The following is a 288,358-nucleotide window of genomic DNA, read 5'->3' as shown; positions in this document are numbered from 1 at the left end:
TCATGGTTTGTGAGTTGCAGCCCCACATTGCCTTCTCTGCTGTCAGCACGGAGCTCATTTTGGATCCTTTGTCCCCTCTCTCTCAAAAATAGTTTTTAAAAATGAGTATGCATTCACCAAGAAGCAGAGCAATATGAGATGTGATGAGAGTTCTTAGTTTGGATCTCAAATACGAAGACAGATGCTAAATAGGTAGATTTTCAATTATAGCAATCAATGTGAAACGGACAACGGACCTAGAGGCTGTACTGATCGCTCTTCCAAGAAACTTGACTGTACAGGTGAAATGGAAATAGGGTATTCATATTTGTAAAGTATTCATATATACACTGCTATTAACAGTGTATTGAAGCTATCCCAGTCAACATTTAATCAAACATGGAAGATAAAGTATACTGGAAAGACCATGAACTTTAAGAATCAGGTAAAACTGGATTTGAAACCTTGTGCTGTCATTTATTTGTAGCTTTGTGTAAATTGCATGCCTTCTGTGAGCTTGTTTCATCTGTAAATAAAATTCAACTTCATATAGAACAGCTACAGACTACAAATGTGATTTTGAGCATTAATACGAATTATAACAAAATTTCACTTAAATATATCTCAAATGGTCTTTATTAATGGAATAACATCACGGAATTTCTATTTAGTAACGGATACTAATCTCAAAGAGATACTGTATGGTAAAGATTAAAAAGGAGATTGGAATGAAGGTTGTTTTGTTTCCTGATGGCCACATTTCAACACTTCTAATGGACTCTGTTCCATGGGACTTTTGGATGGGTCTTGCAATCTACCAGTAACTGTTAACAGCTCTCTCACTAAATTCTTAAGTATAGCAGACATTTTCACTAAATTCTGTCCAGCAACCTCTATTCTGGGATCTTGCCCCTCGACCCCTCCCCATCTCCACTGCTAGTTACAATGCAGATTTTTAAAGTGAAGGGCAAATATTTAAACTTAGCATCAATTTAAAGAATTTTTCAAGTATCTTAAGCATTCAACCTTTTACTTTATCCCATCTTGCCATGGTAACATAGCCCAAACATAACATTTTCACATGGAAACTGTTTTATAAATTGTGTTATGTCAGAAATAGTAAAGCACCTCTCAATATTGAGATGAAGGCGATCAGAGGATATCAGGCTGTTTTTTCTTTTTACTACAAAACAGTATCTTTCATATCATGTCATAAAAGCATTTCAAATCACTTTATGAAATTTGTAATGAAAGTTAAATTCTCCTCTGTAAAATGCTGACAGATATAGCTTGTTTCAAAATATCAGTGATTGCTTTTTAGCTCCAAATCATCAAATTGGACCAAACTCCAGCCCAACTTGACTTTCTCAACATTTAGAAATGTCTGATATTTATTCCACTCCCTTCCAAAGCAGTATTCCCTGCTGTTATTAGTAATAAGATGCTGTCAGAAGTTGGGAAGATCCCTGTATTTAGTGGCAGGTTAGATGTGGCTACCAAGATCCTTTCAAACCTTCAAGATTCAAGGCTGAGACCTCTTTCATTAGGTACCTTTTGAGATAGATTTATACTTTAAGCCTCAATGTTTCCACATGAAGACTTCGATTGGCTATTTCAGATTTGACTCATTTTTTCTACATATACTTTTCTCAATTTTATGCAAAAATTGAAGTTTATAAAACCATTACTCATGGATTTCCCCTAGACTGAATTACACCTAGACTAGTGTTATAAATGTACACCTAGTAGAGGTAACAAAGTATGACTCCTTAAGTTCCCCTAGAAGATAGCTTTTAGAAATGAATTAAGTGTTTTAAGGGAAGTTACACTTTATGTTATGGATTATAGTAACATAATAGAAGCCCACTGTTAGTGTAAAAGAACAAGTCGTAAATTATTTTATAGTTTCTCTACTGAAGCCTAACTCTAAGCTGTGGAATAAATCCGATATTTGGACATATGCTAACATAGCTGAGAGAAAAAAAGAAACTCAAACCCCAGGAACCAAAAAATGACCTGTGTCCACTAACCCCAAGTTCTAGCATATCCTAAGATACAGTACAGCAGGGAGGGGAGGGATTCGAAGGAATATATGCTTTCAAGTGTTACATTCATTCACAGCTGAAAACCATCCACGGTGTAATTCTGAGCTGTTCTATTACATAATTTATTTATAAAAATAAAATTTCACCAGTATCACAATGGTATTTTATACAACCCTAGTGACTAAAGAACCATTTTTTTGCTCCCTACCTAAGAGTTACAAGGCTGATCAAAAACTGAAATTATTGGTATAATGTATCCTAAAGTGATAAAATAAGACAAAGCATGGTAAAGACTGCTTTATTGGTGGCAGTTAGTAGAAGTCAATAAATATTGTTCCCCGAAGAACTCAGTTAGGTATCAATTATTGGTCCAGAGAGAGCTGAATGAAACTGAACCAACTGCCTGCTGAGATGATAAACTGAAGTCAGTCTTGCTTCTTGGGAAATGAAGCCATAGCTAGCTGATATATGGCATATGCTGTTCCTGAAAAAGAAACAAAAAAAGAACTTACAAGAAATTCTGACATTTACATGTATAGACATAATATTCCAGCTAAAAGTTAACAGTAAGGGAAGTTTGGCATTAAGACTACTTTTATGGAAACACAGAAAAGTATTTTGATAGGTGCTGGTAAAATTTAAAATAACTTCAAAGGAAATTATTAGATACAGCACAATAATTTATTTGTCAAATTGACAACATGTAAAAAGTTTTTAAATAAGAGTAAGAACATATATAAAAGTTATTTCCATACTAAACTAAGATGGCCTGAAAAAATGCTAAGAATGATTCAAAAACCAAAAAAAGAGGTCAAGATATACAAGCACTCCCTAAAGTATATTATAAATATTAAACCAAGAAGAATGATACATCATTTTTAAATTATCAAATTTGATGTAAGAACAGCCAATAAGTGAATATTTTTAAAAACTAATTACCAGAATATCTAAGAAATAGTCACACTGACCAAAAGAATTTAGGACTCTAAAGGTCACTATCTGATTGTTGTCTTCATTCATAAATGCCTCTTCACTGTACTCAACCCAAGGCAAAGAAAGCACGTTGGTATCAGCCCGGGGACTTTGTAATTAGGGTTGAAATTCCAGCTTTTCCACAGAGGCAATATTACCTTGGATAATTAACATAATTTCTTCATCTTTAAAATGAGGACACATTACAGACTTAATAAAAAAGGTTACAGAAATCCATTTATGGGCACTTTTATCAATAAGATGAGCACACAGTAATCAAATAGTTCCCTTCCTCCCCCAGAGAGCAATCATTTAAAATCTTAACTCTGCTCCTAGCCTACCAATTTGTAATATTCCACTGCTAATACTGAACAATGGACCTGCCTAATCCACAGAAAAAACTATCAAAGCATTTTGTGTACAGTAATAGGTACTGTTCTTTCCATAGAGGTTTTGTTTCTGTCATAAACATGTATGTTCAGAGTTTAGATGTAAAGTGTGTTTTTATTATGTATCACAGTAAAAATGTTTAAAAAGCCCCTGTTATAGGAGATGGTGTAGAGAGAGATGTGTAAGGCCACCAGTAGCACACTCTGAAAGCCACCGCTATCATAAATACTCCTATCAAACTTTATTGGTTTAATTTTTTAAGACATTAAAATGCTCTTCTACAATATGTATCAATCATCCTCTTGAGTCCTTATGCAGTAAGATCTCAGATGCTGGAGACAGTCTTTCTAGTTAAAATACTGACATAGTAAAAGGAATGAAGTTGTTAGTAATCCTTATTGTTACCTATCTGTAAGTCAAGCATTCCAAATATCTTACCACCAACTGTAAGCATCATAGTGGCTCTATACAGGAGCGCATCAGCTATTCCACCCTTTAGATGCACTGGAATTCCATTATCCTCCTAGATTAAAAAAATAATAATAATTAATATATGCATCATTTGTTTTCAACTAAGTTCAAAAGACTAATCCATTCATATAAAATTAAGCACCTCCTCAAACCCCTGGAATTAAAATATGTCAATATCAAAATTAAAAGACTACAATTTTCCTGACTCTGTACCTACCACCACTAAAGTATTAAAATAAGAACTCCTAAAAATCAACATTCTTTCTCTCACATTTAATGAGATCCAGTAAAGATTTGCCTTCCAAGGAATATATAAATATTAAAGCTGTGAAAATATACTGATTGAGTTCATCAGCTGAATTATTAAAAAGATCAGGAATCCTCACACTTTTTTATTTCTTTATTTTGAGAGAAATAGAGAGCAAGCAGGAGAGGAGCAGAGACAGGGAGAGATAGAATCCCATGTAGGCTCTGCGCTATCAGGGCAGAGGTGGAGCTCGAACTCACAAATTTTAAGATCATGACCTGAGCCCAAGATCAAGAGTAGGACCCTTAACCAACTGAGCCACCCCGGCACTCCTCTCCTCACACTTTAATCATAAGGTAGATTTGGTTCAACTTACGATTTCTCAACTTCACAAGTGTGTGAAAGCAATACACGTTCAGGAGAAACTGTACTTTAAATTCTGAATTTTCATCTTTTGCCAGGCTAGCAACATGCGGTACGATCCTCTCATGATGCTGGGCAGTGGCAGCCAGCCACAACTCCCAGTCAGCCACACGATCACCAAATTTAACAACCAATGTACTTATCACCATTCTGTACCCATAAAACCATTCACTTCACTTTCAGTGCAGTATTCAAGAAATTACATGAGATATTCAACACTTTTATTATAAAATAGGCTTTGTGTTAGATGATTTTGCCCAGTTCATGTATGTGTTCTAAGCATGTTTAAGGTAGGTTAGGCTAAGCTATATCTGGTAGGTTAAGCATATGAAATGGATTTTCAATTGAACATATTTTCAACTTATGATGGGTTACTATTTTATGACCTAACTCCATCATAAGTCAAGGAAGATCTGTATAGGATACAAAATTTTATTTGGGAAAAAACAGGTATTACCACAGTAAAACAAAAAAAGCACTAATAATGTAACTACTTATAAAGGTAAACAACTCTGTCCCACCATCTTTCCTCATGAGAAAACCATTATTAACAGCATAGCTCATATTCTTAAATATTTTTTAATGCTTACGTTGTCTTACCTTCTAATTTACACACACACTTGTTTAATATACCAAATGAGATTACACTATATAAGGGTATGCTATATTCTATTTTTCACTTAATGCTGTCTTAAAAACTTTTGTTACTCCCTTTAAAACTACCTTATCCCTTTTAATGGCTACATAGAATGCCACTCTGCAAAAATATCAGAACTGAATAAGCCAGTCCTCTATTAATGGGTATTTAGGTTGTTGGAGTTTTAGTGGTATTAAAATCCTATGACAAATAACCTCTATCCTTTTCTTTATATATTTAAGCTACTGTGTCTGCAGAAAAGATTTTTAAAAGTGGTAGTCCCCAGGGGCACCTGGCTGACTCAATCAGTGAAGTATGCAACTCAATCTCAGGGTTGTGACTTCAAACCCCACGTTGGGCATGGAGCCTACCTTTAAAAAAAAAAAAAAAGTGGAAGTCCCTGATAACAGGGTATCTGGTTTATTTTTAATAATACTCTCAAACACTCTTTATAACTTTTATACCAATTATACTACTAACTATTATGTATGAAAGTACTGTGTACAAATATAACTATCTCCCATACGTGGCTTACATAGCCTATTTTAAATCCTTCTATAATTCTAACAATTAAATAGGGGGAAAAACTTGTAATCTGTCATTTTAATTTGCATTTCTTACTGATCTGTAGGAACTTTTTTTTTTTAATTTATTTTTTGAGAGAGACCGAGCATGAGTGGGGGAGGGGCAGAGAGAGAGTCACAAAATCTGAAGCAGGATCCAGGCTCTGAGCTGTCAGTACAGAGCCCGACATGGCCCTCGAACCCACAAACCGCGAGATCATGACCTGAGCCGAAGTCAGAACCTTAATGGACTGAGCCACCCAAGACACCCCTGTAGGACCGCTTTTTATACTGGGGATGTTAATCTTTTGTTATATTTTAAAATTTGCTCTCAATTTGTCACTTGAACTCATAAATGCAATTTTTGTCCTTTACAGCTTCTAGGCTTTGTAAAGACTTCCTTAGGAAGACTTCCCCACCCCTAAGATATAAAAAATACTCTCCTATGGTGACTATAACTAATAGCACTGTATTGTACACTTGAAATTTGCTAACAAAGTAGATCTTAAGTACTCTCACCAAACACACAAAAAGATCAAGTATTTGAGGTAATGGATGTGTTAATTAACTTACTTACAGTAATTATTCATAGACACATTGAACATCACACTGTATGCACCTTTTTAAAAATAAAACCCATCAGGTACAACCTAAATATATACAATTTTTATTTGTCAATTGTACGTCACTAAAACTGGAAAAATATATTTCATTTTAATATTTTTGGCAGAAGAAGCATTTATATCTGCAATTTACCTTTTAATACACAATATAGAGGGACAGAACTTTACTTTCTTTAAAATAGTCAATTTTTCTAATGCCAATTTATCGTATCCTTTCCACACTAAAATGAAATAGCACCTTTAACATATATTAAATTTCTACATACATATTTGTTCTGTTTCTGGGCCCTTTCTATGGTCTATTTGTCTATTCTTATGAAACTACCCATAGAGTGCCAACCCAATGTAACTTCTCCAAACAAAGTGTCTTTGACCTACACCTTTTCCCTCTCATTTCTTCTACTTCCCCAAAGTCCTCCTGGATATAGGCCCAACTAACTATCAATAGGCGGTTTATTATTTTGCTAATACAACAAGATGAGTAACAACCAAACATCTCCAGATTTACTTCCTATCTCCAACTTTTGGTAATTATTATTACAAGTAACAACCTCCTATAAAATATTTCAGTACCTGAAATAGCTTTTGCTTCTCTGGAACCTTATTTTCCAACTGCCTGCGTGAAGCAGTACTTATGGTCCTCTGGGCAATCTGACGAAGAGCCTGAAATAAAAAAATCCATATATACTGAGCAGATTTAGGTCTTAAAGAAACTTTCAAAACCAACTATTTTCAACTTCTACTATTACAGAAGAGGGAAACTGACAGTTAAAAACATACCCGATTTGTCAGTAACAGAGTCCTAACTAAACCAACAGCCAAGTTTTCCAACTTGTTGTCCATCCACTACTCTTTTTTTTTTAAGTTTATTTGGGGGGGGGGGGGGGGGAATATCCCAAGCAGGTTCCGAGCTGTCAGTGCAGAGCCTGATGCAGGGCTCAATCTCATAACCTCATGAACTGTGAGATCATGACCTGAGCAGAAATCAAGAGTTGGACGCTTAACCTAAGTGATTGAGCCACCCAGGTGAACCCATCTACTACTCTTTACATTAAAATTCTACAGTCTCCAAAGACCACATTCAAGGAGCAATTCATACAGTTTCTGAGAAAAAAAAAAAAAAAATCTTTACCTGAATTGAACTAGTAGTATCATATAATCCTTGAGTAAAACATACTGACATACAGATATTATGAGAATAAAGAATGGTTACAAAATACACTAAAAGTTCCAATGTTTTCATTTATAACTTTACCATGTTATTAAAAGATCTATTCGACACTAAAATAAACTGACATGATTCCTACTTAATCAAAATGCTTTCCCCATTGCATTTTTCCTATAAAATAGGGAATAATTAATGGGGTACAATTCTTTTTAAAAAGTGAGTTGCATTATATATCCAGTTGAATTAAATAACGAAACAAATATGCACTCCACATTCCAAAACAAACCATATGTTGAGAGCTAAGTAAAACCTTATTGAATAATTACAAAAGAGAATGGTCACTGTTACATTTTCCTTCTCTTTTTCGAAATTTTGGGAAATTATTTCACATGCTCAAAGCCGATGGATGGGTGAAGGACACTGCAGGACCGCCTGACTGAAGCAACACTACACTTTCAACCATGACGGCTCCTGAAGTCCCAACAGAAACTGAATGACTTGCTTTTTAAACCGCATCCTGATGCTCACAAAGCTCAGAAACGTTGAAACTTTAGGCCTTTCAACGTACCAGTGAACATATTTCTATCTGAAGCTTCCGGGTATCAGAAACGTCCCACTTGGATCTTGAGTTTACTCATATCAAAATTAGCGACTTCATCAATAACCCATAGGGTTAGAGGTGACCATTAAGAAACCAAGGCTGTCTAACCCACCATCCTCTGGTCATTTCCCCAGCCTCTTCATTCCCTGTATCTACTCAGCACAGCCGGGAGCAAGAGGAATAGTTAGAAGGTAAAGTAACGTCAGGCGAAAAGGACACGGACCAAGGTGACCTCAGAAGCCGCCTTCTCCCACCCTTCTTCCCTCTCAGGAGAGGTTTTTCAGTCATCCCTTAGCCTCCGCTCCCAACCTTCCCGCCCCACATCAAGAATGCAAGCCGAGAAGCTCCTTACCAGCAGATTCCGCAGCATCTTGGCTCGGCTACTACCCACCAACCGCAACAACCGAACACCAGGAACGAGAACGGCAACACCGGAACCGGAACTGCCTTCTGGCCTTGCGCAAGCGTCAGGGAACTTAATACTTCGGACGGAGGAGGGGCTTGAGCCTCTAACCATAGAGAGCGAAAGACAAGCGAGAGCGGCCGTACGGCTGTGGCCGCTCTAGCCGACCGGCCGTTTCCGTTCCTTGCTCTCGTTCCTAAGCTGGCCGATGCTATTCAGGGGGCTGGCTCCTGGAGCTAAGGCTTGGAGAAGTAAACAACTTTTGAGACCGGAGAGGCAAGGAGTGAAGTGTTACGTACTTTGTAACTAGCTTAGATGAAATTAATGTGAGACCAGGCTATCATAGAAAATTAGTATATTTTGAACGAGAAGGTATTTTAAAAACTTCTGAGCAAATTTTGAACCATTGTTCAGATGCTGAAAGAACACTGGGTTGGTCTAACTGTAAGCTATGAAGCTGGATGCAATACAAAACAAAAAGGTTAGCTCCTCTTACACGGATACAATCAGTTTTTTTCCGTAGAAGAAACTTTGTGAGGGCGTTATTGTTCCTTGTGCTGAGAATATGCTGTAAAGAGCTGCGTCGGGATATCTTCTTGTACCTTTGGATGCTGCACAACTCCCCATGCAAGAAACGCTTCCAGCGTCCTGAAATTGTGAAAGTTGTTCGCTCGTTTCTCCGTGTCTGGGGAAAATGCTGAAAAGAGGGGAAAATTTTTAATTGTGGGACAAGAAATGGGATGGCACATCGGTATTCTTTACGTCTTGCTGTCCCAGGGCACTTTCCATGATTGGAGTTGCTAGGCAGAGCAAATATTGGATAGGCTGCCAGTGTACCTTGCTTCTAGCAGTCTTGCCTAAATAATGCCACTTACAGAGATCTTTAGTCTTTGTGCCCACCGAGTGTGTATAAATGTAAACATAAAAATACTTATTCTATACTAAAATAAATCTTCCCACCTTTTTTAAACAAATTTTTATAATTATTCCATTGTCATTTCAAATAGAAAGTGGATGATGTATGGGTTCAGCATAGGTGAAATGTGTAGATAAAAATTAGTAATATCAAAATCACTATTCCTTCTAATCTTTTGGGTTAGATCCACCAAGTTATCTGTGCTCAGTCTTCCTCACCAAAGTTTGTAAATACCCAATTCATCCCTTCTCTAAATAGGGACCGAAAGTTTCTGGCTTATTCTCCCTTCTGCATTATGCACTGTGATGGAATCCTTGAGGACAATTACCAGGCACCAATAGCTGGACATACAAATTTTTAAAAAGTGTACTCTGAACTTGTTAAAGCTGTATGTGCTCTCTTACATTTTCTCCATCTAGACAACTAGATTGTAAACCTCTCAAGAACAGAGATTATTGTAATTTTTTACCAATCCCCTGGTACTGCTTAAAGGGTTAAAGGTTAACCAGCAGATGAATTAATGACATATATTGGGTGATTGATAGATCTATATATTGGATAAAGGACATTTATGGCTCTGTCCAAAAAGAACCAAAGATTCACATAAAATAGATTCTGAAATAGATGCAGATCCTTATTTGTATGTTACCTAGTACAATTTTTCTTCCCTCTTTCCTAGATCATTCCATCAGCATATAAGCATATTCCCATATTAAACAAGCCTTTGATTTCAGTTACCATACTATTTCTTTTCAAAAGAAAACAGATTTCTTGGGGCGCCTGGGTGGCGCAGTTGGTTAAGTATCTGACTCTTGATTTTGGCTCAGTTCATGATCTCACGGTCTTGAGATCAAATCCCCCATCAGCACAGAGCCTGCTTGGGATTCTCTTTCCACCTCTCTCTGCCCCGCCCTCTCAAATAAACAAACAAACAAACATTTAAAAAATAAAAATAAAACAGATTCCTTTATATTTGTCTTCTTCTCTTCCTCTCCTAATTTTTTAAATTCCATTTTGGGTAGGCTTTTATGGCTTTTCCTAGGATCCCCAATAGCTTCTACATTATTGAATAAACTGTCAACCTCAATTTTCATTTTTTCCATCTATCAGCAACTAAATTTAACATAATTGATCATTCCTTCACAATATGCTTTGTTTTTAATTTGGAAATAAGCCACAAATGCCATACAGTATAACATACAACATGTATGTACAGTTTCATACATGGTCCTCCATCCACTACTCTTTTGATGGTTTTCCATTTCAGTAGTGTTTTTAGTCTCCTGAAACCTCAAACTCTCAATCTCTAAATTTCAGAGTACCACCTTTACATTCATCCCATCTGTGATTTCATCTGCTGCCATGAAATACCATTTGTGTGCTGGCAAATTCTCTAGCCTGACCTTTCCCTTTGACTCCAGACATCTCCACTTACATGTCTAATGAGCGTCGCAAACTTATGACCAAAACTGAATTCTACTTTCCAGTCCTTTATTTTCAAGGCTTCTCCTCTGCAATTTTCTTCATTTCAAGCCCCAAACTTTGACTGTTTTCTATCATGCCCTATAAACTAATCCATTAGAAAATTCTGTTGAATACATACACCTTCAAAATATAATCTGAATCTGACCGCTTTTCATTTATCTCCACTGCTACCACAACTCCAGGCCAAGCCATCATCATCTCCTGTTTACATTACTGCAAAAGCCTTTTCAATTAGTTTTCCTACTTGTACTTTTACACTCAGTCGATTTTCCACACAGCAATGATCCTTTTAATGATATAAGTTAGATAATGACTGTTTATAACTGTTTTCTTCATTGCTGTACTTGCAGCATCTAGAATAGTAACTGGCAGATAGAAAATATTCAGTAATTATTGGTTAAAGGAACAGTATGCTGCATAAAGAATGAACTTACTGGGAATAAAAATTCAAAACATCTTTGATACTCATTGTGCTACTTTCAAACAGCTTTTAGTCCCAGGATTCCTCACTCATTGTCTCCTTGCTCCTGTTCTATAAATTGTGATTATCCTGACAGAAAAATATACCTGAAATTTGCCTGGATGCCTATCAAACTTTATTGGATCATCTCAAGCACACTTGAAATTTGTTACTAGATTTGTAAACTCATGCTCTGCAGCAGAGCAGAAGAGTTCTTTCCTTTTTTTTTTTTTTTTTTTTTTTTTTTTATTTTGAGAAAGAGAGGGAAAGAGAGCGCATAAGCACAATCGGGGTAGAGGCAGAGAGAAAGTGAAAGAGAGAAACTTAAGCAGGTCCCATGCCCAGGGCAGAGCCTGATGCCAAGCTTGATCTCAAGACTGGGATCATGACCTGAACCAAAATCAAGAGTCAGATGCTTAATCAGCTGAGCCACCCAGATGCCCCAGAAGGGTTATTTTCTAAAGTTTCCTTTCCAAAACATCAGCTTGAGTTTCTTTGTAATATTAGAAAATTATTGTTAGATTATTGGGAATGATTAGGAAGTATTTCCTTCAGAAGGTTTTTGAACACTGTTAACAGAACTGGCAGTACTCTATTTAGATATATAGATGGATAATCTGAGGTAAGTAATGGTTAACTAAAGCCTGAGATAAGTTTGTGTGAAAATAATTCACAATTACTGATGTAAAGTTGCCAAATGACATAGTTACTCCATCTTTCTTTTCCTTTAGAAAACAAACAAGATTACAACCCTTACTTTGATCCTGCCTATAGCATCTATAAATTTAAAAAGGAAAGCCAGAATAGTGTTTTGTGTAATTGGGATGTGTGTTTTAATTCTGGAAGCATGCTTAATCCGTTTCCAGTTTTACAAAAGCAAATATAGTAGAACAGTTTCATGTGAGGTTTAACGTACAAAAATTACTAGTCAGATAAAAGATAGCACATCACTATAATTCCATATGTTCTCTGATTACAGCTAGGAATCATGAAACACTTGGCTATCACTTAATTGCTGTATTTATTATTAAATAATTTATGTAATTGCAAGCCTTGTCTTTTCATCATTAAAGTTAAGGGGTGGCTTGGGACTAATAATCATCTCTGGCTCTAAAATCCTTTTGTATGAAAAAATAATATATACAATATATGAATGAGTTCACTCCTTGTTTAACAATAATTTATTGACCATTTAATATGAATCTAACACTTTGTAAGATGCTCTGGGGAAAACTTTTTAAATCCCTGACCTTCTGGAGCATAAAATCTAATTAGGAAGGTAATAATAAACACATAATAATAAATCATGATGTGGACATGAATGTGAGGTTTCTGACTTAACTCTTAAGATGGTTGACCATACCATTCACTATGTCAAAAAATGTAAGAGAAAGCTAGCTAGAATGGCTTGGTTTCTGTTTGGGCCTTACTAAGCTTGAGAAATCCAAGGACAATCCAAGAGATCCATACTGAACAATCTAGAACTCAGAAGAGATGTCAAGGCACAAGAAAAGATAAAGAAACTAGTGCAAAGATGGTGGTAGAAGTGATTAGGAACTTATGATTGCTCAGAGAGTATAATCTCAAAGAATTCCCAACATTTTATATGGTGAGCATAACCAAAGGATGTATAAAGGAGACTAAAGACAGGTAAGTATGAAGAAAATCAGGAGTTACCCACAAAGCCACATGTTAAGAATGAAGAGGGAAGGATGGTGCCAAATTATCAAATGGAGCAAAAAGTTCAAGGGTGAGTTTACTTCCTGTGACAAAAAAAGGGGGGTGAGAATTGTTCATTGTCATTTTTCTATACTTTCTGTTAAGTATTTGTCATCTATCACTTCCCTTATTCCTCAAAACAAAAATCTGTCAAGAGGGTATTGAAACTCCCATTTTACTGACAGGAAATGATAAATGATTTAGGAGATAAAATAATCTGAAGGTACAGTTTACAGACATAAGAGCCAAGTCAGCCTCCTTCTAAGACCCATACTCTTTCTACTGTATCTTTCAGACAGAGATGATAGTAAACAATACAGTGTGACTGTGAAATAAATCCTTAGCTAAAACTGAAGATGACAAAAAATATAAATTACTCTTTTACAAGCTTTGTTGTGAAAAGGAAAGACAATACACCCCAGGGATTACTTCAGACCATTAATTCAACTGCAATTAACATGTATTTTTTTTAATTTTTTTTTTAATGTTTATTTATTTTTGAGACAGAGAGAGACAGAGCATGAACAGGGGAGGGGCAGAGAAAGAGGGAGACACAGAATCTGAAACAGGCTCCAGGCTCCGAGCTGTCAGCACAGAGCCCGACGTGGGGCTCGAACTCACAGACCGTGAGATCATGACCTGAGCCGAAGTCGGACGCTTAACCGACCAAGCCACCCAGGCGCCCCTAACATGTATTTTTAAAGCCATTCTTTTCTGTATTTCTGTTCCTTAAAATAATGTGACACACAAATCTTGATAGTGAAAGTAATATACAATGAGTTCAATCTTCTTCATTACCCTGGATGAAAAAGCTTGTCACACATCAACAGACAAGCTCCCACTAATATCACTTACAGTAAATAACAAGTTTATCTTTTAATATTTTTAAAAATGCTACAAAAGCACCAAAAGGTACTTCAAGGTGTTTTCTGGTTTTAAAAAAGTGGATGGCCCCGAGTTTATCTCTTCTCCCTTTCACTTTCACTCCAGTAACATGAAAGGGAATTGAAAAAGTAGGAGGTATTGATAGGCATCATTACCTTAGATGAATCTCAAAGGCATGCTAAATGAAAGAAGCCAGATTCAAAAGATTAAATATGGTATAATTCCATGTATGACATTCTAGAAGAAAAACTATGGGGAAGGAAAAGACATCAGTGGTTGCCAGAGAAATAATGAGTATAAAGGAGTAGTGTAAGGGAGTTTTGGGGGGTAGGGGTGATGGTATTGCTCTGTATCCAATGGTGGTTACACAAATCTATGCATAAGTTAAAATGCACAGAACTACACACACACACACACACACACACACACACACACACAAAAAGTAAAGCTTACTTTATGATAATGTTTCTACCTAATTTTTTTTTCAATGTTTATTTATTTTGGAGAGAGAGAGAGGGTGCCACCTGGGGAGGAGCAGAGAGTGAGAGAGGCAGAGAATCTGAAGCAGGCTCCACGCTGTCAGCATAGAGCCCAATGTGGGGCTTGAATTCAGGTGAGATCATGTCCTGACCCAAAGTCAGATGTTTAAATGACTGAGCCACTCAGGCGCCACCTGTTTTATGATAATCCAGAACAATTTTTTAAAATTTACTTACCTCTTTTTGGAGAGAGAGAGAGACAGCACGAGTGAAGGAGTGGCAGAGTGAGTGAGAGAATACCAAACTGGCTCTGTGCCATCAGCACAGAGCCTGATATGGGGCTCAAACTCATGAACTGTAAGATCATGACCTGAGCCAAAACCAAGAGTCAGACGCCTAACCTACTGAGCCATCCAGGCACCCCTAAAACAAATTAAGATATGAGTCAAAAAGGATAGAGAGTTGATAGGGGGGAGAAAACCAGAAAAGCATTTTCAGCAGATTTCTAGAAAACAGAAAGCAGGACAGAGGAAGCTGTAATCTAGAGACACTGTAAGGGGGACACCAGTGAGAAGCACGCTGATTGGCCCACAGCCCCTGAGAAGTTCAGACTTGGATATAAAAATTATAGCAACAAGGAATAGGCCTGAAAATGACTAGTTGAAAATTACATACAACAGAATGGTGAGATCCCAAAACCTCTGCCCTCCCCCTCTCAGCCAAATACAATCTCTCACCTCCTTCACTGTCTCCCATGGGTAGGAGATAATTTTTCTCTCTATAAAGTAATGGAAGACAACCAGGCAGAAGGGATGTGCAGAGGGATAGGTATAAAGAAATATGTATAAAGTAGAAAACAGAAGGTGAGGTGGAGGACAAGGCAGAAGGAGGGAGTTAAAAGCAAAAAAAAAAAAAAAAAAAACCCAGACCCCCCTTGGACCCCTTCCTTCTGAAGAGGACCAGTGAATTCCTTAGAGACTGAACAGTCCCCGTCAAAGAAAAGGCCTCCAGCCAAATGACTGGCTCCCTGACAATCATTCCCTAACGCAGTACTTCTCAACATTCGATCCCCTTACAGTTGCTGACCTGCCAACTCCTTATTACTTGTCTACGCTTCATAATGAATAGGAACAAATAATTCACTGAGTGGCATTTCTGAGTAGCACTGCGCTAGTGAAGCCCATCACTTTTCAAGCACTGGCCACAAACAAAGAACTTTCAATTAGTCTTTTAGGGGCCATCCATATATGACAGATGGTCAAGACTAGCCAGAAACACAAAAAAAGTCACTTAAATGGTCGAGAAAAAAAAAAAAAAAAACCTAAAACTTAAAACAACAACAACAAAAACCGATGCTAACAGAATAGGAAAGAAAAGCATATATACCCTCAAAAAATATTTACTTTTTAACATTTATTCATTTTTTGAGAGACAGAGAGAGGCAGAACATGAGCAGGGGAGGGGCAGAGAGAGAAGGAGACGCTGAATCCAAAGCAGGCTTCATGAAGGCTCTGAGCTGTCAGCACAGAGCCCGAAGCAGGGCTCGAACTCACCAATGGCGAGATCGTGACCTGAGCCAAAGTCGGACACTTAACCGACTGAGCCACCTAGGCACCCCCTCAGAAAAATATTTTATCTGTGAACTAAGATGAATATTTTTTAGAAACAGAATAGAAATAAAGGAAGTCTTAGAAATTAAAATACTTTTTAAATATACATAAAATTCAGTAGACGATAAGGCTGGAAGATCAAAATGAAGAAATCTTTTAGAAAGAACACAGACAATAGTGTTGAAACAACTGGAGAAAAAGAGAAGAAAATTAAGCATCAGTCTAGGAGGTCTAATATCTGATTAGGATAGAAACTGAGTTCTCAAAACCAACAATGAAACCTAGAAGAGGGTGGAGCAATACCTTCAAAACTCTGAGGGGAGGGGTGCCCGGGTGGCTCAGTCGGTTGAGCGTCCGACTTCGGCTCAGGTCATGATCTCACCATTGGTGAGTTCGAGCCCCACTTCCGGCTCTGTGCTGACAGCTCAGGGCATGGAGCCTGCTTTGGATTCTGTCTTCTTGCCCCTCCCCTGCTCATGCTCTGTCTTTCTCAAAAATAAACATTAAAAAAATTTATTAAAAAAAATCTGAGGGTAAATTATTTTAAACTTAATATTGTATATGTAGTCAAACTATCAGTGAGATGTGAAAATTGAAAAAAGACATTTTAGACATGTAAAGGACACAGAAAATTTGCCTCTCAGCTACCACTTCTTAGGAAGCTTTAAGTGCTTTAGGTAGTGCTCCAGTAAACTACAGAATTAGGAAACAGATCCAACATAGAAAGGTGACAAGAGGAGATCATGGGATAATGGCTGTGTAACTGGTCAAGAAAACAACCAGCTCAGATTGGCATAAAAGGACAAATACAGAATAGATCTCCCTAGTAAAAACAGGGAATCAGATTATCTGATATTTGGGGACAAAAACCCTTCAAAACTATTGATGAGAATATGGTGGACCTGACAGAATAACTGGGAAAAGCTTAAGATAGGTTTCTAGAAATTATGTGTTAAAAATGAGGCAATTATTAATTCTAGGAAAAATAAAATGATGTGAAATGTAATCGTGGTGCAATGCTTTGCTCCACAGTCATAAGTAATAATAGCTACTGTGTTTCCCAAATATGATATAACTGTAATAATAATGGGAGAAGGAAAGGTATGTTAAAGAGCTTTAATCAGCAGGTTAACATTATCGAGAAGATATTAATGATGACTACAACCATTAAATCAAGCAATAGCAGACTAGGCATATTGTTTAGATACACTAAAACAAATGCCAAAAGATAACTTTTGGACTCAAAGTGATTATCTCTAAGACTTAAAGAAAGTTGGGACAGGGACTACTGGTTTTCATCATAAGGCTTGTTGATTTTTTTTAACTGTATATACACGTTACTTTGATAAAATATAAATTTATTTATTTACAAAGCTATAAAATCAAATAAGGTCATCGTGGTCGATTTGATTTTAGACATGATATTTATTTTGAAATTTTGAATGACATTAGGGGAAATATGATTTTTATGTTTATTGAATGGAGCATGGGCTAAAAAAAAAGCTCTAAAACACTTCACTAGATCTTCCAAACTCTACAAACATTTATGCATCAAAACTCTTGAAACAGCACTCCTTTACTGCCTCTCCCCTCCTTTCAAAAAACACATGTTTATAAAGAAGACTTTTCACCTTAACCAACAAAGGACGATACAAGAATTCTAAGGCATTGTTTCCATGAAGATAGAAGGTGAGCGTTCATTAACCCTCCAGTCAGCTGTTCTCTTTCCTGGTCTGGCTTTTTGTTTCCTGTATGCCCCACCCTCTTCATTATTTCATCATCCTTACTTCTCTACCACTTCTTCCTTTTCTATTTACTAGACACTTCCTTGATCTAATACCAAATTTAGCCCATCTACCTATAACTCAGGTGACAATATGACCACCTCCTGGTAAGAACAGCTGTTTCTCAGTAATATATACAAACCTTGCAGTTAATGCTGTCAAAATGATTAATATATATCCATAATGGCAATCAAATCTAGACATAGAAATGTTAAAACATGGGATTTATTGACCTTGGGCTAAAATTTAGTGCTTAAACATTAACAACAACACTGAGGCATTATTATTTTAGCAAGACACTTGAACATAGCAAAATTAATTTTGTTCATTTTTATTAATACAGAACATACTAACAGAACATTATCTTTAAATATAATCAAGGTTACAAACAAACTGATACTAACCAATAAACAAAAAATATTCACTTGACTCTCCTCTTGGTTGAATAATTCTCCATTTGGTAGTACAATTATTTTTACCAATTCATTTTTAACTGCCTTATGATTTCAATGAAACTTCTTAGCTTTTACATATTAAATAATTCCTTCAATTGGGAAATTTCATATATCAAAATACTTCCTGTAAGTCAATGCATTCTTCAATGCCTTCTACTTAACCTGAATGCAATAAAATGCAGTATGATTCTCTAAAAGTTGAATATGACATTAATATTTCCAAAAGATGAGCATAAGCCCCATAAAAAAAGAAATGTTTTTCCTTCCCACCAGGCTTCGCAGAGGCCATATGAATGTTCCACATTCTTCATAATTAGTAACAGGAATCCCTTAGCGCTCAAACGGCAGGAGACAGGAAGGAAATTAGGCCATCGATGAACTTGTAAATAGATAAAACTCCAAATATATCTTAAGATTCTGTCTTCACCCCAGATGAGAAAGTGTTGGAAGGGTCTTCAACTTTTCTTTCGTGGCACCTTTGGTCCCCTAATTAGAAAAAGAGACGCAGGACGGCAGTCCTCCTTGAACAAAACAAATTCAATCTGGGAAGACTGGCAAAAACCTTCTCTCCCAGTGATGTGTCCCAGAAAATAAATTGCCATGTGAAAGAGGGTCAATGGTCAGAATAAATAACAATATTCTGAAGGACTGACAAGACAAAGAATATTTTTAGACAAAGAATACCCTATGCACTCAGAAATTTCAGGATAATCATACATTAAGTACCTCATGCAAGTGCTATTCTACCAGTTAAAAGTAATTATGAATTACAAGTTCTTTTAACTAAATTTCATGTTATACAAAACTTAAGAAGTGTGGCACATTTCTATTAACCATTACATTATTTTTTGTTGTTTTTTTTAAAAAAAAAAACATATATTAATCAAAATTGATACATTACCCAGACCTTTTGATTTAAAATATAACTGAACAAAATCATCACAAACTCTGAATAAACAGCCATTCTTCTATACAAATATAGGAGTTATTTTAGTTAAAAAAGAAAAGCCATTTCTATGCAATTAAGCCACCTCTGATTAAGACATACATTTTCATGCATGTTGAAAAAGTAAGTTTACATTCAAGAGTAAGTTCCATAGCAAACAAATTACAGCATTTATTCAATAAGGAATATTAAAATAATTCCAGTTAATAGAAAATAAAGTAACTTCAACCATATATATTATAATTTATCATGTGCATACTGCAAAATCTCCAGAATTTAATTAGGAAATTTAAAGAATTTATTTTTTAAGTGTCTTAGGAAAAACCAACCAAAATAATTGGTACCTTAACCAAAGAGAATGTGCATACATCTCTATATTTGACCTATATGCAAAAATTGAATGAAATATGAAAGTCACTGTTTTCTAAATTTTCTACAATACAACATTAGTACTTAAATCAAAACTTACCTGCAAAATAAAAACAGCCTGAGGTATTTCCAATGCTGAAGCAAATTTCTGAATGTTAAATACCACAAGAATGAAAACAGTTTCCTCTGAACACTTACATCTGGCAGAAGATGAAGGTCTGCCAAGAAATTTTCCCATCTCACCTATATTCTTTTGTCCCTTATGAAGTATAAGCTTCAAGGGAAATGATCACATGTAAAAACATATCAAGTGAGTTGGGGTTCCTGACCGCAACATCTTAATCAAATGGAAAAAGGAATTTTAAATTCTCCCACCTGAGACCCATCTGACCTCTTCAGACATGACCATTAATTCCTATGCTAGACAAGGTAAGCATGTCCTTTGAAATCAAAGCTATACTTGACAAAGAACTGTACTGGATAAATGGAATACTTGAACAACCTCAACAAAGATGGCACTTTAAGCCTTTACACATGACACATGAAAATGATGAAGTGTTTTATTTAGATTTAGATCTTTTTTGTAACTCTGAATCCTGCAAGGTTAGCAAGGTGTTATATTCATACATCTTGTAATCCCTTTCTTCACACAACAGGCACACATATACAGCATCACATGTCAATATAATATTATCAACACAGCATAAATATTTAAGCAATAGATGCATTTCACATAAAAGAGACTATGCATCATATGGCCTGACCCAACAAAAAGCAAACATTAGAATGCCATTTCAGCAGTTACGGTGTTGATATGATCTATATAGTTAATTTGTTTCATACCCGTCATATAGTTCCAGAAGACATCCATAAGGAAGAAGCAAAGGACAAAAACTGTTTTTTTTTTAAAAAAACCAAAGTTATGTGCCAACTTCAAAAATGACATACTAACCAGACATCAGCATTCGAAAGCTAGGTTGAATAGGACTGGCCTTGATGCACATGCAGTAAATCTGTTTTCAGAATATAAAATTAAATGGTAATGTCAGCAGTATTACTACTGTTTCTATATTTATGATTGATTACTAGTAGTACAACTCCTAGAAGGAAGGAGATGGATCCAATAGTGATGTAAGCAATCCCCAAAAATGGATTTTTTCCTCCCATCCATGAAATAGTGCTCAAGATCATCCGTTTTCGTCCATCAAAAGAGTGTACAGGGTAATCTGAAGAATGTATAGGAAGGCTTTTCCATGTCTAGTTACTTGATCTTTAAAACACAACTTAAAAAAAATTTGGCATTTAATTGCTTGTAATTCACTGGTATAATTCTATGATACACAGGCACCTTACTCACATTTTCCGAACCACAAAATAATTACATGACTATTACCTTGAAGCACTGATTTAGCAAGTTAAACATTAGTAGTGAAAACCAATATAGTTTACAAGCAAAAACAACTGAATTTAAGGGTTAAATGGCTTCTCAGGTACTTTTACTCTCATTACACAGAAGGGGCAAAAGACCACAAAGAAATGTAATGTGAAAAAAATATTTCAGATGAACAGCAATAAAACCAACAGAGGAAGAGAAGACTGACAGACCAGAAGAAAAAGGAAGAATGAAGAGGTTGGAGGTCTCTGTGAGCTCAAAGAGCATGTGTAATAAAAGAGTAATTATGAGAATATAAGAGGACTCAGAGCATAAGGTCAAAGAGTATGATATTGAAGTTTTAACTTGTTGATTTGGAGCAATGACAAAACTCATAGTGTGATGCAGAGGTGATGGCTGAAAGAGAGTAGAAATGAAGGGTGAACTGTTAAAGAGATTTAAGAAATGGGACACCAGTATATTCGATGAGCTATCTACATGGACCAATTCTAAGATTTTGGCAAGAATTAGAACAGAGAACACAGAACTAAATCCCTATGTGAAAGGTTTACAACCTTTTCAAAGACATCTTTTGAATCAAGTTTAGGCCCCATTTGTTTCTCTCTGCAATTTCCCATCCCTACGGAAGTGCCCTATTACTCCAAATGGCAGACTCTGCCAGTTTCTTAAATCAACCCTAAACCTGAAGCAGGAGTGATTATAATAAGAGTTCTAACTAATATAACACTCTGGGAGACAAACTATCAAATCACTCATGCTAGCCTCTCTGTATCCCAACCCCCCAAAATGGGCTTCTATCTTAATTCTGGTGTCTGGTTCCCACTTGATACCTCATTTTTATAATTACCCTTGATGCTTCGCAGACCCAAATTCCTGTCTCGTCAGTCTTTGAGAGCCTAAGTTCTTTGATTTCTCTTCTCAGTGCCTTGGATGCAAATAGTCCCTTAACTAAGACAAAGTACTAAGTACTCCAAAGACTTCCCTAAATTATGCTCTAGGCTACAGGGTGGTATCTGCCCTTACTCCTTACTAGATCTTCTGGATGCTGTAACAGAGCTGCCTTCTACTCTGGCACTAGCCTCAGGATAATTGCTCCTATGTGGGCCTCGTTTCCAAAACGTGGCTACTTTTAGTCTGTCATTATCAGGTCATATTCAGTTGCATACTCAGGTGCAAAATTAAGAGGCTAAGGATCCAAGAAGACATTTGTTTTGAAATTAGGTCTATTAACCATTCACTAATACATTATAAAACTAAAACTAGTTTTTCAACGTTTTTTTTTTTTTTTTTTTTTAATTTATTTTTGGGACAGAGAGAGACAGAGCATGAACGGGGGAGGGGCAGAGAGAGAGGGAGACACAGAATCGGAAACAGGCCCCAGGCTCCGAGCCATCAGCCCAGAGCCCGACGCGGGGCTCGAACCCACGGACCGCGAGATCGTGACCTGGCTGAAGTCGGACGCCCAACCGACTGCGCCACCCAGGCGCCCCAAACTAAAACTAGTTTTAATAGCTCATTTGGATTATGAAAAATCAAAAATGCGAAGCATTAGCAAACATTCAAATGCTAATATTTGAGAAAATTTTCATTCATGATATATGTAAGCAATGGGCTACAGATTAAAAGATGTAAGGACTTTGTTTAGAATAAAGGGTAGTGTCCAATTATTGTCAGCTAAGGAAGACTTTGTAACCACGCCAATATGGCTATGGCTTGGTCTGATTACTTGAGTGAACTATCTAGGGATGCGGCCTGTAGTAGTGGCAGATGGTAAAGTCATGGCCTTTGGAGTCAATGGCTTGATTAGGAACCCCAACTCTTCTACTTATTATCTGCATAACCTTGGGTAAGTTACTTAAATGCTCTATGTTCCTATATACATGGCTACGTACATGGAGATGATGATACCCATCTCATAATGCTTTAAATAAAATAAAATAATGCATGAACAGTACTTGGTACAATGTTGACATATAATCAGAATGAAATAAATTATATTTATCAGCACTGAAAAGTACACCTGAATTATTAACGTAAAATAATACAGCTAATGATAAAAGTGTTTTGGTACTATGAACATAATAGTTACAAACAATTATGTTGATGTGAACTAACATTCACTGATTCTTAATATCTAAAGAATATATAAAAGTATATATAGATACATATATCTAAATAAGCTGAATGCTAATTTAGCATCAGTTGTGTTCACTGGCCTTTGCATTAAGCTCATTTACAATTTCCATTGTAGAAATATCTAGCATATTAATAAATCTACCACCAGCATCTTAAATAATTTTATCAAATAATATGCCTGAATCCTAGTACAAAGTTTATAAAAGTTTAAGACTTCTAGAAGATATAAGTGAAAAGATACCCTCTCATATGTATACACACATATTCTTACAAAAATGAGATCAAAACTAAAACACAGAATAGCATGTCACATAAATGAGATAAGACTAAACTATACTCTTTCTCTTTTCAAATTCTATGAATCTGTGCACATGGCCAAAAAAGGATACTGTATGTGATATTCAAATAGTATCGTCCAGCTGGCAATGTTGGATGTAAATCACTTTTCCGCTCTATTAGACGATATAACTTACGAAAAGTAGGTAATGCTGCAGTTCGCATCCAAACAATAAAATCCTCATTTATGAACCCATTATTATCTGGTTCAGAATCCAGCATGTACACTGGTTTAACCCAGTTTACTGGCTTTGTTGTATCTTAAAAAAAGAAGAGAAGGGTGAGGGGACAAAATATTCAATTCTATTAGGAGTTTCACTGAAAATTCACACTCAAATAAAACAAAGATATGCAAGACACAATCTGAATATTTTTCCTATTTTCAAAGGTATAAATATATGCATATTCCAAGAAAGTCTTGAAATCTAGAGGCAAACCAATTCCTCATGTAATAACAAGTAATTACAAAGATTTGATGGCTATCTCCATTATGAAAATACTAAAAGTATGCTATGAGGTACATACCAAAAAGCAGATGATTTAATGCAAAGATATAATGGTAAAAAACATTACATTGCAAAATTTAGGAGGTACAGAATCAAAACTAAATTTAAATTTATAATTATAATAAAAAATTGGGTCTTGTTTAAAAGAAACTTGCCTGCAATTTGTAAAGACAATGGCTGAAATGCTTATAAGAAAATACCAGAAAAATTCAAGATTAAATGTACATGCACATTTCCTTTAGAATTTCAGTACATTAGAACATCCTACATATTTTACCTAACTTGGTATGAAGTTAAGAAAAGTTGCTGTTTGTAAAAAAGCATAAAAGTTTTTAAGATTCCAAAGATAGAAAATTTTAGGTACTTCATTAAAACTCCTTGCTTATATCATATTTGAAAGAAATATTAGTAAATTTTACCTTTAAATCGTTCTTCTAGACTTTCTCCTCCAGGGGGATTTCTGAATTTTACATTTTTATCTGTCCACCAAGCAATACCTTTCTTTTTCAAAGGAATAGGTGTAGGATGAGATTCATTGCCAACCAGAAACAATTCTAATGTATCTAAACACACAAAAAAGAAGAAGTTGCTAAGTATCTATTGAATATCCATAGCATCTACTATACTCTGAGAAATAAGGATCTGGTATCTGCTCCCAAAAGGGGTTATAACAGGGTAAGCAGGCATATGACATATATTTGCTCTTGACTACTTATATGTGAATTATCTATGGTAACTTTATAATCCTAGATGGACTTCTCTTCCCTCAATATAGTTATAGGTCACTTCTCCTATATGGCTAGCTGGTATATGATAAGGCGAAATGTTTTAGTATTAACCCAAATAAAATAATTTGCAGGGTAAATTTGCTTCTCTTCCTTTTCTTTAAAAAATGCACTCCTAAATAGTTTCTGGCTTATCCATTTCTCTACCTGCACTGTGCAATATGGTAGTCACTAGCTACATGGCTACAGAGCCATTGACATTATGGCTGGTCCAAATGAATATGTTTTGTAAGAATATATTATTATACTTTTGAAACAATACATTTCAGAAATTAAAAACTCAGTACAAAAAAATAGAATATAAAGTATCTCCTTAACTTGAATTTAAATTAAAAAAAGAATATAAAATCTCACTCATATTTTATATGCTGAACACAATTTATACAGTAAAAAGGTAGTAATATTTGGGGCATATTGGGTTCAATAAAGTATATTAGTAAAAGTAATTTTACTTGTTTCTATTTAGTGTTTTTTAATGTGCTTATTATAAAATTTTAAATTATGTATACATGTCTCACAATGATGGTTTACATTATATTTGTATCAGACAGTGCTGCCCTAAAAGATCAACTATAGCTCCTTTGTAATGGTATAAATATTTGAAGTTGGTGGAAAAGGCAGCCTGGCTTTTATTTTCCCATATATGAAATGTGAAAGTTAGCAGAATGTCTCCGTTCCTTTCTTCCCAGGGAGAGAATTCATTCTTAAAGTATAAGAATTCTCAAAAAAGTCCCAAATCATTATGACATTCCATTGAATAACTAGTTGATATATTTATTTTAAAGTTGCTGAATTTTTCAATTTCATTCATGTTTACTAGACTACCAAATCAGTATCAATAAATTATACAAAGTTTTGTAATTATATATATTTATAATCCGTATCTTTTGTTTATAACTATATCATACCATTAAACATGCTGTTGGCAATAGCTCCACAAGGAGCAATTGGTTTGTCTTCGTTTCTTCGATAAGGCTCACATTCTTTACTGGGATTCTGATGTTTGAAAGGAAAAGAAGAAAAAATTATTACACAGGCCTCCAGGAGAACTATGAGCTAGCCATAGTTTAATTACTGATTAAAAATTCAATCCCTACATGTGTCTCACCTGCAATGCATACAGAATAGATCTGTATTGTAAAGACTATAAATAACATCACATTTAAATACTCAAATTATTTCTTAACATAATTACCTTACATAAAGGTAATAATTGTATTAACTTTATAATGTAACCCTTCCTTGCATATATTTTGTCATACATGCATATATCAAACTGACTTTTTAAAAATTTTCATATCAACACAAAAATCATACCACAAGGAGTTTTCTGTGCAAGAAAAATTAACAAGCAGTCTGTTGTCAATCTTAAACCAAAAGTGGACTGGAGACTCTAGGTCCAGCTATATACTACTATGTGCCTTTGGGCAAGTTCCTTGGTTTCCCTGGGCCTCACAAAATGAACATGTTCAACTAGATAATCTCAAATTGTATAATTCTAGGTTAATCCCATGGTCTTATGTCAAAGGAAGGAAGGAGGGAAGGAGGGAGGGATGGAAGGGGGCTAAGGTAGATTCATTCCTAGAATATACCGCTCTTCTTTAAATTGTGCATCCAGATACTAGGAAAACAAAAATGTTTTGACTTAGTCCCCACTGAAGATTTCAAGGAGATGTAGCAGTTGCAGGATTAAACCAGAGATTCTACCAAGTCTGAGATTAGGTATATGTCCGGGTTGTTCTGAAACTCCGAAGCTACAGTAAGCCATGTCTCAAAACACATAAAAAAATTAAAAATAAATAAATAATAAAATAAAATAAAACAAAACAAAACAGACTAAGATATTCTTGATTGGAAATTAACTAGACCCTAGTTAGTCCTTTTAGGGCTATTCTATTACCAACCAACACTGGCTTGTATCCAACATTCTGTGTGTCTAGACTGGATAAAGAACTGCCTGCATGGAAAAAAAAGGCTAAAGAAACATGTGGCAGGGATCTCATTAAGTCTCTTTAATATCTGACTTCTCAGCTTTCTGTTCCCTAAGCCATCTAGATTTATAAAGTTAGTACACTGAGACCTTGAAGACAGACAGTATATAACTGGCTTATGACTACTGGAATGTTTTGATGAACACTGCGATTTCAAAAAATAAAAGTTTTAAATATAAATAAACTCTCAGAAGGGAAAATATATCCTAGTCACTAAATTCTTCAGTAAGTTTTAAAAGAAAGGAAAATATTATTTACTACCTATACATCAGGTACTGAATGCTAGATACTTTGCAGTAACTGGCTTCGGAAAGCCATGTAATGAGTACCTAATATATCATGTACCATGCAAGGTGCTAGAAACAAAAAATTTTTTTAAATAATAAAGTCACAGTGTAACAGAGGAAATAGATCCATACACAACCAATTATTATATGAAATAAGAGTCATGATGAAGGTGTCAATATATGTGTCTATATTCGTTCAACATATATTTATTAAATGTCTTCCATGTGCTAAGCTCTGGCAAGGTGTTTGGTATATGGTGGTTAAAGAAAGTCATGCTCCTTGCCCTCATGAGCTTACAGTGTAGCTGAGAAAACAGAAGACAAATAACTAAATATATAATTACAAATTACACTAAGTGTTATGAAAATAGTGTGCAAGTGATTATGGGGGATGGCAAAATAAATTACTTTGGAATCTATGATAAGGAAAAGTTGGCTCTGGAGGTGGTATCATATAAGTTAAGACCTAAAGAATAGGAGACAAGCATGTGAGAAGCAGGCAGAAGAGGGTTTTAAGCAGAGAATAATACATGCCATTGAGAAAAAACTGTGTATTTCTGAGAAGGTAAAAGGTAAATCTAGTTAGAGAATGGGAACAAGGAGAATGACATGATGACACTGGAGAATTATGCATAGTTCAGGTCATCCTGAGATTTACTCCAAGTGCTAGTAGACCACTGAAAATTTTTAAGCAGAAAGTGGCATTTACATTTTTTTTTTTTAAAAGATCACTATAGTGACTATGTAGAAAATGACCTCAAAGTAGGGCCAGAACAAATGATGTGGAGAGAGTTTGGAATGAATGATGTGGAGTTTGTTAAGCAAGGTGTGATGTGACTTGGGATAAGGTATGAATGAACTAAATATGTAAAGAAGTTATTTTGTATCAAAGGGCACTAAAGACAATAGCAGGCCTCCAGATGAGAGGGCCTCCAGGGGAAGAGTTAAACCAGCATCCTAGGCAAATAAAATGTAAAAGGGGCAGATTACTTGGTCCCAGGAATGGTTAGGGAGTGGCTTACATTGCCCAGGGCAGCCAGGTCATAGGTACGTTAAAGACAGAGTATGAGCGGCCGCACCAGGTTCCTCAAAAAATTAAAAATAGAGCTACCCTATGGCCTAGCAATAGCACTGCTAGGAATCTACCCAAGGGATACAGGAGTGCTGATGCATAGGGGCACTTGTACCCCAATGTTTATAGCAGCACTTTCAACAATAGCCAAATTTCAACAAGAGCCTAAATGTCCATCAACTGATGAACGGATAAAGAAGATGTGGTTTATATATACAATGGAATACTACTTGGCAATGAGAAAGAATGAAATCTGGCCATTTGCAGCAAGGTGGATGGAACTGGAGGGTATTATGCTAAATGAAATAAGCCAGGTAGAGAAAGACAGATACCGCATGTTTTCACTCATATGTGGATCTTGAGAAACGTAACAGAAGGCCATGGGGGAGGGGACGGGAAAAAAAAAAAGTTAGAGAGGGAGGGAGGCAAACCATAAGAGACTCTTAAGGACTGAGAACAAACCAAGGGTAGATGGGGGTGGGGGAGAGGGGAAAGTGGGTGATGGGCAGGGAGGAAGGCACTTGTTGGGATGAGCACCAGCTGTTGTATGGAAACCAATTTGACAATAGATTATATTTTTTTAAAAAAAGAGTATGAAACAATGAAGCTAGAATAGCAGGTTGGTAGCAGATTGTGAAGGATTTTACATATAATATTAAGTAACTTGGACTTCAATCTGTCCACTCTTAAAATCTTTAAAATTTTTGAAAGCCACCTGGTTTTAAAATCATGTATTTTGATCTAGCTCAGGGATCAATAAATGATAGACTGCAGGACAAATCCAGCCCAGCACCTGTTTTTACAAATAAAATTTTACTAGAACACAGCTACACTACACCCATTCATTGTAAGTACTATCTATGGCTACTTTCATTCTACAGTGGCAGAAGGGGGTAGCTGTATCAAGAGACTGTAAGACCCACAAAACGCAAAATATTTACTGTCTGGCCCTTTACAGAAAAAAATTCATCAATTCCTAGTGTAGTCTAAAAGCTTTGCTTGAAGCCTGTAAGAAAAGAATCAGTCTCCACTTCTTTTGCCCTCACTAAAGACAAGGTGTATCTAAATTTAAAAAAAACTATAAACTATAAATCAACCCCCATTTTCTAGGTCTCTGAACACACCCAATTCATAATCCCAATCAACAAATTCAGAAAGGACTAGGAACCTGGTGTGTCTCACAGGACACCATCTTCTCTGGATTTGAGTCCTAACCCCACATGGATTGCAGAATATTGCACACTTAACCAGAACCTTTCAATAGATTCACTATTTCTTAAGATCTCAAACATCAGGGACTAACAATAAAACCAGTAAAGATAACCTAGAGCAGCTATACGGTCACAGGACTATTCTGGTTATAATATAGTCTTAAATTGCATTCTAAGAGATTCACTGTTTCTTTTTTTTCTTAATTTTTTTTTCAATGTTTATTTTTTTCTGAGAGACAGAGCGTGGGGGGGGGGGGAGGGCGTGGGGGGGGGGCACAGAGAGAGGGAGACACAGAATCCAAAGCAGGCTCCAGGCTCCGAGCTGTCAGCACAGAGCCTGACGCAGGGCTCAAACCCATGAACCGTGACATCATAACCTGAGCCAAAGTCCGATGCTCAACCGACTGAGCCACCCAGGCACCCTGAGATTCACTGTTTCTAAGAAATCCTCAATAGCTCTGGAACTCTGAAGATTTGCTGCATTAGCAACAATTACATAAAATACTTGGGCACCACCCACCACTATGAAAAGTTGAACAACAGTCAGGAAACTAAGATCCTCTAGCCCAAATAAGGCTGGGCATCAGAAGGAAAGCTTGTTAAAAAGATATTTTAGAGCTTCACCCCTGCAGAGACTGGTTTACTACACTTAGGAGAAGTCTGGAATCTGTATTTTCAAAAAGGTTCTCAGACAATTTTTCGGTAACCCATCCTTTGAACTTTACTACTCAGGCTTACCACAAGTTAAAAAACAGACAGCATACATGTTCAATTCTAAAACATAACCTCAGAAACTAAAAGTAGTTTATTTATACATTCTTACCGAGTATAACAGTAATGAACAAACTCAAAAAAGAACCAATTATATACCCAGAATACTAGACTCATCAAAATTCCATTACAGATTAATAAAGCAAAAATCCAATGACACTACTAGAAAGAAGCAGGTAGTAAGAAATTGTAAGAAATCATTAATCTGTGCAAATTCCAGGCGAAAAAAAATTTTAACTAAAAACCCTCACTAAACAAGTATAAATGACAAGTAACACTTTAATTTCATCCTAACATTATTAAATTTAACATTTGTAACTGAATAATTATTACACATTCTTATTTACATCTATCACATTTTCATATTTCATCATTTTACTTACAAGCAAAGCACTAGCATCTCCATTTAGCTGACTGTCATCTCGAGATTTCACATAACGACGATGGTTTTGATAGAAATTAGACAGTCCATAATACATAAACACATTACCCTAGAGAAAGAGAAGGGAAACAATTTTCATATGAAACTATTAAGTATAAACTTGTTTCATGCATACTTAAAGGCTATGTCATTTGGACTATATTAGTTGAGAATTTGTGGTAACTTAAAATAAGCACTAGAGTGAACCCTACCAATCCTTAACAATCTAAAGCAGTACAAATTGTAAACAAAGTTAAAGAAGGTATGGTACAAAACTCGAAGAGTAAACTTTGAAAATATCCTTAAAGACTTCAAAGAAGCACTATCTGCATTAAAAAAAAATACCTCAGGGAACCTATTAGCCTATTCTCTACTTTCAACTTCAAATTTTTTACAATTCAGATTGGTTTTCACCCAGAGTCAACTTTTCATTTTTTTCTTATACAATTTTTTTAATGTTTATTTATTTTTGAGAGAGACACACACACACAGAGCACAAGAGGGGGAGAGGCAGAGATGGAGGGAGACACAGAATCCGAAGCAGTCTCCAGGCTCTGTACTGTCAGCACAGAGCCCATCGCAGGGCTGGAACCCATGAACCATGAGATCATGACCTGAGCCAAAGTCGGACACTCAACTGACTGAGTCACCCAGGCGCCCCCCAGAGTCAATTTTTCAAAGGGACAATGGTCAACTTTTATTTATTGCCCAAGTAAATTCTGAACTTGAATTGAGACATAATATATTTCTCAACAAGATACTACACGTAATATAAGTAATTAATAAATTAACAATTAGTAAAGTATCTAAGATAATGAGTCAATGTGTAACAATAAAAAAAATACTTTAATATAGCTGGAGGAGCCAATTGGAATAACTTGTGAAAGAAGGGTAATCTATATACACTACAATTGTTGAGAAGGTACCACAAAACCATCTTGAATGACTTAGGGTTATATATAGGAGGTAGCAGAAACAGTAAGCTATTTTCTCATTTCTGGTTGCCACCTCCATAATCTATAATCAAAAGTAACTCAATTAAAAAAAATTCAGTAACATTTCAAGTATGTTTTATTTGATTTGCTATTTTCACATACACAATTATTTATTTAAAATTTGATTTTCAAATGTCAAATTATGCAAACTTTCCCACTCTGTATAGAGAAAATGTTTATATACATAAAAACTTTTTTTTTGGTTATCAAAAATATCACAGAAACAAAGAATATGCTTAAAAATATCTCAACTAAGAAACAGTATAGTAAATTCAACTTATAAACTGAAAAAGAAATCCTTTCAATGAATACTAAGACAAAATAACTTTGAAAAGGCTGTTAATCCAATTCAAAGTTTGGTCTTGTGAAGGGACACAGAGCCCACAAAAGAATGCACTTTTCAGAAAGAGAAGCTCTGAAATAAGTGTTTTTGGATGGGGACAGAAACTACTGAAACTACTAATCATTACAAGTCTGTTTTATCTCCTTAATTCTGTCTGTTTTGACAAAAGCAGAACTTAATGCACCTATCTTTACAGTTTTCTTCATCACAGTGAAAAAGAATAGAATTTTTATGATGTTTTAAATTTATATGGGGGCGCCTGGGTGGCTCAGTTGGTTAAGCGTCTGACTTCGGCTCTGGTCATGATCTCACAGTTCGTGGGTTCGAGCCACACGTCAGGCTCTGTGCAGACACGCTCAATGTCTGGAGCCAGCTTCCGATTCTGTGTCTTCCTCTCTCTCTCTGCCCCTCCCCTGCTCACACTCTCTGTCTCTCTCAAAAATAAAACAAAACATTAAAAAGAAATTAAATTCACATGTTATTTCTGCTGAAACATAGTAAAATAATTAAATTACTGTCTTCTCCCAAATTTATTTTCATGTTTTTTAAGATAGTGTTATTATCCTTTATCTCAGTGCAAGAGCATCTACAACCACTAGATGGCAACCATCTACCAGAGACTATAAAAGTCACCGAGGCCTTTAAAAATATTTTAAGTGTGAAAAAATCTAAAAAGTTGACATGTATTAAAGTAGTTTGGCTCCCTGAAGAATAAAACACTAATTTTTTAAGCTCAATTTTTAGGTAAAGGAAAGCCCAAACTGGTTGTATAATGCCTATTCTATATCTTCATGTCTTTTATAGCATCTGCTCAATTTCCAATGACAGATAAGTATGAAAGCAAAAGACACACTGACAACTACACACACACACACACACACACACACACACACACACACACACACAGTGTTCTAATTGCTTATCAAGACATAAAAGATCAATAAGGTTTCACTAAGTGTTTGCATTTATGGTAATTCATATCAGATAGAAAATAATACAATTAAATGATGAATGAATTAGTAAATGTTCTAAAGTAAAACTTGCTTTAGAATTAAAAGTAGGTTAAACTGTTTGATATAAACATGATAAAACCTTGATTTGTATAGTAATAAAATTTTCCAGTGAAAAGATAAAATATTTTAAATTTAGTTTATAAAGTACTAACTTAACTACTTAAATAAATACATATATTTAATTACCAGAGAGCATAATGCAACAGCCAAACAAAACAATCTTGCTCAAAAGTGTATGTACTTCAAAAATTAAAGTGATTACAAAAAAATGAAATAACTAGTAAAAAATTTTTAATGAAGTATTTTTTAAAGCAGGCTTTTCTAACACATTGGGAATACTGACCTCAAATGACTGTTCCAGTGTGAAGTTAATGGTACAAATACAAGGTGTCACATTTGGAGACAAACATTTATTGCAGGGACTGGAAGGGTCTGTTCCGGTATAATCAATCTGTAAGAGAAAAATGTAAGTAAGCACTCCCTTGAAGAAAGTGGATACACTCTGAAATAAATTGCTATTCAAAGGAAAAATGAGTCCAATGAAACAACTTATAGTACAGAAAAAAGTTGTTTTTAAGGTATCTGTTTATATTGACAAAGTAAGGTAATAAAAACTGGAAAGGGTCCTATATTATTCTACTGGCTCATCTTTCCTAAATTCGTCTCTCCTTTTTACCAAGAGAAATATAGTTCTACATAAAATCAGATATAAAATTCTTTAAAAAAATTTTTTTAATATTTATTTATTTTTGAGAGAGAGAGAGAAAGAGAATGAGTGGAGGAGAGGCAGAGAGAGAAGGAGACACAGAATCTGAAACAGGCTCCAGATGTGGGGTTCGAACTCACAAGAGGAGAGATCATGACCTGAGCCAAAGTCGGACGCTCAACCAACTGAGCCACCCAGGCGTCCCAGATATAAAATTCTAACTACATGATGTATAAAGATTTCAACTGCTATATAAAGTCTAAACAATTAAAATACCAAACTGATAACAGAGATCAATAAACCAATCATTGCTCTCAAATCTTCCCATCTTGAATACTTTTCAGTCACCTCAGCTTTCCATGGTACATTTTCAAAAAAAAAACAAAAAAACTTGGTGTTGTAAAATAAAGAATTTGTGTTGTCTGTGTCCTGGTTTTCTGGCAGGGAGCTTCTAAAACCCTTGGAATTTCCTGAATGACAGGAGTATACTTGTTTTTGATAAGCCTCTTGATTCACACACTAGAGTTTGTGCTAAAGAGATGGCTCAAGATGGGGGCTGGTCACCAGAAAGACTGTATGTGGTTAGGGACTTTGGCCCAGCCCGACCTCTGGGAAGAGGCTTGAGAAGGATAGCAATTTAGTTCAATCATGTGGGCCAATGTTTAATCAATCATGCCTGGCCATGAAATGTCAATAAAAACTCTGGAAATGGAAGCACAGGGGAGCTTCTTGGTTGGTTAACCCATTGATGTGCCAAGAGAGTGTGATGTGCCCTGATTCTATAGAAAGGCAAAAGATTCTTCTTTCAGGATCGTCCCAGACCTCAACCAATGTGTCTTCATTTAGCTAGCCCTAATTTATGTTGTTTACGGTAAGACTGCAATCCTAAGTATAGCACTTTTCTCAAATTGAGTCATTCAGACAAATTATTGAATCTGAGAAGGGTCATAAGAACCCCAGATTTACAGTCAAGTGCAGATGGCCTGGAGACCTCTAAACTTGCAACTGACATCAGAAGGACAGGTGTGTGTGTGTGTGTGTGTGTGTGTGTGTATGTGTGTGTTGGGAGGGGAGGTCTTAGGAAACCCCCGGATTTGTGCTAGTTAACCAGAAGTGTGGGTAGCCTGGGGACCTGACTTGCAGCTGGTGTCTAAAGTGGTGTCGGTTTTGTTGAGAACCATGCCCTTACACCTGTGGAGTTTGACGCTAGCTCACAATGGTTAGTGTCAGAGTTGAATCCTCTGTACTCTACCTATACACCCCTCCCTCCCCTAACCACTGGCAACCGCTGATCTTTTTACTGTCTTCACAGTTTTGCCTTTTCCAGAATGTCGTACAGTTGTAATCACACAGTATGTAACCTTTTCGGATTGGCCCCTTTCACTTAATATGCATTTAAGGTTACTCCATGTCTTTTCATGGCTCAACAGCACATTTCTTCTTAGTTTTGAACATTATTCAATTTTCTGGATGCACCATAGATTATTTATCCATTCACCAACTAAAGGACACCTTGGTTGCTTCCAAGTTTAGGCAATTATGAGTAAATCTACTATAAACATCCTTGTGCAGGTTTTGTGTAAACCTACGTTTTCAGCCAATTTGAGTAAGTAACAGAGTAGGGATGCTGGATTGTAAGGTAAGAGCACACTCCATTTTGTAAGACTGCCAAACTATCTGTATTATTTTGCATTCCCACCAGCTGTGAATGAGTTCCTGTTGCTCCACATTCTTGCCAGCATGTGCTGCTGTCAATTTTTTGGATTTTCACCATTCTAATAGGTGTATAGTGGTATCTCGTTTTAATTTACAATTCCCTAATGATGTTATCTTTCATATACTACTTGCCATCTGTACATTAGGGACAAAATATATCCTCCCATAATTCACATGTTGAGGCACTAATTTTATTTTATTTTTTTTTAATTTTTTTTTAACGTTTTTATTTATTTTTGAGACAGAGAGAGACAGAGCATGAACAGGGGAGGGTCAGAGAGAGGGAGACACAGAATCTGAAACAGGCTCCAGGCTCTGAGCTGTCAGCACAGAGCCCGACGTGGGGCTCGAACTCACGGACCGCGAGATTGTGACCTGAGCCGAAGTCGGCCGCTTAACCGACTGAGCCACCCAGGCGCCCCTAGGCACTAATTTTAAATGTGATTATATTTGGAGGTGGGACCACTGGAAGATAATCAGGTTTAGATGATGTTATGAAAGTAGGGCCCCCATGATGGGATTAGTGTCCTTATAAGCAGAGACCCGAGCTCTCTTTCTCTCTCTGTCCTGTAAGAACAAATTGAAAAGGCAGCATCTGCAAAGTCAGGAAGAGGGTCCTTACCAGGAACTGAATCTACCAGTACCTTGATCTTAGATTCCCCAGACTCCAAAACCATAAGAAATAAATGTCTGTTGGTTAAGCCACCTGGTCTGTGTTTTTTGTTCGTTTTTTGGGGTTTTGGTTTATTTTTATTTGTTTGTTTTTGCAGCAGTCCAAGCTAAAACAGAGTTTGGTACTGAAAGGTGGGGTGCTGCTATAACAAATACCTACAAAGAAAGAAGTGGCTTTGGAACTGTATAAAGGGTAGAGGCTGCAAGAAACTGGAGATCGATGCTAAGAATATAGACATTAAGAGTAATTCTGCTGAGACCTCAGAAAGAAATCTGAAGAGTCAGAAAGAAAGCTACCATCCTCTAAGAGAATGCATAAATAATCATGAACAGAATACTGGTCAAAATAATAGATGGTTAAAGTCATTCTGATGAGGTCTCAGACAGGAACAAGGAACATGTTACTTGGCAATGGAGAAAAAAAAGTGATCCTTATTATGACGTGGCAGAGAACTTGGCTAAACTGTGTTCTAGTGTTTTGTGGAAGGATATTTTGTGAGAGATGAAACTGGATATTTAGTTAGAAGATTTCTAAGCAAAGTGTTGAAGGAGTGGCCTGGTTCCACCTGACTGCGTATAGTTAAATGCAAGAAGGGAGAAATGAATAGAAGCTGAAATAATGTTAAGCAAAAAGGGACCAAAACTTAAAAGATTTGGGAGATTCTCAAGGCTATCCACATTGCAAAAAATGAGAAATGTTGTACTGAAGAGAATACTATGGGTGTGGCTGAACAACCACTAGGTAAAGCTGTTAGTGTGGGTGTGAACCATGGACGTAAACAGCTACGCCAGCAGAAATGATACCAGTTTGAACCAAAGAGGAAAGAGTCGGGACAAAATGAAGAGGGCTGTGGGACTTCTTAGATCCTACCGGACTGATCAATAGAACCAATTCACTGCAAACATGTGCTATTATTCTTCAAAACAAGGGAAGAACTACCCCAAAGATGACTCAGACACCATCAGGACTTCATCCTCAGTTCAAAGATGAAAAAGGGTTCAACAGGCCAGATGGTAGCAGCCAAGAAAGAGCCTTGCAGCAAGACTGACAGCCTGGTGGATCCTGAAGGCAGAGCATCAAACCAGAGGATTACACTTGAGCCTTAAAATCTAATGGTATTTGCCTTGCTAGGTTTTGAAGATGTGCTTAGAACTTGTAACCCCTTTTTTCCTCTCATTTTCTCCCCTTTCATATAAGAATGTCTATGCCCTATCAGTTCCTCTACTGTATTTTGGAAGCACAGACTTCTCATCTGGTTAAATAGGTTCACAGTTGGAGAGAAATTTTGCCTCAGAATGAATGAAACTGAAGTGTCACCCATATCTGACTGAACTGATATTTAGAAGAGACGTTAGAGTTGATGCTGGAATGAGCTGAGACTTTGGGGGACTGTTGGGATGGAATCAAAGTATATTTTGCATACAAGAAAAACATGAACTTGAGGAGCACAAGGGTGGAATGTATGAACTGAATTTATCCCTTCCAAAATTTGTACTGTGAAGTCCTAACCTCCAATTATGATGGCATTTGGAGGTGAGCCTTTGGGAGGTAATTATGTTTAGATGAGGGTTATTAGGGTGGGGTCCCTATGACAGGATTAGTGTCTTTAATAAAAAGAGGAAGAGAGACTAGAACTCTCTCTCTGCCCTTGTAAGGACATAGCAAGAAAGTGACATTCTGCCAGCCAGAATGAGGGTTCTCACCAGAAAATGAACCTACCAGCACCATGATCTAGGACTTCCCTGCTTCAAGGACTGTGAGAAATAATTATCTGTTGTTTCAGCCACCTGGTCTATGGTATCTTGTCATAAGAGCCCAAGTTAAGATATTGTATACTTTTTTGGGTGAGATATCTCTTCAGGTCTTTGCTCATTTTTTAATTGGGTTTTCCATTTTCTTATTGCTAAATATTAAGAGTTCCTTGCATATTTTGGATAATAGTCCTTTGTCAAATATATCTTTAAAAAATTGTTTTCCTAGTCTGTGGCTTGTGTTCTCACTCTTTCGATAAATAAGAATTTAATTTACCTTAGTAAAGTACAAAAATAGCTGTTTAATTTTTATTTCTGAAACTGAACATTTAAACTTTATATATGGATGTTCATTTTTTCTTTATAATTGGAAAAAAGGTTAAAATCAATATATAGAAAATAGAGCCAGCATCTTATTGCAACATCTGACTGCTTTTCAAAAAACACAAAACTGCTTCATCTTGGTTTTGTCAAATTCTGATATTGAAATGTTCTCCATCAAGCTTATTTGTTTACTAATGAAACTTTGTTTAGAGAGAATTTTTTTTAATTAAAAAAAATTTTTTTTTTAACGTTTATTTATTTTTGAGACAGAGAGAGACAGAGCATGAACGGGGAAGGGGCAGAGAGAGAGGGAGACACAGAATCAGAAGCAGGCTCCAGGCGCTGAGCCATCAGCCCAGAGCCCGACGCGGGGCTCGAACCCACGGACCGCGATATCGTGACCTGAGCTGAAGTCGGACGCTTAACCGACTGAGCCACCCAGGCGCCCCAAGAAAATTTTTATTCACTGCAAATATCTAGGAAAAGTTAGGCACATAACTACAACAAGCTAAAAACACAGGTCTCCTAAATGAAAAGACGCAAAGCATATGTAATTTAGCACTAGACCTATTGGGCCACAACCTTTCATTCAGGGCCTCTATATGCACAATATTCCACTGAAAGCCAAGTTTTATGATACTGAAAAGATGAGACCATTTAGAAGACAGAACTATATTTTATTTTATTTTATTTTTTTAATGTTTATTTATTTCTGAGACAGAGAGAGGGAGAGACAAAGCATGAGTGGGGGAGGGGCAGAGAGAGAGGGAGACAGAATCAGAAGCAGGCTCCAGGCTCTGAGCTGTCAGCACAGAGCCCGACGCAGGGCTCGAACTCACAAACCGTGAGATCATGACTTGAGCGGAAGTCGGTCACTCAACTGACTGAGCCACCCAGGTGCCCCAAGACAGAACTATATTTTAAAATCTGTATTAAACTTCATTAATTTTTTTCAAATTTTTATTTTCAAAAATCTCCACACACTATCTCTCTTTTTTAAGACTAATTTAAGGATTTAAAAAAAAAAAGTTGCCAGCTGGGCCTACTACCATTTTGTATGCCTTTGAACAAAATCCTCTCAAATCACTCTTTCAAATTAGTTTCTAGGACAAAGTAGGAAAGAAGGATCATTAGCTGTGACTAATCAAGGGTATACATTATTTATTTATTTGAACAAACATAATATGATAGAATGTTAAATCTAATCAATTATACTACAGTATATTAAAACTGAACATTTTATTGGAACCAAGAATAATTGCTGAATATTAAGTTATACTTCAACAAAATAAAGGGATAGCCAAAACATTTACATTACAATCTTTTGATTACAGTTTTCAAAATATACAAAAAAATTGCATGTCTTTTGAGTTCAGGAAATCTGAAAGGAATTTTTAATTTTTTTTTAATATTTATTTATTTTTGAGAGAGTGCATGCAAGCAGGGGAGGGGCAGAAAGAGAGGGAGACAGAGAATCCGAAGCAGCCTCTAAGCTCTGCACTGACAGATCAGATCATGACCTGAGCCAAAGTTGGATGCTTAACAGACTGAGCCACCCAGATGCCCCTGAAAGGAATTTTTTAAAAATCACTATCATTAACATATTAAGCCTTACTACACACAAGGCATAACATATGGTACAAAGTAGATACAAAAGCAATCGTATCTTATACTTCAATACATTTTACACATTCCTATTATATACATACTGTATATCATCTGATCCTCACCAAAATTCTGTATTGTTATCTCCCTTGTATGCAAAGAGAATACATTGAGAAACCTGCCCAAAGTCATACAAATAGCAATAGCTGGTAGTAGACTAGAACCGAAGATTTCTGACTCCAAACCCAATGTTCCTCCCACTAAATTTTTTCTGAAGACTCATCAGTCCTCTTTGCCTCTAGAAGACTACTTTATCAAAGGTATCACGTGAATACAAAGAAAACTATAAATGCTAAGTGCCAACTGAATGGCAAAGAGGACAGTGAGTACTAGGTGAACCAAAACTTTCTTAGTGAGAAGAAAAAAGAGGGGCACCTGGGTGGCTCAGTCAGTTAAGCATCCAACTTAGGCTCAGGTCATGATCTCACAGTTCGTGGGTTCGAGCCCTACCTTGGGCTCTATGCTGACAGCGCAGAGCCTGGAGTCTGTGCTGGAGTCGGATTCTGTGTCTCCCTCTCTCTCTGTCCCTTCCCTGCTGGCACTCCCTCTCTCTCTCTCAAAAATAAATAAACATTTAAAAAAAAATGAGAGGAAAAAAGAATTTGAACTGAGCCATTAAAAAAAAAAAGTAAAAAGAAAAAAAACATTTGTACAAGTGAAAGAGGGGGAATAGAGAAGCAAGAAAATAGAGAGCACAGACACTATAAACACTTAATACACACTGTCTGTTAAAAACTACAATAGTCCTGGCAAAGTCTGTTTTTATTTTCCTTATTTTAACCTAGGAAACTGTTATTTAGGAAAGTTCAATAATTTTCACAAGATTACCCTGTTAGGAATGATGAGCAAGAATTTGAACCCAGCTCTGCTTTTCTCCAAAATCTATGTTCTTTTCACCCTAGTAGGAAAGTAGGTGGGTCTGCACTGTGTGAGTGAAAGAAGTAACAGGGGTACAATAAGGCAGCAGGGTATCCTTAGAGCAATGAATAATATATTTTCAAGTATTTAAAATGTTTTATTAATAGGTAATATATCACTATAGACAAATTCCTGTCAAAAATACTCACCAGATAAAGGGAGTAAAGGAAAGAAATAAACATCCATATTTAACTTATTTACAGCCTCTTAAAAGCAGTTGAATGATTTTTTTTTAGGTTCAGTCACTCCATTTTAATCTTTTCTCAAGATTACTTTTTAAAAAATCAAAAGCTTAATTCTAAACTTACAGCTACAAAACAATTTAGTCCTTTATATCTTAATCAAACTCTATGGATCATATGAAATCTGTTTTATGTTTCTATAAATTAGAGAACCTAAGTAGGAACCATAGACAAGGATTTTACTACTAATTCAATCAGTAAGTCTCAATCTCACACTTGGAAATGATACATTGATGAAGTAGGTAATAAATAATGTAAATTATGTTTGAAGGACAGCAATATCAAAACTAGCTATTAATTCCCAAATGTCTTCTCCATGCCAATACATTCTTAACCTTTTACAGAAAAATTGAGATTCAGAGGTTAAACAGCTGTTATGTAACTATATTAGTTTCCTAGGGCTGCTGTAACAAACAGCCATAAACTGGGTGTCTTAGAACAAGAGAAATTTACTCTCTCACAATTCTGGAGGCTAGAAGTCTGAATTCAAGGTATCAGCAGGGCAATGCTCCCTCTGGGACTCTGGGTAGATTCCTTCCTTGCCTCCTTCTAGCTTCTGGTGGTGACCATCAATTCTTGGTGTTCTTGGACTTGCAGCTGCATCACTCCACCTCTGCCTCAGTTGCTGCATGATTCTCCCTATGTCTGTGTCTTCACATCACCTTCCCTCTATGCACATCTGTCTGTTCGCATAAGGTCACCAGTCATATTGCATAGGAGCCCACTCAAATGACCTCATGTAACTTGATTACATCTTACTCTATTTCCAAATAAAGTCACATTCACGGGTTCTAGGAGTAGGATTTCAACATGTGTTTTGGGGGGACAAAATTCAATCCACAACAGTGATAGGTTCATATCTGTCCAGCTCCAAAGTTGCTGTTCTTTCCATTACACTGCACTGCTGCTGCCTATAACCTTGAACAGCATGCACCACAGGACAATTTACAAATATGGAAGTCAATTAAAAAAATTTTTTTTAAATATTTATTTATTTTTGAGAGATAGCGAATGAGCGAGGGAGGAGCAGAGGGAGAGGGAGACATGGGATCCCAAGCAGGCTCCAGGCTCTGAGCTGTCAGCACAGAGCCTGATGTGGGGCTCAAACTCACCAATCGTGAGATCGTGACCTGAGCCGAAGTCAGACACTTAACCGACTGAGACACCCAGGCGCCCCGGAAATCAATTCTAAAGTCATTCATTGTATTTTCAAATAAAATTGGTATCAATTGTGAATACACCACTGTTTTAAACAGTGCTACCAAATCTTCATACTTTGCAACTAAAATATAGATTAAAAACAACTTTGCTATGATAAGTAGATATTGTAGGGGCCAAGGGCAGGCAGCCCCAAGATGGGTCACTTTGGCATGAACATTATTTTAAGTTAAAAGCAATCAAAACCCAGCAGATTGAGGAAATGCCCTTCAGTTCCCCCTCAAATGCTTACTTGTACCAGGAAGAGAGCCTTAACAGAGATTCCTCTTACCTAAGAAACTTACCTACACAACAGGGCAACCTTTGCTTTCCCAACACCTCCTTTCACCTTCCTGCTAATGTTTTTTTTTTTCTCCTTTGTATCCTCAGACCCCTATTCCTCTCCTTCGCTCATATATAAACATCATGTTGCTTGACTGCTGAGATTTCGATGACTATATGCATTCCCTGTAGTATATTATCAAATTTTATTTTCTCTTGTTAATCTGTCTCATGTCAATTTGATTCTTAGTCCAACTAGAAGGACCCTGAAGGGTAGCAGAAATTCTTCCTCCCTGACAATATAATCCCAGGACCATCTTAACTTTTAGAGTTTGAAATAGAATTTTATAATACAAAGTTTTTATATATGGCATTTAATCCATTTCTACCAACAAAAAAAAAAAATTAATTTCAACATAACGTTTTAGTCTATACCTTAAAAGTCTTACTAAGGTATCAAGTTACAAAAATTGCCTAGGAAAAACTAATGAAAAGGGCATTGCTAATTATGCTCCAACCTATATAATAGGGTAGATTAAAGGAACAGACAAACTAATATGAATAAAGCAGAGAGCTTTCTATTTTGAGGAAATACATGATCACCTCTATATAAAATACTGTTTTTGTATAGTCATACAACTGATGTCCAAACATTAGTGGCTTTTACCTATGTCTCAAGCGCTATTTTCTGACAATAACCTCATGCTACTTTGTATCATGTGGCATCCATTATACTCCCCTCTCTAAATTGTCACTGGTCTTATCTCCACCCCCAGTCCCATTTTATTGTCCTAGATGTTGAGTTCACTTGGTTGTGTTTCTTCCTTCCTACTTGGAACTCTTAACCATCTCTATTCAAATTTATGGTGATCTTTTGAAAATTAACTCATACATATATGATGTTTTAATCCTTTTTGGTTTACTTCCCTAAAAATTTGACTTAAAAAAAAATCAATACTGATGATTCATTGAATCCCTTAATCTTACACCCGACTGTTTTCGTTTGATGTCTGTAAATGGTACTGAAAAAGGACTTCAACTACCTCCATTCTGACCTCAGTCTGTACTTTCTAATTGATTAAGTTCTTTCCAGCTTATCTCTTAACCCAAGCAAAAGACCCTCTGGGAAAGCACCCCGAGATGGGAACTGAAACTACCCCCCTTTAAGCAATAAGGAGTGCCCTGAGCAAGCAAGAGTCTGTAAGACTGACTCCAAGACAATGACTGCCCAGACCTTTACTGCCCACTGGCATGTACCCACTGACCTTTGTCCCACATTTTCCTTATAAAAATGTTTTTAATGTTTATTTATTTTTGAGAGAGAGAGAAAAACAGAGAGAGAGTGGGGAGGAGCAGAGGGTGGGGGGACATGGAGTCCGAAGCAGGCTCCAGGCTGATAGCACAGAGCCTGATGAGGGGCTTGAACTGAGAAACCCCAAGATCATGACCTGAGCTGAAGTCAGACGTTTAACTGACTGAGACACCCAGGTGCCCCCACATTTTCCTTATATAAACCTAGAAGTATTTTCAGCACTTTTGGAAACTAGTCCACTATCTCCCCAGTGTTGATCACACTAAAATAAATTGCTCTTATTTCACCACCACTCATTTTTCTGTCTTTGGATTTTGTCAGCAGCCACTGGCTGAACCTGATCTATTTGGGACCCCTAGAGCCAGGTGCTCTTGCACCCCTGTGCCCTGGCTAAAGCATCACCATTGTCCCAGGCATCTAAACTCAAAATCTCAACTTTGGCATTAGCTCCCAAGTTCTGCGAATTCTTCCTTAACAATATATTTAGCATCCATGAATTTGACTCTCATTGCTTCCACTACAGATCAAACTTGAGACCTCATGCTAATTTTTTTAAAGGGAGGGGAAAAATTACATTATAGCTTCTAAATAATTAAGTAAAAATAAGTCACAAAATTTTTTTCAAAACTAAATATAATCAGGGGCACCTGTGGCTCAGTCAGTTGAGAGTCCAACTCTTGATTTCAGCTCAAGCCATGATCTCATGAACCATGAGATCAACCCCACCATAGGACTCTGCACTGACACTGTGGAGGCTGCTTGGGATTCGCTCTCTTCCCCTGTCTCTCTGACCCTCCTGCCACCCCTCCCCCTCAAAATAAATAAATAAACTTAAAAAGAAAAAAAAAAAAAACTAAATATAATCGTATATAATGTGAGACCTGAGAGCTGAGAACAACAGCCAACTTAGTGTATTGATGAACAATGTTATTAGATGCTATAATGTCATATAATCATCCTTAAATAAATTTCAATTAATTTTAGAAATCAAACTACAAATCCATGTAACTGGTAGTTGGTCTTCGGCTTCCAAATTTTCAGAACTAATATGTATACAACAGCACTTACTTTTAAAATAACCCCCCCCCAAAAAAATCTATGTTGGTGTGCAGAGCAGTGAGTGTATTTTATGCCATTTTTAAAATCATGCACCCCCCTCCCTCGCTGCAACATTTGCCAATCAACTTGTTTGCTAAATTTTCAGCACTATCTAGATACTGTTCAACAGGCAAATTTGTTTTGCCTTTAGACATAGATGGATGTAGAGAGCAAAACGGAGTTTCTTATGACAAGCAGGAGCCTGTGTCAAGCAATGATGCAAGTAGTTAAAGGTACTGCAGCTAGGAGATATCGCCAGGACCAACATCAGCTGACACCCCAGAACTGATAACAAGCAGAGCCAGAGGAGATATGCAGGGGCCCAAAACTGATTAAATTCCTTTAAAAGGGGGAGGATTTTTGCAGCAAAATGTCACTCTTTAGATTTGACCTCTATGTCTGACCACTTAAAAAAGGCAACTGCCACCGAAGGCTCTGCCTGATTATCTCCGAACAGAACTGAGATCCTTCACTGCTTGAACATAAGCAGCAAGTGCCCAGAGCTGACCTGGACCAGATGAGGTCTTATCTCAACTGCGCATCCACAACTGACTTTTTAACTTCCTATACCCTTCTGTTATCTTGTTTGTTGTATGGTTTATCTTATGTTCTGCTCTGTGTGCTGTGTAAGAAGTCAGGTTTAATCACATGGTGAAATGACACTGAGTTTGGAATCCTGAACCTGCTTTATAATTGTGATTAACTCTGTTCTATTATTGAATAAAGCTGAGATTGTGGAAAGAGACAACTCATGTGTGTGCTGTCACAGGGTGCTCTTGACAATGGGTATCATATCATACAAATTTCATCTTCTACTCTATAACATTTTCCTTGGCTAATTTCAAGAATTCCTTCAGACCCACAGTACCATTCAGATGATCAATAAACTGTTTTAAAATTTCTTGATTGTACTTATTCGGTTTAATTAATTTGTTCATTAAAACATCTTACCCCCTATTAGATGCCAAGCATTGTGCCATAGGATGGAAAAACATAATGGAAAAATACACTATTCATACTACAAAAAAATTTAGACTAGTGAAATAGAAAGTCATGTTAATAATTACAGGATATAATTTGATAATGTTATGTCAGGCCATAAGCTAGTACTTATGGAACCTGAGAAACATATATATCAGGTGGGAAAAGGGAGGAACGAGGCACACTTTCCACAGTGTTGACAGAAATGAAATTTGAAACAAATGGCAGAATAAGAAAAGGAAGGACATTTCAGGTAGACCTGGCAGCATGCCACATTCCAGAAACTACAGTAGTCTGCTATGGCTAGAGCAAAGGGTAGGGGAGTGGTAGGAGGTGAGGTTAGAGAGTAGAGAAGTATTTATGATAGCATAAAGAAAATTACATTCGTTAAGGGGTCTGAACATTAGCCTGAATACTAGAGGGGGCCATAGGAGAAACTTTAAGCAAGAAAATGAAATATTAACTAGTCTTTTAAAAAGTTCACCCTGCTAAAGAAAATACCAGACTAGGGGGCCTGGGTGGTTTAGTCTGCTGAGCCTCTGACTCTTGATTTCAGCTAAGGTCAGAATCTCACAGTTCATGTGATCAAGCCCTGTGTCAGACTCTGCGCTGACAGTGAGGAGCCTGTTTGGGATTCTCTTTCTCCCTTTTCTCTCTCTGTCCTAGTCCCACTCCCCCCTCAAAATAAAGTAAACATTTTTTTAAAACAAGGAAAAGAAAATATCAGACTAGAAGCAAAGAAAACAGAATGTCACTGCAACAATCCAGGTGGGAAATGTTGAGAACACAAACTAAAAAAAGGGCATTGGAAATGAAGAAAAGACAGATTCAAGATATATAAAGTAGAATCTAGAATCTACAGAACTTTAGTACCTAGAGATGGGATGATGACAAAGAAGTTTAGTTTGACTTCCAGGATTTCTGGTGTGGAAAAACCCAGTAGATGGTGATGGCATTCACTGTAAGGAAGGTGCACCATGCTTTTTATGTTGCTAATACAAAGGTCAGCTCTCAACACTCCCTTCATATGAACTAGCAGCAGCAGCACTGGGCATTGCTGTTCACCTACTCTTCCTCAAAACTGTTTTCCAGGACACCACACTTACCTTGTTTTTCTCCTACTTCACTGGCTGCTCCTTTCTAATCCCCTTAGCTGTTCCTCCCCATCGCCCCAACCTCTACATACACTGGAGTGATTCAGGGCTGTCTAGATGCTCTCACTTTTCTTTGACCTATAACCACTCTCTTGACTTCATTTTATCTTGTCTTTACATATCATCTGTGTTAATTAACCTTCAAAATATGTAACCAAAGTATTAACCTTCCCCCTAGACTCTTATATTCAATTGCCTGCTCATTATTTCCAACTTGGATGTCTAAAAGGCATCTCATCCTAGCAAGTCAAAAATGGAACCCTTTTTTTTCAGCCTCTCACACTCACACCCTTAGTACTACACCAAAACTTCCTCTATAGTCTTCCGCCATCTCAATAAACTACAACTCCATTCTTCCAAAGTAGGTCAAAATATCTTAAAGTTATCTTTGATTCTATCATTTCTCTCACCACCACCCCCACAAGTCTACTACCTGAGAAAATTCTATTAACTCTATTTTCATAATATATCCTAAATCTAACTGCTTTTCACTGCAACCATTCTACTGTGGCCACCATCATCTCCTGCTTGAATTATTGCAATAGACCCTTATCTCGTTTCCCTGTGCAGGGGCCAAGGGCAAGCTGCTCCAAGATGGGTCACTTTGGCATAAAGATTACTTGGAGTTAAAAGGCCATCAAAACCCAGCAGATTCAGGAAAAGGTCTTTACTTCCCCCACAACTGCCTAAAAATAATTTAGATAGAGGACCTGCTCCAGGAAGAGAGCTATCATCATAGATAACTACATCATACTATGAACTACATATGGTAGACAGGGAGGAACCTACCAAGGCCTGTTTGATCAAAGTCTTCTATGCCCTATTGTTTCTGAAAGGCCCAGCAAACATTTGTTTACCAAACAATTATGTCCCTGTGAACTACATTTCTTCCCTTTAAAGTTCCAAGCTTCTATCCCTTCTCCTTAGTTTATTATGACACATATATCTCATTTTGCCTGTTTTTGGAATTTCCATATCTGTATGGATTCCTCACATGTACACTGTTAAATTGGATCATCTCATGTCAGTTTGATTCTTAGTCCAGCTAGAAGGACTTTGAAGAAGACAGGACACTCTTGCTTCCCCCAAATCCACTTCTACTCTTATCCCCACAGGTAATATTCTCCATATCATGGCCAGAATGACTCTTTTAACCATAAGTAAGATCATGTCACCAATCTGTGTGAAACTTTTCAATAGCTTCCAAAATCCTTATCCTTACCCATATGATGTGCACCCCATTACTATACCACTCAAACCCTATCTTCTACTATTCTTTCCCACTTCTCACTCTACTCCAGCCACACCGGCCTCTCTGCTGTTCCTCAAACATCCTATTAAACACACTCTTCAAGACTTTTGCTCTTACTATTTCTTCTGCCTGGAACATCCTTCCCTCAGTTATCAATATGGCTCATTCCCTGACTTCTTTCAGATCTTTATTCAAATACCACTTTACTGAGGCCTTCCCAGACTATTCTATTTAAAATTGTCAATCATTCTTCAACCCTTCCTATTCCCTTTCCTTCCTTTATTTTTCTTCATAGCATTTTACATCCAACTATCCAATATACTTCAGATACGATAAATTAAGGAGCAAGTTAATGAAAGATAAGAATGGACATTATCAACAAGTGTGGACCCTTCTTTTCAAACAGACTGTGGAGAAAAAAAAGAATACAGACCAGCAACTACAGGAATGAAAACAAAGGGTAAGAGTGCTAGGATATGAATTCTAGCTATGTGATTAAGCAAACGACTTAATCTCAGAGTTAACATCCCCTTCTTAAAAAAAAAAAAAAAAAAAAAAAAAGTAATAATAACATTACCATGTATCACTATATCAAATGACACATGGATGTAAAATTTTTAGCAGGGTAAACACTCAAAGTTAAGTCATTAATATTTTTATTACTACACAGAATTAAGATAGGACTTTTCATTTTTTAAGAGGTAGAACTAGAACACACTTACATGTTGAACAGAAAAGGAAAAAAGAGAGTCTGAAGAAAATAAGAGGGAGGTAATGATATTCAATATTCCTTCTATTAACTTATTTTTTAAAAATTTATCAACAAAGTGATACACCTGATTTGCATTTCACATATAAAACAACACATAATGGCTTTTACTATGAAATCAAGTTCAACTCACAACTATAATCAATATAAAAATGCAATCTATTTTTCAGTGTCTAAACTACTAGACTCATACAAGATGATTTAGCTCCATCTAGCCAACATATTACTACCAGACAAATCTTCCTATATATAGCCCAATTTTGCAGAGACTTCTAACATCCTCCAACCTCAATCTCTGTGCTACCTTTCTTCCATAGTTGAAAACTCAATTACTAACTATGGAGAACAAACTGATGATTACCAGAGGGAGGGCTGGGTCGGGTGGATGGGTGAAATAGGGGATGGGGATTAAAGAGTATACTTATCATGATGAGCACTGAGTAATATATAGACTTGTTGAATCACTATACTGTACACCTGAAACTAATAAAACACTTTATGTTAACTACACCAAAATTAAAAATCTTAAAACACACACACACACACACACACACACACACACACACACACACAGGGGTGCCTGGATGGCTCAGTCAGCTGAGTATCTGACTCTTGGTTTCAGCTCAGGTCATGATCTCGTGGTTTCATGAGTTTGAGCCCCACATCAGGCTCTGTTCTGGCAGGGCAAAGCCTGCTTGGGATTCTTCTCTGTCCCTCCCCCGGTTGCGTGTGTCTGTCTGTCTCAAAATAAATAAACTTTAAAAAAAAAGAAAAGCAATTTCTCTAAAAACAAAACACACACACACACACACACACACACACACACACACACACACACCCAATCTTGTTATCAAAATAAAGACCACATTTCCAGCCTCTAGCCTCCCTTATAGTCATATGGTCTTGTTACTAAGTGGAGGAGTATGTGGCAGCTTCCATGAACCTTCTTTAAAAGGCCTATCCCTTTGTTCTCTATCCCTTCTTTCATACCTCTGTCTGGAAAAGGATGTGACAACAGAATTTTCTCCTCCATTCTGGCCTGTCAGCACGGGATCCAATCCCTAAGAATGGCAGAGCAGTAAACTAGACAGAATGAGGACCCAGTAAAACAACCTCTACAACTAGCCAGAAACCAAGTTTCTAAGGGATTTTTACATGAGAATGAAAATCTTAATTCCTCATTGTTGAACCCAATCCTAATGGATACACACTGTATCAATCACTGTCACTTCCCTAGTTCAATATACTCATTATCAAATACTCAAGTCTATCCACAACCTAGCACTGGGTTATTTGCCCTTATTCCGATTTTCTCTATACCTTTTGATTTCCTGTCACTACATCTCTGTTCATATTAACCTTCTTTCTTGGAAGGCATCCAACCTCCCATTTAGAAGTGTTATTTATCCTTCCAGTTCCAGCTCAAAGCCCACTTCCACCACAAACCTTTCCATGGTTATTAAAGACAGATGTGATCTTATCTTCCTTTGAAATATTAAGGCATATTCTATTTGTGCCACTCAGCTAGCAATGCTTAGTTTTCCTTTTAGGTGTATAATCTCATCTACCCCCCCCCCCATCCCAAAAGATTCTAGGCTCCTTAAGACAGGCTCTCTGCATGAGCAAAAAAAAAAAAAAAAAAAAAAATTTAAGAGGCCCTGTCCACAAACATTTTTCTAACATGCACTATATCCAGAACAGCACTTTGTGTACAGAATGTGCTCAATATCAATTAAAACTCCTGATAAATTTAATTCAGCCTATAGAGTTTTTACCACCAAAACCCATTATGTCCTTTATCAGCTAAAATTCAAGGGTAGCCTGTCCTAATGTCCAGATTGTAATAAAATCTGTTGGATATAAACACAGTTTGTGAACATGGGAGTGTAGCTATCTCTTTCAGATACTAATTTCATCTCCTTTAGATACATGCTCAGTAGTGGGACTGTGGGATCCTATGGTAGTTCCTTTTTTAATTTTTTGACGATCTTCCATAAAGGTCGTACCGATTTACATTCCACTGAGTTCCTTTTCTCTACACCCTCTCCAACACTTGTCATTTCACATCTTTTTGTTAAGAGAGTGGACCTTAAGTGTTCTCAACAAAGTGTTTACACTAAAAAAAAAAATTTTTTTAAACAGGTAACTGTAGGTGACAGATGTGCTTATCAGCTTAATTATGGTGATCATTTCACAATGCACACATATATATATCAAACCATCACACTGAACACCTTAAAACATACAATTTTTATTTGTCAACTATATACCTCAATAAAGGTAGGGAAAAGGTTTATACTAAAGACAATAGTCCATAACTTATCCTAGAAAGAAAGAGGCTACTGGGGGAAGAGGAACTACATACAGTTCCCCTATTTTAAAAAGTTAATATTAAATGTAAAAAGCATACAAAGCACAGTACAGAATACAATGATAAACTGTAGACCTGCCCATTAGCTTAAATACAAAACACAAAAGAATCAGAGGTAAAACAGAACAACAGATGTAGATGACTAGATTAGTTTAAGAGTTATCATATTTCTCAGCTTTGTTTTGCTACCACTATAATTGTTCCTCTAAATCAAACTTCCACTTCTTCTTAGTAATTCTAAAAATACATCCTATTCCTAAGAAACAAACTGAATTTAATGTGCTGGGAAAGGTGGAATTTGAAGGACATGCAGTATTTACACTATATAAGAAGGACTGGAAAACTTCCATTTTTGAATGTGAATTTGTCTTAAAGGAAATCAATGTTAAGACCTAAACAGGTCACCCAACAAAATGCTGAGTAATAAGGTAAATCATTGTAGGTATTAATTAGATTAATTTTTTTTAATGGCATTTTAAGTACCCCTTTGAACTAATAATTACATGCTAAAGAATTTATCTGAAATCCTTTCTTCAAAGTAAAAATTTCAAAAGCAATTTTTTTTTTACCTTGCTTGAACTTAATCTGACTGTGACAAAAAAAATGAAAAATGATACCACCTGAGTCAAGATTAATGTTAAGTTTAGCTAAGGTATTATACATCTATTAAATGTGTACAAAGAAGACTGAACACAAGCAATTATCAGGGATCATTATACCTACCTTGAAAGATTACTGAGGATTAGAATGTATAAATTAAACACTGCTATTTTTGTAACAAATGCTAAATTTGCCTGTATGTTTCTTTAAAACTTGAAGTCAAGGGCAGGAAATTCTTTTCTGTAAAGGGCCAGAAAGTAAACACTCTGGACTTTGCAAATCAAGAAGCAAGGTCAAGGATATTATGTAGGTTCCTATATAACAAAAGAAAACAACTTTGCACAAATTTTTATTGATGAAATTCAAAATATAATAATAACAATGGCATACAATATTTTGGTAATACAGGTCTACTAATAAAAATGGAATTATTTGGGGGAGGGAGGGGTAACATTTCATGTAAGTGACGTCCAAAATTAGTGTTCCCTATCATCAAATCAATTGCAATTGTTCATCTATAAAACCATTCATTCTCAGTTCTTGAGCTTTACAAAATGGTCTGGGCCAGCCATATTTACTTTGTCATATCTTGCTCTAAGTACTAAAGTTACTTGAGAAACAAATTAAAACACTACAAACTTCTTAATTTCCAAGAGTCAGCTTCTAAGCAGCTGCAATTCATTTGAATATCAAAATTTTAAACTTCTTAACATAAAGTGCCTTATCTTTAACAATCATTTCTACACAGCAACTTATTCCTCCTTGACTCTTAGCTGTAAGTTAAGCATACACAAAGAATAATGCTAAATGCAGAAGAGAAATCTAATCATCTTAAAACTCTTATTATGTAAGAATCCAAGTTACACAGGAGTACAAACAACAGATAGAAAATATTTTTATCAGAAATTAGGGAAACAGAAAATAACCAGAATTAAATAATTGAGGGCAGTAAATGACATAAGATAAAGTAGAAGAGAGGTGGAATTTCTCTATCAAACATGCTGGCAGCAAGGGCGTAGTGGGTGGGAGGGGTCCTATTCCACTAAAAGTTAAAGAAAACATTATCTTGAACCTTTTGGTAATATTAACTTGAAGTAAATATTTAGTTTTTAAATTTACTCTGAATATTACTTTGAAAAATGTCTTCATCTGATTCTAACCATTAATTTAAAACAATATAACTTCACACTGATAAATACCTTTGCAAAAGTTAAGAATACTTCATTACCTTTCTCAAGTTAACTCTATTCAAGAAATATCTCAGCCTCACCAACAAGGTCCCAAGACTAGAAAATCATTATTTTTGCCATAAAAGTATGTGACTGACTCCTACAACTGCCAAATTAAAGGAAATATTCATTCCTTGCTGCTAATATTAAATGAAGATATTAAACCTTAATGTTGAGATATTAAATATTTAAAATATTTTCTTATGAATGATAAAATTAACAACTTTAGTTTTCTAACAACTTCATTGAATTAGATTGTGGAAAATCTAAAACCCAACTAAACAAGATATACAAACCTAACAGGATGGAGCTGGGAAGATAATACTGCCACATAGAAGCATTAAAATTTAAAAATATCTTTTCTATACCCTTTTCAGGGGAGTCCAATGTGCTCTGTAAGAGTAATTTTTTAATATAACATTTCTGGGAGAAGGGTAAAGACCCATCGATTTTTGTGTCTCAAAAATATGGATTTCTGATCTTATCAGCACTTTAAGCTAAATTACAAAAGCATTCTTATTTGACAAGTCTCCTTTGGCCTAGTAATTTGATGTAATACAGCAAAGAAAGTTCTTAAAATTTCAAAATTGAGGGGTGCCTGGGTGGCTTAGTCGGTTAAGTGTCCCACTGCAGCTCAGGTCACGATCTCACGGTTCATGGGTTCAAGGCCCAGGTTGGGCTCTGCACTGACAACTCAGAGCCCAGAGCCTGCCTCGGATTCTTCGTCTCCCTTTCTCTGCCCCTGCCCCACTCACACTTTGTCCCTCGCTCTCAAAAAGAAATAAACATTAAAAAAAATTTTTTTTTAATTTTCAAAATTGAGGAAATAAGCTAAAGAGGTGTGAACAACTTACAGTGTAGAGACTGGCAAGAACTTCTCATTACCCATTTACTTTTAATAACCCTCAACATATTTTAACCTAAACTAGTGGCTAACAAAAGGTGGAGAGCTGGCAGAAACAAGCATGTATGTTTTGGGAATGTTCCCTAGTTTTTCTAATATTTCACATTGGTTCTAGTCCAGAACCAATTTTCTACATATTTAACAGCCAAATTAATTTTTAAAATTCTATTTACACAACTATCAGCATTGGTACAAAATTCCTAATCATTACCAATTTTCATTTCATCTGGTTCTAAAGGTGATACAATTCAAATATGCAGCATTTTTAAAAATCATGTTAAAGCTCGAAGTCATAGATTTTTAGAGTTGAACAGCATTTCAGAGATCACCTAGTCTGAATCTTTTGATTCTTCAAGAAAAAGAAACTGCGACTCAAAAGTATGCCTATGATCACAATCTAGAGAGTAACAGAGCTGAGACCTCAACTCTAATGCCTTGAATCTTCAGTGCCCTTTTCATCAGACCAAGGTGCAGGAGACTCCTCAGCCCCCGTGATTCAGAATCACATATATGAGAGCTAGTTAGTTGAAATTTCCATTTCAACAACTGCTTACTTATTTCAGAACCCAAAAGTTTTAAAGAAAGTAAATATTTATTTTCATAGTATATTAAACATTAACAGAAGTTAAGTTCTGATAATTTAGCAAATACCCATCATATAAAATTCCAAATTATTGCTACTTTCATCTTATTATCTTAAGTTTAAGTAAAATGATCAAATTTCTAACGTTAAATTCTTTTCTTCTACTTAACTATGAACATTGCAGTAGGATTGTAGTGTAGTGTACAAGATCAAGGCTGGGAATCAAGACATCTAGGTTTTTGTCTTAATTTTACAACACTCTGATAGCTTAGTGACAAATATCAATCCCTCTGACTCCATTTCTCATTTCCTGATCAGTGATTATCATATTGAAAGGAACTATTTATTGTAAAAACTTAGTGTCAGGAATATTACCTATATTGTTTCTAATTCTCGTATTTTAGAAGAGAGGCATCATTCACCTATTTTACAGGTGAGGAAACTTAGGCTTGGAGAGATTAAATTTTCCAAGAAACTGAGCTAGTTAGTTAGTAGATGAGCTGGAATTTAACCCACCTCTGCCTAACTCCAACCTAGAGCCCATGGGCCCTTGCATTACACTGTTTTTGCTCAGATCCTAATATGTGTGATCCTACTGTGGTTGGGTGAACAAGTACTATCTACATATGCAGGACACTTAGGGAGGTAAAAAGGATAAAACAAAAATACATGCTGAAGAAACATACTGTAGCACTTTCTCCTGTTACTAAACAAAAATGAATTTTTAGTAAAACATTTAAAAACTATGCTATTGATACTATTCTCAGTATTATTAACATCAAAGTGAGCACTGTACAATTAAAAGACAAACTGATTTTGCTTTAGAAGTAACATCGTAAATTATACCATAAAATAGGTATCTTTGTTCCTATTCCATTAATTGAAATAAAATTACTCTGAAAGACCCATTAAATCACATGCACATATTTAAAGTATTTAATGAAATTAGAAAAAAAAAAATGGCATAACCTAACAGAACAGAAGGAATCATGAGAAGATACCAGTTCTTGCCCTTCCAAACAGATAACTATACCCTTCGATATACAAGAGGATGGGCAGATTTTAATACAGGGCATCTCTACAAAGCATTTACATTCCAGTATCAACCTATCTTCACCACTACAGATAGATGAAGATACTATGATACGGCTCCGACAGTCAAGATGCTTTCCCAAGTTTCTATGTCATGTTTATAACAGTAAAATGTTCAGTAGATAGTGTACAACCAATTCTCTGCGTATAGCCCTTGACTCTTTTCCAAATTTAAATTCGGGGGGGGGGGGGGGACTAGAGCGATGTATTTCACAGTGATTAAGCGTAGTTTAAAAGCAAACCAGAATTGAAGATTCTGGTTACCTTTAACCTATATCATGCCTTACAAGTAAGAGCATTTATTAGCCCCAAATGAAAACTTCTGTGCGCACTTCGGTTACGTGTCCGAATATGTGACCTGATAACACGACAACTTTACATAAAAATCATCAATACCTCTATGACTCTGGCTCCTTTCCTAACAATGGCCAACGTGTTAATTTCTGTAATCCCTACACGAGTAATGACTCTGACCACATCAGTTCTTCCGGAGTTACATCCAGATCTAACTTCTCCCCCCAACCCCCTTTTTTTAAACCTCCGTTGGAGGCGAAAACCCCGACCGAACCACACAAACCGCGCACTGAAGGGGCGGGCGTTCTTCACCTGACCCACTCCCTGCGTTAAACATCCATTCCGTCCGTAACCCTGTAAATCGCAAGAGGAAACTCGGACAAAACTGCAAATATAGAAAGCAACACAGAAAGAAAAAGAAGAAACAGAAGAGAGGGAAGACGCGGGGGAGGGCGGAGCCCGCCTGTCAACCTCCAGGGAGCTGAGGCTGGAGTGGAGCGGACCGGGAGGACCCCGCTCCAGAGCAGCGCCAACTCCCACCGCCGCTCCCTCCCCTCACCTCGATCTCGCGGATGTTGTTGGAGGTGACGAAGATGCCGATGCCAATGGGGATGAAGATGAGGCCGATGATGAAGAAGGTAGGTAGCACCGTGCCAGCCGTAAGAATGGGCTGCCAAGCCGGCAACCGTTGCTGTTTGAAGGCCGTGTTATCCGGCCTCCGGTTCTTAGCGGTGCCCCCAGGAGCACACGGGGGCCCACCATCCACTTCATCCTTCGCGTTATAGTTCATCGCCATCGACCCCCACGGCGCGGCTCCGCGAAGCGCAGGTGGACCACCCAGGGGACCCGCCTGCTGACCCTGACAGAAGACGCGCAGGCGCCGCCGCCGCCGCCACCTCCTCTGTAAAGGCGGAAGAGGCGGGACACCCTTCCGCAGACTGCCGCCGACCGGAAGCGGGAGTCGGCTGGGGACGCCAGAGGGAGGGAGAGAGGAAGGAGGGAGAAGACTGAGGGACAAGGGGAGGGGAAAGGGGAGGAGGGTAGAAGGGAGAGGGAAGAGGCGGACGCACCCTGATCATCTGCCCTGTGACGACAAAGTGAGGGCCTCAATCCCCCAGAGCGTGGACCTACGTTGCGCCTGCGCCGCCCTGGGAGCGAAGAGGTCTCGACGCTTACGCCGTACGCTTGTTTTAGCTCCTCGGGCCGAAGCTTCTGCTCTCACTCACCTGACTGTTGCTGTGGTTATCATGGCGAGGGCCGTTTTGGGACGCAAGTCCAGCCCACTGGGCCCAAATCACCTTCCTCAGCCCTGGAGCTGCTGAAGTCTTTCTGGTGGCTTTGGCGCCAAACAGGTTTTTGTCTTGCCTCGAAGCCCTCTGAGGGGTATCCGAGCATTTGAAAGACCACACCAAGCCTGGTGGGATTGGCAGTATTTGCTTAGGTTATAAAACCGCGACTTTCTCTTAAATATATAAACCTCTACTCAAGGCGCAAACGTAAACGTTAAAGTGAGATGCGTGATGAGTGACCCTATTATACTGTAAGAATAAATCCTACCAGATGGTGAACCCTTTTAGCTTACCTCTAAGCTATTTTCTCCTCCATTAATGGTCTTTATGTTAACTTTTACCTTATTTTCTGTGTCTGCGTTTCTCCTTTGCACTTTAAGAAGTCTCTTGTAATAAACTGTAGCTTTTTATTTTACTGTTAATAAAAAAACCTCAACGAATTATGGCAACACTATAAAATGAGATACTATGTAGACACGTTAAAACTGCTGAGTACTTAATGACCCTCGGAAATATTCCTGATATAAAAAATAACTAAATTACACCTAAATAGTATAAAGCCCAACTAAAAAGTAAATAGTGGTAATATCCATTGACTGGATGGAGGATACTTTTTCGCTGTTTTTTGCACTTTTGTATTTTCCACAATTCCTGCAATAAGCATATATTTGTTTTTGTTTTTGTTTTTGTTTTTTAGTTTATTTATTCTGAGAGAGGAAATCCCAAGCAGGCTCCAAGCTGTCAGCGCAGAGTCCCCATGAGGGGCTCCATCTCAGGAACAGTGAGATCATGCCCTGAGCCAAAATCAAGAATCAGATGCTTACCTGACTGAGCCACCCAGGTGCCCCAATTTTTTTTTTTAATTTTATACAAGTCACATTATATTGGAGTCTTTGAAACCGAAACCAGAAAGTAAATTATAGTATCCGAAAACAAATACCCAAACTTTATTATCTGTCAGGCTTTGTCTGTATTTATGCCTTTTGTAAGGTAAGCCAAGGAAGGGGAAATGAAAAGAGTCTTTGGGCCTCATAATTTAAAATTAAATACATTTTCACAATGACTACAAGTCTCAAGATGTGAGCCAATTAAGATCTGGCAGATAATTGGCTTGCTTGGTTTTGCCCTTATATGACATCCATTATCTCTCAAATTCTTAGCCCTATTGACATAGGTGGGTCTATTTTGTTTTGATCTATGCAAGTTTACTTTTAACCTAAGGCTCAAATGGAAAACATTCATCTATCACAGTTAATGGAGAAGGCATGGAATACCTTTATTTCGCTAAGTTCTGTCAGTTAGTAAAACTGTGTATAACAATATTAGACATACTGCAAAAATATAAAGTATGAGGCACATTTTTTTTCTCCCCGTTTTGGCCTATATTATCACATCCACTAAATGTCATAGTTCCTTAAGAGATTTGCTATTTCAGCATTCTGTGTAAATGGTCAGTTATTTTGCCCTAAGATTTTTGTTGTTCTGTTACGGAACCTGGTCTGGATCACCCCACGGAAGAACCAAGCTACACTTGGATATCTTGGAAGGCAGGAGGTTTATTTTACACCGGTGGGCTCAGAGATCATTCTTCAGAGGTCTGAGTTGAGAGCATCAACAGAGGGGACAGTTGATAGTCTGTTACTTCCACATTCTTCATTAGTAGTAATTTGGCGCCAGCCACGAGCAGGGTGGGAAGAAGAACCCAGAAGGGGAGTCTTCAGGCAGGGACTGCAATTCCCCTATCGGTCCTGTTGGCCATCTTATAACAGGTTTTTCCCTATCAGTTCTAGTGATCTGAATGATGGCAATATGTTTATCTGCTTTTTTTTTTTTCAGTTGTGTTTGTCATAGTAAAGATTAACAACTTGTCTCTTTTTTTTTTTCTTATTAGAAATTCTATTTTGACTGAAACAGTTGTAAAACTGAAAGCTTCCTTAGATTCCTTACATTTTCCTTTTTCAAAATCTCTTGATGATAACCTTAAGAGTTCCTTCCCTCCCCCTTCCTTCCTTCCTTTTTTAATTTAAATTCTAGTTAGTTAACATACAGTGCAATGTTGGTTTCAGGAGTAGAATTCAGTGATTCATCACTTACATACAACACCCAGTGCTCATCACAACAAATGCCCTCCTTAGTACCCATCACCCATCTAGCCCATCTCCCACCCACCTCCCTCTGTCAATGCATAGTTTGTTCTCTATCATTAAGAGTCTCTTGTGATTTGTTTCCCTCTATTCTTTTTTCCTCTCCTTCCTGTATATTCATCTGTTTTGTTAAATTCTACATATGAGTGAAATCATATGTTATTTGTCTTTCTCTGATTGACTTCGGTCAGCATAATACATTCTAGCTCCATCCACATCATGGCAAATGGCAAGATTGCATTTTTTGGATGGCTAATATTCCACTGTGTGTATACACACACACACACACACACACACACACACACACCAACATCATCTTTATCCACTCATCAGTTGATGGACATTTAGGCTCTCTCCATCATTTGGCTGTTGTTGATAATGCTGCTATAAACATTGGGGTGCATGTACCCCTTTGAATCTGTACTTTTGTATCCTTTGCATAAATACCTAATAGTTCAATTGCTGGATTGTAGGATTGTTCTATCTTTAGTTTCTTTAGGAAACTCCATACTGTTTTCCAGAGTGACTGTACCAGTTTTCACTCCCACCAACAGGACAAGAGGGTCACCCTTGCTCTGCATCCTCACCAACACCTGTTGTTTCTTGTGTTGTTAATTTTAGCCATTCTGATAGGTGTGACATATCTCATTGTGGTTTTGATTTGTATTTCCCTGATGACGAGTGATGTTGAGCATCTTTTCATGTGTCTGTTAGCCCCTCTGGATGTCTTCATTGGAAAGGGTCTATTCATGTCTTCTGTCCATTTCTTAACTGGGTTGTTTGTTTTTTGGGTATTGAGTTTAATAAGTTCTTTAGAGATTTTGGATACTAACCCTTTATCAGATATGTCATTTGCGAATATCTTCTCCCATTCCACAGGCTGCCTTTTAGTTTTGTTGATTGTTTCCTTCACTGTGCAGAAGACTTTTTTCTGGATCAAGTCCCAATAGTTCATTTTTACTTTTCTTCACATGTCTAGTAAGAACTTGCTCTGGCCAAGGTCAAAGAGGTTTCTGCTCTTACAGTTCCTTTTCCTCCTTGTACTGTGCCGTCACAATATGCTGCTTTACCGAGCTAACATTTTTTTTATATCCACATCATTATTTTAGGGGACTCAATTTTATAATTTCCGTAGTTACACATTGTTTTATGATACTCCTTACCAGGTAGGTTTTGTTTGTTTGTTTTTGTTTTTTAATTTAATATGATAAAGTAGAAATTTTTTTTTAATTTTTTTTTTAACGTTTTATTTATTTTTGAGACAGAGAGAGACAGAGCATGAACAGGGGAGGGTCAGAGAGAGGGAGACACAGAATCTGAAACAGGCTCCAGGCTCTGAGCTGTCAGCACAGAGACCAATGTGGGGCTCGAACTCACGGACCGCGAGATCATGACCTGAGCCGAAGTCGGCCGCTTAACCGACTGAGCCACCCAGGTGCCGCATAAAGTAGAAATTCTTAAAGGAAAATGTTAGTCAGCATTTCTAGGGTAACAAAAGCCAGTGGTTGTTCTCATAGTGGATTACCAGTATATGCATTTCTCACTGTAGGTATGACTGTGTGTGTGTGTGTGTGTGTGTGTGTGTGTGTGTGTGTGTATTGATACATTTAGATAACATTTGTGTTGTTCAAATGATTGTTCATTTGCTGATTCCTAGTAAAAGAATTTATGTGGCTAAATGATTTTGATTAATGCCAACTACCAGATCATTGTTATAAGTATGCAATGATTGCATAAGCCCAAATATAAAAGTAAATCCAAAACAATAAAGCAGTCAAACCCCATGATCTGAAAAGATGTATGTAAATAGCCTTTGGCAGGGTAGTTTTATAATATTTTTTTTTTTAGCTCAATTGCTCTGTTCAAGTTACTGAACTAGTTAACCAGAAACATTAAGGTAAAAAATATTGAATAATTATTGAGTAATTTAAAGAATTAAGAAGAGGAAACTGAAACTGGGCTTCTTACTGTTTTTAGCCAAAGTGCCAGATTTGCTCATTAGACTCTTTTGAGTATTTGAGTCTGCTTTAGCTCTCTAGCTTCTAGCCATATTTAAGCCATTTCATTCCCATGTGTAGCATAACAATGTTCCAAGACCTCAAGTTAAAGAGACCTAAGAAATGTGCTATAATTTTTACCAGCATGAATTTAAGAGAAAGTTCTTAGAGACTGGAAGTGGTTTGAATTGTTTTTAGTGACTGTGTAGTATTTTTGCTTGTTTATTTTTGAAGCAAAAAAAAATTTTTTCTATTCAGTTAATGGCAGCTTACTTTAGAGAACTTTGGTGGGACTAAATATTCATTCGTAATTGATAAGATTTTTAGGAAAAAGATCATATAGAATTTGTAAAATAAATTAATTTGTTATATTTATTGCATCAGAAATTGATTCCAACTGACACTGAAAAATTACTACTTTTAAAGTTGACTTCTTCCTGCCTTTTTTGTTGTGTATTTATTAAACGTTTTCAGTTAGGCATTTAAGAAAATTCTTTTGTTTTCACACTGAGAGATCTGGTTAGCCTGAGGTCATTGTGCTGAAAGCTTTTGCAAGTTCATGAATAATAATCATAGTAGTCAGAAACACAGTCAAACAAAATATTTTAATGGTTAGTCTCATTAGAAGAAAGAGTAGACAGCCTAAGAACTTTGTTTAGGGAAGGAAATAAGGTTTCATTTCTCATAATTCCACACTTTATTTAAATGAAAAAATATAACCCTAGTAAGATTTTAGACTTTATGACTTCCACTGTATAGACTCTCTCAGTTGATTACATCCCATGGGATATATTTTCCAATAGGTGCCATCAATTATAGATAAGGTCTTTCCTTCAAATATGACATTACCATCTCTCAGTTGGCGGCCAACTGACAGATGTTATATGTATAATAGTGAAATTAGTTTTTAAAGGAGAGAGTCAAAAGAAGGAAGAGACTTATTACTCCATGAGAATAGAAAGATAGGGGGGAAATGTTTAACTTCTTGGGCTGCCTGTGTGGTTCAGTCGCCCTGGAGCCTGCTTCGGATTTTGTCTCTCCCTCTCTCTCTGCCCCTCCCCCACTCGTGCTCTGTCCCTCTCTCAAAAATAAATAAAAAAACCTCTTACAAATCATGTTTGGACTATTTTTAGACATAACTACATTTTTCTGTTTTTCCAGGTTTTAAATTATGGGAAGTCTGAGGGGAGGGAGAATTAGCAGGCATTTCATTATTATTTGTTTTTTTAAACACTTGGGTCACTTCTTTAAAATAGCTCTAACATATTTTTGAAGGATGACTTTCACAAAATTAACTTAAATGTGGAAGTCAACTTCTATTGAGGCTGAGAAGTGAAACAATTTTTTTTTCTCAATGGAACTAAATATTTATGACAACAAATAGCCAAGACTTCCTAGGACCTCCCTCTGACCAGTGCATGGTGAGGGACAAGGTAGGGGTTCAACAGACTGTTCACAACATTTTTTATTTTCACTGAATCTTCTGAGAAGAATCTGTACTCACTGTCTTCAATTCCTAACCTGTCCAACCTATTGCTCCCCCACTTCAGACCCCACTTCTGCTGAAGCAGCCTTGCTAACTAATTCCTACTCATCCTTCAAGATGCAAGATAGTAGCCAATTTGAGGAGTCTTTCTTTGTCCCTATGGCTAAGCTAAGAGTTTCTCTCTGAGTTCAAGGCAACTTGTACATACCTCTATTCTTGCACTTAACTGTAGTACAGAAAAATATGTTTTTGTCTGTCTTTGCTATTAGATAATAAGCTGCTCAAGGTCAGAGACTTTTTATTTGTCTCAATATTTACAGCACCTGGAAAAATGCCAAGGTCTTAAAGGTATTCAGTAAATCCTATTGAACTAACCTGACTTACGCTCAACTCACATTTTAGTGGAAGAGACATCTTGGCAACAAACAACTGAAAAATACAGAGGTCAGTGCCATATAGGATGTATGCACAAGGAGTTACAGGAGATGCCATACCTCATCCTCTTTGTGATGTCAAAAGTTAAACTGTGAGGACTGTTAAACTGTTAAAGTGGGTCCTAAGGCCTGAGTGACATTATGGCTCTCCATGCAGGAAAGAATAGGATCAAAAATAAAAGAACATAGAGAAAGTTGAACCTTATACTACACTCATTATTAATGATTTGCAGGACTCCATACCCTAGCTGATCATGTGCTTTTTCTCAGGGGCTTAGGTTGTTTCCCTGGAAACCAAGATTTCTGGTACCCTCCATTTTGGGGAAATACTCTGTTAGCTTATGTAGTCCATTTGTGCCACTTATCTACTTGCAACGACGCTCCATGTGGGAACGAATGCTTGGCCTCTTTGTGAATTGAAAATGACTGAACACACTTTTCTTGTTAAAATGGCATAGGCCATATGGTAGTCTGATAAGATGAAAGCCCTTTGTCTTTGCAGAGAGCCTATCTTCCCTTAAGATCAGTGATGGAGAGTCTTGTTTAATACTCTGCATCTAAAACCTTCAGTGGGCACAGAGGTTTCTACAAGGGAAGGATCAGCAGGCAGAATAATTTGGTAAGGAAGATCTGGCACAGAATACTTTGGCTAAGGTACTACTCCTAGAGGAGCAACACTTTGGGGTTAAGTAAGTAATTGGGTGCCTACAAAACACCCTGCCACTTTGACTAAATATATCCTGCTGTCAAAGAGGAGAAAGAAATGTGTCCTAGGAGCCAGAAGCTAAAAATGAGAATGATGATGGTCATGGAAAAGGTCTGTGAAGATTGGGGAAAAGGAGATAGAGCATCTGGAAGAAAAGTGGGAAAAGGCCTCTCCCTAGAAGGAATTATATTGCCCTTTGCAAACATTTATACAGTATCTTAGATTCACTATGAGGAATATGCAAGTTCTGTCTTTAAGAAGCTTACAGGCCAACTGGAGAATAACTTTGTACACCAATACCAGTCAATATAAGGCAATATAAGAATGGGAAAATGGACTACTGAAGAGAAAGGAAAAAAATATTTTCTTCTTAGAGATGCTTATCTCTGAAAGAAATGCTGAAGATAATTCCAGGGGAAATTAAAGAAGGACTGATTATCTTTAAAAAAAAAAAAAAAAGTTATCTGGGAACTCCAGGGAACTGGGACCCAACCATTATCTGTGGATCAGGTAGCTATCCCTGGAACTGTGCAGTCAGTGAGGGTTGATCTCAAAGGGAATTGAGGGGAGGTCTCAAAGCTTGACATCTTTTATAGGTTCCGTGGGATACTGTTAAATACAAATTTCAAAAGTAAATTTTAATGATATGCAAAAAAAAGAAAACAAGTATGATGCAATGTACCCTATTTCCAACATGCATGGAGCCCGGGGAACTTGTTCCAGTTTCTGTGTACAGGAGAATAGGCTGGTGCTCATTAAGAGTGACTTTAGTGGCACCTGGGTGGCTCAGTCGGTTGAGCTTCTGACTTTGGCTCAGGTCACAATCTCACTCAAGGTTAATGAGTTAAAGCCCCATGTTGGCTCCTTGCTGTTAGCACGGAGCCCAATTTGGATCCTATGTCTCCCTCCTTCTACCCCTCCCCTGCTCTTGCTTTCTCTCTCTCAAAAATAAACAGTTAAAAACAAAAAAGTAACTCTAGCCCAGGGCTCAAGGGGAACAAATTTATTTAAGCAAATATGGTAGAAAGCTTGAGACCTTCCTTCTCCTGGGAAGTCACGAAATAAACAGACGACGACTTTTGGCCAGTGCTCTTAAACTATGTGCACCAAAGGGCTCCACTCCCCCAAAAAGGGGCCACAGAGCTGCTTTTTGGGTAAGACCCCTAACATCTGCAACTTTCCTATAGAAAGCATCTTTGTTTAGACATCATCCTTGCCTGCTTTTTTGATCTTTAAATAATAAACAGGAGAAAACCATTCCTTTGTTCCAAATAAGGCAAAGATAAGTAGAGATTGGCTACAGACCACCATTTCTGACACAATAAAAGGGGCCGGAGAATAGCCCCACTGTCCCCCTGGCCCACCTTGCTGAAAGCATTACCCAACTGCCTCTCTGGAAGAGGGGCTATGGATTGCTGGCAAAACCTCAGGATCATTTGCTCTACTGAGCAATCTACCTTCAGATTGACAGCAGAAAGTAGTAGAGGAAAATCTGAATACTGACTGGCATTGCATTTGATGAGGATAAAGGGCTGAGGGAAACCCTATAACCAGTTCCATCTCTTGGTGTCTTGCAGTTTTCATCTTACTAAAGAATCAGACTATGATGTAACTCAGAGGAAAAGTATCTCATTTTGGCAGATCTGCTGTACCACTTCTGCTTATTCACAGTGAAAAACATATTTTTAAGAAAACATGAAATGCAGAAGTGAAAACTATCTTAAAGCAAATAATTTTAAATAAAAATAAGGTGAAGGTTGAATCCTCATTTTAAATGATTTTAATTTTACGAATATTATGTTCCAACTCAAAAAAGAATATTGCACAATGTTTTTATATCACAATTATTCTTTTTCTCACTCTCTAGTGAGACTTGGATAAACATGGTTGACTTTGGAAATGACACAAAGAGAACACCTTAGTTGGCTAAATAATTTCAATAACCTTTGAAGAACTGAAAGCAAGATATTACATTCATATAAAAGACAAGTAGATACCCATAAATTCACTTGGCTGGAGTGAAAAATAACAAACTTCTCATGTACTTAATAAAACTTAAAGGATACAAAATTGATAATGCTGTGAAAATATAATGTAACACCAAAATTTTTCAATGTACTTTTTTGCTTTCGTAAATCCATTAATTAAACTGCAAGACTTGTAAGAATATCTGATCACAATGTAAGCCTCTTACAATGGAGAGGCTGACATCTGATATTTTTTAAACAAAATCTAAATAAATACAATCTGCACTGGTAAAAATAACAAAATCTGTGAATGGTAAGGCAAAATTACCTAAACGATATAAATGAAAAAACAACACCAAAAAATAAATGTATTATGTGATGACACCTATAAACATTTCTATTCAAATTTATTAATCTATAACATTTTCCCTATGTATCATATGTTTCCCTATGTTATCATATAGTTATGGAGTAAATGTTGACAATGTAAGACAATAAAATACTAGTGGTCACTAAACACTAATTTCAGGAAAATTTCCTAATTTTTATGAATTTATTACAATAATTTTTATTGTTTTCCTCTTTGCCTTCTAATTAGTATCTTTAGCAGGAGCTTAGCACTGGAGTCCAAGGGGGGTTGTATGCCTCAGGTGCCAGTTGTGGGATTTTTTAAACTTCCATTTTGCATTGTTGTTATTTTAGAATTGTTCCTCATCAGATTCATAACACACCCAACTTTTGCTGTTTTTTATTCACTTCCAGGAAAATTCAACCACAGCAAAAAGAGAAAGAACAAAATATTGTCTGAAATTGTCAAAATATTGACAAAATATTGTCTGATATTATCAAAATATTGTCTGTCATTTTGTCTGATCCAACATTTACTCTTGCTCTACCACTGGTTTTTAGAACCTGTGAATTATTTCAATAGTGCTAGTGTCTTTTTTAATGCTTAAGCTAGGTATTCCACATCATGAATTTTTTTTTTATGGTTGTCCTAAGAGACAATTAATTCTTCACATTTTGTGAACATTCTAGGCATCTATCATCTGGAAAATTTATCCACTGTCTGCAGAACATACCTCAAAAAATCTCTACAGAAGATACCTCAAAAAATGCTCTTATCAAAAAAAAGGGGGTAAAATAATGGGTAGTTCAATTGTTGCACTTTAAACTGGAATCATTTCAGAAAATACAATTCTTCCATTCAAAACTGATTATCTTTCATATTGATGATTGGAGATTTACTTACAATGAAAGATATAGAAATTATGTGAGTCTAGGATGGTTCCAGGGTTGCACGTGGAGGCAATTTTTTCAATTGGATGTGGATATTGGGATAAGACTATTTATGATCTTATTTGTTTATTCATTAGATAAGGATACAACTAGTTGGTGGTTTCACTTTTCTGTTAATTTTTAATATTTTTTTATTTCAGAACAATTTTTGTATTAATTTTTATTAGTTTTACTCATCTGTCACTCAGATTCCATTTAGGTTTGCACAGAGGACTTGATCACAGCATGAGCAGAAAAGGTCTCAGCATCCATCTAAGTGACTCTGATCGCACCACCATACTTTGCATCGCAAATACCAAATTTTATTATAAAGTCAAGAGAAATTAAAACTTCAGATCCAGGTGAATTACTTGTAATATTTTAAATTCCAGAGGTAGTCTCATTCTCTAGCCTTTTCACTGTTAGCTTAATAAAATTCCTGCAAGTTGAGAAAAAGTTATTGCTTCAAATGCTAATTTGTGATATATCAGAATATTTTGCCATCAGAAGTATAACCATGGGCAAATAGGTAACTTAACTGTGTGTCAAAAAAAGATAACAATACAAGATAAAACCCTTTTCTAATTGAAAATGCCTTTACAGTTCAGAAACATTTTCAGAAAACAAAATTCCTAGCAACAGTTTTTAAAATCTTCACACATACACACTCTAGTTTGCTTAATCGTTAATCAAAAGCTCTGAAGGATATGTGATACTTTCACAATCATTCAAGCTAGGACAAGCCTACCATAGCATTTCTTTTACTTACAAAAATCAAACTAATTTTACATAAAATATAATTTAATTTATAATATCTACCAAATATGATTGCTAATTCCACAAAGTATACCTTAAAACCTTCCAAAGGTACCTAGGGGGAAGAAGTCAAATTAATTTTTCTATTCCAGGGACTCATTGTGGACTCACCTCTATGGGCTTATAACCTGGATACAACCTGTCAACCAGAGAAATGAGCCAACAGTGTTGTTTGCGTGGTTTTTAGGTATTCATGTGACACTGGGAAGCATTCTTTCTTTAATCTCAGTAGAGTTACATGATATATGATTTCTACATTCAGAAACTAGTATGTCAATTCTTCATTTACCTTTAAAGTTATCTTTTTAAACACCTTATTGAAAACATATCCACGTTAGCAAAGTCTTTTTTTAAAAACCTTTGTTATTAGGGTTTCAAGTAGACTTTAGATGCACATTTTTCCATAAACCTAAATTCGACAGCAGCTCTGACACTGAGATTTGAGTAAAGCACATTGTGCTTTTATCTTTAAAGAATATATTCTGCAACCTATATGCAGTTATGAAAAAATATCTAAATCCTACCTATCGAGAAGAAAAAATGTTATCTATCATGAGATTTCTCTTACCATTTTTTTAAAAGATGCAGACATTACCTAGGTCATTTTTTATTTTTCGGGCTTTCATTTGGGCAGACTGTGAGAAATATCTTGATATCACAGTCCTTAATATAAGTCTTGTATATATAAGCAAATAATGAAAACAGAAATATAATTGAACTGTCAGTCAAAGCAATTCCCATAACGCTTACTGGTTAAACTTACATATCTCCTTTTATTAATTTGTTCCGTATGAAATTCAATTCATCCAGGGGTTTTGGCACAGAACACTAGAAAGAGCAACTTTTAAAACTGGCTCTAGGTATTTAAAATTAAACTCTTAAATCAGCGTTATTACTGTGGAGCCATGATCAGACACAGTATTGTATGGCAATAATAAAATCTCTTCTAGAATCTCCTGCTTCTATTTTATGTTTTGAATTTACCCCCAGGAAATATATAGAGTGTTGTACTTTCTTTTCCTTCAGAAAAATAACAAATTGATAAAGGAAAATAATTATAGGTTTCCATTTTGAATGCACCAGTACCAATACTTTGAATAACTGACAGTGTATTCTACAGGTATATGTGCCATAGACTACGAAAAAGGAAACACTTTAGGAAAAAAATCACATTACAGAGTATATTATAAAAATAAATTACATAGCATGTGCCCATGGACGTGAAAGCTTTACAAAAGGCAGAGAAATTTATTTTGACACAAAGAGTGAATTGCTCTTGCTACCTATTTTCATATTATCAGCAATGCCATTTTCAGCTTTTACATTATATCTTCAAAAAAAAAATCACTGGAAGTAGAAAATTATTCCCAGTAGTGATCAGTAGCACAGAGGACCTTAGTGATGATGAAGGGCTGTAGAAATACTATTCATTCAACAGGGATTCAGAGGAAGTACACACACCCAGTATGTGCTTGGTTTACCATTTCATCTGGAGTTCATTCGTAACTGGTGAATGACGATGCTTTCTATAAAGAGAAGAAAGACAGTATTTTAAATTAAACTGAAAACTCAGTAGTTTATGTGGGATCAATACTACATTATCTCACTTAAAGACTAGATGTTAAACAACAAAACAAACAAAAACAGATACATGAGCCCAATAGCTTCTCCTGCAGTTCTTTACTAGTCTTGGGTAATTTCTTTATATTGACATATGTGCTTTACCTCCAAAATTCTCAAAGCCTTTTAGAAACTATGTCTAATATTCTAATAATATTAGGTTGATTTTACCGCCAGGAAAGAACTGAACACAAAGATATTAATTACTGCATATAAGCCCCATGCTGGGAAGCTAGACTATTTTCCAGAAATAACTATACTCCTCTAGCCATACGTTTTCTTCTTTTTTTTTTTTTTTTTTGTAATGTTTACTTATTTTTGAGAGGAAGAGAGACAGAGTGTGAGTGGGGGAGGGGCAGAGAGAGAGAGGGAAACACAGAATCTGAAGCAGTCTCCAGGCTCTGAGCTGTAAGGACAGAACCCTACACAGGACTCGAACTCATGAACTGCAAGATCATGAGCTAAAGTTGGACTCTCCACGAACTGAGCCACCCAGGCACCCCCATACTCTTTCTAATCTGAGCAATATTCACATATTTTTTACTTCTTTTTTTTATGTGTGTGGATTTGAGTTTTAATAAGGAAATAGTCATTATCTACTCCTAAGAAGTCACTAAACACAGACAACTCACATTTGTCTTGGACTACTTCTTTTTGCAAAGTTATGTATATGCTTTTAAATCTAGATTCATTCTTATAAGGGTAAAAAAAATAGCTTGAGATAGTACCAGCCATGTTATGGGTGTGTGAGCCGAAGTCAGACGCTCAACCAACTGAGCCACCCAGGTGCCCCCAAGGATTGCTTATTAGGCACTACTATGTGTCCATCGCTGTGCTAAGCATGGAACTATATAAGTGATCAAAATGAGAGAGAGTCCTGCCATTTGCTGAGATTATAAAGAACAGAGTAAAGAAATAACTAAGCTTCAAATGGTTCCTTCACCTGAAATATGTAATACCTCCCTGTCAGCATATGGCAGTGTGGTAAGCTTAGAAACTAATGTCAGGGTTAGTCAATGACAAGGACATTTTCATCTATTATTTTCACTTTAATATCAAATAATTAATATTTACATTTTATTTTTACTTAAGTAGTTAACATCTAAGTAAACATTAATTAAAGCACATTATATCATAGACCTATAGATTTGTGCTAATTATATACAGTGGAGGATCCTTTGTCAAAAAGTTTAATTTGATTTTATTAACTTGACTTCATGCTGACCACTAGATGGAGATATTCCCATTCCTTCCCTCAACCTTTCGATTTGAATTTGGGATAAAACAGATGGGAAAGCAAAGTAGAACGAAATCAATAAAAGTTTTATATATTTAATAATATTTAGCAATGAAGGCTTTGTAATGCTTTTAAGACCCACATATGATTTTTCACAATGAGAAACCCTTAAAAATCATCTCATTTTTCTCATTGGAAAATTGCTCTATCTCTAAATTTTTTCAATGCCTAAAAATATATTGAAATCTTCATCCAAAAACTAAAAGCACTAGTTAAAATACCATGCAGTCAAAAATCAGGATCTAAGGTTCAAATTCTATTTCTCACTCAACACTTTTTCCTTTTTAAAATTTCTGTAGTTTTCAAAGAGTGAAAAGACAGATCTCAAGTCTCCCTAAAAGAATTAAAGTATCTGGCCCATTTTCCTCCCTTAGGAAAGCATGGAGAACTTAAATTTAAAAGAGTGAAATCCAGAATTGTTATTATCCTAGATGTGATTTAGAACGGGCATGTCTTTGTTTCCTCACCACAAAATGAGGGTATTAGAGATCATCACTAAAGTCCTTTGCAGTGTAAATATTTTGTGTTACTAGAATACCTTCTCTCACCTTGAGTGTGCAAACCTCAAAATTCCTAGAGTTGCCTTAATCTTAACATTTTGCAATCCTCATCATAATAATAGCTTTGCAGAATTAGAATTTTCAGAATTCGGAATTTTCAGTAATTGGTGAAAATACATATGGCAAAAGGGTCCATACATAGAAGAAACAATGTCTTGGTTGGACCATTACATTTTATTATTACATTTAAATTAGCAAACTAACAATCCCGCATGATATATATACTAACGCTATTAATCAGTCTGCTTTCTAAAACGACTATCTTAAAAATACTTGACAATGCTAAGTAACAGTTTATTTTATTCTACTTTAATAATAAAAGAGGATATTTTATTTTTATATACATAAGCTTTATTTAAAGGAATACAATCAAGCCCAAGTTATTTTGTTTTATACACATGAAAACAGTTCATCTTGTTTCTAGAGATAGTGAAAAAATATCTATATAATAGAAGCTCTATGAATTGAAATGTACTAAACATATTTATTAAATCTACATCTGCTTATTATCTGTTTTCCCCAAGTCTGTAAACTGACTCAGAAAATAATCACCCTGCCACTACAGCAAATTGTGAGAGATAAAAACATGTTACTTCTCCCTCTCTCTCTCTCTCTTTCTGCCTCTCCCATGTTCTCTCTCTTTCTCTCTCTCAAAATAAATAAATAAACTTTAAAAAGAAATGTTGCTTTAAGCCAGTAGATTTTGAGGTGACTCATTACACAGCAAAACTATCTGGTGCATACAGAGTCCTTGGTTGTCAGCAAAAAAAAAAAAAAAAAAAAATGCTTTAGGGATGATGCCATTATTTATGGTTGTTTTTTTTTTTTAAAGGACAGAGTTTCAAGTCTTTCCTTGGCTTTTTTTATGGTTCAGTACAATAAAATAATGATATAAATTTTACTGAAGTTACAAAGTCAGTGAGCAAATCTTATTCCATTTCCTGCTTGTCTTCATTTCATCTCAGAATTAGACCCAAATACAGGTCATTTGGGGCCTCTGAAGTAACCTGAGTAAAATCAGGTATAATTCTTCAATAAGGTTTCTCTTTTTACAGACACCATTTTTCTGACATTAGTAATTTGTAGAGAATATAATAGACAGGTTGAGACCAAAGGCCATAGTTAATTTCTACTTCTATCGCAAACTCAAAATAGCAAAGTACTTAAATTTAGGGCCTTCTGATGTGCCAACAGTTAATAACATCATTTCCTTTTTCCTAATTGGAAGAAGGAGAAAACTGTAAATCTTAATCAGCATACACACATGGGGACATTGGATTTTTATGTATTTTTGACATTAACAGCTTACCAAAAGCCCTTACAGACACTTTCCTCTGTATGTTTCTTTCAAGTGTTATCTTGATGTGTTCTCAGGTAACACATTAATACATTATTTGTAATTATGATATTATTGTGAAAAGATGTTTCACAATAACATGAATTCATAACATGAACACACCAGCTATTAGATGATGTCCATGGAAAGGAAGTTCAACATATTATCAATTCCTAATTACACTTGATCTTACTCTTCATGCTCCTTGGGTGGTAATCCCAAACTACTGGCCAGCCAAATGACTTGAGATTCAAAGTTATATATGCAAGATGGGATTTGGGGAGAAGTTTGGGGGAGACTCTCTCTTGAGTGCTAGAGTGTGGCAACATGGCAAAAAATTGCAAGTTTGTTTCTTCCCAGGAGAGCTCCTTGGCTGTGGAGTAGGAAAGATGTATTCCCTGGAAAGTCAATGTCTTCCTCCCAAGCAGTACATATGTTTATACTCTGCCAAACTCTCTGCAAGGGGACACTTGAGCTCTGAATTTTAAAAGTCTATTCTAGTAAATGAGACAAGATCGCTTTAATAGATAGCCTCTAAGTTCACACACTAAAGACTAAGATAGAAGTTCAATTTATAGCAGGACTTTCTCTCTGCAAAGGAGAGCTGCTTTATCCACAGGAAACTGCACACCAAATTACTACAGAAAACATTTCCTCTTGGATTTTGCTTCAGTTTGGCTGGCTTATGACCTGTTTCCCTTGTTTCATGGCTCCCTACTCCCTGTGGGCTCTGCCTAAAGGGCAATGCACAGGCTTAGGGCTGTGCTGTTCTTCCTCTCCACTAGGACCCAACACCAGCTTTAACATGCTGTCTGCAGAGTGATTTATTCACCTAAAAAATGTCCTAGAACTTTTAGATATTGTTTTCTAAAGTGCCTAGATATTGTTTTCTTTTAAGGTTCTCATTTTAATAAACTATTTCAGTATTCATTCCTGTTATTATCACATTCAGAAATTAATCAGAGTTCTGAGAAAACATCTGTTTTAAATAGGAAGTCCAATAAACTTCCTCTGTTGACTTGGACTTGTATTCCTTCTTTTCTTTTGGATTCAGCTCAGCTAATTAAAAATACTTCTGCTAATCAGTTCTGTCATTTGCTTGAGGAAACTTTTGAACCAGATGAAATACACTCCCTTGGGGTTTCTCAACCATCTAATAGTTTATTTGCTTCCTTCCAAAACATTTCCCACTCCATCATCAGCCCAAACCATCCCCTTACCTCTCCAGTTGCAGAGTTACCAATATCAGTTATGACTGGTAACTTCTTTTTTAGGCAACTTAATCCTTATCTCTCACATAGTTTACTATTTCTAGATACAAGTAAATTGGAAATAATTATCTCACATATAACATTAACTATAAGTCAAAGTTCAATGGTGGAAAATAAGCATTTGAGTTAAGATTGCTTATGTTCTACCTTTTTGGACACAAATGCTAAATGCCTAGGTTGATCTCAGTCTATAGCTGGTCACAGAATAGCATAGAAAATAATATTATATGTGAAACTTGGGAATGGCCTGTGCTTTTTAGATAAGGACAACAATATTTATCAAAGTACTCTTATGGAAACTTTGACACATACAGCTTCTACGTAGCTATCTCAATATCTCAGAATCCTTTGGCCATATTATTTTGGCCTAGTGAGTGTGGATGTTTTAGTCTATATATGAAAACATACTTCGCTCACCTGAGGTTGTTTCTTGTATGAAATAATGAATAATGCACGGAAAACCTGGCACCATCACTAATAAGATGGTTGGATGCCTCTAAACCTTGGAATTTTTTTGTTTTGTTCTTGGTTTTGATTTTGTTTCCATCTTTAATCATAAAGATAATTATCTTCTTGACCTCTAAAGTCTGGTTCCACTATTACCAGCACTTGATTTTGCAATTCTATCATACATATATAACATTAGCACAAGTAGAAAGGCCAAAACTACATTTACCAGATAAGCAATTATTTATTAGTTCTTAGGAAAAGTGCTATGGTAAAATGTTTTAAGTTGCTTGCTAAATAGTGAAGCCTATCATTTGACTATAAGGAGGAATGCCAGAATCATAAATGGTTATAGCTAAATGTTAAACCATAAGCTAAAGTAAGGCAATTTGCCAAAGGTCACACAACCTTACTCTGATCTCCAGGTTTTCAGGTCTATATCAGGTATCTAGTCCATTGTTCAGCAATCCACTTTCTCTGGGTGTTCACCTTAATATCTATCCTAAATCTAAATCCTGCCTATTGGTAATGTTGTTTGGTCCTTTAAAACAAGAGCCTCTCCTGACCTATTTTAGAAGGTCCTTCATGAACCTGAAGAGCGTGACAAATCACCTGAAAATTTCTCTTCCCAGAAGTGTCTTTCATGTGCCTCTGGGAGAGTTCAAGAGGGTGAGGAAAGAGCAACTTGTAATTCATTCAAGTATCTGTCTATGTGAGAAAGCTCTCAGTGCTCCTAAGTTCTCCACATGTAGTGTGATGGCTTCAGAGATGACAACTCCCCAGTCCAGGATCCCTGGCTGTTCTGCACCCATTATGGGCCTATCATGACTTTGAAGGGAAATAGACATAACTCACACTACCCAGAATGGCAGTACCTGAATTTCCTCTAATTTCACCATCTCTTTATGTCCATGTTCTCACGCATGATTTGTCAGGACCCTCCACATTCTCACAGGTTTGCGTTGCAGACAAAGGCAGGAAGCGAGAACACCTCTTTCTTCTGCAACTTCCAGCCATCCTTCAACTTCTGGTTTTCTTTCTCTACAGTAAAGTGCCAAGTTTTTTACGAAGTGGACAGGCTTTAAAACCCAGGTTAGATTCTGAAATAATGGCTTGTCTTTCTAGTAGAGGCAATGTTTTTAAAAGAAATTTTAAACAGAGATGGCCACAACCACCAGAAGGAAAAGTAGGGAGAAGGGACAAATTGAACAAGTCAAGGAAAGGTGGACTGGCCTGGTATACAAGCCATTCTGTCCAGCTGGGGAACAGGAGTCCAGGCAAGGGAAAGGGAAGGGGAGGGATGCTCAAAGATCAGGGAGGGATAGAGCCGGGTTGCAGAGAGCCTCAAGGGCCATATGGAGTTGTTGGCATTGTGTTCTTTAGGTAATGAGGAGCCTTTGGAGGGTTTTCAAATAGAGGAGTGATATGATCAACTTGAACTTTGGAAAACAAAATGAAAAATGAATCTGAGAGTTTTGAAGCTAGAGATTTTGAGACCAGTTAGGGGCACATTGGAGGAATCCAGATGAGAAGTAATTAAAACCTCAATTTAGGCAGTAGCAGGGGAAATGGAGATGTGAGTCCAGCTGATAGAAGTGATAGGGGATCAGACTGTGAGAGACTTGCTGAATGAGTCTACTTGATGGTTGTGGGAGAAGAAGGCTAGAATGGCTACCAGGTTTCTTGTGTGGGCGACTGAGTGGATCAGGATATCCCTTCTGAAATGCAGAATAGTAAGGAGAAGAAGACTTGGAAGAAGGATGGAGGAGGTGTTGAGAATTGCTTTTTTTTTTTTTTTTTTTTTTTTTTTTTTTAAGCTTTAGTTATTTTTGAGAGAGAGAGAGAGAGCTCAAGCAGGGGAGGAGCAGAAAAAGAGGAGGACAGAGGATCCATAGCAGGTTCCTCACTGAGAGCAGCAAGTCTGATGGGGGGCTTGAATTAATGAACCATGAGATCATGACCTGGACCGAAGATGGACACTCGACCGAATGAGCCACCCAGGTACCCCAAGAATTGTTTCCAAACAAATTAACTTGGAGATATATAGTACAATGTTAGATAAGCATTTGGAGATAGAGGATTGGTAGCCATCAACATATGGGTGATTAACTGAAGCCATGGGAGTGCATAAAATAACCAGAATGAGCATGTATTGTAGGAAATTGGGAGAGATAAGGAAAACAATGATATTTAGATTGTATGCATAAAATAAAGAGCCAGAAAAAGAGACTGAGGTGGAGTGGTCAGAGAGATCAAAGGAAAACCAAAAGAGATTAGATGTCTTAGTCATCTGACCAGAACCCAAGGTTTATTTTTCTAGGAAAAAAACCAAAAACTAACCTAGGAAGTTCTAGACCTACGCATATGAAGAGAAGCATAGACTAAATGCAAGGGAATAAAAATGTTTGCACACTTTACTGTGAGATTCTTCATCTCACCTTCCCTGATCTATTCCCAGAATACATGTAGCCTGCCCCAAGAAGGTTACCGAGGGATTTTTTTTCTTCAAAAACTACTGGAAGATGTACAGTTGACCCTTGATCAATACAAGTTTAAACTGTGCAGGTCCACTTCTATGTGTATTTTTGTTCATAAATACAGTACAATACTATAAATGTATTTGATCTTCCTTATGATTTTCTTAATATTTTCTTGTCTCTTATTGTAAGGATACGATATATAATACATGTAACATATGAAATATGTATTAATTGACTGGTTATGCAATTGGTAAGGCTTCCAGCCAACTGTAGGCTATTAGTAATTAAGTTTCTGGGGAGTCAAAAGTTACACTGCACTAGAGGTCAATGCCATTAACTCCTATATTTTTCAAGGATCAACTGTACTTCAATAGATAGATATGCAGATAGACGTGTAAGCAAAATGCTAAGAAAAAATGCAGGAAACAGGATTCAACTCAGGCAAAAGAACAATAGGACAATAGCATAACCTGGCCTAGAGCATGACCAATCCAAGGCTAAGTAGGGAAGCAGAGAGCTAAACTAGGAAACTAACGGGCTGAACTAGGAAAGCCCCAAGGCAAAATTAAGAAACCTATGTGTTTAAGTGTTTGGAAAAATCATTGATAGGTGTTTGGCAGATCTATAGGAGCATTTTAAAAAAAGATACATAGAAAACAAAGTAGATGAAAAATTAAAATAATTATCCTATTGATGGGTGAAAAGTGGCAAGAGAAAGGAAACACAAGCATAGTATACTATATGCCTCACCAGGGAACAATATTTATTTATTTATTTATTTATTTACAGATTTTATTTTTAGGCAATCTCTACACCCAACATGGGGCTCGAACTCACAACCCTGAGATCAAGAGTCATGAGTTCTGCCAGTCAGTTGCCCCAAAAGGGAACAGTGTTTAAATTTACACTGTAAACATATAAATACATAAACATATAAATGCTGACTGATAATTTATCAAAAAATTCGTGTTGTAATCATACTGGGAGGATGGGGAAAAAGGACAGAGGTGACATACGAGAGCATCCTCAACCATCAAAGTAATAATGGGAAGACAGAAAATAATGTCTAAATTGACAAAGAATACAAGTATATTATTTAGAAATATGTAGATAAACACCAGAAAAACAGCTAAGAGTTAGAAATGATGTTTTCCAGGGAGTAAAACTGAGGGAAAAGGGGAGTGAGATAAGGAAGAATGGTTTTAATTTTCTTTTAGTGCTGATAGTTTAACCTTGTATATGAATTACCTTTTTTTAAATGTTTATTTGTTTTTGAGAGAGAGAGAGAGAGAGAGAGAGAGAGTATGCACTCAAGTGAGTGGAGGAGGTGCAGAGAGAGAAGGAGAGGGAGAATCCCAAGCAGGCTCCTCTCTGTCAGCACAGAGCTGGAACCCATACACTGTGAGATCATGACTTGAGCCGAAATCAAGTCAGATGCTTAACCAACTGAGTAACCCAGGTGCCCCTGTATATGAATTATACTAGTAAAATTTTTAAAAGAGGGACACCTGGGTGGCTCAGTCAGTTAAGCATCAGACTTCAGCTCAGGTCGTGATCTTACAGTTTAGTGAGTTCAAGCCCCATGTTGGGCTCTCCACAGTCAGCACAGAGCCTGCTTTGATCCCTTGTCCCCTTCTCTTTCTGCTCCTCCCCAGCTCATTCTCTCTCTCTCTCTCTCTCTCTCTCTCTCTCTCTCTCTCTCTCTCTCTCAAAATAAATAAATAAACTTTTAAACATTTTTTAAAGGAGTTGGAGCACCTGGTGGCTCTGTCAGTTAAGCGTCCAATGCTTGATTTCAGCCCAGGTCATGATCTCACAGTTCATGAGTTCAAGCCCCACATCAGGCTCTGCGCTGACAGTGCAAAGCCTGCTTGGGATTCTCTCTCTCCCTCTCTCTCTACCCCTCCCCTGCTCTCTCTCTCTCCTCTCTCTCTCTCTCTCTCTCTCTCCCTGTTTCTCAAAATAAATTAATTAATTAAAAAAAAGAGTTAAGGAATAAATGGAAATGTGGAGGTGGAGGCAGAAAAGGTTGAGTGTTTGGTCTATGGCTTAACTGGGCAGAAAGGAGACAGGGCAGCAGCTATAGAGGACTGCATGGCTGAAGGAAGAATTGTGCTCCAATGGAAGAGTCCAGAGCATATTTATATCCTGTGCGGAAGTAGCAGGTAAAAAGGAGAAACTGAAACAGCAGAGGATGAGGACATAACCAACAATGAAACCCTAGAGGAGGTTGTGGAGGGGAAACCCTGAATTCTATCTGGGTTGGGGAAAATTTGGAATTGTGTGCTCCTGTTTACTGGGAAGCCCCCTCTGTGTCCATCCTTCTCTCTGCCCTCCAACCTCCCACATAAGCGCAGTCTTCTTATCTAACATCCCTGGGTTTTTCTGATCAGGGAAGTCTCATGCTTTCCTCAGTGTTCTAAACCTATGAGGAAATGAGAAATTCAAATCTTTGTACATCTTATATTCTTGGATATGTTTTCATTTCCCTGCAACTATACTCTTCCCACATGACACATCAAAGCCATTCTTTCACTTCTTTCTTGAAGACATTCAAGTAAGAGATCTAGTAAGACCGGCTGTTAATGAATACGCTAAAACCTCTGGAGTCTGGTTGCTACCCATTAACTTGCCCTCACTGAAAATGTAACAAAATTACCAGCAGAAACTGAATGAGTCTGTTTAAGCAAGTGACCTAGACAGAAAGGTCATTTTCAAGAAATGATAAATACCCTTAGGGCCATGTCCCATACAGGAACATGTCTTTAAAAAAATTTTTTTTAATGTTTATTTTTGAGAGAGAGAGAGAGAGAGACAGAGCACAAGCAGGGGAGGGTCAGAGAGAGGGAGACACAGAATCTGAAGCAGGTTCCAGGTTCTGCGCTGTCAACATAGAGCCCGACACAGGGCTCGGACCCACGAACTGCAAGATCATGACCTGAGCCGAAGCCTGATGCCCAATGGATTGAACCATGCAGGCGCCCCAGGAACATTTCTTATACCATGCATGCTAAATGGCCACCATCATAGCGTGCTGAAATAGTCAACCCATAAAAACTATTCTCTGGAGGGGAAGACCAGTGCTTCCTGTGTAGCTGTGCAGATTGTGCCCTGCACAACCCCAGGGGGAGCCATCACACTCCCTCCATCCCTAGGGTGGGACCTGCACAGCAGCTGTACACAGCAGCCTTGGTGAGGCCCTGGATCAATACTGTGTTCCAGGACAGGGAAAAGACTCTAACCTTTTAATCCCATTCATTCTTATAAAAGCCCATCAAGTTGCACTGTAAAAACATTATCCTCACAAATGGAAGCTGGAATTGGAGTGCATTTAATCCTCTACTTCCTATTCTCAGTGGATTTCATTTCTAATATGTGGCTTAAAACAAAGCTATCCTGGGGCGCCTGGGTGGTTCAGTCGGTTAAGCGTCCGACTTCAGCTCAGGTCACGATCTCGCGGTCCGTGAGTTCGAACCCCGCGGCGGGCTCTGGGCTGATGGCTCGGAGCCTGGAGCCTGCTTCCAATTCTGTGTCTCCCTCTCTGCCCCTCCCCCATTCATGCTCTGTCTCTCTCTGTCTCAAAAAGAAATAAAACGTTAAAAAAAATTAAAAAAAAAAAACAAAACAAAAAACAAAGCTATCCAATAAATGTAGAATTGGTTCTAAAATAGGGGCGCCTGGGTGACTCAGTCGGTTAAGCGTCTGACTCCGGCTCAGGTCATGGTCTCATGGTTTGTGAGTTCAAGCCCCACGTCAGGCTCCTGGAGCCTGCTTCGGATTCTGTGTCTCCCTGTCTCTCTCTCTCTCTCTCTCTCTCTGCCCCTCCTCTCTCTCTCTCAAAAATAAGTAAACATTAAAAAAATAAATAAATAAAATAAAATTACGAAGAAACACTGCCATGGCTGCTCTTTACCATTTCTTAAAAGTGAATGTGCTGTTCTGCCAAGTTTTCCTAGCAGTTGTACTTTGTAGATGACTCTATTCCAGCATCCAGATGTATAAACATCCTGTACCTGCACTGCTAAGCCTTTCAGGGCACTCTCCCTGCAGATGGCAGGTATGGACTTCCAGGCAGGAATGAAATAGGCAGGAATGAAATAAGCATGGTATGAGTGGGTAAAAGCAAAAAACAGCATCGGTGACAATAGATTATAATAAAAATCATTGGAGAATGACAGGTAGAGTCAGAAGTAATATAATGTCTCAGTTTTCATTTTTGACACCATTTGTTCACAGTAACACTAAATACCCTAAATGCCAAAGAAGCATTTCAAAAAAGAGTGAATATCCTTTTTTTCTTTCCTCAAAGGGGTGGTTGTGCACTTTATAAAAGGGGAAAATTTCCTTTTAAGAAAATACAAGTCAGTATTGGAAATGGAAAGATATCTTGTTTAAACTTGTTAAAAATTACATTAAAAAATTTTTGTTAATGTTTGTTTATTTCTGAGACAGAGAGAGACAGAACATGAGTGGGGGAGGGGCAGAGAAAGAGGGAGACAAAGAATCTGAGGCAGGCTCCAGGCTCTGAACTATCAGCACAGAGCCCGACGCGGGACTCGAACTCACAAACCGCGAGTTCATGACCTGAGCTGAAGTCGGACGCTTAATCGACTGAGCCACCCAGGCGCCCCCCAAAAATCACATTTTTTAAAGTTTATTTATTTACTTTGAGAGAGAAAGAAGGCTTGAGTGTGCAAGCAGGAGAGGGGCAGAGAGAGAGAGAAGTAGAGAGAGAATCATCCCAAGCAAGCTCCACACTGTGCTGTCAGTGTGGAGGCCACCAGGGGCTGGGTCTCAGGAACCATGAGATCATAACCTGAGCAAATATCAAGAGTCAGACCTTTAACCAACCAAGCCACCCAGGTGCCCCTCAAAATCTCATTTTATAAAATCATTTTTCTCAGTCTCTCTCCTGCTACCTTGAAATCCCATTATTATGGCATGTTAGTATGGTTACTCAACATCTTTTAATACATATGCTGAGAACTGATAAGCTACAGGCAATAAGATACCTGATTAAAAAGAATATGGGGGCACCTGGGTGGCTTAGTCAGTTACGCATCCGACTCTTGATTTTGGCTCTGGTCGTGATCCAGGGTTGTGGGATCAAGCCCCATGTTGGGCTCTGTGCTGACAGTGCAGATTCTCTCTCTCTCTCTCCCTCTCTTTCTCTCTGCTCCTCTCCCACTTGTGCTCTCTCTCAAAATAAATAAACATTAAAAAATGTATGAATTCTGTGAGGCATCTACCGCCATCATATACAATTCAAGTCCAAGTTCTGCAAGAGATAGGAAATTGGTATGGAAAGAACTCAAAGAAGAGCCTCTTTATTATGAAGCATGATGATTTAATGATAAAAGCTAATCAAATATCTTTTTTAAAAAAATCTATCTTTCCCCAAATATCAACAGCAGGGATTATACAAATAATTTTGGAACCCTCACAATTCAGAAGTGGAAAAATAACAACCTGTAACTTTATAGTTATTGTATTTTTATAAAGTTCACTCAATTGGCTTAAAAATTTTGGCAAAGGTGCTGCCTACATGAGACCTCAGATGCTAAGCTGCGGATTATTAGCCTTGAGCTCATTTGTGGTTATTTGACCAGGAAGCACAATGTCCACTTTAATAACATGGTTAATCCTCTCACAAAGACACCTGGCATTTTGCATTCACATAGTTTCATGCTTATTAAAACATGCTTGAAATTAATGAAAATAATACAAATATAAGTAAAACTGACAGGAATAATAATTCATTTCATCACACCACACACACACACACACACACACACACACACCACAATCATGAACTGGTTCTATATTTGCAAGTAAAGTCCACATTCAACTGAGGAAAATATTTGAATTCAATTAAGCTGTGCATGATGTCATTTTTTTTTCTTGGCATTAGTGTATCACAATTACTTTCTTCTATTTTCTATCCATTACAACCTCTGTTGAGGTTGTAATGGATAGAAGGGCCATTTGGCAGCTCTATTCAAACTGCTCCACAATTTAAATCAATTGCACACTTGAATAGAGCATGAGTTTGACATTAGTGGTTCTAAAATTATCATTTCTAAAATTCTGGGAATGTTTTGGAGATGGCCAAAACCTCTTTAGTACACACAGACACACACAAATAAGTAAAACTCTGTTTTTAGGATTCCATATTTCATTTTCATTTTATTTCATATTCAAATTATTTCCTGAAATCATCCCAGAGGCTTTAGTTTTGCAAAACTTTAGAGGTCCAGGCCCTGTGAGAGCTAGGAGGTGTTTTTTCCAGCACATGAAGCAAATTCGGATCTGATAGAGGCAAATGACAATTGTTAAACTATTTCCTATTTCATAATAGAATTTCTGAAAAATCAATTATTGTGGAGATAGGCCTATTAAATCTGATTTACAATTAGGAAATATGGGATCTGTCTTTGGAGATGATGAGATCCAGCTCACATATCTTACTGACAAAGAGACTGAGGCTCAGATGGATTAACTGGTGGGTCCACTTTCTAGAAGCAAAAATGGGACTAGAAGTCAGGCCCTGCCTCAGGCCCAGCATCCTCAACAAAGCACACAGCAAACTGTAGTTCTGCTGGTTAGTTCTTTTCTCTAGCATCAAAACAAATTTACAAAATAGGAAACACACATGGCTATTAGTCGATTATTTTATAAACAAGATATTTAAAACTTGTTAGTACATGTAGAGAGTTGGCACAAACAGACGAAGGTCCGTTTTCACGGCAGCAGTAGCATCTGCACAACATACCCCCTCAGCCACTGCCCTCAGCCCTTCCCCCCTCCAAGAGAGGTAGCGCTGCCGGCTGCCGATTTCTTCAGCTCTATTTTCATAGACTGAGTCTCAGCTCGAGGCTCGAATTTGGTCAGATTTCCTGCTCCTGGGGCTGCCACTACTGGCTTTCCTGCTTTCATACCTTTTGACATAGGAATGCGGGTGGGTGTAGGTCGCTGGGATGACCCGTCTTGTCCTGACTGTAAGAGAGAAAATATAGAGACACAGGGAGATACTGGTGAGTTTCCACCTGGATTTGCCGTCAACCTGAGCATTAGCAAGACAGGAATGCCCACAGATGACACACCCCCCCCCCCCAGATAAAATGGTTAGAAATTTGGAGTTGGGGTCTAATCCACTCTGATTGCCTCCCTTTTCCATGTCCTGAAACACCTACGCCAAACTTCCTTCTCTTCTCAAGCCTCTGACCCACTTCCTCTATCTACCCTTCCAGAAGTGACCTTAACTCCTATTTCACAGAGAAAATACAGCCATCTGGCATAAACTCAGGCAACTTTACTCCCACTGTCCCCCAAATTATCTGCACTTTCTTGGAGTGGATGAAGCAGCTCTCCCTCCACCTCTTAATGATGTTGGATTCTCATTTTCTTTAAAGACTTTTTTTAAATTTTTTTTATTCTTTATTTATTTTTTTAATGTTTTATTTATTTTTAAGACAGACAGAGACAGAGCATGAGTGGGGATGGGGCAGAGAGAGAGGGAGACACAGAATCTGAAGCAGGCTCCAGGCTCCGAGCTGTCAGCACAGAGCCCGACACAGGGCTTGAACTCACAAACTGTGAGATCATGACCTGGGCTACAGTCAGACACTCAACCAACTGAGCCACCCGGGTGCCCCTTATTTTTTTATTTGAGAGAGAGAGAGAGAGAGAGAGAGAGTATGTGAGCAGGGGAGGGGGCAGAGGGAAAGAGAGAGAATCTCAAGCAGGCTCCACGCTCAGCACAGAGCCCAACGTGGAGCTCAGTCCCATGACCCTGTGATCATGACCTGAGCCAAAACCAAGAGTCAGACGCTCAACAGACAGAGCCACCCAGGCGCCCCTCTTTTCATTTTTTACGGTTACTGCTGGCCATACCCTTCTTTTTGAAGTTCTTTTAAAACTCTCTTACCCATGATACCTTCTTCCTGGAGTCTCACACATTCACCTCTTGTCTGATGACTCCTATTCAGTCTCTGGTTGGCTCCTTGTCATAGCTTGCCTTTCTTCTAAACGTGGGTGTCACCATGCTTCATTCTCAGCTCTCTTTTAATTTTTCACATTTACCCTGAGAATCACCTCATTTGTCACCCCATGTGTTGATGAGCTCCAGTCCCTTCAATGATCTTCTGGAATACACATCTATATTTCCCACTTGCCAGACATTACCACTGTCTTGCAGGCATCTCAAATATAAGTGCCCCAAACATGACTTATATTGTCCCCAAAGAGTAGCCTTCCTATGTTTTTCATCCTATCTACCCATAGAGCCACACCAGAAACTTCAGAGCCACCCTCTATACTCAGTTTGTCACGAAATCTTCGATCCTATCTTTAACATATCTCTGTCTTCATTTTCACTACCACAGTTCAAGCCTACACCGTCTCTAGCCTGGAAGATTGCAACAGTATCCCTGTCCTCAGTCTTTGTCCCTTCCAATTTATTTTTAAATTGTTTTATAGACATATGTTTCTAAAACATAAGTAATGTAGTTTTTTTTAAATCATCAATACCCCTTCAATGGCTCCCTTTGTCTACTCTATGAGATCAAATGTCAATTTCATAATACGCCACGTACCTCTCTTCAGTATCTGACTCCAGTTTGCCTCTGTATTTTCTGTTCTTGCATTATGTCCCTACACCCAACTGCTGCAGTACAATAGGAATGGTCACCTTTCCTGGAACATGTCAGGCTTCTTCACAGAGCCACACTTTTGCACAGGCTGTTCTCTCTACATACTCTTTCCCTTTTCCTTCTTAAAAAATTTCTCCTTATCTGTGAAAACTTCCTCTTCCAGGAAGTCTTCTCTGGGTTCCTTTGTACATACCTCTATCATAGAACCACTAGGTAGGTTCCAATCCTGCCTTTGGAACTTCTAAAGGTCCTCTTTGCAGTTGGGCACCAAACCCAGTGCCCAGAGTGTAGCTAAACACCCTATAAATGTTGAATAAACACATGCACAAATGAACTAGTCTCACTATTCTATTTCTAAGAGAGGCGTCCCAAACTTTTTGTTATCCTTGATTTTATGGAATCTGACATATCTGAATTAAGTGGGCCATCCTTTAGGCCTATAAATCCTAAACAGTTGTTTTGAAATCTTGTTTGTATATGGGTTTAATCAGTAGCCAACAATGTTGCTAAAGAAAGTAAAGCTATTTTGATCTGACCCTTAAAATGGTACTAAGATGTTTCAGCAGAAAATCTGCTCTGAGCTACAACTTAAACCTCCACTATCTTTTTTATAAAAATTATTAGAGAGAAGTGACCATGCACAAGCAAACTATGCTCTGTGTTGCTTAAAAAGCAATATTATGTTGAACCATTCAAGAAGTGTGAGCAATTCTGAATGCTATTTAGCTCCTATAGAGCCAGTAATGGAAAGCTTTACCAACAAAGCAATTAGTAATTCACACTTTGAAGTCTGTCTTGAATCTGTGTTGGTACACAGAAAATTAAAGTAAATTTAATGGAGGATATGGGACAATAAGCCACAGTTTCTATACTTAAATAATAAGCTTCCTGTCTTTCCTAAGAGTTTCTAATACATGGGACAGAATTTGTTCAGAATCTAGGAATAATAGTTTCTAGTTTATTGGTTTAAATTAAAATCTAAACAGTACATGTTCTTCTATAATTTAATTTACTAATTTGTCCCAAGTAAATGAAGACAATCACTGGAAGTATTTCTAAAAACAGAATTTATTTTTAAGCTCTGGTTTTTATATCTGAGACATGCTTTTTCATAATCACTCATTTAGCCTTCTAGTTATTAAATAAATATTTATCAAGCATCTGCTCTCTGAAAGATACTATTAATAAAATATAGTGCTTAGACATATAAACCCATTTTTTTTTTACTTTTAAAAAAGTTAATATTAAGAACTTTTAATCTTATTTTTGGAAAAAAATATGACTATGGCCATACATAACCATATATTGAATATTTTAGGTTATAGAAATATAACCCAGGAGGCAGTTTTAATTCTTCCTGCATATTGACCATTTCTCTCAGTCTCCATTTTTAAAAGTATTTTTAACAAAAAACTAAACTTTAAACCTGATTATTATCGTATGCTGACATTATAAAGAGGCCATATTTGCAAGAATTTTGGGGGTCTTCATACTTTACATAAAAAAAAGAAATTTTCCTTCAAAATGAGTTCAATTTATTAAAACATTAGGCCACTTTTTATTTTCATGTCTTGGTGTAGCTGGTCCTCTAGGAAACATCTGCTAGTGGGCTCAGGTAGAGCGAGAGGCATGTGCTTTTGTTGTACTTTGGGCACTGGGTGATTCTCACAAGTCACTTCTCCCTCCATCAGCCTCCACTCTGGAGCCTCTTCTACTCACCACTGACTGGGTTCCTCGAGTAGATGAGGTTGTGACCGGTGTTATGGTGATAGTGCTCATCACTTTGCTCGCACCAGGTCTCGATGAGAGATGGTTCCTAGGGGAGCGAAGGACAGTGCCTGTGGAAACCTCCTTTTCAGCTGTCACGTTGACAGGTCGGACAGTAATAACTGGACTTGCTCCTTCAGCTGAAGTCCCAGGGGATCGTTTAAACTGAGAACCTAAATGAATGTGAATTTTATTGTCTTCCGTGGTTATGATATTGGCATTGGAGTTATATTTCCGTAGTGGAGTTGGAACAGTCTGTTTTTCTGGGGTGACTTTGAGGACAGTCCTTCCCACGGGCATTTCCTGGGATTCGGGAGAGACTCCAATCTCAGCTGGTGCTGCTGATGTAGACACTGTCATTATCTGAATGGGGGATGTGGGCCTGTCTGCAAACATACCTCTTCCACTTTCTGGGGTCTTCTCTCTAGAAAATGTAGTAATCGTGACCGGGGACATGGCTCGTTCTGTGCCAAGAGTAGCATCTCCACTTTTTGGTTTTTGAGACATGACATTTGGCGATGGAATAATGGTTATCCTTGGTTTCTGATTCCCTAAGGTAGGAATGACGGTGGTACTAGAAAAAAATTCTTCAGATGTTGGGCTTGTTATTTCCAAAGTTGCAGTACTATTCTCATGGTCTGGTGTCACTCGAATATGCAGAGGCTGGCCTTGCTTTGGTGAAAGGACCAGTTCTCCTGGGTGCCCTGGACTGGGATTTGTTCGAGGCCCTTTCTCCTGAGTGATTGGGGGCCCATTTTCCCTTTTTCTCATCCATGGAATCCAAGACTTTCTCATAGTGAGCTCATTTGCTGCTGGAGGATACCTATCTAGAACAGAGGATCGTTCCATAGGTTTTTTCAATCCTACCTGTCGAAGATTGCTCATGATGTGATTTTCTTCTTGAAAGGATTTCCGTATAAATACTGCTGGTGTTTCCTCCTCTGCCGCCTCACTGCTCACCGCGTCAGTCTGCACTCCAGTTGACGTCACAGGAATATCCACCATTCTTCTCCCATTCACACTGGGTCGAAGAGCTCGGCTATAACGCTTCGAAAGCTCCAACTCTTTGGTCAGATTGAGGACCTCCTGCCCCATGTTTTTGTTCTTATTTTCTTCTTCCAAAAATCTTTGTTGAAGGACAGAATAATCCACTTGAAGTTGAGAAAGTTGATCTTCTTTGTTCATTAATTCATGGATCTTCTCTTTAAGAGCTTGTACTTCGGCTTTTAAGTCTCGACTTTTAGCTTCTTCTAACCGAAATCTGTGTCTCAACTCTGCTTCCTGACTCACAGCCTCACCTTTCTCGATTGCTTTATTTTTGGCAATTTGGTGCTTTATCTCCTCCAGTTGTTGAGAGAGGAAATTAGCCTTGTCCTGCTCAGTTCTAAATTTCTGCTCTAACTGATCATACTCATCCTCCGTCTTCATCAGATCCCCCTCAACCACCTCCAATTGTTGGAGGCGTTTCTTCAGTCTCTCAATTTCAAGTGTTAGTTCCTTAATCTTGTTATCTTCTGGGCAGGTGAGCTCAGATCCTTTTCGAGACCTTCCTCTTGTTATTTCCCTTTCCACTTCCTCTATTCCATCAAGTCTCTTCTTTAATAAGTCAACACTGCAGCTTAATTCAGAGGATTTTTCTTCTTCGCTTTTCAGTTTACCTATTAACTCATCTCTTTCTTTTGTCAAATTGTACACCTTTTCCTCCATTTCAGATTTCAGTTTTAAAAGCTTCTTACTTTCTTCAATTAGTTTTTCAGTTACATCCATAACCTTTCCTTGTTCCACCTTAAAATTTTTATTGAGTCCATCCACTTTTCTCTCTTCTTGCTTTATTTTTTCCATCATATTTTTCCTTTCATCAACCAGCATCACAGTAAATGACTTCAACTTTGTAAGGTCATCTTTTAGACTTAATTCAGCCTTTTCCAATCGACTTTCAGAACATTCCAGTTCTTTAACTCGACTCTTGACCACCTCCAGCTCATTTAGCAGGTCTTTGGTTAAGTTCTTTTCTTTCTCCAGGTTTAGATGTAGCTGGGTACACTCAGATTTACTCTTGCTAAATGCTTCCTCCAATTTCTCCAGTTCAGACATTCTCTTCTGTAACTTCTCGACTTCAAGTTTGAGTTCCCGACTGTGGTGTTCTTCCTCTTGCAGCTTCTTCCGCAATTCCCTGCACTGGGATTCAGTTTTAGTGATCTCCTCATCTTTACCCTCCATTTCTAACACGCGCTTCCGGAGATTTTCCACTTCAGCCATAAGGCTGGAGTTGCCACATTCCCCTTTGGCAATTTTATCTCTTAATTCCTGAAGTTCTTCCTCTGCCTTTTGAAGGTTTTTGTTGGTCTCTTCCAGTTCCTCAATTCTCTGACTCAAGCCAACCAGCTTGAGTCTAAGTTGCCTGTTGTGAGACTCTTGATTAGCCAATTTAGCATTCATCTCTTCATGCTCTTGAGAAAACCTCGAAGCCTTGTGTTCAAAATCCACTTCCAACTTGAGCAGTTTCTGCCTGTCTTCTTTGGATTTGGAAGTAATGGCTTTGAGCTTTTCTTCTTCTTCCCTCAGTTTCTGAGTAAGATCCTGTACTTTCTGGCTTTGCAGGCCAAGTTGTTCAATATGCATTTGCCTTTCATCCACCAGCATGAGTGCAAAGGACTTGAGTTTCACAAGCTCATCTCTTAGTTTATTGAGTCGCTTAGCATTTTCCTTTTCTTTTCGGGCCTGGTAAGCCTTTTCTTGTTCAAGGAGCTTTTTCAACCTAGGAAACAAAATATATTAAGATATTATAGTTTGTTATTATATTATACATATGTCATATATATTTATTCTTATACATATTAAAAAATTCATCAGCAAAAAAAGTTTGTCTTAGATATTAAATAAAAAGTGAAATGCTATTACAATAAATACCTACCAACTGGTCCAATATCAAGGCTTTAACAGATAGTCATTAAGGACACTAATCCAAAGTCAGGTTATTTGTTCCCCTTGGGGAGGGGTAGTTACCAGAAGTGGGCATGAAAAGGACTCTTCAGGTACTGGTTTCTGTTTCATGACTTATGTGTTGGTTACACAGGATTGTTCAGCTTATGAAATTTCACTAACCTGAACACTTATGAGTGCTTTTCTGCAAATGTATTATACTTCAATAACATAACCATTGAGTAACACTTAGGTTGTACAATAATAGTGGCTATTTAAATAGTGTTTTCTGTATTCTAAGCACAATGTGTGTTATGTGTTTATCTTCACAGCAATCCTCTGAGACATGTACTGCTACTGTCATCCCAATAAGGAATGTGAGACAGGGCTCTTGCACATTCCCATGGTCAGTAGGTGGCAATTCTGGGATTCAGACTCAGGAAGAATCCTTCTGGATCCTCAGGATCCAGAATCCTTGCTCCTCACCTCTACATCTTATGACTTCAAAATGTAATTTTATTTTATGGGGCACCTGGGTGGTTCACTTGGTTAAGCCTCCGACTTCAGCTCAGGTCATGATCTCGCAGTTCGTGGGTTCAAGCCCCATGTCAAGGCTCTGTGCTGACAGATCAGAACCTGAAGCCTGCTTCGGATTCTGTGTCTCCCTTTCTCTCTGTCCCTCCCCTGCTTGTGCTGTCTTCTCTCTCTCTCTCTCTCTCTCAAAAATGAATACACATTAAATATATATATATATATATATATATATATATATATATATATATAATTTTATTTTAAGTCAAAGGGAAGGCGCAGAACAAAAAGAACCTTGGGACTTTTTAATTATGTATGCAACTATCACCTGATAGGAACAAACCAAGACAAGCTTTCTGATAGAAAGCTGATCTACATAAACTAGCTAATGAAGAACTAGCACAGAATTTTGGCTCAGTTTCTGGATTTAAACAAAAATTTTAAATAGAGAACTAGGTTGGGAGGAAATCAATTACTATCAATATAAAAATGTGGCAGCTACAGGAATTATTATGTTTTACATGTGTGAAATACATTTTCTCTATGGTGTTTATGTATAGCATTAAAAAAGTAGGAATATAAATACACCAGAATAACTATTTACTATCCTTGTGTTGATGAATCAATTTGCACCAATTTTTTTTATGGAAGTATAGTTACAAAGTTACATTAGCTTCAGGTGCACAACATAGTGATTCAACAACTCTATACATAATGCTGTGCTCACCACAAGTGTGGCTACCATCTGTCACAATACAACACTATTACAATACCATTGACTATATTCCCTATGCTGTACCTTTTATTCCCGTGACTGATTCATTCCATAACTGGAAGCCTGTATCTCCCACTCCCCTTCATAACGTGCACCAATTTTAATAGTTATTTTCAGTTATCCATAAAAATGGAATTAAAATAATCATATGGGAATGCAAGCTGGTACAGCCAATCTGAAAAAGAGCATGGAGGTTCCTCAAAAACTAAAAATAGAACTACCCTACAACCCAGCAATTGCACTACTAGGCATTTACCCACGGGATACAGGTGTGCTGTTTTGAAGGGACACATGCACCCCCATGTTTATAGCAGCACTATCAACAATAGCCAAAGTATGGAAAGAGCCCAAATGTCCATCAATGGATGAAGGGATAAAGAAGATGTGGTATATATATACAATGGAGTATTACTCAGCAATCAAAAAGAATGAAATCTTGTCATTTGCAACTACGTGGATGGAACTGGAGGGTATTATGCTAAGTGAAATTAGTCAGAGAAAGACACAAATCATATGACTTCACTCATATGAGGACTTTAGGAGACAAAACAGATGAACATAAGGGAAGGGAAACAAAAATAATATAAAAACAGAGAGAGGACAAAACAAGAGACTCATAAATATGGAGAATAAACTGAGGGTTACTGGAGGGGTTGTGGGGGGGGGGGGATGGGCTAAATGGGTAAGGGGCACTAAGGAATCTACTCCTGAAATCATTGTTGCACTGTATGCTGACTAATTTGGATGTAAATTTTAAAAAATAAAAAATAAGATAAAATAAAATAATCATATTTACTTTATATACTATAAGAATGCTTCTTAATATTAATATTTATATCAGAGAAGCAAGTTGTAAACAACCTGTATTTAAGAATATTTTATTCTTTCAATATATTTTGCACCTTACTTATTTAAAGTGATTTATTTCATATTTATGACTAGATTAGCTGTTAACCAAGTAAATAGAAGCTAATAGTCTCACATTGCATTGTACAAGAAATGACTGAACATATATTGAAGCTATTTGCAGTGTTAAAGAATTATTATAGAAATGATTCTGATGATATAATTAAGATTTTTTATGGAATTTACTTTTACAAAACATATCCTTGTGTCTAAGCATCTATTAACTAAATGCATAATTTCCCAAACCCATTATGACTTTATTCTTACAATGGAAGAAAAAGATTGTTTTCAAATTCTTTGGGTTCACATGAGTAATACTGTAATCGCTTCATTAAGTGTGGTTCTTACATGTGTAAAGAGAATTTTATTGATCATCTTCTTTTTTACTTGAAGTCAAAACAACTGAAATAATGTCACAGAACTATAGAGTGGGAGATACTTTTGGGGATATTTTCAAATTCCTTAGCCTTAACAAGACTATCAAAAGTAATTCATTGAAAACATCAGTGCTTTCAACTCTAAGCTTAAAATGTTAAAATTTCTAAAGATATTTGTTTAAATATCCTATGCCTCTATGCTATTACAGACAGTGGGTTGGAGTAACTAAAACATGGGCTTTGGGGTCAGACAGCTGCATCTGAATTCTGGCTCTGTCATTTTCTGACTGTAACCTCTGGCCAATTGCTGAAACTCTTTGACCCTCAGTTTTTTCACTTGTAAAGCAAGGATGTTATACCTACCTCATAGAATTGTTCTCAAAATTGAGATAGTAGAAGTAAAGTGACTGACATACAGACTCTATACACAGATATAATAAAACACAAAAATAAATATAAGAACTAAAGAGTATGAATCTGAAAAGTCTGTCCCATGCTTTTTGTGTTTACACTGTAAATATTTTCATTTCAGTAACTTTGGTGTAAAACCTGGGGTATTAACTTTTCAGCCAGAGAAAAGTAGAAGGCTCTCTTATGAGTAGGAAGTTCTGTGAGCTAGAGCATGACCATCGCAGGAATCTGGCTTCCAAGAAACCACATTTTTTCATGTCCTCTTAGCTGTGATTCTCTCTCTCTCTCTCTCTCTCTCTCTCTCTCTCTCTCTCTCTCTCTTTCTCTCTCTCTCTCTCTCCCCTTCTCTCTCTCCCCTTTCTCTTTGTCCCATTAAGCTTTCTCCTTCCCTCTTCTATCACTTCTTAAATTATTCCCATCTCTCAGTTAAAGTGGCTCTTACAGCAATACACAGCCCATTCTCTGCATTCTCCCAAAATTCAGTTACAGCTTTGATTTAGCTGAGGGTTAGATCCATAACCAAGGTAAAGTTGTGTGACTCAGTCAGGACAGCCTGCCAATAACCTTCTGTGCAAACAGACTTGCATTTAAACTTCTACAGGGAGAACACTGGGGATGGGAAAGATGGGATGAATTGTGAAGACTTTGCAAAAGGTAACTGGCATGGGCATTGTGACTGTTCACTTGCTAGGAAAAAGGGATAGAGAAATTGAAAAAAATTACTTTGATGCTTTTAATCTGCACAACTACAAATAATACCTTTAACAGGAATGGGAAAAACTGGTGAGAAATAGTATTGGTAGAAAATTGAGGTAATAGCAAGATAGTCAAGTTTAAAAGTGTACCAGGTAATACTTAACAATACTGTATTGTACACTTAAAAAATTAAGAGGGTAGATCTCATGTTAAATGTTCTTTCCATAGAGATAATTTTTCCAGTATACCAAGCAATTAGAAATATAGTACTTTTGGTGTAAATCTTATAAATTTTACAGCTCATCTTAACATCTTAACCCCATTACCCTAATGACTTCCTCCTGTCATTACTCCTGTCCAAAGCCTTAGGCATCTTCTGCTGATAATTCTGCAACAGCCTCCTAATGGATCTCCTCACAAGCCCTGCCACTTGTTAGCTATGTGATCTTGGACAACTTATATAACTTATTTGTATACCTCACTTCCCTCACTTATAACTCGGGCATCAATATAGTACCTGATTCATAGGGTTTGTGTGAGATGCATATTGGTTAATATATGGAAAAGCACTTATAACAGTGCCTGGTCCATAGCAAGTGTACTTTTGGCTATGTTTATATTATAATAATTATTATTACTTACTCTCACCCAAATTTAAATATAATCACAGGCTATAATGGAACTCTAACTTCCCATGCCTTCTTGTTGCTCTAAGAATAGAGGTGAAAAATCTATAACATGGCCTAGCATGATTTGATTCCTGACCATGTTGGCAGGTTCTGAAGCCAGTCTTTCCCCCTGTTATCTAAGCTGCTCACATTCCTTAAATATGCTGTGCCTTCTGCTTAGTATTTCCTCCCCACTCCTCCATTCACTCTGGCACAATATCCAGCTGATTTTCATCCTTCCAAAGTTTCACTTAAATGTCACTTCTTCCAGAAGCCTTGCAGGACCAACCTGATTAAGTTATACATTCTTATAGACTCCCATAATACCCTGAAACCTTTATAACATTAATCAACTTACAACTTTTTAAAAGACTTTATTTTTAAGCAGTCTCTACACCCAACATGGGGCTCAGACTCACAACCCCGAGATCAAGAGTCTCATGCTCTTCCAACTGAACCAGCCAGGCACCCCTTGACTTTGTTAACACAAGTTGCATGAGGATACAGGCCATGTCTGTCTTGTTTGCCCCCTAGCACAATGCCTGATACATCGGAAGTGCTCAAAAAATAGTGAGTGAATAGATAAATGAAAGAATAAATAAGCTTGATCTAGAAATACAGCTCAAGTCATCTTCTATAGAGATGTGTGAACTAAAGTCCCTCACAATACTGAGTATAAATTTTTGCTGAATGGATATCGTGGCTGTTATTGGGCCAGTAATTTGATATTAATAGTGGTTATTAGATGACAAGTGGCTCTGATCTAGTGAGCAGTGGCCTCTCTTGAAGACTGTGGTCATTCTAGTCATTGGTTGCCTAGGAAAGAGGTGTTATCTCCTAAGTGGGAAACCAAAGCTGAGAGATCGAGCCCTCTCTGTGTGGATGGGAAGGTATCACTTAATATCTCTCTTTAGTACCAGATGATGAACAACCACTAGATAACCTATAAAGTGCCTCTGGGAATATTAGAACCTTAACCAATACTTTGTAGACCAGACTAAAAGAAGGCTTTTGTGTCTCTCTCATAGGTTCTGGTGTGCTCTTTGTTTATTTTGTTTGCTTGCTTGTTTTAGTTCTTTTTAAGAAAAGTTTCCAACCTCTGTTGCAGAGAAACAAGAGGAGGTATTTTACCCACAGCTGGGCCAGAATGTTGGGGCAGTGTACGTCTGGAGTCTATTGGGAGGAATAGTAGTAGTTAAAGTGAGAGAAGCCTCAGGAAGAAAGAAAGTTATTGGAGGTCTTGGGGCTCTTTTGTCACCCATCCCTTCCTACATAGAAACTTGTATAGTGCTAAAGCTTGGTAATTCTTGGATTTTCATTTCAGTAAGTGGAGGGAGGAGGTGGTGACAGTGCCTTAGACGTGGAAATAAATTTGATCTCCAAGGAGAAACTATGTGGAAAGAGAAAAAGTAAAAGATAGAGAAAAGACTTTGGGAAATGCCTAAAATTAAGGGGTAAAAAGGAATGGGGAGGAGGGGCGCCTGAATGGCTCAGTCCACTGAGCATCTCTGACTCTTGATTTTGTCTCAAGTCTTGATCTCACAGTGGTTCGTGAGTTCCAGCCCTGCATTGGGCTCTGCACAGACACCATGCAGCCTGTTTGGGATTCTCTCTGTCCCCTTGTTTCTCTGCCCCTCCACCACTTGAGTGCATGCACACACTCTCTCACACACACACAAATTAATAAATATTCCAAAAAAAAAAAAAAGAAGGAAGAATGAGGAGGAGCTAGTGAAGGTCTGGCAGGAGAGATAAGAGGAGGGAGATATACTAGTAGCAACACTGGAGCGCCAAAGGAAGGGAGCACTGCTTTCCATTCATCTACCTCCCTCCCTAGTCAATTTAGCCTTCTACTTCAGATGGGTTTTTTTTTCTCCCCTTCTATCTAGAAATCCTCATTTTTATATTAAACAAGCATTCAAAAGTATCACCACATAACTATTCACAATAGATAATGACTATGGCAGGTTATGTCTCCTTTTTCAAACAATTTCCTAATAGTTACAATGTCACTGTACTTAAACAATTCATTTGCTTTACATTACTGGGCACCGTTGCCATGTAATTATGCTATTTAAGGAGTAGAATGATAGGGTGTAGGTGTTGTTTGTGCCAACTGGTCTTACCACCTCCTCTCTGCCCATCTTGCCATTCTTCAACCATGCCCTGATTTTCGGAAGATTAGCATAAAAAGGAAACAAACCAGAAGACCAAGACTAAGATGAATTAGTACCCCGATTCTCATCAGCATTACAGGCATTTGATACCCTGAAATCAAATTTATTCTTGGCAAGTTCTTAATTTTCAACAAGCATTTTATCCTGTTTAAAGGATGAAAGGAAGACAAATACACAATCTAATAGATTTTCAGAATTCTATTGTCTTTCTTAATAACTATTCTTAAGTGTGTTCCTCATTTTTCTTTTCATACTAAATGAAACCATGATCTTTTTATTTTGAGACTTTACCATTTACAAATGTTCAGAAATTTAACTATTTTCAACTAGAAGACTTTAAAAGTATAAGCCCAAATGTTCTATGATTGTTTATGGTATATATATTAGTCAAGATGCATCAATTTGTGTAATTAAAACTGGTAAATTTTATTTTATGTAAATTATATCTCAATAAAAAAAGTAGCAATAAAAAGAATATAAAAGGCCCTAGAAAGTGTTCCAAATGTCAGAGAAATGGAAAAAAAGTTGCAAACTAATATTATGAGAGTGACTTAAAATATAATAGAAAACATAAAATAGATTATTATTAAGCTTAAGGCAGAAAGATGTGAAAGCAGAGGTAGGAACACTAAAGAGACGATGTCTAACATTTTCAGCTAGGGTTGGGGAAGCTGGTAGGAAAACATGTTCTGGGGTAAACATGTTTCAGGTACTAGAAAACCTCTAGTCCTAATATTATTTCAAGGCACTCTTAAAAACCCACCCCAAATCCCAATATGTATATGTATGTATGTATATGTATAAATATATGTATGTATATAATATGTATATATGTATGTATGTATATATATATGTGTGTATATATATATGAGATTACATATATATATATAAGATTAGCATGTTCCCACTTAAATTTAAAGTTGTTTTTCTTTATGGAAATCATCTAGTTAGTAAATAATGATAGAATGCCATTATTAATGAATAAAGAATTATAGAAGACCACTATTTTGCAATATCCAAAGAAATGATGGATGTAGGTAATGTTCATCAATGTCTCTGAAGAGAGCTAGACAAACATTGTATACATGTGTACATACTTCCACCAAGAAATATTCCTACCCAAAAAATAAACCTGAATAAGATCAAGCCCCTATAACTACTTACTAGTTTAAGGAAAGACATGGGCAAGAAACATACTAAATGATACTGTGATGATACAATCAGAAAAATCCAAAATGTAGGGGACTACAGAGGATAAAATACCTAGTATTTTCAATAAATAAATTGCAAGAAGAAAAAGAGTGGGGGAGGAGAAACTATAGATTAAAAGAAATTTATAAGATGTATCAACCAATTATAATACATTTGGATTCTTATTTAAGCTATTTTTAAAACAATAGGAAAAATTAGGTTATAAGGAATTATTACTAAATTTAGGTAGTGTAAGGATATTGTTAAGAGAATCCTTACCATTTAGAAATATATATTGAAATATTTATTCATGAAGTGATATGTCTGGAACTTTTATAAAAATAAAATAATCCAGGGCCAAAAAAAAAAAAGACAACAAACCCAGGGCAATGGGAATAGATGAAACCAGACCAGTCATGAATTAACTGTTGAAGCTAAGTGACAGATATATGGGCATTCATTACATTATTCTCTTTATTCTTGTAAATATTTGAAATTTTCCATAATAAAGTTTTTTTAACCCCCTTTAAGATCTTTACCTCCCCCCTCCCACACCAAGTTTCAACTCCTTTGATATCTGGTCATAATTTTTACTTTCTTTACAGTTCCATGTATCTCTCATATTTGTCTGTAATTGTGGGTGATTCTTCCATTCGTTTCCATATTTATAAAATTAAGCATATTAGAGACTTTTACCTTTTCTTCCTCATTGGGATACATTTGATGCTTAGTCAAACTTATGGTAAAAAAAGCATCCTTGCTGTGTTCTTTTCCACAGGTATTTATGAGTGTATCTTTCCTTTTAAGTACAATTTTTGTTGTTGTTTTGGGGAGAGGGGAAATGAGAGGTTTTTTTTGTTTTGTTTTGTTTTTTAAATCTTATCCTGGTTATCCATCCTGAGACAAACAAACACCTTTCCTAGAACAGTTATAGATCTGTACTCCTAAAAACCCAGGGCCACACCTGACTATAATGATTCTCACTCCTTGTCCTCCGAAAGTAAACCATATGAGATTTCACAGGTTCTTTTCCCCAACTTTCTTTATACTCTCACTTCTATTATTTCTCCAAATTTATCAGCATTAGCCCCAGAGCAGCAATTTTCTCTTTGCTTTCTTTAGATGTCACTTGTTACCATCTTAATCCTCTGGAACCCATTTTGAAATGCTGATGTCATTTTAAAAGTTAACTACATTTGTTTCTGAGCCAGATCATGCTAATTTCCCTTCTCACTATTTCTCTTCCCTTTCACTATTTTTATTCTCCTATTCTTCTTCAATTCCCCCTGTATGTATGCCTCTCTCTCATAAAAGAGAAAAGGCAGGTTAAAACTAGCAAGGGCATGATAGTAATTAAAGATGAATGAACCTCAAAAGAGTCAAGCTTGCATGCAGTTAGAAGTCTTTAATCACATGCATTTTTTCCCAGCTAGAGCATAGAACAGAGCTAAGCAGCTTGGTAACATGATAGGACATGATTTTACCAAATGACTCAGAAAGAAGTGTTAGTTTTTCATAAATTGCCCCAGTTCCTCAAGATGGTGTCTATTATAATAATTATTCAGAATTAATCTAACCTCCTGATATCCTGCATAGGACTGGGATTAGGGTGAGGTGAATAAGGCTGGGTTCTTAGATCTTGTCCTCATTTGAAATTTTGACATTTAATTCATCATTGATTTTTTTTTTGCATTGATTTGTACCTTAAAACATAATGCATTAAAATATTGTGTATCTTGCTTACTGATTTATTCAATATCCCCTTAAATTTTGTGCCTAAGGTGATAGCTTCATTTGCCTCACCCTAGTCCCAGCCCTGAGCTCTGAGTGCTAGATAATCATTTTCTTTATGTACAAGTAAATGGCAGATCCTTCACAGCAGGACACAAACTTTTAAGTTTTGTTTTTCTTTTGTGTTTTTTAAGTAGTGGGGGTGAATTTACAAAAGGCTTTGTACACTTTTTACTTTTTCCCTATTGTGAAAACCAGCAGTACTGTGGAACACCTGATCTCACACTTTTTTGACCCAGGTCCAGTAGAGTGGGACAGAGGTCTTTCTCATCTATTCTCAAGAAATTGGTGATAAAAATTTGAAAGAAAAGAAAGGATAATCAGTAAACTTTTTGCTAGCAGTTTTTATGAACTGCTTTTATTTTGCAAGTGAAGACCCTAAAGTTATACACATGATTTTATATTATAAAACTATAGCCTATAAATTTAAAAATAATCTAGGACTCTCATTACATTTACTTTGATGTTATAATCCAAGTAATGCAAACACACACACACACACACACACACACACACACACACACACACACCGGGCAAGTTATCACAAATGAAGTTTTATTCTTCATCAGAGAGGATTAGATATAATCTTGCTCTAGAATGGGAACATTAATGACATGTCTTGAAGTCTAGCTGTTGAAAATCATAAACTAAGGATATGCATTATTGGCCCTCTGCGGGTTAGCCCAACAACCCATAACAAATTAAACTGATTATGAAGTTTAACCAATAGTAATTTATCTTTAAAAGGCACAGATGGTAGCAACTGAAAACCATGAAAAGCTCATCGTGGATAATAAATTATTCTTCTTGAAGATTTTGGGATTTCCTACTACCAGGTGAGCACATGTTGCCAGCATTTGGTAATAGCCAGACTCCACTGGAAAATACCCTCTTAGTCTTTAAGAAAATCTGACAGGTGTGCCTGGGTGTTTCAGTTGGTTAAGTGTCTGACTCCGGATTTCTGCTTAGGTCATGATCTCACAGTTTGTGGGATCCAGCCCCAAATTGAGCCCCGCGTCTGGCTCTGCATCCAGCCCCATGTTATGTTCGGCACTAAGTGTAGAGCCTGCTTGGGATTCTCTCTCCCTCTCTCTCTGCCCCTCCCCTGCTCGTACACACATGTGCCTCTCTCTCTCAAAATAAATAAATAAACATTTTAAAAAAACCCAATAACATGCAAATTTAAATTCAAAAATGCTATATTTTAAAATAAATCATTTTGTATATTACTAGTAACTTGCTCTTAATCATAGTAGAAATTAAAGTCTAGGGAATTATTTGTCATTTGCTCATTTAAACATAGAAATAACTGTTTCTTCTGATAGTTTGCTGCCCATCAGGAGGCCTATATTTGAGAATAACTATTTGAGAAGGAGCTTCCTGATCATACACTCTAGTATGAAGCTCCCTGACTCATAGAAATGTAACCATGATTTATTAATTCACTCAGCAATTCAACAAAGATGGATTGAATGCCCCACCATTGTCAAATAGTATACTAGATACTTGTAATAAAAAAATAAATTGCAATGCTATGTAAAAAGTACCATTTATGCTTTAAACATAGGCTACTGAGGGTCACCCAAGGATGGGGATATGACTGAAGGAAGTGGTTCCCAATGCCATTCCCCTGCTATCACGACTACAGCCCATATGACCCTTTGGAGAGAACTAGATAAGGGTTTCCCTCCTTAGAGAAACAGTCCCTGCCTGGCTTGATGCTCTGAACGAGAACAGGATTTCAGTCCTATTCTTTCATTAGATAGGTGCCACGGCAAGCTATAACCTGCACAACCACACACAATAATCCTATGGGCTCTTCTTTTTCATCTTTCAGGTTTCATTCAGCACACAGTTCTCCTCCCCAGAGATGCATTCTCTGAAACTATTGAAAATAGTTTCCCCAGTTGCTCTCCATCATACCACCCCATTTCTTTCTTTCCCTTAACTTTTATTATCTGAAATCATCTCCTTCATTTATTTGTTTACATAGATATTGTCTGTCTCCCCACCTCTCCACAGAGCAAAAGCTCCATAAGAGCAAGGTCCATGGCTGAACACCAGCCCCCTAACAAAGTGCCTAACATAGAGTAGGTTCTCAATCAATATTTGGTTGATGAATGAATAAACAAAGGTTATCCAGATGAAGAATGAGGAAACAGTATGCCACATAAAGGGGAAAGTGACACAAGTGCAAGAAACAGAACAGCAGAGTCAATGGCAGAGCACACAGTAGGAGGTGGGAAAACATCAAGGCATAAGACTCCAGTGGAAGGTGGAGGTCAGATCATCAAGAAGTCTGTTTGTTATCCTAAGTTGGACTCCATCCAGAGAATTACACAAAGTTCTATAAGGACTTTAAGAGTAGTGAAAATATCAGGGGCACCTGGGTGGCTCAACTGGTTAAGTGTCTGATTCTTGATCTCAACTCAGGTCATGATCCCAGGGTCATGGGATCTAGTCTCACATCAGGCTCTGTTCTGAGTATGGAGCCTGCTTAAGATTCTCTCCCCAACCCCCACCCCCCCCCCCGCCCCGGCTCAAGTACACATGCACTCTTTCTCTCTCAAAAAATTAATTAATTAAAAATTTTTTAATAAAAAAAGTAGCAATAATTTCTAATTTGTATATTACAATGTTCTAATGACAATGTGGATGTATGGATTATGGGGGCGGGCAGTGCTAGAGGCAAGGAGATCAGTTATGAAAGCATTAAAATTTTCCAAGGCAAAAAAAAAAAAAGACTAAACTATGATTACAATTATAATACAAGAAAAGGGGAGGGGAACCTGGGTGTCTCAGTCAGTTAAGTGGCTGACTCTTGATTTATGCTCAGATCATGATCTCATGATTCGTGAGGTTGAGCCCCAAGTGGAGTCAGCTCTGTGTTGACAGCCTTCTTGGGATTCTCTCTCTCCCTCTCTCTCTGCCCCTCCCCCACTCATACTCTGTCTCTCTCAAAAATAAAAATAGACATTAAAAGAAAAGGGGATTTTTAAAAATGTTTTACTTATTTTTGAGAGGGACATACAGTGTGAGCAGGGGACGGGCAGAGAGAGAGGGAAACACAAAATCTGCAGCAGGTTCCAGACTCTGAGCTGTCAGCACAGAGCCAGACTCAGGACTCGAACTCAGGAACTGAGAGATCATGACCTGAGCCAAAGTTGGATGCTTAACCAACTAAGCCACCCAGACACCCCAAAAAGGGGATTTTAGGAATAATTAGGATATAGAAATATCTGGTTTTGGTGCCTGAATGTGAAGGCTAAGGTAGAAAGAATTATATAAGATTATTCCTGCATTTTTAAAATGATTTTAAATGTTTATTTATTTATTTTGAGGGAAAGAGAGCACAAACAGTGGAGGGACAGAGAGAGAGGGAGAGAGAGAGAATCCCAAGCAGGCTCCATGCTGTCATCACAGAGCCTGGCGTGAGGCTCATTCTTAGGAACCATGAGATCATGACCTGAGCGGAAATCAAGAGTCAGAGGCTTACCTGACTGAGCCACCCACGTGCCCCAAGATTATTCCTGCATGTTGATATGGGTAACAATGTGAATGATAGTGCCCTCCTTCACCATCATGGCCCCATTAGCATCACAATCTAGACAATTCATCTAAGTGGTACCATGTGGAATCTTAGGGAAAATAGTTTTGATGTACTAATTGCCCAATTTTTGCTCAGGACTAATGACTTGAGCAGAGGGCAAAGCTATCTTGTTGAAAAACTCATCTCAAATGAGTCAGCAGAGGCAAGATAAACTTCTAGGTTTTTTCTAGAATTATGAGTTTTTGAAATGTGGTCTTATAAATCCCAATTTTATTCATCTTTGAAGAATAAGTATAGTTGTCTCTTACAAACTTGTGAGAGATGTAAAGCAGGACTCTGAGCCTCTTGGTAGGAAGTGGTTTTGAATAGGGACATCAACTCACTTTATGAGATAAATGTTATATACAGCTGTAAAAAAAAGTTATTGAAGTTACTAAATTACCAAGCTATTAATTTGTATATTGTATTATTTAATTTTATACTTCTACTTATTATCCTTTGTGCTGCATATTTTCCATTTACTTCTCCAGTTCTACTGTCCACCATTCTCCACCCTGGGGGGCTGATCTTGAGCCATTGTATTGAAAGCCCCTTCTAGCTTCAAGTTTGGTTTTGTCAATAGGAGACATTGACAGGAGATTGGAGAATGAGGTATTAATTCCCTCCTGAATCTTGGATATTTGGCTTCATCCTTCTACTAAGGGCCATCGTCCCTTTAGGTAGCCTTCTCCTACAGATCCAGTTACTCTTGAGGGTTCCAGGAACTACTCCCTCCCCCCAGTTAGTGGGTAGTAAGAGGTACACACTCCCGCACTCCAAATGCCCCTCCCCCAATTACTAGCCCTAGGGAAACATGGTATCCCTTATTAGCTTCCCACCCACACATATACAACATTAAGTTACCCCATTTGACTCATCTGGGATTTTTGCTGTAACCCTAAATAGATCAGACAATATGCAAATGTCAGGGCTCAGGATCATTTTTCCCTTCTCTACGTCCAACGCATACTTTATATGCATCATGATTTCTCTTAAGACAAATGTGTAGCTTGAGATAATAGGACAAATCTAAGAAGAAAGGAGTCACAGATAATTGGAGCTAAGAGTGGGTCAATAAGAGTTGAGAAAAAAGGAAGTATGACAGGCTTATAGCCACACATACACATTGCTATGAGTGGAAAGCAGGAACAAGAAATAAAGCTGAAGACAGAAGAGGGGAGACAGAATAGTGCCCCTCCTCTCCCTCAGACCAGACATGAATCGGTCTCTCCAGCCTCATTTTAAAGGTAGGCTGCAGGGAAGGGCCTTGCCTTGGATCCCAGGACAACAATCCTAAAGCCTAGCTCTCTACCTTTTTCATTTTGCACTGAGGTTCTTTAGAGCTAAAAATTTTCTGGTTGATAAAAGAGAAAGACCACAAATACTAAAAGCTGAATGGGAATATTCAGGAGAAAAAAATGGGTAACTCCTGACAGAGGACCAAATATGAAGTCACATATAATAATTTGTTGAGAAAACAAATCTCTATGTTAGTCAATCATGCCAGTCATTTTCATTGGCTGAAAACATGGGTATTTTTTTGTCATTTCAAAGCTAACGTTCAGTGCTCAGTGTAGTAGTTCAGGTATGTGCTCCAGAGCCAGACTACCTGGTTTGTGTCTAATCCTGCCCCCTACCATCTTGGGCAAGTTTCTTAATTTAGCTCTTCCTCAGTTTCCTCCCCTATAAAAGTAGGATAATAAGTAGGGTCATTGTCAGAACCACAGGAATTATTCTATGTAAAAAGGCTAGGTTCTCAATAAATGTTAGATACTATTAATAATAATGCTAAATTGGAACTTACTGCCGATTTAATTAATTAAATTAATTAATTTAATTAATTCTAATTAGAATGAACTCTTCAAAGATAATGGAGAGGGAGGTACATCTACTGATGCCATGTAAACATAATCTCATTCTTAAAGTTGAAAAAGTTGTTGTTTATCTTGTGGGCATGGATGAGTAGTTTGTACCCACAATTAAATGCCTTTTTGTTGTGTTTTCATATCCCCTAAGTTGTTCAAAGTACTTCTCAAACACCCTCAGCTTGATCAGATGAAATATTTTTCAAAGAGTAGAAAGAAGATATTATTCTTTCTTTTTTATTCTGTTTTTTAAAGAATCAGCCAGATGAACAAATTTACTTAACGATTTTCATGAGAAACAGAACAAGCCAGAAAAGTTTGTTACCTAAATATGTGGCCTTGTTCTTCCCAGTGGCGCCCTCACTTCCCTTACTCTGATGGGAAGAGACCTTTCTTAGCCCATTCCCAAAGAATACATCATCCAAGTTCATCACACCTAATTATCAGATGCTCATCTAGGTAACACTTGTGCATTATCCCAAGTAACTTTCTCCCTCAGAAAATAAGCTAAATGGGGGGTGGGGAGCAGAGGGGGTTTCCCTTGGGAAGCCAGAAAGTGGGAGGATATTTTGAAGCAGGTGGGTTTTTAGGTCCCTGCAATCACAATGTGAGGGTATCCTCCCATGTGTTTAAGTACAGAGGCCTCTCCTCTGTGAGCTGCACTTGTGGTGGTACAGAACATGAGGGGAGGAGCTGGGAGCATGAATCAGATGTGCTAAGACTATTCAAACAAGTTGAAGACAGTCCACAAAGGTGCAATATACCTCATTTTACTCTGTACATGCATTTATGGAGTGCTGGTCAAAAGTCATTTTTTAGCTTATATATTAGGCTTTTAAGCTTATACATTATGGGAGCTCATAATATAAAAACATACCCTTTTGTAAAGCCTTTTACTAAGATATTATTAAGCCAATTTGTCTCTTGGGTAAATTTGTTTTCACAACGAAGATTTGTTTAAAGTAAGTAAAATTACATTTGTTACATAAGTAATAAATTAAGTATACAAACCACTGATAGTACACTCCCTTGCGTTTATTTACTCAGAAAAATAACCCTCTCCCTCTTTAAAATGGCATTAGAATTTATTGCCCTTGTATCTAGAGGTCTTTTAAAAAGCTTTTAAATATAAACATACTTGAAATTTCACTACTTTTTAAATTATTACGTTAACATGTATCTAACAATCATTTTGTCCAGTTTTTGAACAACTTTAAAGCTAATGCAACATATAACAAGCCAAAACAATAAACAAAACTCCAAAACCCCAAGACTTAATTTGTATTGATGCTGACTATTGTTAATCTAGAGAAAAAGAAAGGCAAGCACCCTTCCGTTGTGGAGAGAATATTTAGTTTTACAAGTAAACAGAAGCTCAGCCATCACATGGAATTAAGAATCTGGGCAGATCAATGTAATGGACCCAAGATTTTCATCTCAGTTGAACTCAAGATTTTCATCGCTTTAAACACAGACAAAACATTATTAACAATCAATGTTACACAAAATTAAACCTACACAAATGAAAACCATACCATCTGCCCTTATGTTCAAATTTTTATAAAACGGGTCATGTGAATCTGAAATCATGCTATAAAAATTTGGTTTTGGCCAAGTGAAGTTCTTTTGTGAAAGACTCACACTACCCTCCAGCCCTACTGAGCGCTAAATGCAAGCTATTTATTTTGATACACTCTGCTGAACTCAGACAATGTTTTTTTGGCATTTTGAAAAATTACTAAAGTTGAACTTTTTACACAACTGTTTAACATAGTAGAAACTTGAACTCCATTTCCATTTTGAAATCAAACCTCTTATTTTCTGTATTATTCTTGTTATCACGGCCACCCTGTTTCAGAACAAACACGGCTTTCTTTGGATCACTATGCATTCTAATTCATTGCTAACTTTTACAAGCCTTCTCCACACATGCAAAGAGATCTGCAGACAATCCACATAATGACCACAAATTTTGAAAATAATATTTGTACCTTCAATTAATTTTTGCTCATCAAGAAATTATTAATTAGAGGATACATTTACAGCCCATGGAAAGGCTGTTCTGTTAAAAGCCGTCAAAACACATTAGTACGACTAATGGCAGCACGAGATCTTTCTATTCTTATACAAACTCCCCAAGTTTCTGTAGGATGAGATTACTTTTCCCTCCATAGAAAAACAGGAGCATGCCTCATACCACAACAAGGTGCATCTTGGCCATTCCAATCAAGGATTCTGAGGTATCAAGGAAAGTCACAATAAGCTGGTCATTTTCAAGGGTTGTCACCGTCCACACTCAGTAAAACCTGTAGTCAAGAGCTGAAAGGTTGTCGGGTTTTTACAGCCCTTGTCAGATTAGTCAGGCTGTACAAATGTCCAAACCCAGCTTCTAAGATGCTCTTTGCAATAACACTTAGAAATGAGTTTACTGCCAAGTAAGCCTATTAACAAATGAAATGCGCATGGACTAAAGTAATAACTAACGTTGCTTAAATCAAAACAGATCTTGACTTCCTTACCTTAATACTAGGAAGCATAGTAGCTTTTGTTTTTGTTTTTGTTTTTTACAAGGGGGTAATTGAAGTTTGTTCAACAGCAGCAGGCCCTGTTCAGCCCCCTACTCCACAGGGAATTAACCGTCACATTCCAGCCCTGTCATCAGAACAATGAAAGGTGAATGTTGTGCAAAACAGCTTGGGACCACTAACTGATGATGTCATTCCTCCCTTATATGGTTCATTATTGTGCAGATTTACTTTGGTCTGTGAAAAGGGGTGGAGCTGCCCGGGACTGGAAGGGAAGGCTGATCTTAAGAAGCAGAGAAAGTGAACGGAATTATGCTCCACACAGAGGAAAATGCACTGGGGAGGGGAGGAAGTTGGGGAGGAAAAGTGAGAAAAAGAAAAGATATGCATAAGATGTCAAATGGGCCTCACTCTTGATTTTTCAAACTAGCTAAATGTTTAGCACACACTGGAATTTAAATAAGGATCCCACTAGAGCCTGATCTGTGAGTCAGCCAACGGGACGGGATTCATGTTCAACCAAAGTGCCAGTTAACTTACGTGTGTCTAAATGAAAACACTGCAGTGTGGGCTGCAGAATGCAAGTACTCTTTAGTTTAAGGATCATTATGTCTTAAAAAAATTTTTTTTACCTGAATTTATTGCTTTCCTAAAAGTGTTTTGAAATGGCAAAAAAAGTGCTGTCCACCCAAATGAACAAGTGAATATAGTCAGCCAAATTTCAAGGAATGTCTATATCATCAATCATACAAATCTTCTCAAAATCCCCTAACGCCTTAAACTAGTTTTCTCTCTCTTTTTTTTCCTTGTTTCCTTCCATCATTCATTCTTTCCTGTGTGAGTCTGTGAGTAATAATTTAGTCAAGGTAACATTAGTTAGGTAACAGAGGTTCCTGTATAATTTGTTTCTAATACATATCCATATAATTTATATATCATTTATGTTAAGAAATTCCATTTTTAATTACAGAATACAAGCATAGTATTAGATAAATTAGTTAAATTAACTTTAACAGATTAACTTTAAAGTTAGCAGAATTAAATGTTTGGAGAACATGTTTAAGTCCTCAGATATCTTTCCTATTATACAAATATAAACCATTATGTTATGCATGGAAAAGAATTGGAAGGAAAAATAAGTTAAAGATAATTGCTTTTCTACATTCGTAATGTTCGATCACGTCTTGCCTTGTGAACATGTCTACCTTCTTAACAGTATGAACTTAGAACAATGATTAGTGCATGTTTCAGGGTTGCAGTTCTGAATAAAGTGTTGTGATTTTGGTAAAATTTACATAAAACAACATTTATTGTTAAGGTAAAATTACAGATATTGAGCCAATTAATTGATGCTTTTGGTTTTTTGGGGTTTTTTGGGGGGGGAGTCGGGAGGAGTATTTCCAGCAATTTTTAAATGATTGGGAAAAACCAAAACTGAGGAAGAAACTGCTGCCACCATGTGTTGTGTGCAAGGCTGCCCTGGTGTTGGGGAAAGGGGCTTCTTGGCAATTGAAAGACCCAAGATGGAATCTTGTCTTGGCACCTACTGGGTAGATAGCTAAGAGGATGCTTTCTAACTCCTCTGGCTTCAGCTTACTCCAGTATCTAATAGAGATACGGATTTTAACTTGCAGAGTTAAGGCCACAGAGTCTGGCACATAGTGGGCCCGCAATAAATGCTGAATAATACATTTATACAGTTTATACATCTTGATAATGGTATGCACTTTGCAAAACTACAAATTTGTAGTCTCATTTTGACACAGACGATATAAATTCATGTTTAAAAAAAAAAGAGAGAAGCAAAGGGTCAGGACTGATTATATATAATCAAGGGGCATCTTGCATTCAGTCTGCTTCTGGTGATTCAAGCTTGAGGTACAGCCCCAGGGAGGCATTGATTATGTTCAAGGCCAATAAATCACTATTTAGAAACATAATAATAGCAAGAGGAAATGTTTCAGATACATTTGAAAACTCTTTAAAACAAATACAATAAATGTTAATCACAGGTGTGTTTTTTTTCCTTCCCTGCTTAGTACTACTAAATAGCTACATTCAAAATTAACTTAGTCCTCCTATTAAGACTCACCTAAAATAGCTGTATTAGTCATAATTAGTTAAGATTCCCTGGCTAAATGACATTACTTATTAGGAGCCTCTTGGAACCCAGAAGAGATGATTAAGTGGGTCATAGAACCCTCCTTAGAGTTGCAGTAGCTGCAAAATTCCACTATTATATCCTGAAGCACAGGGACCTGAATGGGTCTTTCTATATTCAGAAATATCTTATATTCACCTTTTTTTTTAATTCCAGCTTTACTGAGGTATAACTGGCAAATAAAATTGTATGATATTTAAAGTGTGCACTGTGGTGATCTGATATGCATATACATTGTGAAAGGATTCCTATCATCTAGTTAATTAATTAAGACACTCATCATCTCACATAATTAACTTTTTTTTTTTTGGTAGAATATTTGAGTTCTACCATCAGCAAATTTCAATCACCAACTATATCAACTATAGTCACCACGTTTCATATTATTTCCTCCGACTTTATAGTCAAAAGTTTGTACCATTTTATCAGTCTTTCCCTATTTCCTCCACCCCCAACCCCTGGCAAACATTTTTTACTCTCAATATGAGTTTGACTTTTTTTTTTTTTTTTTTTTTTTTTTTTTTAAGATTCCACATATAAGGGACACCAAGTTGTATTTGTCTTTCTTTGTCTGGTTTATTTTATCTAGCATAATGCCCTCAAGGTCTATCTGTGTTGTTGCAAATGACAGGATTTCCTTCTTTCTTTTGGCAGAATAATATTCCACTGTATACATATACCACAAATTTGTTACCCATTCATCCACTAATGGACATCTAGGTTGTTTCTATGTCTTGGCTACCGTAAAAGAGGAAAGATTTATACAATCTGAAGAGAAACCAGAGTATATCTTGGCTATTGTAAATAATAGCTTCAGTGAACATGGGAGTACAGATATCTCTTCAATGTCCTGTTTTAATTTCCTTTGGCTATATACCCAGAAGTGGGATTGCTGAATCATATGGTTGTTCTATTTTTAATTTTCTGAGGACCTCCATACTGTTTTCAATAGGGGCTGAACCAGTTCTCATTCCTACCAACAATGCACAAGGGTTCCCTCTTCTTCATATCCCACCAACTGTTATTATCTCTTATCTTTTTGATTACAGCCATTCTAACAGGTATGAAGTGATATCTCCTTGTGGTTTTCATCTGCATTTCCCTGATGATTAATGTATTCACCCACTTATAATTGGCTTCCCATCAAGAACCAGGCATTAATAGGAGCTGGGAATATGGTGTAAACAAGACAAAGTCCTTATCCTGGTGGAGGTCACACTCCAAGGATACATACCCTGAGGAAAGAGAGTAGGGTTTTCTCAAAGGAGGTGACTGAGGGCTGGGGACCTGCTCAGTAAAGACCTTCTCTAAAGCAGGGACATTTGAAACTAAAGAATCAAAGGATCCATCCATGCAAAGAGCAGAGGCAGCAGGAGCAAAGGCTCTGAGTGGTGATGAGCATGGGAGATTCTAGGCACGAAAAGAAGTCCATTGTGATCAAAGCATGGAGAGTGAAAGAAGAGAATTACAAGATCCATTTGAATGATCCATTAACTAACATTTCAAGTATCCTTTTCTGGAACATGTGCTCCAGAGATAGCTCTGATAAGCTACCAGGGCCTCAATGTGTACTAGAGGGTCCTCTGTTCAGCATAAGAAAAGTGAAGAATCATTGTTTAATTGATGAATGAATGGTTGAAGATGTATCAGGCATCCATCCTTGTAGAAATGAGATATAAGAACCTGATGAACCCAGCAGCCTGGTGTCCTCAGTAGTGCTGCTCTAGACCCAAGCCTCTACTTGGTTCCTCAAACTTAGGAGAAGATTCCATCACCTGATATAACCAGAAATGGAGTTGATCCTGCAGCTAGAATATTGCTGCATCTGCCTTTTCATGCACCAACCTTTCAGGCAGGGATCTTGTCAGCATGTCCACAGGTCAGGGGGCTGAGACTTTACCAAGTCTCCAAGTACTGCTTACTAGTAACTGTATGTGTGGCAAAAGTCAGTTGGAGACCTGCTTTCATTATGACCTATCATTTGTCATGAGATACCAATATCTTCCAATAAGATCTGACAATTGGAAAAAAGCAAGGTGACTTGGCCCAATTTGCCACACCATGGTAAAGAGCTGGATTTTATTCTGAAACACCTGATTTATATGACTAACATGTAGAGAATGTACTTGAGGGCAGGGAGAGCAAGAGTGGAAGATGTCTCAAAGGGCTATTGTGGTAGCCTCGATACACAATGGGATGGTGGCTTAGATAAGAGCTTGCCTTGGACTAGGGCAGTGGCAATGGTTCTGGAAAAATGGACAAATTCCAGATATAATTTGGAAGCAGAATGAATACAACTCACTGGTGGTTACTTTTGGAAGGTTGAGAGAAAGACAAGATTTAGGGTGATTGCATTTTAGTTTGAGTGATTAGATACAAGTACTGTTAACTGAGATAAGCATAACTAGGTTTTCAGAAAGTAACCAAGAGTTCCATTTTAGATACCTTAAGTTTGAGAAGCCTATTAAACATCCAAATGGGCTGGTCAAGTTTGGACTTTCATTCAGTTATTACTCAATGAACCAAATAAAAATTTTTGTTTAAAGAAGACTAGAAATTTTCTTTTCTATGAATGACATACAATCAAATGGAGACCTTCCCTTTCTCAAAAATTTTAGCATGTCTTAACTGAACTGTATACTCCAATTTAATTTACTCACATGGAAAGTATTATTGTGATTATGGGTCCATAGGCCAAGTCCTAAGTCCACCATAAGTAGGGATCTCCTAAGACAGTCATAACTTCTTAGAGTGCTGCATCCCAGAGACAGAGTATCTAGGCTACCATCTAGGATGCATCCTTTAAGCATCCTGTTGCCACTGAGCACCGTGACCTGAGCAAGTGGCTCCTAAAATCAAATCTTCTCACAACTGCTTCTTATTCAAATTGATCAAGAAAAGGAGAGACAAAGAGGACATCTTTCCTGCACATTCTGAGAAAGATCTAGTCTAGCATATGGCAAGTGGGAAGTTTCTCAACATGTGGGTGGTTACTGGTCTTGCCAATTCCATGTGCTTTTATCTCAGGAGACATTTTTTGCTGCAGAGGAGGTTGTGCTCCAGAACTGTGAGAAGTGGGTGCACTGGTGAACTGGAGTGGGCAGGCAAGGACAAGTCATAGGATATGCTAACAGCACTACACTTGCGTTCCTTAGTTGGGGGCAGGGGAGGGGTGGAGACCTTTCTTCCAGGATCCTTCCCTGGAGGTTTGGTAATGGTGTATTAAGTCTGGGCAGTAGTTCTGCACATAATTATGCCTCTTTCCTTTAGTGAAATATAATCCCAAATTTCTCAAGTGTTACAGATTCCAGAAGTCAGACAAATCTGTAAGCATTAGAGAGCCAAGTAAATCAGAAAATATTGGAGGAAGGGATGGTAGGTGTAAGTAAGTGGGAAACATAAGATCACTTCTGTGATCAGAATATAGGATTTAGTGACATTGTAACAAATGACAAAGACTAGGTAGACCAAAGCATTCCTCCCTTCCAACAGCACACTGGATACAGAATAGCCATAGTCCATTTCTAGTTCCCTTCACTTTTCAGATCAGATACATATACTTCCCTAAGCATTTAAGAATAAAATAATTCTTCATAAACTTCTCTAGGAAATTGAGAGGTAGGCAGAAAATATAAAGCAAATTCTTAAGGCACAGTGTTTCTGAAGTCAAGAGCAATGAGTTGAGATTAAATAAAGTTGACCTCTGGTGTGTTTGCAGTTGAAGCTCACATTCAGCCCCTGAATAATTTGAATAGTTTCTTGGCTAAGAGTTCACATCCAAGAGCTGAATATATTATGCACTGAGCATAAAAGACCCAACCTTTGATTAATCTTTTCTGTTCAAACTTTTCACCACCACAAAGTACTTTCCAAACACAAGCATTCTTGGAAAAAGAGTGCATACTCAGTCAAGGAGCCAGAAAGGAGCAATCTCCAAACACTGAAAACACCACCTTCCCAAGTTCCAACTCCCTCTCTGGAGTCCAGGATTTGTAATGCTAATCTGAGTACCTTCTTCCATCCTGGAAAAAAGGGAAAAATATCAAAGTGATGGAGCTGAATATTCACTGTGGTGCTAAGAGACAGCACATTTTTCCAGCACTTTCCTTTCTTAACTCTTTCTTGGTATATAAATTTGTGCAAAAATAGCATTTGCCTGGTATTTAACGTGATGAAAAATGGCTGCCAATTTAGGGCAGCATTCCCAAGGTTTTTCACTCTGGAAGAATAATCTTACTTATTACTTTCCAATACCTGATTTTGTCCATGATGCCGTAATAAACCATCAGCTTAGTGAAAAACCCAACCCAACTAGTTTGGAATCTGGGGACCAAAAACTCCCAATCATTTGTTAGAAATTCTCACTTTGAATTCAGTTGCTTTTGCAACCTAGATTCAATCACTTTCTCTGAAAGTTACATATCTCAGTAATAACTCAATTAGTTCAAAAAGGATCTACAAGAGACTCTGGTTTTGTGTTTCTAATATACAGAACGCCTATCAGAGTTGATCAATTGCCTGACATTACAATTACCAGTAACAGAGTACTGATAGATCAGAAAAAATTTTTTTAATATGTCACTATAAAGCACTAGTTATTAACTGTATTTTTGCCACTTTGGTAGATTCTGAAGCTGTAACTACTGACTAAAAATTTGCCTGTTAAAGTGCCTTTCTAGCTGGCCTAACTATTTGTTATTTCCTAATGATCTTCATTGTGTGTTTCTTAAAACTTCCCATCTGCTCCAGTTCCTGAGGGCTCTCTGATTAATACTAAAAATAGGCATACATTTTTATTTGCATACGTATACTGTGTCCCTCACTATCAACTTTTTTATCCAGAAGTTATAAAGTAAATCTGTGTTAGACCTTCTAAATAAATGAATTTGTATCTACTTCGTTTCATAACCCGCAATAACTTCTGTGCAAAATACATGCATTTAAATCCTTCAATTTGGTACACTAGTACACTTCAGATTCTTTTTTCTTTTTTTCTCATTCAAAGTAGTTTGCTTTATGCAGCTGTTGGGAAAAGAAAATAATTATCCCCAAGACTATTCTATAAGTCAGTCCAAACTGAGTTTAAACTTTTATTCTTTTCAAGATATAAAATGTGTTCTTTCACTTCTTTTTAATTTACTGATTTTTTTGAATATGCATAGTTGTAGAAATACAGCAGTAAATTTATGAAGTTAGCAAAGTTACTACAGCAGTTTTTCTTCCATAAGATGCCTATATTACTAGATGTTTCACTTCTCATAAAATTGTATATGGCTAAAAATCATAATACTATTATTTTTGTAGAAAGAAAGTCATCCTTTTCCAGATGTGTATTTCATAGTTACATTCTACTCCTCAAGTATAATTTATTTTATATGTAAGATTTATCTGTCCTTTGGAAACTTAAAACATAAATGCTAAATCTTCCCTCACCATAAACCACACTGTTATATTTTTGGTTCTCCTAAAATGGTAGAAACCAAATGAGGCCAGAGAGAAATGACCCTGATTAAAATAAGGTCAGCTGTCTCACATATTTATGGAAGATTACCTGTCCTATACATAAAAATGACTATAATAAGCATTACTAAGAGTCCCAACTTTTTCCAACTGATTTGGAATGCCATCTTTAACATATATTAAATTTCTATACTTACTATAATCTATTATAATAATTCTCTATTATAGAGAATTTTTATCGGCTCCATTGACCTACCTATTAATGTACTAATACAATACTGTTTTACTCACTATAATTTTTAAATGAGTTTTTGTTTTTAGTAGGAAACTTTTCTACTACTTTTCATTTTCAAAGTTTGACTATTCTTGCTTATGGATTTTTTAAAATGTTTATTTATTTTTGAGAGAGAGAGAGAGGGAGAGAGCGCAAGTGCAAATAGGAGAGGGGCAGAGAGAGGGAGACAGAGGATCCAAAGCCAGCTCTGTGCTGACAGCAGCACGTCCGATGAGGGGCTTGAACTCACGAACAGGTTGCGAACCCTGAGATCATGAGCTGAGCTGAAGTCCAACGCTTAACTGACTGAGCCACCCAGGCGCCCCTTGCTTGTGTATATTTTATACAAACTTTAGAATCACTTCAGTTAGTTCCCATATCTTAAGAAAAATCCTAATGATATTTTTATTAGGACCACATTAAACTCGTGGATTAATATAAGAAGAGAGCTTTATGATGTTGAGTTCCCAGTCCTACAATGTGGTAAAACCTTTCCATTGGTCCCAGACTTTTTCATATCTCCATGTAGCATTTAAATTTTTTCACATTCTTTTTTTTTAAATTTTTAATGTTTATTTCTGAGACAGAGAGAGACAGAGCATGAGTGGGGAAGGACAGAGAGAGAGAGGGAGACACAGAATCTGAAGCAGGCTCCAGGCTTGGAGATGTCAGCACAGATCCTGACACAGGGCTCAAACCCACGAACAGTGAGATCATGACCTGAGCTGAAGTCAGACGCTCAACTGAGCCACCCAGGTGCCCCCAAATTTTTTCACATTCTTAAGTTTATTTCTAGATAGTTTATATTTAATGTAGTTTTGTTTTTTGTCATTTGGAAAGATGAAAACTATTGATTTTTGACTCTTGATTCTACGTAGTTTTATACCTTGCCAACTCACTTTATTGAATTCTCTAATTATTTGCAGCAGGTTTGTAGTTTTCCTGAATCTACCCACAATCTAAGTACAAAACAGCTACCTCCACCCAAACAATAGAAGAGTGTACTTTTCCAATACTTTGCATTGTTCTCAAAAATTTCTTAGTTTGATACATTGTAAATTGATTTCGTGAAATTCACCTATGTTTGTTCTTAGTGTTCAATACAAGGTGAGCAGAAGAAACGTTCACTTTTAGGTATTAGAAGTTATACCTGTGGTAAGAACTTTATATTTGTTATCTCATGAGCTTAACTCTGTGAGATATGTACTCTGCTATACACACTCTGTCAATAAAGAAACCAAGAATTAGAGGCATTAGAAAACCCGTCCAAGGTTACAGAACAGGAAGTAGCAGAGTCAGAATTTTGAGTCAGAGCTATTTGCCTCCAAATGAAATGCAGGAGACTGAGAAAACATCTGTCTCTAGGTTCCAGATTTTGAGCGGCTCTGGCACGCTATAGCTAGAGTAACCCAGGGAGGAGTTAACCATAGTTAAAGAGGTTAGACTTAGCTCAGATGATCCTCTGAAGGTCATAAACCATTTATAAACATATCATAAGCACTCTGGAACCCACCACAATGCCACATGATTTCTCCTTAGCATACATCTGGATTATTTTACTAATAAAGAGGGTGCTAATTGCAGGCCTCAAGCTTATACGTGCAAGAAACACAATTACCTTCATTTTTCCAGATCTCTTATAATTTTCAATATGGGTTCCCATTATACTTTATCTTAGTCCATTCTGGGTAAGCTCAGTTGAGTCTGGTTTCCCTTAATAAATTTAAAGATTCCTCATTCAAGTCAGGGTCTCCTGAGTTAATTCTAGGGCTTCAGGACCCCGTTTCTGGAGTTAAGATGAAGTCCCTTGACCATCAGGAAGGTGGGTAAGAGGTCATCTAGTCAGCCTTCTTCCACCTGGCATTCTCTGAGATGCATATTGTTGTCTCTTGTCACAGGTGTCAATCTGCTCAGATTGCTGATATAAACGAGTCACAGTTCTATCCTCATGGCCAGCCATGGCTTCAGCTATTCACATGGCCTTTCAGGGACATGGGAAAATCTACATTCCTTTTAGGGTTACATATCAGACACCAATTTTTACCCTATTTCTCCTGAATTATTTAGTAGAAGGGGAGCCACAAGTTTTGCCATGCTTTTTGCAATGAACTGAATTATGTCTCCCAGAATTCATATATTGAAGTCCTACCCCACAATGTGACTATATTTGGAGATGCAGCTTTTGAGAGGTAATAAAGGTTAATAAGTCATAAGGGTAAGGTTCTAATCCAAAAGGATTGGAGGCTTTTATAAGAAGAGACCTTATAAGAAGATCTCTCTCTTTCCATATACGTGCACAGAGGAAAGGCCATGTGAGCATGCAGAGGGAAGGTGGCCATCTATAAGCCGGGAAGTTAGGCCTTACGAGAACCCAACCGTGCTGGCACCCTGATCTCAAACTTCCAGCCTCCAGAACTGTGAGAAAATAGATGCATGTTGTTTAAGCCACGTAGTCTATTAGTTATGACAGGCAACCTAAGACACCCTTGGACTCAACCTAGTAACCTCTTTACTCTCAAATTCTCCACACCACATCTATCTGTGGTTTATATTACTCTCACCTTCCCTTCCTCCACCCTCTACTCCCCCAAAAAAGCTCAGAACAGAGCCTCTTCTTTTGCACTACCTCCTCCCACAAACAACATAGACTGTTCTTGCTTTCTCGCTTCCCCAAGCATCTTATCTAACAGAAAAGAAGAGGTGTGATAAAAACTGGATCCACTTGATTACATATTCTTTCTAAGGCTATGCCTAGATCTTTGCTTCTGAAATCCAAAGACAAGATATTGAGTTCTCTTCTCGCTTTCAGCAGTGGCAACTTTTCCTTGAGGCAGTGGTTGCTCTTGGCTGGCTGTTCAACTAAGGACAGGACACAGGATAATAGAAAATATTAGGTTAGAAAATCTAATTATTATCATACTCTAGTAAATTTTTATAATGGAGTATAGGCAGGTGAAAATGTCAAAGCTATAACAATATTATAATTGAATTACTTAGTCTTTGAGGTTGTAAGGGACAGGCTCACACAGACTACCTAAGATGATGGAGTTATTAGTGAGAATACCTCATAGTAAATTAAAGCAGAAAACTGTCTCCACAGCTGATCAGGCCTGGAGAGAACTGGAATATTATGCATCATTTTGTGTCATATACCTACAGTTCTAGTAACCCGGCAGCAATGAATATGATCTAATGCTTGTCATGCTCTCAAAAGCAGGAGTCCACTGCAACCCCAGTCCTGTGATGTGGGCTCTTCTTCACTCTTAGAATTTCTCTGTCTCTGCTGGGTTTTTCTTGGTTTCTGTGGTCTTTATGTCTTTCTGTTTCATATGCCCCGAGAAAGCGTCTCAGTGGGTTAGTCAGTCCCCATCAAACAGAGCTCACTATTTGGCAGTGTTCTCCTGCCAGGCTATTTCATAGGCCTCAGCCTCCCTGATGTCTAGGTTATCAAATGTTGCAAACTAGCTGCATTCCAGAATACATAGCCAACAGATGAATTTTGCTCACTGCACATTGTGTTATAAATTTGAGCCAACATTGAAAAACCAGAAGATTTTACTAAAATCAGATTTCTGTCTTTTCCCTAAAATTCAGAACTGGCAACAATGTGGCAACTGAATCACAACCTGAATCTGAGTCAGTCAGCCTGAGCTGAATTGAATGGACTTTCCCTGGTGTCACAGTTTGCTATCTCCAGCCCAGTGGTCCACCACTCATGCAGTGTGTGCTAAAGGATCTGCTTTTTTTTTTGATGACTGCCTAGCACTGCAGGTGTTTGCGATTGAGACCTTTGTGACCTCTGTCCAGGACAGTTGACCTCTGGTCAGAAAAGAAAGAATGACAGTTATGTGAAAGGAGTTGCCTCGATTTCTCTCAGAAGAGGCCTCTTCTGTGAATCAGGTGCTCAGAGTTTCAGGAACTGTCTGGCAATTTCCTGAAAACTTTCTGAAAGAGAGCAACCCAACGATCAGTTCAGATCTAGAGAGACTCTGACAACCTGATCACCTCCCATTACTGGGTTCTCATTCTTTACCTCTCATATTTAAATTCTAAATACTGTCCTCCATTCTTACTTCTCCTAGGATTTTTCCAGAATAAGGGATATCAAATACCAGGACTGAGGCATTCTTATGTGTTAAAAATCTTGAAACAGTAAAGTGTGATTCTTGTGTATTGTCTCTCAGGCTCTCCCTTTCAATGCATTTCCTTTTCAGTGGCCAGTTCTCTTTGATTATTACCCCACCCCTTTGTATAATGTTAGAGTCTTTCTTGGTTCAAGTTCTGTTCTTATTGTTGTAAAAGTCCAAATACATTGAATCTAATTAACTAAAACTCTCAGCTAGCCAGGTTAAGCCTTAAGATCTGGAAAATATCTTCACCATCCTTATCTACAGTAAAATGCAACAGGAATTAACATTCAGATTTGAATATAATGTAATAGGCTCTAAGGTTGTAAAGCCACCCACATAGCAGCACTACAAGATCCTGAGTCATCAAATATGATTTTGTACTATACTTAAAAATTTTACAGGAAATTAAAATGCATTTGAGACATATTTTCCATAACAGTAAAAGTAAGTTAATTTATATTATAACCTTTGATTAATCAGAAAATTTTGTTGATCAGAAAACCTGTTTTCCTAGGCATGTCTGTTAGTTATAATACTAAGACTCTGAAGAGTCTTAGATCAGAGGCTGCTAACTTAGTGACCTTGAGAATGAGGGTGCTATGAGGTTTGGGAGGATCATATCCACCTAAGACCCAGCATTTATGTATAGTGGGATCTGGTGAAATGAACTGCAGGGGCATTTTTAATGGGCCCAGTCATATTTAATCCAGGGAGCGCCTACTTCAGAATGAGTCGCATGCCCCTACTTCTACAGGGCTGAAAGTAGATATCTTAATACCCTGGGTCTATTAAGAGGATTAACTTCTAACTCCAAACTTCCAACCCTAGGAAACTGTCTGAGTCACCAATTTTGTGGTCCCTTTAAGATGCAACAACGCTTCCTTTATATCATCCTGACTTATCCCGTCCTCCAATACAAATACCCAGCTGTGAGCTAGGAGTAACACTACCTCACCTCGCCTCTTTCATTTCAGTCACATTTTCCAGTAGCAAGTGGGACTTGCATATTGCCAGGGTAAGAGGAACTAGAAGGAGGAGTTTGATCCTGGCACTCTTTCAGAAAATCAACTGTAAAACATATTCCTTCTGTGATGGAATCTCTAAATTCTAATGCCTCTCCTTTCTTAAAAACTGTTTATTCCCAGCAATTGTCTTGGCCGGTAGGATACTGATAGTTGGTGGCATATCTCGTGACCAAGTTAAGATCTGTTACTCAAATTCTGAATCTGCAACATTAGAATGGACAAAGTCACTGGCAAACTTTCCGAATCATCTTTTCTTCCTCCACGCATTGGGGAAATGGGGAAGTGAAGCATTCACTTTAATCGAAAGGTAAGAACTTGAAAGTAGAAAAGATTATTATTTTTTACTGTAAACTAAGTTCAAACATTAATTCTTCCAATTAAGTATTGGTAGTAACCTAAGGAATCTAAGAAGCTTAAGCTGTCTGCTTACCCATGTACCAAATAGGGACAGTAATTATGCATCACATAGTTTTGTAAGTATTAAGCAGGATGTATATGTGTCCAGCATATTGGGGAAGTTAATAAAAACTAACTCTGCTATTGAGTGGCCTCTAGCAAAGTGCTAAGCACAAAGAAGAGGGCTCAGTTATTTTTTGCTAATATATTCCATCTATTGATTACTTTCTGCTTGATAAGACTTGATCTTTTTTATACATCATTACCATCTTTTCTTACAAAGTGCTTTATTATGACTCGCCAAGCTACCAGTGAGTAAAATCAGTTTTATTACCATATTTTAGGGATAAGACATCTAAATCTAAAAAATCTTAATGGATATTATGCCAAGGAATCAAGTGTGAATCTTTTTCTATAAAGATGACAGATAATATTTCCCAGGATTCCAGGCCAACAGAAACTTTCCAAAAGCTTGCTCTGATTGGTCATTTCCCATCTTAAGCAAGTGTATTAGTGCAGCCTGGCCCACAAGTCACCAGGCAAAGCCCATTCCCCTTCACGTTGACAAAACGGGACTTGAAAGCTTCCCTTCCATTCAAGCCCCCACTCCTGCATTCTCTGCTTCATAAGTTAAGAGATTTCTCTTGAGATGCTGATTTGTACTAAAAAAAAAAAAAAAAATGAACTTGGAAGGCTTGCTGCAATATTATATGATGATGTAATTATTTATGTAGTCACAGCTGAGCCTATAGAATCCAAAAGTTTTAAAATCTACAATTACAGTTATAGATTTAGACAGCACTCCCCCACATCATTCACACACACACACACACACACACACACACACCTCAAATATTTAAGTTTCAGACCACTTTTTGATGTAACTGTGTTCTCTCTATTTTGACATTCCTGAAGCAGTTCTAGTGAAGCTTAAGATTAAAATCACAAGTCTTGCAGTTCAGACAGGGAGTAAAGTATAAACTCTGAAGGTGATCTCATGTGCTCAGAATTAAGCCTTTAAAGGTCAAGTTGACTTAAAATATGGACCAAACAATATAGCATTTAGAAAGGGAGTTTTCTTTACCCAATCTTAACTAATTCAATGAAGGATATTCTCCTCTTTATTATTAACAATGCTAGTTAAGCAATGCATTTTTTCATGCTATTTCATCCTTTTAATTTGGGAATATGACTATTTGTAAAAATAAATATGCAGTAAATGATGGTAATAAATTATGATCACAGTCTGCAGATTTAAAATGAAGGAAGCCCAGAACAAGATGTTGCCCATTTTACGTTCTTAATTTGTGGAATTTTTATATAAGATGAATTTAATAACTCCTGAAATGTTAAAAATAATTTCTGTTTCTATTATTTTTACACTTAAGGGTCTAGGTCACTGGCAATTACAAGGTCGTGGCTTGGGGGTGGGGGGGGGGGGTCTTTATTTAGCCTCCTGAAAACCATCATCAGCCTCCCATCATAACGACCCCAAACAGAATCCAACCAAAGTAGAGGCCTGTGTATGCTATTCAAACCCAACTCCAAACAAGTCCCCCGGCTGCTCCTTCCAACAGACGCTGTCTCAAAGTTTCTCCTATCTTGACAGTCTAGAAACCACTGGTCTGAATATCTCTGTTTATATCCTCCCAATAACCATCATTCTGCCTTGTAAGAGTTTATGTCATAGTTTGGCCATGAGAGCATGGAGGTGGGGAGCCCACACACATAGAGAGAACACAAAAAACAAGCCATTTTGCACAAGGGACTCATTTGCACAAAAGTGCTATACCACTATACACTGTGATCTGAGTTGAGCTGCATAATTTTTCTGGGACTCAATTTCTCCATCCATAGAATGCAGGACTCAAAAGGGCTGATCTCATAAGTCCTTTGCAGTGCTCAGAGCCTGGGATTCCTGGTCTCATCCAAAGTCTGAGTTTGGATTGCTTCTCAACACTTGCTACTGATCCCGTAGACCTGGCTCCTTTTTGCTATCTTTAACCATTCTCCCTCAGGAAATGAAAAACTCTAGCAGGATAATTACAGAGAACCAAGCCTGAATGCTACCCCAGGTAGGGGGCTAGATTGCGGGGGAAGCCCCTAGCTTCCTCCCATCTGCTCTCATCACTCCCACCCACCAAAGGAAAACCTGTCCGGGGCGGAGACCACCTGCAGAGTTGCACACTCAGTGGGAGAAGCTGGATGAGATTATAGGGGCAAACCACTTAGGCTTATCTCACTTTCTTCCTTCCTTTTTTCTTGCTCACGGTAGAAACAAAGGGAAATGATTCCGAAGTAAAGTTCTTGGCTCCCCCCCCCCCCCCCCCCCCCCGCCCCCGACAAAAGGGACTTTTCCGGAGCGGGGAAGGGAATGCAAAACAAAGAAGGAAACAAAGGAGTTGGGACGTTCTACAGGAGGACTCCCACTTGTGCTTAGCAATGCCGGTTCTTTATTAGCTGCCGCCCAGCTTCCCCTGCAGGTGCTGCGGCCGCTAGGAGCTCCCCAAACCCCGGCCGAGGTCAGAGGGACAGGGCGCCTCGCCCGCGGTCCCGGCACCTGGCGGGGAGGGGCTCCCAGGCGACTTGGCCAGGGGAAAGAAAGCCATGGGGTCAGCAAACTGCCAGCCCCCATCAGTAGATCTAATTATGACCGCTGACTTCAAAAAGAGGATTTAACCCAAAGCAGATTTAGCAGAGCAGTTTCCAAAGGGCAGCAGGAATCCCGGGCCTGACCTTTGAGAAAATCCTATAGGCTTCACTGCCCCGGGAACTCGGCAAGCCAGTCACGGTGGACTCCTCAGATCGCAAAGACATTCAGGGATGCCAACTTAAGTTATCAGGGTCCTAGTGGGGATGTTTAATTTAGCATAACGTGTGTCTGGAGGGGCGTGCATTGCTGGTCAGTCAGGGGATTGATCTGGGGAAAAAACACTGACAGTGGAAAATATAAAGCTCTAAAGTATAACCCGTTAAGTCAACAATAACTATTTCAAAACGTTAAGGAGGTTTGATATGTTAAGTGAGCATCAAAGGTCTGTTAGTGAAGTTTGAGGACATATCCCAGCAACGCTGATCAAAGTATTGAAAGCATCTTAAGGTATTTTTTTTTAATTTTTACTTTGATTTTTAAAACCTTCTACCCAGCACTTTGCTCAGGAGAAATGTTTGCTGTGGTTGTTTTAGTAAAATCAAACAACTCCAAAAGGGTACAGAGCATTGGAATTGTTCCTCTAGAGTTGATGAACAAGAAGTTTGTAAATAAACACATCTGGGATAGGCTTATTGTATAATAAATACAAAAGTACTTTGTGAACTATAAAGCTCTTCGCTGTGGGTTATTATTTGAATTACTCTCACAAAACACAAAAATTAGGAAGACAAAAAGAAAGAGAAAGACACAGCCCAGGTAAGTACAGTCTTTCCATCCACGCGCTTCATTTAAACCAACTCTGTAAGTGAAATGGTGCCACTTCAGGCAGTTAGCTTACGTGGGAAATTGTAGAAAAGACAGGTCTGGTTCTAAACCACATAATTTACAATGTGAGCAGAAAACAATTCATTTACACAGGTGTTCTTTAAAATTATTTGATTTCAGATCTTTTAAGAAGTCACTATCAAACAAATTGCTACTCCTTTACCTGACCACATTCCAACACAGAACATCTAACCAGATGGCTGTTGTAGAGATTCACAATTTACACTGCCCTTAGAACCCTGTTTGCAAGATCTGTGCTTGAGGTTGGGAAGTTCGCAGAGACTGAGGAGGTGGAGTTTATTCTCACTGTGTGGTTGTCCAAAACAAAGTCACATTAGACCATCTGTTTGTTCAAATACAAAGCTGATAAACCTTAGCTTCCAGGAGCAGAAGACAGGCTTAAGCCGTAAACTGAGAGTATTGGTATGCAACACTCCAGCCATTGTTCTCTTTACCATTTCTCCTTCCCCAAGGGATGTGCCAAGTCCAATAATAAGTAAAACTTACCAATAATTTTTAAAAATTTAACAAAAACTTGTTTCATGCTTTTATTTACTCTTCTTGTGACAGCTTTTTCTTATAAGCAAACTAATCTAGGAAAACCAGGTCTCTTTCTTGTAACTAAGTATATAATAAAGCTGGGATTAGTAAAGCTGTTCCCAAGTGGCTCTTAATTTGCAAGTCCTAAATACAGAAGCAGACACGCTCGGTAACTCCAAGCATCAGGCTTGGATGTCACTGGTTTCAAAGATTGTGGAATTCACAGACATACATTCAGCTGAGGAAAGAAAAAGAGAATAAACTAAAGAGAAGATGCTGAAAAAACTGGAGAGTATAGAAAAGTTAATTACAAAGCTTTTCAGTTTGGAGTCTCTACATCAAACGTGGTGATCCCTGGTCTGAGAAAACTACCTGCCAGGACAGATATCCATGCTCCACATGCAGAGTTTTTGTTTTGTTTTGTTTTGGTTTGGCTCCTTTTTTTACACCGTGTTTTAAGAGTTATGCAACCCTTAGAAAGCAGGTAGCTCTAGTTGTTAAGTACTTTATACACAACCAAATATTAAGACTTTCTATAGTGGTATTAAGAATGAACAGGATTCAATTTTAAATGGTTAAGCTTCATAATTTGTCTTCCTGACTAAGTGGGTTTCAACCTCAAAGGAAAAAAAAAGTAGATTATTTCCCATAGAAGGAAATCGGGAGAGAGCTTTTCAGATGTAGGTGGCTTCACTGATCAGATATAAGCTCCCCGGAGTTTGTTTCCAGCTTTATGCTTTTATGGCTCTCACCATGCTAGCAGGAATCTGGTGTCCCACTCTGTGCACCCCCAAACATATTCATATGAACAATTCCAGATAAAAATCTGACTCATTCAGGTCACCAACCACTCAGAAATTAGAGTTAGAATCCGGGCACCTGTCTGTGGTGTCACTGGATTGGCGTGTGACCCCAGGCAGGAGGGACAGAGATGAAAGGACTGGGCCATCTCAGTGTGGTGCTCATTACCTCTCCCGCTCCTGCTCCAGCAGGTTGGTGAAGTCGTCGCTCTTGTTCATGTAGTCAGTGTGTTTGTGCTTCTCGCTCTCTAACTCGTACACGGTGCGCCTGTGACACTTCTCTGCCAGCAGCAGCTGCTCTAGCATGCGCCGGTAGGTTTCTTTCTGTTTTTCCTCAAGTCTGTCCAGCTGAGTAAACAAACATGGGAAAGAGCTTAATATTTTATTTGATTTGCATATGACTCAAAATATTACATTAGTCTACTGATTTATTATCTGAAAGAGAGAACATTGAGTCTGGTGTTCTCTGCCATTTTCCCCATTCCCTCATTTTGTCTAGGCCAACTGGCTTTGTAAACTAGCCATAATAAGGCTGCAGTAACTTCTGGCCTTCTGGCCCTTTTTCTGTGGACAGATGTATGGTTCCTAAACTTGAAAGAGAACAAACTCTTTCACTATTTTAGTGAGATGACATAAAACCCTATACTTAGAAAGAGGATAACGGCCCTCCTGATCTCAGAAAAATTAAGAGCTCAGCATGTACATATACCAAACTTCTCCTGTGGGAAGTAATTACCATAATCACAATCTGTTTTTAAGACTTGCAGTTACTTGCATTTCTAGGAAATGTATAGGAAGGATCCACAGTCCGCTCTTTTCAAGTATGCTAAATAGAGGGAGGATTTCAGAACTTATAGAGAGCACATACCTCAGACTAAAGGAGATGTTATCAAATATTATTACAGGACTTTTTGTGCCTATTTCTCTGACCAGGCTATCTTTTTTTTTATTGTTTTTTAAGTTTGTTTATTTATTTTGAGAGAGAGAGAGAGAACACGTGCACATGCACGAGCAGGAGAGGGGTAGAGAGAGGGAGAGACAGAATCTCAAGCAGGCTCCCAGCTATCAGCACAGAGCCTGACCTATGGCTGGATCTTATGAACTCCCTGGGAGATCATGACCTGAGCCAAGATCCAGAGTCAGACACTTAACTGACTGAGCCACCCAGGCACCCCCAGGCTAAAAGATCTTTAAGGGGTGCCTTGATTATGTTTTTAGTCCCTAGTGTCAAGCACAGTGCCTAGAACAAAGTAAGTGTTCAGTAAATGTTTGTTAAGTTGGACCAAATTTTATAATATTGATAGTTCCCTATCCTGTTCTCCTATTCAAACTGCAGTTCAGGGTTTCTCAACTTTAGCACTACTGACAGTTTGGGCCAAATAATTCTTTATTTTGCGTGGTTGTTTTGTGCATTGGAGAATGTGTAGCAGCATCTTTGGTCTCTACCCCCCAGATGCCAGCAGAGCTGCCTCTAGTTGTGACAAACCTGTCCTCAGAAATCGCCAAATGTCTCTTGGAGGGCAAAACACTTCCACTGCCATTCACCCCAAGCTGAGAATCACTGTTTTCATTGAAACAGACATATTTAAAATCCATTCTCAATCTACTATTTACTCCCTAAAATCTAATGGGGTCACTCCATGGGTGTCAGCATCTGAATTCTTTCCCTGGGTTCTCCATGTTTGTCCCTTAGTCATATGGAAGATCTAAGTTTCCCTCTACAGTTGCATGATATCTCCATTGTGAATAGATCATTTCTGGGGCCCCAGATAAAAGATACTGTCCTGATAATCCTCAGTGTTTCCGATCAGATTTTCATCCCCCCTTTGCCAAAGAGCAGGGGATCAGACAGACTGGTAGAGAAGCCCAGGTTAACTGGTGGCTGATACCATCAAATGATACATTTGATATCATCAGGGATTACCAAATGGTACTTTTGTGTGTTCTGATAGATTTATGTAATCTTATACGAGAGAGTTCCTTCATTGGAATATCTCCCTACTATAAAATATTCTCCCTCAGGAACTCTCCTATCTTTCTACAATGTGATTTTCATCATACATTATAGAATGTGTCAAGCATTTCTAAAATACCATCATCATCATCATCATCATCATCATCATCATCAATGTAGAAAGAGCAGCTCTTTCCCTTTTTTGATCCTTTCTACTTATCATAGGACTCTCCTTCCTTTTGAAAGTATTTGGAAGAGCAACTTCTGCCTGCTTCTTCATACCCGCCCCCACTTCCCTAAGGAAGGAGGGGTGACTTATTTGAAACTTGTATTTGGGATAGGAAACTAGGCATAAGCAGTTCAGCCTTTTTATTTCTTATTTTTTTACTCTGCCTGCCATAAAATGGTACATCATGCTCTGAAGGCCCCAAATCTCCTTCGAGTGGTTTCTCCAAAGACTAGGAGTAAAGTAATAGAAAGCCCAGTGGTGTTTGTTCACTTATCTATTCAGACCAATACGATTACAAGCTTCAACTCATCTATCCAACTTTTGCAGTTATCCCTCAATGCCTTCAAGGAACTCTTGAGGGGAAGATGGGGGCATTATTAATTGGATAGCTAAGCTATTCAGAAAGATACACATTGTAAGGGCATCTGGAGAAAAACAGCGTATTTTGATATTAAGTGTTCTAAGGCAGCTTAGGTAGAAGATAGGCCTTAGCTCTAATATATTCTGCCCATGTGGGCCTTTGAGATTGGTTGCTCTCAGCAGCTACAATCCTGGGGCTAGCCAACTGGAGTAGTTGCTGGGGTCTCAGTCGGCAATGTTCCACTAACCTACAGTAGCAGAGCTTGACCCCAGCAATGATTACATAATCACAAGGATAGTCTTTTTGTCTCTTAATGCATTGAAAGGATGCCGAGACACTGGTGTGTGCATTGATTTTCACTGCAGACCCAGACATTAAACTGTAAAGGTAGCAAATTCCTCTTTAGTAATAAATCATTAGTGTGTGAGGATCTAGCTTTTAATTTTAAATTCCAGATGTAAGAACCAACATAGGTAGCAAAATATCAGCTGTACAAGACCTGTGTCTTGTCATTTTGTTTGGAATTACATAGAGCTCCCAGGAGAGAACTGAGGTGGGCTAACCTCTCAGGTCTATGTGGCTTGTCTAGAAGCTCGGAAGACCAGCTCCCATAACTATGGCTCTGTAGATTCATTAATCATGTATACTATGTCCATGACTTTTGGTTTTCAGGATCCAAACTGTGGCTCAACCATAGAGGAATGCTTGCTTTTATTAATGAACAGTGAAAGTGAAATGGGAACCTATTACTTTAGAAATATAGCTCCCACTTGGACAGGTGGAAGGAAAATTGAATGAGATCATCATAACACCAAAGGCCAAAATTTACTAGGGAGAGTATACCTGGAAGTCTTATTCTACTAAATCAAGTTGATGGAGAAGTTTGAGGACTTGAGATGGAGAGAAATTTCAGCGTGTTTTAGACAAAAGAATCATGGTTCAGGAAGTGATTTTAGCCCTGTTATCAGCAGATAATACTAAGTGGAGAAGTATTAAGGGATTTAGGAAGACAGAAATCTACTAAAGAGGAAACATGATGTCTTAAAGGCCAAACTGGACTTACACAAAAGAGAAATGGATCTAAGTGCTCTTAAAGATAGGGCTATACAGAAGGGAGATATTTTAGTCATTATTGGATAAGAATGAGTGTCCAGAGGAAGTACAGATAGGAGAGCAGAGACAACAGAGCAATGTGACTCCCCCCATAGAAAAGGTACTGGGATCCAGGAAATGTTTAAGAAGCATGCTATAAAATAATTGCAGACAGTTCTTCATGAGATCAGTTGGGAGCCATTCTCTTGAAGGCTGCCACAGCTTTTCAAAGTAGATACATAAAATATAGACTGATTTAAGAATTAAATTCTGAGAAGATCAAGGTAGAAAATTTGAAGCATTATTTGGTGAGTTTCAAGGTGCCCACTAATATTTATGGGCCCTGAGTGAACATGCTCAAGAAACATAAAGATGTAGAGTTTGGCGGAAAGATGAGACAAACAAAGGGGTATTCACGTAGGACAGTAGCATAAACAGTCCAAACTTGGGATGAAGTGAAATGAGGAAAGACTCATCCTTCAGTGAGGATTATCCAACTCAAGGACATAAATGTAGGTAAGATTTGCCTTGACTAAAGTATCTTCTTGGAAGGTTCATAACTCCTTGATTTTACTTCTAGCACATAATACAGAACACAGAAGGTAATATTAGGAAAACTAATGTCTGGGTCAGAAAGCATAAGGAAAAAGAAGCAAACAAATAAAAACCACTATAAGATCCATAAAACAGTGAGAAAAAGAAGGGACCACTTGAAGAAACTAGTCAAAATGTTAACAAAAACAAGGGTCCCTGGGTGGCTAGGCTGGTAGAGTATCTGACTCTTGATTTTGGCTCAGGTCATGATCTCACAGTTTGTGAGTTTGAGCCCCACGTCAGGCTCTGCACTGACAACATGGAGCCTGCTTAGGATTCTCTCTTCCTTTCCTTCTCTGCCCTTCCTCTGCTCAGTTTCTCTCCCTCTCTCTCAAAATAAATAAATAAACATTTAAAAAACAAAACCAAAACAAAACAAAGACTCAGTTGAGTCTTCTTACTGAAGAAAAAAAGAAAATAATTAAAGAGGTTTTAAACATGCAGGCAGAAAAATAGAGAACCTAAAACAAAACCTAGGTACAGAGAAGGTGACCACTGCAAATCCCTAAACTTTTGAAAAGACAGGTATGTTTTAAATGCCACTCACTGAAGGCAAGGATAGTGCATGCAAACAGATTCCTCCCCCCAACCTAGGGTTCACCGTTTCTATTATTATTTTTAAAAATTTTTTTAACGTTTATTTATTATTGAGAGACAGAGAGACACAGAGCGTGAGCAGGGGAGGGATAGAGAGAGGGGGAGACACAGAATCTGAAATAGGCTCCAGGCTCTGAGCTGTCAGCACAGAGCCCGATGCAGGGCTCAAACTCACAGACTGTGAGATCATGACCAGAGCCGAAGTCGGTCACCCAACCAACTGAGCCACCCAGGCGCCCCTAGTTTCTATTATTACTAACCTTTGATGGTAACAGGCTCTGTCTGATGTGGACAACTGCCCCAGGCTGACCAGAATCCTGTTGTAATTAAAGATTTTCTCTGCCTATCTTCCTTCCCTTAGACATCCCCTAAGTCTCTACTTCAGTCTTGCTAAGAGTAACATGGGCCTGCATTATGCTGAGTCATTTTGCTTGAGATAAATTGACCATGGAACTGAGGATTTTCTTGCATTTTTTAAATTTATGAGTGTGAGGTTGGTATTATGATAATTCCATGTGTCCTAATAAGTCTTTGGACACTTTGATAAAAGGGGAATAGGGGGGCTTTAGGGTATATTAATTAAACTTTGAAAATGCATAAGATTAAGATCCCTCAAGCTAAGCAGAATAAGAATTTGGGAAGGAAAGAAACTGAAACCTTGATTTCTTTGGAATTTTGCTGAAGAATTATGAATTTTGATATCCTGGACTTTAATTCACAAAGAAGCTCAGGGGGATTTAATATTTGCTGCTTAATTTCTCCCCAGATATTTGGCAAATGAGAGGGATCCACCACATGGGGTTCATTGTTTAACCTCTGATAAATTCCATTGAATAACCTAGCTGGGCCTAATCTGGTATGCAAATTAAAATGAGCAGTGGGTTTTTGGCTTGAGGTGCAGGATAGCTTCTAAGAAGAGCTAGACTATCTGCTCATAGTCCTAGGAGGCTATCAGAACAGTGATTGTACTGGTATCCTTGCCTCATGAAGTTGGAAGAAGGACTCCTGCTCCTTGATAATGACAACTTGATTGTTAAGTTCAAAAGGTTAAGAGACCCAAAATGTGTAGATACAAGATAAATCTTTTCTCTTTCTAGCATTCTATTTCTCCTACAAAGCAGGACTTCACCATTTTGTCAGCATTGGGAAAAGTAGTTCCTGTCCTTCTCTCTACCTCCTTACTCCTCTCTAAGGGAGGAAAACTCTTCCAACTGTGAGTTGAGGGGAGAAAGAAGTCAAAAAGCATGCCCAACTTAGTTCTAACAGGACCACCCACAGGGTGGGTATGTTCTTCTCCACAACTCTGTCCATGAGATAGGAACACTTGGGTTAGGCCTACTTTCTGAAGGTAGGTCAGAAATTCTTCTCTTTGTGTACTTTCCATATAACTCAGTGGATTAGAGGCATTGATTTTGGGTAAGTGTATGAGATTTGCAGATCTATCTCTCCTTTGAGGTGTCATCCCAAGCTCTAACTTGAGGGAAAAGAATTAGGAAACCTAAATGATATAATTTATCCAAACTGAGTTCTCCAATCCGGTGGTTATCATAATAATATTTAATGAATATTTTGACTTCATTATGTCTTTCCTCCTCAAACCCCTCCAAGTTTGGAACTAGTTAAAGGTGTAAGCAAGTATCATGCCAGCAAATATCATCCCAGCAAATGTTAATGGTTAGTATTTGTTGAGTACCTAGTATGTACCAGACACTGTGTTAAAAGTTTTACAGGCATTGCTTCATGTAATCCTCACAACAACTCTGAGATATGCACTCTTGTTACTCCCACCTGACAGATAAGGTAATAAGCTTAGAGAGCTGAAGTGACCCACCCAAAGCCATATGCAGCTAGTAACCATGGCTCTCAAACATGAAAGTGGATCCAGCCAGTTGACTGCATTCCATCATAAATCATCTCTTAATATTTTAGGCAAAGATGAAAACAAGAGCTCTGGCTTATCCTTGTTGCAGAAATTAGATAATTATGGGACCATCAATCTGTTGTAAATACTGTGTAAGCAGATCGCATCTGAGATCTGTCAAACTGAGCTGCTACAAACACTTGACATAAGATAAAAGTTAAATTATGATCAGTTGCTTCAGACTTTTAATTTCTGTGTTCTTTTTTTCATTTATGATACTAATTTTACATCTATGAATTTTTTACATGAATTCTGAAGAGTTAATATGGCTAGATCCAGCATCCATTTCCATAATTCAGCCTCTAACTTCTACTACAATGTGGGAATACTTTTAACATGTAGTATCATAGGAAATCAATAACAATAGTAAATAGTTCCTAACACAATATTATATAAAAATGATTAAATACAGCCTTCTTAGGTTTCCTTTCATCTTAAAGAATTACCCTAAGCATTCCATTGGGATTTTGCCTCAACCATTGTATGCCTCAACTCACATGAGACCATTTAATTATGATAGTCTATAAGATACTAAAACACAGTACCTTTATAAATATCAATAATAAAATATCCATCAACATAATATCAAGAATCAATTTAATTTTCTTTTACCAGTTTGATAATGATCTTCACAACTCTATGCCAAATCTGAGAAGCACTTCAAATTTTTGCACACATCACCTCTGAAAGCAGTGAAAGAATAACAGGCTGCAAGAGCCTGTAACTAGCATAATCACATGAGAAATATATTTTAGGCTTTAAGTATATTTAAGGAAATGCTTCCAAAATTCTTATCATCGAAATGTATCCACTGTAATTCATGAGTTATGTAATTACACTTTACTTCAATATTAGTGTGTCATAAAAATTTCACCTTTGAAAGAAAATGTTAGAGCTTGTAAAATGGAAGAATGTGAAGCTATCACTCTGAGGTACCCTTCTATAGGGGGACTTGTTGATGTTGTATTTTTACCTCTGAAATTGGTTTCTCATAGACATCTTCTCCTATAGATTTCTCCTGGGCTAGGATGGCGTCTCGGTGCAGGACTCGGAGCACTTTCTCTGGTTCTGCAGACCCGTAATGAGCCTCCAGAACCTCAGGCTTGGTTTTCTCCGTCTTCAGCATATGGATCACATCTTCCCTGGCCTGTGGGTAGAGTGCAGCAAGGTCAGACAGTCGACAACATAAATCACATGCCAGACTCACAAAATCAACACAAAGCTTATTGAACACATCCCCATCTCTTCGGGGCTATTGGCAAATTCACTGGGTATTTTGTTCTTATTTTTTATCAAAAGCAGATTGGCAAGCAGATACTCTGCTTCAGGTTGCTAGGAAGCAGACAAGCAGAAAAAGGGTTTGTGCTAATATTAACTACACAAAAATTGCTTTATCTAAGTAGAAAAGATTCTGAGCGCTTTTGAATCAAGGGCACCTGGGATACTTATCCCATTTCAGTGCACATGAGGTCAAGGACAATTTGAAATTTTCTAGTTTTCTATGTATACTCTCAATGAAGAATTCAAATCTGGTTTGAAATAGCACCCTGCTCTCCCCATTCTAGTTATAACTCTGTGTGTAATTAACAAAAACAGCCTTTATTAGTGATGTCCTGTTTCCCGTCAGGTGATTCATTTTGCGCAGAAACACATGGTTCAGAATTCACTTGATGCTGGGCTGAGCTTTTCAATTTAATATATTCACACCAAAGGTGACATTTAACTCCTCTAACATCCAGACAGCCAATCACATGAGTCAGATTGGTGGGGTCAAGGTTGTTCTTTGGGTTTCTCAGCAAAACTTCAGCACTTTGTTAAGCTCTTGAGAAAACCAGATGATTATAGGTTTTATATCATATTTACTCTGGAACTCATTACATAATGCAAATACCTCTGGATATATTTTCTACTGGTTAATAGTGATGAATTTTCTAGTTATGATGGAGATGGCATTTGCTAAATGGACTCCCATCTGGTCATATACTTGTTTTTCCAGTAATGGTGATGGGTATAAAGTATCCTGACTTCATGCCAACTTCTACCAAAGAACAATCTGGTTGGCAAGAGTTTCAGTCTGTGGCAATAGAATAGAGTTTTCTCCTGTGTTACACTAACTATGCATTTGAAATTATAACCTGGCTCATTATCATAGTATTCTAAACAACAGAGCTAACTAGTTAGTCCTGGGACAGGACCATTATAAAGTTTGGTCTTTCTTGAGGTTTCTCACTTTTACTGCCTTTTCATAGTCTCCAAATTAATCTAATTCCAGATGGCTAAAGACTAATTTATTACAGAAACGTCAATAGACTGGAATTTGCAGATTTTTCCCAAGTTGTCTTTGCCACATTTACATGTGCTCATTTCAACACACAAAAAAATGGAAAATATTAATTTTGAAGAAACTAGTAGTTCAGAATTCACGAGAAAGTTAAAGTTAGAAAATAATTTAATGGAAAGGCAATGTGTTTCCGTGCGGAGTGAAAGGACATAAGCATAGATGCAGTCAGGGTATCCTGTACAGGATCTCTGTGCAGTTTAGAAAAAAGTGCCCACTCACTCCAGGACATACAGCCCTGAGTCAGAGTGCAGCTTACCTAGCAAGGAAAGAGAGTGCTGTATGTCAACCTCTATCTATCCCTTCTGCCAGGCACTCTTATATAAGGCATAACTCCATATAGATGGTGGCAGACTGAAGGAGCATAAGGTCTGTCATTGGTTATTGGTTTTCAGGCAGATAATGTAAATAAGGAGTTTTTAGAAATGTAAATAGGTAGCTATTTCAGTTCAAAAGTTGAAGCTATGTGGTTTAAAAATATGTAAATATTGTTAGTATCTGTCTTCTGGAACAAATCTTAATTCTCTTAGAAGAAAACAGTTTCTTTTGTTCCAACTGATATGAAACACCTTTTTCTTCTTTCTGTAAAATGTGCTTATGCTTGAGTTGTATTAATTGTGATATGCTGGAGCTCCTGGGTGGCTCAGTTGGTTGGGCAACTGACTTCAGCTCAGGTCATGAACTCACGGTTCATGGGTTCAAGCCCCATGTCGGGCTCTGTGCTGACAGCTTGGAGCCTGGAGCCTATTTCAGATTCTGTGTCTCCCTCTCTCTCTGCCCCTCCCCCACCAATGGGCCCTCTTTCTCTCTCTCTCTCTCTCTCTCTCTCTCTCTCTCTCTCTCTCTCTCTCCCTCTCTCTCTCTCTATCAAAATAAATAAACATTTTTTTAAAATTGTGATATGCTACATATACCACATATTTCATTCTTAGTTTAATTACCCTAGGCACTAATTACTAAAGAAAAAGAGGTTATGGTGATATAGCACTGTGAATTGTATATTTAAAACCACACTATTCATCATGAACTTACTAAAAGCTTTTTAACTGCTATAATAATCCTGGAAGGAATACAAATGTTGCCTTTAAATTACTGCTACTTAAAGTAGTTTAATATAGTAATCAATCATTATTATTGCAGTGTCTGCTTAATCAATGGGTTAATTAAATATCTATGTAATCACAATAAATTTTTAACTACTTTAAATATGATTCAATCTATGTAAATAATATTCTACATTTTGGGGATAAAACCACTTTATATCTCCATTTTGAGAAACTTCTTAATTTTTGTATAAAAGAATAAAAATTCAAAATGTAAGAAAGTTCCTGTCCTTAAACATTAACTGTTTTCACACAGAAGGTTTATCAGAAGCAAGTAGTTAAATTCTTAGGGTGCTGCAGTGGTACTAAATAGACCACTGTATTCAAATATATGTAAAAGGACCCAGAGGGAAGAAAACTTTGAAGAGGACTCTAGACAAGAGAAAAAAGAAAGGGGGGGGGGGGGAAGAGGAGGAAGAGACTACATAAAATTGTTCAATTTATTTAGTCCTGATGATGAAGGAGAATAAATACGAGATTAGGGTATAAAAACAGACATAGAGGGGACACAGTCTTCTATTCCATCCTACATGTTCCTCTCTGTGCTAAGGGAGGTATATGGAAGCCAAGAACAAAGATGTCCCTGCAGAACTGAAACTGTACTAGATGGAGCAAGAAGTTGTCTCAACTGGCTGCATAAGGAACTGATTAAAAACATGTGGGGGCAGCAAAGAGCTACTCTACCAACAGGTAAGTGTGTGTGATTCATGTATAAAGTCAACAGAGGGTATCTGGGTTTTTCTGGGAGAGGGGGATATAAGGGTGGGGTGGACGCAGAATAAGACACAGGACAGGTGGAGACACAACAGGTGGCATATTTCAAAAAAAGGGTTAAATCCAATCATTCATTCAATAAATATTTGTGCACATTTACTTTGAGCAATGCATTGTGTTCAGTAGTTGGAAATATAATCCTCAGAGGTTAAAGTCTGGAAGGATATGAACAAATAATTGAAAGCATTGACATGATAAGCCTTAGAATGGAGGAGATACAGGGGGCTAAGGATTTCATCTAAAAATACACTTGACTTGGATATAAGCGAAGGAAAAGTCTTCATAGAGGAAGTGACCCAAAAAACTCACAATGAGTACTTGAGCCCAGAAAATAGGGGAGTCAGGGTAAGAGTGCTCTTGGCCAAGGAAAAACTGTAGGCAAAAGCCAAACAGATGTAGATGCATGGGCTGGATCAACCTAAGTCCAGAGTGATAAATAATGGACAACTCATGAAAAGCCTTATAAACCAGGTAGAGTTTGCATTCTCTCATAGAATAGCAAGAAGCCTTAGAATTTTTAAGCAGCAAGACAGTAACATGGTCAGGTGTGTGTGCCGGAAAGATCATTCATCTTGTTAAAGGTGTTAAAAAGGAACAAATTCCAAATCAACAGGTATATTGGTGCAGCCCAGGATATGTGATTTAAAATATCTCTGTAAAACCCACAGTTAAAACCATACTCAATGGTGAAAAACTGAGAAATTTTCTTCAAAGATCAGAACAAGACAAGGATGTCCACTTTCACTTCTTTTATTCAACATAGTACTGGAAGTCTTTACCACAGCAATCAGACAAGAAAAAGAAATAAAATGCACTTAAATTGGTAAGGAAGAAGTAAAACTTTCACTATTTGTAGATAACATGATACTATAGATAGAAAACTCTAAAGACTTGACAAAAAAACTACTAGAATGGATAAATGAATTCAGTAAGGTCACAGGAGACAAAATCAATATAGAGAAATCTGTTGCATTTCTATTTACTAATAATGAAGTAGCAGAAAGAGAAATTAAAAAATAATCTCATTTATAATTGCACCGAAAAAAAAAGACTTAGGCATAAACTTAACCAGGGAAATGAAAGACTTGTACTCCGACAACTATAAAACACCAATGAAAGAAACTGAAGATGACCCAAACAATGGAAAGATATTCCATGCTCATGGACTGGAACAACAAATGTTGTTAAAATGTCCATACTACCAAAGCAATCTACAGATTTAATGCAATTCCTATCAAAATACCAACAGCATTTTTCACAGAACTAGAACAAATGATTCTAAAATTTGTATGGAACCACGAAAGACCTAGAATAGCTAAAGCAATCTTGAAAAGGAAGAAGAAAACTGGAAGTATCACAAACCCAGATTTCAAGATAGGCTACAAAGCTGTAGTAATCAAAACAGCATTGTATTGGCACAAAAATGGACACATAGATCAATGGAACAGAGTAGAGAATCCAGAAATAAACCCACACTTATATTGCCAATTAATCTATGACAAAGAAGGCAAGAATATGCAATGGGAAAAAGACAGTATTTTTTAAAAATGGTGTTGGGAAAACTGGACAGCCATATGCAAAAAAATGAGAATAGACCACTTTCTTATACCATATACAAAAATCAACCCAAAATGGATTAAAGATCTAAACCTGAAACCTGAAACCATAAAAATCCTAGGATGGCACAGGCAGGAATTTCTCTGACATTGGCCATAACAACATCTTTCTAGATATGTCTCTTGAAGCAAGGGAAACAAAACCAAATATAAACTATTGGGACTTCATCAAAATTAAAAGCTTCTGCATGGTGAAGGAAACAATCAATAAAACTAAAAGGCAACCTACTGGGGGAAGATATTTGCAAATGATATATCCAATAAAGGGCTAGTATCCAAAATATACAAAGAACTGATACAACTCAACACCCCCCAAAAACAAACAATCCAATTAAAAAATAGGCAGAAGACATGAACGGACATTTCTCCAAAGAAAACATCCAGATGGCCAATAGTTACATGAAAAGACGCTCAACATCATCTATCATCAGGGAAATACAAATCAAAATCACAATGAGATATCACCTCACACCAGCCAGAATGGCATATATATATATATATATATATATATATATATATATATATACACACACACACACACACACACACACACACACACACACATACACACACAATGGAAAATTATTCAGCCATAAAAAAGAATGAAATCTTGGCATTTGCAACAATATGGATGGATCTAGAGAGTATAATGCTAAGTGAAATAAATCAGAGAAAGAAAAATACCATATGATTTCACTCATATGTGGAAGGTAAGAAAAAAAAAATGAACAAAGGGAAAAAGAGATAAACTAAAGAGAGACTCTTAAGTATAGAGAACTGATGGCTACCTGAGGGGAGGTGTGTAGTGGGATGGATAAAATAGGTGAAGGGGATTTAAGAGTACACTTATCTTCATAAGCACTGAATAATGTATAGAATGATTGAATCACTGTATTGTACACTTGAAATGAATATAACATTATACATCAGTTACACTGGAATAAAATAAAATATCTCTACAAGTGATTTTATTTTTTTTAATGTTTATTTATTGTTGAGAGAGAGAGTGTGAGCAGGGGAGGGGCAGAGAGAGAGGCGGGCAGAGAGAGAGGTGGACAGAGGATCTGAAGGGGACTCTGTGCTGACAGCAGTGAGCCCAATGTGGGGCTCAAACTCATGAACGGTAAGATCATGACCTGAGCCAAAGTCAGAAGCTCAACCTACTGAGCCACCCAGTGCCCCTCTCTCCAGGTGATTTTAAAGCACAGCTGCACTTAAAAACCACTGCTTTAAGATGGTTAGGCCAATTTAGCACTAAAACCACTTAACATATCTGCTGTGTTAGCTCAGTCTTCTGGGCAGGGTCATCTAATTCCTAGGGACTTGCTTGCCCCAGAGGTTTCTCATGTTCTCACTATGTTATTAGTTCCACTGATCCTTCTTCACCAAAAAATCATGGTCATTTCAGACCAGTAGCTTAAACCAGGAGACTCTCTGGAAACTATTGGAAGTGTTTGCCAGTTCTGGGCAAATAAGGGTAATTAGCTGTCCCAGTTTGCCAGATACTCAGAGGAGTAGGGCCCCACAAAGCTAGACTTTAGAAAATCAGGACAGTCCCAGGAAAATTGGGATAAGGTGGTCATCCTAGGGCAAATACAAAGTGGACAGGAGATTGGATATTCCAAAATTTCCCTGCATCTAGGAATCAGCAGCCAGTGGGGACTTAACTATACTCAGGAAATGAATTTCAGTGACGGTGTTTTCAAAACTTAGCTGCCTTTGGGGCGCCTGGGTGGCGCAGTCGGTTAAGCGTCCGACTTCAGCCAGGTCACGATCTCGCGGTCCGTGAGTTCGAGCCCCGCGTCAGGCTCTGGGCTGATGGCTCGGAGCCTGGAGCCTGTTTCCGATTCTGTGTCTCCCTCTCTCTCTGCCCCTCCCCCGTTCATGCTCTGTCTCTCTCTGTCCCAAAAATAAATAAAAAACGTTGAAAAAAAAATTTTTTTAAAAAAAAACTTAGCTGCCTTTAAAGGCAAAATGCTATTATTGATGATTATGCCTGGTGACAATTTCAACTATTTTTAAACTTGTGGGAGACTTCAGTCTTTGGGAAAAACCCATAATGAGTGGTAAAAAGTGCTTAGTTCTTATGTATATGTGACATAGCTTTTTCCACACTTCTAAAATGGGAATGTATATGACTCTCGGAGGACAGGGTAAAATCGAGCTAAACAAGGTATATCTTCCTGAACCACTAAAATTACTTGAAGACTTGGGTGAGTGGGAAGTAGATTAAAACTTTTTAAAAAATTAACACAATTTTAATATTCACTTTAATGTTTAGGACTTAGAAAATATTTGCTTGAGATGGACAACTTGGGATGAATTCTTAGACTATGCCACCATGGTCCCCAGCATGGCAGTCCTCTCACTTAGGTTGAGAAGGAGCATATCTAGGTGGAGAGCTTAAGAAGCCTGTCCCTACATATGGATACTGCACACCTTGAAGAAGACATTCCTTGCCAAGAGCTGCTGACCTTAAATGGAGGATGCATTTTGAGGAAAGAAAAAATCTATTTCTATTTCTATGTCTATGGAAGAACGCCAGAACATCAATGTTCCTAAACACTCTTGCTTCTCTGTATTATTTAGTTAACTACCTAAATATGGTCCTATTGCCTCAGTAAGACAAGGAACTCTAGAAAAGATGGTCCTGGAAGACAAATGCATGCCCATCCTGTTAATGCTTTCCTATTCTGGGAACTCAATTCAATGTTCTGTGTCTATTTAAGTAAGTCAATTTATTAGTTTACTGCCTATTTCTTTTTTAGTCTGTGAGCTGCTTTGAGGACAAAGACATGTCTTCAGTGTCTACTAAGAGTGCCTGCTCACATGATAAGAATTCAGTAAATATTTGTTCAAATAAGTAAAGTAAAATTAAATGATGTGAAGTCAAAGAGGCATAAACTGGCACTGAAAATCTCAGAACAACCTTAACTACTTAGCCTTGTTTAAAAGATCTAAACAATTACATTTTGTGAACTTCTACTCTTTCATCTGACATTTTTGTCTACAATTTAGGAGTCATTTTGTTCTTAAGTTTATTCCAAAAGGAAAATATGTAAACGGAATAAGGAACAACAGTACATTCTACCAGAATGTTGCAACAGGAAATGGACTATCTTTAAATCTCATACAAATTGAATTATACTATTTACTCTTATTAGGTATAAGCTATAAATATAGTGGAAGAAAAAATGCTACATAGTTTATGATATTAGCTATTACTACCGAAATTAAATCCATTTTCTCTCCTGAATTTTAGAAAGCAAAGTGAACATGATTAGTAACATAACAACATACAAGGAGAAAATTCAAACATGGTTAGTTTAAATGGCCATTGGGACTAAAAGTGTATCTTTTGGTTTCTTTGGAGAAATTTCTTTCCATAAATATATGGTCAATAGTGCCTAAAAGTCTCTATACTTATGTTTATGAAAGATCACTCCTTTCTAGCACTTTAGACTGAATATCATCCAAAAGAAAGATTTCATTAAAATGTTAAAAGCAGATGCTATTTTCATGTTAAAACTTGCTATTATTATCAACATAATAGCTTGAACCTTTTAAAGGAAAATCCCAATGATGCTTTTTCAGAAATAAAAAAAATGCATTCTAAAATGCAGTGGGGAATTCAAAGGACCCCAAAGAACCAAAACAATCTTGAAGAAGAATTATGTTGGGGGTTTCAGGCTTTCTGATTTCAAATTTACTAGAAAGCTACAGTAATCAAACAGTGTAGTACTGGCATAAATACAGACATCTACACCAGTGGGATGGAATAGAGAACACAAAAATAAATCCTCACATGTATGATCAAATGATCTTCAGTAAGAATGCCAATACCATTCAATGGGGAAAAGGACAGTTTTTTTCAACAAATGATGTTGGGAAAACTGAATATTCACATGCAAAAGAATGAAGTCCGGCCATTATCTTTCACCATATGCAAAAATCAACCCCAAATGATCAAAGATATAAATGGAAGAGCTGAAACTTTTGGAAGAAACTGTAGGGGAAAAACTTCATGATATTGGATTTTGCATTGATTACTTATATGTGACACCAAAAGCATGGCAACAGAAGAAAAAGTAGATCAATTAAACTACAACAAAATTTAAAATTTTGGTATCAAAGAACACAATCAACAGAGTGAAAAGCAACTCAGAATGGGATAAAGTATTTGCAAATCATATATCAATTATCTGTTAAGAGATTAACATCCAGAATATGCAAAGAATGCCTACAACTCAATGACAAAAACAAAAAAACAAAAAACAAAAAAAAAAACCTAACAGCCTGATTAAAAAATGGACAAGGGACTTAAATAGATATCTCTCTGAGTATGATATTCAAATAGCCACCAAGCACATGAAAAAATGATCAGTTGTTACTAGTCATTAGGGAAATGCAAATCAAAACCACAGTCAGAGACCACTTTTTACCAATTAGGATGGCTATCATAAAAAAAAAAAACAAACAAAAAAACCAGGAAATAACTAACATTGGCAAGGATGTAGAAGAAAATGTAAACTATTGTGCACTGCTGATGAAAATGTAAAATATATGTCACTATAGAAAACAGTATGGTGGTACCTGAACAAACTAAAAGTACATTATCATATGACCCAGCAATTCCATTTCTGGGTACATACCCAAAAGAATTGAAAGCAGGGACAATCATGTTCATAGCAGCATTATTGGAAATACCCAAAAGGTAGAAACAACCCATTGACGGATGAAAGGATAAATAAAATGTGATATATATACACAATGCAAATATTATTGACCTTTAAAAGGAAGGAAATCCTGACACGTGCTACAACATGGAAGAAACTTGAGGATGTTATACAAACCAGTCACAAAAGGACAAATGCTATATGATTCCACTTATATGAATAGTCAAATTGACAGAGATAGAAAGAACAATGGTGCTTATTGAGGGCAGAGAGGAAAGGAAGACAGAGACTTGTTTAATGAGCACAGAGTTTCAGGGGTGCCTGGGTGGCTCTGTCAGTTGAGCATTCAACTTCAGCTCAGGTCATAATCTCTTGGTTCGTGGGTTTGAGACCCATGTCAGGCTCTGTGCTGACAGCTCAGAACCTGGAGCCTGCTTCGGATTCTGTGTCTCCTTCTCTCTGCCCCTCCCCCACTCAAGTCTGTCTTTCTCTGTCTCTCAAAAACAGAAATAAATGTAAAATAAAAAAGTTTTTTTTAATGGGTACAGGGTTTCAGGTTTGGAAGATGCCAAAGAACTGTACACTTAAAAATTGTTAAAATGGTACATTTTACATTATGTATATTTTACCACATTGAAAAAAAATTAAGAGTACCTTGTTTGCCCCCAAAATAATTCAAATAAGAAAAATCATTCCCAATCCTTTATTTAGAGATTAACACTTTAGGGAAAAAAAAGTAAAATTCCATGCAATAAATTATAAAAATTCAGTCATATTTTCCTTATGATTTAGTTAGCTGAATGTCAGAGTCATCCATGGATTTAAATACATTTTCACTTCTTATGTGGTTTTCTTCTTTTTTCTTTTTACACACATTGGGATATTAATAGTACAACAGCTGCTGTGTCCCAGATTAGAAACTAGATAAGGTCACAGGTTCCCCCATGAAGTGCTGTGATGCTACAGTGTATAATTTCTTAAATTCCAAAACACTACAGGCTTTTTGTTAAGTGTTAATAAAGACTCCAGCAAAGCCTTTAAACTGCCCACCCCTGTATGTAATCAGTCCAGCAGATAAGAGTCCAGCTTTCTGTGAACAAGTTGAAAAGCTGAATTCCTTAAACTATGGAAGAAGCCTTTGCTAAGGCACAATTAGATGATTATTTTCTCACTGTGGTTGTTTATCTAGCTCCATAAATTTAATCCCCTCAACAAAAACCAGCTAGATGAGACCCAGGGCAGTAAAGCATCTATAATAGACCTGGCACCAGACATCTTTGTATAGACATCTCTGGTACAATTTTGCTTATTAAGTTACATTTTCTTCACCTCTTTACTTTTTTCTATGATTGTCACCTTTTTAGATTATCTCTAAAAGTTATTTTTCAAGCATGAGCAAAATCTTGCAATATAATCCTGTTTGGAGGACTGACTGGCAGGGTGGCCTTGCCATAGGGCTATTTGCATGAGGAACTGAGGCTCTTCCTGGGAAAGAACTCATCCCAAGGGAGGAAGGGCACCATTTTGGTTGAAGGACAATAAAGCAGGGTCAGAGGGGAAGGGTGAATCTGAGTGCAGCATAGTGTCTGTCACTCAGACTCTCCTCCAGCCCACCTCCCTCAAGCCATGCCTGAGTCTCAGGGTGAGGGACTGCCATAAAAGACCTAAATAAAACTAAGAGGAATTGGTAAATTAGAATTCAAGACACCATGCTTCAGTAGTAAAGGGGGAGGGGAGGCAGGAAAGAGCAGCCCTCTATTTATCTAGCATTATGCTCTCAGTGTAGATACCAGCCTGAGCGGCCTCCAAGTAGTCATCAGCTGATATAAACAGAAGAGACAACAGTGTGGGCTATGCTTTAGGCAGGCACTTACAGGGGCGGCCATCATTACCACAGTGGGATGGAGTAGGAACAAGGGCAAAATGGCAAATGCCAAATGGTAGCCCAGAGGAGTGTGCAGAAAATGTGTGGGTCATCCTCTGAGGACTGCTAGCATATTATGGGAGGAACCTAAGGGGGCCCGGCATTCCCACAGAGCAGGTGGGGGTAGAGGCCGGAGAGGGAGAAGATAGCTTAGTTTCTTTGATCTTATTTTTATCCTGTGACTGGTGAGGGCTGGGAAATATAAGTAAGATTTTTTTCAAAAGAGGAAATATTTCAATCCAACAAGATAAGACTACATCATTGAGTTCCTTCAGATTTGGTATGTTTTTTATATATATTCATTTCAGCCTCTGATTTTAATGAATTCTATGTTTATAACACATACTTGACCAACTTAGAAAAACTAGAGTTTAAATTTTAAACAAAAATACAAGAAAATCTCAGCCATTATTAACCTACAGGGAATATCACACTGGGGATAAGTAATCAAGAGTTAGTACTTTAAACATTAGAGTTTTTTTTTTTTTTTTTTTTTTTTTTTAAGGGCTTGGGAATAGGAGCATCCTCAAATGAATTATAAAGTCTCTCTCCTCTTAAAAGAATATAATGTATGTAAGTTACCGTCTTTTCAAGAACTCGGGGTGGTCATTCTGAGTATCAATTGTTCTGGTGCACTGAAGATGTATATTCTTATGTGGTTCTTCAACACACTTGTTTTTCATCTTTAAACAAGTTCTTGATGTAAACTGAGCACTAGTGTTATGATTATTTTTTACTACAACTCAAGCAATTGAGTTGTATTGAAAGAGCATGCGCTTGGGAATCTCGAGATAGAAACGTGCGTTATCACTACTACTGCTAGTGTGACTTTAAGTAAGTTAGTTAGCTTCTCTGAACTCAATTTCTTCTCCCATAAAATGGCCATAGCAGTAGCTACCTCACAGATACCACATGAGCTGATGTGTAAAGATCCTTGGTAAATGTTAATTGCCCTGCCCTTTGGGAGCCGAACAGGCAAATCATGGCTGTGCAGTTTCCTATAGCGATGTGCTCTTTGGCCAGTTAGCCCTGAACTTCAGTTTTCCTGTCTGTATGAGAATGAAATCTATGGGAAGTGCCTAATAGTGCCTATGGAATACCGTAGGTGCTCAATAAAAGGTGATTTTCTCTTTCCTTTCCTTTCCTTTCCTTTCCTTTCCTTTCCTTTCCTTTCCTTTCCTTTCCTTTCCTCTCCTCTCCTCTCCTCTCCTCTCCTCTCCTCTCCTCTCCTCTCCTCTCCTCTCCTCTCCTCTCCTCTCCTCTCCTCTCCTCTCCTCTCCTCTTCCCTTCCCTTCCCTTCCCTTCCCTTCCCTTCCCTTCCCTTCCCTTCCCTTCTCTTCTCTTTTCTTTTCTTATGAAGGTGAATCAGCTGATGTGGGACAGCTGCATCTAGTGAGTAACATAACCAAAAGTCTTCCTGCAAACTAACTCAGTAAATCAAAGACTAAGGCAGTTTTTCTCATCCTTGTTCCTCTCAATATTTTGTGACTGTACAAACCACTCGTAACGATATCTGTGATGTTAATCACAGATGCCATGTTGGCTTATCCTGTGCTTTTGAGCCTCCTGCTCTATTTGTGGATGTAATTTGAAGGAACAGCTTTCTCTCTAACTCAAGAATTTGAACTGCACTGTTTACTTTAGAGTCTGTAGTTCCTTCATCACCATGTCAAAAAATCATATTGCAGCAGAAATGACCTACCATTTTTTTAAACTTTTCTGAGTATTCTATTTAAAGCCTGGCAGGAGTAAGAATGTTAAAGAACACATCTTCTACTAGCACTCATGTGAAAAGCAGGCATTGCCTACAAATGAAGGTGCGAGCAAAGTCAAGCCCTCTGATTTAGGAAAGTAAATAAAAACAAGTCCCCAAAAATAGAAACGTTAATTTTTAAAAATTGCATCTTTGATGTTTAATAGAATTCCTATAAGAGCTCCTACTTGAAATGTCCTTTTTAAAGAAAGGAGATCCTGAGAAAGCTTTAAAACTTCTATTTGTAATTTGCCGAATGCTTTTTAATGGGCGATATTTGGCCTTCTAGTGCCATGTCTCAGTTTGAAATGCCAAATCTACTCGTTCAAAGAGAAAACATAGTCCATTGCATCCGCTCATACAAATATTTTGCTTTTTCACTATATTGGATCAGAAATGGGGCACATTCAAAACTTTTTTAAACAAGAAATTCTCATGTGTATTATTACCTCCCCATTAGTGTTTAGAAGCTATGTGATACCTGAAATTTGAGAATGGGCCTACAAACTGTCATTTCTGATGCCTGATACTTCCCTTAATTACTATACTCACCACTTCATAATTTCAACTGTTCATTTTCTCCCTCTCCACAAGACTGAGAACACAGTGAGGGAAGAAGCCTCTCATTTTCTTTTGTGTCCCTAGTCTCTAGCGCAGTGACTGACACAAGTGGTTGCTCAATAAATGTTTGCTAAATGTATGAATAAAGTGTGTGTATGTGTATGTGTGTGTGTTGTGTATACATATTCTACTTGCCCAACAACAATTTCCTGTTTTTCCCTTTTTCTAAGCATGTACATTTTCTCCTTTGGGAACAGAACTGCTTTTTAAAAATCTACCTTTTATCTTTCACAAGAGGAAGTTCAGATTCCACAAGATACTGATTTATTACTCTCAGTATGTTCATGAAATCCCTGTAAAATCTCTCCATGGTTCAGGTTCCTTCTTGCATACAAGAAACAAATAGAAATGAACAACAGTCGATTCTTATTTGCAATAGTTATTTTCTGTGAAGTTACCAGAAACACTGAATTAGAAAATACTGAATCATTGCTCCCAGGGAAAATATAGTTAGGCTTCTACAAGCCCCTCATCACAACAATTTCATCAACTAGTTAACATATGACCTTGTTTTATGTGTTTTTCTGTTCAAAGATGAATGAATGAATATACATGGGTAGTTATCTGACTTCTGAATGAGGTAAAGACATTCTCTGAAATGACAAAGAAAAAGATAAGAAATTCTATGTGTAAAAAAACCCCATAGCCAATTAAATGGCAAAAAAAAGAGAAGTATTTGTTAACAACTATGACAGATATGGGGTAACTATCCTCAGCTATAAAGGGTGCAGGTATGTCAGTGAGAAAATTCCTAAGGCTTCTTGTGAGGACAAAGATTGGTGCACAAATATGTTCATTACAATGTTATTTATGACAATAAAAACATTGGAAACCTAAATACTCAATAAGAAAATATTTGAATAGAATACAATACTTCCATATGATAAAATATTTTGTGGACTTTAAAAATTACAATTCAAGGGATGTTGAAGGATATGGGAAGTGCTTATAACAAATATGTATTCAAATTTGGGTATACACTGCATTTGCAATTATATAAGAAACATATGAAGAAAAATACTCAAATATTCACTATTATTCCTTCAAGCTGGTAGAATTATGGGTGATTGGTATTTTTCTTTGTAACTTTTCATATTTCTAAGTAAGTGTTTCTCAAAATTTTTTCACTTTGTTCTCTTCTAGTAAGACTTTTTAAATTATTTTTTGTAATTACCACCACACTTATGAAATTTTAATACCACAGCCATATTGTATATCTATTTATGTACTGTGGTGTTTTTGAGGGCCACAAACCATTGTAACATCTAAAATTTCTTTGCCTCCCCTAAGAATCAATTTTCACACTCTTGGGAACAATAGCACTCTCATCAAGAATGCATATTCTCAATGACCTGTATTGAACTGGTTTTACTTTGATCACCAGATTTAAAAAAATTTGAAGAAAGTTCTGGCATAGGTAGTTTCAACTCAGAGGAAGAAATTTCTTTTTTTTTACGTTTATTTATTATTTTTGAGAGAGAGGGAGAAAGAGCAGAGCACGAGCAAGGGAGGGGCAGAAAGTGAGGGAGACACAAAATCTGAAGTAGGTTCCAGGCTCTGCCCTGTCAGCATAGAGTCCAACACAGTGCTCAAACTCACAAACCACGAGATCATGACCTGAGCTGAAGTCACGCCTAACAGACTGAGCCACCCAGGTGCCCCAGAATAAATTTCTAATAGGAGAATTTCTGGTCCTCTGGAATTTGAAATTTTGAGACAATGATCTTTCTATTATGCCTAAAAATTTTTGTGTAAGTAAACATCTTTTCTAGCTAATATATTTGAGTCTGTATGCATAATATGAAACTAAAATATTTTGCAAGGAAGGACAGAGTTGAATTTAATAACGACCAATACTTACATTGTACCTTAGTATGGACAAAATTCTTTTCAGGGGTATCATTTCTCTTAATTCCATTCTACAGATGATGAAAATAAGACTCAAAAAAATTAAGTAGCTTGTTCAAGGTCATAGGATTCATAAGAAAGAGAGGTATCTGGTTCCAAGATATTTAGTCTCTCCATTACAAGTTACATATGAAAATACGACATAACTACAAAGCAAAGGAAGGCCCTGGAATTCAATTCTCTGGGTAATGTTTCCTGTACTAACATTCATCCACAAATGGTGCCACCACCATCTGGCCCAATTTCCTCACACTACATAACTTGATTGGCTTGCCATGATCTTGCCAACAATTTTTTGAGCACTATCATCTTTTTAGTAACTTCCCTGAAGATGCTGCACTGCTATTGTCAGGCCAGAGGATGTGAGGCAGTGAAGCCAATCCTGTAAACTTACTTCTCTAATTCTCCAAGACCCCTTGCCAAGCCACTGCTGCTGGGAGACAGCCCTAGAGCACGACTTCTTGCAATGCACTTTGAAGTAGATAAAATATGCACTCATGGACATCTGTCTGTTATTTCCTGCACTCACAGCTTTGTTCTTTATTGCCAGAGAATTCTATGGATGATGTCACTTTTCTCTGAAGAGAGCAGGCCATCAGAGCTTTTCACTGACATAATTAATTATCTGTAGCTTGATTCTGGGCCAGAAAATTCTCAAGGCACAGCCCCCCAAAAGAATTAACTCTACTGTGTTTGGTATTCTTAAACTCTTAAAGAGACAGGGTACCATATCTTTTTTTTTTCTTTTCTCAGACACTGATAATGGTATTTTTGTTCAGTGATATCAAGTAACAGAAAGTGAACTGGGGCACTATTCTATGATTTCACAAGGAAGACCTTCGGTTCAATGGGCAGCAAAATCTAAAGGTCGCTACAGATCAAGTATACAAAGCAAAGCTTTTAGGGCTTAGTCTTAAATGCTACAGGAATGCATCACAATTACTGAATAGACTCTTTGGGGGATCTTGTGAATCTGCAGCCAGAAAAATGAGATCTCAACCAAAGCTAACCACGCTGAATTATCCACAAGGTGAAAGATTGTTTATCACCCACAACAGCCTAAAGCATCAATTTATGTAAACTTTACAAGATATAAGAAATTACCAGAATGGTGACCATATATTTTAAGAGTTTCATCAATATCTTTACAAGATCTAAAGCAAATTAGCACGCTCATCAGAAAATATCATTCTCCACTCTGCTGGGTTTCAATATTATGTAAATGAGTTATTACTTATCTCTTAAAAACAGGCTTGGTGGAGTGGATCAACACTGTAGATGTCATAAGTAGTGGAGGGCCTCTGTTGGAATCAGAGCACTTGAGTTCTGGCCCTGCTTTTCAGGTGAGTGATAAAGTAAGATCCAAGAAATCTCTGAACTTTCCCAACTCTGGTGGAGATAGTAATATCCTAAAACCATAGATTTGAATGTGCATATTAATATTAACCCCCGACAAAGGAATTGTTATTTATGGTCTATTCTGCTACCTTGATTCTGCATAAACTAGTTTAAACTGTATTCTCTCTAGATTAATTTAGTTTGGCAAATTATTTCTTTAGATCTACTACTGAAATTTTTAAAAATTTAAAGTTATAATGTAATAAAAGTTGATTATAAAAAATCAACATTACAGAATCAATATTAAAGAAAAAGTGAAGGTAATGCCACATCCTCCCAAATCTACTCCCCAGATCTAATTTTATTGATAATTTGAGGTGGATCTTTTCAGAATTATTTTTCTCTCTACATACATATATACAGATGTCAGCACACACACATTCTCTCTGTCTCTCTTTCCATCTCTCTTTCTCCCTCATATTATTGGGCACTTACTATATGCCAGGAAATATGCAAAGCACTTTGCAAATATTATCTCATTTAAGCCTCACAATAACCTTATCAGATAGGTATTATTATTATCATTATTTTCTAGATGAGGTATCTGAGACAGGTGCAAAGAAGTTCAGCGATCTACCCAAAGTCACACAACTAACAATTGCTGGTGTCACGACACAAATCTAGGTAGTCTAACTCCAGGGCTGGCAATCTTAATACTATACTTTATGAATTCTCCATATATATCTATCAATATAGAGCCTCTCAAATATGAAACACTTCATTTTTTTTTCAAATACACCAGAAAGCTCAAGAAGGATGAAATCTGCTGGTGCTAATAATACTCATTTCACCAGAACTAACAGGTATGCCTTGTGTATTTGTTTTTCAAATCAATAAATTCATTGAGTCTCCTCTCTTTTCATACGTCCATCTCTCAATTGAGTCTTCTTCAGTTTGCTCAATTGTTCTTACCTGACTCTCTAATCCAAGTTTAGATCAAGCTCTAATACAAAAAAAAAAAAAAAAAAAAAAAAAAAAAAAAAATCCAAGGGAAAGATAAAATAATTGTGTTAGACTAGAATTCCACTGTGTTGAATTTGCTTAAAATAAAGATCTCTACTATAGAAATTAAATCAAACCTTTACCAAATATCTCTTTGATTTGTCTTTCTTCCTTCTTTTGCTGAAAGTTGACGAGGCTGTCTACCACTCCTCTTTCCACTGGCACCAGAACACACCATAGATGGAGCAGTTAGTTATCTCCTTCCTTCCTCCCTCTCTCCTCCCTTTCTTCTTCCATCTACTTACTAATTTATTCATTTATTCATGTGTAAAGTTGCTATTCTGCTAGTCATTGTGATGGAACCCACATAAATAGGACATAATCCCATGCTTCCATGACTTTATAATCCAGTAAGAATGAGATTTGGGGAGGTGATTCCTATAATTAATTGTTCATTCTGAACCTTTTGGATGGAAGGATGGGAGGAAAGTTCTAGAGCATGGGATAACATAAGGAAATCATAAGGAATGAGTAATTTTAATTCCAGTTTTTTGGCCAAGTGATAGCAGGACTTTTTATTTATAGAATCACGGGAATTTAGAGTAAGAAAGAACTTTAGCCCCTTAGTTTACAGCTAAGGAAACAGCTTCAGAGAAGCCAGTGATTTTTCCAAGAGGTACAGCTAATTGGTTATTGATTATACATTAGAATCCAGGTCTCCTGATTCTGGGACCAGAGATCTCTCACTATACTAACTCACTAATAAATGCATTGCAACAATCTCAAGTAGGAATTAATCCATATGCTAATTAATTTGTTTTAAAAATGTGAAATAAGCAATGTTCTTCAGCGATCAGTTTCCAGATGATAATAAGCATTTAAATGTCATTGGGCACACTTGGAAGGAATTCTGGCATGCTATAAAATCAATGCCCTAAAAAAGCAACTGACATTTCATTGAAGTGTGAGTTTGTATTCAAATACATTATTTGTCCATTAGCAATAGGAATCTGGTTACTGAGTTCAAAATATTTGATTCAGTATTTTTACCCTAATTTTCAGATCAGTGCATATCTAAAGTATTATTTGTAGCATACTTTCTTCCCATGGCAGATCTTTTAGTCAACCAATTTCATTATAGTCTTCTTGAGGGAAAATGTTAGAAAAACTTAATTTTGTTATAAGCTTATCAGTGACTACCACCAATAACCAATCTTCATTTAAAGTTGGGAGCACTCTGACTTACATACCATGGTCTTATACTTGCAGCCCACCTCTTGGGAAATTTTTTTCATTCCTAAGCCTAAGCCTGAGCTTTATCTGATAACCTGACATTGATTCTGATGTTTAAAAATCTATGCCTTACTAGATTGTATAATGTTCTCAACGCATCAGCTTTTTCATAATAAATGACCAAGAACAACTGGCCAAGATTCATTTTAATAGCTGGGAACTTTCAGGGAGAGAATTTTCTTGATCATGACAAAGTCAAAATGGTTCATAGTCTTCCTGGTTTATTTAAAACTCCTGCTCCTTTTCTGAAGTTACCAAATTGCCAAACATTGTCATTTCAGACAATTGATATGCATTGACCTCTACTGAGTTTTTGTGGTTAGCAGCCTTATCTGGGCTGTCATTAACATGCTTCATTATCCACAGGCCAATGGCCAAATGAAAGCATGGCGGAGATGACTAAATAGAAGAGGCAGGTGGATGAGATCAGACAACCAGTGCTGCCAGATTTCTCAATGCTGAACTCATTATTTCATATTCAGCAGTGGCCAGTTTTAAATAATATTACGAGACTATCCCTAAATTTCCTTCCAATTTCTCCATGACCTTCAAGGTCAACAAGCATGTAGTCTGAATGCCCTCTTTCTGCAGCCGCTCCTCACACATGCTTAATCCCAAGAGCTAATTTAGCAAGACACCATGGGGTTGCAACAACATGGAATCTCTCCAGCTGAAGTCCTAGTGGTCACTCCACAGCTGGCGTCATATTCATGGAGATCAGTTCTGAAGGCTTTTGTCCCAAGATGACTTAACCATGGCAAAACCACTTGAAGCATCTCTTCCTGATGTGCCTGCATTGTTTTTTCTAGCCACAGCTCCTAAAGACTCACCAAAGCCATAAAGAAAGAAAACAACCAGGTACTTCTGAAATTGCAGTTGCTAAAGTGGAGGCACTTGGAACTTTAGGTACCACCAAGTCAAAGCCACTCCAATCAGGTTTCTACTCCTATCACTCCACTGAAACCTCTCTTATTAAAGCAAACCATGACTTTCCTGTCACTAAATGCAACAGTCAGCTCTCATTCTTCATTTTCCTTGATCCACCAGCAGGAACTGATACTTTTAATTTTTTTCTCCACCTTGAAAAATTCTTCACTTTGATTCCAAAACACCCTACTTTGCTAATTTCCTTCCTACCTTTCTAGCTGCTCATTCTCATTCTCCTTTGCTGATTCCTCCTCATCCTCCTGACCTCTGGGGGTAAAATTTCCTGGGGCTCAGAACCTGGACATTTTACCTTTTCCACATTTACTATCTTCATGATTTCACCCAGTTTCATGGAATTAAATACCATCTCCACACAGGTGACTCCCAAACTGATAACCCCAGCCCAGCCTTTTCCCTGAACTCCAGACTCAGATCCAAATGCCTACTGGATATCTCTCTGTACTTGAATGTCTAACATTATCTCAAAAATAACATGTGTAAAACTGCATTGCCAGTCAACACCTGTTTACTCCACCCCATCTGCAGTCTTCCCCATCTTAGTAAATGACAATTTCTGTTATCCATTTTCTGGGCCAAAGAACCTTGGAGACAGCTTTAGATAACCTCCTTCTTACATATCCCACTCTCAACCTGCCATCAGATACAATCTGCTCTCCTACAAAATTTGTACAGAATCTGAGCACTTTTCACCACCACCACTACTGTTACCACGTTAGTCCAAGCCACCAGCTCTAGTCTGGATAAAGCTTGTTAGAAACCCCGTTTCTGGTGGTTCATATCAACACAGAAGCAAAGAACTAAATAAAGAACTGCTGACAAAGGAAAAGATCTCTGCGCTTTCTTTATACACTCAATCATTGTCAATACAATAAAATTAAAACTAAAACTGGTTTGGAGGTCATAGGAATGCAATAAAAAAAAGATATAACAGTGCTCGCTTCGGCAGCACATATACTAAAAAGATATAATGACATTTTAAACGTTAGATAGCTGCAAATATTTGTTAAGAATCTAATACAGAGAGATTCTGATTACCATGAACAATGAAAAATATACAAAAAAAAGAAAGTATCTTTAAAAAAAACCCCACAAATCCTGATTTTTAAGTTCCTTTAAAGATCTTTTGATTATAAAGCCATCTCTTTTAAATAAGAATAACTGGGGAAATTTAGAAACAATGTAGTGAGAGAGGACAGGTCTTTCCACACACAAAAATATATTATAATGCTAAACTAATTAGAACAATGTGATACTAAAGCATGAAATAGGCAGAGAAATCTATGTGTTGAACTATAACTCAGAAATGGATTTAAATATTATAAGGCAAAAGTGACACTTCAAATCACAGGAGGAAAAGTAAAAAATCAATTAATGGTTATTTACTTATTATTTCTCAGTTGTAAAATCAATTATCTTTATTCTACTCTGTGATACTGAGTCTGAAAGTCTGCAAATTACATTTCCTATAGTCCTATGCTTGCTGCTTCCTATTGGGTTCTGCCTGCCAATAGGAGTCACTAGAGGAATATTAAAAGGTGGGAAGGGGAGAATGAGGGGTACCTTTCTGTTTTGTCCTGTTTCTGACAGTATTGTTCCAGTTCCAGCTTCTTCAGACCTCCTAGAACCAGCCCATGAAGCTCCCTCTTCAGAGAGGTGCTCCCTCTTCAGAGAGGTGCCCCCTCTGCACAACGAGTTCTAGCAATTCTACCCCTTCCCTGTGTCTCCCCAGCTCTAGAGGCAGGCAGTTATTATCTCTGGTTACCTCAGCATTCTCTTTTTACTCTTTCAGTTTTCTAGCATTTGTATAATTAAATCCCTTTATAAACTCCTTTATGCTTGAACTATGTAGAGTGGTTTCTGTGCTCCTGACTAGACCCCTACTGATACAACAGCCATCTACAAAAAAGTAAAGTGATTCACTTTAAACAAAGATGAATTCTGGGAATGCAAGCTGGTGGAACCACTCTGGAAAACAGAGTATGGAGGTTCCTCAAAAAAACTAAAAATAGACCTACCTACGACCCAGCAATTGCACTATTAGGCATTTATCCAAGGATATAGGTGTGCTGTTTTGAAGGGACACGTGCACCCCCATGTTTATAGCAGCATTATCAACAATAGCCAAAGCATGGAAAGGGCCCAAATGTCCACTGATGAATGAATGGATAAAGAAGATGGGGTATATATATATACAATGGAGTATTACTTGGCAATCAAAAAGAATGAAATCTTGCCATTTGCAACTACATGGATGGAACTGGAGGGTATTATGCTAAGTGAAATTAGTCAGACAAAGACACAAATCATATGACTTCACTCATATGAGGACTTTAAGAGACAAAACAGGTGAACATAATGGAAGGGAAACAAAAATGATATAAAAACAGGGAGGGAGACAAAACATAAGAGACCCATAAATGTGGAGAACAAACTGAGGGTTACTAGAGGGGTTGTGGGAGGGGGGATGGGCTAAATGGGTAAGGGGCACTAAGGAATCTACTCCTGAAATCATTGTTGCACTATATGATAACTAATTTGGATATAAATTTAAAGAAATAATAAATCAAAAAATAAAATAAAATAAATTTATTCATTTAAAATTAAAAAAGTAAGCTGTTTCAAAAATGAAGTATAATAAGGATGTTTCACTGATACTGAAAAAAAAAATAAACAAAGATGAATTCTAGATGGGTAAAATAATGCAAAAACGGGAAGGAAAAAAAAAAGGACCAGAAGAAAATTTGAAAGAAAGTTTTCATAATCTAAAAGTGGGAAGGGCTTTCTAAATTTGATCCAAATCAGAAGCCATAAAAGATTGATGTCTGACTAATAATAGTAATAAGAAATTCTGCATAGCAAGAAATGCCAAAAGCAAAGTCAAAATAAAAATAATGGGGTGGGAAAAATATTTCATTTACAGCTCATATCACAGATAAAAAACTAATTCCTTTACTATATCAAGAGCTCTTATTAATCAATAAAAGACCAACAGTACAACAGCCAAAACAGGCAAAGGCTAGAAACAGACTAGTCATAGAAAAGGATATACAAATACCTCTAAAAAACATTTGAAAAGATACTCAACCTCAATCAGAAGAGAAATGTAACTTAAAACTACAAGGAGATACCCATTTCACCTTTTGGACTGGCAAAGGAAGTAAAACACCCAATCAGCAACATGTTAATACACTGTGTTGGCAAAAGTGTGAGAAAACAGACCAAGGCAATTAAACAAAATCTACCACAGATGTATATATCTTTTGACTCAGCAGTTCCAACTGTTGGGGACTATGACCAAGAGAAATACTCTTACATGTGTGATAAGATGTGTGTATAAGGTATTCATGCAGCATTGATTGTCATAGCAAAAGACTGGGTATAGTTTAAATGCCCACCAACAGGGGACTGCACTAAGCCACAATACCCAACTACCTACTGTACCCTCCACAGTCATTAAAAAGAATGTAAAATCTCCATATGTTCTAACAGGAAAAGATTTCCAAGTCATATTTGATATCTGTCAAGGGCCAGTTACAGAACAGTGTACATAGTATCTTCCATTTGTATATATAAAAAAAGAAAATATATATACTTGTGTACATTATACCTTTTTCTAGCTCTTCAACCACATTTGTAAATTATTCATTCAAATGTTTAAATAAAATATTCTAAGGGGCGCCTGGGTGGCTCAGTCGGTTGGGCGTCCGACTTCAGCTCAGGTCACGATCTCGCGGTCCGTGAGTTCGAGCCCCGCGTCGGGCTCTGGGCTGATGGGTCAGAGCCTGGAGCCTGCTTCCGATTCTGTGTCTCCCTCTCTCTCTGCCCCTCCCCCGTTCATGCTCTGTCTCTCTCTGTCTCAAAAATAAACGTTAAAAAAAATTTTTTTAATAAAATATTCTAAGTTAACTAGACTTATTGTGATGATCGCTTATAATACATATGAATATCAAATCATTATGTTCTACACCTGAAATCACTATGTTATATGACAATTATACCTCAACAAAAAAGGACAGACAATAAAATTGTTTTAAATCACACAAAAATTATTTTTAACATAAATTTTTTAAATATATAAAGTTACCCCTAGAATTATTTTATGTTTGGCCTGATTTTTGGATTTACTAAATCAGAGCATGACTCCATCCATACACTTATAAATTACAACATGATTCCTGAACATGTAATTACAATAAGACTCCACCACTTTGGAAGAGATACAAGAATGACACTCTATCAAAATACAAAAATCTCTGAACACCTGGACAGAACAGAAGTCCTCTCCCATAAAGTCCTTGAAAAAACATGTGAGCAAGTTATAACAAGTAATGGAATAGCTTTTAAGCATTAGCCTAATAGTAGGTATTTGTATGGAGAATTGCTTTCCTTGCCTAATGACCCTCACTTGATGTGGAAATGGCATTAAAAATAAAGTAGTACAAAAATCAATGAATAGAATCAATGTATGGCTTTCATCAGTTTGAAACATGTGAAATATTAGTGCCTTTTCCTTCAGATCATTTGCATAATACACAATGAAAGAGGAGACTCTCAACACTATTTAACACAGGAAACGTTCAAAAGCTACAGACATGTCAGTATGGTGGGACCACAGATGGGAGGCACACAGTGAAAGATGAGGCTGGAGTGGTGAGTAGGTGCCAGTCCATGAAAGCCTCTCAGAGCAATAGGGAGCCTCTCAATATTTTAAGCAGAGGAAAGACTTGATTGATTTGTATTTTAAAAAGCAGACTCTGGCTGTGATACGGAGAATGATGGGTGACAAGACCACAGGAAGGGAAAATCAGTCAGGAGGCTACGGCAACAAACCATGTGAAAGGTAGTGAGTGTGCCTGAAGTGAAGCAAGGGCAGTGGAGATCATGTCTCTCCAGTTATTTGAGGTCAGGGACCCTATGCTTATTCTTTCCCCTCACATTCCCTCCACTACCTAGTCAGCATTCCATAACTGCTTTCAATTATTCCTTGGTCAGTTGAATCAACTATCATATGGTGGTAGATAATCAATAGGAATGACCAGATTGTTGATCCACTCTGCACTGCACATAGATAAAAGTGTGGTATGTGTGATCATTGTGTGTGACAGTGAACCTCAGAGGGAAATGGGATCTTATCCACCTGCATGTTGCCTCACAGGTGAAGAAGGTAAATATCCTTACCCAGTATCCCTTCCCACTTGAGCAATTATAGCTCCGAAGAGGAAGAAAGGAAGTGCAAAGGTTAGAGTTTCCTGTGTGCAACTCTTCAGTGACCCTGGAAGTGTCTCCCTGTCAGGATGTGTAAGTTTGGTTTTTTTCCCAGGAAATGTCTTTGCCCAGGTATTTTGCAGTCAGCATACCTGGCACTTCAAGCTGACATGTTACGCCACATGCACCTATAAACAAGTCAGATATTGCAAAGAAAACAAATACTCAGGGCTCAAGCTGTGTATTCAACTGTGCACTCAAATGACTGTCTTTAGTAAATGCCACACCAGGAATTAACATTCCATTAAAGAAAACAAGATACGTGCATTTTGGTGGTTTCAGAGGTTTCAGAACATAGTTCACTTTACACATTGCTTTGAGGTTAAGAAAAAAAATTGTTAATTAAAAAATTATATATACAGCCAAATGTGCACACTCATATATAGTATTTATCACATATAGTATCTATTTTTATCACATACGAAATTTTTTTCACTAGTCCAAATTGACAGGTACTACAATATGCCATCTCAGGAAAGATCCATTTAAGGTTCAGAAACAGTAACACCACTGTTCAAGGGACACTCATTTTCATTGGTACAAGTTGGTTTTGAGCCCATCAGACCATTTTTTGCATTTGTTTAGGAACATACAAACCCCTGGTTTATGGCTGGTTTTCCTCACAAATTAGCTATTCCCCACAGAGCCATGGACCTGCAAATGTGCTTTTATTATTATAACTTTTAAAAGGCAGGAGTAGAGCAGAGTCTGCTAAAATTTGCGCACATTGTTTTTTGTTTCCTTTCAGACCCTTGATCAGGAAATGCTTAATGTGGGAGTAAGTATTGTTAGAGATTAATGGCTGCTATTCAAAAGGTCAATAAAAGTTCTTTCCTGCCAATACAAATGTATACATTGTCGAAGCACAAGACGGTATCCACAGATAGAATTATGTGTTAGCTGAAAAGACCAAGTGACAATGCTCTTTTTGAATCAGTTTATGTACTTTCTTTCAGTTATGCACTAATATCACAGGGAAATGATTTCAAAATTTTTCATCAGCACGCTGCTTTCTCTTTTAAATACAGACAGTTTGGATAAAAGTATTTTTCTGTTGACAACCATGTGATGTGAGTCTCTGAGCCCATCATGTGTTTCGAGGCTAGTCTGTGACTAGTTGACATGATGCCTATGAAGCCAAATTTCAAATCTCACGTGGGCCGATTACCTTTGCAAAGAAAAATATTCCACACTTTGTCTGCACTCTTAACCCTACCTGGCAAACCTAAGGATGCCTCAGGTCACAAGAGATTCAGAACAAGCCCTTCATCACCACTGTACATGGAAAGGTCTCCTAAAGACCACTGGGGCTGAAACAAAGGAAGATCATGGGGAAGTGCCAAAAAAAGGGCCATTCTTTATCTACAAAGTCTTTGCCCAGTGACTTTGAGGAGTGTCCCTGGAACTGCTCAAAAGAGAGAAGGAAATAAAAAAGAGGTAAAAGCTATCTCTGGAATTTAAAAACAACGTCAAGTTGCTAGCAGTTATAAGCAGTGCTTATACAGAAACATCTCAGTAATTTGGATACCATCAATTTAAACTCACCATGGTCTAGATATGCAGTTCTATATTTTAGTCTTTTTCGTTTTTGTTGTTAATGTTTATTTTTTAGAGAGAGAGCATGAGCAGGGGAGGGGCAGAAAGAGAGGGAGACAGAGGATCTGAAGCAGGCTCTGTGCAGACAGCAGCAAGCCCAATATGGGGCTCGAACTCACGAACCATGAGATCATGACCTGAGCTAAAGTCAGACGCTCAACTGACAGAGCCACCCAGGTGCCCCTGTACTTTACTCTTAAAAACATTAATTTTTAATTTATTTATTATTCGGGAAAGAGAGAGAGAGAGAGAGAGAGACAGCATGCATGGGGGAGGGGCAGTGTGAGAGGGACAGAGAGAACCCCAAACAGCCTCCATGATATCAGTGCAGAGCCTGATGTGGGGCTTGTTCCCACAAACCGTGAGATCATGACCTAGGCTGAAATCAAGAGTTGGTTGCTCAACCAACTGAGCCACCCAGGCACCTCTGCTCTTAGAAACACTTAATAACTAGGGGCGCCTGCGTGGCTCTGTTGGTTAAGCATCTGACTTCAGCTGAGGTTACAGTCTCATGGTTCATGAGTTCGAGTCCCACCGTTTGGGAGTTCAAGTTCTGTGTTGGGTTCTGCACTGACAGCTCAGAGCCTGGAGCCTCCTTCAGATTCTGTGTCTCCCTCTCTGCCCCTCCCCTGCTCATGTTCTGTTTCTCTCTCTCTCTCTTAAAAATAAATAAAACGTTTTTTTAATAAAACATTTTTTAAAAACATTTAACAACTATAAAAATGTTTTATGTGGTTTAACAGTGTAAATCAGAAAAATACACCTAACTTAAAGTGAAGATTTTTCTTTGCTTTTCAATGTTTTCAATCACCCATTAAGCAATGGCATTTGCGTTAGTCACAACTGGATTCATTACAAGTGATTCTATGGTTCAGTTTGTTATAATCCTACTGAGAAGCATGAAAAGAAAGCAAGATGCAGGCAAAGAGATGAGGCAGTCTACTTAAAGGAACCCAACCATCAATTTGTGATTTAGAGACCAAAAAGTTATCCCAAGTTGTATATTTCAAAACTTATTGTTTTGTATGGAAAAAGTTTGTTGGCAAATAATAGACACTTCTTCTTATCTGTAGATTAGGTTTCTCTTTCCAGCAAGTTTGCTCTTCCATTTGAATTACAAAAACAATAGTACTATATTATTTTTCTGGCATACGATAGGCACAGGCTTTGGAGTCAGCAAGTTTATATAGTACATCTTACTAGGGCATTCTTGAGGGAGTTCACTTAAACCATCTAAGCTTCTATTCACTCATCTAATTTTTTAGGGCTGTTGTGATCATTAAATAAAATAATGAAGATGCTGGTATATAGTAGGTAGCACAGGAAGGACACATGGGCAATATAGACGTAATTATTTTTCCTTTGCGATTTCATTGTCATTTATTTGTTTTTTTAACTTTGAATTATGGGAGAGTTTTAAACATAAACCCAAAAGAACAAACAAGTATAATGAACCACCTACATACCTCCTCACATACTTTTTGTGGGGAGGAGAGGCTGGAAACTTTAGAGGAAATTTTAAAGGAAACTCCAGACATCTATCTTATAATTTCACTCAACAATAAAGAGATTATGATGACAGTGTTTTCAGGGTAGGGCACAATCTGGTCCCTGGTTGAGAGAGAGTTCTGCCACTAATATTGGCTTAACACCTCCAATGAGAAAATACATGAAGTCATGCAGGGGGTAAAATACCATGGCAGGTAGAAAATAAAGTCAAAATTTTCACTGTCACCTGATGTTTCCTTGAAACAGCCTCACTCTTGGTCACTATCCTGAAGGTCAATCTCCATTTTTAATGTGCAGTACCTTTAGAAACAATTAAAGTGGCAATCCACTTTTTTGTTTTATTAAAAAAAAAACATTTTATTTACCAACTGGAACTACAAAATAATTTCCAAAAAAGCACTTATCAAGTGTTTCAGAGATAAAGTCTGTCCTCTAGGAATTTGTAACGTAAATAGTTCTTAAAAAGAAAAACATAGACAAGTTTTTTGAGGAGTTTTGCTTCAAGTAGTCAAACGAGATAGAAAATGATGATGATAAATTTACCTCTGTAAGAATATAGGTACCTGAATAGGGCAGAGGGAGAGAAGGGGAGTAGGTATGGAGTCAGAAGATTTTTAAAAGGAAGTCCTATATATGCCATGTCCCGATCCCTGGGGGACGGAGACCTTGCTGACAATAATTCCCTGTCTAAAGAGCCCCAGGAGCTTTGATCAGTCTCAATTTTTTTGTGTGGAAGGTTTCCAGGCCTCCTACAAGCTGGTGATAAAGACCATAGAAGAGCTTGTAGGGAGAGGAGAGAAGGAGATTGGGGATGAGAGGAGGAAAGGTAAAGCATATGCATCTTAGTCTGGGAAGGGGGTAGGGTGAAGTCAGCAGAATTGGCTTTGATAAAAACTTTGGGGATGGAAAGATGTTGAGAAGACCTAATTTCCTAAGTAAAATCGAAGATCCAAGTGTCTGTGGGGGGATAAAGGGAACAAGGATAGGACGGGAATTATGAAAGAAGTGTGTATCTAACATTGATAAACATGTTTAAGTGTCTCCTTCCAAAAATAAAACACAACTAAACAAAAGCCTTCCCCACCCCTTACTATTCACTCAAATCCAGCCCTGCCATCATTCTGTATCCACAAACGTCTCAAGAGCAAATTTGCCCAAGCGCTTCTGGACATCAGCAATCTGATATCAACACTCACCATTCCTTTGAAACTGTACCTTTCAAATGCCAACTCAATAAATGGCCTGTTCTCAGTTTTCATCCTCCAGCTTTTCAGCAGCACTGAGAACTATAAATGTCTTCTTATTGAGATTCTCTATGGTACATTGTGGTTCTCATCTGTCTTCCTTTCCCTTTCCCTTTGTCCTCTACTCCTCTTTGGCCAGTTCTTTTCTCTTTCCCCACCTTTACCACCAGGTGTTCTCTGTATTTGGACTTGACTTTTTTCTTTTATTCTCTATTCCTAGTCTCCTCAGATGAGTGCCATGTCTGTTCCTCTATATCCGTGCTATTGATACGATAGCTACATGTGGCTATTTAAATTTAAATTATTATTAAATATAATTTAAAATTCAGTTCCTCAGCCAAAGTGGCCATATTTCAAGTGCTTACAAGCCACACGTGGCTAGTGTCTACTATACAGGAAAACACAGATACAGAACATTTCCTTCTGCATAGAAAATTCCTTTAGACCCACAGCTCTAGATCTTACCTCTCCCCCTGAGTTAAGATCTTCATCCCTGGCAGTATTCTACCTGACAACTTTCCTAGAAGTCCTAGAATCACAAATTCATTATGCCTCAAATCCTACTCCATTTAACATATATTTCTCCTAATGGTTATCTGTATAAACTCTAATTTTACTTTTAAAAGGCTCCATGTAATAAGACCACATGCCCAAATAATTAGGAAATATTTACATAAGTAAACTGAATATTTAGGTCATTTTCATTGAGAAAAATATAAACTAGAGCCATTTAGGGGGGGAATTTCCATCTTTTACATAGTACCTTTATAGTATTTTCCCATGTTTAGAGTTTCATAAAATAGTAAATAGATTTATTTATGGGACACTTTCTCTATTATATATTAATATATTTTTATACATTTCTCAGTAAAACCAAGGTTTTCCCCCATAGTGCCAATGAGTACGCTATTCTCACCATAGAGAAATCGACTTTGTGATTCTATTAGAAGAACTAAAAATATTCTGCCTCAACAATGAAAATCAGACGCCAGTGGTCTCTGCCAAAATACTGACAATACTACTGGACACATGAGATTCTGAGGCATCACATTCAACAAAGAATGAGATCTGGTCTTGATTTTAATCAGAAAGCAACCTGTCTTCTTTGCTGCCTCCTAAACTTAGCAAAGACATACCATTCTCAGCATGCTGACCATTTTGGTGGTGTGAGGTTTCACTGGGCAGCCTCGCTCAGGGTGACCTCAGCCTAAGATTCTAAAGATGGAGTGTATTAAGTGCAGGTGAGTCATCAATTTAAAAAGCCATGCAGAGTAACTAAAAGCCTCATTCTTTAGAGGCACAGAGATTCCACAGAAGGCCTTACCATGTGACAAATGGAGCTCACTTAGGAAAAGAAAACCCATCTCCAAAGAAAAAAGTGATAAATGGTACCCCCGTAGGATAAAACTATTGTGCTTGGTGACACTAGGTAATTCCATCTGAACTGGTTATCACCATCCCCAATGGAGTTATGACATCTCTTGTTAAAGATGACAGAAAAGCAGAATCATAGTATTGTAGTAGGATTTAAACTGTAAATATTTGGGACCATTCCTCTTAATTCAATAGCATTATTTATTCTGTGATACCTATACTTTCTCTATATAGTTCAAAGTCTTTTTTAGACATTAAAAAAATTAATCTTATGGCTGCCTCATAGGTATTAAGGTATAGGTATTAAGACATTCCAAGATTAATTAGCACTTACCAATAAACTAACCAATGATATGCCTAGCCCTTTTCTAGGTATAATGAGGCATACAAAAGAAGCAGAGACACAACACTTTCTCTCAAGTTATTTCAGACAATAGAGATAAGTAAATACATAAAACACTCAGGGAATGTGTATTTATGGGATGCTATGATTTACACTTATACCAGAATAACGTGAGATTTCAGGACAGAAAAAAGACAAAGGAGATAAGCCTGTGGTGGTCCCTAAAAGAAATATGGTGGGGGGTTGGAGGAGGAATGAATAGGCAGACCACAGAGGATTTTTAGGTCAGTGAAAATAGTCTATATAATACTACAATAGTGGGTACGTGTCAGCACACATTTGTCCAAACCCATAGAACACACAACAGCAAGAGTGAACCCTAATGTAAACTATGGATTTTGGGTGAGAATGATATGTCAATGTAGGTTCATCAGTTGTAACAAACGTACCACTCTGGTGAGGGATGTTGATAATGGTGAGACTGTACATGCATAGGGGTAGAGGGTATATGGGAAATCTCTGTACCTTCCTCTCAATTTTTCTGTGATCCTAAAACTGCTCTTAAAAAATAAAGTCTTTATTAAAAAAAAAAAAAGAGAAAAGACATATTGACTAGTACATGAGGGAGGTATGGATGGAACAAGGACAAATACATATACTGAATCTTCCTAAAGAGCCCCAGTATTTGTCTTGTAAGTACTCTCAAGGTAGGAGAAATATAAAGAAACATAAGGGAAAAAAAAAAAAACACTGGGATGGGGATAATGTTTGAGATTCTCTGTGCATGTGTATATGTCAGGTTGGGGAAGAATGTAGAGACTGCCTGATTGCATAGGAATGGTCATGTTAGGGAATATCAAAAATGAATGGCAATAGCTAAGGGGGAGTCACTTAATAAATAGCTTCTGTAGGCCAGTTTGAGCAATGCAGACATAAATCTGAAAGAGTCTAGAGGCCTCTTGTAAATTCCTAAGCAACAGAATGACATGATCAGGGACACACTTGAGAAAATGTAGGTTGGCAGCAGCTATCTGCTGACACTCAGCCCCCAACTCTCTGTATTTATTGTGATACAGACATGTTCTTCATCCCAAATCCTACCATCAGCCTTGGAGATTTCAACATTCATGGGGGAGATTTAGCTAATGTCCTAACTCTACTATTCCTTGTCTCATGAATTCTGATTGCTTACACTTCCACTCCCAGGCCCATACATTAGGTAACACTGCACAACACAGAAAACTTAAGTGCAAATGGCCCAACTTCAAATCTTTCCAGCCCTCTCATGCTTGGTCTCCCAATGACCTGCTCATTCTTCCCTTTATCTCTTCCTTGCTGGGCACCGTCTCACCAACACATATTACTTTCTTCTGCCTTTGTCTTTCCACTATACCTACTCAGATGACTGCAACCCTAGATCCAGTGCTATAAAATATATCTCTCCTTTTATACTCCAGCTTCTAAACAAACCAGTGGGGGAGGCTGGGTGGTTCAGTTGGTTAAGTATCTGATTTCAGCTTAGGTCATGATCTCATGGTTCATGGGTTCGAGCCCCATGTTGGTCTTTGCACTGATGGTGTGGAGCCTGCTTTGGATTCTCTGTCTCCCTCTCTCCTTGCCCCTCCCCTGCTCATTCTCTCTCTCTCTCTCTCTCTCTCTCTCTCTCTCTCTCTCCCTCTCTCAAAAATAAACATTAAAAAAAATGCCACTGCAAACACATGGATTCTGCTGCCTAAATCCTAAACTTCATCTATCAATGCTCCTATCTGTCCACAATCACCTTCCTCTAACATTCCCCTTAGCAGTGATTCGGCATTTCTGTAATTATCCTTAAGACCGCCACTTGGCCCAGCTCTCCCCATTTTCAGCAAAACATAACTTTGTCATTTCTTTGCTGAGAAAGTTGAGGCTTTCAGGAGAGCTCCCTCAACTGCTCACCCCTCCACTACAAACATTATCTTCATCCCCATTCATTCTTTCTCCTCCCTCTGTCACAGAAGATAAAGGTAGTCCCTCTTTTTCAAGGGCAAACCCAAGATCAACACCCAAACCATACCTTTTATTCCCTCCCTCCTGCTTCCTCCAAGACTCTGCTTCATCAAAAATCCTTGTTCTTTCCTATATCATTGACCTCGCTCCTTTCTGGTCTTAATATCCTTTAATCCATTAACACATACTCTCTTTCATCATTAGAAACCCTCCACTGATCTGAGTTTCCCACTAGCTACTATCCTGTCTTTCTTCTACTTTCTTATCCAAAGTTATCCACTCATTAACATCTGTATTCACTGAGTATAGTAATCACAACAACTCCAGAAAGGAGGAAGTATATGTATTATACAGACAGTAAACTGAGACCCAAAGTCCACACTAATAAGATCAACTTGGGGTTCTACAACACTCCCCCATAAGACTTGGAATTCATACTGGTCTAGCCTCCCCTACTTTTTAATAACCTTATGTTTCACTTAAAGCCGAAAGTAGAGAAAAGCAACATAGTGATTTCAAAGCAGGAGGTCAACAATATACACTAAGGGCTTACTCTGTGTCAGATAAATAATTTACAGGCATGCCAAAAAAGGGGGGGGGGGGGAATTTCGCTTTTTTGACTATGTCCAAAAAAACCCCCACAAAATTCTGATGAACTGTTACCAAAAATAAAAACAAAAGATTTTCTAAATTCTTAGATTTTCAACAGAACATGTTATTCTATTTGTTTAACTTCCCTTCATTTCTCAAACCACTGAAAATAGATTTAAACTCACTAAAACTGTTCTGGCAAATGCTCCCTATAATCTCCAGATCCACAAACCCAAAGAACACCCTTCAGTCATATACAACTGAATTTTCTGATTTGACTGACATAATCTCTCTCTTCTTCTTTAATCTTGACTCCCTTGACTTCTGCATCACTCCACTTTCCTGGGATCCTCACTCCTTCTGACTGGGTTTTTCAATGTTTATTTATTTTTGAGAGAGAGAGAAAGAGAGAGAGAGAGAGAGAGAGAGAGAGGTCATATAGGGGAAAGGCAGGGGATGGGGGTTGGACAGAGGATCCAAAGCAGGCTTCAAGTTGATAGTAGCAAGCCAGATGTAGGGTTGAACTCATGAACCACAAGATCATTACCTGAGCTGAAGCTGGATGCTCAACCGACTGAGCCACCCAGGTGCCCCATCCTTCTATTGTTTTTATTCAGATGTCTTATTTATAGTATATAAATTCAGGTGTAATTTTACCTCCACCAAACACTTCTCCACTGAAGGAAGACAATTTACTGATGAACATAACCCATACTTTCCTGCCCATTCTGTGTTTGAATTTGTTCATGTTGGTCCCTCCTCATCTCTACCTGTCCAAGCCTACCAATTCTTCATGGCCCAATTCTTCAGCAAAGCTTTCATTCATCTCCTGAGATTTTCTTTAGCTCCTTTGTACTCCTATAATTTTCATTGTAATTATCCTATAGAATGTTCATTCCTGCATATTCTCACTTATACTACCAGGTCAGGAGCTCTTTCTTCATGACTGCTATAGTACCCAGTGCCTAAAACCATGCTTGGCACATAGTAGGAGCTCATCATATTTTAGCTTCACATATTATTATTCATCATCTTTGCATTACTCAGATCTCTAGAACAGTAATATTTCTTAAATATTGTAAAATCAATTTAGAATTAATGAACTGATGCCCTAAGAATAAATGAATTCTCTTAGTAATAAAGAAGAACAGGTACAGGGCTCATCTCCCGTAGGTGGTAGAAAGGTAAAGAAAAACTAATCAACAATATTAAAGAAAATGACTAGGAACTCCAAAAGGAGAGAATAGAGAAAACTTCTAGTAATTCACAGGCATATTCTCTATTTTGTAAGTATATTTGAAATATAACACCTTCTTCTGCCAGTCACATGGGACAAAGGTATATTTTTCAAAGTGCAGATGATTCTGTCTCTTGACTCAGCCTGGCAAACACCAAAGCCAAATGGAATGGTGGTGCATTATCTAGTTGTGTTATCTAGATTTCTCCGAGCCTCCTTTTGCATAGGTAAAAGAGAACTAACTATAAGAACAAAGGGAAAAATGATGAAAACTTTTCAGAGGTTGCTTTTCTAAAATGTATTCAAGTGGATACATCAAGGAAATTTACTATATAAAATAGCTAAACGTTTTTTGCATCAAGAAAAGATTTAATTAGTATCCTATTTTTGAATCATTTTACAAGAATAACCTTCTGCCAAAGTTTTCTGTGTTATGGCTTTTTGATGTGAGTAGCATTTCCTTTGAACTTTTGTCGTTTTTAGTACAGCCAATTCAACTGGCTTCTTTAAAGTGCTGTTTTTGGACAAATACAAGGGGAAATTAATCATAGTGCCCAAGTGATAGCCTGGGTATACTATTTCATTATTTTCAGTTTAGTCTGGAAAATATGTAACCAGTTTTTCACCCAGAGAGTAAAAATGTTCCAATTTATTAGAAAGTACTTGTTATTGGAAGTAGTCAGTGAGAGAAGAATAATAATGGAAACCATTCCCAGCTACTTCTATGCAGGCAATATTGGCCAGCTATTGTGCTGAAATGACAGGCTTGCATCTGCTAAGGTGTGGCTTGAAGAGCCTGGAAGATGTACCTCTCCAAAACATGGGTCATGGCATCACCAGTTCTAGATAAGACTCCTTAAAATGCCAAAATCCCTGAAAAGGGCAACTCCATCTCTAATACACATCAAGAGTGCACTGCAAGAGTTCACTGGATACCTGGATTGGCAAAGAAAACAGCAAATTTGCAAATTTTTCAAAGAGCCAATGTTAACAATAAAGGTCATGCTGTTTTAATGTTGGCTAAACAAATTCCCATAGACCACACAACAGATTCCAAAGACGGCAGACCACTGGTACCAGAAAACACATATAATTGTTTATAATGTCCAAAACCCTGGATATCAAGATGGAGAGAATACAAGAGATGAATACAAGAGTGAATTGCCATCTCCTCCTTGTCCCAAGTCACTTCCAAGGTATTTCTCCTAAAGGCAGACTTGATCTTGGTCTATCTCCCTAATATTACAAGCCCCTTTTTTCTGTGTGTCACTCTACTTCTTTTGAGAAATAGTTCCAGTCTCTCCAAGGCTAAGCTGCTGCACAGCCCTCCTACTGAATATGAAGCCTCCCAAAGTTGTGTAGGGCCCAGACCATGGCCATGTGGCACCCTTGCCCTTTGCCATTTTTCTCAAGATCCAGATCAACCAAACTTCAAGGCTCAGATCATACTCTACCACCTGGATGTGAAAGAAACCGTCCTCAATTTCTCTTACCTAAAAAATGGTTTGGGCCCTGGAGTTCACACTGGAAGACTACTTGAAAGAAATTCTCAAGATGAAGAATAAATATAAAGGTCTTGTATCTTACCCTTGAACATCCCCAAGTGTAAATAATATAATGAGAGGAAGATTGAACTGAGAGACAAGGAATTTGGAAATAAGCAAATGTTAACTAAATTGCTATGCAACTTTGAGAAAGTCACATAATTTGTCAGAGTATCAGTTTCACATTTTTAATATAAATGAGGTGAATAAGACTCCTCAAAGATGCCTATTGGCCCCAATATCTTATATAATCTTGGAACAGTAGCTCCAGCCGTTCCATAAAGGGAGAGTAATGGGTGGCCTTTTGAAGGTCTGGAAGACAACTCACTAAATGTTCAAGCTGAATGGCATAGAGGCCTGAGCTGAAGGTAACTTACCTCTCAAGGCATATCCCTGCCTCTATTCACAGCGCCAGAACTTTACATAGATTTTTTTCTTATCTCTAGTCTGGCAAACCTGGCACACAGCTGCCACATTTGCACCAGCCCGCTCATATTTGCTAATGCCAACTGCCTTCCACTCTTAGCTACAGCACACATGCCCTCTCACATGACAATGCTAATAAAGGACAGGTTTCTGCTACAGGAACATAGATCTACAGCTCTAAATACAGGAACACTCTCATGTTAAACAAACCTAATATTTCAAAATCTGCATTTACAAGTACATACACTTACATATATATGTGTGTGCATAGAAATATATAGGGGGATTGGGGCGCCTGGGTGGCTCAGTTGGTTAAGCGGCCGACTTCGGCTCAGGTTATGATCTCGCGGTCTGTGGGTTTGAGCCCCCTGTCAGGCTCTATGCTGACAGCTCAGAGCCTGGAGCCTGTTTTGGATTCTGTGTCTCCCTCTCTCTGACCCTCCCCTGTTCATGCTCTGTCTTTCCCTGTCTCAAAAATAAATAAAACGTTAAAAAATTTAAAAAAAAAAGAAAAAAAAAGAAATATATAGGGGGATAGATTATTTGCTTTGCAAATGAATTCACCATGAAATTTCTTAAAATACCAGGTCCTTCATTTCTCTTTTCTTTCATTGCCTCCTCCACATATATCTTACACTTTTTACTTATTTCTTGCTGTTCAGGAATATATCTATTATGTAAGGTAAAGTATCCAGTATTTATAAAGTTAAATGGAGAGCAAAATGCATTTCTTTGGCACCTTCTGGCTAATTTCCTTAATGTTCTGGGTATGTGGGCTTATATTTTGCATGCTTAGGCTCTGAAACCATATCTGGCAACACCATGAGTATAAAAGCCACAGGAATCTTAAATACCTTCCAGAGTCCACTATAATATAACAGCCTTCTATAGAAATTAGAATCTGGAAGAGCCACAGGCTTCAAACAAGTCACCATGCTTGGCGAGAAGGGAGCTGATGACATTGCATTGTGAAAATTTCCAAGACAACTATCATACCTTTCACTCAGGTCAATATCTGTCGATTGAGGGCAGCTTAAAAAGTTAGACTAATATATTCTGTCTCCTTACACAATAAATGTTAATAGACAAAACAATCATCTTTCTGGGAGTGGTGAAGCTATTTCTAATAATGGTGGTATTCTGGAAAATCTCATCTTTCCCAGTGAAATGTAAATGTGATTTTTCTCAGCCCATAAATGATAAGTTCAATTGTGTTTGTTTCTTTGTTTAAAATTTGAGTTTTGTATGTTTTCTATTTCTCTTTTCCCCAGGGGTTTCCTTATCTGTGTGCACACACAGATGAGAACAGGAACAGATTAGGCTAGCCCACCCTAGTTTAGGGTAAGTTGCAAGTAATATCCCTGATGCAAATAGCACCAAACAAAGGTTTCATCTCATGCAATTGTTAGCATTCCCCTCAAGGCTCATACAGGCTAAGAGTCTAAAAAAAAAAAAAAAAAAGGAAAACAGCAACTTCACTCTTAAGTCATTTTCTCCTCCAAAAAAAAAAAAAAAAAAGAGATTTTTTCCCCCATTTTCAGAAACACAACTGTCCAGAGCTCAGAAACTCAAAAGAATCCCAACTCTCTCTTGGATCCCTAAAAGCATACATTTAAGGGGGACCTGGTTTATGGCAGCTACAGAAGCGTGGTGAGGATGGCAGTGGAAAGAGCACTGGACCAGAATCAGGAGGACTAAGATGAGATCTGGACAAAGCATTAACCCTTCTGGGCCTCAACTTCCTCCTCATAAAATGTAGATAATAATACCCACATTTTTGTTGAAATCAAATGAGATAATAGACTTTAAAGTGCTTTGTGAAAATATTACATGTTCACAATACCACGCTCTGCTCATTTGTGTGTATCTCAACTCCTGTGACGGTGTAGCAAATTAAACCTGAAAGTTACGAAAAAATGAGAAAAGAGTAAGGCTGGTTTAAACAAAGCTTTTTCTTTCACTCTCTTTCTCCTTCTCTCTTTGCTTATATCTCTTTATCTCCCTTTTAATCTGCCTTTTAGAAAAAAGTAAAAGTAATCATTGATCTAAACTCCACCCTCTAATAATCATGACTTTTCTATAGTTTTCAACCACAGTCAATGGTTAAATTAGATAACCTCACTGGTTACTAAGGACAGGATCCTGTGTTCATCATATTATGAAGAAATTGTCTGCTGCTAGAGAAGCTGGAAGTTGGAATCGACATCTATTCATTGATTCATTCATTCATTCATTCCACAAATATTTATTTGGTACAAATTTGTGGCAGGGATTTTGAAATTAATAAAAAAAACATAGCCCCTTTCCCTATGAAGTTCACAGTCCAGTGAGGGAGATGGATTCATAGTCTCTCACTTTTATAGCTTAGGAAGTAGAGACACATAGTTGAGAAAATTTGACTCTACCTGCAACTCTCCTTCCATTATACTGAGTAGCTGTATAAGGTCTTCTTTGGATAACTCCAAGGATTTCTTATTCTTTCGTTCGCTTTCTCCAGATGGTTTTAGGTGTCGTTTGACAGTTCCTGAGGCCATGACATCATCCTCCTTTCTGTTTGATTTATTCTTCTTTTTTGCATCTTCTGAGAAACTTTTATCATCAGCATTGCTGATGATAGAGGACTTGGGGCAGGAAAGATGCCCATTGGATGAACTTTCACCACCCTGGTTTCGGGATCTCATTCCCACCTACAGCACATGAAAAAAGAGAAGATGTTTTTACTACCAGTGAAATTATTTTTGTCTAACTACTTAGAAAATTTTAGCAGCTTCATAACATCACTAATAAATAAAAACCAAAAGATCAGTCCCAGTTAGCTTCCTTATAGCTTTAATGAATATCATTAAAATCATCAGGAAAAGGCTTTGATAGTCTTCAGGAAAAAGTGAAAATGTGATTCTAACCTGACAAACATCTCAAGCCAAGCAGTTAAGGTCAACATCAAGAGTGCTAAGTCATATTGATAGTATATATCTTTGATATGATGGATAAAAATGGTAATTTACCATTGTGGTCTTCCTCCCCAGAAACATTACCCAAGTCAATGAGAAAAACATCAGGCAGACCCCAATTGAAAGACATTCTACAAAACTGCTGAGCAGTAATCTTTAAAATGATCAAGGTCATCAAAAACACAGCAAGTCTGGCGTACCTGGCTGTCTCAGTTGGTAGAGCATGCAACTCTTGATAGGGTCATGAGTCGAGCCCCACATAGGGTATGGAGCCTACTTTAAAAAAATACACACACACAGAGAAAATCTGAAAAACTGTCACAGCCAACAGAAACCTAAGGACACATGACAGCTAAATGCAATATGGCACCCTAGGTGGGACTCTGGAACAGAAAAAAGACATTATCAAGAAAAACTGAGGAAAATGAATAAAGCATGGGCTTTAGTCAATAATAACGTATCATGGGGCGCCTGGGTGGCTCGGTCGGTTAAGCATCCGACTTCGGCTCAGGTCATGATCTCACGGTCTGTGAGTTCGAGCCCCGCGTCGGGCTCTGTGCTGACCGCTCAGAGCCTGGAGCCTGTTTCAGATTCTGTGTCTCCCTCTCTCTCTGCCCCTCCCCTGTTCATGCTCTGTCTCTCTCTGTCTCAAAAATAAATAAACGTTAAAAAAAAATTAAAAAATAATAATAATAACGTAAAAAAAATTATAATGTATCAATATTGGTTCATAAATTATAATAAATGTACCATACTAGTGTAAGATGTTAACTACAGAGAAAACTGGGTATGAGATATATTGGAACCCTCAGTATTATGTTTGCAATAGTTCTCTGAATCAAAAGGTGTTATAAAATAAAACATGAATTTTTAAAAAAGTGATTCTATGGCTAAAATTAACAGCACAGGCAACAACAGATGTTATTATACCATATGTTAACTAACTTGGATTTATATATTAAAAATGTATAAGTAAATAGATAGATAGATAAATTGTGGTTCGGGGGGAAAATAAAATAAAATAAAAAGTGATTCTAAATTAAGTCTATCAGAAAATTCAAACATCAAACCCTGCCAGGAACCAGCTGGATGTCACAATGTACAGAAAAATCCACATGGGGTGGAGGGGGCTTAAAATGGAGAGAGGAAAAAGGAAATTCAAAGGGAAGAGGGTGGTGTTGTTTTTAGTGATATGGAATTTTGTTTTTCCATAACCTCTTTTTCAAAATCAGGGGTTTGTTTTGTTTTGTTCTTTTTTGTACCATTTATAGTAATAAGAATAAGAGCACAAAGAATTGGAGAAAACAGATCAATTTCAAAATAAAAAAATAAATATTTTTAGGTAAAGTAAAGAAAAAAGATAAAGCAGCAGGTAACTACTCCCGTGGGTAGCACATTTGGGTCTTTCCATTATGAATGCTTTCCAGATTCTCTGTCAGTCTCTGAGCAAAAGAACTTGACCGACAGGTATGTTACAAACAAACAAAATGAACTCAAAGCCTAGGACTCAAAGTGCAGGAAAGAGAGCTCTAATATCCAGGGGGCTGTACTACAAAATTTGCCTAAACCCTCAAATATAGTAGCTTAGCACATGCACTTATTTAAAACTCATAGTATAAATAGTCCTTCCCTTAAACAGCTAAGCAGCAGGATTTTCATTACTCATTCCAGATAAAATAGAGACCTGTTTTCTGAAAGTTAATTTCCTTTATGAACCCAACCATACTTAAGAAACCAAGGAAAGCTTTTCAAAACACTAGTTTATAATAGAAAAATAAATATAGTGTGATGTTTCCTTTCAGATAGTGCATATTCAATTCTCCCAACAAATCTTGAAATCTACATTCATACTCCTTTTTTGAACTGAACTCTTATAACCAAATGGACCCTGGTGTGTGTGTGTGTGTGTGTGTGTGTGTGTGTGAACTTTCTAAAGCACCCTGAATTTGAACAATATAAACTGAAGAGGGGCGCCTGGGTGGCTCAGTCAGTTGGGCGGCCGACTTCGGCTCAGGTCATGATCTCGCGGTCCTTGAGTTCAGCCCCACGTCGGGCTCTGTGCTGACAGCTCGGAGCCTGGAGCCTGGAGCCTGGAGCCTGTTTCGGATTCTGTGTCTCCCTCTCTCTGACCCTCCCCCGTTCATGCTCTGTCTCTCTGTGTCTCAAAAATAAACTTTAAAAAAAATTAAAAAAAAAATAAACTGAAGAAATGGTTCTTAACACTGGCACCCTACTTTCTGATTCACTCAGTGATTGGTTCTTGAAATTTTAGAGCATCTTTTGTGTTTCCTGGTGAAGAAAGAATAGATGTATCTTTGTAATGGAAGCCAGAGCACTTCGGTGCAGACCTACTAGCTTCATCACAGTTTGTGGGCAGAGAGGACTGACTTAATCTCCCAGCCAAAAAAAAAAAAAAAAAAAGAGAGAGAGAGATAATGAATAGAAAGTTTTGAAGGGGAACAAAATACGCTTCTTTGACATATTAATTATTTAAGAAATGTTAGACACAGGTGAAGCTCTGAAAACTGAGAAGTTACCCTTTTGTAAGAAACATTAAACTTATAAGGGAAATCTCCATTTGTAAGGGTGTCTCCCTCTCTGTACCAAGAAGAGAAGAATGACTAAATTCCTAGAAAATCTTCTCAGTAGAGAAAGTAAGGACTTAAATCTGCACACTTTACCCTTATTCACGGTGCTTTTCCTGGTAACCTCCCAGGAGGTAACCTCTCACCCCCAAATCTTCTTTTGTCTTTAGCTGATGACATATTAAGGTGATGGCTTGAGACGTTCTCTCCCATGTATAGAAAAGGTATACATGTTACTAAACTTCTGTTTGTTTTTTTTCCTATTAATTTGTCTTTTTGTTATAGGAGTATATCAGCCAAGAACCTAAAAGCGTAGAGGGAAAATTGCCCAACAATTGCAAATTTAAGTTTTTACCTGCTATACAACATAACTAAGACACATGGGCTTCCCAAACTAAATTGTGACTCCCTACAACTCTATACCACATGTGAATTCCTTTTATCTGAAATAATTTTCTCTATAAAATCTTAAGGCTCTTTGGGATGGTGCATCCGATATTGATTTGACAATGTCAATTTAGATGATGCATTAATAAAAAATTCCAGACAATAGCTCCCAAAGCACAGGAAGTAAGGTGGTGATGTTTTAAATATTATCATACATGGCCTTAATCATACACAGCATTTATATTTGACTGTAGCATGTGTTGGTGTCTTATTTCCCTGGACTTTTTATATCTTTTGTAGGATGTACAGCATTTGGGTATTCCCAAATTAGGACAAATGCCTAATTATCTATGTTATATGCATTTACTCAACCATATTTACAAATACATAGAAAGTGACCTTTACTTATTAAAACTATCTTAATATTTAGTATTTTCTAAAAAATTTCAGTCTGACACATTTTGAAATAAATTATATTGTAGTATTAATAGATTTTACAGAATTAATGGAATTATATTCATTAATTTTGATATAGAAATTATCAGTTACAGAACTTACTACTTTTACACAAAAACCACATATTTTAGAATTATCTAATTATTTTATATCACTAATCAGCTCAAAATCTTGAGTTACCTATTCTCTTCCGTATTATTTCACTTTGATTAAAAATAAAAATCTCACGTGCTAGACCACGATGTTAATTCTGTATTAGCAAATATTTTTCCTCTGTGATACTGAAATTTCACTTTAATTGCTTTTCCTTTGATATGTGCACATGGATTTTAGCCATTTCTTAGTGATCCAAATAGGGTCTACTGTTTTTATCTCCACAATAAAGTCAGTAGTCAGCACCTATCCTATCTCAAGAATGTAAAAGCACTCAGAGATAAAAAACTAGAAATGTTTTAGGAAGGAAGTAGACACCATATACGAAAGAGAAAAACATAATCTATCAATAGTATAACCAAGTCTGCCATCAGTAATGTTCACTTTGTTTATTTTACTTATTTTTAAATTTTTTTATACATTTATTTATTTTTGAGAGACATAGTGAGACAGAGCACAAGCAGGGGAGGGACAGAGAGAGAAGGATACACAGAATTCAAAGCAGGCTCCAGGCTCTGAGCTGTCAGCACAGAGCCCGATGCAGAGCTTGAACCCACGAACCGTGAGATCATGACCTCAGCTGAAGTCGGACACTTAACCGACTTAGCCACCCAGGCACCCCACTTATTTATTTTTAAAGTTTACTAATTTTTTTTAGTAATCTCTACACCTAATGTGGGGCTTGAACTCATGACCCCAAGATCAAGAGTTTCATGCTCTTCCAATTGAGCCAGCCAGGCACCCCAATAATGTCCACTTTAAACTACTTTATTTTGTAGGTAGAAAATGTCAAGACAATAATGACTTCCATGTATCACATTTAGTGACAGTCATGCTCTTCCTTATTCTAACAGCTCTCACATATGTTTAAGTGCTACACAGTGTGCTAAGCATTTTACATATGGCATTTCATTTAGATTAACATTCACATAAACCCTGGGGAGGTAGGTGTTATTATTCTGTTTTATAGATATGCCACTGAGGTTGAAAGAGATTAAATATCTTTTTTCTGGATCACTCAACTACTCTTAGTGAATAGAAGAGCTGGGATTTGAACCCAGGTCTTATTCTATATACCTACTCACTATATGGCTTTCCTCCAAGTTCTTAAACACATGCAAATTTGTAGGCGTCAGGGAATGCCCTGTAAATCAGATGATCCAGAAAAATTTTCAAATGCTTATTAAGGTAATGCTTTTCACTTCACATTATAGAGTTGGAGAAATCCATTCATCTTCCACAGACACTCATGCAAAACTCACACCAGCAATTGAAATTAGTTTGCTAAGCAAAAACACTTTTGCTAAAATCATAAACTGCTGCAGAACTTGTGAAATGATGAATCATTTTTAAACCTTCCCAAGAAGCAACCTGGCTAAATATTAAGGATACAGGTTATGAAAACAGGATGTGAAGTCTGAACAGGGATCATTTGTGTTAAAAGCCCCGGAGCCGAACAATAGTAAACATTTAATCATAATTGGCCAAATCCTGCCCATTGTGTTTACAGAAATATCAGGTAGGTAACAGAAAAGGCATCTGGCACGCTGTAGGCTCTCAATAGTTGGTTGAATGGCTGCCAGTTTGGGACATATAGACAACAAAATTTCTGAAAGAAGCCAAAAATACTTTTGCTTTACCCCAGTACACATCCTTTGAAGAAAGTTCTCCTTAAGTAAAAGGTATAAACTGAAACTTCACATCAGATTTGTAACCATCCCGCCCTTTTGTATGAATCAGTGTTATCTGGGGCACAAATTCCTCTTTTAATAAGTAAATTACCTTAACACAGTTCAAGAAATACACTTACTTTTCCTTTCATAGTAATTAGTCAGCAATACTTTGCATGGAATTTGCTGACTAGAGTGTGAAAAGAAATACCAAATATTTCATACCTTCCTCTTTTATCTACGGCCATCCCTCTTCTTTGTCCCCTGCCCCCCATTATATTGGGAAATCACCAGAGCATACTGTCAGATGAATAATATCCTAGGAATCAGAAAATGTTTATAAAGACTTTAAGCCATTTATGCTGAAGTAACAAGTATTTCTAGAGCATTTGAACAAGGAAAAAACAAAAAAAGTCTACAGCAATGAAATACCCATTCTAATGCCTACCTTCATTAGCTTCTTCAAGTCTTGACCCTGAATTTTCCTCTTCCCTTTTCTCACTCTTGCTCTTGCCTCCTTTCAGATTTGTCTTTTCATGTTACGATTCAACCTTGGCTGCAATACTCCCCATCCCTACCACCAAGAGAATTTTTTTTTCTGTATAAATTAGGTTTTGGCATATTTCCTATGCTTCTCATGTATCCAGCCTCTGTCTGTTTCTATTTTATCTATATACTTTTCCAAGAACTTACCTAGTGCATAGGGTGAGATGTCACAATAATTTTATTCATACAATTTCTATTTTTAAATTATTTTATAGAATTATAAGGAAAAATTATAGTACATAGTAAAAAGGAAAGCACCCAATTACAGAAAAGCCTACTTTTTACAGTGTGGCCTGGCAAAAGGCCTGCTGTAAGTGGGGCCTCCAGAACATTAGCATGGAACTGTCCTGGTTCTTTCTGTTGGACATAAATGACAATATCCCAAACGCCCAAAACTAAAGGCAAAAGAAAACATCTGTTCTAGTTTTACGTGAATTTTAAAATGTAAAAGACCCATCAAATCAACTAGTTTATTCTCTACCAATGCCAGAGTACTCCCTCTGCATATCTTATTTACTTGGTTAAGTCTAATTATAACTAGCTCAACTCATGAAATGTTTAAACATTTCTCATGAGATGATCATTCATTCTAGTGACACAAGCTGTTCACAAGTGTTCCTAAGTTTACTCTTAAATTTCCTTTATGATTTTCTTTCATTTTCTTCATCCTATTTAGAAAGAAGCCATGTTAAATGATTTTTCACTGCCCATTATCTATACTCATAAAATCTTCAAAATAACCAAGGTTTTTTGTTTAAGTAAGGTATTTTCATTCTACTAAGACAGATATATCCAGACCAACTGAAAATTCTTCTACATAATGCCACAAAATGTTAGAATTCAAGAAAGGGGATTCTCTTGGAGTCATTGCAGTGATGTTGTAGTCAAAAGTTCAAGGAAAATATTATAACTGTAGCAAAATATTACTCTACCCTAGCCTAAAACCATGGTGAAATATTTTATAGATTTCTGTTTAATATCCTTCAAGGAAGATAAAAGCAAACCTGAAAAAAGTTTCCAGAAAAAAAATAATAAAATAATAGATCAGGGAACTGCCATGAAATAAATATTTCATAATTGGATACTCGAGTCTAAATGAATGTACAATGTGAGGGTTTTAAAACTTTGAATGCAAAATAGGATGACCTGCCTTGCCAACTGTCAGTTTACCTCTTTATACTTACTTCTATTATCCTAACAAGTTTGGGGTTTGCTGTTGTTGTTCTTTTCACTTCCTTCACAGAAATAAGGGTACTGTCAAGGCGCTTGGGTGACTCAGTCGGTTAAGCCTCCAACTTGGGTTCAGGCCATGACCTCATGGCTTGTGGGTTCGAGCCCCACATCAGGCTCTGTGCTGACAGCTAAGAGTCTGGAGGCTGCTTCGGCTCCCCCCTCTCTGTGTCTCCCCTCTCTCTCTGCCCCTCCCATGTTCATGTGTCTATCTCTCTCTCTCTGTCTCTCTCTCTCTCTGTCTCTGCCTCTCTCTCTCTCTCTCAGAAATAAACATTAAAAAAATAAAAGAAAAAAAGAAATAAGGGTACTGTCAATTGTATAAAATAGAAAAGCATTTAACTATCTAGAAATATACTATTTTATAAAGAAACGATGACATAATGACATCACATTTTTCTGGCATTTTCAACATTAATGACTCATTCTTGAACCTCAAATACATTTTAAGTATTTTTATATTTATAATACTTATTATTGTAATTCTCATGTCACTGTTCTACTAGACATAGTATATAATACATAGTCATTGATTACCAAGAAAGAATAAGGCCTAAAATGTAAGTGATTAAGACAACGCTTTGGTTTTCTGGTTAATTTTCCTTATATTCTTTCTACTCGAGCCCTACAGTTTTTTCAGACATTTTAACAGTACCTATGGCCTCTAAAAAGTGTTACTATTTAGTTTAATTAAAATTGCTAGGGGCGCCTGCGTGGCTCAGTCGGTTAAGCGGCCGACTTCGGCTCAGGTCATGATCTCACGGTCCGTGAGTTCGAGCCCCGCGTCGGGCTCTGTGCTGACAGCTCAGAGCCTGGAGCCTGTTTCAGATTCTATGTCTCCCTCTCTCTGACCCTCCCCCGTTCATGCTTTGTCTCTCTCTGTCTCAAAAATAAATAAACGTTAAAAAAAAAAAATTGCTAAACATTGGTTTTATCATGTGACAAAGAGAACATCTCTGGAAAATTACCAGACTCCTGCTTAGCTGGAACCAGAATTCCTTCCTGCATTTCATCACTCCTGGAACGGTCCAGCCCCAGAATAGTATAAGAATCAGTCATTTCCCTTCCACTAACAAAAGATCTATCTGTAGACAGAAAGACAAATACCTTAGACTATATCTCAGCAGTCTATAGTTGATGAATTGTTCTTAGATATTACGTCTATTCACAGAAATAATAACTGACATTTACTAAAGAGCTTATTATGGTCTCAGCATTGGGTTAACTACCTGACATATATAGCATCATTTCATGAAATTCTGATAACAATCCATAAAGCAGGTACTATAATTATTCCCCCTATAAAGATAAGGAAAATGAGGCTTAGAGAGATTTAGACATTTGCCCAAAATAACATGGCCAAGTACCTGGGAAAGCCTGAGCTAGAATGCAAGCCTGCTTGGATTCTCCTTATGCAGGGGGAAATCTGAACAGAAGCTTTTCCCATCATACCGGGACTACTGCAATACAAATGAATCCATAGCCACACTGTTATGGAACTGAAAGTTCAGTCTCAGGGTATTAACATCCACTAAATAGTCCCAAACAACAATAATTAATTCAGAATCCTACTGTTCCAGCGGATATTTTTCTCTAAGTTCTACTGGTGTCATACCTTATTCTTAAGACGACATTCTCTTCACCCACTGCTCCCCTTATGCTGCCTCTACTTCTCAGTGTTTGAGGTTTTCAACAAAGCTGAAGAGGAACTTTGCCCTTGCACCGTTGACTTCTAATTTTTGAATTGAAAAAGTAACTAAGACTCCAGGAACATGACAATTGTTTTATGACTGGATATGAATCAAAAAGATTTGTTTAATTAGGCAAATTTTAAAAAATTCTAGTTTGCTCAGTAGTTGATTGCTTTAGTAAGCCAACTAACTGGACAAGTTTTCTCTTAGAAAAAAATGCCTTTCTGCAGCAACTATTCGTAAATAATTTTATTGCATTTGCAAGAAATGTGAGGCAAATCACAACTGCTGGTCAATGTCAACAAGATGGGTTAACTTCCACGAGGAGAAACACATGCAGTGGTCTGGACATCACTGCTTCGTGCTACCAAGGGAGAAGACGAAATACTGCATGGATCGCCCCATCTGTGTGCCTATGATGACTTCATGTGTTCTAATTGCCTGCCCATATGTCAATTGTATTCAGGTGTCCTTTAAATGCCTTTTCTTTTCAGTCTGTAGATCATTTCTTAACATAAAAGAGCAAATTAAAATCTGTTGTAATGTAGTGAGTCATGGGTTGTGTCTGTTTTGAACTCTTCCTGACTTCTGTCTTTTCTAATTACCCCTGAACATCCCTCATCTTGGGCTAGATCAGAGTATAGGGAGCCTAAATTGAAAACAGAGCACAGCTACTTTATACACCAAGCAAGAAAAAAGTAGAAGATATTTCTGTTGAATCACATTCTATGAATGCAACAGAAGCCACGTAATTGTCAGAGATATTTATCTGATGTTTACAGCTTCTTATCAGTCTGATACTGTGTGAGGAGGCTATGAATTTTACATCAATCATCCAATCTTCATAAAGCTTGGTTGCCATGTGAATACAAAGGCTGGTAAAAAGAGTAAATAGAACTTTGTGATTAGCTAATTATGATGCATCAGGAATCTAACCCATAGAAAATGTCATGCTACCATAATACACAAGTTTCAGACACTGTGTGGGCAGGAAGTATGTAAGAAAATGTCACCGGGGCGCCTGGGTGGCTCAGTCGGTTAAGCGTCTGACTTCGGCTCAGGTCACGATCTCGCGGTCTGAGAGTTCGAGCCCCGCGTCGGGCTCTGGGCTGATGGCTCAGAGCCTGGAGCCTGCTTCCGATTCTGTGTCTCCCTCTCTCTCTGCCCCTCCCCCGTTCATGCTCTGTCTCTCTCTGTCTCAAAAATAAATAAACGTTTAAAAAAATAAATAAATAAAAAATAAAAAAAAAAAGAAAAGAAAATGAGTCACCACCTTTTGGAATAATGGCCCCAAACCACTTCTTTTTCTCCACCTTCCAGCCGTGCTACCTCAGCATACCCCAACCCCACAGAGGACCTTAAGGGGTCCCACAACATCATACAGCAACATCCTTAGCATGTGTTTTCCTAACATGCTGAGTCCTCCTGGAGATGTCTGTCATTAGCCCTAAGGAATCAATAAAGCCATGTCCCCAGTGCTAACCCCACATTCACTTATTCCATAACCCTGGATAAGCTACTTCACTTCTCCAACTGGTAGCTTTCCTATCTGTAAAATGAGGATAATAATGTTTGTTCTACCCACTACGTATATGTGAAATCATAATGCCTATTCTACTCTGAATGTATGTGAGAATATTTACTAGTGGTAGTAATGCAGGAAGTATTCATCTGAGGCAGATTAACTACTGAGATCATCCAACACCTCTCAACACCCCCATATAGCTACCACCAGAGACAGACACTTTACTTTCAGCTGTGGTTGTCTAGCACAGGAGTCAGCCACTTTTACTGTAAAGAAGTAAATATTAAATATTTGGGATTTTGCAGGCCTTTTGGTTTCTGTTGCATTTACTCAATTCTGCTGTAGCCACAGACAATACATCAACAGATGGGCGTGGCCACCTTTGACCCCTAGCCTCTAGTTTGCCAACCCCGATTAGACTTGGTGACAATTATAATTAGTAGGTGCATTTAAACTGGGAGAAATGGAGCTGGATTCTGCTACTCCCCACTCCCTCCCCCAGTTTACACTCATTAGAAAAATGGCTGAAAATAAGAAAGAAGAAAAAAAATGAGGGAAAAGATAATACAGTAGACATGCCATCTGCCTGTCTATCTATCCTCTTCTTCTCCTCCAGATAATTTGAAGATCATAAATATAAAAAGTTCCTTCACAATGTTTGAGGAATCTAAGGTGGGAGAACATGATATACTACAATTTGAGAGTAGGATTCCCACTGGCATCAGTCATGCCATGGGATATGCAGACAGATGATAGAGATTGAGCAGCATGTGTGCATACAAAGGGGGTAATAGAGACTGATACCCACTAAGTATAAGATATACAAGTGGCTGAGTGCCCAGCAAGGGTAGAAGGTATCTTGGAGAGATGCTACTAGAAGAGTTACCAAGGCAGAGGGCTTCAAAGCACACCACCCAAAGAGAGGATGCGACAAAAGGCATAGCTACATTTCAGGGAATCTGTAACACCTATGAGAATTATGGTAGGATTCTAAGACAGCAGGACAGACAGGAGGACACTTACCCAGAAAGAGCTGTGGCCACTACTTTTACCTGAAGCCAGGCTGGGAGATGACAAGAGAACATAGGTAAGATGGCTTTATAAAGCATGTGATCCATGCAATTGCACAGAGCCCTGCACTCAGTTTAATGCTCTGCTGTTGTTGTCTTGAAATCCTTCATCATTTTTGAACTAGAGGCCACACATCTCCATTATGCACTGGGCCCTCTAAATTACGTGGCCAGGGGCGCCTGGGTGGCTCAGTCGGTTAAGCGTCTGACTTCAGCTCAGGTCACGATCTCGCGGTTTGTGAGTTCGAGCCCCGCGTCGGGTTCTGGGCTGATGGCTCAGAGCCTGGAGCCTGCTTCCGATTCTGTGTCTCCCTCTCTCTCTGCCCCTCCCCCGTTCATGCTCTGTCTCTCTCTGTCTCAAAAATAAATAAACGTTAAAAAAAAAATTAAAAAAAAAATAAATTACGTGGCCAGTCCTGACTGCAGCAGGGCAGTCAATGTGAGCCAGATATTGGAGTTTCTCCCACCCTGTTACTGCCACCAACCTAGTCATGTTAGCAAACTTCTTACTGTGAAGTTAGTAAGTCTGCCTCCCACAGATGAAGCACAGTGTTTGTGTGATACCCCAAAATGTGGAGGAAGGGGCTTGAGAGGAGGGAAAGGAAAGACTGAAATAGAATTCTGATTTTTTTCTAGGACTGAGCTATATATATCCACTTTAATTTAAAAGGAAGAGAAAGAAAGAAAGAAAGAAAGAAAGAAAGAAAGAAAGAAAGAAAGAAAGAAAGAAAAGAAAAGAAAAGAAAAGAAAAATATCACCAGATAAAATTGAATTTACCAGGAAATGTCCAGGGTAAGTTCTCCACCTGAGGCGGGTATTGGAGGTAAGGAGTATAAAGGGAAGTAACTAAAGAGTAAATTTGAATTCAGTCACAAAGAAATAAAGTATTAGAGGGACAGCTGGGTGGCTCAGTCGATTAAGCACCCGACTTTAGCTCAGGTCAAGATCTCTCAGTCTGTGAATTCCAGCCCCGTGTCAGGCTCTGTGCTGACACCTCAGAGCCTAGAGCCTGCTTTGGATTCTGTGTCTCCCTCTCTCTCTGCCACTCCCCCGTGCTCACTGGCACTGTCTCTCTCTCTCTCTCAAAAAATGAATAAATATTTTTAAAAATTTTTAAACAAATAAAGTATTAGAATTATGTCCTTCGGCTTTCTGGGGTGTCTTAACTGGGAAATATAACACTGGATACAGTTTATGAACCATAAGTGCTACAGGACCTTCAGGCAATATATATAAATGAGTTTCCCTTTAAATCACCACTGCTCCTGCTTTAGCTTTGAGAAAGAAAAGCAAGTAAGATTCATATGTGGGGCCTGGAGGTTACCAGAGCTCAGGGACTTTCCAGCGATGAAATTATTGCACATCTCTGAAAGGAGGCTGATGAGAAGCGTTTGAAAAGAGGGAAAGACACAGAGGTGTTCTGCCCCAAAGCTATCCATTGCCTTTCTCCACCCTTCCTAACCTCTCTTTCAGGCACTTTTCCTGCCTTCCCATCTGTGTTCCTCACCTGTGCCTTTCACTGAAATTATAAAAATAAGATCCCAGTGATCTCATTCTGCTGCACAAGGGGCCTTCCCAGCCCAGACTTGCCTGAAGTGTATCCCAAGCCCAAACATAACCTCTCACCCATCTACTGAACTCTCACTCTTCCAGAATTTCAAGATGGAGTTAAGAAATCAACCTCTCTAAATTTAAGTCACATAGTAGTGTCACTACACTAACTCTGTATTCCTCAGTCTTTATGAACCATAGTGAGTCTTCGAAATTAAAACAGAAGTAGCCATTTTTAAGAGGCTAAAAGTAGAGCAAAGACAATATTTCTTTAAATCATACCACTAGATAAGCCATGGCAGAGGGAGTCCAAGAAGAAATCTGGGGACATATTTTTCCTCCTCTCCCCCTCTGAACATGCTTAATTTTCAAATCCATTTTCCTCCATTACTAAGGACCAACGTCCTTTTTTGTGTCTTAATCCAGTACCCTTTTTTGGAGAGCCAAGCTGAACCCAGAGATCACATAGCAGACATATCTTGGCTCCTAAAACCTGGGGTTGAGGCGAAGGAAGCCCGAAGACCAAGGTTATACAGGCTGCCAGGGCTCTAGGAGCATACCGCAGGGAAGAGAGGCTCCCTCTGAAAGGAAGCCGCTTTGGTTCTCAAACTTCAAAGTACATCAGAATCACCCCGGGGGCTCTTTAACACACAGATTGTTGGTTCCCACCCCCAGAGTTTCTGAATCTATGGGTCTGGGGTGGGTCCTGAGAATTTGCATTTCTAACAAATTCCCAGGCGGTGATAATGCTGTTGCTCCAAGACTACACATTAAGAACCAACATTCAAGGACAAGGTTGGACTAAGATAGGTCCAGAAAATTGCAGAGGCCTCAAAATATCTACCTATTTCAACTAGAAGATCTCTGCTCTTCCCATAATTAAACTAGAAATATTTGACTTGACTAGAAAAATATATATTGTTTGTAACCATTTACATTACTAATTACATGCCTAATTATCATTCATCCTCCAACAGGGTCTCTGTTTGAGGATTCAGATTTGTAGGTTAAAAAATGATGTCCTAGGGGTGCCTGGGTGGTTCAGTTGGTTAAGCATCCAACTCTTCTTTTTTTTTTTTAATGTTTATTTATTGCTGAGAGGGAGAGAGACAGAGCATGAGCAGAGGAGGGGCAGAGAGAGAGGGAGACAAAGAATCCAAAACAGGCTCCAGGCTCTGAGCTATCAGCACAGAGCCTGATGTGGGGCTCGAACCCATGAACTGCAAGATCATGACCTGAGCCAAAGTAGGATGCTTTTTGACTGAGACACCCAGAAGCCCCAAGCAATCTGACTCTTGATTTTGGCTCAGGTCATGATCTCACAGTTTATGGGTTTGAGCCCCGCATCACGTTCTGTGCTGACAGAGTGGAGCCTGCTTGGGATTCTCTGTCTCCCTCACTCTCTGCCCCTCCCCCACTTGTGCAGGAGCATGCACACGTGGACTCTCTCTCTCTAAGTAAATAAATAAATTTTTTAATGATATTCTATAGGCCAAAATCTCTTTGCAGATACGGGGTGGGGAGAGCAATTAATTAGATTTTTTTTTTACTATATATATTTATTTATTGCAAATCTTCATTTTTTTAAAAGCTTTTATTTAAATTCCAGTTAGCAAACATACAGTGTAATATTAGTTTCAGGTGTACAATTTAATGATTCAACACTTACATACAACACCCAGTGCTCATCGCAAGTGCACTTAATAATTCATCACTTATTTAACCCATACCCCTACCCACCTCCCTCTGGTAACCATCAGTTTGTTCTCTATAGTTAAGAATCTATTTGCCTCTCTCTCTCTTTTTTCCTTCTGCTCATTTGTTTTGTTTCTTAAATTCCACATATGAGTGAAATCATTTGGTATTTGTCTTTCTCTGACTGACTTACTGTGCTTAGCATTATACTCTCTAGCTCCATACATGTCATCGACATGCACCCCAATGTTTACAGCAGATTTATCAACAATAGCCAAATTATGGAAACAGCTCAAATGTCCATTGACTGATGAATGGATAAAGAATATGTAGTATATAAATTCAATGTAATATCACTCAGCCATAAAAAAGAATCAGACTTTTTTTGCAGAAGATTTCACAAAATAATCTAGATATGCAGGTTTTATTGAAAAAATCAGAATATCTGGCACAAGGGACCCCATCTTTCCACATAGTTACATTTCATTGGAGTTGAATCATGGCTGACCCATGTGGCTAGAGGACTTAACTTGCTAGCTCACTACCAGTCCTTACTACTCTCTGTTACCTCTTGAACATTGAGACAAAAGAGTTAATTGCCATATATTTACCACTACAATTGCACTATGGCTTTCTTCTAGTAGAGAAACTCTTCTCTGTATCTAAGGATAAAAACAAAAGCAACATCAAGAGGAAAAAAAAGAGAGTATTTAGTAATGACTACTCCTATGGGTTTAATATATAAACACTTGGCCAGTTTCACTTGTTTATTATCTGCCTGTCTTTTGAAACCATTTGAGTTTGGGTCCAGTCTGGACTAGCCTAGATGGCAGGCAGAAATGAATGAGGGAGGTAGTAGAGACAAGAAGCAGACTCTGTGTGCAGGATGGTTAAAGAACCCTCCTGCAAAGAAATTATCTAAAAGGAAGAAGGTGTGGTCTATCACAAGCTTGATCCAAAGACAATTGTCCCTTTGCAATGGGAGAGGGAATATTATGCATAGCAGGGAATGTGCTCCTAGGGATGCCTCTACAGACATGCAGGCAAAAGATAAGGCTGACAGGGGCCTACAATGAAAGTATAAATGGAAAAGAGAGGCTCTGTAAGGAACTGAGGCCTTGCTTTGAGAAGTGGCGATGCAGGAAGCATGGAGAGGATTTGGAGAACTTGTGCATGGTCACTATTGGAACCAGCAAAAGTAGCACTGGCACCAATAGGTCTTCAAGCCAGCCCAGGGACAGGACAACATTTGGAGGGCCAATAGACACCCTCTGGGGATCACCTCTGAAATTATCCTGAGGTGAAGTGAAGGTTCTATACTAATTTAGGTAGGAACTAAGACAAGGAAATATCACACTGATCTCTTCCTGTTAAATCCTTGGATTTCTCAACTTGGGAACTGTGGGTTATATTTCATGCCACAAACTTTTTGTGAACCACTATACCAAGTAACAAGCACCCAGGAACTATGCCAGATGTAAGGATACACACACAAAAAAACCTGTTCCTTCCCTCAAGAATGTCATAGTCCAAGATATTGGTCCCTACATTTTTTTGACAGTTCAATCTATTATCTAAGACTGTAATCACTTATCCCAAACATTTGTCTGTTTATTTATGAAGTGTGTTATGCTAATCTCTTAATGCATTAGGCGTATTATAATTATATCCAAAAATAGAAAAAAACTAAATGCTGATAAACATTATAAATAAATATAATGGAAGCTCATATCTTAATGACTTCTCATGTGAAAAAATGCTCTACAAAATAGACATTTAGATGGATTTTTAAAATAAAAGACATCTTGAGAAATGCTTTAGTAGCAGTCTTGGATCTAAAAAATAACTAGACCTGATCCTGAAAAAGGTCATTAAAAAAATTGGAAGCGTGCAAAGACAAATGGCTGTAGATTAGGACTGAGGGGCAAGCTTTGAGGACGCAGCATTTCTCAGATTGCAGTACTCCCCTGGGGTCTGGGGGATGAGTGAGCTCTTTCCAGGCTAAAGAAAGAGTATAAACAAAAGTGCATAGCTGTTCAGTGGCCTGATGTGGACTTAGAATAAGTTCAAAATGGAGGACAAGTGCAGCAAAATACTAATTATGTGTGTAACAAAACACAACGGATTAACTCGGGCAAGTTGCTTGTTATAATAAGACTGTACTCTGTGTTTGCATGTTCAGCCTTCAGTTTGTCCCTCATATGGTAGTGTTGTTCTTCCACATCAGAAAAAAAAGTGAACCTTGGTGGTCGCTATGGTAACTAAATAGTGGGAGCAAGGGCAGAGGAAGGTCAAGGAACATTCTATAGTTACACATCAAGAAAGTACAAAACACAGGTTATTTTTAATTTTGGCTATGTTCCTATAATTTTAATGTCTGAAAATTAAGATGTACATAAATAGTAAAGTCTGTTTCTCATGCAGCCATGAGAAAAAATACTTTCTCAGTAATTCAATACTACCTCCCTATTTTGTTGACGTTTCATTTCCATCAGCTGTCATTCAAGCCAACGAAAATGCCCAAAGTGAGCATTTTCCAAATTTGTAACCAGGGAGGGCATCCTTTACTCTTCTTCCCCTTGTTTTCTGTGCTTCTCTGTTCTTAGTATACCAGCATGACTCACCATCCACAGAACACAAACTGAGAATTGCTTTTCTAGGAGTGGTGATGTGTTTGCTTTCTGTCATCCGTATTCTCTCATCTAATGACACTTGTGGCCAAAGACAAAGTTTTGCCAGGCAGCTGACGAACCAGAGCAGGGAGGTGGCATAACTTGTGAACAGAGAATTTTCCTCCAGCCCAGCCACAGCCAGCTGCTCTAGGCAGAGAAGCAGCCTGCGTTATTGGACACGTGGGCCAAAGGAGCTAACGAGCCTGATCACCCCTTTGTCCTCTCCATACCTCTGGTCTAGCAAAATGTACCCAGTGACCAGTGGGAGCATAAGAAATATAAAACGGAGGGAAAAAAAAAGAAAACCTCAGAAGATAAGAGCACTACTCTCTAAAAACCTCTCACAACTATGTAAAAGATATTGACATATAGAAATTCTGTGAAAATACTTTCTCTTCCAAGGATTATAAATAGCTGGGTTTTGCTTGAGCCAAAGTCCTAGACAGCAACACAGACAGAGGGTTTCTCTTTCTCTATAGATTTCACTTAGATTATAAACCAATCACACCCTACATTTGGTAGGCTGCTTAGATTTTACTAAAAGAGTCTCACTGGGGGCGCCTGGGTAGCTCTGGCGGTTAATCATCCGATTCTTCGTGTGGGTCCAGGCCATGATCTCGCAGTTTATGAGTTCAAGACTTGCATCGGGCTCTGCGCCTGCAGCTCAGGGCCTGCTTGATATTCTCTCTCTCCTTCTCGCTCTCTGCCCCTCCCCCACTCGTGCTTTCTCTCTCTCTCTCTCTCAAAATAAGTAAATGAAATTTTAAAAAAAGAAGAAGAAAATAATAAATAAGAGTCCCACTGTTTTCGTCAGATCACCTTGTCACGTATATTTATAAATACAATACCCTCACATGCATGTGTCATTGAAAAGGAAATTTTATAATAAACCTTTCTTTGTTACTTTAAAGTTTATTATTCAAAACTAAATTTAAAGACAAAATTCATATGACTGTCATTAGTGAAGTTATTTTCAGGATCCACTGTATTATCTTCATTCAATATATGTTTATTAGGTGATTTCAAAGTGCAAAGCACTGGGTAAAGAAAATAATTGTAGGTGATTTGTGTCATTATGGGACTCATAGTAAAATTGTTCTGGTTGAATAGATAAGTCACCGTGGGAGCTGGAGGAATTAATAAGATCTTTTGCATGTGCTAACTGACTGGCTGAATGAGTTAATTTCCAGGTCAATTTTTTTTAATGTATTATAAAAAAAAATGAATCAATATTCCTATCTCAAAGCCAGTTCCACAAAAATGTTACTAAGCACCTTCCCTATACAAGATGGCATAGGTTTCATCCACAATGACTCAAAGAGAGTGAATATTTAATGTGATCTTTCAAAAAAATTTTAAAGTACTCTGTATTCTAGCAGTTTATTTTTCAAAGCACAAAATTGTATCATATGTCCAGAGGCCTCTATAACTTCGTTCAGTTTTCTTCAGAGAAGGATGTAAAGTCATTGGGGATTTCTTTGCTTTTTTTTTTTATCTTGAAATATGAATGAATGGATAAGTGATTGTTAGGGGCTTAACCAACAACTAAATCATGTCTGCCTGAATTCAGACTCCACATTTTTATGCCTCTGCCATTTCACAGATTGAGAACTTGAAATCATGCCCCCTGGAATACAGTTATCTGGAAGTAAAATTATGGTCTCTCAAAATCTGCTCATACCTGTGACTGGGGGACCTGTAGATTCTCCTCAAAGACCCTCACTCTTCTAGAAATAGAAGTCCCAGAGACAAAAGGGTGAATAACTGTGTTCCTTGATGCTGTCCTGATAGCTACCAAGAGACTCAGATATTTCCTTCTCTCTTGTTCTTGCTGCCAGTGGCCTCTCCTGCCATAATTGAAGCTGCTGACATGTTATCAAGGCAACAAAGAAGAGATCTCAGGAAGTCCAGAAGCCTCCAGGGTTTACCCCAATACTCAGATACTAGTCAAACTCCCCACACACTAAAGGCAATGATGGGGCCAAAATCTCTGATGCTTTTTTTTGTTTTAAGTTTATTTATTTATTTTGAGAGAGACAGAGACAGCATGAGTGGGGGAGGGGCAGAGAGAGAGAGGGAGAGGGAGAATCCCAAGCAGCCTCCATGCTGCCAGTGCAGAGCTTGAACTCACAAGACCATGAGATGATGACCTGAGCCAAAGCCAAGAGTCAGACGCTTAACTGACTGCACCACCCAGGTGTTCCCCTCTGGTGCCTTTTAAAAGTCCTTGGGATCACAGAAACCACAGACTCACAGAAGTCACTGCTGCAAAAAGCCTTCACCTGTAACTATGAATGTACCAAAAGTTGGCAGCAAGGCTTGCTAAGATTTTGCTGGAGACAGATCTAGTGGCTTAATCTGGTTGAAAGTGAGAACAAAGGATTATAGATTATCTTGAAGCTTCATCTGCTTAGAAAGCACACTTTTAGGGGCACCCAGGTGGCTCATTCGGTTAAGCATCTGACTCTTGATTTTGGCTCAGGTCATGATCTCACACTTTGGGAGATTGAGCCCCACCTCTGGCTCTGTGCTGACAGCATGGAGACTGCTTAGGATTCTCTCTCTCTGCCCCTCCCCCACTTGCACAGATGCTCGCTCGCTCTCTCTCTCTCTCAAAGTAAATAAATAAGCCTTTAAAAAAAGAAAGAAGGCACACTTGTGTCATATATTGCTACTTATTTGGTGGACCCTTAAGCAGTTGCTCATACAAATTATAGGACAGATAAAGCTCTGTCCCCAAGCTATCTTTTGATGTTGACACTGCTAGAGAATTTATCTCTTCCTAATTCGTGTTGAGTTGTCATCTTGAGCTCACACTGTGTCAGATGTTTGGTGAAGTTTTACTGGACACTGGCAGAAATCCTTCAGGTATAGGTTAAAGGGCAATGATATGCTGGTGAACGAGCTCTACAGGGGATAAAAATCCCTGATTGGTAGGCAGCATTTGCAGATTTCTACGGCATAAATACCCCCATCATGGCCAATTTCAAGCTACCATGACATCACTGAATGCAGAGCTGAGAGGAGATGAGCACAGTCGGCCCCTGCCAGCCAGGGCCAGCTGGCTTCTGCACACCACTGAGAAAGGGCCAAATAACTGCTGTAGCCTCAAGATCCTGTTCTTACTTTTCCATGCAGGCAGAATCAGATTGGAGAGGTTTCCCCACATTCCTAAGATACTATGAAGGCAGAAGTAGGCAAAATGGATATGTCAGATAAACCTCAGCATCCAGGGCTCCTTCCTCTCATTTAACCCTTTGTCTGCCTGACAAGAGTAAGCACATTCTGACCAGCCAAGTCCCAGGCCACAGTATCATGGTTTTTCAAAGCAGATGGAAAAGCAGGGAGAAGGAAGAAAAGAATCAGAAGGAAACAATTTGTCTTCTTAAGGTACGTGACCATAAGCTAGGGAGAAAAATATGAGTTTGTATGGGCAAACTTAAATAGCCTCTGAAAGAAAACAAGCTGGATTTTGAACTGAAGTCAGTGTTTTGTTCTTGTTTTCTTTTCTTTTATTAGAAATAAAGCTTAGTTCATAAGCATATTGGCTTTCTCATCTTCCTCACGCTCATTTCAGTAATCCTCTTGGCCAGCGATGCCTCATGGGAGAGCCTGGGTCTGTGGTATTTCGGTAACAGTTACTGATGTGTTGATACAGTCAGGGATCTCTCCTTACTCCCTATGAGGTAACCGCCTCAAGCACAGTCCAAAAAATGATGTCACAGATATATACAAACAAACAGTGACCTTGAAGATTTCTAATGCATCTCTAATGGAACAAGCAGAACAGTGCTCATTGGTCATGAGTTTCACGATTTGCTGAGAACATATTTTAGCTTGGGAAGAATTGTTGTCAAGAACCAAGAATTAGTCATCAGTAATGTTGGCTAAGAGGCTAACTGGACATTCCAAAGAAATTAACTGCTCACTGGACATTTCAAAGAAATTGACTGCTTGCTTTGTGCCTCAGTTTCTCCATCTAAGACAGATGATCACTAACTGTTCCTTTTCATAGAGGTGAGCTATAAGGTTTCATGAATTAATTTGTTGAAAAGAAAGATTTTAGAGACCAGGTCCTGCATATGATGGCTATGTTAGTCATGTTGCATTGTAACAATTCCTGTATTATCTCTGTTACATTCTATTACTTTGGCACAGTGACTGTCTAACGACAACCAGTTTTACTGCCATGAACTCAGGAATATGCTTCTTCCAACTGGGCTTAAATGTATGCCTGCCAGTGGATCTTTATAGGCAGAAAAGATTAGTCAAAGGGGGTTAATGCTTCATCACAGGTGATGTATAAATAGTGAAGCTATAAAAGATATAGTATTATGACTTTGTCATTCACTGAACTATGGGGTAAGTCCAACATCTGGACTTCATCCTTTGGAGCAAGACTATTCATAGTACATGATAAGCATATTCAGCCCAAGGACTTTGCTTTTCTCTTCTTATTCTCTTTTATTCCACAGAGGTTTGATTAGAAGTCTTTATATAAATTTAACCCAAGTAAAAAATAAAAACAGAAGCAGAAATGGTCTGCACAGCTTTGGTGTCTTTACCATTTCCTTCATCCCACAAGATCATAAACTGTTTTGGGGGGAAAATCATTTAACTCACTTTTGTAACCCCTTTAGCAATTAGCACAGAAATTACACAAAATGTATGAGCAATACATCTTTGTGTAATTAGATTAAACTAAGTGGGGAAAAGGCAGTGTATGAGAAAATGCAATAGCACCAGCATACTCTACTTGATCTCCTGGAAAAGGTGGCCCCATTCTGGCTCAAATAAGTTGAAGAATGTGGAAAAAAATGTAGACAGATCTCTTAAAAGTCCTCAGAAATCATAAGGACCTCTGAATGTTGCTTCTACTCGTGGGTTTTTTATTAAGAAGATGGAGCATTCATAGGATTCCGAAATGTTACAGAGAAACCAGGCAAGCCAAAAAGTGACTAAAAGATTCAGAAACTAGATAAATTTGGAAAGACTCCAATAGGAAACCTTTGCCAGAGATGGGGGTTACAAACAAGCTGCTGAACAATGTGATCAGCCAATATTATATTCTCCTCAAATAACCTCAAATGAAATGTCTCCAAATATCTGAATTTTTATCTTCAGCACATTAACACAGAAGTCCGACATCATAGCAATTTCCCAGGATTGTTGAGAGGAGAAAATCTAAGCTACTAAAAGCTCTGAGACATGATTAAAAGGACAGTAAGCAAGTATGTTCATAACTGGAGGATGCAAAGCCATGTTCTCTGTCTCTTAAATCATAAAACAATAGCTACAGTGTGCAAATATAAAAGTCCTGAAAGTATGCAGGAGGGCTAATAAAAAGTAAGCTGTTCCTAACACTGTAGAACAATATTCACCCCTTGGAATTAGTCAAGCATCTTGGATTTCAAAGGGATTTAGATAAATAAATGGATGATCAATGTATAATAGAATATTAAAAATAAGTTGGGAAATAGTTATGCATAACTAATTTCAAATATAATTTCCTAGAGAGAAATTGCCATACTCTTCCAAAAAGGTCACTGGGGACTTGCTATGAGCTGAATGTTTGTATTCTGCCAAAATTCATATGTTGAAATCCTAATGCCCCATGTTATGGTATTGGGAGAGGGGATTTTGGAAAGTGTTTAGGTCATGAAGATGGAGCCCTCATAAATGGGATAAGTGCTCTTGGGGCGCCTGGGTGGGTTCAGTTGGTTAAGCATCCAACTATTGGTTTTGGCTCAGGTCATGATCTCACATTTTGTGGGATCGAGCCCCACTCCAGGCTTCACTCTGACAGCAAGGAACCTGCTTGGGATTCTCTCTCTCCCCCTTTCTCTACCCCTCCTCTGCTTGCACTCTCTCTCTCTCTCTCTCTCTCTCTCTCTCTCTCTCAAAATAAATAAATAAACATTGAAAAAAAATTTTTTAGGGCCGCCTGGGTGGCTTAGTCAGTTAAATGTCCGACTTCCGCTCAGGTCATGATCTATTGGTCTGCAAATTCGAGTCCTGCATTGGGCTCTGTGCTGACAGAGCACACTTGCACTCTCTCTCTCTCTCTCTCTCTCAAAAATAAATACACGTTTAAAATTTAAAAAAAAATTTAATGGGATAAGTGCTCTTATAAGAGACCACATAGCACTCCCCTAGTCTCTTCCACCATGTGAAGACACAGAAAGAAGTTGGCAGTCTACAATCCAGAAGAGAGCCTTCACCAGATCCCAACCATGCTGCCATCCTGATCTTGAACTTCCAGTCTCTTGAACTGTGAGAAATATATTACTATTGCTTATAAGCTACCTAGTCTGTGTTGTAACAGCCCAAACATATTAAGACAGGACCCTTGTCCAAAACAAAACCCTGGTTTAAAGGGACCACACATTTGAACTCGTGCATGGTAATGTTTTCCTAATACTGAAATACAAATTTGGCCATGACTGAGTAATTCTCAATTAATTTGTGTCAGCAAATCCTTCCTATTATATATACCATTCAACAAATATTTCTTGAGAACCTATTGATTGCAAAGCGTTATAGATATCCTCCCTCACTTGTGTCAATAGGAAAATATATGCATTTGCATAGCTACATATTATTGCTATGATGATTTGCTTTTCCCAACAAAGATAATATATATATATATATATACATATATATGTATATATATATAATAATTGTATTGAGTAGGTGTTATAAATAATACAAGGAAATAACTACTGAGTTTTTTAAAAGGAAATTCATTTTGAAAATATATTGTGGGCTCTATTGGCAACTTTTTCTGTAAGTCTAAAATTATTTCAAAATTAAAGTAAAAAGAACACACTGTGGCAAATATGAAAATGACATATAAGCACTATGACATATGAGTTGATCGCTTAAAATGCTTAATTCCACGTCAGTAAAATCCTAAGAACCTAGAAATTCAGGATTCAACCTGTGTTCCCTGACCTTCATGGCAAGACAAATAGGTTTACTGCCAGGCCATGATGTTGCAGGAGGTAAAGGAGAATTTGCAGATGAAGAGAATTTTCACTATGGTTAGACTTATTGAAGATATTTAACATTTATCCTATCGAAAGCTGTGCAAATTAGCAACAGAGAAATGCTGATACTCATCTATGAAGTGTAATGGCAGGCAAGATCAGCTTCTTGAGATCAGGAATCACATGACTCCATGAGACCACATAGGTGAGGACTCACTGGGAAAACCCTCAATCAATTTGTCACTCTAGCCTTTAATTCCATTAACTTCTTTTAGGAAATGTGTGAAACTGGGGGCCTCGGTGGCTAAGTGTCAACTCATGATTTCAGCTCAGATCATGATTTCACAGTTCACGGGATCTAGCCTGGTGAAGATCCACAGGTGTGGACCCTGCGTGGGATTCTCTCTCTCCCTCTGTCTCTGCCTATGCCCCACCCACTCTCTCTATCTCTCTCTCAAAATAAACTTAAAAAAAAAAAAAAAGAGGCGTGCCTGGGTGGCTCAGTTAAGCATCTGACTTCAGCTCAGGTTATGATCTCACAGTCCATAGGTTCAAGCCCCACGTCAGGCTGTGTGCTGACAGCTCAGAGCCTGGAGCCTGCTTTGGATTCTGTGTCTCCCTTTCTCTCTGCCCCTCCCCTGCTCATACTCTGACTCCTTCCATGTCTCAAAAGTGAATAAACATTAAAAAAAAAAAAAAAAAAAAAGAAATGGTGTGATTGAAGAGTGAAACTTCCTCCTTTCTCCAACTTCATTTCCTTTATGTTCCTTCCCCAAACACTCATTCATATAAATCCATGTCTGCACACACGCAGGATCCTCAGCCAGAGATATCAGTGGAGTAGCCCATCCAAGATTCCTTGACAACCCAGCCAATGAATGGAAGACTAAGGAATTCCCACAAGAGTCATTTTTTTAAACATTTGAAAGGAAAGAAAGAAGGGAGAAAACGTTTCAAGTTAAGCTATAGAATGACTCTATAGTTGCTAGGGTCCACAATGAAAAATCTTAAAGTGAAAGCAAAAAGTTTCTTCATTATTTGAATAAAATATTTCCTAACTGATTTCTCTAATTTTTACATCAAATGAAAAATAAAAATATTAGAAAATTTGTAGTTAGAATTTATTATACTCTTGAAACATCTATTAAGCAAAAATTAAAAATCAACCCATAGATTTTTTTTCCTTAGAAATTTTATTCTCCAAATCACACTATTTAAAGCTCCTTATGAAATATAAGGCAAAACAGTCTCTTCAACAAATGGTGTTGGGAAAACTGAATAGCAACATGCAGAAGAATGAAACTGGACCACTTTTTTACACCATACACAAAAATAACTTCACAATGGATTAAAGACCTAAATGTGAGACAGAAAACCATCAAAATCCTAGAGAAGAACACAGGCAGAAACCTCTTTGACCTCAGCCACAGCAACTTCTTACCAGACATGTCACTGAAGTCAAGGAAAACAAAAGCCAACATGAACTATAGGGACGTCATCAAGATAAAAAGCTTCTGCACAGCAAAGGAAACAATCAACAGAACTAAAAGGTACCCAACAGAATGGGAGAAGATATTTGCAAACAACCTATCTGATAAAGGGTTAGTATCCAAAATCTATAAAAACCTATCAAATTCCACACCCAAAAACCAAACAACCCAGTTAAGAAATGGACAGAAGACATGAATAGCCACTTTTCCAAAGAAGACATACAGATGGCTAACAGACACATGAAAAGATGCTCATCATTCATCATCAGGGAAATACAAATCAAAATCACAATGAGATACCACCTCACACCTGTCAGAATGGCTTAAAATTAGCAACAAGAGAAACAACAGGTGTTGGTGAGGATGTGGAGAAAGGGGAACCCTCTTGCACTGCTGGTGGGAATGCAAACTGGTACAATCACTCTGGAGAACAGTGTGGAGGTTCCTTAAGAAACTGAAAATAAAACTACCCTACAATCCAGCAATTGCAGTATTAGGTATTTACCCAAAGGATACAAAATACAGAAACAAAGGGGTACAAGGGGTGTATGTATACACACACACACACACACACACACACACGATATAGAAGTGGTGTATATATCATATATATGGTATATATATAATAAGTGGTGTATATATATATATAATAAGTGATATATATATATATAGATATATATATATATATATAATGGAATATTACTCAGCCATCAAAAAGAATGAAATCTTGCCATTCGCAATGCCATGGATGGAGCTAGAATGTATTATGCCAAGTGAAATAAATCAATCAGAGAAAGACAAATACCACATCATTTCACTCATATGTGGAATTTAAGAAACAAAACAGATGAACATATGGAGGGGTTGAGCAAGAGAAGAGAGGGAAACAAACCATAAGAGATTCTTAATGATAGAGAACAAACAGGGTTGATGGAGGGAAGAGGGTGGGGGGGATGGGCTACATGGGGGGTGGGTATTAAAGAGGGCACTTGTGATGAGTGCTAGATATTGTATGTATGTGATGAATCACTGAATTGTACTCCTGGAATCAATATTGTACTGTATGTTAGCTAACTAAAATTTAAAATCAAAAAAGGAAAAAAATAAAAAATAAAATATTAAGCAAAAGCAAAGCAGAAAGAAGAGTAAATATTTATAAATATTTATGCCACAAGCATTAGCACTACAAATATCAATCAATTTTCAATAGAATATATCAAGGAAGTAAACAATTTTTAAATACCTTTCAAAAACTTATGGTCAGTCTATCCCCTGTCACTCACCAGTTCATTTCCTCAGCTACATACTTCAATTTTTCTGAAAAGCTTAAAGAACTGTTTTAATAACACGTAATCTAATATGATTTTAAGGAGAAAAAATGGAAGGACTATGTATTGCATGTTGATTCCCAGCTACACCACTGAATTGCCGCATGACTTTGGGCAGCTCACTTCACCTCTCTGTCTCATTTGTAAAATAATGGGATTGTACTTGGTGAGAAGTTGCTAACTAATAGCTCTTTGGCCACATCCAGTCTTTGGACATACCTTGTATGCCTAGCATGTTTTAAAAACTGGGAAATTTCACGTTGAAATCCAGAGTTCTGATTTCTCTTTAAAAATTATAACATTGGCAACACAGAGACTACATTCCCATGTGAAAACAAAGGCTGAAGCTAAATGGCAGCTATCCCCTTTGGCTAGGCATGGATTCTTGGTGTTGCATTAGCTGCCTATTTGCTTAGCATCTAAGTTTTTGGTGAATTAGGTTACTTCTAGTTTCTTTCAGCTCTAACATTCTCACATTTAGAGTGAGCCATATAGCAAAAAGTCCATTTAACGTCTCAAAGCCTCAGATTTACTTGAGTATGGGGATACTAATAACATCTGACTACCACTTGAGCTTTGGAGAGACAAAATGAAATACTGAGTGGCGATTTCTCAGCACATGCCATGTGTGTAGTAAGAGCTTAACAGACAGTAGAGGTAACAATAGATATAATAGTGAACATAGTGACTCAAATACAATTCTTTTTTGTTGTTGTTTGTTTGTTTATTGACTTACTTTGAGAGGATGGGTGGGGCAGAGAGAGGGAAAGAGAGAGAATCCCAAGCAGGCTCCACATTGTCAAGGAAGAGCCAGATATAGGGCTCGAACTCACAAACCATGAGATCATGACCAGAGCCAAAATCAAGAGTTGGAGGGTTATCCGACTGAGTCACCCAGGCGCCCCTAAATACAATTCTATACTGGTCAGTTCTATCTAAATCAAAATTAACATGCTGACTCTTCTCTTCTGAATGCACATTAGTTCCAGCAAAAAATCAACTACTTGCCTCTAATTTTCAGATGCATTTTGTTCAGTAAATACTAAATAGGTTGGGGGTGCCTGGGTGGCTCAGTCTGTTAAGCATCCGACTTTGGCTCAGGTCATGATCTCATGGTTCGTGAGTTCAAGCCTCACGTGGAGCTCTGTGCTGACAGCTCAGAGCCTGGAGCCTGCTTCGGATTCTGTGTGTGTCTCTCTCTCTCTCTCTCTGCCTGTCCCCCACTCACGCTCTGTCTCTCTCTCAAAAGTGAATAAACATTTAAAAATTTTTAAAAATTAAATACTAAACAGGTTGGGGTTCCCAAATGAGACACACGCAATTAAAAGAAAACAGTGTTCTTTGAGTGTCTTTGGTTCTCATAGTCTCCATTTCTGGTTGAGCTAGCCATCAATATTTGATTTGAAATAAGTTTCGATCCTACTTATTGCACTTGCCAGGTCATAGTCTACCACTGGTTGTTATTGTTAAATACACATAACCAGTTTAATAAAGAGTTCATGCTGAGCTTACTTCTCATTCATATAAAGGCCACAAATGAGTTCTGTCAGGCCCCAGAGGAGTTTTTGTCATAATGTCCTCACCATTTCAAGTTGCTCTATAGTCATTCATACATAGTGAATCTCCTGTTACTCACTAGCTCATATCCCCAGCCACACACTTCATGTATTAGACTCTTTTATTTTTTTTTTTTTACGTTTATTTTTTTTTGAGACAGAGAGAGACAGAGCATGAACGGGGGAGGGTCAGAGAGAGAGGGAGACACAGAATCCGAAGCAGGCTCCAGGCTCTGAGCTGTCAGCACAGAGCCCGACACGGGGCTCGAACTCACGGACCGTGAGATCATGACCTGAGCCGGAGTCAGCCGCCCAACCGACTGAGCCACCCAGGCGCCCCTAGACTCTTTTATTAATAATGGAGCTTAAATGGGCCTGTTCCGGTATGTGATTGACACAGATTTGCCCATACTTTAAAAGATTCATTTTTAAATTAAATATGATTTGCACATACTGTCACTGTGTAGAGAAAAAAACGTTTGTAAGTTCTAGTCCCACAATACTTCAGATAACAAAATATAAGAAAAATAAAATAATTCGTACACCCTTCAGATTTTTACTTGTATTTGTTTAAGTGTTATTTATAGTACCTCAGAACCTATAACCCATTAAAGAAAACCAGGCTAGCATACAGGACCTTTCATCAACTTCCAGTTCAGCATAAGGTGGCAGCTGAGACAGGACCAAGACTGCCAGAGGGAAACTGCTATCACCAGTGTAGTCTGACTTCCACCCCAACCTTCATGCCCCCTCCTCCAGCTCTGCCACAACTGTTCTCCTGCACTGTCAGCCCCTCCCCCCCATACTCTGCAGAGCTCTCAGAAAAATACATTTAACACAAAAGTGTCTTTGTGTCAATCCTCTGTTCTGGATTCTTATTTGCTATTACCCAAAAGTAGATTCCATGGTGCTACAAGACCTAGACGCTGTCAAGCCACTCCCCGCAAAGAATCAAGCTCAACTCGTCTCTGCTCCCTGAACATATCACCCTTTCTGGAGGCCTCCAGATCTCTCCCCTTCTCCTCCCTACCACTAGTCCTGTGGTTCTTTCAAGTGTCAACTCAAGAATTACTTCCTCTTCCCTGGTTCCCTTAGGAAAACTTTAGCTGCTTTCTTTACTCTCCTTGAATGTTGATCATATAACTATGGCAACTACCATGTTTATTTCCCTATGTGTGAGCTTCTTGAAAGCAGGAACCAAGTTGTTAAATATTTTTACTCCTAGCAGCTAATACAGTGCCTGGCATATTGTAGGCAACTGAATATATGCTAAATATTGAAAAAATGAACCTGTTTACTTCCCATACCCTACATATTTGTAGATTCCATTCTGCAAAGTCATAAGACTGTTCTTGTTGCCAGTACAAGTAATTAACAGTGTATTTTTGCACAGCTTTCTTCTCAATACATTTTGCTTTCTTTATTTATTCCTTTGGGACAGTCCATCTGTTGTGCTTAATACCTATTAGCAACAGCAAACTATCTGATCCCATCAACACGGTAAGGTCATTATTTTGCTGAATCTTACAAATACAAAAACCTTTTATGTACCATAGTATATTCCTCATGAAATTTAGAGGATGATCATGCCACACAGTACTTTGAGAACTAATTTCAAAGCGTAGCATCAGCCTGATTAGATTACAAAGATAAAACTTAAATTCAGAGATTTACTTATAATCACCCAGTTTTCAAAAATCACAAAATTTTTATTTTCTGGAGGCACTGATATAATTTGATTCTTATGAGAATGACTCCCCACCTTGTTCCACTTACCACTTAAATCCCGCTCTTCACAGCTAAAGACATGTGCTCTGCTAACCACTATGGAAAAGCAGTGTTTGCAGCTACAATCATTATAAAATATAACAAATTCCTACACTTAATGAGCCCAAGCCTGAATTCTTTACAGTGACATAACTATGTGTCTTATTAATTAAATGCTGTGGATGTAACCACTACCTATCTTGGTAAAATCTGCCTCTTGCATGTTTAGCCCAAAACTTAAATGAGCTAACCCTACATTTCACAGTCATTCACAGAGAAAATTGTGGCTATATAGAATGGTGTGCTCTCTGTGAATGGGTCTATGCACCCCAGTGGTTTCAAACCCATGGTGGCTTCTTCAGTGGTAAACATTTAGTTTACCTGGGTTCACACCCTTGACTTTCACTTGGACAAACCTGAAAGCTTCAGCCAGCTAGAACTGCCAGCTTTTGCATAGTTTTCTACCCACAGCCATCAATCTCTCCCTGGCAATAAAAGGAGACTAAACCTCAGTTTGCCCCAGTGTCACCTGGGAAGATGATGAATCTTTCACTGAATATGAGCCAAGGATGACGTTCCCCAGCAAAGTAAACCGGGTGTACAACGTTCTACCAGTTCTATAATTTGGAGAGTCAGATTCTCTACACACAATGTGGCACATTTCCTGAACTGGCTAATTGAGCCAGTTGCTTCTAAAAAGCTGGTGCCAAATGTCTGCCCAATGATTTAAAACACCTTCCCTTTTGTTTTTTTAATATTTTATGCTCATTTCCTTGGTTAACATTGGTGTCATATCAAATGAAGTCACCAACCTCAAGGAGGAGACAACTTGTCTCCAAAAAAGTAGCATATTTTTCTGAGGAGATATTTAGTCAAAAAAAGAAATGATTGAGACACAAAGTTGGAATGAACATAGCTGGTCTATAAACTTGTGTGGTGCTAAGAACCTATACATATTTTTATCTAAAATGAGGTTTCAATGTAGGTAGGGAGATAAGAGAGAAAATGGCTATAAACATATGAAAAAAGGTTTTTAGATTTTTTAAATTTCTTTTATTTTTATTTTGAGAGAGAGAGGGCATGTGCAGGGGAGGGGCAGAGAGAGAAGGAGAGAGAGAATCTCAAGCAGGCTCCATGCTGTCATCACAGAGCCCAATGCAGGGCTCGAACCCGGGAACCATGAGACCATGACCTGAGCCGAAACTAAGAGTTGGACACCCAACTGACTGAGCCACCCAGGCACCCCTGTTTTAAGATTTTTTTTAAGAATTATTTTTTCCTGCAAGAAATACTAGTAATGAAACAAACCTAATTCCCTGAAAATTATTTGCAATTTCTCTTTTTCCTTTGTTTTTAATTGGCAGGAAGCATTTTCAATGAAAACTATAGTTCACCATGCATGTTAGCTTAAGTGAAGAACTGGATTTTCAAATCTTGAAACTTTGGATAAAGTCAGTGTCACCTAATGGAAACTGCAGGAGCCGTGGGGTTCTACCAACCATTTGAAGAGAAATGGAGCTCAGTGCTTTCCATCACTAGGTTTGTAGATATAAGATCTGCTTTACCGAGTTGAGAGCATTTTAAACATTCACAGGACAGAATAAAAGATGGAGGCTAGTTGTCTGAGAATAAAGGACAGTGAAGCTTGAAAGTTAATGATGAGAATTACAAGGAGTTGAAGTTATTTTTTATTTTTGCTCTGCAGGTGTATGGGTTTTTGATTAAGGAAGATTTGGAAAGATCTTTATTTTTATCACTCAAGATCTTTCTACTGTGCCCTTGTTAAACATCCATACAAGGTTACATGTACTAAGTCTTCATCTGAAAAACAAACTGTATTTTAAAACTTACACAGACCCATATATTGTCACAAATACAAATCAGGCCTCTTCCTGTTCTTTGAAGGTTGAGCCTTTGAGGAAATCAAACAATGTGTCAACATGGAACAAAGGGAATTTTCTCAGGGTTCTTCATCAGCATTTTTCAAATAGAAAAAATAACATACATTAATCATAATATTAAACTATCTCCAAAGAGAGCTTCTCTACAAATACAGTAACATCCTCCAAAACAGATGAGGAAAAAAATCTTTGTAATTTTATATCAAAGATAGCATGTCAGATACTAAATAAATTTGAAAATCTCTTTGTATTTGAACTTTCATATTAATTAAATTAACTTTAACCTGGGCTGGTAAATACACAGCATGAATTTTGTCACACCTTCCTCCCAGATCACTAATTAATTGTGGCATTCTTTGGCTGCTGAGCCTGAATACATTCCCAGAATTCTCAACACATCACCCAAACAACCTCTACTAACGGATCAGAGTTCCTATTCACAAGGATATGTGTTTGGCATTTCTGCTCTCAATTCTTTTAAAATAAAACATGATTCATTCTTATGTGCTACTGCTACATAAATGAGATAGTAAGTAAATCCTTTCAAAAATAGAAACCTACATAGCATGGTTAAACACAAAGCTGATCAAACCTTAACAAGAGTAGAACAGTAGAGAAAATAAGTTCCAAAAATAACGATGCTTATTTGACTGCTATGGCAGAAATTCTGAGACATTTACTCCCAAAGCCACTCCCCAGAATAAGTGGTTATACCTTCAACTCCAGCTTATATTTAACTCAAATTCTAACTCATTCAAAATAACCATTGGAGTCTGGGATTTCACTCAGAGCAATATGATAACCAGTTACTCCAAATTAAATATACATAATTCTGATTACTAAGTTGATATATATGACTATTCTAAAAGAGAATTCATTGGTGGGCTTATTAAACAATCATAAAATATTTATAGAACACCTCTTGAATTCAAGAATTAGTTGATATAAGTAATGTAATGAATCTCCTCCACTTTGGGAATAATATAAATCCAAATGCTAGTAGACATTTTATTTCCTTTTGGGGCAGCAGGATAGGGTTGAGTAGTGGGGAGTGAGAGAGAACAACATATTCTAGGGCAATTAAAAAAAATAAAAAGCTATTGACTCGCCATGATATTTAAGTTGGAGTATTACTTTGAAATGCTGAAGCTATATAAACATTATAAACAAAATTCAAAGGCAAACTACAGAATGAGAACATTATTTGCATATTTGCATTATTGTATTTGTATACAAGTATATCATTAACACACTGATTGATCATTAACGTAACAATCAAAATATCAATAATTAATGATAATATATAAAGAGCTCTTATAAGTTAATACAAAACACTAATAGTAAAAAATGGGCAAAGGCATCAGTAGGTGATTTACAAAGAAGGTAATTGAATTTCCACTCTAATGTGAAAATATATTTAACTTCATCAGTATAAAAAGTACATGTATAAAATTAGTGAATTTTACCACAAAACAAAAATAAAATATCATTAACAGATAGAGCTAGGAAACTGAATGCTGGTAAGGGTTTGGTAAGATGAACACTCTTACAACTCACAAAAATGTTAATTGATATGAGGTAGCATATAAAATAAATTCCTTTTCTTTCTGCAAAGTAATGTGACAAATTGTATAAAGAGCCTTAAAAAATAGTCATTCATTTATATCTAATAATCCCAACTTCTTGGACTTTATCCTTAAGATATAATTAGAAATGCAACCAGAAATTTATTGACAAGAATTTTTATCAAAGTTTTAATAATAGTATTAGATTCCAAATTCCAAAATATTGGAAATAACTTAGATGACCAATAGTGTGGAAATTGTTAAATAAATTATGGTTTATTTATTTGATGGGAAATTATATATAAAATAAGAATTAAATATGAAACTGTATATTCAGTCTAATGCTAATTGTATGAATATAGCATGTAAATTATTCAAGAGATAAAACTTAGTGCATCAAACTATTCAGCAGTTATTTATGGTTGGTGAAATTGTGCATGATTTTTTTTCTTTATACTTATTTTTTCCTAAGTGGTCTAGAATGAACATATGTAACTTTTGCATTAGAATTTGTTTTTAAAAAGTAAGATATGACATCATTCAATATGAAGATGTCTTATTATTACAAGGGAAAGGAAAGAAAATGAAAGGATTGACAAAGAATGTTGATAACTGAAACTCTGGTCCCCAGCGGCAGGTGTAATGTGTTATAAAACATGCACAGTAATTCCCAGCAAGGCACGTGCAGATGACATAGCAGCCTTCCCACCATGCTCAAGCCAAGGCGAGTATACACACCAACTGGTCACCTTGTATTACTCTGTGTATTGTTGGGGCTGTCTTTTTCTCTCCTGTCCTTTCCCTTCTACTTTGCTTCCTTAAGTCCTCTTTTTACTTGAAGACCTATCTCCTCCATGCAATCTCTCGCCATCTCAACACATCTCTATCGCACTAGGAAGCGAGAGTATGTATCATCCATATTTCTCATTTGGCACTTAAATTACATTGTCCTGTCTTTTGGGTTCTTTTCTCAGACAGAGATTCTGATGCCCCAACTAGATTTTTAAACTCTACTGGGGAAGGGATAACATTGAAAATTATTTTGTGGCTCTATTCATTCACTTAAGAAATATCTATTGAACCCATAGTATGTGCTAGACACTGTTTGAGGTGCTAGGGATATAGAGATGAAATTTTTAAGAAAGAGAGAAAAAAAATTCCTGCCCTCAAGAGCTTGCTTGATGCCACATCATATGTGATGTAAATCCACAATAATTTATGACAGTGGCAGTGATAACAAGAAAGAAACAATGACAAAGAACAATGTATTTTATTTCTATTACTGTCATGACAAATTAACATAATTTTATAGTTTAAAAAGAATATTCACTTATTAGCTTACAGTTTCTGTGCATCAGAAATCTGAGTACAGTGTAATTTGGTTCTGCCTAGAGTCTCACAAAAATAAAACAAATGTCTCTGCAGGATTATATTCCTTACTGGAGGCTCTGGGAAAGAATCTGCTTCCAAACTCACTCAGACTGTTGACAGAATTCAGGTCCCTGAAGGTGGAGGACTGGAGTCTCTGTTTCTTTCCTGGCTTTTAGCTGGGAGGCCCTTATTCCCTAGAGCACACAGCTCCCTATATCTCAGTGCAAGCAACAGTGCATTGAATCCTTCTCATAGTTGGAATCTATCTTCCCTCCAGCTTGAGAAACTTCTCTGTTTTTAAAAATGCATGGGATTAGATTAGGTCCACTTGAATGATCCAGGATGATCTCCCCATCTTAAGGTCCATAACCTTGATTACATCTGCAAAGTCTCTTTTGCCATGTAACATAACATATTTGCAGGAGTCAGGGATTGAGGTGTAGACATATTTGGGGGGCCAATCTGCCTACCACAAATACTAATAAAACAACTGCATGAAACACTCCAGATTGAAATTATGGATTCAACTCAAGAAATCTAATTGAATGTCAAGAGGCCCCAATGTTTTTTTCTTCGCATGAGAAACATTTCTACCATAGGCCTCATTCCTTGATGACCAGATCTAAAACACATTGACGATCTTTTGCTTGTCAATGTTTTTAATTAGCAGAAACCACTTTTAGCCATAGCTAAGTTTTCTCCTAATTACCCAAGTTCCATTTTTGTTGGTTCAACTAATTTATTCTCATCTTGTTCTAACATCAGTCAGACATTGAGAAACCCAAGAAACAAGAGAAGTTTGTTTTGGGGGTTGGAAAAAGAGAGAGCCAAGCTATGTATTACCTCATAACACCCTCAATTATGTAACTTGTCCATGGGACAAGATCAGATCCTGCAGTAAATAGAGCACCTGGGTGGTGGGAGCAGTAGAAAGAAAGCTGTCTTGCCTCTTTGGGAATGGAAAGAACAGAGTGGTCAAGGACTAATCCTGTGACACCACAAACAGACTTTCAAGAGATTGTGGAGGGGACAATGCCAAGTTCATATGACAGACAGCTCTTTTAATGCTTGTACAGTGCCACTTATTCATCTGAGGAGGCAAAAGGAAATTCTTTCAACCCTGATCCCAGACACAGAAAGGAGCCCAGGTTTACGCCCCTCCCTGCCAAGGACAGAGTGCCACTCAACTTCGTCTTTGCCTACAAGGTGAACCAGCTGCCCAAGCCCGCTAATGACATCACATCTTGAGGGGTGAGGAAAATAAAATTGCGGGAGTTTTTTCTTAGCATGAGATGTATTCAAAGCCCATTTCCACTGCAATGTCCAAGTACCAGTGTTTCTTGGGAAGAAAAATAACTAAAGAAAAAAATTTTTACGCAGTTAATATTGGGTGGGGGAGGGGCGATCAATTAAAAATGTAGACAAAGGTGCTTTGTAAATGTGAAGTAAAAAGATTTTTTTAAGCTGGTTGCTATTACTGCTCTCAATTCCAACTCCTTTATCTCACCAGTGAGAAAACGGACTCCAGAACATGTTGACTTTCTCAAGATCATGTCATTCCCTTGCTCAAAGAACTTTCAAGAGCTGTCCATTGCCCACCAGAAAAAAAGTTTAAATCTCTTAGACTTTCACTTAAGGCCTTTCTTATCCTGATACAGATTACTTTTCAAATCAAATCACCAATCAATTATTGAACATCTACTAAGGTCAAGACACTGTTGGGCTCTGTGAGCATAGGCAATCAGAAAATATGTTTTATTTATTCAAATATGTTCTATTTCCCACAGGAACAATAACTATAATTAAACTCATCTGCCCTCTACACTCCAAACTTCCCCTGGATTTTTCTTCCACCTTGGCATCTTTATGCATGGCATTTCCACATCTAAAATGCTTTCAACCATCACTACCTCTTTCTTTCAAAACTTTACCCATCTTCTCAGGCCCAGCTCAAATGTTATCTTTTTTAGGAAGTCTCCCCACACAATACTAGACCAGTGGTTCCCAACCAGGGCAAATTCCTTCCCCAGGAGATATTTGGCAATGTCTGGAGAAATTTTTGATTATCACAACAGGCAGTGGCTTCTGTGAGTAAAGGCCAGAGTTGCTATTAAACACCCTACAATGAATAGAAAACTCCAACAACAAAGACTTCTCCAGCCCAAAATGTCAATAATGCTAAGAGTGAGCCACCCTGTAATAGAAGAAAGTGGAAACTCCTCTGAACTACAACACTGAATGTGTGAACATTCTTTTGGCATTTAGCATAGATTTTATTATCTTTTTGCTACATTCTCTCTGTCTTCATGTATTCTTTTTCCAAACAATTTGGAAATTTGGAAATGAGAGTAACAATTTTATGCTAGTCAGCATCTCCTTCAATGTTTGATTCCATACCTATGTAATCATTGAAAAAAATCTCTTGATAAAATATTTTTCTATTCTTCAGTAACAATGAGCACTCCAGGTTCACAGTTTCACTGTCACATTTCACCAGTTCCAATATCCGTAAGAGTCCCTCATTTTTATGCTACATCCTCAAATTCCTTACTTTCATGAAAATATGAAGTCCCAACGAAAAACAAAATGCCATAATCCTAAATTGGTCGGATGAATCTGACTCAGGTTGAAAAAGGAGTGTGTCAAGTTTGGCACAACACAGACATGTACCTAAATCTCTACTTCGTTTATCATCCATTTCCCCACATGCAGACTTCATGTACTCTGTTCTCTCTGTATAACTTCTCACGAGCTTAGAGTAGAAAGAAGGTGTCAGGTACCTGCAGCAATTCTTACACTTTCCGTTATGGCTAACATGGGGTACAATTTAAGCAGGACAGGGTTAAAAACCCTAAATGCCTTCAGCACTGAAAAGATTATCCTTCATATTCCTCCCATATGGAATTCAAAACAGGTTCAACCAAGTTATAACTTCCCATATAGCATCTACTTCTACACTGGTGCTTCTAAACTATGTCTAATTCTTTCAAACAAAATGTTTTTCTCTCTCTCTCTCTTTCTCTCTCTATCTCCTATTTTAACAACACCCTTACCATATGCTTAGTCTTCCAATAGATAAATCATCAGTGGCTGAAAGAAATGGTCATTGTCTGACATCCTTAGCCTACTAATTTTGAAAAATTTTCTTCTTTTTTAGAACATATGTTTCTTTTTTTAAAAATAATAATTGTCTTTTATTTTTTAAGTTTATTTATTTTGAGAGAAAGAGATAATGTGAGTGGGGGAGGGGCAGAGAAAGGGAAAGAGGGAATCCCAAGCAGGCTCCACACTGTCAGCACAGAGCCCGATGCAGGGCTCAAACCACGAAATTATGGTTTATTTATTTGATGGGAAATTACATATAAAGTAAGAATTAAATATGAAACTGTATATTCAGTATAATGCTAATTGTATGAATATAGCATGTAAATTATTCAAGAGATAAAACTTAGAAAGTGCATCAAACTAGATCATGACCCAAGCCTAAATCAAGTCAGTCGTCCAACCAACTAAGCCACCTGGGCTCCCTTAGAACATATATTTCTAATGAATGCCAAAATAACCAAATAAGAACATCTCCAAACATCTAATGAAAGTCTGGCCTATCTCTGTAACTAATCCAAAAAAATCTAGGGAAAATAGAACCGCATCTTCATTAAAATGTTTGCCTAGAACAGTGCTTTTCTTTTCTTTTTTTTAACGTTTATTTATTTTTGAGAGAAAGAGACAGAGCGTACGCAGGAGAGGGGCAGAGAGAGAGAGGGAGACAGAATCCGAAGCAGGCTCCAGGCTCTGAGCTGTCAGCACAGCACAGACCCTGATGGGGGGCTTGAACTCGCAAGGTGAGATCATGACCTGAGCTGAAGTCCAATGCTTAATTGAGTGAGCCACCCTGGCGCCCCTAGAGCAGTGCTTTTCAATGGGGTGAAGGAGAAAGTGATTTTCCTCCCCAGATAGTGTTGCCAGATTTAGCAAATAAAAATACAGGATGCTCAGTCAAATTTGAATTTCAAATAAAAAACAAAAAAGGGTTTTTTATAAGCACTTCATATAAAATAACTTATTTAATCCCACGACAATTTTAAAATGTAGGCATGGAAACCAAGGTTTAGAGAGGTTAAACAGATTACCCTGACACAAAGCTGGGAAAAGATGGGCCTGAATCCAGGTATGACTCCAGAGCCCAATGGATATTTACCATTGCACATTCTGATATTTACCAAGTCAGAACATACTCTTCAACATAATCAAAATAAGTTTTTAATGTAAATATGTCCCATTCAATATTTCAGGCATATTTTAAAAGAATTCATTTTTTATCTGATATTCAAATTTCACAGAGTATCCTGTTTTTTTTTTTTTTTTAATCTGGCATCCTATCCCCTGGGGACATCTGGCAATGTCTAGAGACATTTTGGGGTGTCAGAACAAGGAAGGATGCTACTGGCATATGTAAAGACCAGGAATGATGTAAATGTCCTACAATATATAGGACACTTCACCACAACAAAGAATTATTCAGTCCAAAATGTCAATAATGTCAATGTTGAGAAATCCTGATCTAGAATCACCTTTGAGAATATGTAATCTGCCCTCTTCTTTTAATCAGAGAGGAAAAGAAGACCCAGAAGAGCTAACGTAATGTGCTCTAAGACTCACAGCTAATTACTTTCAAATCCAGTCAACTTGGAGGAAAACCCAGAAAACCAGTTCCATTTCTGTGTGGCCCGGAAATATTACCTACTAAAGCAGATACACTTAAGCTATCCAAGAGTGTATTCCTTCAGATTTCCCCCATAGAGAACATCAGTCAAGCCCTTGGGTGGCCTCTGCCTGGGAGGAAGAGGAGGTATAGGGCTCGAGACAAAATTTTTGTTCAAATATTTTTCCAAATCTTTTTCCCCAACGTTAATTTTATTTATAGGAAAGGAAGGGAAGAGTAAAACTGCTGGCTTGGAATGAGTTCCAATCATGTCTATTCTCCCCTGCTCCCACTTTTTCTTTGACCTACAAAGACACATTGTTTGAGTCTTTAGGAGAGGTTAACTTTCCTTATTCAAGGATCTCCTGGCTCCTGGATGTGGGAAAATTGCTTAAGTAGAAACCAGCCCAAAGAAGTTATTAAGTATTACAAAAGGAAAATGAAGGCATTGATGAAACCTACTAGAGATTATTTGGGGGGTGGCCAAATGTCAGAGGCCTGTGAAATAACACGAAGTGGTGTACTGAAAATGTATTCATACGTCAATTCTTGCCACATAAGGTTTGCTTGGAGGCCCCAAAGCAAGCAGCATGGCTCATCTAAGTAAAGAGCTAGCCAAGATAATCTAATGACCTAAGAATCTAATGACACTATACACTGTCTCTGATCCTGCTTGGTTTTATTTTAACAGACCAATTTTTATTGCTTCTTTTCTGTGAGTGTCTGCAATGATTCCCTGACACTGCTTACTGAAAATTTTTCTTAAATTATGAGTTGAGGTTTTTAAAATGCAGTTTTTAAAATATTCATTCAGCATGTTATTAATTATTAGTATGAATTTTTGACAGGACTGGACTAAAGAGGAATAATTGTTTTAACCACAACATCTAACTAAGGAAATATTCATCCTACTAAAATAATTTTTACATGAAATATATAAATGAATTTATGAAGGGCATATATTATTACAGATTTAGGGAAAGAGTTTCTTCCTTCTCAGTTCCCTCAGCCCCATCATTTAATCATTGTAGAACCTTTCAAAGGAAATATGACTTTGCCATTAATGTTGCCATTCCTAGGCCTGGTACAGCTAACCTCTGAATCAATTGCTTTTTAAAATCCTCTTGGAGCAACAGCCCTGTCATTGTTATTTATATTAACATCCACATTCCCTTATGGATACATAAATTCTAGTTGTTGTTGTTGTTGTTGTTGTTGTTGTTGTTGTTGTTGTTTTGATCCACTAATTTAACAGGGATGCATTTCAATTGCAGCCTTCCAATTGTCAAATAGTTTCTGTCTCTTAATATTTAGGTTAGCCACACACTTTGTTTTCTCAAGAGAATTAGAAGATAATTTTCAGAATCCTTAAAGCACTTATGTGTTTCTGGAAGCCAACTTTCCCAAATACTTCCATTAATCACTTAAAGTAAGTTAAGTAATTATAAGTAATTTCAATCAAATGTTATTTTGAGAGACGAAATGCTACTGACACCTGGCCCTAATTTTAATTTTATTTGGAAAAGCACTTGGGCCCCAGTGCAGCCAGTAGACATGGCAGTAATTCTATGACTAAGGAGTCCACAGAATTCCTTCTGTCAATGGCTCTGGACCTAAAAGACAATAGAAAATCTCCTCAGCCCAATAACTTAGAGCAGGTCTAGGAGTTTTTCGTTAGAACCACAACTATCTGTACAGTCTTCACAACTACAACCTTCTTCAGGAAGCATAAGGCAACATCAAGCTAGCTAAACCATCAAGATGTCTTTGCTAAGTTTCAGCAAATATATGAAGATATACAAGGGATGGAGGTACTCTCCCAGAATTTAACATCCTTCGAAAGAAGCCACCCTTCTGCCATTCTTTTTTTCTTAAATATATGAAATTTATTGTCAAATTCGTTTCCATACAACACCCAGTGCTCATCCCAAAAGGTGCCCTCCTCAATACCCATCACCCACCCTCCCCTCCCTCCCACCACCCATCAGCCCTCAGTTTGTTCTCAGTTTTTAAGAGTCTCTTATGCTTTGGCTCTCTCCCACTCTAACCTCTTTTTTTTTTTTCCTTCCCCTCCCCCATGGGTTCCTGTTAAGTTTCTCAGGATCCACATAAGAGTGAACACATATGGTATCTGTCTTTCTGTGTATGGCTTATTTCACTTAGCATAACACTCTCCGGTTCCATCCACGTTGCTACAAAGGGCCATATTTCATTCTTTCTCATTGCCACGTAGTACTCCGTTGTGTATATAAACCACAATTTCTTTATCCATTCATCAGTTGATAGACATTTAGGCTCCCTTCTGCCATTCTAAAGGCACTCAGCTCTTATACACCTTTATTATGACTTAAGATAATTTTATGTACATTTACATATTTAAAAAAAGAAACAATGTTGCTTTGAGGAAAATCTATCATGCCCTAAAGCAAACAGCTGAATTTTGTCTAGGACTAATATTAAATATTAAATTATCTCTGTGGTTGAGAATTTGGTATCAAGTTATTTTATGGCGTAATTACCTTAGACCTTCAGTTATCTTAGGAGAATATAATTATGAATAATGATTTTCATTTTCCACTATGGCTTGATTTAATAACTAGGTTTGAAGTTCCCCTTCTGGAAATGAGAATTTATCCCCTATTTCTGAGATTCCATTCTGACAAAATAACTATATGTTTTTATACATCTCAGCTCAGAAAGTAACCAAGGCAATACAGCCAAAAGACACTATAAAAGACTGAGCTTCTCTGGGTGTTAAAAAAAAAAATCTGTTGAATTAGAATGCTTGTTGGCTTTTTCCTTTTTTTCCCAGCTTTGGTGGATATGATTTGTTTATAAGAGAGATAAGACATGCTGATAAAAATAGAACTGGCCCAAATAAGCTGATTTATGAAGAAATATTTAATACTTTCAATTTTTTCTGTGGCCAGACTTTTGGGTATTTAACTCATGTAGGGTTTACTATACCACTATACCACTACTATACCACTTTAGTGGTTACTAAACCCCTCCCCACCGTGAACCTCCGTATCTATCTTACTTTGATATAGTCCTCTCATCAAATCTAATTCCACGAAATCAGGGTTTTTTTTACTCTTTAAATTGGGTTGTAAAGAACCTCAGCCCATAAAAATGTATAATAAGAAAAACAAACACATATAGCCCTACTATGCACTAAGCATTGCTCTAAGCTAAATCATCTTGCATAATAATCAGAACTACCTTATGAAGTGATATAATTATCTCTCCTATTATACAGATGAGGAATTTGAGGCACAGAGAAGTTAAGTAGCTTGTGTAATATTGCTCTGCTAGAATGTGAGTCCCGGCAGTTGGGTTCCAAAGTCTATTCTTTTACAGCCTCTCTTGACACCATAGAAGAATATTTATGGACTTAGGCATAGAATGTTTCCTTGCTTAAAATTATGTTCATATACATATTTTAAATGGGATCATATAGGTTTTCTTTGCTAATCCTTATATTATGAATATTTTTCTAAGACTTCATTGAGCAAAGAGAAAAACTAAAAAAAACTTTGCTCTCAAAGCACAGAACCATTTGAGAAGTTTGTCCTGATTGTGATACAATCTCCCTCAGGAAACTTGCTGCTTGAGACACATGGTATAGTAGGCGAGTCATCCCTGAACTAGAAACTGATCCTAGAGCTGAGGGACATGGGTAACAATTTCTTTGGACCTCTTTTAGTCTGTGATTCTCAAAATAAGGGTGTTAAATTAGGCTATCTTCAGATTCTATGCACTAAGATGCCTGGATACCCACACTGGAAAACAAACACTCAAGAATTCTTACTGAGCACCACTTCAGCAGTGTATGCATGTGACATACATGCTCCATGGAAGAAAAGAACAGGGCATGAGCAATCAGGTAGGGCAACAGAAGGCACCTACAAGAACTTTCAAGTGGGAATAGGGGCTTATGCAAAGGCATGGCCAGCCTCCAAGGCAATGGAGATGTAGGTGAGGTTGTTGGCAGTGCCTTTTCACCAGCCTTTGCCTCTGAGAAAGTAAATCTTTACCTTTCTGCCTACACCCTTCAGCCTCCTTCCTCACACTCCATATTTGGTATAACATTTCTTATGGTTTCTCTTTCTCCCTACCAAATGGGAATCCCATGTGGACCTGCACTTTCTAAGCATCTCAAATCTTTAGGACCTGCCTCCACATATGTAACAAGCAGAAGTGGTATTTTAAATATCTGACAATCAGAATGATGCCAGCCATAGTGCTAAAGTGAGGTTCTAGGCCCCATGGCACTCAGTTGGAACATTTTTATACCTGGATTGTGGGGAAGTCCAAAGAATCCCGGGATAGGGGCCACACAGCTGTAATGGCAGAGTCCCCAGCTAAATGGAAGCACACTGGCTCAGCCAAAACATGTAACAACTGTAAACAATCAGTTTGCCCATCCTGGTTTATACCAACTCAATAGAAACCCTGAAGATAACAAAAATAGTTGAAAATAAGATTAAATCCTAATTGATTAAATCTTATATACACATATATATAATGTGTGCACATATATGTACATACACATATCAATACACAGATACAGACATAGATAGCTAGCACAGTAGCTGCTTCAAGAAATTTCTTTCCTCCATTACTCTCAACACTAAAAATGTCTCTCAAACTCAATCCAAGCCTATAACCCAGATTCTGTTCTTACTCTCCTGTTACCCCATGATCCTCAACAGCAAAGGCATGTCAGTTCCATGTACCATGTTACCTACCATCACTTTACCTGGTCCACCTTTCTAGCATCTTCTCTTCACCACCTACATCAGGACCACAATGGCCCAAGAGCCATTCAGGTGGACACTACTGGGATAATCTGGGAAGTGGGTGGTAGGAGTTAAAGATGGTGGCTACTCAGACATTTATTTTTTTACTGTCACATGACTTCATCTGTACATGAGATCTTCACAGTGGCAACAGAATAAAATAAAAGCACATTTTATGTGACAAACGTCAAGTTGAATATTTGGCTCTTGGTAGAGAATAAACAAATGAGACTGATCAAGAAAGTACATAACTGAGCAAAGGGCCTTAAGGCCAAAGTGTCTGCATCTAGTATCATGACCTGGGGCATTTGCACATCTTAAAATTGCTACAGTCAGTGCACAACTCAAGCTCACTACTGTGCACCCTACACGTTCCATATCTCCTTTCCCTAAATTATGCTCTTATGGAAAGAAGGAATTTAATTGATTAAACATAACTACTGCTTGGAAGTTAGCATCCAGTATGCAAAATAAGCATTGAATTATCTTCTTCCATTATAACCTGATTGGTTAGTGTGTGTGTGTGTGTGTGTGTGTGTGTGTGTGTGTGTGTGTGTGTGTTGGGGGCTAGGGGGGTAGGGCTGAACCTAAAGAGAAAGAAAAAAAAAACTAACGATGCTCACGTGCAAACATAGCTAAATATCTTTGTTTTAACGTAAATATTTCCAGCTTTGGATTACTCAATTAAGAAAGCAAATCCACTGAAGATAAACAGACTGAATGAGAGTTCCCTATGTTAACTCACATGACTCCTCTGAAACTTCCAAAACTTAAACATTTTTCTGGGTATCACTAAAACAAGGATCCTTGTGCATAATAACATGGGCTACTACAATATGTTTGACCTGGAAAACAGCCAAAGATAAGAGTCTTAACAGAAGAGAAATATTAGTAAAAGCATTATGGAAGCAACATAGTTCAACCCAGAATAAGCTATCTAGTGTTTCTTATCTTAGTTTATTTATATTAGTTCCTTTAAACTTCATGACCCTAACTCAGAGTTGGTGAACTTATTCCTTATCATTTCATTTCCTTATCCAGAGATATTTGTAAATGGTTATATTTATGGAAGAAAGTGCTAATAGAATTGTTCACATTAGTACTGGTGAGTATTTATTTAACAGGGGTTAAAAGCAAGGTAGAAAGAAAGGAGGGGACAGCTGAAAAAAAATGTTATGCTTCTGTGGCATTTTTTTAAATCCATGTTTTATGAATTAAAACTGCGGAAAGATATCGTGATGTCTAAATATTTAAAAGGAAATATTATGCTTCACAGAGGTCATTCTGGCACAGATTGTGGGCTATTCCACGTCTGCCCTTAAGAATTCGAGAATCATATCCTTGATGTCATCCTTAAGATTATAAAGCTCCACAATTTTGATTAACTTGTTTTTATGAGACTCTGGCCTGGTGCTCAAATACTTATGTTTAATTATTTCATTCTTTTAAATTAATAGTAAGATTTTCCTTCCTGTAGCTTAAAAATAAAATGTTTATGTAGCAGTGAAAAATGAAATATAGGTAAAGGATAGTAATTTGGGTTTCACTGCTAAAAATAGTATGGGCTGGGAAAAAAATGTTAGCATATATCGTAGCGCATTGATATTAACAAAAAAAGCTAAAGTGCTTTCTGCAAAAATCACAGGAAACCTTTGTACACTAAACATCCATGCCTGCAGGAAAACATTTCCTTTTTTCAAGTCAAAATTAATGCCTAAACATTTGTGAATGTTTCCAAAGCAAAAATTATGGGCAGGTATTCTCCTAGCTCATGTAAGAACAAAATGATGACATTTTTATTCCACCTCACAGCCAGCCAATTCATATCTTCTGATATAACAAAAACTTACTGCTCATTAACAAATTTGCGTGCCTATCAATAACACTATTTCCATCACAGATTCTTTCCCCAAATTTGTACTTGCATCCAGCAGCTTACTCAACTTCTTTAACAGACGTCCTAAATTCAGCATGTCCAAAACTCAATTCCTGGTCTTTCTCTTAAACTCCTCCTCCCCAGCCTTCCCCATCTCCCTTAATGGTGACTCCATCCTTCTGGCTGCTAGACTGAAAACTTTGGAGTCATACCTGACTACTCCCTTTCTCCAACATCCACATCCAACCCGCCCAGAAATCTTACTGTTGTTACTTACAAAATATAACAGGATCTGACCACTTTTCACCACTACCACCCCAGACTTAGCCACCATCATCTTCCACCTGGATTTTGTGGTCCTCTTGCTTCTGTCCTTGTCCTACTACAATGTCTTCTTAACACAGAAGCTAGATTGAGCCTTTCTAAACTTAAGTCAGATCATGTTCTTTCTCTCCTCCAAACTCTCTCAGAATAAAAATTAAATTCCTACAATGGCCTACAAGACCCTACTTCAGCTCTCAATCTGTTACCTTCCAGACCTCTTCCCCAGCTACCCTCCTTGCTAACTCTGCTCCAGCCACACATCTTGCTATTCCTCAAACGTGACACTCATGCTCCCAAATTAGGTCTGTGCCTTGGCTGTTCTGTCTGCCTAGAATGATCTTTCTCCAGATGTTCACATGGTTTATTCCCTTTCAAGTCTCAGATGTCACCTTCTGACCACCCTATTTAAAATGTACTCTGACCACCTCACTTAAAATTATAATCCTCATTTCTCTACCCACACCCAGCACTCCTGATTCCTCTTACTCTGCTTTGCATTTTGTTTTTCATAACATTTATCACTTTAAAATTTGTGATATTACTTACTTATTTATGCTTATTATTTATAATATCCCCCCACCTCTAGCATGTAAGCTCCAGAAGGGAAGTAATCTTTGTCTGTTTAGTACACTCATATATCCCAAGCACCTGAAATAGTACCTGGCACTTGGTAGACACTTGATAAATATTCGTTGAATTAATGAATGGACAAAGGAATGCAGTACTTTGTCAAATAGTGGGAGTTCACTGCCAATCTTCATTTACATATCCATTCATATACCCATTCACCAACAATTTTATCAGTCACTGAGTACCTATTCTGTACTTAGTGTGTATCTATACTCCATTGTCCCACTAGACAATCAGACAATCACACAAAATCTGAGATCACATTGGATGTACTCATTTATGGAGATAAAACAATTGGATGGAAAGGACCTAAATTAAGAGACTACCTAGTTCAGCGCTGTGTAATAGAGTGTTCTACAATAACAGAAATGGTCTATATCCATGCTGTCTGGTATAGTAGCCACTAGTCACATGAAGTGTTGAGCACTTGAAATGCAACTAGTATAATTGAAGAACTGGATTTTTATTTTATTTTATGTTAATTAATTTAAATTTCAGTAGTGGCTAGTGGGTATTATGCTGGACAATACAGCTCTACTTCATCCCTCTGCCTCTAACTAGGACTTTCCTTAAGATGCCCAATGCAGGTTGCTAAATGTACCACTCCTTTTCCTCATGAAAGATATTAACAGCTAGTTACCATATCTTGTTAACTAATCTTTATGTGGTTCATGAATGTGTCTTCTTTCATAATTATTGTTATTTTGTTAGCTAAGGTAAAACTTTTATATTATATCAACCAATTTATTGATACAAATTTATATCAACTTATAAAAAAAATTCAGAATTTATCCTATAAATCCAATAGCACATTTTCACTATTTCACTATTTACATAACATAATTTCTGTTACTTTTTAAACTTTATTTCAAGGCTGTATTGAGGTATAATTGAGGTATAATAAATTGCATATATTTTAAGTGAATAATTCAATGAGTATTGACATAAGTATACATCCATGGAACCATCACCATACATATTGTAATTTAAAGCTCAAATGACCAGAACCACTGCTGACCCATAGGACATGGTTGTGCAAACTGGAGGAAAGGAACCTTTGACCCAGCAGAAGCTTTCCTATGCAAGGATACACAACATAGTAAAAAACAGTGAGTTCAATTTCAGCTCTATTTATCTCTTCAGCAGTGACTTCATACAGCAAACAACATAAACAACCACAAATGGCAGTCCTGAAAATTGGTCTGTTAAATTCATTTTTAAAATATAGTACTAAGATTTTGAATATTACACTCTGTTTTCTGTTTCAAGGTGGTAGAGTAGGAATAGATTGTAGCCTCCCCTTCCCAATGCAAAACCTTAAAATCTTAGAAAGGGCTTTTTATCCATATAACTAGAAAATAATATCAACCTTTGGAGGACCATAACGTTGAGAAAACACTGGAAGACAAAAACCAGATGGAATCAGAATGAAGATTTAAAACCATGGCTCAAAACAAGAACAGAAGAGTGCTGCCAAAAATGTTAGGAATGTATACTAACGAGAGAGAGGCTGGGACAACAGACAAGTGTTACTGTTAGAGGACAGTAGCAGGAACAGCCAAGGTGAAACTGGGCACTTGCCCTCTATCAACCTGGGCCATATTTTGAATCAAAGAGCAGCAACATAAGTTGGTGACTTCACCTGGAAACAATGGGTATTGGAGCTTAGCTCAAAGAAACAAAGGAGCATCCCAGATACCCTGGATGGCTGGAGCTACCCAAGAGGAAAGAGATATCCCCTCATTCACCAGAATCTAGCCTCCAAAGCATCCTGCCCAGTGGCAGCCCTATCCTTCCCACATACTCTTGAGAACAGACTGAAATACAAGTTCCAGCAACAAATCCTGCCCCTGTCTCTAAGTGCTGCAGAAATACAGAGAACAGACTGCCAAACAAGAAGACTCAGCTACAAAAACACTTAGTTAGGAATCACTAAGCATTGGAGAAAGGCTAATATTTTTAAAAAGAGATAAAATGGAGTTCTTTGTCTTAAAAAAGTGAAGAACTTACACCTTAGAACCAAAACTAATGAAGACATTAGGACTTTAGAATAACTATAATTCATATCCATAGAGCTATTCAAGAGGATATTAAATCCATTAAAAAATTATGAGTTAAAAAGTACAACTATTAAAGTTTTGATCATTGACGTCTAATATTCAATAAGTGGGTCAAAAAACAGAATAGACATAGTCAAAGAACAAATTGCTGAACTAGAATGTTACGCCAAAAACTTCTTCCAAAATGCAATAAAAGTGATAAAGCGATATAAAGTATAAAATAAAAGTTAGGAATCAAGTAAAATAGACTCAAACATTGAATCATCCATATAATTGGAGTGCCTAAAGAGATATTAGGGGGAATGAAAGAAGGTAATATATACCTTCGTCACAGTTTAAGGACTAACCAAGTGCTGAGTGAGCTGAATTTTTAAAACCCACACTTAAACATTATATTAACATTTCAGAAGACCAAGAACAAATGAAACAAATCTAAAGATCTTTGGAAAATAAAAAACAATGATCTACAGAGAATCTCCTTGATAATGCAAGAATGAAAAAAAGAGCAAGAAAAAAAGTGTTAAACCCATAATTTTATACCCAACCAAACTATCATTCGAGATAAAAATGAAACATGAAAGAACAAGTACGTTTATCATCTGTAGTACCTTTGAAATAATTATGCCATCCAAAATAAAAAATTAATATAGTAATAAGGAAGCTCTGAGAAGCAATGGTGAAAAAGAAATCCATTAAATAACATTAATAATTATATTTAAATGTTATTTTTTACAACAACAATAACAATTTTAAAAATAACAACGTAGAACTAAAAGTCCAAACGATTTCAACATGGGAGGAAATGGTAATGAAAGGGAATGCTTCAAGTAAAATGGAAACATTTAGAAACTTTGTTTTGTTCAATAAATGTAGAAAAACACTAATTAACTCTGGATACTAATAGAGAATATATTTAGCTGTATTTGTTAAAAATTAAATAGTAATTACTGGAAAAACACAATCACAATTTATAATTTATACCAGCAGAAAAAATAGAAGAAAATTAAATCAATCCAAAAAAGGCAGAAAAAAGAAGTATTCAAATCTACAACCTCCCCCACAAATTACTAGGCCCACAATATTTCATGGGCAACTCTTACCAATGCTTTTAAAACACTAAAAATTCACATTTTAAACAAATAAGAATGGAAAAATATGAGAAGCCACTAAACCATTTAGGTATGTGTTATAAGCTTTCTAAAAATTCAAAACAAGACTGCATAAGGAAAGAAACCTAAAAGCCAATCTCACAAGCATCAGTGCAAAAATGCTAAATAAAAATATCAGAAATGTAAATTCAGCAATCTATTTAAAAAATAATGTATTATGATCAGGTAAGTTTTATTCAGGGATACAAAGATAGATTTTTCTAATAGTGAACACGAAATGTAATTCACTAACATAATTCATATGAATCAGGAAAAAAATAATTCAAATGATGTCCCAAAATCTCAATTGTGGAGATACATATGTGACTGTGTGTGTGTGTGTGTGTGTGTGTGTGTGTGTGTGTATAAAATCTAAGAACAAAAAGAAACTTCCTTAATTTGACAAAAGGTATCTACCCCCTCCCCCAAAATACAGCAAACATGATATTGGGAATATTGTCTTTAAGGTCAGGAACAAAATAAGAATGACACTGCTACTACTTAACATCATACTGGATGTCCTTGCCAATGGAATTAAATAAGTAAAGCCATATTAAGTGGTATAAGGAGTGGAAAATCAGAGAAAAACTACTTTTAATTTCAGAAAACATGATGATCTACTTAGAAAATTAAACATAATCAAATGAAAAACTACTATAAATAAGAAGGAAGTTCAGCAAGACGGCAAAATGCAAAATCAACATAAAAGATGAACAACTTTGCTGTACATTAACTTCAGTGGTTTTTTTAAACATAACTGGTGAAAAAAATCACATTCCCAATAGCAACAGACATTAAAGTATAAGGTCCTTAGGAGTAAAATTAATAGAAATAAAAAAAGCCTCTATGGAAAAAAATTATAAAAGTTAACTGAAAAAACATAAGGTGACCTTAATAAAGGAAAAAATATACCACATTCATAGATAAAAACCTCAATACTTTTTAAGTGTAAATTCTTTTTCAAATTAATGTATAATATCAATGCAATCTTTCTCAAAATACAAATAGAATCTTTTATAAAATACTAAAATGTATACAGAAGATTGGATGAACAATGGTAACTAAAGTCATCTTTTTAAAAATTTTTTTAATGTTTATTTATCTTTGAGAGAGAGACAGAGTGTGAGCAGGGGCAGGGGAGGGGCAGAGATAGAGGGAGACATAGAACTCAAAGTGGGCTCCAGGGTCTACACTATCAGCACAGAGCTCAACAGGGGGCTTGAACTCATGAACTGTGAGATCATGACCTGAGCTGAAGTTAGACGCTTAACCAACTGAGCCACCCAGACACCCCTAAAGTCATCTTTTGAAAAAGATATACAAAAAGAAGGACTTTCCCTAACAGACATCAAACATATTATAAATCTATGGTAATTAGGACTAAATGACATTAATACAACAATATGCAAGTAGTTTAAAGACACAGAATAGATTCCAGAAACAGACCCACATAAAAAAGGGATTTTATAGATTGTAGTCGGTAAGCTCACAGACTGTAAAATCCAGACCCTTAAGTTGGATTTCTTGTTTCACCACCACATGACTATGTGTCATTAGACAAGTTACTCTATTTCTATGCCTCATTTTCTCTGTCAAATAAAGAATAACCATGGAATTAACCTAACGTTTTTGTTAAGAGGATAAATATGAATGTATGTATATGCATATCTATATATTCATATATACAAAACATGAGGAAAATGGAATTTCAAATCATTGAGAAAAAAATAGTATCGCATTTCAAATTGATAAGAAGAACTAGATAAATATTTTTAAAAAGTTGTTACATCTTTACTTACACCTCTCACAAAATTGCAATCAGGACTTAAATTTTTAAATGGTAAGAAATTATTAGAAGAAAATGTGGGCATATATGTATAGGACTAGAGTCAGGAAAGCCATCTGAAATAATACACAAAAAAGCAAAAGTTCTAAAAGTAAATATAATGAATTTGACTACATAAAAATTTAAACACCTGACTGGCCAAAGCACTTTAAAAGTAAAAAGATGTTGGGGCTCCTGGTTGGCTCAGTCGGTTGAGCATCCAACTTCAGCTCAGGTCACGATCTCACAGTTCCTGAGTTTGAGCCTAGCATCGGGCTCTGTGCTGACGGCTCAGAGCCTAAAGCCTGCTTCAGATTCTGTGTCTCCCTCTCTCTCTGCCCCTCCTCCACCTGCACTCTCTCTCTAAAAATTAAATAAACATTTTTTAACTAAAAAAAAAAAGTAAAAAGATGAGCAACATGTACAACAACAAAGAATTAGAATTAAATCATTTAAAGAAAGAAGAACTAATCTAATTGGAAAACGGGCTAAGAATATAAACAGTAATTCACAGAAGAAATCATAAAAATGGTCGAGTTATATAAACTGGTGTTCAACCCCACTTTAATGGAGGAAATTCAAATTCAGTGGGTATACTCAGACACAGTTGGAGGGTCTATAGACATAAGCACTGAAGAGGTCATCTTGTGCAACTCATCACCCTAAAGTTCTACTGTTGATATCTACCCCAGAGAGACACTTGACCTATGTGCCCAAGGACGCATGTATAAAGAGCTTCACAGCAGTGTTATCTGTAACAGTGAAAACTTCAAAGAAACCTAGATATTCATAAAAACAGGAATGACTAAATAAATAATTGAGCACCCTTTCTATGGAAGACCATGCTATAATTTTCTAAAATGAAGCAAACTTACATCTACTAAAATGAAAAAATGTTTAAGCCATATTGTTATGCAAAATAAAAGATACATTACTTATATTAAAATATATCCACAAATAGATATCTTTTCTATCCCCACAGAGAAAGGTCTGGAAGCATATTAGACACTGTTAATAGTGACCATTTCCAGCAGAGAAGACTAAGGTAGAAGGCATTGGAGAGGGGAACAAACAGTACTTCAGTTTAATCTGTTAAATTCTAGTTTTTTAATAAGAATCTATTACTAAGGCAATTTTAAATTATTGTTCATATACAAATTATTTTTTAATGTTTATTTATTTTGAGAGAGGGAGAACATATGCATATGAGTGGGGGAAGGGCAGAGAGAGAGAATCCCAAGCAGGCTCTGTCCTGTCAGTGCAGAGCCTGGCACAGGGCTCGATCCTACGAATGGAAAGATCATGACCTGAGCTGGAATCAATAATTGAACACTTAACCAACTGAGCCACCCAGGCACCCCTCATGTACAAATTATTTTTAATATGTGTCATACATGTGGAAAACAAGTGATGAAGTTATAGTGAAGTATTGTAAGCAAAGTTGCTTAAAGTTAATAAAGTCAGTGAAACAACAGACTAAGATATTTCCTCCTTCGTTTAAGTTACTTCTTCCTTTTATTCATACTACTAGGGAATCGAAAGAAACTACATGTTACACCATATCCTTCTAGTCTTAAAAAACAAAAGGTAATCTTGGGTGGACCTATATTTTTTGTGGCTGTTTTTTGGGTGAAGTTTGAATTACCCATCCAGGATGCGGTGACATAAATGCTCTGTAATTTCTAATATAATTACTCTGGAAACAAGAGTCACCCCTTAATGCAATTATAACATTTGAATGTTAATTTAACAGAATAGTCTTTCTTCAGTCTTAGTTCAATATGCATTGGAAGAAAAGTTTTATAATTAAGAATTATCCATGTTTTAGAATTTTGATTCCCACATTGACTGTTTTGTGATAGAGTGTTGAAGGATGAATTGAATTGGGCTTTTAGTATGAAATGTAAAACTGTGAAGGCCAAGTATATAAACATTTATTTCTTGATAACCACAAGTGGCCTATGATTAAGACAGAACCTGATAATTTAAGGAAAATTAACTTGTCTAAAGTGAGAACAGAGAATAATTCATGAATGTACTAATTTTTCTTTCTCCTTCCCTGTTAGTCTACATTGGTCTTTAGCTATGACATGTACAAACCAGTGGGAAAACATTAACTATGGTTAATGGACTGAATGGATTTATTTAAGAAGCAATATTTAAAGAACTAAAAGCATCAAATTATCTCCACGACACATATATTGGTCACAGAGACATAATATAAAGTACATCATAAATCTTACTTCTTCCAAAAACCCCATCTCAAGCCCCACAAAGATTGAAAGAAACAGCACATTCCAAATCTCAAAGTCTCTTAACCATATTTTTACCTTTCTTTTCTCATCAACTCTTTTAATATTTTTCTACCCTTCTAATTAAAGTCTATACTCTAGAGGGAAAACTGTGGGAGCAGTAGAGCATAAGCCTTTTCAGTCTGTAGAGTCTGGATATGAAATCAGGTCTGGCTACTTTCAAACTGACTAAACTTGAGATCATGTGTTGTTTTTAACTTTATAGAAGACCTCAAGGAAGGATTATATCTGAATTTTCTTTGCTACCCCCACAGTGCCTATTTATGATACAATAACATTGTAGGTCCTTAAAAATAATGTCAAATAAATGAATAATGAAAGCAAAATCCAAATGAAAATGACTAAATATTCAATGGAATTTTAAGAAAAAGAAACTTCTTTATCAGCAGTGGAAAAGTAATAAGTAGAAAATTGATTTTTAAAATTAAAATGGAAGCATTTGAGTTCATTATATTACACTTAAAAGAAAGTAATGGAGCCTCTCTCAAAACCCATTTCCATTTAAAATAAACAAAAGCCAAATATATAGGTAGAAATTGAATCTTAAGTGCTTTCCCTGCCTTAATACAACAGTTTCTTGGAGAAATTTTAATCACCACTAAGGCCTCCAAATGTAAAGGTGGTTTAATTTTAGAAAAATCTTAATAAGGACAAACGAAGGATTTATGGGCCTTTAACTTCCTTGATGTAAGTGAAGAATACAGAAATTTAAGAGTTTGAAGACTGCTGTGCAGGGCAGGGCATCCAGAAGCTCTCCTACTGACTGCACCAGATTTCCTGGTCTTGGATCCCTCTAGAGGTGTCTAGCTCTTTTGGGGGTCATTTAACGTGTTTCCATTTGCTACCTCTAAAGGTATTTTCTACCCTCTTGCTTTCACTCCCTTCCCTTAGGAATGTAAACTTTAGTTACAAAGATAGGGAAATATTGGAATAGTTGCAGAGAAAAGAAAAATAAAAATACAGCCTGAACGGGTGCCTGGGTGGCTCAGTTGGTTAGACCTCCAACTCTTGATTTCAGCCCAGGTCATGATTTCACGGTTTGTAAGCTCAAGCCCCAAGTCGGGCTCTGTACTGACAGTGCAGAGCCTGCTTGGGATTCTCTCTCTCCCTCTCTCTCTCTCTCTCTCTCTGCCCATCTCCTGTTCAATCTCTCTCTCTCTCTCAAAATGAATAAACTTTAAAAAAAAAAAATGCAACCTGAAGACTGAACTTGGCAATGTTCTATTTCTTCCAATCTGCTTTGGAGTCTTAGAGGAATGACTATGTGTGCACAGGTGTGATTGGTGACCACCAGGCCTGTTTCTGAGTTTACTGCAAGATCAGGAAGATTCATTTTCCAGGTACAGCACTGGCCAACCAGCCTAAGCCCCAACCCTGCGTAAGATATATTTCTGCAATCACTATGTTTGTAACAATAGTGGTTTGTATTTAAGATTGCATAATGCTACATAAAAAAAAAATACCATCTTGGAGAATATATCTGTTCATCTAAGTTTATTAAAATACTAAGAGCTATTCCTATCTATTTACAAACAACAGTATGTTCTTAGAACATTTTCTTACCAACTTCATTACTTATTAAAAAAGAATTTCATCAGATTTATTTACTGAGCATTTGGAATAACTAAACATATTTACGTTTACACCTAGGTTTTATCTAAAAAAATACTTATTACAAAATACTACAGGCACTGAAAGGAAGCTTGCCAATTTGGTACTGGAAGAATTGCTTGGGTTTGTAGTTAATTTTAATAAAGTGTCTTTTTCTCACTAAACTCAAAATAATGTTTTTTGACAAATATATTTCTGACCAAGTATTTGACCATGATAACAACTAAATCTTATATGATACCTGTATTTGTCAAAATTTGGAGAAATGTCTTATCATTTCTATAGTCAATAAAACAATGAGCATCCTGGACTTGGTGAAAGGTAAAAATTGCTTCTGAAAAAAAACCATAATATGTTATAATTATCCAAACTTAACCAAGTGACAGAAAAATCCAGCTGGTCATGATGGTAACTTTCAAGTGCTGACATATATATTCTGAAATTGTTGAGAAGCATGTGGCCACAATTTTGTTCATAAAATGAAAAAACTGTGGAGGGGAAAAGAACCCCTCAAAGTAGGACAGTTTGAGTCAGAGTATTTACCATGTAACATCGTTTACAGGAGATAAGCCCACCTTTCCATTGACAGAACAGAACAGATAGCACTTCCATTTGTTTCATGAGAATACTAAGGCTAACTAACAAATAGAAAATACTAGAAAAGCTGATACATGTTAAGTAAGTTTCTTTCCTGCAATCTTACCTCTCCTGCACTTTCGAGAGGTAAGATTGGTGGAAATCTCTCGTATTCTAAAATACACAATTCTTAACCATTTCTGGCAAAAGCAGTTGAATTGAATCCCATATTTATTGAGTATTCACTCCACATAGTTCAGTCATATGTCAGAATTGTGAAGAACACAAAGGAGGTAGATCTCTGCTTTCAAGAGCCCCCAGTGAGATAGGAATACAAAACAGTAAGTTGAAAATGAGCAAGCAAACAAAAAGGCATAAAAGCAAATGCTAAACCGAAAATAAGTACTTGCTAAAATGTATAGACCAAACAATAAGTGCCCTTAAGGAATGAAGAGAACAATGGAAGTAGAAAGTCCCATTTACTATGGAGGAAAGCATGAGGTATCTGCTTTTGTTTTCTTAGTAGACTTCGAAAGATACACAAGGTTTAAAGAGATACAAACACCAAAAAAGTCTTGTTTTGGTACCTTAAGTCAAGTAAGTCTCATGTGCTGCCAAGGGCCCACTGGAAACTAAGTGAGAACAGGCATATTTAGTATTTAAAGAGAATACCATTGTTAGAATGTGATAAAATATTCTGATTAGATTTTAAAGATGGAACTCAATTAGAAGAAAAGAAACTGCCTGAAGTATTGTTTCTGTTTCATGAGGATTTGAATACCAATAAAAGTCAGACCAATGAAAGAAATGTGCCACTCCAGGAATTCTCAACCAGGGACAATTTCACGCCTCAGAAAATATTTGGCGATGTCTAAATACATTTTTGCTTGTCACACCTTAGAATGGGAAATGCTACCAGTGTCTAGTGGATGGAGGCTAATGATACATAAGGATAAATATCCTACAACGCACAGGACAGGCCCCCACAACAAAGAATTATCCAGCATAAAATGTCAATTACGTTGAGGTTGAGAAACCCTGAGTCAGACCACCAAAGGCAGTAAATGGTGAGACTGTCTACCACAACACATGCAGCAAAACAGTCTAGATAAAGGTCAAAAAAATGATGTTGAAGTTACACAGGATGGAATCATATGAAAATCTAAATTTATATTATAGCCTTCTTGTGTCAATGAAGTTATAATTCTGGTATCAAAGAAGACATTTGGGGACATTAAAAACAAATGCTTTGCCAAAGCTGTAGAACCTAAATCTAATCATGAGGAAACATCAGACCCAAATGAGAAGATATTCTACAAAATAAACGGCCTGCAAGCTTCAAAAGTGCCAAGGAAGAACTAGGGAAATGTTCCAGAGTTAAATAAACTAAAGAGACACAATTAAATGCAATATGTAATTCTGAAATAAATCTTTTTGTTATAGAAGACATTGCTGAGCCAACTGGAAACTTGAATGAGTCCTGAGGATTAGATGGTAGTAATGTATCAATGTTAATTTCCTAATCTTGATGTTGATGTCATAGTTATGTTGGAAAATATCCTTGTTGTAGCAATGTACATTAAAGAATCGGGGGTAGATCGCCAGCCAGTGTGCCTTGATTTCAGCTCAGGTCATGATCTCATGGTCCATTGAGCCCACATCTAGGCTCCACGCTGACGGCACAAAGTCTGCTTGAGATTCTCTCTCCCTCTCTCTCTGCCCCTCCCCCACTTGCACACGTGCATGAGCCCATGTGCACTGGTGCAACTCCCTCTCTCAAACATAAATAAGTAAACTTTAAAAAAAAGAATTGGGGGTGATGGGAGAGGCACCTGGTTGTGGCTCAGTCAGTTGAGCATCTGACTTGGTTGAGCATCCAACTCTTGATCTCAGCTCAGGTCATGATCTCACAGTAGGTGAGATCAAGCCCCCATGCAGCTCTGCACTACAGCATGCAGCCTGCTTGGGATTCTCTCTGCCCCTCCCCCCAATTGCATGCATGTAGGTGAGTGCCCCCTCTCTCTCTCTCACAATAAATACACAAACATCAAAAAGAAAAAGAACTGGGGGTGATGGGACATCATGTTTGAAACTTATTCTCCAATGATTCAGGAAGAAAAAGTACTTCCTACTTTTCTGTTAAGTTTGTGATTGTATCAAATTAAAAAAAAATAAACAAAACAAATGCATTTTAGGGAAAGCAAAAAGCCCATGCATTTGCTAGCCAAGAAATGTTTTATTTAAAAATATAGCAACGTTATAGTTTTATTTGGGACAATGCATAACAATCCCTATCAAATCTATATGATAACCTTTTAAATCTTTTATGGAAGAAGGTAGGCTATACATCATACATACATGCATACACACATCCATACAATTTTGGCATTATGACCTCCAGATAATATCTTACTGAATTTTGAATTTAAGTGGAATATTCCTTATCCATTTGGCTATGTGAACTAATCCATTAAGTCATTTTAAAATAACCAACTTTTATCTTATTAAATATGATATTATTCCTAGTTTGCCATTCTCTTTAATTGGGCTGTTAAACAGAAAAATATATAGACAATTGCTTTTGTAGTTAGGTCCAGATCATATACAGCATAAGAGGTTATATGTAAACTTTAAACTTTAGTTTGGATTGAACCAAATCAAACGAATACATCAACCACTCTTAATGAGGAAACTAAGCTGGGCTTTACAAAAAGCAATCATTATATAGAATCTTCTCAAGAATATTTTAGAAAATTGTGTTCAATCCATTCCACATATATATTTTTTAAATCTACAATTTATAATGATCCTTTAAATAAAGCACTTATGAAAATTTTTTGGAATTTAGCTGAGGTCTTTATGTAACCAAGATTCTGACCTTTTCTGAGTATATTAAACACCTTTACATTCATGGTACTCATACCATGTTCTTCCAATCTCTTCATGTATTAGACATTATTCCCCCCTAAGGCACAAAATTCCAGAATAGAGAAACAAATATAGGGGCACCTGGGTGGCTCAGTCGGTTAAGCCTCTGACTTCGGCTCAGGTCATGATCTCACAGCTTGTGGGTTCGAGTCCTGCGTCAGGCTCTGTGCTGACAGCTCAGAGCCTGGAGCCTGCTTTGGATTCTGTGTCTCCCTCTCTCTCTGCCCCTCCCCAGATCATGCTCTGTCTCTCTCTCAAAAATAAATAAACTTAAAAAAAAAAAAAAGAAAAACAAATTTAAAAAACTGAGAAGAGGGGTATCTGGCTGGCTCAGTCAATAGAGCATGCCACTCTTGATTTCGGGGTCATAAGTTCAAGCTCCGTGTTGGGCGTGAAGCCTATTTTAAAAGAAAAAAACTGAGAAGAAATTCAAGTCAAACCATCTTCCAGTTCCCTTAGGGTGCCTGGGTGGCTCAGTTGCTTGAGTGTCTGGCTCTCAGTTTTGGCTCAGATCATGATCTCATTCATGGTTCATGGGTTTGAGCCCCATGTCGGACCCCAAGCTGACAGTGCAGAGCCTGCTTGGGATTCTCTCTCCTTCTCTTTCTGCCCCTCCCTGTTGCGCTCTCTCTCTTGCTCTCTCTCCTAAAATAAATAAATGAACTTGAAAAAAATCTTCCAGTTCCCAAGCATCTGATTTGACCCTTACATTGAGTGGTAATTTGTACTTCAAACTCTGCTCTGTTATACAATAATCTAGAAAAAATGGCAGGTCCCTCCTCCAAAGTGTATATTTCTTAGAGAATGATTGGGGTTAACAGTTTTGACTGGAATTGATAATAAATCTTGAGGTTGAAGATTAATTATTGGTAACAAATTTTTCTCTATAACATTAATAAAAGTATCTTGATTTCTATAACTTTCATGTACATGAATGTTGAAAGATTCTCTAAGACTGGCTGAAGCAGGGGAAACAAAAGCAAAAATGAACTATTGGGACCTCATCAAAATAAAAAGCTTCTACACAGTGAAGGAAACAATCAGCAAAACTAAAAGGCAACCGACAGAATGGGAGAGGATATTTGCAAACAACATATCATATAAAAGGTTAGTATCCAAAATCTATAAAGAACTTATCAGACTCAACACCCAAAAAACAAACAATCCAGTGAAGATATGGGCAAAAGACATGAATAGACATGTTTCCATAGAAGACATCCAGATGGCCAACCAACACATGAAAAAATGCTCAACATCACTCATCATCAGGAAAATACAAATCAAAACCACAATGAGATACCACCTCACACCTGTCAGAATGGCTAACATGAACAACTCAGGCAACAACAGATGTTGGCAAGGATGCGGAGAAAGAGGATCTCTTTTGCATTGTTGGTGGGAATGCAAGCTGGTGCAGCCACTCTGGAAAACAGTATGGAGGTTCCTCAAAAAATTAAAAATAGAACTACCCTACGAGCCAGCAATTGTACTACTAGGCATTCATCTAAGGGATACAGGTGTGCTGTTTTGAAGGGGCACATGCACCCCCATGTTTATAGCAGCACTATCAACAAGTATGGAAAGAGCCCAAATGTCCATCAATGGATGAATAGATAAAGATGTGGTGTGTACACACACACACACACACACACACACACACACACACACACACACAATGGAGTATTACTCGGCAATCAAAAAGAATGAAATCTTGCCATTTGCAACTACATGGATGGAACTGGAGGGTATTATGCTAAGCGAAATTAGTCAGTCAGAGAAAGATAAAAATCATATGACTTCACTCATATGAGGACTTTAAGAGAAAAAACAGATGAACATAAGGAAAGGGAAGCAAAACAAATATAAAAACAGGGAGGGGGACAAAACATAAGAGACCCTTAAATATGGAGAACAAACAGAGGGTTGCTGGAGGGGTTGTGGGAGGGGGAATGGGCTAAGTGGGTAAGGGGCATTAAGGAATCTACTCCTGAAATCATTGTTGCACTATATGCTAACTAACTTGGATGTAAATTTAAAAAAATAAAAATAAATTAAAAAAAAAGAAAGACTGGCTGAAGCAGAAGGAATAATAGAAAGAAGGTTCTCAAAAGAAGAAAAAGAGGAGACAATAAGGAATAAGCCCAGGAAGCACAGAAAGTTGATTAGAAAGCCTGAAGGAGATGGCCCTCATGTGAGGGAGAGGAAAAAATGCACACATATCAAGGTCTGAACCCATGTGGAAAGGGAAGAAGAGGAAAGAAAGAGAATTCCCATGATCACAGTGAGTATATAAGAATGTACATACAGAACAATATGAAGCAAGGACAAGAGAATATCATTGGCTTGGCTGTTTAATGAACAGAGGGCTAGAAATGGACAATGTGATGAATTTGTTGAATCATGCATTAGTGGGTTTTTTGTTTATTTTGTTTTTGTTTTGTATAGTTTTGTTTTGTTTTTTGGGGAGAGAGAGCCTGCAGGGAAGGGAGAGAGACAGAGAGAGAGAGAGAGAGAGAGAGAGAGAGAGAGAGAGAGAGTCTTAAGCAGGCTCCACGCCCTGACACAGGGCTCCATCTCGTGACTGTGAGATAATGACCTGAGCTGAAATCAAGAGTAAGATGCTTGGGGCGCCTGGGTGGCTCAGCCGGTTAAGCATCCAACTTCAGCTCAGGTCATGATCTTCCATTTTGTGAGTTCCAGCCCCTCATTGGGCTCTGTGCCTACAGCTCGGAGCCTGCAGCCTGCTTCGAATTCTGTGTCTCCCTCTCTCTCTGCCCCTCCCCTTGCTCATACTCTGTCTCTCTCTGTCTCTAAAAAATATGTGTTAAAACAAATTTTTTTAAAAAATGAGTAAGACGCTTAACCACTGAGCCAGTCACCCAAGCACCCCTAATAATGCATTGTTAAATTCCTTGGTCTAGCAATCACCAGAAAGAAGTTAGAAATAAACCACTGTTGTTGCTATTATTCAACTTAAATTCTAATTAACAGAATTGTATATGTAGGCATACCTCGAAGATAATGTAAGTTCCATTCCAGACCACTACAATAAAGTGAATATCATGCAATAAAGTGAATCAAATGAATTCTTTGGTTTCCCAGTGTATATAAAATTATGTTTACACTATACTGTAATCTATTAAGTGTGCAATAGCATTATGTCTTTAAAAAATACATATCTTTTTTTCAGAGAGAAAGAGAGAGAGAGCATGCAAGTAGGGGAGAGGGACAGAAGGTAAGAGAGAGAGAGAAGGAGAGAGAATCTTAAGCAGGCTTTACACTCAGCATGGAACCTGACGTGGGGCTCGATCCCTCAACCTTGGGACGATGACCTGAGCTGAAATCGAGTCAGACGCTCAACTGACTGAGCCACCCAGGTGCCCCCCAAAAGCATATATCTTAATTTAAAATATTCTATTGCTAAAAAAAAAATGCTAACCACCATCTGAGCATTTAGGGAGCCATTGTCCCTGATCACAGATCACCATAACAAACATACTGAAAATGAAAAAGTTTGAAATATTGTGAGAAGTACCAAAAAGAGACACAAGTACATGAAGTGAGCAGATGCTGTTGGGAAAAAATAGCGCCAGTAGACTTGCTTAACACAGGGTTACCACAAACCTTCAAATTGTAAAATAATAATAATAATAATAAATTTTAAAAATAAATAAAATAAAAAACCACAATATCTGTGAAAAGCAGTAAAGTGAGCCAAGTGAAGTACCATAAAATGTATTCCCATAATGTTGGTCTCACTCCTCTTCATGTGTGAGTACGAGAGAAGGGAACTCTTTTGCTTAAGCCCAGTGTGTGAAGAAGAATACCTGGAAGGACAAGCGAAGTGATAAGCACCACCGCTTATCTCAGCACATCTTGCAGGACCAAACAGCAAGAGATGATCCAGATAATCAGCTTGGTTTAGAATGTTTAGTGCCTGCCTTCCCTCTGTGCAACCTTTCAGGAGTGGCTTCTTCCAAAAAAAGGGCTTTCCAGAAGAAAGAACAAGAATGCTAGCACACAAGGTCTCGGGTGAGATATCACTCACATCACTGCTCCTGACCCATTCAAAAAATGCCCCTGCTCTCAGACCAGTGAGTGGGAAGCAGCTAGGCATCGTTTGCAGTATGTCCCAGCCTCACAAGACCCCTCTCAGGACACATGCACACCACACACCACTCTGGAACTAGCCTCCCTCCATCTCCTGGAATGACAGGCACAATTGATGAGGAGAGTTGCTGATGTTCCGAAAAGCCCAACATCTGGAGGTGCCAAGGACATGATGAGACAGAGAAATCCTGATCTCTTATACAACAGATATCTAGGGAAATAATCCAATACAGGTCATGTTCTAAATTCCAGAAAGATAGGCTGCACAATACTGTGCCTTATCTGTGAATTCATACACCTGAGTTAATAAGCTATATGACCTTGAGAAAGTCAAACTTTCTGGGTCTCAGCTTCCCCATCTCTCATAAAGCTTACTGCCTTGCCGCACTTCATCTGCCTGCTCCTTGATCCCTCACCCTCATGATCCAGTCAATGGAAGTGTGTCCATTTTGGTTATCAGGTTGGTAATATCATTACTCAGGAAGTACATTGCCGTTAAGATGTACTTGGCACTTCGATGATAGGCAAAATGGACTGGGCAGGCTTATTTCAACAACTCTAATGAAGCAGGGTCTCTCCTAGGAAATCTTATCAAACTACTAAGGAAGAAGTATGTGGACTTTTTTTTTTTTAATAAGGCCGTCTAGGTCTGCCAAACTTTTAGAAGTCAATAGACAATATTTGGGAACAATAGGAGGAAAAGAAACAATGCATTCTCAAAAGCATCACATGTGTTTTAACTCTTCTATTTTTCAAAATGGAAGTGACCTTATTTTTCTTCTAATTATAAGGATTTTTACCACATATTGTCTAATTGCTTTTCAGGAAGCTTTCCTTAGTTGACTTTCCCACCAGCAGTGTACAGTGTCCATTTCCTCACATCCTCACTATACAAGGCATTGTACTCTTTACAGTCTTTGTCAATGTGTCGGTTGAAATAATACTACCTTCCTTTGAGTTTTTAATTATCAGTGAGGTTAGTTTTTCACACATTTATTATTAATTGTTTACCTATGTTATTTGCCCATGTTTCTTTTGTATCTCTTTTGTTTTATTCGTTTAAGAGAGCTGTTTATATTAAGAATATTTGTCCTTGACTATTTGGGTCAAAAATATTTTTGTCTGGCTTGCTGCTTGTATTGTAACTGGATTCATGAGATAGGTTTTTTTCTGTGTAAAATTTTCAGTTTTTATGGAGTCAAATATTTTAGTCTTGTTTTACTGCTTTTCTGTCTTGTTTAGGAAGATCTTCCCCACTCTATCAATCTATCTATTATCTATCTATATATCTATCTATCTATCATCTATTCTCAAGTATTTCAGGCTCATTTTTTCCACTTACATTTTTGGTGCATCTACTATATATTTTGGTATAAGGTATGATGTAGAGAATTAATTTCTTTTTTTTTTTCAATTATTTCAACATGCATTGATTGAAAAATCTGTATTTTCTTTTCTAATTTGAAATGTCTCTCCTTCCCAGCACAAACTTCTTATATGGAGGTGTCTGTTTTTCTAGACTTTCTATTATTTTCCCTTGATATCTTCATCGGATATGAACTGATTCTGACACCACTACCAAAGTGTTTTAATGAGTGTGGTTTCAAAATTTATTTTAATATGTGGTGAGGCAATCCTCCCAACTTGCACTTCAAAAATTTCCTGGCTATTCACACAGATTTCTTGCTCCAGCAGCAGTTAAGCCCTTGAAGTGAAGTTTGAATATATGTAACAATTTTTCAAAGTACACAAGCTTGTGAAAGCCCTAAAGCAAATAATTTAATAGGAAGTGGTCATCACCCCTTTTAGATACATTGAGAGCAGTCACTGTTGTGAAAGAGTGTGGATGGTGGCGAGGGTCAAGAATTTTCTAGCCCACAAGATGCATATTTGGCTGGCTTGTTATGGCCACCATAGATTTAAGTATAATGAAAATATAGAGAGACAGTGCATCCTCTTCATCACATTATTCTCAAAAAACATTAAAATTATCATATAAGTGGAAAGAATGTAATTTACAAATTCTCCACCATTTGTAAAGCTATGTGGACTTGTTGCAACGAATCAGATATTCGAAATTTTAATCACATTCATTTCTGCTGCATTCCCTGAGACCTTGTGTGTCAGGCCCTATTTCCTTTTCAGCCTCAAAAGTTCCTCTTCCCCACAGCAAGAGTCACTTCATCCCACCTATGATTGCTAAACCAATCACTGACTACCCAAAACCAGATGGGTGCTCTCACAACACCATTTACTCACTGGTCACATGGCATCAAAATTGCCATTGTTTTTACCTTCAGCACCTGTTAAAGAGTAGAAATAATGCAATATTCACTGTTGTATTCCAATCTCTAGCTCAATGCCTGACACTTATGAATCTAAAATATTCGTGAATGGGTGACTGCTACATATTAAATGTGAAAGAGGACACAGAATGTCCTAGCCCAGTACTCTCAGATTTAGCATCATCTTAGTTATTCTGACATTTCATTACAATTTTGGCATCTCACTCAGAATCTCTAGGACTACTCCACCACCAGAACTATCCTGTCCCTAAATCTCACCCCCCTGCTCTCCTCCCTGGTCCTGCTCACAGGCTTACCTGAATGCTGACTCTCTACCTGTATCAGACACAGCCATGCCCTACCTGCATGCCAGGACACTCCATAACTTTATGTTAGACCTTCTGGTGCCCACTGCCAACTTGGATTACCCTTCATCACCTAATCCCATGCCATTTGGATCCTGTGCTCCACCTGTTCCCAGTTCAGGACCACTCCAGCCCTTCTTCCAGCTATATACATGGGCCTTGCCTGCTTGAGCCCAAAACATATTTTTCAACATGAGCAGACTGAGTGAATTTCACTCTATAATTAGTTGCTTTCACACAGCCCAAATCCTCTTCAATTCTCACACAAAACTAGTGTTGGTACTGTGGAAGTCCAACTCCTATGAAAGTGTCTGGGAACAGATATTAAAGTAAGCCAGACATAAATCAAGTCATAGGATTTTAACTATGCATTCATTCTATGTGGCAAAAGAAAAGCTCTGTTTTTTCCCTCCAATCTCTCTCTCTCTCAAAAGGACAAAATTCTTCACTTTCCGAGAAACCACAAGTCACTTTCATCTGGTTTTCTCCCTTGTCCTCTCCTCTGTTTGAGCTCAGCATTTCACGTGTTCATTTTGGTGAGATTCCATCGCAATACATCACCAGGAACACATGTGTTCCACTGGGACTTTATTCCCTGGAAGATGTGAATGGTGATGTAAATAACAGCATCATTGGAATTTGGGGGAAGTGATGCAGGGAAGAAAGCTATGGTGAAATTAAGACAAAATCAAGCAACTATGATCAATATTTCCTTTTGGAGTAATGTGTGGGTAGTATTGATGCTGATAGGGAACTTCAATGGTATTCATCAGCTGGAGCTGTCAGCAGACACATTAATTAAATGGCAGCTGTTGCTTTACCACTTGTAGGGGAGTGGAGCAATCCTAACTCCAAAATAGATTTCCGAGGATGAGAACATTTCCAGCTAATAAACCACAATAAGAGCCTGGTTATGTTTTTTTCATGAGTTTTTCAGTGCATGAGTGAAAAGATAAGTGGCGAATATTTGCAATTAGTCTGTGTCAATAGTTGTCTTATACCACTATATTTATTTTTTTAAGTAAATATCTACGCCAATGTGGGGCTCAAACTTACAGCCTTGAGATCAAGAGTCACATGCTCTACCAACTGAGCCAGCCAGCTGCCCCATTATACCATTATATTTAAAGTAAAAATTTTAGTCTCTTATTGGAAATACATCTATATCCTACTAATCATAGCTAGGGTACAGCTTCCACTCAGTTAGTTATGAGTTGGTTATTCTCTGATACTCTAATGGACATTTTAAGTGTTTGTTGATTTTTAATTTGTATCGTAATAAAAGCAACATGTGACCAATAAGATTAAGAGAATACTGAGAAGAGAGAGATAATCACCCATGGTCACTGATTGTTATTCCTGTGTTTATAAAAAACAATCATGTTAAATCCAATCAATGGAAACTTGTCAGTAATGTTTGCTTTCTCAGTTTCATGATATTTAATGGATTCAATTTAACAAATGCTTATTGAACATTTATTTCGTGCAATGTGATTCTAAAGATCATGCCAAATCATATCTGAATCTATTTATCATGTTAATTTTTAAAATTTACAAGTAAATACTAATCAGAATAATTATAATCTCTGACTTTTTGTTTAGATTCTATTGCTTAGAATAATCTGTGTTACAGGATTTGCCATTGATGACTTTCATCTTGGTAAGGTTCATTTAACCAGACAATGCTTATACATTTTCCCCTACATGTAAAAAATCCTGCTCTTTAGAACTTCAAACTTACAGAATCAATCAGAAAATTAATTCTATACATGCTGCCTAAAAATGTAGACTTCAAAGGTCTTCAGGGTATTTAACCCACTGGCTGTGGGACCAGTCAGTTCCATGGGACAGACCAGCTTGTTTCCAATGCACCTGCTGCCATAGAAGAAGTCAAGTAATTAATCCCTTCCTGTTGTTGCTGCTATCATGAGAAGTTAATGGATGGTATGTACATCCCGATAGGGGAATCCCAGGGAAAACAGTGAAACCAGCCAAAGCCACAGGACTAGGGGAAAAGTCAAGGGTCTGAACAGGAGACTAGAGTCTGTGGTTAGAATTTCCATGGAACGATAAAAAGAATATGTGCCCAAAAGTAAGGCAGAAGATATTATATCAGTGAACAAGGGCAAGAAAATACAGTTACAGAAACAAAGTCACTGGGGAAATGGAGCACCCTGGAACAGTCTCTAAGAGAATGGGTTGTCTCCAATTGGCCCACTTGTTGGGCAAATAGAGAAAGCAAGGAACCAATCTTTAGTCAAGCAGAAAGTCCAATTAGTTATCACAGCACCAAGGTCAGCTGCCACAAGATCACTGATGCTGAAACAGGGAAGCAGCTACCATTTAACACCTTACAGTCTCAGAGTTAGCTCCAGAACAGCAAAGCAATAAAGAGCTTAAGAGTACAAACTGATATATGCTAACTAATTTGGATGTAAATTTTAAAAACTAGAAAATAAAATAAAAGAGTACAAACTGAGGAGTCCAATTGCTTGACTCAAATCCCAGATCTGCCACTTGCTTGTTAGTGGACTTTGGACAATTCCTTCAGCCTTTTTTACCTGTAAAATGCAGAGTATATGAGTGTCTGCCCTGTGGAGGTGTTAGTGCTTAATACATAGAAAGCACTTATTAAATATTAGCTATTTTAGGAGCACCTGGGTGGCTTGATCAGTTAAGCATCTGACTTTGGCTCAGGTCATGATCTCATGGTTCATGGGTTGGAGCCCCATGTCAGGCTCTGCGCTGACGGCTTGGAGCCTGGAGCCTGCTTCGGATTCTGCGTCTCCCTGTGTCTCTGCCCCTCCCCAGATCATGCTCTGTCTCTGTCTCAAAAATACATAGACATAAAAAAATGAAAATATTACTTACGTTATTATTTATAATGATCATGTGATAAAAAGGGTAGTAGACTGGTACTCAGAGGAATTTGTAACTTCTGCCAAGTGACTTCTCTTCCTTCACCTCAGTACTATCTTCTTTTAAATGATGAGGTTGTAACTAGATAACTGGTTCTCAACCCCAGATGTACATTAAAATCACATAAAAGCTTCCAAAATAGATCAGTACTTGAGCACCTACTCAGGAGCTTGAATCACAACCTCTGGAGCATATCCCCAGACATTTGAATTTTTAGAGCATCCCTGGTGAGCCTGATGCAAAAGAGTATTGAGAACCACAAGACTAGATGTTCTGACCATTCCAAGTGAACTCAGAGTTCAGTTTCCTGCTGGGTAAGGTTGGCTTCAAGACCAAAGCTATATAATCATCAACAGTGTGAGACTCAGAGCCCCCATTCCTGCTTGAAATCAGACCAGGTACAAAAGTACCCAGAGAACTAGAAGCTCTTACAGAATGTTTTAGATAGCTCTTGCATTAATATGATAAATTGTTAATATCTTCCATTTAAGAGGCTATCTCAGTTTTGTTGCCAAGAGAAATTTAGAATAACTGAATGAGAAAAAAGAAAAAAATAACTTCCAGAAGCCAACAGTCAAGCCCTTTGTCTCTAATGGATATAGCACTAATTCTCTTCTTCCTTTGATACTGTTACACCTTTTTACATAAAGACAAGAGATGACAAAAGGGAAGTTCTGGTTTATTTGTTGTAAGGAAATCAGGAGAGATCATGTGAATGAAACAGAGGACCTTGATGAAATAGGTCAGTACTTTTATTTTGGATTAAATAAACCTGTGCAAAGAGTGTATTTGCAAAGAGTGTTTAGCCCGTCAGGTAAGCAGTAGTATAAGTCCTGTGTATTGACCAGTAATGAATGTTTATCTATATGTTGCAGGAGGCGGGGGGTCAAGGTGTGCTAATATATTTCTGACAAGATACTCTTTACAATTCATAGAATAAAATTTCTCAGAGGGTAGAGATTCATTCTGTTATGTGCTCACTTCACATGAAACATTTACGTTACTGGAATATTCACTCTCATCACCTGGGATATTAGATACATAGAGTATTTATGGACACTGGCATAAGAAAAAGCAAAGCATTATCTGTTCCATCAAAATTTTATTAGAATTTATCTCCTTTTACTTCAGATAATCCATGCCATACGTGTAAATAGAAACTCAAAAATTTTAATTATATCCAAGTGATCAGACACTTAGCATCATTAGTGGTTAACTCTTGGTTAATAAAGATAAAAGAATTAAATCAAATATCCAATAAAATAGTTCACACTATTGTTCCACAGGAGCAAACCACTGGCTGAAGCATCGGATAATTTTCCTTAAACTATAGCAACCTCTCTGGTTTTTTCTGAGGGAACAACATGATGCCAGATTGACAACTCACTCCCTAAACAGAGTCTTGGGGAGACTATGAAGGCTCTTATATAGAACAAAACGTTCTATCCCCTCCTTCCTTGCCTCCTCCAACCAATATACACACACCACCAAAGACTTCTTCAAGGAACACCAACACCTGGAATAAGTATTTTGTAGGACTCTCTCTTGAACACACTTAACAAACTGAATGTTTATGACTAAGGCAGAGATTTGCAGAGCATTTCAAATGTTACTACAGAAATGGAGTTCTGAGGGGCGCCTGGGTGGCTCAGTTGGTTGAGTGTCCAACTTCAGCTCAGGTCATGATCCCGTGGTTTGTGAGTTCGAGCCCCGCGTCGGGCTCTGTGCTGATGGCTCAGATGGAGCCTGCTTCCGATTCTGTGTCTCCCTCTCTCTCTGCCCCTTCCCTGCTCATGCTCTGTCTCTGTCTTTCAATAATAAATAAACGTTAAAAAAATTTTCTTTTAAAAAAGAAGTGGAGTTCTGAGTTGTCAACAGAGGCAAGAAGGAGACCAAAACCCCAATAGTATGAATAGATTTGGCTACAATAGCGGCCTTAATAACTCATAAAAGCAAATGCTCCATGCCACCCTCTCCCAGGGAATCACAATGCCCTATCAATAACTGTGGAAGAATAACATGCATTCCAGTACCCAGGCCTGGCTTTTCCTGGGTTGCCCAACTCCAAGGGCCACTGAAGCCCTTCTGTTTCTACTTCTGGACCTGGGAGAAGAGTCGCCAGTTGGCCCTGAATCTCTTTGTTCTTTGCTCTTGGTGAGTCTTTTCAGACTGCAGAAGCACCTGACTCTCTGCAGTGTTACATTCTACAATTTTCACTAAAACATCTCACAGTCACCTAGGTGGAGGTCTTCCTTGAACTAGTGCCTACATTACAAGAAACTGGTTGAAATTATGGCTAGCTAAAGTCAAATTGCCTAGGTTTGAATGTTCACCTTACCAGTGGGCGTGTTTGTTACCATCTACCAGCCTCATTTTTCCAATCCATAAAACAGAGATAAAACTAATGTCGCACAAGGTTGTTATGAGAAGTCAATAAAATCATCCATGTGAAGTGCTTGGCACAATAATCTCCAGTACATGCTACCCAATATTGTCATCATCTGTATATAGTAAATAATTATGTATAGCTATATGATATACATTATATAGATGAGGTGAATTTTACACGGTTATTATTATTATATAATGGATTATATCATTATATAAGAATTGGGATTCAGATACCCAGTCATTGGTAGGAACACCTGGTATGCTGGTCAATGATCTCTGAAATGAACAGCATACAGAAGGTGGAGATATGTAACCCAAAGTTGAGAAGCCCCTAAGGAGTGAATTCTACCAATGCAGTTGGCTTCCTTATGCACCATAGCAAACAACAGCCTGTGATCAAACAAGTTGGTTTGGTGATGTCCAAACCAGAAGATGGTGTCTATCAAGACAACATGTGAAAGTTAAGCTTATGTGTAAGACCCCTCCCTCATCCAAACACCATGCTGCTCAAGTATGTATCACTTACTAAACAGTTCTTGAAATACAAAGAGGCTTGCATATCTCCAGTGTCACATTTCAAGATTTACAGAATAATTAGGAAAAATCTGAGCTGGCAAAACTCTTCCTGGCTCAACCTGGCAAGCAGACCATCTTTGTTTTCCAGTAGTGTGTGTGTTGTCGTCACAGTAACTGTGAGGCTCCAAATACAGGCCCAGGGCGTCATTTCCTCATGTACTTAGGCTGCCACACTGAAATAGCATTATGAACTCAGCAATGCCTCTTCCTTTCCTGTTGTGCTGTGGTACCTCAAAGAAGCAGGCCCTAAAGTGAATTAGTTAAGACATAAGTATATTAAAGGGATATAAAAAAAAAAATCCTTTTATCCCTATTACCATATCACCTATGAATGTATTTCTGTGTGTGTATGTGTGGGTGTTCCTAAAAACCTTATTTTTTATAAAGATCTTTCAGACAAACAAGGCAAGTTGGCAGTAACTTGATTGTCTTGGTGATGTCAACAGTTTACTGTTTTTAATCAAATTGCCTTTCAGCTTTAAATCTTCAGCAAATCATTTTTTAAAGAATGAATTTGGCCAAGTCTGATGTGTTCAGTTCATGGATTTCTTACACCTTTTCCTTACAAAGATAAGCAGCAGATAATTCATCTCTTCAAAGTAACTTGGGAAGATTGTAGTTACAATTAGTTGTTGCAAAAAAAAAAAGACCTTTTTCAAGTGTAGACATATAAGGTCTTTGGCCAGTCGGGTAACAATCATGTTCATCTATATTTGAGTAAAGGAAGTAGGAGGCAGAATTTAAGCAAGAAAGCAAAAACAGAAATATCCCTTAACCCTAAGGGCTCAATTACAGTCAGATCACTTGAGATCAATTCTGCATTCGCTTTACAGTTTTTAGTCTGTCTTTCACAGACCTCAGAAACACATAAATCACCCAATATTATGCACATTGACACCATTTCCCAAAAAGGAAAAGCAACACCAACCTTCTTTTGACTTTTCAGTGTTGCTGTGGCTTAAACAAAGCTCTCAGGGACTGGGGTGCTGGTTAACGTCCTGTTACTTCATTTCTGTTGGGAGTTTCTCAAGTTCTGCAATCAGCTGGTTAGCGGCCAGCTAGCGCTAACTGCTCAATTCACGTTTGACTTTCCTTATTCCAAGTTCTTCTATAATTCCTGCCTTGCCTTGGAAATCAAACTGCGTCAGCTATTGCCACAGGGAAAGTAGTAGTACTCTTTCCCCTTCACTGATTAGCCAAAGAGTAGGACTGACCATTTAAGGGAAAAGAAGAACATAATTCAATGTATTTTCCTGAGGTTCTTATATTTTTGCCCTCAAGTCTTAATAATGTATTCTGTAAAGCCAGGAAAAGTTCCTATTTCTTTTCTTTTCTTCCTACTTTATTTCTATAGCAAGGTTTTAATTAGAGAATGAAAATTCTAAAACTCAGTTTGCCTTATGTTTTAGAAACTTATCCTTTCAATTGGGAAAAATAAAGCAAATGGTCGGGTTGAAACCATAACTACCCGGCATAAGGTTTGTTGGAGCTAAAGCTACTAAGAAACTTCCCTGTTTATAAGAGTGTTTCAAATATTTTTGCTAAATTAAATATACAGAATATAAGTACCTTATAATATACACACACATCTTTATGATATGAGGGTTTTTTTTTGTTTGTTTGCCTTGGAATATACTTTCTTGTCATGTTTAAGAATGAATAGGATTAAGGACAATGAATAGCAAGAATTCATTTCCATTTGGTAAGGTTAAAGCTAGCGTGAGATGACCTTTTTTGGTCTTCTCATTTTTATCTGTTACTAGGTTGGTAAAACAAAACAAAACATCTAAGTGAAGAAATAAAGAGTGATAAATTTATTAGTATATTTTCTATGGAGGAGGAAGTCTTCATTGCCATACGTTACCCAGTGTTGTAGGCTATAAAAGAGGCACCCAAGCACTATGTATAAACATACTTTATCTCCAAGTGCAAATTTAGAAACCGTAGAAGAGTCTATGCTGTGGGTGATTTTTTAGCCTTTTTAGTAATGATTCTATAAGACAGCAGACTGCTGAGATAAGAGAGGGTTTGAAACATAAATTCCATACTAAATTATTGGCCGGCGTTCAAACTATGTCTGCTTAGAGTACCCAGCAGCAAAGTATGTCCCAAACAAGATTCCAAATTTAAACAATACATTCTTCTGCCTTTCCTATGATCTATGAACTTGAGTTCACAGAATATCTATATCTAAGGATTTTGTATGCAACGAAGATTAAAATAAACAGATAACTACGTTTAAGATGTGATAATAAAGCAATAATAGCTTAAATTCATTGAGAAGTCTACCAGGCAACTAACTTTTATTAACTCATTTAATCTTCAAAACAACTCTAGGAGGAAGATAGTATTATTATCCTCATTTTACAGATGAGGAAACTGAGGCACAGAGAATAATTGCCCAGGGTTGTAGTGAGTGAAGATCTGAATCCAGGCCATTTGACTTGTCTGTGCTACTAGCCTTCCTTACCTCCTCCTTCATACCAATATCCTTGTTGTATTTTCAGTTCACATTTAAGGAAACAAAATTTATTTTATTAGCTTATCTTCCAATTGCTATATATATTTAAAATAATTAGGTGTGCCTGGGTGGCTCAGTTGGTTGGGCATCCGACTTCGGTTCAGGTCATGATCTCACTGTCCATGGGTTTGAGCCCCGCATCGGGCTCTGTGCTGACAGCTCAGAGCCTGGAGCATGCTTTGGATTCTATGTCTCCCTTTCTCTCTGCCCCTCCCCCTCTCAAGTTCTGTCTCTGTCTCTCTCAAAAATAAATAAATATTTTTTTTAATTTTTTAAATAAATAAAATAAAATAATTAATGTATAAACAAATTTATGTTGCAGTCTTTTACATGTCATATTTCTAACAAGGCGTTACCAGTGTTCTCTCTGAAATCTTCCTGCTAAAATAGATCTCAACCTAAGCTTTCCCCTCACTTCTCAAGCTGCTGCTTTTCTAAAATCCTCATGTATAGAGAAATTACATGAGACAAATAAGTAAAAATATGGATTAAGCAAGCTCTGTAAAACCCTATTTCTTAAGGCGCCTGTTTTACAAAGACATGTTCATCTTCCAAACAAGAAACACATCATCAGCATTAGTTTAGAATGTGTATTTTGCCACCAAGTTTCACTTCTAACAAAATAAATTTAAAAAATAACCATAGGAAAACCATTGCTAAATGAATATATTAAATACTTCACAAATTTCATTGGTAAAATCCTATAATGATTCTTGCTAAACACATGTAGAAGAGTAAATTTAACTTCCTTGGCTATCTGAAAGTATAAAGAGAATGCCTTTCTTTTGGTGGACACAGAAAAAATTGCTTCAAAATCATAATTCATGTTTTATCTCATACAGTGCCTTACTTATGGTCTTCACTAGTGATTAAAAATAAATCTGAAAAATGTCTCTATTTTTAACTATCTAGGGAAAAAAGAAAAAAGGGATCACAACATGATATTTAAATATTTTAATGTTCCAAGCCAGATTGTTATCCATGACGATCCACAAAATACCATAACTTGAATGAACAGTACCAAAGGTGGTTATAAATTGAATCTGGTACCAAAAGATGATAAAAGTTATGAGTTATAGCATTTAGGTGGGTAGATGCATACATAGGACAAGCATATATATATTCACAGTCTTTATATATAGTTCTTTCTATTTTATTCTCAAGAGGTACATCATCTCCACAATCAGGTACATGAGCATAGTTAGAATTACTTGTAACTTCTCTGTGCATAATAAAACTATGAAGACTTGCCTTGAGAAATTTTTGAGATAAAAAGTTATTAACTGCACTGTAAGTGGCTTTTCTTGATTTTATACCTATTTATACTTTGTCATGTATTCATCATCAGAAATCTAGAGCCAAAAAAGTTGATAGAACATCCACAGTGTGCATGGGGATAAAAAGCTCCAAAACCAAGCAATGCTTAGGACAACACTTTGCACCCAATTGCTTCATCAAATTGTTCTGAATTTACATACACAAACCGTGTCCCAACGTTCCTTAATTCTAACAGAGCACCAAACTGTCTAAACTAAAAAGGAATCACTCCTAAAAGGCATGGTCAGGGATTCATTGTGAAAGTAGAAGACACTGATCTGGGCTTTAAAGAGTGGACAAGGTATCTACAGGAAAATGCAGGATAGGTATTCCAAGCAGGGGGAATGAAACAGGCAGGGATGTAGCACTGAAATGCACACTGTGTATGTATTTGGAGAATGGCTCCAAATCTGAAATATCTGAAGCAGAAGGACACTTGTTGAGTAATGGGAGGTGAAACTGGAAAAGTTAAGTACATGCCAGATGATGGAAGGTTTTCAAAATACCCAGCCTAGGTGTTTGGCAGCAACCAGGAGTCCCAGAAGATAACTGAAGAATAGAGAAACAAGTAGAGCAATGTTTTAGGAAAATTAACCCTGTGGTCATTGGCAAAATGGTTTGGATGGCAAGGAGGGGTGGTAGGGGGGCCAGCATTGTTATAATCCAGACTGAGAGTAAAGGGAAGAGGTCTTAGTGTGGTAGGAGATACAATAATGGAATCTAACAACGCTTATGGTAAAGGGGAAAGGGTAGTTTGCGAAATAACATAGAAACGTGAATTTGAGTGAACAGGAGAACAGAATCCGCACGGTTCATGGAGGGTTTCATTGTTCATATACTGGAGGGAAGCACATGGTCTAACCTCAGCTATTTTTTATTCTCATGAGTAAATTTACAGCCATGAAGACAATGATTCTCAGAAATTGATTCATTCTGAAGAATAGATTTCACTCAGGGCCAAATGCTGTACTCAGTTATCTGCACAGTGTTCCATTAACTCCAAAAGAAATTACATGCCTAGAACTAATGGCAGAGTTTGGCTTTACACATACATTTGTAAGCCAACAATGTGACCCTTCCCAAGATAAAAACAAGAAAAATGTAAAGCATTTTGTTCTGACTTTTCAAAATTTTTTCAAGACGAAGATACTTCATCTCCACTAAAGCACCAGGAGCTTCATTCTCTGATACCAAGGTTACCAGAATGCATTTTGCACTATTACTTGTATACATTCATTATATATGACTAGCTTCATTTACTTCATAAACTAATCATGCAATCAGAATTATGAAGCATTGGACATACTGAAATGTATATACTATTTCATTTACCTGCATATTCAATATATGAGCTTTAATGAATTTTTCTTAACATAGGAACACTTACTGAAAGGTTGATACATTCTTAATGTCAATAAACAACCTGCTCAAAACTGGTCTTGGGTAAATTCTTTGTTTAAGTTAACAATATAGACTCAAATAATTCCCTTTCAAAATGTGCATCTGTATGTTTTATATTATCCTTAGATTTAGAACATTCATCCAAATTATCATGTTCACTTAAAGGAACAAAATTTCTTATGTAAATCTAGCCCAGTTATAGACACCACGTCTCAATAACCATATCCCAACATTCAGCCACAACTTTTGTCAGAATCAATGTGAAATTGATCACTCTAAGCATTTCTGATAAAATCACATGGCAACTCATGGAGGGGGAGACAATATACCAACAGATAAAAGGAGGATTTCCTTCGCATGATAGTAAATACACTCATGTACACACATATACAACGTTAGAAAGAGTTTTTTTCTAATAAATTCAATTTCCATTTTAGAAACCAGAATCTGTTTTATCTATACACAAGCAATTACTCAGTTTATCATTTTCCAAATCACACACACACACAAAAAAACATTCTCCTGAATGGTTTATATTCAACAACTGCAAAAGTAGTGACTTTACAGCAGCCATATTTTGTGCCTAGTCAGAAGCATTTGGGGTGACTGTAACGTAACCAGGTCAGAACCAGCACAAGGTGTACCAGTGTAATCAGAGAATCAAGCAAAGGGAAAAGCAGATAGCAGGGCGTCTTAAGTATAGCAATACAAACACCATACAGGACTCTCCTCTCATTTACCACACAAGCTGCTCAGCTAGTTTCAGTAAATGAACGTTATTTTGCTCCTAGGGAAAAGATCTCTTCCACTGTTTAGCCGTCTTAACTGTGAAAGGAGCTGTGAACTTGTCCTTTGCCATATTTCTGTTACCTGCCAAAGAATGATAACTTGGCAGAAATATTGTGATGGTTATTAAAACATTATAACAATCTTTGTGTTTAAAAAGGAATTGGCATAATTCTGAGAGAGATGGCAGTACTGATTCTTTAAAAATAATTTACAATAATTATGATAAATCCTTAAATGTGTTATCACACAGTGGAAACAGTAAGAATCAAAGGAAACTGACAACACAGAATCTGAGACAAAACACTTCTTGTAGAAGCAGAAATTTCTTAAGACAGTAAATAGCTATTTATTTTGGTCTTACCTGACGGCAGCTTGTTTAACCAAGAGTATGTCCTTTATGGAGGTAGTTTATCCTTTGAAGAACCCAGTGGCTTGTCCCACAGCCCAAGAGAGACTGGAGTCCTGGAAAACTATCCAACCCAAAAGAATACAGAGGAAAAGCTTTTCCCACTTTCTTTCCTAGGACTGGCCAATAGCTGAAGTCATGCAGGAAACTGAGTAGAGAGAAGGGGAAAGAAAGCAGCTTCTTCTCCCTGAAATCCCGATCAGCAGAAATTGGAGGCTGTTGTATATCTCCCACCCAGACTTTTGTTTAAAAGTTTTTTCAACTGTTGCTAGGTGTTGTTGGGTTCTGAGATTAGATTTCTCGTCTTCTGCTCCCTTCACAACACTGTCGGAGCAATGACTTTGTTGAGGAGCTGAGCTCGCGCGTGCTATATTTAACCAGTGTTCTCAGCAAGTCAAGCCTGTCAACAGCTGAGAAGTTTGGAGCCGGCTTTACTCAGTTCCTCGGCAGCTGGGTTATCAGTGGATATAGCTCTGCTCACCCTGTAAAAGATTTCAGGGAAACCGGCAGACCCTTTTAAGGACTTCTGCTCATTACACAGAGGTAATTATTATTTGAAGCTCTTAAATACAAATTGTGATTTGACACTTTAAATATGATGAAGAAATAGCAGCAGTTGTCTTGAGCAGAGCAATTTACCAATGTGCAGTACTTTTCTCAATTAGGCATTCTCAGATAAATGTTCTTAAATTTAAAAAGCCTTTTTAAAATGTATCACAACTGTTGGGAAATTTCACAGAAAGTGATCGTTCCAGACAGTGTTTTATACTGGTGTTTTACTTTCATAGCTAGATGACCTACCCTGTCATATCAGACTTGATCAGTTTAAATACCTGAATGTTATTAAAATAAGGTTAACATAAAGGAATGTCTGTAATACTATGTTTTTGAAAGGAATAAGGTTAAGAAGGAAAATCTTAGCATTCTCACTCAGGTCATTCATTCAAAGTAAGAAATGGAGAACCCTCCAGGAAAACCAGGGCTTGAAACACCTCTAGCTGTTGACAGACTTGCCTCATCATTAACCCTACAGTCTCCAAAACCAGAGAAGGGTCACTTCTACTCTGCACTCTCACATGAAGAATGTCTGAAGATATTTTATTCTTATATCCTAAAATAGTATTAATCTGCCAAGATTTAGACTTATTTGAAAAAAAGTGTGCTAAACTAGTTTTGGGGACTATTTATTACATATGTAAGAGGCACTGAGAGAGATCCCTTTAGCACAGGTAAAGTAGGAAGGGACACACACACACACACACACACGCCATTATTTGTTAACACACTAGAATACTGCCCTGACAGAAACCTCACTAACACCATTATAAAGGTTGGTCCCTTTCCTGATATCAGTTTATCAGTCTAATGATACTCTTTTTTTGACATGCAAACTGAAACTAGACCAAGGAGACATGTAAAGGCATGGATTTAATATTTTGAGCATTGTAAATTTGTGAGAAGTGCTCAATGTGCTTGATAACCCTAATGTCTCTCTGGGAAAGGCTACCACTTTTCACAAGAGGGGTGTGTGTGTGTGTGTGTGTGTGTGTGTCCTCCTTTTTAAAACAATTACCCTCACCTCCAAGATTCACTGACCCCCCCCCATACCTCAACCCATTAGAAAACATCTTCATTCTTCCCATCCCAGCCACCATACTAACAGTATTCATCCTTTCCTCTTAATTTACTTACTACTATTCACATATAAAATTGCATTTGTTTGGATTCTTAGTCTTTCTGGGTCTAGGCCAAGCTTGATTTTTTAAAAAGGCTTCTATTAAGATGGAAGTGTTCTTATGTGAAATTAATTGACTCTTCTAGAACACTAATGGATCTTTTAGAAACAATCTATTCACAGTTCCTAAAAAGTGGATCCTGATAGGAGGTAGAAGTATGTGACTGGGCTAGAACATGGTTCAGAATCACCACGAGAACTTTTAAAAATTACAAAGGGGTGTGGAGAGATTATTGTTTTGAAAATGTACATACCGCACACAACATAGCCCACCAGGTTGAGAACCATTTCACTGCAGAGGACTCCAAGAATGTATCATTTCACTCTTACTAAAAGTCCACATTAGGGGCACCTGGGTGGCTCAGTCAGTTAAGTGTCCAACTTCAGCTCAGGTCATGATCTCATGGTCTGTGAGTTCTGAGCCCCGTGTCAGGTTCTGTGCTGACAGCTCAGAGCCTGAAACCTGCTTCAGATTCTGTGTCTCCCTCTCTCCTCTGCCCTTCCCCTGCTCACGCTTTGTCTCTCTCAAAAATAAACATTAAAATTTTTTTTTTAAGTTCACATTATAGCAGCAGAGAACTTACAGCTCAAGCCAAGATAACTGAGAGGAAATAGCCCACTTTACCTTTATGGGTCTAGATAATTCCATCATGAGCATGAAAGCTATTTCCTCTCTAACTATCCAGACAATTAGGGTTCTCAGTGTTTTGTTTTGTTTTTTTTCTTTAGTGAAAATCTAGTCCTCCCACCATTGTTTTCTATAACACTTGGATTAGCAGTCCATTATTGCCATTAGTTTATTTTAAACAATGTGATCACAAGCAACAGCATACAGAGTATTTTATATAATTAGATACTGTTGCTACCTTCAAATTATGTTCTTTAATTATACTGGCACATGTGCTTGTTTAACTCAGTATTCCACAATAATCAGCCTCTCTTTCTCTATCTCACCCATGCACATGTGCACACATATATACACTTGGATTCTCTATCCCTCTTTATAAAGTGAAATTATTTTGAAAGCTTTCCTCAGGGAACAATTATTCAGACAAAAGAATTTCCTACATAATCCACAGAGGAAGTAGTGCCATTAAGAGCTATTAGAAATTTGTGTTTTGTATACAGTCAACAAGGAACTGATTTTTCAACACATATTGTTAATATATTACCGTTCGGCTGCACCTTTTTCCCACAGTCTTAAGTGTGAGCATTCTAAGAACATCTGATGCTTACAACTATAGCTGAATTTCCCAACTTCAAGAATGAGTCATGATAAAACTTTTTAACATGAAGAGAGGTTAATAATATCAATGAGAAAAAAGCAAATGAATTAAGAGAGTTGGCACATTATCTCTACATCAATTTCTAAAACCAAAGTTTACTGCATTGGTGCATTTAAAGAGGCACAGTGATTTTTTTTTTAAGTAAAAAATTAATCAGTTTAACATTTGCTTCAAAATGAAGTTCAGGGGTGGGGAGTTATGAGGGGAGTTTTCAAACAAACATCTCTGTTGACATTTATTGCCTGGATATAAGACTTGAATATAAGCTCCCAGGTAGTAGAAAATGTTTCTTGTTTGTTCTTTACTGACTACTCAAGCACCACAATAAGTGTTCAATAAATAGGAATGATTGAATGAGAAAATGAACATATGAAGATGAAGAAAACTTAGAGCATATTATCCAAAACTTATGGAAAATATTTCTAGGTTCTCTGGACACAGTTGGGTCATTATTACCTGCATATAAAAGCTGTAGAAAGAAATTCATAGATTGTGAATTATTTTGAATTTTGTTAAAATTTCAAGGGAAAGTTAATAGATGTCAGGATAATAATAAAAATGCTTATGTAACACTTAATATGTGCCAAGCACAGTTATAAGGGCTTAACATATATATAATAACCCATTACTTCTCACAATAACCCACTAAGTCAGGTATTATTATCCCCCATTTTACAGGCAAGAAAACTGAGGCATAGAGATATTAAGTAACCTGATCAAGGTTGCATGCAAATAAGTAGCAGAATCAGAATTTGAACCAGAGAGCTGGTTCCAAAAATTTGTGTTCCTAACTACGTAACTGCCTCCTTACATTTAGTAGTCCGAGTATCCTATTCGTGGCAATCACTGAGAGTCAAAAGATACAGGCTTTGCTATACCTGAATAAATATGCTTCTGGCCAAAAAAATATATTTAAAATTCTATAGCTCTGAGGCAGATAGAAAAAAAAAAAATGGCATAACTACATGATCAGCAGAGTAAAATGAAAGCTCATTGGAACTGAAGTCCTGTTGAATACCAGAGAAGAGAAAATTGGACTGAAAAGAAGATAATTGCTTTGAGAAAAAAAAAAAGCAAAAAATTGCTTGTCTATTTTTAAGCAAAGGATATGAGCTGTTCAGTATTCTCTCTAAAACAAACAATGCATGATGTTCTATGATGAATGAGTTCACTGCCTAATGAAATTCTAAAATTACATTCTAAGAATATAATTTTGGACTATCATTTGATAAGCAATTTTTAAATGTTTACGAGCTATGCATTCACAACCAAAACTTCTCAAAGATGTAACCAACAGTAAGAAAAAACATAAGATAATATGCGGGGATGAGGGGTGGCACCTGGGTGGCTCAGTTGGTTGAGCGTCCAACTTCGGTTCAGATCACAATCTCATGGTTCGTAAGTTCAAGCCCCACATCAGGCTCACTGCTGTCGGTGCAGAACCTACTTTGGATCCTCTGTCACTGTCTCTCCGCCCCTCCCCCACTTGCACTCTCTCAAAAATAAAAATTTTTTTTAGAAACACAATATGGGTGATGGCAGGAGGAATCCTCATACATTAACTAGCTCTTTGATATCAGAATGATATTGTTTTATTAGCCAAATTATGGAAAGAGCCTAAATGTCCATCAACTGATGAATGGATAAAGAAATTGTGGTTTATATACACAATGGAATACTACGTGGCAATGAGAAAAAATGGCCTTTTGTAGCAACGTGGATGGAACTGGAGAGTGTGATGCTAAGTGAAATAAGCCATACAGAGAAAGACAGATACCATATGGTTTCACTCTTATGTGGATCCTGAGAAACGTTACAGAAACCCATGGGGGAGGGGAAGGAAAAAAAAAAAAGAGGTTAGAGTGGGAGAGAGCCAAAGCATAAGAGACTGTTAAAAACTGAGAACAAACTGAGGGTTGATGGGGGGTGGGAGGGAGGAGAGGGTGGGTGATGGGTATTGAGGAGGGCACCTTTTGGGATGAGCACTGGGTGTTGTATGGAAACCAATTTGACAATAAATTTCATATATTAGAAAAAAAAATAAATTTCCAGCTGAGAACAAAGAAAAAAAAAAGAATGATATTGTTTTATACTTGCTATAGTCAAGTTCTACAATTTAAAAATACTTGCATTTTCTATTAATATAGATATGCTTCTATTTAGATCTTATAAAACTTTAAAAGAAATAGTGCTATTACTTTGTAATATCTACACATAGTCATAATAAAATAACTACGTTGTTCTGTTCATTTATAAAACCAATACTGTGTCACACCTACATTTATTCATAAAATATTCAATTAAATCATTTATTTTCCCAACAGCTTCAGAGAAAAGAGAGCCAAGACTAGGTTTTTAGGAAGTTAAAAGATAATTATATTTTTGCATTTACATGAGCAAAGGAAGCATTTACATGCTTGTATTAGACATTAAAATCCTCACTTCCTGTTTATGTGCTTGAAATTGGGTGAACAGAATTTAATTCTGAAAGTTATTATAGGACCATATTCTGCAGACGTTGAAAGATCGCAAGCATCCTACTTTACAACAGAGTCAGCTAACATTATCCTGAGTGTATTTCCTTCTTCCTTCCTATTCCAGAGTCATTCTTCACTCATGTTCAATGCTTTAATTCTTAGTTGTAATAGACGACTAGACAATTTTCTACAAGTCTTCAAGAAATAGACTCTGAATTGGGAAACCAATGATTGGGCAGAGAACTATGAAGAATAAAGCACCTTTTCCACAGAGCTTATGGGTTTGTATGTATACACTATATAGATAAACTACAGTTAACTCTACAAAACAGGCTGCCTTGAAAACACAGTGGTTAAGACCTCTGATTCTGGAGTCAGGCAAAACTAGTTTGAATTCAGACTCCATTACTTATTACCTGTGTGAACTTAGAAAATTAGTTTATTTCACCTAAGACTACCTCTTCTGTAAGAGTAATAAAAGAATTTAAGACTATTTATAATAGCTGAACACTAGAAACTTTCTCTGAGTGCTTTCTACAATGGAATGGGTACATTATGATATAGTCAGATAATGGCATGCTAAACAGCAAGGAGAATGAACAGTCTACAACTATATGTAACAATATGGATAAATCTCTCAAACAAAATGTCAAATGTAAGAAACCAGACCCAAAGCAATACATTATGTGAATGCATACACACCAAGTTCAAGAACAGGCAAAATAAATCTATGGTGTTAGAAGTTAGAATAGCAGTTACCCTTGGAAGGTGGGGACACAACTGGAAATGGGCACAAGTAAGGCTTCTGTGGCATTGGTAACATTCTATTTCTTGCTAGAATTTTTGTCTGTTATAATTTAATTAAAAAAATTTTTGTGTTATAATTTAATAAAAAGTATACAATTAAACATTATTTAAAATACACAATATCTAAGAGCCCTTACCTGTTGAAATATTTACAGATGAAATAATATAGTGTCTTGGATTTACATGAAAACAATCCAGTGTGAGGAAAGGAAGGGAAGTGGTCAAGAGAATAATGAAACAAGATTGCCCATAGGTTGACAGCTATTGAAGCTGGGTAATAGGTGGTCACTACACTATTCTCTCTACTTTCATACAATTTCTTCAAAATAGTGCTTACTATAAATGTTACTTATTATTTTAATTATGAATATTAATATGGCTGTCATCTTAAAATATCTATACAAACTGAATTCTTTGAATCCAATCAAGTCTTTACATGGAAATCACCCAGGTGAAGGGGCACCTGGGTGGCTCAGTTGGTTAAGAGTTCAACTCTTGATTTTAGCTCAGGCCATGATCTCACAGTTTGTGGGTTTGAGCCCCACATGGAGCTCTGCGCTGACAGCAAGGGAGCCTGCTTGGGATTCTATCTCCCTCTCTCTCTGCCCCTCCCCTGAGCACACATGCACTCTCTCTCTCTGTCTCTCTCAAAATAAATATATATATATATATATATATATATATATATATATATATATATATATTAGTGGATTAAGAAAAAAAAGTAAGAAAAAAAAGTAAGGATTAAGAAAAAAAAGAAAAAAAAGTAAGGATTAAGAAAAAAAAGTAAGTGGATTAAAAAAAAAAAGTAAAGAAAAAAAAAGTAAGTAAGGATTAAGAAAAAAAAGGAAGGACTGCCTGAAGCAAATTACTCTTAAAAACCACAGGGAGAATAGGCTTCATTCTTGCTTTTATCAGCAAAACTCATCAACATGTTATTCTATCTGATAATGAAAGAGAAAAATATCAAGAAATAAAGATGTCTGGGCAGCAAAAGCTGTGGGCCAACAGCTAACAAGCAGTTAGTAAGAGGAAATGTGATCACAAGGGTTCAACACTCAGGGTGAAAAGTTCAGGGTGAGAAATGCTCAGAAATACTTGAATTTAATATCCATTTTACAGCTGAGCAGGCCTTGTGTGCTTAATATTTGCATTCTTTACTTCTTTCATCTGAAAATGGGTCATCACTCACTTCCTGGGAGAGCTGAAACATTATAATCAGGGACAGGAAAATGAATATCTAAATAATGAAATAATGAAATAATCTAAAATTTCTGTGCCTCAAAGCTTTCCTTTTGGTCACCCATCTTCAGGACCATGAGGTAATTTAACCATATGAGGAAACGATGAAGAAAATTTTTTCAAAAGCCTAGTGTTCAGCGAGTATAAAATGAATGTAGAAATTGGAATCATTAGGTAGAGCAAAAGAATAAAAAGGTGAATGAAAATTACAAAGCAGTAATTTTTTTAAAAATAAATTGAACTCTTTAAGACAATCACAGTATCCTTATTGACTCTTTAGCCATTAAAAATAACATTACAGGGGCACCTGGGTGGCCCAGTTGGTTAAGCATCCGACTTTGGCTCAGGTCATGATCTCATGGTACATGAGTTTGAGCCCCGTATCAGGCTCTGTGCTGACAGCTGAGAGCCAGGAGCCTGCTTCAGATTCTGTGTCTCCCACTCGCTCTCTGCCCCTCTCCCACTCACACTCTGTCTCTTTCTCTCTCTCTCAAAAATAAATAAAGATTAAAAAAATGTTTTTAATAACATTACAGAATATTAAATTATTTAATGACTTGAAAGAAGCTCACTGAAAGTTAAGTGAAGAGAGTAGTCAATAAATAGCATTAATGAATTAGTATTATTTCAATGGGGATATAGAAACAGGTAAATAAATATAGATATAGGTATTTCCTCACATACTATGCATATGTATTTCTACAGAAATATATAAATACACACATATATGTATATACATGTAAGTGTATATTTATATCTGTAATACATACCATAATACTTACATGGTTATCATCCATATATTTTCTAAAATTTTTAATTGACATTTTGTTTTTGTAGTAGGAAAATAAGATTATTTAAAATTATTTTTCACTGGAGTGGTTTTCCAATATTTTGTGGAGGTAGAAACATACAGACCTGTGTTTGGCATGATTTCCCTTTCCTGTTATTATTCAGGAGTTCAGTGAATTTGCCTCAAGATAATGTAATAATTAAACAAACACAGCTGAATTTTGTCTGGTGTGAGTCTGGCATTCAGTTTCATTTATTAAATTCCTCTTAATATTTGCTCACAAGAAAAAGAAAAAGGTCATCTTTTCATGATTATTCAAAATGAACGAGGGTTGCTCTGCTCTCCATGCTTTTTCTACTCTTTCATCTTTGCAAATGTTTTAATTCTTCATAACATTACATCACTATGCTTGCTTCTATAACTTTCTCCTCTGGCATTTTCCCTCTGAGCCATAGATTGTGTTTGGGTTCTTCCTGGAAATTCTGCAGAGTGCAGACATTCTGCATAGTGCAGAAAAGGGGAAATGTTTTCACCTTTAGGGCTTACCTGAGGAAAGTGTCCAGCCACTGTGCTGTTGTTGACTTTAAGTGATAAGGGATGGAGAAACACTTTTTGCACTCCCACAGCAATATCTGAAATACGACATCACTATCTGAATATGTCTTATAGCAGAAAGAGCCCTGGGAAAAAAGAGACTTTTCTCTGACCTCAACTAGCAAGATAATTTTTAAAAATGACTTCATCTCTCTGAGCCTATTTCTTCAATTGTCAAATACAGATAATGGAGTTTAATCTACACACCCCACCACCATTCTGGACCTCCCACCACCGCCACCGCCACCTCGGCAACTGCCAGTCACTGTACATAAGAAGATGGGGAGCCAGTGTCACAGAGTGGGAATGAAGTGTGAGAAAAAAGAAAAGGCAACAGGCATTCGTGGGGCCCACTGCCAGCTAAAATTAATTATCTAAAATTATTTTTATTGCTTAAAATTATTTCTATTACCTAAAAATGTGTTACTGGTTATAACCTTTGTTTCAAATATAAACATCTTTTTTTTTTTTACAAAACATAATTTATGGCTTAGGTTTTTATACATAATCCTAAACTATTAAAAGCACTGTAAAAATTGCAAAAATAGGAAAGCAGGAAAGTTTATTTTCAAAAATGCTGATTACAATAGTGGTAGTCTTGCTAAAGGGGAAACAATGTTATGGTTCCAGAGCCTAATTTTGCTCATTTATGCCAATAAATAGTATCCTAATCTTCTGGGTCTGGGTACATTTTAGAAATTCTGTCATCTGTAAAGCAAGTGCAGTTCAATGTAAATGTGACTGACAGCATTTATCAGAAAATGAATACAGCATTATGGAAGCAATGGACATAAGCTACTCACCAAAACTATAAACCTCCAAATGTTTTCAGGTACAAATACATAGGTATAAAAACAAGGCTTTGAGGAGGGAGGTGACAGTGAGTGGTGACAGGAGCATAACTCATCCTAGTGGTGAGCCAGACCTGCAAACAAGAAGGCTAGTCCACTAGCTAGTCCAAGACACTAGACCACTTTCCTCAAGAAAATACGAATCCTATGTTTGCCTTTGTGGGATTCAATCAAAATTTGCTATAGAATTTCAGTAATAAACAGGGAGCATGTGCTCTGTGTAAGGCATTCAGAAGCAATCGTTCTCAACGGAGAGTACCTTTGTCTCCCCAAGGACATTGAGCAATGTCTGGAGACACTTGGTTTTCACAACTGAGGATTCTACTGGCATCCAGTGGGTAGAGGCCAATGATGCTGTTAAATATCCTCCAAAGCACAGGACAACTGCCCAAAACAAAGAATTATCCAGCCATAGTGTCAATAGTGCCAAGGTTGGAACCCCTGCATGCACTACAGGATGAAAAAAGAGTAACACAAACAAGAACCACACTCAAGAGCTTTGTCTAGCAATGAAGATGAGGCAGATACACAGCAAAATGGACAAAGCAAGAAAGCTCTAAGAAATATACAGTGGGACACCTGAGTGGCTTAGTCAGTTAAGCGTTGACTCTTGACTTTGGCTCAGGTCATGATGTTGTAGTTCATGGGTTCAAGCCCCACATTTCATCATCAATTCTTGATTTAGGCTCAGCTCATGATCTCATGGTTCATGGGTTTGAGCCCCACATTGGGCTCTAGGCTGATAATGAGGACCCTGCCTGGATTCTCTCTCTCCTCCTCTCTCTACCCCTCCCTGGCTCAAGCTTGTGCTCTCTTTCAAAATAAATAAATAAACCTTAAAAAAAAACTCCCTTAAAAAAACAAAAAGAAATACACAGAGAAAAAATAACTTGTAGCTGCAGGGCTCAGGGAAAACTTTGAAAAATGATACTATAAGTATCTATCTTAACATCCCTAAAATAACTTAATTTTAAGGCACTATTAATTTTTATAATTCTTTTTTACATCAATAAAGATAAACTAACCACCAAATACTTATAGAAGACATCCTCTCTGTTCTTGAAAGTGTATTAAGTTCTCCAAAAAGACAAAGCTGAGTAAAACAGAGCCACTATTCTCTGGAACTCAGAGCGGAGTTACATCTCTAATTCCACATTAACATTATCAAGATTCATTCCTTCAGATATGTCATGAGTACCAATTATATATCAAACACTGTGTGGCACAGGACTTGAAACAGGCAAGTTTTCTGCCCTTGTAGAAATGCCATTTGGGGGAGGGGGAAAAAATCAGACCAACAAATGTATGATTTCGGTGTGTGATTTCTGTTTCCAAAAATACTGGAAAGTCCAAAAACCCTAAAAACCTCCCTATTAGAAAACACCTAGAAATTCTTGCTAAAATACCACCAACATGCTTTTTGAAACCTAGCTGAACATGAAAGAAGTTATGGAAAAGCTGTAAGGGCCAAAAACAAAAAGGCAAAAACAGAACAATGAGTATAAACTGACAGTGAGGTCCCTGAGGTCTGGGGAGGAGGAGGGCAATTAGTCTCAGAAACCAGTAGATTTTGGTGACTAGGTAGGAATAGGACATGCAGCCTCAGGTCCCAGAGATTAGAATCTGAAACTGAGACCTCTGAATAAAGCTAAGACCCTTGGACTTAAAAAAAAAAAAAAAAAAAAAAAAAAATTACAGACATAGGAAAATAAGAAGGAAACTTATCCATCTCGGCCTGACTCCAGAGAAAGGCAAAAAATGGCCTATGCTAAGAATTCACTACCACAAACCAGGTTTTAGTAGGCTCGATGAGCAAATGTACACTCATGTTGTCTGAAAATCCCCAATCCAGAATTTTAACATAAGAAGCCCTTAACAGGTAATCCCCACAGAATACCTAACAGTTTATGCATGCAGTCTATCCCTTATGACCAGCTGTATCTCTTCATAAAGCCCTGAGATTATACCTAGCAAATAAAACATACTACATAATCTTTGTCATGGGTTCTGCCTTCTAGGTAACCCGAACTAAGTTAGGGACTCTTGTAAGAGAAGGCCTATTTGAGGAGCTACTGTTCTACACTGAGACCTGAAGGATAAGAAGCCTATGCAAACTTTTGAGGGGAAGAGTCATCCAGTAGAGAGAACACCATGCCCAAAGGCTCTGATGTGGAACAGAGCACAGAATCTTCAAGAAACATAAAGAAGGTAATGGCAGAGGGAAGTCTGGACAGATGCATGCCCAGTCATGTAGAACAGAGGTCTTAGGCTTGGACTCTGTTCACAGCTGTGTGTGTGTTTTCTTACATTAGTTGCCAAAGTTGAAAATAAGCAGATATCACATAATAATTTCTGGATTTTCAAAAAATTCGAAATATCTGTCAGCTGTGGGTTTGTATTCTTACATAGCACCCCTCAGCTGGATCTACCTCCTCGAGACAAGGTCTGTGACCTCATGTTTACCATTCATGTTTACCATCCCAACCCAGTCTTTTTCATTCACTTATGTTTCTGATTTAGTATCTATGGGAGTTTGAATTTATAGCTCCTAATTTGGGACTTCATAAGTTATGGTTAAAAAAAAATAATTGGGGCATCTGGGTGGCTCTCAGTGGGTTGAGGAACAGAGCTCTCGATTTCGTCTCAGGTCATGATCTCACAGTTCACGGGATCGAGCCCCATGATGCACTGACAGCATGAAGCCTGCTTGGGATTCTCTCTCTTCCTCTCTCTCTGCCCCTCCCCTGCTTGCACATGTGAGCTCTCTCTCTCTCTCTCTCTCAAAATGAATCAACAAACTTTAAAAAAGTTAGATCCTATTCTAAACCCTTTAAATAGTTTTAGCAAGGGAATGATATGATCTATTTACATATACTCCACTCATTGTAAAAATAAAAAATAAAAAAAAGCAAATAGACTGGAGAGAACCAAGAATGAAAAAGAGGATACAAATGAGGAGACAATTGCATGAATCTGGGTGAAAGATTACAGTGGCTTGAAATGGAATGCTGAGCAATGGAAACGGAGAGAAGTAGTTGGATTTAAAGTGTGCCTGGAATAAGAAAATACAGTATTTTTTGATAGATTCTATATTGAATGTGAGAGACATAATAAAAAATGACTTGTACTATATTATAAAGAACTTGAGGCTTTTGTGGTCAACCACTGAAGGGACATTTACTGATAATCCTTAGTACATGGAGAACTTGTATTGTGGGGGGTACAAATAAAAGTAACTCTAATGCTTTTAAGGAGCTTGAATTCTATTAGTAGAAGTAGGATTGATGCAAATATATGTATTTATAAGTTACACAATGTAGTAGACAACTGTAACTATTAGAGTAATAGTAACATTCATTAAGGGTATATTACATACCCAGTACATACATCTCATTCAATACCACCTGGAATTAAGCACTATTGTCATTCCCATTTTATACATGGAAAAATAGAAACTCAGGGAAGTTAGGTAACTAGTACAGGATCATAGAGCTTGTAATTGGCAGAACTGACATTAGGACCCAAGTGGACTGACTCCACTAGGCATTTGTTTAATGAGTGCCCTAGACTGCTTTATATACCTTTAGTGGACTCACAAAGTTACTTGGGTTACTGCAACTTAGATGTGCAAAGAGAAATGTAACTCCTTTAACTTGGCTGAAATTGCTTCCTCAGAAGCCTCTATCAGTTGGATAGAGGAAAGGGAATTAAAGTGTCCTCAAGACTGTTTAAAACTTAGCTCCATTCACTATTTGAAACAGTCTCTTAGGTAATGTTTTGACCTGTCTAGAAAAGAAATGTGGATTTCTCAACCTTCCACAACACCCATGTGAACCAGCACATATGCACGTACAAGATGGTGTTGGAATGGATGGGGGAAGGATGTGGTTTATGTGTGGACAGAGAACCACTGAAGTTCCCCAATCATGGGCTTGATTTCCAGGTCCATCTGCTTGCTGCTTGCTCTGCTGGCATTTATGGCTAAACTCCTTTGCTGGAATCATCCTTGATCCTGGTCTCTTAGCTGACTAAAAACTGAAGAGTATTCCCTAGTTAATGGAGCCCCGGCAGTACTGTAAAGCTCCCCACATCTGTGACATTTCCTACATCCAGCCACCTCGCCCAACAGTCCATCTCCTGGCTCTGCTTCAGAACTGCTCCTGTCTCAGTAGGCTCCAGGGCTACACTGACAATAAAATTTACCATCCAAATCAAGACACTTGTGGGAGTGACAGGAAGGTATATTATAACTACAGTGGAACAACTGGGGTAAACTAGGACAGTCTCAAGCTGGGACACAGAGTAGGTCCTGGCTCTCAAACTAGCTGCTTTGCAAGTTCCCCTTCCAGAAGTTTCAATAACTCCTGGGTTGTATTTATGCTGCACAGGATGGAGGAGAGGTCCAGGAAAGCTCAACTTTGAGGGCTCTCCCTAGCAACATTGCACAATCAAGTTCAGAATATTGGGGTTTAGTCCCATGTTAGTCTCAGTGAGCCCACAAGGCAGTCTCTTTCAGATCCTAAATGGAAATAAGCCTCCCACACACCTGCTCCTCTTCTGGGAAAGCCCAAAGAGGGAAATGGCTCAAATGCCACAGGGGAAGAGGTATCTTCTCTTCACTATGGGAAAATTCTGTGACTCAAGTTTTCCAGACTTTCCCTTTGGTAAGTTAAATCTGAAGCTAAAGGAGACTGGGGGAAAAAACAAAACTCTCAACTTCACAAAGCCTTGCTTTCAACGCTATTGTCTTGGTAAGAAGTCTAGTGCCTGCCCTCTTATCCTCAACCTCTGAGCCTTAAGACTCAGCTTTAGAAGTAAAAGACTGCAAATGAAAAATGATTTAAGAGATGGTGTGGAAAATAAAATGCATTGGTTTAGTTCTTGCAAAATAAAATAACTAACATATTGAAGGCTGTTGGTTCTCCATCATTTCTGCCTACAGTCAAAGAAGTATTTAATGTCATTCAAAATTAAGATTCTTAACGCAGACTTGATGAGATGAATAAACAAATGCCTTTTGTAAGATACTCAGAATAAGTAGCTCTCCAGAGGTCAAAGTTCAGCTGATTCTGGATCTAAGATCCCATTCTGAATATTCTATGGTTCTGTGATTTTTATCTCTGAAAGGCCAAAAAGTATCATGTATCAGGTTTCCACTTAGGGCTTTGCTTACTCATTTAAGTGTCTCAAATCTAAACTGCAAGTCTTAATGTTTTAGAGTGGCATTAAATGGTGTTCCAATATTGATGAGGGATTCTTGAGAGGTCCCCAAAGTTCGTGATGTTTCACAGGGGCATTCTAATGGGTTCATTGTTCTATTTATTCTATTTAGTGCCAGGCGTTGGCAACCGTTGCATCTTATGTATACTGTTACTTTAGTTGATTTTGGATAACCCTAACTTAAAAACATTCTCTTTACCAATGTGCAAGTTTCTAAATATAAGCAGAAAAATACACAAATGCTGAGTAATCAGGGTTATGGATGGACCAAACAAGAAGAGGCCAGGTGGAATTTGTCTGGAAAGGTTTTATAATGCCTTTATGATTAATAAACCTAAGGAAAACATCTGAAGCTTCTTTGAAATGTTAAGAATGAACTATTGGAGAACAACTGTGCTTCAAAGAGTAGTAAAGTATGTGAGGCAGTATCTCACTGGGGGGAAAAAGGAATCCTATACTCCCAATAAATTATATAGAAAAGAGGAGAGGGTTGAGTTTGACAAGTTTAGAAGGGTTTCTGTTAACTCATCAACTCCAGCTAGTCCTCCCAAACTTTAAACCCTTGGATTTCCAAGGTAACTTCTCAGGAATTTGCACAACTAAACATTCTCAGAAATGAAGCTCCATATTGCATATCCAGATTAGACAGAGCTTAACAAAAGGAAACTGTATGGAAATCTGGATAGTTCTGCAAAATTTCTTGAGATTATTCATATGATTGAAAAGGGGCTTAAGAATTCAAGTAAAGGAGGAGACAGTCTGCTTTATAAATGATAACATTAGCAATACATGCTCACTGAGTATCAGCAGTGAGCAAGGCTTGTACCTAGAAGTAAAAAGTTATGTTTGTCCCTCCTTTTAAGATATTTCATCTAGTTTATGTGATAGATATATAATTAGAATACACACATTATAATTAGAACAACATATAATAGGATTAGGACAAAGAATCATAAATATTCTCCTCTAATGCAAGAGCTTATAAGGAAGAGAAACTTTTTTAGAAGGGTCTGAGTAAATCAGAGATTCAGATAGATGTAGATACAAAAAGCATGCATTGCATCCACGAAGTGGAGATTAGCCAGTCTCAAAATATTCATGACTATAAGGACAGAAATTGTGTAGGTGATTGAAATATATCTGTGAGATCCTCAAGTTTTATAGAGTCAAATTTCAAAAATCCCATACTTTCATACATCATACATTAATTTCTCTAAACGATAGGGTCTAAATCAGAGTTTTGCCAATCACCTGACCAAAAAAAAAAAAAAATTTTTTTTTTTTTTTGAGAGAGAGCTCGAGTAGAAGAGACAGGCAAAGGAAGAGAGAGAAAATCTTTTTTTATTTTTTTAATGTTTATTTATTTTTGAGAGAAAGGGTAGCAGAGCATGAATGAGGGAGAGGCAGAGAGAGAGAGGGAAACGTAGATCCGAAGCAGGCTCCAGGCTTTGAGCTGCCAGCACGGAGCCTGATGCGGGGCTCGAACCCACAAACTGTGAGATCATGACCTGAGCCGAAGTCAGACGCTCAACCGAATGAGCCACCCAGGTGTCCCCAGAGAGCGAAAATCTTTTTTTTTTTTCCCCAAGAGAGAGAAAATCTTAAGCAGACTCCACACTCATTGTGGAGCCAGATGCAAGGCTCGATCTCACGACCTAGAGATCATGACCTGAACCAAAATCAAGAGTTGACACTCAACCAACTGAGCCACCCAGGCACCTCTTGAGTAAAAATTATTTTAAGCTATATAGGCTATATAAGGCAGTATTTTGTGCACTGCTGGGAGAAAAGGCCTGGCCACCATTACAGTGGCAAGTAGGGGAACTCTCATTGACCCATGTTTGTGGGGACCAACCTATGACTTTAGATGCACTCTCCACCAGTCCCTCCCACCTTCCATCTCATGCCTGGTAAAAAGTCACAGATGTCCTCTCTAGCAAGCCTAAGAACCCACCCCACTTCTGGAGCTCCTCTCTTGAGCTCTCAATAGCCCCACCCAGAAACCAAAAGTTTTGTTCCCCTAAAACAATCTCTCCAAGCAACCTCATGTTCCACCTTCCTCTCCTTTTTTCTGTCTCCAAAGGAGCACCAAGCAAATAGTAGATGGTCACATGTGCACCAGATGGTGGTATGTTGATGGGGTAACAAAAGGCCTTTTCCCTTATCTCTGCTTTAGAAATGTATGGAGACCTGATAGTGAGATTTAAATCATACTGACTACACAGCCACCTGCTCAGGCTGCTACAGAGGAGCAGCAAACTCATGGGAAAATGGACCATCCTTAACACAGGGAACAGGCAGCAGAGGTCCCAGCAGCTTTAAAGATCCTCATCTACCATCTGGGTTGTTTAGATTCAAGAAAAGCAGCATTTATTTTTTAACACAGTTAGAGATTGCATACTACTTCTTATAACTCTGAGAATAGAATCCCTTGTGTAATACATGAGCATACCAGGGACTTTCAGACATTTTATTTTCCGAAATCGTATTTTATTTTCTAAAATAACTTTTAAAAGTTATTACATATGAAATTGTGGGACTCCTGTGGTGACTTTCCTTCATTCCCGTTTCACTTTTATCAGTGAAGCAGTAGGAGTTATTCAGTATGAGATAGAAGAAAGGCAAAATTTAAATTAAAAATTAAAAAATAGATAAGCCTCAATTCCAACACAGATTGCTGAAAAAATCAAGACACTGAAGTATACAAATGTATATGAGGAAAAGTAGGAATAGTTCTAGTTAGGTATATGGTTGAGTAAAGAAAAGAGATGTGAAATCCACACCTTTGTCATTAGCTTTGTGACTCAAATTCAGTGAAAGATACCAAATGGGTGAGCAGATTCATATCCTTTCTCTTCGTGTGATTAGTGAGATTTACAAAAAGCTGAATCAAGCCTAAAATAGTTACTATACAACCAAATTCTGAAAGATAGTGCTGACTGCCCACAAAAACCCATTCTCCTTTTTCCTTTAATTGTGTAATAGCCGAGTTCTGATTACCCTGGTATTTCCCACAGTCCCTTGCAGTTAGATATGGCCTCCTCACTAAGCTCTCTCCATGTGAGCGAGAATGTTGCATGCCACTTCTGAATCGGGGCCTAAGACAAGGGACATAAGGTCGTCCCCATTCTTCCCCTTCCCACTGCTGGAACCTAGACATGGCACATTCTAGTTTGACCACATAAACAAAGACATTACAGTTGTGGATCATGGAACAACAAGATAAAAGAAACATGAATCTCTGAATCTGAGTCCCACAGATCTGTCCCACTGAACTCTAGACTGTTAGGTGAGAAACTTCTCACCTAAAGAAACTTCTCTAGTCTTTAAACCACTGTATTTTGGGTTTGTTTTTTTTTTTTATGTTTTATTTTATTGTTTTTGAGAGAGAGAGAACAAGTGGTGGAGGGGCAGAGAGAGGGAAAGAGGGACTCCCATGCAGGCTCTATGCTCAGTGTGGAGACCAATGCAGGGCTCAATCCCACAAACCATGAGATCATGACTTGAGCCACAATCAGGAGTTAGACACTTAACTGACAGAGCCACATAGGCATCCCTGGGTTCTCTTTTTTATTTTATTTTTTATTTCTTTAAGAGGATAAAACTTTTCCCAGTTTATTGTTCCTAGCTTAACCATGTTCTTAAAACAAAGCTCAAGATTATTTATAGGAATACAAAAATACCCAGCACTGAACAAGCAAAATTTATCAACAGTCAAAAGAAGTATGAATGTCCTAAACACCCCAATTAAAAGTCAAAGATCGTCAGATTGGACAAAAAAGTGATACTCAACTGTATACTGGCTACAAGAAACTCACTTTAAATATAGGGGCAGAGATAGTTTAAGAGTCAAATGATGATGGGGCGCCTGGGTGGCTCACTTGGTTCAGCATCTGACTTTGGGTCAGGTCATGATCTCATGGTTTATAGGTTTGAGCCCGCATTGGGCTGTCTGTTGTCAGCACAGAGCCTGCTTCGATTCTCTGTCCCTCTCTCTCTCTGCCACTCACACGCAGTCTCTCTCTCAAAACAAATACATAAACTTAAAAAAAAGAGTAAAATGATGGAAAAAGATATTCCATAAAAACACTAGTCAAAAGTGGCCGTATTCATGTAAGACAGAGTAGATGTCAGAGCAAAGACTATCACCAGGGATGAAGAGAATCCTTTCAGGTAGTATCATTTCTCTGATTCTCTTCTAGCCTTCTTTGTCCTCCCAACCTTTTTTTTTAAATATGAAATTTATTGTCAAATGGTTTCCATACAACACCCAGTGCTCATCCCAACAGATGCCCTCCTCAATACCATCACCCACACTCCCCGCCCTCCCACCTCCCATCAACCCTCAGTTTGTTCTCAGTTTTTAAGAGTCTCTTATGTTTTGCCTCCCTCCCTCTCCAACCTTTTTTTTTTCTTCCCCTCCCCCATGGGTTTCTGTTAAGTTTCTCAGGATCCACATATAAGTGAAAACATATGGTATCTGTCTTTCTCTGCCTGACTTATTTCACTTAGCATAATACCACGTTGCTGCAAATGGCCAGATTTCATTCTTTCTCATTATCAAGTAGTATTCCATTGTATATATAAACCACATCTTCTTTATCCGTTCATCAGTTGATGGACATTTAGGCTCTTTCCATAATTTGGCTATTGTTGAAAGTGCTGCTATAAACATTGGGGTACAAGTGCCCCTATGCCTCAGCACTCCTGTATCCCTTGGGTAAATTCTTAGCAGTGCTATTGCTGGGTCATAGGGTAGGTCTATTTTTAATTTTTTGAGGAACCTCCACACTGTTTTCCAGAGTGGCTGCACCAGTTTGCATTCCCACCAACAGTGCAAGAGGGTTCCCGTTTCTCCACATCCTCTCCACTCCAGCATCTATAGTCTCCTGATTTGTTCATTTTGGCCACTCTGACTGGCGTGAGGTGATATCTGAGTGTGGTTTTTGATTTGTATTTCCCTGATGAGAAGCGACGTTGAGCATCTTTTCATGTGCCTGTTGGCCATCTGGATGTCTTCTTTAGAGAAGTGTCTATTCATGTTTTCTACCCATTTCTTCACTGGATTATTTGTTTTTTGGGTATGGAGTTTGGTGAATTCTTTGGGTTCTCTTTTTTATAGGAGCTTAGCCTTACACAGACTGTTTCAGAAGAGAAAGTATATTATGAAGGGAAGGGTATAGTATTCAATGACAATATATTCTAAAAGGAGATAAATTTAATTTTTTTTCCACAGCTATCTTTTACTGAACCCTAGCCGAACATTGTACTAGCATAGAAGCCATATTAGTGGCCATCCCATATTCCTGGGACTTTTCAGTGTGCTCTGGTGAAATTCCAACTGCTGCTATCTGCATCCCTGTGCCTCAGTGCTCTTCTTCCAGCTCTATGCAGGTGCAGACTTAAGTGCTAAGGAATTAATATCCTCAAGAGCAGCCATTAACCAATGACCTCCCAGGAGTTGGTGTATTAACATCCCCACTCCCTCACAGCTTGGGTGAAATAGCTTTAAGGTGTGTGCTTTGCATCAGTTTTGCAGAGTTTCTCTATAGAATTAAGCTCCAGGTACCTTTTGTGGTACCTGGCTTATCTATGCACTCTTTATTGGCTGTCTTCCAGTCACTCAGTCACTTGCCTCTACTTCCCTACCGTATTTCTGAACTTCCCAAATAAACTAATTTCACTCAAATCATTGCCTTGGAGTTGCCTGTGAGAACCCAAATTAACATAGCCAGCTACTTCATATTCACCATCTCAGCTAAAACAATTCTTTTTTTTCTTTTTCTTTTTTCTTTTTTCTCTTTTAGAGAGAGAGAGAACACAAACGAGTTGGGGAGCGGGGCATAAGAGAGAGAGAATCCCAAATAGACTCCATGCTCAGCACGGAGCCTGATGCAGGGTTCAATCCCACAACCTTATGGTCATGACCTGAGCTGAAATCAAGAGATAGACCCCAGGGCATCTGAGTGGCTCAGTCGGTAAGTGTCTGACTCTTGGTTTTGGCTCTGGTTGTGATCTTGCATTTCGTGAGTTTGAGCCCCACATTGGGCTCTGCACTGACAGAGTCTGCTTGGGATTCTCTCTGCCCCTACCCCTACCTAGCACACTCTGTCTCTCTCTCTCTCAAAATAAATAAACTTAAAAAAAAAAAAATTGTTTTTAAAGAGTCCTACACTCAACCCACTAGCCACCCAAGCGCCCAGCCAAAACAATTTTTTCAATATAGTCTTTATTATTAGATAGTATTATGTTATTTTTATGGATGAAGAAATAAAACTTGTGAGAGGTAAGGAACTTGACCAAGGTGAGTGTCAGAACTAGAATTAGTTGGAACTCAGGACTATCTCACTCATAAGTTTTTGCACGTTCCAATATACTAGGCTCTACCAGAACTGGAAGTTTTCTAATTATCTATTGATTCAACTTTCAGTAGATGATGATGTTGAAAGTTTTATGATTGGATGATATATTTTCAGGGAAATTAGACAAAATATATTCTACATTAGCCTATAATATTTTGTGTTTTAAAAAAGACATCTGGTAACATTTGTTGTTAAACAGACATTTTTTTAGCCTGAACAGGAAAAAAAAAAGCAATTTTCAGCTGCTTGCTAACACATATTATGTAGCCCTATTTAAATTAGTCAAATCCTCACCAGAGCTACTTTGGTTGAATAAATCTACTTCTTAAGAGTCTGTATAGATTCTTTCATTTGGCAACTTAGCTCTACTCACTTCCTTATCAAGACTTTAATAGAGAAAACGGTAGTAGGTGAATACACATCATGACATAAATAATTCATAAGGCTTGGGGCTCAGGAATTTTTGTATCTGAACAATTAATCAATCTACCTATGGAATTAATAGAATTTTGGTTTTAGGATTTCAGAAGTCAGTCAACAAATAAATTTTGAGATATTTGATGAGACAAAGTTAACCTTCCTACACTCTCCCTAATGCAAGTACTCTTAAGACTAATTCTATAGGAAGCAGGCACACAGAGAGGATCATGAAAATTTAAGGAAATGACAGTTTCTTTACCATGTATTGTATTAGCAATTTAATCTGTGCATTCTTTTTAGATTTTAAGTTAACAGTCTGCCAGGAAACACCCTGCAAAGTTGTCACACACGGGCAATACCAGGTTAATAGAATGTTGGAAATAGCATGGAAGTGTTAGGAGATCTCAGAGAAAAAAGCTGTTTACTCTTCACCACCACTAGATATAATCTAAACATTACTTCCCTGAAAGGATATGCAGTGTCACTTACATTCAGCCTAGGCAATTGCATTTCTCTCCTGGTCTTTGCTGAACTTTGCAACATGAACGTAAGCTTTGGTTATTTGAGGTAAACGAACCCTGTGGTCATGCCTGTTTCAAGTGAAGCTAATGTCAATAAGGACAGGCATGGAGGAGAAACTAAAAGCCCCAAAACACTTATTATCTTCACAAAATGTAATGAGTCAGTTCCTACCCTTATTGATGTCAGATTTTTATAGGGAACATTACATCACATAAAGTCTGAAGAAGAATGGAAGCCAGAATAAACAGAGCCATGCATCAAAAAGTCTTAAGTCTCACAGCAGACAGTGTAGCTAATGTAGTCATATTCATAGAACTTTTTATCCAGACTACAGCAACAAAACAGAAATATGCACATTGGAATATATTTATCTACCTCATGAAGTGTATAACATTTTATGTACACATGTAAATAAAAGGACTTTGCCTGTCTCCAGAAATGTACATGCTTTTCATTTCTCTAATGACTCACACATGAGGTTGCATAAAGTTTAATTAAGTCGTGAAATGTAGAAGATGTATATACCAAACATATTTCATCTTAAAATTAATTTTGCCTATTTAAAAAAAAATACTCAACATTCCATAACATATCCTCATTTTAAGCTCTCAAGACTTAAATATTATTTCATTGAGAATGTTATATTGCTTGAGTTTTAAAACAAAGTTAAACATTAAGAGTATCAGTAATGGGGCGCCTGGATGGCGCAGTCGGTTAAGCGTCCGACTTCAGCCAGGTCACGATCTCGCGGTCCGTGAGTTCGAGCCCCGCGTCAGGCTCTGGGCTGATGGCTCGGAGCCTGGAGCCTGTTTCCAATTCTGTGTCTCCCTCTCTCTCTGCCCCTCCCCCGTTCATGCTCTGTCTCTCTCTGTCCCAAAAATAAATAAAAAACGTTGAAAAAAAAAAAAAAAGAGTATCAGTAATGGGATAGTAGTATTGTGATTATTATTGTTTTTTTAAGTTCTCATTTATTGGTGATATAAACAAGCATTTACAGGCAGAATGACACAATCTCTTGGGTCTGCTTTACAATGCTTCAAATACTTTGGAGAAAATAAGTTTGGGGGTATCGATGAAACAACAGTGCAGAATGTTGATAATTATTGAAGGTGGAAAATGAGCATGAATGGGCTCATTATATTATTTTCTCTCATCTTATATATGTTTTAAATTTCCATTATAAAAACATAAAACAAGAAAAATATTAACTGAATAAAAATCACACAGTCTCTATTTAAAAGAGAAAGTTAGGAGCAGTAACAGTGAGATACAGCAATTTATATCAATAGAGATGGTGTAATTTTGGTTTTATGCTTTACAATGACCATAGTAGGTACTTTCTGTGATAGTATTAATTTAGCATGCATCTGAAAGATTTTAATTACATATGGAAACTACATTTTTCTTAAATACGTTCAAAAGCTATCTTAAAGTATTTATAAAAAGTCAACTTTGGAACTAAAAATATGATCTTTTTATAAAAGTAAAATAGTCTCATCTTTATCATTTTCCATATGTTTGGAAGGGATTTACAAAGTGGGACAGCCCCTGGGGTGAAAAATCCCAGAGAAATCCCAGATAGAGGTGCATCTTAACAATTCAGTAACCCTGTCTATAGTTCCTCTTTGCACAGAAGTTCTGGACATTTTTCTGACAGAGATTTTCAGGCAGCATTTGTTGATACATATTTTCAAGCATCTGGTCAATAATATATAAAATAATTACTAAATCATATCTCTTGTTTATAACATGCAAGAGAAACAAAATATGTATTCATGGCAGGTAAGTAATAGAATTTCATGTTAGTTTAAATGGATTTTAACAATGGGGTTTGTGGTTCTACGTTAGGCCTCATTTACATCTGAAGAAAAAAGTTCTTAAAATTAATACATTTGTTTTTCAACAAAATCATTTGCTTCATCAAATGAACAGGTTGTTCTTAACATTGATGAATTGTGCTTGAGTGCCACCTGGTGGCTCTCTGCCTCCATACAGCAGGATTTCCCTTTGATCCTGGGCCTGAGAAAACCCTTGCACGAGCCTGGCATTCCAGATTGCCAAATTAAAATAAGACATTATTTGCCAGATAGATCAACTACTCAAAGACTGTAGCATCCTGAACCTCATAACACAATATCTTTATTTCATATTCATCCTCTTCATACTAGTTCAAATCCTGTATGTTCAAGTCCAAATATTCCCAGCCTGAGAGACTCTGCATTTTCTACACATTCTTCACATTTTGTGATGTCTACCCTGTTATTTATAGCTGCAGTCACAGCTGCCTCTAGATCAGTGGTTCTCAATCTTGAATGCTATTTGAATCATATTGAGTGTTTTTTAAAAAATGACAGAGGCCCAAACCCAGAAAATCTGCTATAATAGGTCTGGAATGGGGCAACATGAATCAGTAAATTTTAAAAGCTCTCCAGGTGATTGTAAACTGAGCCAGGTCATTTTGTAAAGGATTGTTTGTTCTTGAAAGGTGAGAATTATTTCTTCTTCATCTCTGAGAAAGTACATTGTGTTGAACACACTAAGAACACAATATATGTGACAAAGATAAAGCAACTTTAGAGTCTACATGTTTGTTTTAAAACAAGGCAAGAACTGGTCCATCTGCAGAATCTTTGATTCATGGGCTCTGCTAAGAGTATGCCATTGTCCCATTCCCCAGAAGACAAACTAAGGGTACAAATAGCTCCTTTTTCACTCAGTTCCATGCAATTCAATAAAAAAATTTAGTATCCAGATATTTTTTAAGTTAAGAACTACATTGTGGCAAATTTATATATATAGCAACACATACATAAAATCATGAATCACAATATTATTTATAATAGAAAAATATCAGAAATAATCCAATACTTATTTATGAGGCTGGTTGAATAAATTATAGTATGGAGTACCATTTGAGCATAAAAAAGAAAATAAGAGAGATCTCTATGAGTTACTACGAAATTATTTCCACCATATGTTGATAAGTAAACATGACAAAGTCTGAAATGTCTATTCTATACTCCTTATTGTGTAAGAAAGAAAGAGAAATACATGTTTGTTTTGCCAAAAACAGGAAATAAAGAATAAACAAAATAATGAAGACATTTACCTTTAGAAGACAGGTGGGAAATGGAAGAAATAAGGATGGAGTGACATTCTGTGAGCACACCATCTCACATAGTTTCAACCTTTGAATCATATAAATGTTTTTACATAATCAAAAATTAAATGACAGTAAGAAAAAAAAATTAAATTGGCCATAAACACAAATACATGGACCCAAATATATCAAAGTATATTTAATATAACCAAACAGAAAAAAGAATTAATTCAAGTAACTTTTGAACACATTACTATACATGCTTTAAAAAATTTTTTTAATTTTTTTTTATTATTTTTGAGAGAGAGACAGAGAGACAGAGACAGAGTGCAAGTGGGGGAGGGGCAGAGAGAGAGGGAGACATAGAACCTGAAACCTGCTTCAGGCTCTGAGTTGTCAGCCCAGAGCCCAATGCAGGGCTCAAACTCCCAAACCGCGATATCATGACCTGAGCAGAAGTTGGATGCTTAACCAACTGAGCCACCAGGTGCCCCTACTATACATCCTTAGTGGGATATATTCTATGAACAAAAAGAAAAGAAATATTTACTTACTATACTACTCTTAGTAGTCATATTGTATTAAAACTCTAAAACTATTCTATTGTAGGATACTGTAAATAACGTATTATTGTTACTATGATCCAAGATTTTCAGTATAAAAAAGTTACATATAACTTTTTATATATAATATATATATATATGGCAAGCATATATATTAAACAAAAGCAAAGCTAAACCCTAAAATGTTAAATTTGTAATATTTTAAAAACTAAATTAAAACAAAGCAATCTCTTAGTCCATAAAAATAAAAGTATATCCAATTGGAGCTACAATCACATAGAAAAGAATTTTTCCAAGTAAGTTTTAAAAATAAAATGTGATTGCATATCTCTACAGAAATATACCCTAAGGATGAAAAGAACTGCAAAATAAAAAAAAAAAAAAAAAGTAACTCTTTTCAGTAATCATATTGTAGACAATATGAAATTATTCTGAAATTGTTATTCAGGATAAAGCCAATGACTATGCGATATGCTAATTCTTTCATTCCTGGTGTCACTGAGAACCAAGGTTCTTGGCATGGAGGAAAAGAAATAAAAATGTAAGACAGAAGCTTTTAGTAAAAACCCTACAGTCTTAAATTTGAATTGGTTGTATTATTCAGGATATATTATTGGATGTACTATTCAGTATAATCGAGGATATAATTCTTCTTAAAAAGAAATTCCTAGCTCTCTCTACTGAAAAGGACAAAAACAATGATTGTATCATTGGTAATGAGCATCCCTGGAGCTTAGACTATGTTAATCTAAATACCATTTCACTCTAAAAAAAGAGAAGTAGCTGGTTCCAGGTCTAGGGCAGAGATAATATAAAGTGAACTTGGAACCTCTTACACCACAAGGCAAGGAAATGCTCAAAGACTAGTGAGGGCATGTCTTGATTAGAAGAGGCTTCCATTAGCTAAATCTGGGATAATCTGAGCATCAAAGAAGACCAAAAACAGTAAAGGATTAAAAAGTCAAGTTAAAAATAGAGTCCCTAATGGCACACAAAAGAAATAGAGAGGTAAAAGAGGTGGGGAGAATGTTGACAGGAAGAAAAACTCTTCTTGATAGAGGAATGACAACTAATAATTACAAAGGAGTGAAAGAATTTTCTTAAACTAATCACTTTATCTTCCATAGCCTAATAACTGATTTAGGTGAGAATCATTAATGGATGATAAAACTATTGCTTAAAGGTTGATGGGAAACAGTATATTCACATGGTCTCTAAGTACCCTATGAAATACTTACTAATTTCAAAGAGAATATACCTTCAGAAAGGAGCCATCTGGCAGTCTGCCCTTAACCAAATGATTATATATTTTGCATCACCAGTAGGAAGACAAACTGACCTACTGAGCTTCCTGATGTCATGTAGTAAGTACACATCAACTATGATTCAGCCTCACCAGAAATATTTAATTTAAACCTAATCAAAAGGAAATCATAATACAAATTCATAATGTGAGACATTTACAATGTCATGAAAAACTAAACAAGGTAGAAGGAATGTTCTAGATTTAAAGAGACATGGCAACAAAATATGATGTATGAATCTTGATCATACCCAAAAAAGCAAAAACAGCTATAAAAGTTATTTTACGTACAGCTAGGGAGGGGCAGAGAGAGAGAATCCCAAGCAGGCTCTGAACCACCAGTACAGCTCGAACTCACAAACTGTGAGATCATGACCTGAGTCGAAGTCAGACGCTTAACTGACTGTGCCACACAGGTGCCCCCAAAATTGCATATCTAAATGAAAAGATTTTGAGTTAATAATGACCTTAGAAATCACCTAACTAAACCTCCTCAGTTTGTAGATGAGAAAACTGATTCAGAGATTCAGTGGCTTGTCCAAATTCAACAAATGTTTAGTGCAAAAGCTGTGAAATCTAAAGTATACAATCCATAGTGGTTTCCATTAATCCATTTATTGAGCAACTCCTATATGCCAAGCAGTCCTACTTCCCATTTGAGATGAACCAAGAAGAACATACTAAATGAGGAAATGCATATGTAACTCAATCATTACAAATTTCAAATTTAAATTTAAAATTGAGCAAAGGAGAAGGCAGAAATGCTGGTTTTGAAGATGGAGGGGTTCATGAGCCAAGGTACATGGACAGCTACAGAAGCTTGGAACAGCCTCAGCTGATAGCCAGCTGGGAATGGTGACTGCTCCGATCCACACCTACAAGGAACTGAATTCTGCCAACCATCTAAATGAGCAAGGTAAAGAATTCTTCCCTAGAGCTAACAGAAAGGAATGCAACCTTAATGACACCTTGATTTTAGCTCAGTGAAACTCACAGTAGATATCTGACCTACAGAACTGTAAAATAATAAATTCGTATTGTTTGAAAAAAAAAAAAACAAACAATGGTTATGGGGCACCTGGGTGGCTCAGTCAGTTGGGCATCCGACTTCGGCTCAGGTCATGATCTTGCAGTTTGTGAGTTCGAGCCCCGCGTCGGGCTCTGGGCTGATGGCTCAGAGCCTGGAGCCTGCTTCCGATTCTGTGTCTCCCTCTCTCTCTGCCCCTGCCCCGTTCATGCTCTGTCTCTCTTTGTCTCAAAAATAAATAAAAGGTTAAAAAAAAAATTAAAAAATAAATAAATAAATAAACATTAAAAAAAATTTTTTTAAACAATGGTTGGACAAAAATAGGAACCAGGGATTTGTTAGTTCATATAACTGGAAAGGGCAGGTGTGGAGACTTGAAACAGGTCTCAGGTACCACTGGAATAGAACTCAGATTATGTTTACTATTTCTCTTCATATTTTGGCTGTACCTCTCTTTGTATGAGGGTCTCTGTGTTTCTATTTAGAGACAGATTTCCTTCATGTCACAGAGGTTGGATACAGCCACGGAAACTCCAGAACTACTACTCAGCTCAACAACATTAAAGAAAACAGAGGACCTCCCTTTTAGTTTCCATATGTAATATCACATAGAAGGTTACTAATTGTCCCAGATCAGATCATGTTAAAAAAAAAAAAAAAGACAAAAAACAAAACCTGGCCTGAGGGTCAGAACGCTGTATTTGGCCAGATTTGGGTCACGTGCAACCCCACTGTCCACTAGTAAGCTGACACATAGCTGACAGCCCTATCACTCCTGCCTGCCTACCCCCAACCCCTCCAATCACATGGAGCAAGATAAGGGCAGATTCCCTAAGATGAAGGTGAAAAGGAACGCCAGGCAGACAAAAACAAAAGAAAGAGGTAATAACTACAGTGAGTAAACAACAGGAACAAATTATAAAGGTAAAAATGCATACGAACTATTCAGGAAGTAGTACAAACTCAATTCTGGTAAGGTTCCAGGGAATAATGAGAGAAAAGGTACTTGGGGCTATATTGTGAAAGTTAGTAAAATAGTGAAACATCAGGCAGAAGAAAGTGGTACCTATTAGGTAGAAAGTGGAGAGCCACCAGCTTTAAAAACAAACACACAATGGCATGATTTAATTTGGGTTGTGGGAAGATTATCAGTCATCAGTGTATAAAAGTGTAGTCCTAGGTCCACCAACATCAGAAATTATCTGGGTACTTTGTTAAAAATGCAAAATCCTGAGTCCTACCCAAATTTATCAAATGAGAATCTCTAAAGGTGGGTCACAGATAGCTGCATTAGAAATAAGAACCACAGGGACACCTGGGTGGCTCAGTTGGTTAAGCATCTGACTTTGGGTCAGGTCATGATCTCATGGTTCATGAGTTCAAGCCCCATGTCAGGCTCTGTGCTGACAGCTCAGAGCCTGGAACCTGCTTTAGATTATGTGTCTCCCTCTCTCTCTGCCCCTCACTCACTCACACTCTGTCTCTGTCTCTCAAAAATAAATAAATGTTAGATTTTTTTTTCTTTTTTAAAAAAGAAAGAAAGAAGCACCACAGGCATTATTTCTACATTCTAAAAGCTGAGAACAAATAGGGTAGAATTTTAATAGGAAAAATGTTTAACAGTATACATTTCCAAAATGTTTTAGATAATTAAAAACCTCCCACTTAATCCTTATGCATTTTGTCTGTTACTACTAACTAGCAGAGTGATGGGTCAATAATTTAACTGCTCTGAGCCACAGCTACCCAGTCTGTGAAAAGTAAAATTTGGACTAATAATTAATCTCCTTTAACATTATAATACCATGATTTTTAAATCCTGTTTCTTGAAATATTTCTACATCCCTATTCAGTAAAAGGTTAATTCAGCAGGCTTGGGTTGTTACTCAACCCTGCCCATTCCAAAGAAAGGGCAATCCCTCGATGGCCCTGGAAAATAACTTCTGCCTTGGGATATCCTGCCAGATGAGAGGGCTTTTATACACCTCAGGCCTTGGGCCATGTTGCATCAGTTTGGCCTTTGTGAGGCTGGATCCCCATATAAATTTTCCAAAGAAAAATACTGGATACCAAGGCTCAGGAAAGTTTCCCTGGTTCACTACTTTGCACATGTCACATGTCATTGATGGGAGAAAAGAGCATCCAACTACAGCTACACTAGAAGACAACACCTAGAAGCTCATTCCTGGACTTCAGCCATGTGTATTTTCTCAATGCTGATTTTAATCTTCATCCTTCCACTGTAATAAACCATAGCCATGAATATAACACCTTTCTGAGTTCTGTGAGCCTTTCTAGCAAATCATCAAATCTGAGGTTGGTCTTGGAGACCCTTGACACAATCAGCATTTCAACATTACACTTTCAGCGTGGTTTCCAATTCAAGTAAGCTTAAATATTGTTTAAATAAAACATTCTGTATTAATTTTTCATTCTGCTGCCCTTCAACTTAATATCTATTAGAAATATATCCTAAAGAAATCATAATGAAATAAAGAAAGCCATATCTTAATTTAAAAGCTAATTGCAGTATAGTAGAAAATTGAAAACAACCTAAAATTTAAATAATCTAGGGATGCTTTACTGAATGATAATATGTCCATTTAGTGGAATAGTTATTAAAATGGCTTAAAAATTTTTTTTAATGTTTATTTATTTTCAAGAGAGACACAGACAGAGCGTGAATGGGGGAGGGGCAGAAAGAGAGGGAGACACAGAATTCAAAGGAGTCTCCAGGCTCTGAGCTGTCAGCACAGAGTCTGATGTGGGGCTTGAACCCATGAACCATGAGATCATGACCTGAACCAAAGTTGGACACTCAACCTACTGAGTTACCCAGGTGCCCTAAAATGTTTAATTAAAGAACACAACTGTTTCCAAACCGTGTATGCATATAGACAAAAACTAAAAGAGAACATGGACAAACAGGAGATTATTTACTGTAGTGTTCAAAGATTTTTTTAAATTTTTTTAATGTTTATTTATTTTTGACGGAGTGAGACAGAGCATGAGCGGGGGAGGGGCAGAGAGAGAGGGAGACACAGAATCTGAGCAGGCTCCAGGCTCTGAGCTATCAGCACAGTGCCCGACATGGGGCTCGAACTCACAGACCGCAAGATCATGACCTAAGCCAAAGTCGGACGCTCAACTGACTGAGCCACCCAGGCGCCCCTCAAACATTTTATACTGATTATTGTTGCTATAATAAAATTGTTTTTATAATAAGTAAATATTTTAAGTGCCAAATTATAAATGTAATTCTCTGGTTCACGGTACTAATTCAATATTCTTAATATGAATAATAAAAATCAAGATCACTGACACCATAAACCATCCACTAACTAAAATAGATATTGTAGGCTCTAGGTGGAACCCAAGTCCCTACACAGGATTAGGAAATAAGAGAGAGGGGCAATATGGAAAACATGCAGTGGAAAGGGATTGGTCACAGGGTCAAACCCACACATTGAGTACTGGCTTTACCTGCCTCTAGCTGTGAAGTCATGAGCAGTCTCCTTCACCTTGCAGAACCTGAGTTTCCTCATTTGTTAAATGGGAACAATAATAAAGGCTTTACAGAGTTACCACCACAATAAATGAGTAAAACACTTAATGCAGTGCCTGCACAAGAAAAAGCTAAATAAATGTTCAGTCTCTGCCTTCTCCCTCAATTCTACGCTCAAAGATTGCAGATGTTAATCTATAAAGTTTTTTAAAGTGCTTTTCCCCTGTGACACCTACTTTCCATATCATATTAATTATGAAGGTATTTATTCTCATGTGGCATAAAGAATGGTGACCCAATAGATCTGAAGAGAAATCTTAATTTCTAGGTGATTGGTAACACATACATCACTTTTTTTTCACTTAGGTAAGTCAAAAATCCAATTTTGAAAATCAAATAATCTCATCTGAACCTATTACTAATTTTCAAATCCAGAATAAAGCAACTTTAATACAACAAATATTTATCAGAGGCCATTAACGAGTCAAAAACAACAATAAAAATAGAAAAATAATAATAGGTAGGGATCTTACCACAGCCACTGTCACTGCTTTCCAAAAGCTTCTGGGCATTGTGTTTTGCTAAGGAATTCAATGATGGAAATTTTTCAAAATTGTTTCTTTCTTTTTAAGTGCAAAACAGAAAATTGTGGTCAAATTGTCTTTCCATGGTTATTTCAAAAGCAAAATAAAATGATAGTGCACAAATATTTTCATGCAGTTTGCAAAGTTGCATAGTGCATCCATCCAGTCTATCTGACATGTTACTCTATGTTTTTGTGTGGGAAGTAATGTCTCTTACCAAAGCATGCTCTTTATTTGGTCAAACAGAAGATTCGGAGAAAAACAAGTAAGGCAATCTTCATTTTCTTACTAGTGGGAGTCAAGTCTGCATTGAAGAAATATTTGTCATGCTCACCACATTTTTGTTATATACTTGTCTCACAGAGCCAGTGTACAACTTTGAAGAAAGAAGAATAGCTGCTGTGTATAATGCTGGAAAAATACTCCCTGCTATCCAACTTCCCTCCTACAGAATAGCCAGGCCAATCTTTCTGAAACATAACTTTGAATTCTGAATCTTGCTCAAAATTTCCAAAAGTCTTCCTTTTGTCTTTTGCCTGACAGCCAGGCTGTCCAGCCCACCTTTAGTGATTGCTCCCACCAAAAGCCCCCCAATAACAAGGCCAAACTAGTCCACCTCTGTACTTTGCTCATCCTGCTACAACTGCTTAGAATGACTTTTGTCTAAATCCTAAGCATCTGTCAACACCCAGCTCAAGCCCTATCTCATTCATAACACCTTTCCTAGTCCTTGTGGTTCACACATTAGCTCTGTCTGAATGCCCATAGCAGCTTTTGTATGAACTCTTCTTTTGGTATTTAATAAAATACTCTCTTCTACCCTTGCCATGTCTTTTTATGATTCACCTTCTACTGCAGCTGTCAGAAAATGCAAGTGTATACCACTCCCTCCTTTGTTAATAAAATGTTTCCCCCACCCCCACCCGTGTGGACTTTGGGGTTTGACTTGCTTTGACCAATGAAATAGTTGGTATGTAACACTTCCAAACAGAAGCTTTTAAAGGAATTGCAATATTCCAAAAGTCTCCTAGCTCTTGTGCCCTCCACCTTCAGAAAAGCATGTTGTGCATAAAGTTTTCCTTTAGTTTAGGTCCTAAAATAAGGAGATATGTGGAGGAAATTCAGCCCGCAGTTTGTAGAACAATCACAACATCCAACCAGTAGCTGACAGTATGGACCTGAACAAGAAATAAATATTTATTATTGTGAACTGCCGAGAATTTGAGATTGCTTATCACATAGTGAAAGACAACTGATATAATAACTATTATTTCATAGGTACTATGTCCTATATCCACAATATCTCATCTAACCAACACAATAATCCTATGTGTTAGCATACTTTATTATCCCCATTTTACATATGAGAAAATGAGAATAAGAGAGGTAAAGTAACTAATCCAAAACACACAATGCTGTAAAATTCTAGAATCAGACACATTTAGCTTTGAAGTTAGATTCCGTCACTTACTGAATATAGTATCATAGGCATAATATAATCTCACTGGAACTCAGTCACATATATAATAAAGATAATGCTTAAGTTCTTCTCACTGTACTTCTAATGGCTGTTGGGAGGACTAAATTAAATAATGTGAATGACCAAATAATTTAATAAATTAGTGAGTTTTAATTTATGTCACCTCTAAATTAGGCCCTGAGATAAAGACTTGGTGTGGGTAGTTTAGGAAGCACATGTAACAAAGTGGGGGAAATGAGGTGGAGAATGAGAAAAGTGAATAAAATGATTAGGTTACTATTTGGGGAAATGGGCTCAATCCCACAAAGATAGGTATATGTGGAATATGTATCAGATGGTCAAGTAAGTTCCTATCAGGCCCAACCCTTTCACAAATAACAACAACAAACCCCAGACTGAAAAAAAAAAAAAAGCAAAGTCACTGGAAAGTGAACCAAAAAAGTGAACAAGTGGATTTTAGAAGAATCAAAACTTGGAAGAAGGTTCAAAAGAGATGAGTTTCCCATCATTATAGATTTTATCCTGAGGGCAGGGTAACATTAGCACTAAACAGTGTGCCTAAAATCTAATACAAAACAGTCTTTCTGGCCTGAAAATCAGAGGATGCAATTTAGAGCAGCCACAGATCCTGGTAAGTTGGGACAAATAAGTCAACCAGAAAGGAAGAGCCCTGAATTCCATTTATAAACTCTGCCCAAGTCTCTGAACCACACATGAATGGGGCGGAATCCAATACCTCAGCTAAGGACAAAAGGAATGAACAAAAACTTGAGCTGCTGCCCAAGAAAAAAGTGTTTACAGTTTAAATTTGGCCAGTTAATTTTCCACTTAAAAATATGATTAACAATCTTTGGAGAAATATAGAGTATTCACTACATAACATTCTACAATGTCCAAGATATAATCCAAAATTGCTCAATTTATAAAAAATCAGAGAAGTGTGGCCCATTTTCAACAGACAAGATTATTAACCAAGACCAATCCCAAAATGATCTAGATGTTCAAATTAGCAGACATGAATTTTAAAGCAGATTTTGTAGTTCTGCTCATTGAAATAAAAGAGAATATT

The 288,358-nt window shown here is 37.4% G+C and overlaps 3 protein-coding genes and 1 pseudogene across 6 annotated transcripts; 1 reads left to right on the top strand and 3 right to left on the bottom strand.

Annotated features, from left to right (window-relative positions):
* Positions 1-2,306: 2,306 nt before the first annotated feature.
* On the bottom strand, positions 2,307-8,601 carry LOC109263306 (cytochrome c oxidase subunit 7A2, mitochondrial). The gene is made up of 4 exons (XM_019442678.2): positions 8,472-8,601; positions 6,924-7,013; positions 3,825-3,909; positions 2,307-2,508 (listed from the first exon to the last, which is right to left on the bottom strand). The coding sequence occupies exons 1-4, from the start codon at positions 8,487-8,489 to the stop codon at positions 2,450-2,452; spliced, it is 252 nt and encodes an 83-aa protein (XP_019298223.2). The 5' UTR covers positions 8,490-8,601; the 3' UTR covers positions 2,307-2,449.
* Positions 8,602-18,175: 9,574 nt separating this feature from the next.
* TMEM30A (transmembrane protein 30A) lies at positions 18,176-57,097 on the bottom strand. Its single transcript, XM_019442679.2, is given in 8 exon segments — positions 18,176-20,856; positions 23,549-23,755; positions 24,421-24,564; positions 25,695-25,782; positions 30,502-30,609; positions 33,234-33,341; positions 56,563-56,910; positions 56,912-57,097. Coding segments are annotated over 8 exon segments (1,368 nt in total). The 5' UTR covers positions 57,083-57,097; the 3' UTR covers positions 18,176-20,662.
* Positions 57,098-65,821: 8,724 nt separating this feature from the next.
* Positions 65,822-253,804, bottom strand: FILIP1 (filamin A interacting protein 1). 4 transcript variants are annotated; one of them, XM_019442680.2, is made up of 7 exons: positions 253,377-253,804; positions 173,803-174,084; positions 133,959-134,132; positions 126,407-126,585; positions 87,502-90,307; positions 83,904-84,127; positions 65,822-69,646 (listed from the first exon to the last, which is right to left on the bottom strand). In XM_019442680.2, the coding sequence occupies exons 2-6, from the start codon at positions 174,076-174,078 to the stop codon at positions 83,921-83,923; spliced, it is 3,642 nt and encodes a 1,213-aa protein (XP_019298225.1). In that variant the 5' UTR covers positions 174,079-174,084; positions 253,377-253,804; the 3' UTR covers positions 65,822-69,646; positions 83,904-83,920. The 4 variants fall into 4 exon arrangements, with proteins under 4 accessions (XP_019298225.1, XP_019298227.1, XP_019298226.1 ...); XM_019442682.2 differs by having other exon boundaries at positions 84,070-84,127; positions 253,377-253,803; XM_019442681.2 differs by lacking the exon at positions 253,377-253,804 and adding an exon at positions 247,916-248,209.
* Positions 253,805-281,545: 27,741 nt separating this feature from the next.
* LOC109263227 (high mobility group protein B1-like) overlaps positions 281,546-288,358 on the top strand; it is a 10,434-nt pseudogene continuing 3,621 nt past the window's right edge.

Source organism: Panthera pardus, unplaced genomic scaffold (assembly GCF_024362965.1).
Source record: "Panthera pardus isolate Hobbes unplaced genomic scaffold, ASM2436296v1 HiC_scaffold_17, whole genome shotgun sequence".
NCBI lineage: Eukaryota > Metazoa > Chordata > Mammalia > Carnivora > Felidae > Panthera > Panthera pardus.
The sequence above is the reverse complement of the archived record's forward strand: the minus strand, read 5'-3'. Positions and strand labels throughout refer to the sequence as shown.

Excerpts from the sequence above, each read along its gene's own strand:
- FILIP1 (XM_019442680.2), bottom strand. The coding sequence starts at position 174,078 with ATGAGATCCCGAAACCAGGGTGGTGAAAGTTCATCCAATGGGCATCTT. Across the intron at positions 126,586-133,958 it reads ATGAGAAACCAATTTCAGAG|CTGGACAGACTTGAGGAAAA; the intron begins GTAAAAATACAA and ends TTGTTTACTCAG. Across the intron at positions 84,128-87,501 it reads CTCGAGGAACCCAGTCAGTG|TCAGGACAAGACGGGTCATC; the intron begins GTGAGTAGAAGA and ends TCTCTCTTACAG.
- LOC109263306 (XM_019442678.2), bottom strand. Across the intron at positions 3,910-6,923 it reads AGAAGCAAAAGCTATTTCAG|GAGGATAATGGAATTCCAGT; the intron begins GTACTGAAATAT and ends TTTTTAATCTAG. Across the intron at positions 2,509-3,824 it reads TATGATGCTTACAGTTGGTG|GAACAGCATATGCCATATAT; the intron begins GTAAGATATTTG and ends TTTCTTTTTCAG.